This window comes from Marmota flaviventris, chromosome 8 (assembly GCF_047511675.1).
Source record: "Marmota flaviventris isolate mMarFla1 chromosome 8, mMarFla1.hap1, whole genome shotgun sequence".
Lineage (NCBI taxonomy): Eukaryota > Metazoa > Chordata > Mammalia > Rodentia > Sciuridae > Marmota > Marmota flaviventris.
The window spans coordinates 56467163-56755520 of record NC_092505.1 but is presented as its reverse complement, the minus strand read 5'-3'; the positions used below and the strand labels follow the sequence as shown (position 1 = coordinate 56755520).

Below are 288358 nucleotides of genomic sequence, written 5' to 3'. Positions count from 1 at the left end.
TTCAGTTTGTGTAATAGCTATAATCCAAGTAAAATGATTTTTATAAACCTTAAAAATATATTTTTAGTTATAGATGGGCACAATACCTTTGTTTTATTTATTTTTACGTGGTGCAGAGGATTGAACCCAATGCCTCATACATGTGAGGCAAGGGTTCCACTACTGAGCTGCAACGCCAGCCCGTGATTTTAATAATCTAAACCTTTACTTAGTTATACATGATATACCCTGTTTATTTTGAGATCACAGTAATCTTTACAACAAAATCTGATCTTTTGAACACAAATCTAAATGAGCTCAAGTCTAGCCTATTTTGGAGCCATTCTAACATGGAGTAAAGTGGGAGGCAGAGTCTTAGGTAAGGTGGGACTCTTCACTACTAACACAATAGAAAATTACATCTAAAATGAGCATCGAATAAAGGCCAAGATGGCTGGTTGTGGTGGCATATGCCTGTAACCCCAGCTGCTCGGGAAGTTGAAGCAGGAGGATCATGAATTCAAAGCCAGCCTCAGCAACTGTGAGTCACTACGCAACTCAGTGAGGCCTTGTCTCTAAATAAAATACAAAATAGTGCTGGGGATGTGAGTGCCCCTGAGTTCAATCCTGGTAATATAAATAAATAAATAAAGGTCAAGAGAGATTTTAACTTTCTTTTTGTGGAAAAACTAGTAAAATGCTTCCGTGATTTACAATGTCACCTCTAAACAGATCAGGCTCTCCTTATTATCTTTCAAAAATGCATTTATATTCCAATTCCAGTGTGAAGAGTAACACAAAATTGTTTCCCAAAAGCCATCCATGAGCCATAGCTGAACTATGTATAAACTAAAATGACGTGGAAGCCATTAGGCAGGAAGATCTGGAACTCCCAGCTGGTTTGAGAATGCCCGATTCATGTGACTTCCTACCTAGCTCCAGCAGAAGTTTAGCACAGCATCAGAGATGGGAGACCCTCTGGAGGCACACACCCTCTCAGAGATGGGTGCGGTTTGCCACAATGCCAATCAACCTGTTTACTGCAAGACCCCTGCCACACCAAGAAGCAAGCATAGAAGCAAGACTCCTCCCACTGAAATCTTATCCCTGCCTTTGATGAACTCCCCCTTAATTAAAGAACCTAAGCCATTTTTCTGTTCTTCAGTTCTAGCTCCTAACAGGACTTGAAGACCTATCAAGTACTCCACTTTTTTTATATCTAATTTCTGGCTCCATCTCTATTTTTTACTAATTATTTCAGATGTTTTACTTCCCAGGCAGCTCACACTTCCTGAGCAGGAACATACCCTGGTGGGGTGCTGGTCACCCCACAATTTTATATATATATATATATATATATATATATATATATATATATATATATATATATATAACTTATTGACAACAGGTTACTTTATCCAGCTATAAAACATCAAATGACATGAATAAATGCCAACCAAATTTGTTACTTTTATACAAATCTAAGACTTTTTCTACACATAATTTTAGTTTGGAGAATACCAACTTGATAAGGTGCTCTCCCCTAAGTTTATATTTAACTAAGTTTAATTTTAAAGTATAATTTAGAATCCATAGTGTATGGCAACAATAATTACAGATCTGCATGGGTTAGCAGTACTAGCAAAAATCAAAAGATAGCCTTAAATCTCTTATACATTTAGGAAACACTGTTAATGATCAGAAATGGACTTAGAGCAAACAGATATAAGACAAGTATTCAAACGACAATGTGGCCCTTCTATGTCAGATAAAATATATAAAAGATAACACGTATTAGTTATCTTGCCTATAAATTTACGTAAAATTTCATTTTATAAACTTTTACATAACCCTTAAATAAGTCTTAGACAGAGTTCTTAGATGCATACCCGTAGTTAGTCACATATATTTTGGGTGTAAAAAATATTATTATAACCTAAATAACAGTTGTTTATTCAGCCAGTTACAAAGTAATGATTTAAGACTTTAAAACAGGTACAAACAATAATTCCTTTAAGACTTAGTTTCCCCAAGTAATAAAACCTAACAAATATAAGAAAATTATCTCAATAGTTAAGAGCAGATCAATGTTTCAGACTTTCTTCCTAACAATACACTAAAGTTCAAATAACTTTAACTGACTGTGCTTATTATAGCCAATTTAATCACAAATGCAAACTTTTTGAGATTTACTTTTCACAAACCTTCTGCAACTTAAACACTCACAACTTCTTTACATCCTTAGTTTTGTCCTCTTTCATCTTGGAATTTAGTACAAGAATATTACTTTATCAGACAACATACTTTTTCATCTAGAAATATTTCTTTTGCCTTCTAATTTTAAGTACTAAAATATATTTCCATACCTATAACTTTCTTTTTGTCTTTTTTAGTTTTTGACCCTTTCTTAAATTAATATTCTAAAACAGTCCTTCTGAGTGTTATCTGTACATTTAATTTACACAACAAATTTTATCCCAGGAGAGGGTTGGACAATCCAGCATATACAAAAACTGTGCCTTCATCTTTTTTCTCCCAAGTTGCTTTCAAGGATATTTTTGAGCTTGACCTTTCTGCCTTATCATTATCATGATGCCATTAATTTGAAGTGAGTTTCCCACTGTCAGTTGTACCCAGAGGCTCCTTGTGGGCCTTTTCCTTGTACTAGGCATATTGATATGCAATGGAGGAGGCCCTTTCCATCCTTTTCTTTAGGCTTCTTTGACAGTCCCTTTGCCAGGCTGCGTACAAACACAGGTTGGCCTTTGTTTCTGTCTTTTTCTTTTCTGGGTGCAGGTATTTATTCTGCCAGTCCCCCAGGCATTCAGACTGATGAGGTACTATTATAGCAAGAATTGCTTTGCCCCAGTGGTGATTATCCCCTGACTTTTGGCACCTTCAACTTAGTGCCTGACAATTCAGACCCCTTATCATGCAACTGATTAAATGCCTGTACATACAGAACCTTTTTTAAAAATATATTTTTTTAGTTATAGATGGACACAATACCTTTATTTTGTTTATTTATTTATTTATTTTTTGGTGTGTGTGTGTGTGCGCCGCAGTCTGGCTGGGCACAATTCAGGAGCCACTTGTCAAAAGAAACAAACTTTATTTTTAGAACACACACACCAAACCACACAGCTCCTCAGGAAAACCTTCAGAGCCCAACTGCCACCACCGGCTTCCCACAAGCCTCTCAACCTCCCACACTCCTCCTGCTCTTGAGGCTGATTGGCTGGGTCGCATGGGCGGAGCCAAAAAAGTCCCCCAATGAGCAGCTCCATGGTCTGAAAGGGCGAGGAAACAGCCCAATGAGCATCACCGCAGAGGAGCCAATCGGTTGGCAGCTAGAAGTTGCTGGGGCCGCTGTGAGCCAATCATCAGCTGGCAGCTGGAAGTTTGCTGGCAGCTGGAAGTTTGCTGGGCCCCTTCTGGCTGTGGCTCTCAACATGTGTGTGTGGTGCCGGTATCCAATCCAGTGCCTCCCACATGCTCAGCAAGCGCTCCACCACTGAGCCACAACCCCAGGCCCAGAATCTCCTTCATATACTTTACCCTTGACAGACCAATTTAAACTTCAAGATTGTATAATAATCCAGAAAAAACAGTTAAAGGCCAGATTGTGTTAGAGTAAACCATCTTTCTTTTAGACAGGCTTATACTTACAAGTAGCTCATTCAGCCAAGATCTCTGTGCTCAAGAGACTACTGGTAAGAGCAATGCAATATGGCCCATTTCTTAAAGGGCCACTAACAGATACAAAAAGCACAGACAGATGAGAGAGGATCAGCAAAACCAGGGCTGACAGGTGGGAATCTTTAAATAGACAGACCTGTATGTAAAAATCTCTTCCACTTACTTTACCTTTGACAGAACAACTCCAATTGCAAGATTGTATAATAATCCAGAAATCTATTCAAAGATTGTTGTGGTAAAACATTATCTTAGACAGGCTTATACCTATAGGCATATGGCTCTTTCTTCAACTCACTTTACCTCTGACAGACCAACCCAAATTGCAAGATTGTACAAAAAGAAACACACAGAGAGAGAACCAGAGAGGAGCCCCAAAACCATGGCCAACAGACAGAAACCTTTAAATTGACCAGCCAAGATCTTTCCCAAAAGGCTACTTATAAGGATCAATGCAGTATTGGCCATGTCTTAAAAATGGAAATAACACATAAAAACAAAGCAGAAAACCAGAGGGAATTCTCAAATCCAAAGCCAAGGAACTCATGGGAACCTAGAAAAGACCAGAAGAGAGTAAATATCCCTATGTTCTTGAGTCACACTTTACCCTGACTCCTACACCAGTGGCACCACAAATGTCTCCATAAAGAGGGAGAAGGTGTTACCATGAAGAGGAACCAGCTGTGTAGAATCAAGGGACTTACCAGATGGCCAAGGGTGTCGTGGCTTTCCTAAGTTCAGTTTCCTTTTTCTCTAAGTGGACCATGATGAAGCAACCTGTACCATTCAGGGAGAGAAGGCAGAGAGTTTCCTAAAGTAAAAGGAGCTTCAGCAGCTGCTGGGATGGTCCCTAAGTCCCTTCCTTCACTCACAGGAATAAGCTCTTCCATTTAACCTGAAGCAAACTCACGCATCTTCTAACTCCCTTGCAGTTGGCTTTCAACAAGTTCACCAGGCACCTTGCATCCTCAGCATTGAAGTGGTGTTCTTTGGAGATCCAGGTCTGCCCAAGAAAGCTGGAGTGGGGGCTGCTCTCTGGTCCCACCTGGGGTATCAAATTTGTTGCCAAAAGGTTGGTCCTTATCCCTGATGCCAATCCAATAATGAGGACACAGTTTTGAGAAAAAAGGAAAAACATTTACTGCTTTGCTAGCAAAGGAGACATACAGGGACTACTGTTCTAAAGGTTGTGATTCTGCCCATCAGCAGGAAGGAGGGACTTCCTTTTGTGTGTGTTTCTTTTTTATTTATCAAATTATTTATTTATTCTAATTTGTTATATATGATGGCAGAATGTAATTAATTTCACATGACACATATAGAGCACAATTTTTCAAGTCTCTGGTTGTACACAAAGTGTTTTCACACTATTTGTGTCTTCACATATGTACTAAGGGTTATGATGTCTAACTCATTCCACTGTCTTTCCTACCTGTTGAGAGCCACAGTTTAGTCAGAATGACACCTGGCATTTTTGCCAGAGGGAATGGTTGAAAGGTGACCCTGCTCTGGGATTAGGGCGGATCCGGGGAATTAGGGCGGATCCTGCTGGGAATAGGGTGACTCCAGGATTAGGGCAGATCCTGCTGGGATTAGGGCGGATCCTGCTGCCTCAGGCACCCGCTACTTTGGAGTTCCCGTTGAGTTCTCCCGGGGTTCTGAGAGAATTGGCGCGCGGAGCCTGGTGGAGGCAGTGTGTTCCCAGGAAGTGTGTGTAGAATGCTGGTGAGAGTTTGGGAATAAAGGTTGCTGTTTGAACCTACAAGGCTGTGTGGCGGCTGGGTTATTTGTGCCAGACAGACTATGGCACCAACCCCCATACCCTCTCCCTTTCCCCCATCTAAAGTTCCTCCATTCCTCCCATGCTCCCCTGCTATTATGAATCAGCATCCTCATGTTACCACTGTTGACCGGTGATGAGTTCTTGCTTCCCCAATGTTGAAGAATAACACCAAAGAAGCACGCCGAGGCAAGGTCAGAGTAGAAATTAGAAGTTTATTAAAGGACAGCAGAAAAGACTTCTCCCGGAGGAAGAAGGGGACCCAAGAGGTGGAATCCGTGGAAGGGATGTTGTCTCCCCTTTTTATAGTTCTTTCAGTGATGGAATGTAGGTGGGAAGGCCCGAGGGGTGGGACACAGGTGGCCAAAGAAGTAATCTGGTCAGGAAGGACTGAGTCAGCACCTTTTTGCTGGGGGCTGTTCATTAACATTTCTTTGAGGTGGACTTTGGCCTAGGGCCTTTTCGGGACTTCATTAACATTCCATGAGTTGTCCTGTGTTTTCCCTGAGTCATTCTCTGCATGGTCTCCATTTTAGATTTCACTCGATATTAGACCGATTTATCTAACTACACTGACTACCTAACTTTAAATCTGGCTTCACTCATATCAAAGAAAACATTTGGCCTTTGGTTTTTTGGAATTTGCTTACTTCATTTAGCATTATATTCTCCAACTCCATCCATATACCTGCAAATGTCATGATTTTATTCTCTTTTAATGCTCAGTAATATTCCATATTATGTTTATATACCAAAGTTTCCCTATCCATTCATCTACTGAAGGGCATCTGGGTTGGTTCCACAATTTAGCTATTATAAACTGTGCTGCCATAAACATTGATGTGGCTGTGTTTCTGTGCCACTGGTGTACTATGCTGTTTTTAAGTCCTTTGAGCATAAACCAAGGAGTGGGATAGTTGGGTCAAATTGTTGGTGACGAGTCCTTGCACGCCGATGCAAGGTCAGAGTAGAAATTAGAAGTTTATTAAAGGACAGCAGAAAAGACTTCTCCCGGAGGAAGAAGGGGACCCAAGAGGTGGAATCCGTGGAAGTGCAGTTGTCTCTCCATTTTATAGTTTCTTTCAGTGATGGAATGTAGGTGGGAAGGCCTGAGGGGTGGGACACAGGTGGGCCAAAGAAGTAGTCTGAGCAGGAAGGACTTCATTAACACTTCTTTGGGATGGACTTTGGCCTAGGGCCTTTTCAGGACTTCATTAACATTCCATGAGTTGTCCTGCGTTTCCTGGAATCATTCTCAGCATGGCCTCCATTTTAGATTTCACTCGGTATTAGACCCGATTTATCTAACTACACTGACTACCTAACTTTAAATCTGGCTTCAAAATGATGGTTCCATTCCAGGTTTTCCAAGGAATCTCTATATAGCTTTCCAGATTGGCTGCACAAATTTGCAATCCCACCAGCAATGTATGAGTGTACCTTTTCCCCCACATCCTCACAAACATTATTGTTGTTTGTATTCAAGATAGCTGCCATTCTGACTGGAGTGAGGTAAAATCAGAGTAGTTTTAAATTGCATTTCTCTAATTGCTAGAAATGTTGAACATTTTTTCGTATATTTATTGATTGATTGTATATCCTCTTCTGAGAAGTGTCTGTTCAGTTCCTTAACCCATTTATTGATTGTATTATTATTATTATTATTATTATTTTTTGTGTGTGTGTGTTAAGGCTTTGGAGTACTTTATATATCTTAGAGATTGGTACTCTATCTGATGTGCTTGTGGTAAAAATTTGCTCCCAAAATGTAGGCTCTCTATTCACCTCACTGATTTTTTCTTTTGCTGAGAAGAAGCTTTTTAGTTTGAATCCATCCCATTTATTGATTCTTGATTTTAATTCTTGCACTATAGGAGCCTGCTTTTTCTTCTTTTAGGTGCAGGGTCTCTGGTTTAATTCCTAGGTCCTTGATCCACTTTGAGTTGAGTTTTGTGCATGGTGAGAGATAAAGGTTTGATTTCATTTTGTTACATGTGGATTTCCAGTTTTCCCAGAACCATTTGTTGAAGAGGCTATCTTTTCTGCAGTGTATATTTTTGGTAACTTTGTCTAATACAAGATAACTGTAGTTATGTGGGTTTGTCTCTGTGTCCTCCATTCTGTACCATTGGTCTACAGGTCTATTTTGGTGCCAATACCATGCTGTTTTTGTTACTATTGCTCTGTAGTATAGTTTAACATCTCATATAGTAATGCCACCAGCTTAATATTCTGGCTAAGGATTGCTTTGGCTATTCTGGTTCTCTTATTTTTCCAGATGAATTTCATGATTGCTTTTTCTATTTCTATGAGGAATGTCATTGGGATTTTGATTGGGATTGCATTGAATCTGTAAAGTGCTTTTGGTAATATGGTCATTTTGACCATATTAATTCTGCCTATCCCAAAACAAGGTAGATTTTTCCATCTTCTAAGGTCTTCTTTAATTTCTTTTTTTAGCATTCTGTAGTTTTCATTGTAGAAGTCTTTCACCTCTTGCATTGATTCCCAAGTATTTTTTTTTTATCTGAAGCTATTGTTAAGTGGGGTGGTTTTCCTAGTTTCCCTTTCTGAGGATTTATTACTGATGTACAGAAATGCCTTTGGTTTGTGGGTGTTGGTTTTATATCCTGCTACTTTGCTGAATTCATTTATTAGTTCTAAAGATTTCTGGTGGAATTCTTTGGGTTTTCTAGGTATAGAATCATAGTGTCAGCAAATAGTGATAATTTGAGTTCTTCTTTCCCTATCCATATCGATTTAAATTCTTTCATCTGTCTATTCACTCTGGCTAGAATTTCAAGAATTATGTTAAATAGAAGTGGTGAAAAAGGTCATTCCTGTCTTGTTCCAGTTTTTAAAGGAAATGCTTTCAATTTTTCTTCATTTAAAATGATGCTGGCCTGGGGCTTAACATAAATAGCTTTTTCAATGTTGAGATATATTCCTGCTATCCTTAGTTTTTCTAGTGTTTTGAACATGAACGGGTGCTGTATTTTGTCAAATGCTTTCCTCTTCATCTATTGAGATGATCATATGATTTTTATCTTTGAGTCTATTTATGTGATGAATTACATTTTTTTTTAAAAGATAGAGTGAGAGAGGGAGGGAGAGAGAGAATTTTTAATATTTATTTTTTAGTTTTCAGCAGACACAACATCTTTGTATGTGGTGCTGAGGATCAAACCCGGGCCTCATGCATGCCAGGCGAGCGTGCTTCCGCTTGAGCCACATCCCCAGCCCGAATTACATTTTTTGATTTCCGTATATTGAACCAACTTTGCATCCCTGGGATTAACCTTACTTGATCGTGGTGCACTATCTTTTTGATATGTTTTTGTATTCGATTTGCCAGAATTTTACTGAGAATTTTTGCATCTATAGTCATTAGAGATATTGGTCTGAAGTTTTCTGTCTTTGATGTGTCTTTGTCTGGTTTTGGAATCAGGGTGATATTGGCCTCATAGAAAGTGTTTGGAAGTGTTCCTTCTTTTTCTATTTCATGAAATAGTTTGAGGAGTATTAGTGTTAGTTCTTCTTTAAAGGTCTTATAGAACTTAGCTGTGTATGCATCTGGTCCTGGGCTTTTCTTGGGTGGTAGACTTCTGATGGTGTCCTTTATTTCCTTGCTTGAAATTGATCCATTTAAATTATGTGTATGATCCTGATTTAGTTTGGGCATATCATATGCCTCTAGAAATTTGTTAATCCCTTCAATATTTTCTATTTTATTGAAGTACAAATTTTCAAAATAATTTCTAATTATTTTCTGTACTTCTGTAGTGTCTGTTGTGATATTTCCTTTTTTATCATGGATGTTAGTAATTTGAGTTTTCTCTCTCCTTCTCTTTATTAGCATGGCTAATGGTTTATCGATTTAATTTATTTTTTCAAAGAACCAACTTTTTGTCAAATTTTTCAATTGTTTATTTTGTTTTAATTTCATTGATTTCAGCTCTCATTTTAATTATCTGTCTTCTACTGCTTTGGGGGTTGATTTGTTCTTCTTTTTCTAGGGCTTTGAGATGTAATGTTAGGTCATTTATTTGTTGACTTTTTCTTCTTTGAAGAAATTAACTTCATATAATGAACTTTCCTCTTAGACTGCCTTCATAGTGTCCCAGAGATTTCAATATGTTGTATCTGTGTTCTCATTTACCTCTAAGAATTTTTTAATCTTCTCCTTGAAATCTTTTGCAACTCATTGTTCATTCAATAGCATATTATTTACTCTCCAGGTGTAGTAATAGCTTTTATTTTTTATTTTATCATTGATTTCTAATTTCATTCCATTGTGATCTGATAAAATGCAGGGTAGTCTCTACTCTTTTGTATTTAATAAGAATTGCTTTGTGGCATAATATATGGTCTATTTTAGAGAATAATCCATGTGCTGATGAGAAGAAAGTGCATTTGCTTGTTGATGGATGAAATATTCTATATATGTCAGTTAGGTCTAAGTTATTGAGTTCTATAGTTTCTTTGTTTAGCTTTTGTTTAGAAGATCTATCCAGTGGTGAAAGAGTTGTGTTAAAGTCACTTAGAATTATTGTGTTGTTATCTATTTGACCCTTGAACTTGAGAAGAGTTTGATTGATGGATGTAGATGCTCCATTGTTTGGGGCATATATATTTATAACTGTTATGTCTTGTTGATGTACGGTTCTCTTAAGCAGTATAAAATGCTCATCTTTATCTCTTTTGATTAATTTTGGCTTGAAGTCTACTTTATTTCATATGAGGATGGAAACCCCTGCTTGCTTACATAGACTATGTGAGTGGTATATTTTATCCCAACCTTTCACCTTCAGTTTGTGGACATCTTTTCCTATGAGATGAGTCTCTTGAAGGCAGCATATTGTTGGGTCCTTTTTTATTTTTAAATACAATCTACCAGTCTTCTTCTTCTTCTTCTTTAGTTGTTGATAGACCTTTATTTATTTATATGTGGTGCTGAGAGTTAAACCCAGTGCCTCACACATGCTAGGCAAGTGCACTACTGCTGAGCCACAGTTGCAGCCCAGTCTTTTGATTGGTGAGGTTAGGCCATTAACATTCAGGGTTAATGTTGAGACATGATTTGTATTTCCTGTCATTTTTGTTTATTTTTGGCATTTAGTTTGACTTGGTTTCTCCTTTGGTTGGCTTTTCCTTTATTGTAGTTCTTCCCTTTGCAGATTTTCATTGTTGTTTTTTATTTCCTCCTCATGGAATATTTTGCCAAGAATGGTCTGTAGTGCAGGCTTTCTTGCTGGAAATTCTTTTAGCTTTTGTTTATCATGGAAGGTTTTTATTTCATCATCAAATCTGAAGCTTAATTTTTCTGGATATAAGATTCTTGGTCGGCATCCATTTTCTTTCAGAGCTTGGTATATGTTGTTCCATGATCTCCTGGCTTTGAGGGTCTAGGTTGAAAAATCTGCTGAGATCCGATTTGGTCTTCCCTTATATGTAATCTGATTTCTCTCTCTTGAGGCCTTTAAAATTATATCCTTATTTTGTATGCAAGGCATTTTTATTATAATGTGTCTTGGTGTAGCTCTATTGTAATTTTGTACATTTGGTGTCTTATTGGCCTCTTGTATTTGATTTTCCAATTCATCCCCATGCTTGTGAAATTTTCTGATATTATTTCATTGAAGAGATTGTACAGTACTTTGGTTTGACTATCTAAACTTTCCTCTATCCCAATAAATCTTAAATTTGGTCTTTTGATGTTATCCCATAATTCTTGGATGTTCTGTTCATGGTTTCTTACTATCTTCACTATGAGATCAACTTTATTTTCAAGATTGTATACTTTGTCTTCGTTGTGTGAAGTCCTGTCTTCCAAGTGATCTAGTCTGTTAGTGATGATTTCTAAAGAGTTTTTTATTTAGCTTATTGTTTCTTTCATTTCAAGGATTTTTTTTTCCCCCAGAATCTCTCTTTCTTGAAGTAATCTCATGCTACCGGTATTTGTTCTTTTATCTCTTTGTTGGAGTGATCGATTTTTATCTGTATCTGCTCACATAGGTCCTTCTTTAATTCCCAGATCATTTTAATAATGTACATTCTGAACTCCTTCTCTGCCATTTCATCTACTGTGTTATCTATGGATTCTATTGTTGTAGTATCTTGGTTTATTTGGGGCACTTTCCTCCCTTGTTTTTTCATGATGTCTATGTATCTTCCTCTCTTGTAGTGTAGATCCAAGGTATTACAGCTTCTGTCCTATTGTCTTATAGTATCTCTGCAGGTTACCAATACCTCACCTTTAAGGGGGAGATCAATATTACAGCACTCAATGTACTCAACATGCAGCCATAGATCAATTAGCTTCTATTATTAATTTACAGTTTTGTTTCTATAATCAGAAATGATGAGTTCAGTTATCTTCTACCATATAGTCAATAGGTTTGCGTAATGGTTTATGCAATGTTGAAGGAGGGGGTGCTGTGGGGTTGGCTGAGATGTTTATAAGGTAGGATGTGAGAATATAGAGGTATTAGATTATATGACTAGTGAAAAGGTAATCATAAGAAGTTGGTTGTTAGTAGGAAAAACAAGAGAGAGGCAACCACATGCAAGACTCCCTGTTTACTCAGCAACAGAATAAATTTTAGCACCCCTAGAAGAGAAACCTCTGGTGCAGCCAGGCCCACAGGGATCTTGGTGAGGTTTTACCAGGTCCTTATTGTTGTCCCTTGATAGAAGCGGTGATGTCCTGGTTTCATGGTGGCGGCAGTCTCAAGCCTACATGTACCCTGATGTTGAGCTGTGTAGCCACACTTTGGTGAATAAGAAAACCCAGCACAGTGCATCTCTCTCTCTGCGGGTGTGGGGTGCGCCTCTCTCTGGGTTGCCAGGCCACAGAGAGCTAGGAACAGCGGACTTCTACAGAGATGATTCAAAGGTACATTCCACATGTTCTCTGGTGGAGTTGTAATTCTTAATTTGGGAGATAGTCATTTCTGACATCTTCTGGTACCACTCCCAAAGTCTGGATTACTTCATTCCTATAGTGTGTACTCAAGGACAGATAAATCTGCCTAAAATGGGGAAGAAAGGTAATCCTGTTTTCCCTGAGATTAGGGAGGAGCAAGGAGAGAGGAAGATAAAGAAACATGTCCATTTTAAAAATCATTTGCAGTGGGGCTAGGGATATAGCTCAGTTGATAGAATTCTTGTCTCACATCCACAAGGCCCTGGGTTCAATCCTCAAACACACACACACACACACACACCAAAAAAATTAGTTGCAGTAGCAGAGCAGTAAGGGCTATATTCAAAGCATGAAGTGGACCAGTTGCAGTCATGAGATATAGTGGTCCTAGAAGACATACTGGTAACCAATTTGAGACCCATGATATGCAAGAATATTCATAATGATCATATTAAAAAGACCCATATTTCCTATGATACTCTACAAAAAAAATCCAGGTGGATTAAGAGTTAAATAGTTTAATAATAAAAGCAAATACATGCACACATACATGAAAGACTAGTAATAGGGAAATTACTTTTGAACTGTTGATAGAATAGAAATGAAAAAGGACAGTTTCATTACTTAGAGAGTTTCAGCTTTGATAGAATGAATACCAATAAAGCTGAGATTTAAATATTCAGAAGAGTGGAGAAAATGTTTGCACTAAAGACAAAATTTCAATAACTAAAATGTATGAAAAAGCACATATAAGGATAAAAATACCAATTGTCCATTCAATGAAAGATTAAAAGACAAGAAGAAAATCACAGTAAATCATGACTTTAAAAATATGCAATCAACCTTACCAATAAAATAACTACAGACTAAGCCTACTGTGAAGTTTCATTTTGTATGTAAAAAAGAATCAGAAAAACTTCTAAAAGTTATGAAAGCCCAGGCCTGCAAGGTTTCAGGAAAGCAGATCTGCTCATGCATTAATGATAGCAATGCAAATTGACCCAGTCTTTCTGACGGGCAAAACAGTACTTTATTGAAAGAATCATAAATATGCCTTATCCCTGACCAAGTAGTCGAATTTATCCCGAGGAAATAATGTTTAATAAAAAACAAAAATATACATATATAATGTTTATTTTATGATAGTAAAACGCTAGAAGAAATCTAAGATTCCAGCAGCACAGATATAGAAGCTAACTATGGTATATTAAAATGATATACTTTAGTGCTATAATAAAATTGATGAATACAAAGCTGATATAGGAAATAGAAAATATTTGGTTAAATCATGTTGCATAAGAAGAATACCCAGTTGAACATATGTGCCCACTACAATGATAAAAGAACCATGAATATATTTGATCATAGTAGGAAAAAGACAGATCTAGGGAATTTTTCTATTGGGTTACGACCAACACACTTGTAGTAAAATTATTCCATAAATTTATTAAATCATTAGATTTTTAAAAAATTGAATATTTCTCTAGAGACTTTGTAGGACATTGAACTGGCTTATAGAAATACAGTTATTGGTGGCCTACCTAATCCAGGAAGGTGGACAGATGATAGTGTTTCCATTTAGTTATCTGAATCTTATTGAGATTATACTTTGGTAGAAAGAAAAAAAATATCCCCAAAGCAAGTGATTCTTGCCAGCAACCCATGCTGACAAGATGAACTGGGTTCAAAAGAGCTGGCTGCAATATTAAGCTAAGAAAATGGAAAAAAAGCACAGGACATAGAAGTAATTTTCATATTGAGGGTGGGACTGTCCTGCGACCTCAAGGGTCCTCCACGCTGGAAGGCAAGAGAATAAGTGCACCCGGAATCGCTTTAATTATAGGGAAAAGAAACAAAAAGATTTTTGATAGAATATTCTACACCAAATAAGGCGAGGGATAAGGTTTCAAGGGGGTTGCCCAATCCCATTGGGTAACACTCAAGTCCAGAGCTGAAGCAAACTTCTTTGCCAAGCAAAGGAGAAGTCCACTTGCCTCGCTCAGCTCCTGGCTTGCGATGCCAGACTGACACCTCCTTTACTCAAGGCTGAGAGGGGATGCTCACCCTATGGGCCAGTGGCCTCCTCCAAAGGATGATCAGAGTGCTTCCGCCCACTCCAGGGCAATGTTCCAACTGAGAGTTTTAGTAAAAACAATGCTTCTATTTAACTAGCTGGAAGAAACTGTTAGGTCCTAGCTACCAGGCAGAAAGTAACTTGAGAAGTGGGATTACTGTGGGTAGGACTGTGTTCCCCCCCAAAAGATATGTTGTCATGCTAACACTGAAACCCGTAAATGTGACCTTATTTAAACACAGGGTCTTTGAACATGTAATCAAGTTAACATGAAGACCCTACTGGAGCAAGCTGAGCTCTAACCCAATGACTGGGGTCCTTATAAGAAGAGGAGAATTTGTACACAGGCAGACACTGGGAACATGCCTTGTAATGAAGGAGGCAGAGATTGCAGTGATGAACCTGCAAATCAACAACTGCCAAGGATTAAGGGTGACTGCAGAAGCTGGGTCAAAGGGAGTGGATGGGAAAGTCTGTCTCTCAGAGCCTCCAGCAGGGACCAGTCCTATTAATATCTTGATTTTGGATTTCTGGCCTCCAGAACTGTGAGAAAATAGATTTCTGTTGTTTTGAGACATAAGGTTGGTTGGAAATCAACAAAGAAATTAGAAAAGGGAATTAAATATTTATCTTTTGGACAACAAAAATGGCTTGCAGCTGTTTACTGGATTCCAAGGCAGTGGCAAAAACCATGGTTCATTGGTTTCAGAAACACACTTAGAGAAAGTCTCCACTGTCACCCATTCCCATCAGAGTGTAGTTCAGGAGTTGCCAAATCCAGTCCACTGCTTTTTTTTTTTTTTAAGATAATTATTTTTTAGTTGTAGTTGGACTTCACACCTTTATTTTATTTATTTTTATGTGGTGCTAAGGATCAAAACCAGGGCCTCGCACATGCTAGACCAATGCTCTGCCACTGAGCCACAACCCCAGCCCCAGTCCACTGCTTTTCTTTCTTGCTTTCCTTTCCTTTTGTTTTCTTTTTCTTTTAAAATTTTAATGCTTTGGGTAACTCTTCTGGCATGTAAAAATGAAAAAATTCAACTTTTTGTGTTCATAACAAGAGTCTTATTGAGACACAGCCACACTCATTTGTTTGTGTATAGTCATGGTTATTTAAGGGTGAATACAAATCAAAAATTAAAAATTTAGAGCTGGGTGTGGTGGCGCACACTTGTAATCCCAGTGGCTTGGGAGGCTGAGGCAAGAGAACTGAGAGTTCAAAGCCAGCCTTGGCAAAAGTGCGGTGCTAAGCAACTCAGTGAGACCCTGTCTCTAAATAAAAAAAAAAATACAAAATAGGGCTGGGGATTTGGCTCAGTGGTCAAGTGCCCCTGAGTTCAATCCCAGGTTACCCCTACCCTCCCCCCAAAAAAAGCAAAATTAAAAATTTAATTCTCCCTCCCCCATTTTCACTTTCAAAAACTTGTTCATTCTTTTGTTACTGGCAGGAGTTGGATTTGTTTTTCACGGAGTCAAGGAATGAACACAAACACCAGGTACGCAAGTGAGCAGGAATTTTATTTAAAAAGAGAGTGAAAGAAAGACCCAGAACTCCTGGTGCAGCTCACCTGGGAGGGGCAAGAATGCTCTTTAAGTCAACAGCATTCCTTCTTCTAAAGGCACTTCAGGAGAAGTTGATAAACTCCTCCTGATTGGTTCTTCACTGTTACCAGGCATGTGCACTTTGTTGATTGGTTCTTGATATTTCCATTGTTCCATGAATGTGCATGGACCGGATTTTGTAGTCGCTTTTCATGGCATGAAAACTTACATCCTTTCTGAGAAACAGGAACTGTTTTATAATGGGGCATACTAAAATAGCTGTCCTCGTGCTTGCCCTCTTGTCAACCTTCACTGCCCCTTCCTTACTCTGGACTGCCTGTCCCTTTCTGTCTCACTCACTTTCCTTTTGAGATGTATAATTTTTTTTTTTTAAAGCTTGCTTTTAAAAAGCCAGTTTTACACCCCAGGAATATTTTTTCAAAAACTTAGGAGCCATCGCTTTGAAATGTAATCTTTAAGGTATATGCACACCCTATCTTTCAGTTTCCCTGGGAAGGCAGGACTTTGGCTGGTACCTGGCTCCAAGTCATAACTACCTGCCTGTCAGAGAGATAAGGTTTTTATTTCTTTGAATGAAGGCAATTAGTAATATGTGTAGCCACCCCATCACCAGGTGAATTTAGGAAGAACTATGTGGTTTTAAACAGAGTTGTCAAGTCCTCTTACTTGAAGATTAGCTATTGTTTGAGAATATGTGTAACCAGTTATTTCTGACTGATAGTATTAAAAGGTAAAGATTTTTTCCATATATTTATTTTGTTAGTTGTTGATGGACCTTTATTTGTTTATTTATTTATATGCAGTGCTGAGAATTGAACTCAGTGCCTCACATGTGCTAGGCAAGCGCTCTACCACTGAGGTACAACCCCAGCGCCTTCTTTCCATCTTTGTAATATCTTTAGTAGATTGCCTGAGATACCATCATACTTTGGCTTAATGGCTCTTCAATAATAAAAGAATTTTCTTTCTCTCTACCTTGTGGAGAGGTTTTCTAGGTGGGCAGAAGATTTGTTTTTTAGTTAGATTTTCCCAACATCTGCTTTTGGTCTATGATGGTAGAATGGATCGGTTGTGACAGAAATCGTTACCAGACTAAAGTCTGGTCTGCTCGACACTTGAAAGCCAATATTTGTGAACTTGAGCTTTAAGAGTTGGTTTATTCAGGAAGGCATCACGTTGATAGGTGGAGGGGGCTATCATACTCAAGGCTCCATCTTGGGGGACTTTTGGGTACAAGGGGCTCTTACAGGGAGGGAAAGGAGGAGCAGGGCATGCCGAGTGGGGTCTTTGTCGCCCAGGACATGTGTCTCCTTCTTTTTCCATCTCCTTCTTTTGAGGTGCTGGGATCAAACCCAGGACCTTGTGCACGATGGGAAAGTACTCTACCACTGAGCTGCATACCGGGCCCTCCTTTTTCTCTGGAACATTAGAACATCCCAAAGGACCTTGATCTTTTGGGGCTAGTTTCTGTAGTTCTTCTTAGACCTACATGTCACTTTCCCATAATTAAACCTCAGCAATTTGCATGCTTTGTGTTGGTTTATGCAAAGTGAAGACTAAGGAAGGTCATTACAAAAGTCACAAGAAGTTCTGGGTTCTATAAATTGAAAGATTATTTAGCAGTTAGCATCTTAATCAATCTGATGTGGCCTTTCTTTATGATTGTGGACAAAATCTTTATGAGTATTGGACAAAAGGGAGAAGACTTGATACTTGAAAAAAGATCAAGGAGGGGACACAAACTTACAGGGCAAAGAGAAGGAAGCCAAAGTAACTGTCAAGGACACTCTCAAAGGGACAGTCACTGTTATAGTGTCATGTGACTGGAAGAACTTAAAAGGTTTCCGCTGCAGATCTGTGTAAGTTCAATACCTAGAGAAAGCCAAATTATTCAATCTAATAAAACAAGAGGAATTTTGAGTTCATGTGATTTGCCTAAAAAGAAATTGTGTAACCTGACAGCACAGGGAAGCAGTGAGAAGAGGAAGTGGATCTTAGGGTAGGGCCTTGCCAATAGAATGGCTGGTGGTTAATACAAATAAGTGAAGTTGGCTAAATGGAGATTTTGGGGACCCAGATCCAGGAAGCAGCTATCAGTTAGTTGCTGACATATGAGGAGGTAAACTGTTAGCACACAATCCAAAAGAAGTGGGGAATCTGGGTTTGATATGAAACTCAAACTTTTTAAATGTCTGCATTTAACTCAAAAATTTCAGAAATGGGTTTCAGGTTAGGCTTTAGTTCAGTGATCACCAACTTTGAACTTTTGACCTAGAGAGTAGAGGAGAATCTCTCCCTATTCACTGTAACTGAAGAAAAGGTTTGGATAGGAAATGGTTGGTAAATTGCTAGAAATATTTAGGTATGAACTTTGATGCAGGAGTTGATTCCTATGTGGAAATGTACTTAGTCTAAACCTCTATTAAATGATATGATATGATATAGCTGCAGTATGGAAATAGGATCACACATGCAGATTTCAGTGTGGACTTTCTCTGGAAAAATGTAGCTCCCTGAAGACAGATGTATTGGAGAGGGTTCTTCTTCCTGCTGTGCATTGGATGGGGATGTGAGACATTCTGTTTGGATATTAAATGAAGAACCTCTTAAACAGTATAGAGAAGTTGGGGAGTTATGACCATGACTGGCACATAGTAGGCCCTAAATAAATGTTGACTGTTGGAATTAGCTATTGTTTTCTGGACTATATAAGGAAACACAGATCACTTGGTCAGGATGCAGCATCTGCCAAGAAAGAAACAGAGGAAGCTAAACTACTTTTCCTCTCAAAAGTAAAGGTTTGGTGTATGTATTGTTTTAAAACATGTTTACAGGTTCCTAAACAGTTCTCCCATGAAGATGTAGAGTCTATTTCTCCTTCTCTAGATTATGTGCTGGCTTTAATAATTTGCTTCTAATAAATAGGATGCTGAGAAGCAACTTTTGAGAGCTATGTCATAAAAAGTGATACCATTTTAGTCTCTCCATGCATTAGAAGCTGAGCTACCATGTTAGAAGTCCAACTACCCTCAAGCTACCATGCTGAAGAGACCACAGGGGAGTCACATACAGAAGCCTCTGTCATTCCAGCCCTCAGAAGTTTGAGTTGTCCAGTCATGGCACGAGGCACAGATAAGTAGCCTTTTAGATGCCTCCAACCTCAGCCATAGTCTGACTACAAAGAACTGCCTAGCTGAGTCCAATCAACCTCAGGCTCTTGATAGAGAACAGAAATAAATGACCATTGTTTTATACCATTAAATTTTTTTGGTGGGGGGCTATTCAGCAGAAAAGATAACTGAAATAATCTACTCACTCTCATCCTATTAAGAATTTTTAAAAGTTAGATATGGCTTGGTATAAAAAGGAAATCATTTAAACTAAAATTTCTTTATGTTCATGCCTTTAAAGCACTGACAGATTAGGGGATTTAAGGAAGAAGTTGATATGTAGGATAATAAATTTAATTTATTTTAATTCAGGTATATCACTGACTTATGGAAGCAGAGCAAAGATTTTTTAGAATGTACTTTCTGAATGGTGATAGATGAAACATCCAATCACCCTGAACTTGAGACAGTAAGAAGGAAAGACACTAATTTCTTCAAGGAGGTGTTCTGTGAAAGACACACAGATTGAGCAGATGGTACCTGTTCCTAGTCACTGACCTGCCCTCATTCCAGCAATTAAGAGATACTTTAAAAGATTAGACCCAATTACATTTCAGGTTGGCTTCTCCAGTTATCAGATACTGATATGATATGTAATGTGCAGGATGTTTATTAGGAAATCAATACCTGTGGAGGGGAGAGAAAAGAATTGGGCAAAGAGGTGAAGCTACAATGAAGTCCTGACAATGCCTCAGCTGACCTCATAGGGCTCACATGCTAAAATGGCCCATTAGAGTTGCACCGTATTGAGCCAGAGAGGCTGAGCCATGTGTTTCCACCTGAATTTCTACCCTCTAGCATTTGAAAGTTAACATCCAATTTAGTAATGAAGGAGTCATGTCATTGATAAGAGTCCTGACAGGGCTGAGGGTATAGCTCAGTAGGAAAGACCTTGCCTAACATACTTAAGGCCATGGGTTTTATCCCCAGCAGCCACTAAGCAAACAAACAAACAAACAAAAAACAGTTCTTATGCATGTCTTCATTGTTTCATTTTTATTTTATCTACTTTTTCCAGAGACACAACAGATTTATTTAGGAAAGCAAATACACGTTCAAGGGAGAACTCAGGCTATCTCAAGGGAGAGATGTCTTCTGGGGTCAAGTACAAAATACATATTTGAGGGAGAACACGAGCCATCTTGAGAGTGAGAAGCTTTGGGGATAAAGCAAGGAATGCATATTCAAGGAAGAACATGGGCCATTCCCAGAGAGAGAGACAGCCTCATCTTACCTATTAATGTAAGTACAAGTGTCAGAACTACACTTAATTATCAATTGCAAACAGATAAGTTTGGCAAAAATCTTTGAAACATTCTTTGAGAATTAATTTACTATTTTGAAATTATAATCAAGTATTATATACCTATTATTATTTATAATTATGTGCAATACAATCATTATATCATTAAAATTCATAATGGACATATACACTGTTGAGAGCCACAGCCGAAGGGGCCCCAGCAAACTTCCAGCTGCCAGCAAACTTCCAGCTGCTGGCTGATGATTGGCTCACAGCGGCCCCAGCAACATCTAGCTGATTGGCTCCTCGGCCCCAGCAACATCTAGCTGATTGGCTCCTCTGCGGTGATGCTCATTGGACTGTTTCCCTGCCCTTTCAGACCACGGAGCTGCTCATTGGGGGACTTTTTTGGCTCCGCCCACGTGACCCAGCCAATCGGCCTCAAGAGCAGGAGGATTGTGGGAGGTGGAGAGAAGCTTGTGTGGGAGAGAGAGGCTTGTGGAAAGCCAGTGGTGGCAGTTGAGGCTCTGAGGGTTTTTCCTGAGAGGCTGTTTTGTTTGGCGTGTGTGGTTCTAAAAATAAAGTTAGTTTCTTTTGACAAGTGGCTCCTGATTGTGCCCAGCCAGACTGCGGCATTTGGTGGCTCGCACGGGGAGCGACTGAGGGTAAGTGAACTGCTCGCCCCTGAGGGCAGGGCGAGAGGATGGGTAGCCATTTTAAGATTCTTCTTTTGTTATTTTGTTTCACTTTTGTTTTAAGTTGCCTGTCCCTGGAGATGTGTAAGATGGAAGAAAAACCGCTCACATCTGAGGAACAGATAGGGAGAAAAGACGGATGGACATTTCAGGAGGCTATTATAATGATTTTGTGTTGTTTCAATTTTGTTTCACTCTGTTTCAGTTTTGTTAGGCGTCATCTTGTTGGGTTGTATTATAGTAGAAATACGGGATCAGAAATTAGTAAAAAACAAACTGAAAGAGTGTTAAGTAAATTGTTAGAGGAAGGAGGCATCTCAGTAAAATCAAGAACAATCAGGGCATACGTTGATACAATACAAAAATGTAGCCCATGGCTTTTTAAGGAGGAGTTGTTAAATATATCACAATGGAACCATCATGGTGAAGATTTAAAAAGAATAGAAAAGAAAAGCCCAGGGACTCTGCCAGTTGGCACATTGCCATTGTGGACGTTCATATCTTGTTTGCTTAGTCCAAAGCCTTCAGTTCAGACAATGGTAGAGGAAGGAGAAGACATATTGATTCAAGTAAAAGAGAAGGTCTCTCAAGTTAGTCAGACAGAGGAAAAGATTCAAGTAAAAGAGAAGGCCTCTCAAGCTAGTCAGACAGAGAAAGAAAGTGTAAAACAGAAAAAGCCATCAGGGGAAAAGTTACAACAGGAGACTGCTACTAACACCTTTCTATCACCAGAGGACGTAAGTGTCCAACTAACAAGGCCACCTCCATATGCTGGGAGGTCCCCAACCCCCGCAGTTGATAGTTGGGATCCTGAGACAAGATCTCAAATATTAACATGCCCTGTATTTGAGGCAGGAGGGCAGCGATTTTACCAAGTTTTAAATTTCAAAACAGTGAAGCAGCTAAAAGAGGCTGTAACAACCTATGGTCCTCAAGCACCCTTCACTGTAAGCATGGTCGAATCCATTAACAACTTGAACATGACGCCAGCAGATTGGCTAATATGTGTAAAGCTGTGCTAAATGGAGGACAATACCTGTTATGGAAGGTTGCCAATGAGGAATTTTGCAAGGAGACGGCTAGGCGAAATGCAGCAGCTGGTTATCCTCAGAGAAATCTAGATATGTTGTTAGGAAAGGGACCTTATGAGGATCAGCAGCAACAAATTGCATATGATCCTGGCGTATACGCACAAATTGCTGCAGATGCAATTAAGGCATGGAAGACTTTACAAGGACATGGAGGTTTACAAGGTCAATTATCTAAGGTAATACAAGGAGCTAATGAACCTTATGCTGAATTTGTAGATAGGCTTATTCAAACAGCTACCAGAGTTTTTGGGAATACAGAACAAGCAATGCCATTACTAAAACACCTGGCTTATGAGCAAGCGAATCGTTGGTGCAGAGATATCATTAGACCATGGAAACATGAAGATTTAAACACATATATTAAATTATGTAGAGACATTAATGAACAAGAGCAAGTCGTGGCAGCTGCAGTAAAACAGGCTTTAGATGCCAGAGACATTAATGAACAAGGGCAAATTGTGGCAGCTGCAGTAAAACAGGCTTTAGATGCCAGGCCAAGAACATGCTACAATTGTGAACAAACAGGACATTTTAAAAGGAATTGCCCCATTGGAGGAGGGTTTAACAAAACTAGGTATCAAAGGAGTAGAATACCAGGTATTTGCCCACGATGCCGTAGAGGGAGACATTGGGCTAATGAATGCCATTCTCAAACCACCATAGAGGGTACTCCATTATCAAAAAACGAACAAGGACCAGGTGTTTATCCACGATATCGTGGAGAAAGGCATTGGGCTCCATTGCCAAAAAACGGACAGGGGGGCCCAATGCTCCGGGGCCCAAAACCACAAATATACGGAGCACTGGAGGAACCCAGCAACCCCATCAGGGTAGTGCCCAGGACACATTGTCCATCAGATCCCTCATCAGACAAACCAGAGGGAGCGCAGGGTTGGACATCTGCGCCTCCGCCAGAGCAGTACTAACTCCAGAGATGGGAGTTCAAATCATTCCCACAGGGGTGAAAGGACCTCTTCCCAAAGGAACAGTAGGCTTATTATTGGGACGCAGCTCTTCTACTCTAAAAGGACTTATGATAAGTCCTGGGGTAATTGATCCCGATTATGAAGGTGAAATAAAAATTATAGCCAGTTCTCCAAAGGGTATATCAGTAATTTCACCAGGAGATAGAATAGCACAGTTACTAATAATACCCAGCCTACATGATAAATTTTCCAGTTGTACTGTAGAAAGAGGTTCCAAGGGATTAGGCTCCACAGGTGTAGATTGGGCTATGCTTTCTTTAAATTTAGATTCTCGCCCCATGCTAAAACTAAATATTCAAGGACATGAATTTAATGGGCTACTGGATACAGGTGCAGACCTTAGCATCATCTTTCGTCAAGAATGGCCAAAACATTGGCCATTACAACAAGCCACTCAAACGCTTCGAGGCCTAGGAGTGGCGACTAATCCCCATAGAAGTGCAATGGTATTAGATTGGAAGGATCCTGAAGGATGTGAAGGAACTATACAGCCATATGTATTGGATCATCTTCCCGTAAATTTATGGGGACGAGATGTCCTAGATCAAGTAGGTTTGACATTAACAAATAACATCAACCAAAATGCACCCACTATTATGACTAGACAAGGTTTTAGGAAAGGAAAAAGATTAGAAAAACAAGAACAAGGTATAGCAGCACCAATACAAATAGATCAAGGAACAGACAGACATGGGTTGGATTTTCAGAAAGGGCCACTGAGACAATAAAAATTACTTGGAAATCAGAAAGACCAGTATGGGTTCCTCAGTGGCCCCTGACTAAAGAAAAGATACAAGCAGCCCATGACCTGGTCAAACAACAATTAGCGGAAGGACATATACAACCTTCTGTATCTCCCCATAATACTCCCATTTTTGTCATCAAAAAGAAATCTGGTAAATGGAGATTATTGCAAGATTTAAGAGCCATTAATAATGAGATGGTTATTATGGGACCTGCTCAATCAGGGATTCCTCAGTTGTCTGCTTTGCCAAAAACCTGGTATGTTTTAGTTATAGATATTAAAGATTGTTTTTTTTCAATTCCAATTCATCCTGAGGATAGTCCACGTTTTGCATTTACTATCCCTGCACTGAATCATGAAGGTCCTGATCAGAGATATGAATGGAAAGTACTCCCTCAAGGGATGGCTAACAGCCCAACTATGTGTCAAATTTATGTTAACAAAGCAATCCAGCCACTTAGAAATCAAAATCCTGAACTACAAATATTTCACTATATGGATGATGTATTATTAGCACACAAAGATAAAAACACATTGCTAGAATGTTATGCCACACTTACAAACTTATTAAAAAATTATAATCTAGAGATAGCAATAGATAAAGTACAATTAAATTTTCCAATTAATTATTTAGGAGTTCTATTATCCTCAACCATGGTCCGTCCACCAAAAATTCAAATACGAGTAGATCAACTCAAATCACTTAATGACTTTCAAAAGTTATTAGGAGACATAAATTGGATAAGGCCTTATTTAGGTATACCAACAGGAGAGTTGGGACCTTTATTTGATATCCTAAAAGGTCCATCAGATCCAAATTCACCCCGAATGTTAACGCCTGAAGCAAGAAAGGCATTAAAAATCATTGAAACATATATGGAAAATATGCATTTGGATAGAATTGATATAAGTTTACCTTTATTATTTATTGTACTACCAACAAAAAATATTCCTACAGGAGTATTTTGGCAAGAAGGTCCATTATTATGGATACATTTATCTTATTCTCCTAACACTATTCTTACTAGGTATCCTGAGGCTGTAGGACAATTAATACTCAAAGGAATAAAAGCAGCAAAGGGAGTGTTTGGAATTTCTCCCAATAAAATTATTACTCCATATACTATGAATCAAATTGATGAGTTAGCTAATGAGTTAAATACTTGGGCAATAATCATGTGTAAATCTAATGTTTCATTTGATAACCACTTACCATCTAATCCTTTATTGTCTTTTTGGTCATTGCATCCTGTAATTTTTCCAAAAATGACAAGAAAAACACCTATCATGAATGCTCCAAATATATTCACTGATGGGTCAAATAATGGTACAGCAGCAGTAGTTACCCCTGATCAAACTTTTACATTTTTAGTACCCAAACAATCAGCTCAAAAGGTAGAGCTTAATGCAGTTTCACAAGCTTTTGTGATGTTTAAAGATTCTGTATTTAATTTATTTTCTGATAGTCAGTATGTAGTTAATGCTATAGTATCTCTTGAAGATGCTGGTAGGATTTCCCCTTCTTCTACTGTTTTCTCTTTGCTTTCCACTATACAAAGTCTAATCTGGGACAGAAAAGATCCATTCTTTATAGGACATATCAGGGCACATACAGGATTGCCTGGAGCCCTTAGTTTGGGCAATGATTTAGCAGATAAAACTACACATGACATACATATTTTTTTCTACACTAGAAGAAGCTATAAATTTTCATAAAAAGTTCCATGTCAATGCTAATACTTTACAAAAGCATTTTAAAATAACTAAGGAACAAGCTAGACAAATAATAAAACAATGTCAAAATTGTGTGACCTTTTTACCACAAGTTAATCTTGGAGTCAATCCTAGAGGATTGATACCTAACCATATTTGGCAGATGGACGTCACACACTTGCCAGAATTTGGAAAATTAAAATATTTGCATGTTACAGTTGATACTTCTTCTGGATTTTTGATGGGCTCCCTTCATGCCGGAGAAAAAACTAAAGATGTTATAGCTCATTGCTTACAAAATTTTGCCACTGTGGGTGTTCCAAAACAGTTAAAAACAGATAATGCCCCTGGTTATACTTCTACCTCTTTTAAACAATTTTGCTCAACATTTGGCATTACTCATATAACAGGAATCCCATACAATCCACAGGGACAAGGCATAGTTGAAAGAGCTCATCAAACTATTAAAATGTACTTATTAAAGCAAAAAGAAGGAATTGGGAAGGGGTATATATTCCCCAAAGATAAACTTAAAATAACCCTTTTTACTCTAAACTTTTTAAATTTGGATTCATCAGGACTTAGTGCTGCGGAAAGGCATATGTGTCCAAAAAATGTACATAAGCCCAAGGTACTTTGGAAGGATATTCTAACAGGACAATGGAAAGGTCCTGACCCAGTAATTGTCTGGAGTCGGGGGTCTGTTTGTGTGTTTCCACAGGGAGAGCAGCAGCCGATTTGGATTCCAGAGAGATTAACCAAGGTCCTGACCCAGTGATTGTCTGGAGTCGGGGGTCTGTTTATGTGTTTCCACAGGGAGAACAGCAGCCGATTTGGATTCCAGAAAGATTAACTAAAGCGATTTCTACAGACCAAAAAGAAGATGATTTGGCTCAAATCCATAACAACTGATATCCAAAACTCCAGTTTGGCTATTCTTACATCTGCAACAGAACCAGGATGCTTTTTTCAATATCTATTTTATTATTGCCCTTTGCCATATCATGAAGTTCTATTTTGTTTTTTGAGCTCATACAGACCTAGGTTAATGTTTTGCTGATCAGTTCTAATTTTTGACTATAGAGTTTTTAAACATTGCAATGGAGATTTCACCTGTAAAAAGTTATAAGGCCTTTACTATAATGGTATGTGTTGTATGTATTATATTATGTGTGCACACTTGTGTTTTGTGTTATATGTTTGAATGTATGTATGTCCATATATCATATATGATGAGCGCTCATGATAAAATGGATCCAAATATTTTTTTTTTCACGTGATTTATATGGTTTAATTTAAATTGGGTAAACAACTGTTGAGGATTGTTTTAATATGTAAACAAAAAAGAAGGTTAACAGATCTGTTTGTTTACTTTCACCTTTCCTTTTCATTATATTTAATAATTCTCTTAAAGACAATGTAAATTGTTAAGAAAATTGTTTTCTTTTAGGGCCTTCTGTAATGTTACATAATTTTTTCTTTAGCCATTATTGCCAGAATTCCTATCTTCATCCCAGTGCTGGTGAAGTCAAAGATAAAACCAATCTACAGCTTCTACAATAGCCATCACTGAACTGCTTGCAGAACTTGCCTGGACACATTGTGAGCTCACCTGTATGCATTGTGAACTATCTGTTGGTGCAGCGACTTGTGGTAGTGTTGGGGTATTTTTGCTGATGATGTCACTGGTGGTACAATTTTTCAAAGGAGCCCTCAATTGGCTTAATGTCATGGCATTTTGCATCCTCCTCTACTAGTGATGGTCTAAAATTTGGGGGCCAACAGAGGTGAGGCAAAGAACCTCACCCCCCCACTGGTGCAAAGGCCTATCCACAAGTATAGCTGTATGCTGGACCGGTAGTCAGTGACGGGTATGATCCAATTGCAGTGGTACCAACCTAAGACAGGAGGCTGACGCCTAGAGGTCAGTTCATCCGATGACGGGTAAGGACCATATGTTGAATTGGACTGCCTAACAGACACGGTCCCTAAGCCACATGCTTGTTGTTTAAACAGAGAGGGGGAGATGTTGAGAGCCACAGCCGAAGGGGCCCCAGCAAACTTCCAGCTGCCAGCAAACTTCCAGCTGCCGGCTGATGATTGGCTCACAGCGGCCCCAGCAACATCTAGCTGATTGGCTCCTCGGCCCCAGCAACATCTAGCTGATTGGCTCCTCTGCGGTGATGCTCATTGGACTGTTTCCCTGCCCTTTCAGACCACGGAGCTGCTCATTGGGGGGACTTTTTTGGCTCCGCCCACGTGACCCAGCCAATCGGCCTCAAGAGCAGGAGGATTGTGGGAGGTGGAGAGAAGCTTGTGTGGGAGAGAGAGGCTTGTGGAAAGCCAGTGGTGGCAGTTGAGGCTCTGAGGGTTTTTCCTGAGAGGCTGTTTTGTTTGGCGTGTGTGGTTCTAAAAATAAAGTTAGTTTCTTTTGACAAGTGGCTCCTGATTGTGCCCAGCCAGACTGCGGCAATACACATGTGCAAACTTTTTTTTTCCAGAGAGCTGATTATTCAATATTTAATAGCATGTCACTGGTGGAGACCCTGTATGATATGATGTGTTAATAAAATGCTGTATATTTTTCTTTTTAGATATGATCTGGATAGTGCTATAAGAGTTAATGCTTCTCTTGAGATTTATGCCTCTGTGTTTGACTCAATGATGATCTCATTGGATGAGCAAGAAAGATCTTTATTCTGCTTTACTCTTCACCTTACGCAATTTTGGAAAAATCAAGTCCACTCTGGACTCTTCTGCAGAAGCCACCCTCTAACTCCCCCCAACTATAATATTAATGAATCTACATTACTCCTATTTAGGCAAAGTTACCACTAGGGATTAATGCACTGGCAGGATTGAGAGGTGTTGGAGACTAGCCTTACAGAGGTTTGAAGAAGATAAAGCTCCTGGAGAAGACTTGTGCCTAGGGAATAAGACATTGTATAACTGACTCCCTCAGAGGGCAGAGCTCCTAGGAGTGCTTCTTCCTTGGCCTATGGCCACATCCTATTTTGGAAGAACAGAGCAAGGAGTTTGAGGAGCACAGTGAGGTGGAGGGGTGGGCATGAGGTGCTCACAAGTCACCAACTCAGGTCAGACAGAAAAACAGTCCTTTTCCTCCATTTACATATGCTTTCCCTCCAATGCTCTCCATTGTAGAGAAGCTAAAAGGGGAATTTAGGTGAAGTGGGCAAAGGGAGCGTCAATACCAAAATGCAGACATAAGTTATACTAATATAATCTGTGAAGTGGAAAGACAACCCAGGAACAGTGATGTGACTTGGCTGCTCGAGGTGTTAGAATGCCCTCTTTCCCCAGGCCATAAGGGGACACTTGCTTCTTGGAAGGAAGTTTCAGGAGGCAGCCACCAAAGGAGACAGAGAACCGAGAGAGAATTAACACACTTCAGGAAGGTTCAAGTGAACAGGATGAAAATATCTTAGAAGATAAAATACTGCAGGACCTAATGATGCTCAATAGTTTGTTCCTTCTAGAATTTTCTTTCCTTGGTTTCAAGACTTGCCACCCTGATCCTGATGGCTCCTTCCCTGTTCACCCAGAAGCAATAAGCAGACCTCAAGTGGCAAGACACACTGCTGATAAATAAATCCTTGAAAGATCCAGAAATGGCCAGCTAAAATTTCTACTATAAATAAGCGTTTTCCTCTATGCCTTATAAAGTGATGAGGTGAGACACTGTCTAGTTCCATAACCCTAAACTTGGTTGTGGTTTGGAGTGAGACAGAGATGACAGATACCCTAGATACCCTAGGAGAGAGTCACCATTGTATGGCTGTGGGTTATGACCCATTCTGCTGGGTCCTCCTCACTTGCACCTGCCAGGTCCAGAGTGGTTTGGATCTGATGAAGAGAGCGCCATCTGCAGGTAGAAAGCAGAAAGCAGTAGAAAACTATCAGGAAACTGCAAAGCATTATTATAGATCAGGAATAAAAAATCCAGTAAATTCTTTGGCACGTCTCTGGTTCTCTTTGTTCTGAAATTCGGCCCTCATTGTGATTAGAAGACAATATGCAAGGTCCAGGCCTGTGAGGGAGAGCAGCTTTGATTTTGGCAGGCTCTCAGAGACCTCACCCCCTGCTTCACTGAGAAACAGAACCTGTTAGGTGAAAACTCCAGAACTTACCATCAGCTCCACGCGAATGACCTGCTGTTGCATCTGGTTCCACCTTGTTGCTGGTGCCCTGGGGAAAGACTCCTGCTGCTAATTCTGATGCTATCAGAAAGCCCTCTCACTTTCTCCCACTACCAGTATCCTCAGCCTTTCCTTCTTCTCACCACATTTATTTACTCATGCCTAAACCTTTTCTATTTTAAACATATTTAAAACCAGGGAACAAAATAACAATTCCCTGATCCCCCAGGAACAGTGATGTGACACTCTAGGTGTTAGAATGCCCCCTTCCCCCAGGGGACACTTGCTTCTGTCCACCCGATTCCAGGTGGCTGGTTGCTGCCTAACTCCTTCTCCTTCACAGGTGCACTTCTGGAAATCGCTGCTCCCTCTTCCTTCCCTTCCAGTCAGTCCTCAGGTTGCCGCCACTTTCCTCTGTCTCTTCTCCCCAGGAGACATGGTTGCTAGGTCCCCAACAGGTCAACAGACACTGCTGGGATTTGATGAATCATCAGCACTGGAATGATGGTGCCTCCCTCTGAAGATCATTTTTTAATATTTATTTATTTTCTTTTTCAGTTGTAGTTGGACACAATACCTTTACTTTATTTTTATGTGGTGCTGAGGATCAAATCCAGGGCCTCACACTGCCAGACGAGTGCTCTACCATTGAGCCACAACCCCAACCTCAAGGTCACTCTTTTTGTCATGAGTGAAGGATATACACATTCCTAGCCCCTCTCCCACCTCTCTAGCCATCCCATAGTCTGTCCATGTAGTAGATTTAACTATTGTTCAGTCACTTGCTGGGGTCATCTATGGATGCCCCTGAAGTCATCTTTGAGATTTGCCTTCTCTCTGCATTACATCCTTCAGCTATTCCTGCCTGAAGTATCTTTTTAGAACCTTACCTGTTCTCTGTCCTCCCCTGCCAGCACCCCACTGCCCCCACCCAGCAGTTCAGAAGCCCTTTCACTGGTCTCCCTGCCTCTTCTCTAGCCACCACACCTCAGAGTGATTCTGCATGTGTAAACCACATAACAGATACCCTGCCCCCTTCTTAACGCTCTAAGATTATTCCTTGATCATACATAGGCCTCAGGTGACTTGTCACCTCCCAATAAACCCTCTCTGATTCCCCCCACTTGGACAAGGAACCCCTTCTCATTTGTTTCAGGAGCACCTGTGTGTTCCTTTCCAGAGAGCTCATTCCATTGTGTCATAACTCCAGTGCCCCAAAAAGTTGCCTGAGTTTAGTTAGGGCAGGGGTGTTGAATCCGTCCCTAGCCCAAATCATCTAGTAAATGTTCCACAAAAATGGGGGGGGGGTCTATCATTTCTCCCATGTTTCTAGATGCATAATATTAACAGAGCAGGAAGCAACTCAAAAGAAGGAAAGTAAGGTCAAGTTCTGATAAGTACATTGATCCTTGAAAGTAGTCCCAAAATGGACAGCAAATGTCCCGAGAGGATCACAATTTGTGAGCCATTTTATTCTTCTGTAAAATGTCGGCCTGTGGCAGAAATGAAACTCTCATTGTGTTAGTTGAAGGTCCAGTGACCCAGGGCTACTGATAGCAGCTCCGGTTTGCGAGAGTGGCAGGCGGTGCCAGAGTGCCGAGGACCGCTATGCACAGGTGGATCGAGGCCGGACGCCTGCAGGGGAAACTGCAGCCCCAAAGGGTTAATTGTCTTTGCTGTGGGCCAGAGAAGAATGCGGGGGGCGGGGGCTGTGGTGGGGGGGTAACGACTGCAATCCAAGGGCAGCTCTTTTGAAGACTGAAACTTAGAGCCGGGAGGGGTTTTCCAGGAAACGAAAGCGAAAGAAGCTTAGTTAACTTCCCAGAGTCGGGGCGGCCCGGCAGTCTCAAGAACGAGCGGAGCCGGGATGGCTGCGTCCCGCTCCTTCCCGCTGCTGGTGGAGGGGTCCTGGGGCCCCGATCCCCCGAAGAACCTGAGCACCAAGTTGCAGATGTACTTCCAGAGTCGGAAGAGATCGGGCGGCGGGGAGTGCGAGGTCCGCCAGGAGCCCGGGAGCCCGCCCCGCTTCCTGGTGCTCTTCTTCCCGGAGGACGGTGAGGGGCGCAAAGAGGCTGCGTGCGGAGGGAGCCCCCCACCCCCCACCCCGCTTGCTCTGCAGGGGAAACTAGTGGCAGAGGCAGGCGGGCGAGTATCCGCCAGGCTCTTGCAGCAGCGGTATGGGTGGTGGCCGGGACCGCGGAATGGCCTCGTAGTGCCCCCGGGGCGCTGCGGTTCCTCTGCGCGCTGCGCTTCCAGGCGCTTGCTGGAGAGGTCTGGAGGTGACCATAGAACTGTGCAAATGAGTCTCTATCTCCTTTTCCAACCCTTTCTATCTTTCCCTGTTGTTATTTAGGTGGAAAAGGAAAAAGGATTAAGAAACGCGAAGAGTCACAGGGATTCTTCATGGGTCATGGAGATTCCCAGCTGTTTGGGGGGTCACTTGGGAGAGCGGCAGTGTTGCTGCCTAAAGTCACAAGGTCTGGGTGTAAATACGTAGGGGACCTTCCCTTAGGTTGGCATGTTGGAGGGGAAGGCAACAGTGCTGTTGATGAACACACCACGTACCTCTGTGGAGGGCCTACTGATGCTTCTTCCTTCGGTTTTGGGATTGTCCTGAGATTGGGAGGGTGGATGACGTTCTGAGGTGATTGTGGTTTGGATTTTGGAGCTTTGGGAGAAAGTTCCTTCTTCAGGCCTATTGGCTGAGTTCTCCCCAACTCCCCACCCTTGTTCCTATATGGGAAGGGAGGCCAAGAGCCCCGGATCTGGGTTTGCTCAAGGTGGCTGTCATGGGAAGCTCAAGTGCACCTTTTCCACTGGGGTCTTAGAGACTGACAGTGACCACTCAGGATGTAGACCATCCTTGATCCTTCTTTCTTGTGCTGAATTTGGAGAAGCATTTGGGCCACAGCAGAGGCAGGAAGGCTTAGGAGGCCATGCAATTGGACTGATGGGATGTCCCAGCAGGGGTTCAAAAAGGAAAGAAATGGAAAAGAAGGGGAAGGAAGTGAGGGTGGAAGAGGACAGGAGATCTGCTTGGCTCAGAGCTTCATGGAGAACAAAATGCAGTGTCTGCGAGGGTTAACTTCACCAGGGAGTGTTCAGAAGGGCAACAATGGAGCCCTTTCCCTTTCCCTTTCCCTAGAATGTTTCCCTACTTTTGATTCCTACTGTCAACATCACCACTTCAGGGTTCCTTCTTCTTTAGCATCCTCTATCCTCAGGAGTAGCTCTCAGATTGGGGGGCCCAGACCACCTGCATCCAAGTCCCCTGGAGAGCAGGTTGACCTGGCACATTCCCACTTCTGCTCTAGAGGTTTGGGTACAGGGAGTGTGGGGTGGGTGGCAACCAGCGTGATTATCCTGCCCCCAGGTGACTCTGAGTTGCTAAAGTTTGAGAATCTCTATTGTTTGTTGATAAGCCCAAGTGAACAAAAAATGGGAATAATTTTATAAAATATCAGCAGCATAAAAATACAACCAGCACAAAATGTCATTTTATGTTGATAAAATAATTTAATTTTAGCCCTCAAAGGATCTCAACCTCCCTGCTAGGTTTCCGTCCTCCACAGAATCCAGTTCACACTGCCCCTCTGTCTCTACCAAGGCTTCTTTAGTGGCTCCTGGGGTCTTACACCAGTCAGGTGACTCAAAAACTGTTTATAGTCTACATTCCTGGGGGTGGAAAATCCCTCTTCACTTTCAGTTTCCATCTTGAAGCTCCACTTTCCCGGTATCAGGTCATCAGGAATGTGCTGAGAATGAATGGCCTATGCCCTGGCAGAGGTTACCCTCACCTTCCCCTCTCCACACTCCACCCTCTACCCTCCACACAGGAAAAGACCTCAGCAAGCATAGTCGACAGTGTGAGATGACTTTATTCATATAATTCTGTAAAAACAAATAGTATGAGTGAGCCTACCAGTAGTTTCCTGTAGAAATGAATGTATAGCAAATAAGAATGAATAGGAAACTGTATCTTGCTTTTATATAGTTAACCGAATTTCTGAAAAGTTAGTATAAATTGATTTATAATCTTTTTCTTTTTTCTGTGCAAGAGATCAAACCCAGGGAACTGTGCGTGTTAGATGAATATTCTATCATTGAGTTATACCCCCAGTCCCTGACTTAAAACATTCTAAACATGGTTTCAGGTGTGTACTTTTGTGTGTGTGGGGTGGGGTGGGGTGGGGTGGGGGGGATTGAATCCAGGGATGCTCTACCACTGAACCACACCAAAGCCTTTTTAAAAAAATTTTTTACTAGTTATTGAGGAACATTTTTTTTTTATTGATTTGTTTATATATGGTGCTGAGAATCGAACCCAGTGCCTCACACATGCTAGGCAAGAGCTCTACCACTGAGCCACAACCCCAGCCCAAGCCCTTTTAATTTTATTTTGAGACAGGGTCTTGCTAAGTTGCCCAGGCTGACCTCAAACTTGCTATCCTCCTGCCTCAGCTGGTATTACAGGTGTATGCCATCACACCCAGTTAATGATAAAATGTGGACATTTTATCATACTTTGTGGTCATAATTTGACTCCTGATTATTCAGATACCTTGGGATAAGAGAGCTCATCTTCTTAAATAAAATTAAACATAAGTGACTTGAGGTTGGGGCAGGAGGAAGACTGTCCACATGGGTAATGGAGTCTGGACATGAGAGTGTCTGTTCTTTTTTCCCCCAGTTCCCCCTGTCCTTGTTGGGGATCACATACTGATGTGACCACTATTGCTTTCATGAAATCCTTTATACATATTGCACACAACCTGAGAAGAGGCTGGCACAGGAGGTGCCTGAACAGGATTTCCTTAACATCTAGGAAATCGTAATAGTAATGCCACACAGAGTGCATGATGCTAGATAATAGCCTGGTCTTGGACTTCAGGGGTCACATCCAGTCCTCAGTCCTCACTCCAGCTTAGTCCAGCCCTTTAGGGGTCCATGTGAAGAGTGGAGTTGGAGTCTGGTGTTTCTTCCCAGGTTTTTGGAGGCCTGTTTCTGAGTGGACATCCAGGTGAGGCCCTACTTGGCCCACCCCCTTCATGGCTGTTTGGAGTGGGAAAGCCATCGAGCTCCTTTTTATGAAATATTCTGACCCCATCAGCCAACCACATCAGAGCAGGGCATGGCCACTCAGCTGCAGCCCTGAACTGTAAGGTCCTTTTCTTCCTGACCTCTTTGCACCCTCTGCCCATGTTGACCATGCCTCCTTCTTGAAACTCACTCCTTCCCTGTTCTCCTTGGTAGGAGACACTGATTTTCCTAAGTTTCCTGTCATCTCTCTCTGGATGCTCCTGATAAGTGCAACTCACATAAGCATCTCCTTTCTCTCTCTCTCTCTCTCTCTCTCTCTCTCTCTCTCTCTCTCTCTCTCTCAATATTTTTTAGTTGTAGATAGACACAGTGCCTTTATTTATTTATCTTTATGTGGTGTGGAGGATGGAACCCAGTGCCTCATACATGTTAGAGGAGTGCTCTGCTACTCAGCCCCAGCCCCAGCCCAAGCATGGCTCTTAAGAGAGTTTCAGAAAACGTTCGGAGGCAACACTCTAAGTGGGTAAGGCTGCACAGAAGGTATTTCCTTCCAGTCACTCAGCTAGTTCATAGCAGGGCTGGGAGTCTAACCCAGGCCTTTGGACTTTATGTCCACTGTTCAGTTTGTTTGCTGTAGCCAGCTGTCTGAGGTGCTACTTCTTTTTGTTTGTTTTTGAAAAATCTCTCCCATTTCTCCTCCTCCTCCTCCTCCTTTGTGGTATTTATTGGGGGTGAGACCCAGGGTCTCATACATTCTAGACAAGCACTGTACCACTAAATTATACTCCCAGCCCTTTTTATTTCCTTTTATTTATGTATTTTTTTATAAGGTGCTGAGGATACAACGCAGTACCTCACACTTGTGGGGCAAGTGCTTTACCACTGAGCCACAACCCCAGGCCCCTTTTTATTTTCTTTTGAGACAGAGTCTCACTAATTTGCCCAGGCTGGCCTTGAACTTGTGCCTCAGCCTTCCAAATAGCTGGGATTAGAGGTGTGTGTGACTGTGCCTGGCTCTCCTATCCCTTTTTGTCTACTCCCTTTACTATCAGATGTAAGACCCTTATCATTACCCGCTAAGGAATTGGTCGAAATGGTTTTCTAACTGGGATCCTGGTCATTCTCCTCATGCCACCTAAGTCACCTTCTAAAAATGGAACTTTCATCATGCCATGTTCCAGCACTCAGTCTGCCCTGGTTCTCCATGTGGAATCCTTTAATTAGTACATTCCCGTGTAGAATGATTATTGCTACCTTTTTGAGTGCCTACTGGGTGTAAGGTACTCATATTAAGTTCTTTATAATTTTTCTTCCATTTAATCCACACAACACTGGTACAAAATACTCTTTATTAACCTCATTTGTAAGTAAGAAGAAAGGCTTTGTAAGTAAGTCTTTTAAAAAACATGCTAAATGTGTAGTCAGCTTTTCATTACTGTGACAAAATACCTGAGGTAATCAATTTAAAAAAAGGAAGGTTTGTTCTGACTCATAATTTTGCAGGTCTTAGTTCATGGTTAGTTGGCCTGTTGCTTTTGGGCCATGGTAAGGCCATACATCATGGTCAGAGTGCTTGGCAGAGGAAGCCCTTACCTCATGGCTGAAAGTAAAAAAAAGAGAGAGAGAAAGGGGTTGGGGTATGTGTGTCCCAATATCCCCTTCAAGGGAATGACCTCAGTGACCAAACTTCCTTGCAACAGTCCTTACTTCTTTTTAATTTTTTATTTATTTAGTTAGTTTTAACTTATAGTTTTTTTTTTTAAATTAGTGGCTAGTGGATATATATAGTGATGGATTCAGTATGTTTTTTTCTATATGTACATAGGAAAGTTAGGTCAGATTCATTCCACTGTTTCCCCTTATTCTGTTCTTCCTCCTTACCCCTCAATCCTTTTCCTGTATTCCACTGATCTATTTTGATGGAATTTCTGCCCCTCTTTTTCCTTTCCATCCGTTTCTTTCTCCCCCCTCTTCTCTCTCTTTCCCCCCCTTCCCCCCTCTCCCCCCCTTTATTTTGTATTAGCTTCTGAATATCAGAGAAAACATTTGACCTTTGACTTTTTGGGTCTGGCTTATTTCACTTAGCCTTATAGTCTCCATTTCCATCCATTTACCAGAAAATGCCATAATTTCATTCTTCTTTATGACTTGAGTAATACTCCATTTTGTATATATATCACATTTTCTTTACTTATCCATGTGCCTAGTTGAAGGGCATGTAGGTTGATTATTGTGAATTATGCTGCTATAAATATTGATGTGGCTTTTTGCCTGTAGTATGCTGATTTTAGATGTTTGGGATCAACATACCCAGAAGTGGGAAAAACAGGGTCAAATGGTGGTTCCGTTCCTAGTTTTTTGAGAAATCTCCATACTGCTTTCCAGAGTGGTTACACTAACTTGCAGTTCCACCAACAATGTATGAATGTACTTTTTCTCCCACATCCTCACCAACATGTATTATTATTTGTATTTTTAATAAATGCCACGCTGACTGAAATGAGATGAAATCTCAGTGTAGTTTTTAGTTTTAAATATTTTTAGTTGTAGATGGACGCAATACGTTTATTTATTTATTTTTATGTGGTGCTGGGGATGAAGCCCAGTGCCTTCCATGTGCTAGGCAAGTGCTCTACCACTCCTGAGCTACAATCCTAGCCCCTCAATGTAGTTTTTTTTTTTAGATTTATATATGACAGTGGAATGCATTACAATTCTTATTATACATATAGAGCACAATTTTTCATATCTCTGGTTGTTTATAAAGTTTATTCATACCAATTTGTGTCTTTATTCATGTACTTTGGATAATAATGATCATCACATTCCACCATCATTGCTAATCTCCTGCCCCCTCCCTTTCCCTCCAACCCCTCTGCTCTATCTAGAGTTAGTCTATTCCTCCCACGCTCCCTCTTCCTACTAGGTTTTTTTTTTTTTTTGTACTGGGGATTGAAGCTGGGGTTCTTAACTACTGAGCCACATTCCCAGCCCTTTTTTGTGTTTTGTTTAAAGACAAGTTCTCGATAAACTGCTAAGGCGGGCTTTGATCTTCCTGCCTCAGCCTCCCGAGCTGCTGAGATTACAGGTGTGAACCACCACGCCCGGCCCTCAATGTAGTTTTGATTTGCATTTCCCTAATTGCTAGAAATGTTAAACATTTTTTTCATGTATTTGTTGACCATTTGTGTTTCCTCTTTTGAGAAGTATCTGTTTAGCTCTTTTGCCCAATTAATAATTGGGTTGTTTGGGTTTTTTTTTTTTTTTTAATTTGGTGGTGTTTTGAGTTCTTTTTATATTCCAGATATTAATACCCTATCTGAGGAGCATGTGGCAAAGATCTTCTCCCATTCTCTAGGCTCTCTCTTCATGTCTTAATTTCTTTCCTTTGCTGTGTAGACACTTATTAATTTGATGGCATTCCACTTAATGATTCTTGGTTTTATTTCTTACACTTTAGGAGTCTTATTAAGGAAGTTAGTTCCTGTGCTGACATGTTGGGCCTACATTTTTTTTCTAGAGTTGCATAGTTTCTGGTCTTATTCTTAGGCCTTTGATTCTATTTGAGTTGACTTGTGTGTGAGATAGGAATCTAGTGTATATATATATACACACACACACACACACACACACGTATATTTTAGTTGTTGATGAACCTTTATTTATATGGAATACTGAGAATCGAACCTAGTGTCTCACACTTGCTAGGCAAGCACTCTGCCACTGAGCCACAACCCCAGCCCATAGTTTCATTCTTCTACATATGGATTTCCAGTTTCCCAGCACCATTTATTAATTAGGCCATCTTTTCTCCAACATGTTTTTGGATCCTTTTGTCTAGATAAGTGTATATATGTGGATTTATATCTTTGTATTCTATTCTATTTTATTGCTTTTCATGTCTGTTTGGTGTCAGTACCATGCTGTTTTTGCTACTGTAGCTCTGACTGTAATTTGAGGTCCAGTTTAGGATGCCTCCAGAATCACTCTTTTTGTTCAGGATTACCTTGGCTCTTCTGGGTCTCTTGTTTTTCCAAATGAATTTTAGAACTCCTTTTCCTAGTTCTGTGAAGAATGTCATTGGCATTTTGATGGGCAGTGCATTGAATCTGTATAACATTTTTGGTAGTATGGCCATTTTAACAATATTAATTCTGCCCATCCAAGAACATGGAAGAGCTTTCCATCTTCTGAGGTTTTCTTCAGATTCTTTCTTCAGTGTTCTATAGTTTTCATTGTAGAGGTCTTTCATTTCCTTCATTAGATTAATTCCTAAATATTTTATATATTTTTAAGGTTATTGTGAAGGGGATTGCTTTATTTCTTTTTCAGTAGATTCATTATTGTAGTATAGAAAAGCAATTGATTTATGTATGTTAATTTTGTATCTTGGTACTTCAGTAAATTTGTTAATCAGTTCTAGAAGTCTTCTGATGGAGTTTTTTGGGTCTTCTAAACACAGGATCATGTCAGCAAACAGAGATAATTTGAGCTGTTTTCCTATGTGTAGCCCTTTAATTTCCTTCTCTTGCCTGATTGTTCCGACTAGAATTCCAGGGCCTATGTTGAAAAGGAGTGGTGCAAATGGGCATTTGTCTTGTTCCTGGGTTTAGAGGAAATGCTTTCAGTTTTTCTCCATTTAGTGTGATGTTAGTTCTACCACTTCCTGTTAACATCATGGGCTGGCAACTAAGCCTTTAATACATGGGCTCTTGGTAGACCCTCAGATCCAAACCATAGCACTAAATATTAAACAGTGTGTTTAAAGATGAAATTCGAATCCACATCTGCTTGCTCAACTTTTATTCTTTTTTACTACACATAGTCTCTCTTGAGAAACTGGCAAAGCTATTGACTGATGATGGAACTCATAGAGATGATGGTATAATTATGTAAATAAAGATTGCTTGTCTTTTTTTTTTGGATGCTTTAGTTCGGCAAGCTGTTCTGGAGAAAAAGGATCATGAGTTAGTATTGCCAGGAAAAGGAACATTCAAGTTAACCGTCCGGTTACCCACAGCCTCAGAGGAAGCCCCAGTCTCTGAGGGGAAAATTTCAACAAAGGTAAGTAAACCTGAGAAGTTGTTCAAAGGGATCTGGGGTGGGTGGTCCTCCCAAGTATGTGGGACGGGAATCTCAATGAAGAAAATACAGTGGAATGAGAAGTGTCAACCAAACTGGAGTGAGAACAGCTCATAAATGCAGAGAAGGTGAGGGTGGTGATAACATGGTATAAAACAATGAAGGATGAAGCACTCTGTTGATTTTAGACACTTTTGGAAAATTAAGATTCAGTGGTTATCCTAATATCAGTTTCAGATATAAAATTTTAGATTGTTTTGTCTTGGCTTCTTTTTGACTGGAAACTTGCTAATTTTTTTTAACAACATCTTGAGGGTTGAGGTGAGTTCTATAAAGATGAGTTCTATGAATATGTGTAGTAAAAAGAATAAAAGTTGAGCAAGCAGATGTGGATTAGAATTTCATCTTTAAACATACTGTTTAATATTTAGTGCTACAGTTTGGATCTGAGTGTCTCCCAAACATCATACTACAGATGCTGTGTCCTCAGTTGTCAAATAGATTGTCAGATTATTGGGAGGCTTGAGATGAGTTCTACGAAGCACACGGCACAGTGCTTGTTATATAGTAAACATTCAATAAATGCTAAATGGGGAAAAGCAATTATGAGCTAAGCTGTTTCCCTGATTTAGGTCTTACCCCATATCCCAACTCCATATCCCAAATACTGTGTGAATTGAGTATTCTGCTATTTGTACCTTTTTTCCCCCCAATAATTATTGTGTCTAGTACGGGGATCTGCTATGACATGTGGCACCAGATGCATTCAAGAGCTCCACTAACAGAGCTTTTTGTTATCATTTCTGTTTACCATTCATCTCCAAGATGCTCCCATGGATATTTAAAAAAATTTTTAGTTGTAGATGGATACAATGCCTGTATTTTGATTATTTAGTTTTATGTGGTGCTGGAGATCGAACCCAGTGCCTCATGCGTACTAGGCATGTGCTCTACCTTTAAGCCACAACCCTAGCCCAGACATTTATTTTTATTTATTTATTTGTTTTACAGTGCTAGGATCAAATAAAGGAGCCTCACACATGCTAGGCAAGCACCAAACTACATTGCTAGCCTTTTTATTTTGTTCCCTCAAACAGGGTCTCGCTAAATGGCCTGGGCTAGTCTCCAACTTGTGATCCTCCTGCTTAGCCTTCTGAATGTCTGGGATTACAGAAAGGCACCACTGCATGCAATGACATTTTCTTTCTTTCTTTTTTTAAATTTATCTTTTTCTAATTGTTTAGTTGTAGACAGACACAATACCTTTGTTTTATTTATTTATTTTTATGTTCCTCATACGTGCCCAGGCTAGCACTCTACCAGTGAGCCACAACCCCAGCCCCACCTCCATGACATTTTCCTAATGTAAAGAAATTATTAGTAATACATTAATGATACTTTATTGTTTGGGTTTCAGGAATACAAGAGCAAAGAAGATGTCAAAGAACCAGGTAAAGTCTCAATTGATATAATTCTGACATTCACCAAGAAGTTTTGCTTTTATTAAGTAAAGAAAGCATTTAGGGGATGTTCCTTCCTCCTCCTCCTTCCTCCTCTTCCTCCTTCCTCTTCCTCCTCCTCCTCCTCCCTCCTCCTCCTCCTCCCTCCTCCTCCTCCCTCCTCCTCCTCCTTCCTTCTCCCTCCTCTTTTTCCTCCTCCTCTTCATTCTTTGCATTATAGTTACACATAGTTGTTGGGTTCATTTTGACAAAACCATGCATGCATTGGATTTGATTTACTCCATTTCAGTCTCCAGTGCCCCTCCTTTCTCTCTCCTCCTGCCTCTCCATATTCTCTTTCCTCTGTTCTACTGAGCTTCCTTTCTCTGGTTTATTTATTTACTTTTGATTGACACTTTATACATATATATACTGATAGAATTCACTGTGGTATATTTATATAAGCATATTATGTGGTTTTGTTCAATTCATTCTGTCCACATTTCCTCCGCATCCCTGTCCCCTCTCCCTTCCTTTCCAACTCCTTCTATTCTACAGATCTTCCCTATATTTTTATGATATCTGACCCCACCCCCTTTTTCTCCCTATTTGTTCTAGCTTCCATATATGAGAGAAAACACTTGACCCTTTCTTTTCTGAGTCTGGTTTATTTCACTTAGCATGATATTCTTCATTTCCATCAAATAATTCCATTCAAATGCCATGATTTCATTCTTCTTTATTTTAGCTCTCCTTTTGGCTGAGTAAAACTCCATTGTGTATATATGTCACATTTTCTTAATCCATTCATCTATTATTACAGGGGTGCTTTCCCACTGAGCCACAACCACAGCCATTTTTAAATTGTTTTAGTTTGAGTCTGGCCTCAAACTTGAGATCCTTCTGCCTCAGTCTCCTGAGTGGCTGGGATTACAGGCATGTACCACTGAGCCTGGCTCAAGTGTGCTTTTGATAAGAAGCTTAAGATTCTTATGAGATAGGAATCTTGTGTGTGTTCAGATTAATTCCTGCTTTCCATCCTTCTGATCTGGAGTCGACTCATCAGCTTCTGATGTTTATTACTGTGACCTCTTAAATCCTTATAATTTTCTTGGAAGATGCCTTAAGTGCCTGATTCTCAAGCTCAATTTTAGACCAGGAAGTGGCTTTTTATTTATGTATTTATACTCATACTATAGTCCTGGATCTAAAGTTTAATCAAGTTTTTGTTTCTTGTTGTTTCATATATCTTACCTTCCCTCTGTCTTAACTGATTGGTTAGTGCTGTTTCAAATTTGCCTAAAATCCTAAGTGTATCCTCAGGAAGAGCCATCCAGCCTCTCTCCACCAGTGGACTTTTTATTGTCCTGGAAATGTGGCAACCATTTTCTAACCTGTTTTTACCTGACTCAGACTCTAAGGGGAGTTACCAGCTAGGGAGTCAGGTGGTCTTCATCAAATCTTTTAATGGCTCTTGTGAGACATGAAGAAGTCCTGAGTTGAATGGTTGGTCCACACTGAATTTTGATGACAGCCAAAAGGCTAGGACTCTTGAAATGGATTGGAATGGGGTAGATGGTTTCAGAACTGAGTGAAACGTGGGTGGAGAGTGGTTATCTAACAGATCCAAAATCTCAGGGAGAGGTTATCTAGCAGATCTAAAATCTCAGAGGACGCTGCCTCACTATGCATTACACATGCCTGAAAGTCAATGCAGAAAGTTGAAAACCAACTTTGTGGTTTTTAACCCGCCGAGGAGCTGACAGCTCAGGGAAAGTCACATAGCAGAACCATGGGATGTGAATACTGAGCCAGTGTTCAGATCCAGCTGGGCTGGGCCTGAAAGTGGGAAACCAGCAACTGGAAGATCCTGGAGAAGAGAGAAGAACAGAGAAATACTGGTCACCTGTGGTTGACAAATTCTGGGACTTCCAAGTCAGCATCTCAACTATGGGTCCCTTCTAAGCTTCAGACCTTCTGTCCGACCTTCCTTCTGGGAAGTCAGACCCAGCATGTCTGAAGCCACCTATGTCTGCTTCCTCCCAAACCAATATCCTTTCTGACTTCCTTATTTTTCTTAAAATATATAGTTTGTTCCTCACCAACTAGAAACTTCAGACATCTTCTCTTTGACCTTCCACATCTCTTGTTCAGAGAGACCTATTATTTTTTGAAGAGTCTTCCTCAGCCATCCTCTCACCACAGGCCCATCTTATTTCGTCACAAATCCAACATGGCAGGAGCTGGCAGCTGTGTCCCTCTGTTTCTGACACCCTGTTTCCTGATAGCTGACACAGTCCCCTGTACTATTTCTAAATATCTTCTTGTCCTTTTCACAGAAACCTTCCATGATTCACTTTTATCATCCACTGCAAGGTCAAGTCCAGATCACATTCTGGATCTAGACCACCCCTCTGGTCTTGTTTCTCACATCTCTTGAAAATGCTCCTTTTGGAGCCACACGTGGTCCCTTGGCCATTCAGACCATTTTCTGAATGGCCTCAGGCAATCACAGGACTCTGCTTGTGCTCCTGTTGCTCTCAGCACCCTCTGCCTGACTTTCTGTATCTGATTCTCTGGGCTCTTCAAGACCTGCCCAGCTTCCTCTTCTTTCCCTGCCAGTTCAGTCCCTTTATCTAATTCTTGGATTCTTTAAATGTTCTGGATGCTTTTTACTTGTCAGTTAACCAAGCTTCTTTGTGCTGAAGCTTCTAAGAATTGTGGGGCCATAAAACTGTACTGCTAGGAAGACTCTTTCATGTTCAGTTCACTTGGTCCACCGTTCTCATTTTACAATTAAGAGACTTGCCCAGGGTTGCATGACTGAAGAGTTATAGTCAGGGATGGAGTGCATAGATCCTCACCCTAGCCCAGTGCTCATTCTGGTTGGTCATACTTATCTCATTTAATGCTAAGTTATGTTGTTGCTGAATTTTTTTTTGTTTTTTATTTATTATTTTTGTTGTTGTTATTACTGAATTTTAAGCTTTTTTTATATATATTTATTTTTCAGTTTTCGGTGGACACAACATCTTTATTTTATTTTTATGTGGTGCTGAGGATCGAACCCAGCGCCCCACGCATGCCAGGCGAGCGTGTTACAGCTTGAGCCACCTCCCCAGCCCCAATTTTAAGCTATTTTTTTTTTAAATTTAGCATGAATTTATGTGCATTGTCAGGTATTCTTATTTTCTTCTAGTGAGCCAAGTAGATCTCCGGTTCAGCAAGCATTTACTGGGCCTCAGTATACAGTGTGACAGCAATACTAGGGTGAATAAACATGTGTTTGCTTTGGGGAAGCTTAGTTCAATAACTATAACATAGTGCTATGATAGAAATATATATCAGGTGCTATGACCTGAAGGATGAGGTAGGTTCCTCATAAATATGAGGCAGAAAAAGGTGAAATAAAATTGAACTTAAACTACTGAGCTATTTATTATTGGATAGTAGTAATGGATGGTTAAATGCTACATTTTATTTATTTATTTATTTTTTAATATATATTTTTTTACCTGTAGTTGGACACAATACCTTTATTTTATTTATTTATTTTTATGTGGTGCTAAGGATCAACCCAGCGCCTTGCTCGTGCTAGGTGAGCACTTTACCACTGAGCCACAACCCCAGCCCCTACATTTTATTTTTAATTAAATAAAGTAAAAAACTATCCAGGACCTGTTTTTAGTTGAGCTAGCTAAAGAGATGGGGGCAGGGAGGATTTATCTTATGATAATTTACTTTGCTAAGACCATGGTAGGTAATGTAATATGTTTTACTTCTTTTTGTCTCCCTAAAATCAGATGTGTCAGAAGAACTGGATACAAAGTTGTCTCTCAATAGTGCATCAGAAGAAATAGAAGTTATCCCCAAAGAATGTGAAAACATTTCCTCTTTGGTGGCATTTGAAAATCTCCCAGCAAATGTGACTGACATGATGTTAATCTTATTAGTGGAGAACATAAGTGACTTGACCAGTGATGACTTTCAGGTGGAAATAATACGCGATTTTGACGTCGCTGTGGTTACCTTTAAAAGACACATAGGTAAGCTCAAGTTATATCAGCCTTTTTTGTACCACATTTGGGGATTTGGGACACCCAGTTAATGGAATCTCTCTGAAATTTTGACTCTTCCTAGTATCTGGTAAAAGAGGACTCCAAATACTGGTGCTTTTTTTTTTTTTTAAGACAAGCAAATTGGTTTTGAAACTAAATATTCTTGTATGTTTGTCTGGGTTCCTAAGTGTATGTGTGTGGGGGGGGCAGGGAAGGGGGGGGAGAGAGAGAGAGAGAGCGAGAGAGAGAGAGAGAGAGAGAGAGAGAGAGAAATAGAAGTCTAGTCTAAGGATACTAAGCATTTTTACGTGTGTTATCTCATTAAAAAAAGTTTGTTTTTAATCTCTTACCAAACTGAATTTGCTAGAAGGAAATAAACACTCACATAGTACTTACTGTAAGTTAGGTAATATGCTAAACTCTTTACATGTATTAATTGATTTTTTTCCTTTCAACAACTTTGTGAGATTACTCTTATTATCCCCCAGTATACAGGGTAGACAAAGTTACAAAGGTGCTATAAATGGAAGAACTGGATTTAAACCCAGGCAGCCTACCTCTACAGTCTCTTCCATTATTAGTTTTACCATATGTGTTAGTCAAATTTTTGTTACAAGGACCAAAATACTCAACAAGAACAACTTAGAGGAGAAGAAGTTTATTTTGCATCATGGTTTCAGAGGTTTAGTCCATAATGGGTCTACTCCATTGCTCTGGGCCCAAGGTGTGGAAGGACATCATGGTGGAAGGGTGGAGAGAACAACACTGCCCTGTTATGGTAGCCAGGAGGTAAAGAGAGAGATTGGTGGGGTGGAGAGAGAGGGGAGAAGGGTCACAGGGAAGATGAACCCTTCCATGGCACATCCCCAGTGACCCACCTCTTCTAGCTACACCCCACCTGCCTACAGGTACCATCCAGTTAGTCTATTCAAACTAGGATGTACTGATTAAGTTCTAGTTCTCACAATCCAATCATTTCACCTCTGAACATTCCTGCATTAACCCAGGAGCTTTTGAAGGACGTTTCATATCCAAACCATGATGCCATGTTTTTCCTTAGTCCTTTCATGGTCACATATGCAGGAATAAATAAGTACATGTGATACGGAAAATGATAGCTCCTTAAAGTCGTGGTTGGGAGGAAGAAATATCTCTACCTAAAACAAGGAAATTTTCCTGTCCTAAGCCCTTATTAACCCATGAACATAATGATGGAATGATTAATTAAGAGCACAGGTCATGGGCTGGAGTTATGGCTCAGTGGCAGAGTGCTTGTCTAGCATATATGAAGCACTGGGTTCAGTCCTTAGTACAGTATAAAAATAAATAAAATATTAAAAAAGAGCATAGGTCATGGAGTCAAAATTCTAGCTCTGCCATTTAACTAGTTATACAGGGCTAACCGAATCCTATCTTCCTTATGCTTCAATTTACTTGTTTATAAAGTGGGATAATAACACCTATCTAAATTTCTTTAAAGACTAAATTAGAAAATGTTTGAAAGGCATTTAACGTAGTACCTGAGATCTGGTAAAGGTTCAATAAAAAGGCTATTCTTTCTTTTCTTTTTCTTTGCAGTACTAGGGATTAAACCTGGAACCTTGTGCATGTTAGGCAAGTGCTCTACCACTGAGCTACATCCCCATCCCATTTATTTTTATTCTGAGACAGAGTCTTGCTAAGTTGTTCAGGCTGGTCTGGAATTTGAGATCATCCTATTGCAGCCTCCTGAGTACTGGGATTATCTGAGTGTGTGACCATATCCAGCTAGAGGAGTTATTTATTTCAAGTTTATTATTATTTTTTTACAAGGGAAAATCTAATTGGGTTTGCTTTTGTTCGTTGATCAAAGAATTTGAATACCTTCCATGTTACCTTTCAGAGTGCAGCTCTGATTGAATTTTGTGACAGAGAAGGTAATATCTATTAACTACCACATCTTTTACTGTATCAAATACCTGAGATCATCAGCTTATAAATAGAAAAGCTTGAGAGGCTGAGACAGGAGGATCATGAGTTCAAAGCCAGCCTCAGCAATAGCGAGGCACTAAGCAATTCAGGGAGACCCTGTTTCTAAATTAAATACAAAATAGGGGTGAGGAAGTGGCTTAGGGGTTGAGTGCCCCTGAGTTCAATCCCTGGTACAAAAGAGAGAGAGAGAGAGAGAGAGAGAGAGAGAGAGAGAGAGAGAGAGAGAGAGAAAAGGTTGATTTGGGCTCAGATATTTGGAGGTTTCAACCTGTGGTTGGTTGGCTCTGTTGCTTTTGGGCCTAGAGTGAGGCAGCACATAGTGTGATAGCACATGGCAAACTTTTCACCTCCTGGCCAATAGAGAAAGAGGAAGGGACAGGGTCCCACTATCTTCCTCCTTCCCCTCAGTGACCAGAAGACTTCCACTAAGTCCCATCTCTCTTTTTTAAAATATATTTTTTTAATGTTGATGGACTTTCTTTATTTATATGCAGTGCTGAGAATCGAACCCAGGGCCTCACACATGCTAGGCAAGTGCTGTACCATTGAGCCACAGCTCCAGCCCAAAGTCCCACCTCTTAAAGTTTCCACTACTTCTCAGTAGCACCAAGCTATTGGGGGACATTCCAGGTCCAAACTGTAGCACCTACTGTGTGCTGGATACTGGTCTAGGTGCTGTGGGCACAAAGAGAAACTCACAGTATGGGAGCAAGAAGGAAGCCAGTATGTAAATGAATCATGAAGGTGCAAGAGGAAAAGCCATCTCTCAGCTGTGGGCAACGAGCTGTGAGAAATGGGAGGAAAGGCAATCCAGCAAGATGGCTTGGTCTTCCTCCCGTAAAGCCTGTACTCCAACAGTACCTCTCATGTCCAAAATACACTAAGCTATTCTGTGCTACTGCTGTTCCCTCTGCCTGACATGTCTATCTGGTCGACCTCCCTCTTCATCCTTCAAAACCAGAACAGAGACCACTTACTCTGGAAATCAAGTTTTATTCCCAGAATTAGTCTTCCCTCATTTCATCCCACTGCAGGCAATTTATTTGCTTTGAAGACCACCTAACTCCTGGATGATTAACTGGTAAGGACTTGTCATCTCTGTAGCCTTAGATCCTAGAATGGTGCTAGGCATATCTTGGGCCCACTATGAATACTTACTAATTTGAAAGAGATAATTAGGCTGAGTCTTGAAGGATGAATACAATCAAGATTTAAAGGGGGAAAAATTGGAGAAAAGGGCTGGGGGTATAACTCAGTGGTAGAGTACTTGCCTAGCATGCATAGGACCCTGGGTTCAATCTCCAGCATTATAAAATGCAAAACCAAAAACACAGGATATTATATATACAAAGGCAAAAGAGAAGGAAAATTTTAAAAAGAATGACTATTTTGGAGAGAAGAATGTAAAATAAAATGAATGGCAGAGAATAACCAAAGGTGATGCTTGGAAATTAGTTGGGAGTTAAATAGCTAAGGGCATTGTTAGCTGAGCTAAAGAGAGTGAACTCATACCTGCAGGTAATGGGGAGCCATTGAAGGGCTTGAGAAAGGAGTAAATCAAGGAGATGGTATTATAGAGAAAGCCTCAATCAGGTTGGCTATGGCAGTGACTGGAGACAGGGACACATTTTAATAGCAGTAAACCAGGTAAGACATTCATGAATGCATCATTGTTCAGAGATGGGAGTTGCAGGCATGTAAATTTTCAGTAGCTATTAAAATCTTGTCTACAAATGGAGGACTTAGCTCTCCCCCTTATCTCAACTAATAGCCAACTTCTTCTATATGATAGATATAACATAATAATCTTCTGACATTTTTTTTCCTATTGTAGATGCCATGACATTTGTTGGTGATTGTACCAGGCACCATACAATTCAACAACTTCGGCTCTCTCCAAGACTTCTGGAAGCAACAAAAACAATCAGGGTTGAAAACTTACCGCCTGGTATTGATGACTACCAGTTACAACTTTTCTTTGAAAATCCTCGTAATGGAGGGGGAAACGTTGCCCATGTTGAATGTTTTCCTGAAGAGAGTGCAGCTCTGATTGAATTTTGTGACAGAGAAGGTAATATCTATTAACTACCACATCTGGTATTTCCCAGGCCATTTTAGTAGATCTTAGCAGTTACTTAAACTCTGAAGCATTTTACTTATTCATTTATATTTTTTTGGAAATTGAATCAATCATCAGTTCACCTGAGATATGAAGCTAAAGGAAGCCAGTAACTCAGAGACGAACTCTATCAAATTTTTGAAAGATAAAAGGAAATTCTCTCATGAGTCTTTAGTCCATATAGACTAAAAAACAAACAAAAGACTATCATTCTTAGAACTTTTAAAATACTGTATTTAAAAAAAGAGATCTGTGTTTTAGCCATCCACATAAATTCTCAAATTAATTTCAACATGTTTAGGTAAAGATAACTTCACTTAGAGGGGCTGGGATGTAGCTCAGTGGTAGAGTACTCGCCTAGCATTCATGAGGCTCGGGGTTCAATCCCCAGCACTGCAAAAAGAAAGAAAGAAAAGTTTTGTTTTGTCTTCATTTGAAATATATCACATTTGGATTACCTTATTTTTGTTTTCTTATTTATTTATTTTTACTTTTAAAGTGTTAGACACCATCATGGCCAAGAAACATAACTTCAATAAGATGCCGCTGTTTGTCTTTCCCTACTATACCTCTTTGGGCACAGCATTGTATGGAAAGGAGAAGCCTCTGATTAAACTTCCAGCACCATTCCAAGAGTCACTGGATCTTCCCTTATGGAAGTTCTTTCAGAAAAAGAATCACTTAATTGAAGATATAAATAATGAAATGAGACGTTGTCACTGTGAGCTAACGTGGTCCCACGTCAACAGTAAAGTTACTATCAGACCTGCAGCCACTTTAGTCAATCAAAGAAGACCCAGAATCAAGGCCTGGCAGGAAGATGCTTCCACAGCCCTCTCCGGTATCAGGTCTAAATATGAAGTTACTTCATTTAAAGTGGATCCAGTAGTGTGGGACATCATAAAAAATGACTTAGAAGAAGATAAGATTTTTATTGAATTTGATACACTTAAGGAGACTGCAACCTTGGCAGGGAAATCAGAAGATGTCCAAAGCATTGGCCTGAAAATCAAGGAATTAATAGAAAGCACCACTGAGAAAATTAGAAAGGAAGAGCAAAGTCTAAAGGAAAAAATGGCCATTTCTCCAGAAAGGAATTTTCTTTTGGAACACAGTGGTGTCCTGCAGCGTCTACGCATGGAGTGTGGAGAGATGGAGATCTGTTATGATACAGCCACTCAGAACCTATTCTTGAAGGGGCCTTGTGCAGATGTGTATAAAGTCAAGTGTGAAATCCAGGAAAAGGTGTTCAGCATGACCCAGAAAAACATTCAGGTCTCTCCTGAGATCTTTCAGTTTTTGCAGCAGGTAGATTGTGAAGAATTTTCTAAATCTCTTTTTATAGTACAGAATATTCTTGCAGTTTTCAAGTTAGAGGGTACGACTGTTCTCTTAACCAGTTTTACTTTGGAAGTCCTGGTAGAAGCTGAAAAACAAATGCTCCATACCTTAAATTATAAGCACATTCAGGTTGAGGACAAAGAAGTTCTTAATGGCAAAAAGTGGAAAGGGATAGCTCAAAGTTTACAAAAGAAACATATCTCCTCTGCAAGTATTACGGTAGTCAATGAGTTAACTTCAGGAACTCCAGCTGAGGTCATCATTGTAGGCTGTGTGAAAGAAGTAAATGAAATCCATAGCTTGCTTTTTGATTTCCTAGAAAAGCATATGAAAATAGAGAGATTAGTTAAAGTAGAGCCATCCTTGGTTAGAGCCTATTTAAAGGCAGAAAAGCAATTATTTTGGTCAAAGGTAAGGAAGGTAAATGTGCAGGTAGTTTTCAAACATGAGAACAAACAAAAAGGCATTTTATTAATTGGCTCCAAGAAGGACGTACTGGAGGGCATGGACATTGTCAAGCAAGTCCGGGATTTGGTCTGCATTAAAAACGTCTGTATTGATAAGCCAGGGGCCAGGCAGTTCTTCCAGGAGAAAGCGTGGTATTACAAAGGAGAGGTCAGACGGATGTTTGGTTGTTTCATTGAACTCCAAGAAGAAGAAGAACAGAAGGTGGTACGCATCCCTGATGGGCAGAAGTGCTTGTGTCAGAGGGATGTGGTCCCTGGAGTTACACTGATTGTGCTACAGGGTGACTTGGCTCAGTTTCCTGTTGATGTGGTGGTGAATGCAGCAAACGAGGACCTCAAGCATTCCGGAGGCCTTGCTGCTGCTCTCTTAAAAGCCGCAGGCCCTGAGCTGCAGACTGCTTGTGACCACATAGTGAAGACAGAAGGCAGACTCCTACCTGGCAATGTTGCAATCTCAACAGCAGGAAAGCTCCCTTGCCGCCATGTAATCCATGCAGTGGGGCCCCGGTGGAAGCAGGATGACGCTCCGTGGTGTGTGCACCTGCTAAGGAAAGCTGTAGAAAACAGTCTCCTTTTAGCTGAGGAATACAAGTACCAGTCCATAGCCTTCCCAGCTATTAGTTCTGGAATCTTTGGCTTTCCCTTACAACGGTGTGTGGAGACCATTGTTCGAGCCATCAAAGAAAACTTCCGATATAAGCCAGATGGGCGCACCTTGAAAGAGATTTACCTTATGGACGTATCTGAGAAGACCACTGAGGCCTTTGCTGAAGCCATGAAAACTGTATTTAAAGACCCCCCACTTGGTACAGTTTCCCTGCCAGATACAGCTTCCTTGCTCAGTGCACCAGCAGCAGTCCAGCCTGTTAAAATCTCAGAGAACAAGCTATGTCTGATATCCCCGGAGGGCCTAAAGATCTGGTTGATGAGAGAAGGTGTGCAGAAAGCTAAGGTGAGTGTCCCAATTTACGGCATACCACCAAGGTGCTCTCATTGTATGGCCTTCTCATTGAGGACCAAAGAAAGTCCAGGGTTGAGGGGGAGAATCAAGACAGAGAATCTTACACCCTCCATCTCTGCCTTGAATCAGGTTTCCTTTAGATAATTAGGCTACTTACCAAATCACTTAGTGAAAGAGATTGGCCAGTTATTTTTGAGAGCTTAAATTAGTATATTGAGATCAGATCACTAGGTTTCCAGTAAATGTGAAAATCCAAAGTAATGTTACCAATCATCTGGGTGTTCTTTGGCTCACTTCAGTTAGAATTCATGAATAGGCAAAGTGAAGCTCCCTTGGTGTTAGCAGCACTGAACTTTGTATGCCACAAATTCTTAGCTCTCAGTGTTAACAGCTCTCCTAGCAGCCAGAGCAGCTTTCTGGAGCTTGCTTGGCTCCTAGACTCTTAATGCCTTCAGTATTACCAGCTCTGGCTCCTGGCCACTTTCCTGGCAGCCTTTTATGTTCAACCAGATCTTGGTATAACCAACTCAGCCTGTTGTACTTGGGATATAAATCACAGATAGGCAAGATAAAGCCATCCAAAAGAAGCCTTATTAAGACTTATGTTGCAGCCTAAGGGGAAGCGGTACAGAAACTGATCTGACAAGGTTGAGGGGAGGACTGCTTATGTAGGCAGAGACAGTGGGCTCCCATATGCACCCAGGGTCCTGCTGGCTAATTGCACACTTTCTGTTTAGTCGTGGGGAGGAGAGGAGCTCCTCATGGACCAGAATAGAGACATCTGAAGTAGCTGCAGAGGGGAGGAGTCATCTGGGATGGACACAGGCATTGGAAGCTATGGCAGTCAAAGGCAAAGTATCCAGCGTGGCCATGGTTTGTCTTTGATGGCAGTCTGGCCTGACTACACAGAAAAGGTGACCACTTGAATGTGCTCCACAGTGGTGGCTGTCAGCAAAACAATAATCTAAAATGTAAAAAACAGAAACACAGAAAAAACAGGAAAGCACCCTTTGAGGGAGAGTCAGGTCTTTCTGTTTTGTATCAGTGGTATCATACATTTAGATGACTTTTGATTCATTTACATTGCTTTTACACTTTTCATAGTTTGGTAAAGCTAAGATTAGTTTCTTGTCAAATGTACTGATAGCAGATCCACAACAGTTAGAGCATGGGGGATGCAGAGGACAGAAATTTTGCTAAAGGAGCCTAGCAAAGGTGAACTTGGGGCAAGAGTCTGACATCAGCAGACATGGGCACCCAATATCAGTTTGTTGATCCTGTGTAAGAAAGGAGGGGGTAAGTGGGCCTGAACAAGGTCCAGGTATCATGCAGGAACAATTCTTGAAGGTTGAGGGTTTGTGGGGGTGGAGGGGATAGGGGTCTAATATATATATATTTTCAAGCTATTTAATAATCTTTGCAACACAGGCACTAACTAATCAGAACATCAGCCATCTGAAGCAGGATCTAGATGCCTCCTACTGTGCCAGGCTGTATTTCTTTAATTGGAGGGTGATGGGAGGGTGAGGGGAGTCCTGGGGAAGGAATTCCTGACAAGGAATGGAGGAGGTGGTGGAAGCACTGGGGGCAGGGCAGTACCTTTTTTACTAAGCAATAGTTTCATTTCTTTGTGTTGTAATGGCCAGCATGGCTATGGGTGTATCTTCCAGTGAATATTAGCCCCAACCTTTTTCTGCAGGTTTCAGAGGGGTCTAGGGAAGCAGCCAAGGCTGACAGAGGGATTCATGTCCACCAGACAGCTCTGAGGTTTTTTGTGTCTCCACTTTTTAAAAAATATTTTTTCTTAGTTGTTGATAGATCTTTATTTTTTTATTTGTATATGGTGTTGAGAATCAAACCTAGTGCCTCACACATGCCAGGCAAGTGCACTACTGCTGAGCCCAGTCCCAGCCCTGTGTCTCCACTTTTTAAAAGGCAAATTTATGGGGTTGGAGTTGTGGCTCAGTGGTAGAGGGCTCATCTCACATGTGTGAGGCCCTGGGTTCAATCCTCAGCACCACACAAAAATAAATTTAAAAAAATGTAAAATGTATATAAAAATATACTTAAAAAAATTTAAAAGGCAAATTTATACACACACACGCACACACACACACACACACACATGAAAATACCTAAAAAAAAAACTAAAAGAATATACCTAAAAAAAATACCTAGAAAATATCTAAAAAGAATATACTGGGCTGGGGATGTGGCTCAAGTGGTAGCGCGCTGGCCTGGCATGCGTGCGGCCCGGGTTCGATCCTCAACACCACATACAAACAAAGATGTTGTGTCCGCCGAAAACTAAAAAATAAATATTAAAAAATTTCTCTCTCTATCTCTCCTCTATCTCTCTTTCTCTTTAAAAAAAAAAAAAAAAAGAATATACCGAAAATAGGCATCACAATACAGTGAAAATTTTAACCAAGCCTGAATGTTTTGTTCAAAGACCAAGACCAAAGTCCTAAATTATCACCACTGGGTGTCACTTGTTCTCATTATCTTTAAATAACACATCGTTAGATATACTTTACATGAGATTAAATGAACTAGATTTAATAAATCCACCAAATGTTTTGCTTTGGATTTTTTTTTTACAAGAGAAAAATATCTCTAAGCTTCCATTCAAACAGGCTCCAATATAATATAATAAAAGGTGAGATACTAGGGCTAGGGCTATAGCTCAGTGCTAGAGCACTTGCCTAACATGTTTAAGGCCCTGGGTTCGGTCCTCAGCACCACATAAAAATAAATAGGTAGAATAAAGGTATTTAAAAAATGACACACTAAAACTGCTTTATCCTGAATATATTTACTGTTTTAGCATATTCCTATAGCTTATCTTGAGAAAAGTTGAAAATTATTTAATAGTCATGATCAGTCACCCTCTTTTTTAACTTTTTAAAAAACTTTTATTCTTAAGTTTTAGATGGACACAGTATCCTTATTTTACATTTATGTGGGGCTGAGGATCAAACCCAGTGCCTCGTGCATGCTAGGCGAGTGCTCTACTGAGCCACAACCCCAGCCCCCCTCTTTTTTAACTTTAAAAAAATTTTTTAAGTTGTAGATGGACACAATACCTTTTTTTTATTTTTCTATTTTTATGTGGGCTGAAGATCGAGCCCAGTGCCTCACACATGCTAGGCATGCACTTTACTGCTGAGCTGTAACCGTCATCCTCTTTTTTGTTTAAACAGCTTTATTGAGATAATTCATGTACCATACCCATTCAAAGTGTACAAGTCAATAGTCTTTATTATATTCACAGAGGTATGCAATTATAACCAGAATCTAATTTTGGAACATTCTTATCACTCCAAAAAGAAACCTTGTGTCCCTAGGGAGCCCTTCCCATTCCATCAATTCATTCAGTCCACTCTCTAGCTGTAGGCAACTACTAATTTACATTCTGTTTCTAGAGATTCGATGACTCTGAAAATTTCATATAAATGGAAACATAATCTGTGGTTTTCAGTGACTGACTTCTTTCACTGAGCAGAATGTTTTCAAGGGTTTTTCCCTGTAGTAGCATGCATTAGTACTTCATTCCTTTTGTGGCTGAATAATATTCCATTGTATGGATATGTATTTGGTTTATCCATTCATCCCTGGGTGAACATTTGGATTCTTTCTACTATTTTATGTGTCATGTTCTTATGGACACTTATTTACAAATTTTTGTATGGATAATTTTTTTCCTTTTGTGTTCATACCTAGGAGTGGAATGACTGGGTCACATAGTAATTCCATGTTTGACTTTGAGGAACTACTAGATTATTTCCCAAAGTGGTTGTACCATTTTATATTCCTATCAGCAGGGTTGAGAATTCCAGTTTCTCCACATCTTTGCTAACCCATGCTATATCATTTTTATTGTAGCCATCGGTGAATATAAAATAGTATCTTACTGTGGTTTAGATTTACATTTCCTTAATGACTAATGATTTTCAACTTTTTCTTATGTGCTTTTTGGTCATTTGTATATCTCTTTGAAGAAATGTTTAGATCTTTTGCCCACTTTTAAATTGGGTTGCTTTTTTATTATTGAATTTTAAGTATTCTTTATATATTTTGGATACAGGTCCCTTATCAGATGTTTGATTTGCAAATATGTCTTCTTTTCTGTTAACCAGGTTTTCTCTGTTAAAATTATTACTTTAAAAAATTTTTGCTTTAGTTTACAATAGTGTACTGTAAGATATTATATTTCTGCTTATTATAAAGCTTAAGTAATAATTATAAGAATCACAGATGTCAATTGCATGTTACTTTGTGCCAGGCATTTTGCTAAGTACTTGACATGCATTTTTCTCATTCAGTGCCATAAAGTAGCTTCTAGAATTAGATCATTCCCTTCACAGACGAGGGATCAAGGTTTAGAGGAGTTAAGTAATCCATTTAGTCTCACAGTTAGTGGTTGGTAGAAATAGGATTGGAATTTATTCAAGTTCTTGACTGTTTCTTATTTCAAAAATCAAAAGTAATTTTGTTGCCATTAAAAAAAAAACAAAAACGAAAAAAGCACAATGTTCTTTTGACCATGGATCAGGAATGGGAATGAGCTCTGTTTCTTGCCACCGTCACACTGAGTATGAAGACATTCTTTCTCTCCCAGAGATGTGTGGCTTCTGCTGCCCCAGTAACTGCTGCATTACTTCTCCGTGACCCACAGGGAAGGACACCTTCCTTCTCTCTTTTCTTGGCCTCTCTAAAGTAGTCTGATTAATCAATCGGCTTGCACCAACGCTCAGGTGGAAAAGCTTCCACGGCGCTCACTGTCTGTCAGAGGGTCCAGGTGCTTGGATGGAGGTGGGCTTCTTTGTCTAACTCAGTGTAATAGATGTCGTCTGGTTTACCCCGTTTTGCTGCAGAAGACCTCCATCAGGTCAAATGAATCTGCTCACAGCTCACAATCCACTGTGAGTGAGTTCATGCTATTCCCTGTTGCTCTCTGCCCAGAGTGACTATTCCCATTTCCTAGGTCCCATGTCACCCATGGCATGTTCATCATCACTGAATACCCTTCAGTGAACTATGCATTTATATATTATTTTTTGACAGCTCTCTTTTGTCCTCGAGTGTTACTTAAATAACTATCTTAAAACACTGTGTTGTGTTGGTATTTCAGTCTTCAAAACCTCAGCCATCTTAGTTGTCCCCCTTGTACTGAGCCCAGGGTTCGCACATACTTACCATGGATGAATGTCTTTTGTAAGAATTTGAAACGAATCTTTGGTTTTGTCTTTAAGACCGACGTTATTGTCAACTCCGTTCCCTCGAATCTTGGGCTCAATGCAGGGCCCCTTTCACAGGCCCTCTTAGAAAAAGCTGGGCCGAAACTCCAGGAGGAATTGAATGCAGTTGGACAAGGAGTAAGTGTCAATGTGGGCACAGTTCTCCAAACCAGTGGTTGCAATCTGCACTGCCACCATGTGCTTCACGTGGTGGCTCCGCACTGGAAAGGTGACAGCACATCTTCACGAAAGGTAGGGTCTGCTTTAAAATGTTCTATGACACATTCGGCATTTATTTTTTTGGGATTGGCTAACTTGGCATAGCATAATCTTCTCTAATGCCATCCATTTCCCTGCAAATGCAAGTGGGGTAGGGAGGGAGAGCATGGGAGGAAAATTACCTCTAGATAGGGAATAGGGGTGGGAGGGAAAGGGGGGGGGAGAAGGGGAATAGCTAGGATGGTGGAAGGAGAGGGTCATCATTATACAAAATACATGTATGAAGATGTGAATTTGGTGTCAACATACCTTATATACAGAGATATGACAAATTGTGGTATAAAGGTGTATTAAGAATTGTATGCAAAAAAAATAAGAGAGCTCATGTATAATGGCATAATTTGGCATGAACATACTTATATAAGAGTTATGAAAAATCATGCTGTGAATGGATAATTATGAATGTAATGCACTCCATTATTGTCATGTATGTAAGAAATTAAAAAAAAATTTCTATGACACGGCTCTAGGAGAGGCACATTGTCCCTCTCCTCTCTGAGAGGACCCACTCTTTCCCTTGAGAGTGTCCCCTTTCCCTTTTACTATCCATTCAATCAACTCATTTCTATTAGTCTGAATATTTTTTTTCCTATGACCAGGGTAGCCCCTTGGACTCTTCTTTCAGTGTGCTCTAAGGTAGACCCTGTCTGTTTCTTTTCTGTAATATTGTGACTTTCTGGTAGAAGGTTTTTTCATTATGGCCATTTCTTTCAGCCATAGCTGACTTGTTCTGGGAACTAGTTAGTAATACAAATTGATTATTATGCTCAGTAATTAGTGGGGGTCAGGAAAAGGTGACTGAAGATTATACTACTTTATGTGAGGTGAGGGCATGAGATGGAAGACAGTGAAGGATAAGATGAGTTGTTGCTTTTCTTCTTTCCTTCATGGTGAATTGAGTTTGAATTGTTGTAGAAGAGCTCTTAATTCTCATTTCCTTTTCCTCTTCTGTATTTTATCTTTCCTCTTCTGATTTCTCTTAACCTCAGTTGAAAGCAAAATGGAGTAGATAGAGATCACAGCCATAGGTGCTAAATTCTCGTCCTTTTGGTCTAACTCAAGATATATAAAGATGTGCTTTGTGCTTTTCAGATCATGGAAGACATCATCAGAGAGTGTTTGAAGATCACTGAGAAATTGTCCTTAAAATCAATTGCATTTCCAGCAATAGGAACAGGAAATTTGGGATTTCCTAAAACCGTATTTGCTGAACTGATCACTTCAGAAGTGCTCAAATTTAGTAGCAAAAATCAACTGAAAAAACTACAAAAAGTTTATTTTATGCTGCACCCAAGTGATCATGAAAATATTCAGGTACAGTCTTGGCTTATTCCTGATTATTTTGGCAATCTCTGTGTGGAGCATCATGTTCTCAAATGTCTTCTTGACCTAATAGGATGTTTCTTTAATGTGTCCCCCAAGAGGGAAAGTAAGAGAGTCGTGTTGACTAGTTGTACATTGACAAGTGTCAAGAAAAATTACAGACATAGAAAAAAGTTTAACTACATATTCAGGAAAATTAGAAACACATGCAAAAGTAGATTAAAAAAAAAAAAAACAAAAAAACGTCCAAGGAACTCCCTTAGGAACATCCATTATCAACCCGTGGCCAATATGTTTGATCTCTATCTACACTTATTTCCCCTTCTCTCATATTATTTCCCTTCTTCAAATATTTGAAGGAAATCCCAAAGCATAATTTTCCCCTAAACATTCATCAATTTATTTTAAATGAGGATTCTTTTTTAAAAAATAACATAACTACAATACTATTTCATACCTAAAATCAATTGACAATAATTCCTTTACTTGATCAGTTATAAAGACAGTGTTCAATTTTCCAACTATCTCATAAATGTTTTATTTGGTCTTCACAGCTTTGAATCAGAATCCAAATAAGGCTCACATATTGTAGTACAGTTGACATACTCCTTAAGACTCCTTAAGAAACCTATAGGATTCCTTTCATGGACATAAAAATTTTAATAATATTATAAAAATATAGTTTTTACATAGTTTTACATAGTTTTAACATGGTTAAATGTCAGGATGGGACACAAGTGCTTCCTGGATATGCAATGGACTGTAATGTTGGTGAGAAAAAGTAAGCACCGCCCCATGTGAGCAGGAGAGAAATGCCAGCACCATCTTCAGTTATAGTCTGACAATCAGGTCACATTTACTAAATATCAGCTGTGAGACCCTGGCCTGGGTATGATGGGAGAACCAGAGACATTTAAGCCCTCATCCCTGCCCTCTGAGTCTTTATAATCTCGTAGCGCAGATGACAATAAATGTTTGAGAAGTTACACGATTTTGCAAGAATTTAACAAGCAGATTGAAGCCAGGAAGCCAAGAGATGTACAAGGATAACAGGAGGATCTGAATTTTTAGGTCGTATTTTACTTTTTTTTAAGATCTGGACACTATCTATAAGTTCTTTGGAAGCAAGCAAACAAATCTTAACCTCCATTTTAATCAGGCAGCTACGTCACCTGAGAAAAATAGGTGGTCCACTTGCTTGGCCTATATAATTACAGATACTTTTGCTCAGTACAAGAGTTTTTAATAATTTCCCTGTGACTTATATCATGTGAGGTGATGTGAGTCATGGAACAAGGTATGTAGCACATATTTTGCTGTCTATAAATCATACTTCCTCTGGGCACTAGGATCTATACACACAGAGCAAACTAAATTAGAACATGAAGTGTTGAGCATTATTGAAAGAATGACTGAGTGGAGAGATGGGAGAGTTTCATGACACAGACCTGAACCATCATATCTCACTATTTTCTAGCAATCCCAGCCTACATTTTTTCCCCTAAACACTCAGAGTACTCTCAAATGTTCTGTAACAAGCTTTAGTCCATACAGACACCATCAATGTCATTTGAAATGCTATTGATTCTACATACATTATTGTTCCATTTTGTCTCTCTCTTTTTTTTTTTTTTTGATTGAATTCCATGGTACTTAACTAGTGAGCTGCATCCCTGGCCCTTTTTATTTTTTATTTTGAGACAGGGTCTCACTACGTTGCTTAGGGCCTCACTAAGTTGGTGAGGCTGGCTTTGAATTTGTGATCCTCCAGATGTTCAAAAAAATGATGTGACCTAAAAATTGAAAAGACTTGATAAGCTAGAATGAAATTGCTGCTTGGAACAATTTGCTGGGACTGAGTGGCAGGTGTCTTCTAATTCTCCAAACTCAAATCAGTCCACTTCTACTGGGGTACTTTACCTGCCTGACTCCCGGAGGCTGGTGATTCTGAGACCTCACTAAGCAGTCTCTTCCCATCTCTCTCCCATTACTGTGTCAGACTTCAGCCAGGATTCTATCCCCACTCCCCAATAAAAGTCTCTGTTGTTTATTTAACAAGGAGGAAGAAAGTGATGATTTTGCAAAGAAATGAAATTCACATATTCATCAACACTAGAATACATTCACTAGCTGAGGCTGGCTTTGAACTCACATCCTCCTGCCTCAGCCTTCTGAGTCACTGGGATTACAGGCATGTGTTACTGAGCCTAGCCTCCCATTGGATTTTAACTTATTTTTTCTCTATTATGAATAGCACTCTGATGAATATCCTTGTATTTTTATCTGTGTTCATATCTTTGTTAATTTTCATAGCACACATTTGTAGAAAGGGAATTATATGTATTATTTTCATAACTTTAAAAATCCATAAAGAAATAAATAATATTGTTTAACATTTTTTTTTTTCTAAATCTGTATATACACTTGCAAGATGAAGAACCCTGATAAATCAAACTCATTCATCAACTGGATGGTAATGGTCAAAACTGTGTTTGTATTTCCAGGCATTTTCAGATGAATTTGCCAGAAGGAAAAATGGAAATCTTAATGACAAAATCCCCAAGGCTGAAGATACAAAAGGTTCAGTAAAGCTTTTAAATTGACAAATGCTTTCTGGTTTCTAAGTAACTATCCAAGTGACTGGTAGAAGATGATAGTGATGATTTTTCTGGAAAAAAAAATTGAGTGATAAATAACATAATTATTTTCAGTACACCTAAATGTGCAAGATACTGGCCATGTTTATCTGATCTGGGGTAAAAGAGAAAAGAGGGCCACATTCTGTAATTCATATAGTGGGTATTTAAGTAGTGACAACACTACTACTTTCAGAGCATAATATAGCATGTATTTTCTAAAATAGACGCGTTGAAAGACCATGTCAACCAAATGCTTCTCCTCTGTCAAATTTGCTGCTGCTGCTGTTTTTCAGTTTATCCTTTTTGAAGTTCATTGAGGTTCTTTTTTTTTTTTTTCTTTTTTTTGAAATGGGGTTTCAATGTGGTGCCTAAAGTGGCCTCTAACATTGCAGGTGTGCACCACTACGTCCAGCTTCACTTAGGCTTCTTGAGACTAAAAAAAATGTATTTTATCAAATTTGGGAATTTTGGGGGCATTATTTCTTCAAATATTTTTTTCTGCACTTTTCTGTTGCCTATTGATAGTCCAACCATGTGACCGCAAAACTTTTCAATCATGTCTCTCAGGTCTCTGAGTAGTTGTTCTTCTCCCTGCCAGTCCCCTCCCCCCACCCTGTGCTTTTTTCTCTCTTCTCTACAGATTGGATAATTTATAGTGATCTGCCTTCAAATTCACTGAATCTTTTCTCCATCAACTCTGCTATTGAATACATTCAGTGAAATTTTATTTCAGATAGTGTATTTTGGAGTTCAAAAATGTCCATTTGGTCCTATTTGTATGGTTTCTATTTTTCTGCAAAGAGGTTCTGTCCTTTCATTCATCCAAATCATTTCCATTCATTCAAATATGTTTACTCTGATCTCATGGATCATAGTTACAGCAGATGCTAATAATTCCAACATCTGGATCACTTTGGAATTGACATTTATTGTTTTTATCTTCAAAAGTTGGTCATTTTTTCTGGTTCTTTTTTTTTTATAGTTGTAGATGGACAGAATGCCTTTATTTTATTTGTTAATTTTTATGTGGTGCTGAGGATTGAACCCAGTGCCTCACGCGAATCCCAGTGCCTCACACCTGCTAGGCAAGCATTCTGCCACTGAGCTACAAGCCCAGCCCTTTTCTGGTTCTTTGTATGACAAGCAATTTTGGAATGTAAACTGGACCTTTGGAATATTATGTTATGAGACTTGGGTCCTATTGAAATCTGAAGAGTGGTGGTGGTTTTTCTTGTTTAATGGGCAGTCAGTCAAGTTCATTCTGCGAGTTCTGTCTCACCTTCTGAATGGGCAAGGTTCTAAGGTCAGTCAAAGTTAAAGACTTAGCTGGGCTGTCTTGGGCTTGCCCCACACCGGCAGCTCTGGGGGAGCTCAGGACTTATTCCAGTTCATGTATAGGATCAGGTGATCCTCTTCTCCAGTGTTCACCTTTCTATGATTCCCTTCCACTCTCTGGCTTGCGGAGCCCATTTTTGAGGTCCTCTGGCCACAGGGACAGGGATCGCTCAGAGTTCAGTTTACCTGTTACGTTGCCTCACAGTTCTTCATCACCAGGGTTGCCCTTGGGCAAAGTGGAGAGAGAAAAGAAAAATGTTTCATACAAACATTGTGCCTTACCTATGTGAGTGTGTACGGACATTTTTTTTTCAGAACATGGGGGACCCCTTTTCTCTAATTCTTTTGGCCACACTTTATAGAATGTCTCTCAGAGTTGTAGCTCTCTGTGGTGCCAATGTGCAGTTCTGCAACTGGGGTCACTTTGAGCAAGTACCCGGATTAAAACTGTGTGTGTGTGTCAGTACACACATGTGTAAAAACAGAGGATTCCCTCCCATAGCCTTCAGCCCACAAAGACCCTTTCCCCAATCCTTTGACTGCAAAGACAAGGATTGTGTGAGAGCATTTTGCTGCCCATTATACAGTTCTTTTTACTCTAGGGGAGAAAAAAAGAAACATTTAAAAATGAAACCAAATGTGAAAATCTCCCCTGTACAGATTGCTTCTACATGTTTTCACCCCCTTGCCTAGACTGCCTGCTGTTTACTTTTTAGAGTTCTCAAGTGGTGGCTTTTTGTGTCTGTCCTAAGTTTTTCATTATAATTGTGAGAGACACAGATCCTTAGAAGGCTAAGTTCACCTTGGTCAAACCCAGAGCTATGTTTGTCCTATATTTTCTAATCTTTTTCGAGAAACAGTTCATGCTGACTTGGTTATTGACTCTACCTTTTTTCTTTGTAGGTTTCTATGGGACTATCTCCAGCCCTGATTTAGGAGTGCATGAAATGCAGATTGGCCCCATCCTCTTCCAGGTGGCCTCTGGAGATATTACCAAAGAGGCAGCAGATGTGATTGTAAATTCAACATCAAATACATTTAATCTCAAAGCAGGTACTTCACTAGTATGGTTTTCACTAGTGTAATTATTGACCTGATAGATCCTATGAAGGAAGGTTTCTATAGCCAAGCTGGTTTTGATAACTTTGGCTTATTGATATTAATTTTTTAAAAAATTATTTTGACAAGTGTTCTTATAATTGGCAACAGTTATTTTATGAGTTTTTCTTCCTCTTATGAGCAATACCTAGGTTATAGGATTTCTTTGAAAATGAGGAATGTGTTTAGATAATAAGCTGATCTTTCTGATCCAAATGCACTGTCATGATTTTATTCATATTTGTTACCATCTTGATTTTCTTGTGTAGGTGTCTCCAAAGCAATTCTAGAATGTGCAGGACAAAATGTGGAGGCAGAATGTGCTCTCATGGGTAAGGCAAAATGCTATCTTCTGGTCCCAAATTATGAGCAGAAGCCTGAATAGGGAAGGCTTTGAAGAGCTGAGGAATGTCTTGGGATTGGGAAGACAACACATTAGTCTTAAAAATCATACAGTTTACTAAAGAATTCAAATGGGTAGAATAGGAGAAGTAAAAATATAATCTCACAGTTAGAGAAATTAAGCCACAATTTCATCAAAGAGGGTTTCTTATTTTTGCTTACTAAACAAAGAGTAGCTTCAACATCTAATTTTGTATCTTTTTTTTTTCTTCATCCGTGTTTCCCAGCTCAACAAGGCAAAAACGAGTATATAATTACAGAAGGTGGATTACTGAGGTGCAAGAATATCATTCATGTTGTTGGTGGAAATGATATCAAGAAGTCAGTTTCCTGTGTTTTGCAAGAGTGTGAGAAACGGAATTACTCATCCATTTGCCTCCCAGCCATTGGGACAGGTGTGTAGCCGCTGGCTATTAATGCTGAATCCCACAGCGTCCAGTTTCCCTTAGGTCTGGTGCTGAGTGTGAATGTGGGTGATACACAACGAATCTGAGGGACAGCAGTGACAGTTAATCTAGGAGTGGACAGATTCCTCACCCCAAGGCAGTCACTTAGGGAATGAGCAAAGCCTGGGGGTGGTTAAAGAGGAAAGAATGAGCTGGGTGCCATGGCATGTGCTTATAGTTCAGGCTACTAGGGAGGCTGAGGAAGGAGGCTCACTTGAGCCCAGGAGTTCGAGGCCAGTGTGGGCAACTTAGACCCCATCTCAAAAAATAAATAAGAAAGATAGGAAGAAAGGAAGCAGGGAGGGAAGGAGGGAGGAAGAAAAGAAAGAGGAAAAAATGAAAAAAGAAAAGAATTGAAGAGAATGTGGGATGTCAGAGAGAAAGGAAGGGAAAGAGAGGGAGAAGAAAAGGAGGTGAGTGGAAGGAAAGACTTTCCCTCAGGCTGTTTCATCAGCTCTCTCTTTATTCACTTCCCTTCGTATCCTCTATTGTTTCATTCTTAACTTCCTCTTCTGTCCCCTCCACGTGGACCACATCTGTGTAGCTGCTTCCATCTGGCTCATCTGACCTCTGGGTGAGCACCTGCAGCCCTCCACTCAGTGGTTGCCTGTGTCTGCTGGCCTTGAACCTCTGTACAGAAGCCTCTCGGTCAGCAGAACCCCTGGGTCAGAAACTCAATGCTACACCTTCCTTTTTCCAGCCAACTTCTTTTGAGTTTCTTATTTTCCTCAACCTGTGCAATGACTGTGTGGTTCTTTATAGATAAGCATAGTGCTTTGGGTTTTTTATCATTAGTGAACTGAAGCCCTTCAAGCTCTTCCCCCCAGGAATCAGAGTCATGTTAGGAATTTCTGCTTGGTCTCCCTTAGAGAGCAGGCCAGGAGTGGCACCTACTCTCAGGCTGGACATCTCAGAGGATGGTGTCTGACGGGTCCCAATGAGCGAGCACTGAGCATTTCAGCATTCTGTTGCTGAAAATCTAAGTTTGAGTGTTTTAACTGGCTCCAGGCTCTCCAAAAGTTTATTCTCAATAAGTTTAATCATCCTTGTCATTTTCTGGGCCTTCTTCTAAACTTTTGATCCATATCTTTCTTTCTGTAATTCTATGCCATTCCTCATAAAGTTCCTAAAAGGAATTTCATGTCTGCTTTACTACTTTTATTTCTAAAATTATAATTTATGATCCTTATATGTTTTTGTTCTCCAGTGATATCATCCATTCCTGGAAGATTAGCCAACATCTCATCAATCAATCAATCAGTCAATCATCTATCTATCAGTCTTTGGCAAACACCCACCAATGGCTCTCCAGTCTCTGTCTTCATCTTTATTTCCCTGTGATATCTAATCTTGTGTTTCACCTTAAGTTACTTTGGGACAATAAAGCAGCAGCTCAGTTGTGGCACAGATCTTCCCTGGGTAGAGTTAAAAGAAGAAACAAGGAAAGGTGGACATTTTAGTATTGTGTAAATATATACACATATTGCAGTATTTCTTAGTTACTGCCAACCTGTTGTTTCTTCTGCTGACCTGGTCGCATTACTGGTCTGAACAAATAAATCAGGGTTGGCAGGTTCTTCTTGCTTGTTTTCTTTGGCTGTCTTCTTCACCACCTGAGCTGGTCTTTGGACCCCCAGATGGGAAGAGTTATGGTTGGGACCGTTAATGTCACCCCAAAAGCTCATGCCCCCAAAGCATTAGACAATGAAGGAATATTCGAAAGTGTAATGATTAGATTATTAGAGTTATAATCTCATTGCTGCGTTAATCCACAAGATGGATTAATAATTTGAGTGAACTACTGGGTGCCAACTATAGGGAGGTTGAGGGTGGTGGAGCAAGTTGGTCACTGGGTGTATGCCCCTGGACAACAGCTTGTCCCTGGCTCCTCTCTTTTCTCTCTCTGCTTCTTGCCAACCGTGAACTGAGCACTTTCCTCCACCACACCTTTCTCCCATAATGTTCTGCCTTATCTTGGTCCCAGAGCAGTGGAGTCAGCCAACTATGAACTGAACCTGTGAAACTGTAAGCCCCAAATAAACTTTTCCTCTGCTAAGTTTTTCTGATCAGGCCTTTTGACCACAGTGACTGGGAGCGTCCACCTTAGTGATGTTTATGAGTTGCCCTGTGACTGTGATCAAGACAGCTTCCTGCATAAGGGGAGGGAATGGCTGATCAAAAACACCTGAGAGTCAGTGCAAACTCCAAATTCCCATTCATTGTCTTCCCCCTCAATCCTGCCTTCCCCCTTAAATCCCCAGGTGTGTGAAAGCTTTACTTTCCATCTGGAATCCTTGAACTCCTTGTCACTCTTATGCTCATTAGATTGCTAATTAGTTTAAATATATATATGTGCCAGACACAGTCGATAGAAAGATGACCAAGAGTCCAGTCCACAGGAGCACCTAGCCTGGTGGTAAATGAGTTAGGTAAATGAACACCTGCAGTACAACGTGACCCATGATATGGTGAAGGTATGTGGGGGAAAAAGAGAGGAAGGGAACGGTCAAGGACAAACTCTGCTGGTCATAGTCCTCCTGACTTGGCTTCCTACATATCTCCTCGTTCCTATACCCTACCCTTCATTATGTCTTACTTAGTTCAGCACTTGTGTTTTGCCTAAACTCTTATATTAGTTTCCTACCTAGAGCTGGATTCCCCACTCCAGTGCCTCCTCTATGCCCTCCAGATTTATCTTTCTCAAAAATTGGTGTGCTTTCCTGTCCAGGCCAGGCTGAACATACCATTCCCCTGTGACATAGTTCTATCTGGCATAAGTTTTCCAAACTTCCCCCATTGTTTATTCCACATATCACACACATTCTCTGTGTCCTAATAAGTGGCTAGCTGAATATCTATCCTATTATGGGACATGGTAGATGTTTATTGAGAGTGAATGAATGAATCTAAATTCTTCCAAGTACCACGTGAAAACCACAGCCTTTTATGGAGTTTCCTTCTGTCCCTGATCATTAGGGATAATCCAAATCGGCTCTTTGATCAGTCATACCAGGTTGGTGACATTTTTACATTGCCTAATATGTGACCTGGCCAGCTGACATTCACATGGACCACTTCCGTAAGCTGAAAGGGACTTTTCATGATCTTACCTAGGCAGTGGCTTTCATGACTTGAGAAAAACAATCTGGAGCATGCTGAAAGCAGGAATGGATCTGATTACTGGGCTACCTTGAACTCTGGTGGTTCAAGGAGGAAAAAACACTTCTGTGTGTGGGAGAAAAGACTTCCTGGAGGCTTAGGATAACTTGTGTGCAAAGAATTATAGATTATGACTATTAGCTGACAGTTCTGGGTGTCATACAAAATTATCTTAGTTGAAATTGACTCCCCCAAAGAAAAAGAAAGGTGGGGACAGATCTTATGGAAATCAAAGGGAGATCAGTAGAGGAAAGCAACCAAGGAGTCGGGGAGGAGAGTGCTGGGGAATGATATTGGCCAAATTATATTGTTATATTGTGTGCATGTACAAATATATGACAACAAATGCCAGAATTATGTACAACTATAATGTACCAATAAGGCAATGTGGAAAAAAATTACACATTAAAAAATAAAATAAAATCAGGTCCCCCAAAATATCTGTGAAAATATGGACACATGCACAAAATCAAGTGATGACTGAGTAAAAAAGAACATTTTTCTCTCTAAAGAGCATGTTGTTTCAACATATATTAGCATCTTCTGCTTTTTGTGGATCCTTTGAATCCACTAGTGAACCAAAAAGAAAAGTTCTCAGGGACAGAACTTTGTACTCTGTAACAGGACACAGTGATCTGGGATCAGCAGAACAGGTCAGATAGAAATGTCAGAAACCAGAAGTTAGGTTTCAGGATCCCTGTTCCTTACTCGGTTGTTGGCTTCCTTGACATCCTGGGAGGAAAAACTCCCCATTGCATCCAGGATTTCAGAAGTGTTTGCAGATGTATTGTTAGAACAGTTCAACGTCGTGACCCATGATATGGTGAAGGTATGTGGGTGGCAAAAATTGGATGAACAGTTGGGGAGTGGGCATTTATTCTGTGAGATTTGTAATGCCTAATTTATTCCTGAGCTTTTTTTTTTTTAATATTTATTTTTTAGATTTCGGCAGATACAACATCTTTGTTTGTATGTGGTGCTGAGGATCGAACCCGGGCCGCTCGCATGCCAGGCGAGCGCGCTACCGCTTGAGCCACATCCCCAGACCCTGAGCTTTTTTTTTTTTTTTGGATTTTTTTTCCCTGCTAGTCATTTTTTGTTATTTGCTTTTCCAGGACAAGCCCAACAAAACCCAGATACGGTTGCTGAAGGCACAATGGATGCCATTGAAGACTTTGTCCAGAAAGGATCCGTCCAGTCTGTGAAAAAAGTGAAAGTTGTTATCCTTCTGCCCCAGATCCTGGATGTGTTTTATGCCACCATGAAAAAAAGAGAAGGATCTCAGGCTGCCCCTCAGCAGTCTATGATGTCTAAATTTGCCTGTGAGTTGTTCATTTCTACTTCATATGTAATTCCTAATATTGCCATCATATGAGAAATAGCTAATCTTCCTTTTCTCTTTAGCATTTTTGGGCCTTTCAAAGCAATCTCCCAAAAAACGGAATCCCTTGGTTTTGGAAAAGAAAACAGAATTGGTAGTTTTCCAGGTGTGTGGTGAAAATATAAACAATGTGGACAAAACTATCTCCTGGCTACAAGAACTGATTAAAAAGGAGCAGTGTTCTTACACTAGTGAAGATGAGTGTATCAAAAACTTTGATGAAAAGGAGTACCAGAAACTGAATGAGCTACAGAAGACTTTAAATATTACCATTTCCCTGAACCAGAAGAGACCTTTAATTGAGGTTTTGGGAATTAGCAGAGATGTGCTACAGGCTCGAAATGAAATTGAGGAAATGATCAAGAGCATTCGATTGGCCAAAGAAAAGGAAACCCGGGCAGATTGCATCAGTGACTTTATAGAATGGCAATATGATGACAATAACGTTTTTGTTCCTTTTGACAAAATGACCAGTCTGAAATTGGAGGATGCAAGGAGAGCAAAGAATAAGAACGTTGTTGTCAAAATTAATAATCAGAACTATACAGTGAATCTGAACACATACATTGCCACAGATCCACATGGACACAGTGTAACTATTCAGCGCCTCACAAAATCTGAAGGTGAGTTAGATTTTCATGCTTGTCATCTGTCATTTTAAACCTACTTTGGGCTTAACACTATTTGGATATGTATAAAATTTTCAAGTAGATAAAACTCCAGTAACCCTAATGGAATAAACTAAAAGACTTGGTCTCTGAGCTTAAAGAGTTTACTCTTTGGCCATGGACACACAGCATGGACATGACCCCACAGTCTGAGAATGCCCATCTTAATGATACCAATAGCCAAACCTTGCATTTGTTCCTGTCTCTAATTTATGAGCTTCCCCAGAGCCAGCTCTGCTGGGGAGGTAATGGCTGCATCAGCCACGGAAGGGAAGAAAATAGGCCCAAAGAGAAAGTGGCCCAAGATTTTCTAGAGGGGGAAAAAACAGGACAGAATGGTCAGAGGGGGCCTCTCTGTGTCCCTGGTGACCCTGGGAGCATCCTAATTCTATTCCCAGAAGTCATCTCTGTCCTGAGCAGCAGTTTCCTTGACACACATCAGGAAGCCACCCACGGATCCTGAGCCATCCCCAAGAAGGGAATGCCTGTCCCATGTAAACCCCATCCCTGCCCTCGACACATAAGTCGCCCAGTGGAAAGCAGTAACTTGGCTTCCCATACACTATGTTCATCTCTTGTGAGATGAGTATGAATGAATTCCAGAGATCCTGAGCCCGCTGGGGAAATGACGTGACCAATCATGTGTAGTAGTCAGGATAGGAGGGAGGTCTGCCACCACAACCTGCCAAATGGCAAAATGTACCCCACACTGACCTCTTAAGGACATGGTGAAAAACAATGAGAAAATAGACGTGGAGTACACTGTGATGATGGCAAGGAAGGGTTCTGGCAAATTCTATGCATAAGCAAAAGAATAGTAACTATTTCAGACAGGTAGGAAAATAATGTGTTGTTTAATTGTGCCAGAGTAGAGGCTGAATAGAAACTAAAGATGAGGTATAGTGCACCAGTGGTTCTCCCATCTTAGCATGATCAGAACTTAAGATGAAGAGTCGCAGGCTTCACCCCTGGAGACCTTATTCAACAGGTGTGAGGTTTCTGTTTTGTTTGGTGTCATGGATCAAACCCATTATGCAGGCTCAGCAGTGTTCTATTGCTGAGCTAAATCCTAGCCTCTTTGGTTGGTTTGTTTGTTATTTTTTGTATGTACTTAGGTACTAGGAATTGAACCCAGGGGTGCTACCACTGAGCTACATCTCGAGGCCTTTTTAATTTTTTTTTTTAAATTTGAAATAATTTCTCTCTAATTGCCTGGGCTGGCCTGAACCTGGGATCCTGTTGTCTTCAGCCTCCTGAGTTGCTGGGATTATAGGTGCGCCACTGTGACTGGCCCCTTTCTTTTCTTTCCTTTTTTTTTAAACCTTTATTGTATTTATTTATTTTTATGTGGTGCTGAGGATAGAACCCAGTGTCTCACACATGCCAGGCAGGCACTTTACCACTGAGCCACAACTACAGCCCTTTTCTTTTTCTTTCTTTTTTTTTTTTTAATATATTTTTTAGTTGTAGTTGGACATGTGTCTGTGAAAATATGGAGACATGCACAAATTCATTTTTTTTTAATGTGGTGCTGAGGATTGAACCCAGCACCTTGCATGTGCTAGGCAAGCACTCTACCGCTAAGCCCCAGCCCCAGCCCCTCTTCTGTTCTTTTTAATAACAAGAATTCAGTTGGTTCTGATATTGATGGTCTATGATCCACACTTGAAAAAAAAATATCCTAGAAAGATGAGGAAATGGAATCATGGAATTAGGAGTTTGTAACACAAGAGCACAGATGATACTCAGTTAATTCAAAGCATACCAGGCGTGTGCAGCAGAACCCTCAAATGTCTGCTTTGCAGTTGAAATCCCTGAGTACTGGAGTGACATGAAGCAGCAGAATTGGTGTGCGGTGGCGCTGCAGCCAAGTGATCCAGAATACACCACTGTGGCAAGCAAGTTTAACCAGACCTGCTCACAGTTTGTCATAGAGAAGGTAAGTCAACTGCTGACATCATGTCTCTTGATGGCAGAGATAACTGATATCATGGCCCTGTCTAAACGCATTTTTATTCATTTTCTATTGCATTTTTAACCAGAATTAGAATATTTATGGTAATTAGATTCTAGATTCTATTTATGGCACCACAATTACTAAAATTTAAAGTCTTGTGTCAGTTGTTACAACACAATCTTAGACGACAATCCCATGTTAGAATATTAAAGATACATCATATTTACTTTGTGAAGCAAGCTAATAAAATTTAATGATATGGCTTCAAAGTTGGATTTGATAACTAGCAAACATGAGATAGTGATGCATGGAGGGTCCTCACTCAGGATTCTGCTCTTTTGCTTCTGTGTTCACAGGTCAGAGGGTGCTAACTGCCTTGATAAACTCTGTAGCCTTTTCTCTATTCTCAATTATTTTGGCATCTTTTATGTTAAAACATTATTAATACTGTCCTTTGAAATGATGTTCCTATCTGACTTATGTGAAAAGATATTTGACTTTTTTCTCCCTCTTTAACTAATTTCCCTCTCATTATCATTGTAATCTGTTTTTCCTTCATAGGACTCACAGTTTGGTCTTCTGTCTCTGTATCTTGCTGGGAAATTTTTACCCCTCTTGCGTTCAGCCATTCTTTCAATCTTGATAATTCCTAAATCAACACCACCAAACTGTATCTTTTACTCAAGTTTCTAGAACTTACTCAAGTGGCCTAAAATCTCTCCTCTTGAATGTGTAACTGCTAAATCAACTTTTCTAAATCTAACTCATCATCTATTACTTCTGTGTTCTCTTCCTTCCCCATTTTTGTCCTTGATTCCACCATTTGCTGGGAAAATCAGAGATCTTTGATTTCCTTCCATTCATCTGTGATAATGAGTCTTCCAATAAGACTTTCATTTTTTTTTCTTTGCAAATTTTCTTTACTGCCTGCCATCACTCTGTTTATTCATGTAGTTAAAACAAATGATGATTCAAAAAGATCTCCAGTGTCCTACAAAGATATATACTATACCTTTAGATAAAATAAATAGATGAAGAAAAAATGGATAAAGAGAGAAGGAAGGTAGAGAAAATAAGATAATACCTAAATATTGCCAGGTCACAATATAACACAAGGTCTTAGACAGTTGTACATTTGTCCCTGAGTTTCCTAGTTTCCTAGTGGACAAAGTCAAGAAGTAAATACCGAGTAGTTACAAGACTCATAACATCCACAATAAAAGAATAAACCTTCTGATGACGAGACTCATGGCTCTTCACAATTCTGAGACTGACTCCTGAGAGATTTCTTTGGTGGCTCAAGTATTGGAGAATATCCTTAACATCATCTTCATGATAAATTCAATATCAAATTTATATCACCTTTTCTTAAACCTCCTTTAATGTAAACAGGTTGAACAAAACTAATGCCTGATTGAATGAAAACAATTCTATGAGGAACCAAGACAATGGGATTCAAGTGTGTAGCTATTTGATGGTCTAGTTCTGAGATAACAAAGTGTCATTCCAAATGCCAATTACAGAAAACTGGTAGTGGCTGACTGGCCCATTTAACGAGATGCCAAATTCAGATGAGCTGGGAATGTGCTAATTGATGAGCAACATCTGTAGTAGGCCCTGGGAGGCCTGCCATGGATGGACAGACCTCATCAGAGAAATGAATCCAATAATGTTTAAATAAAATCTTATGTGAAATCCCATTGTAGGAACCAGGAAATCCTAGTGTATGAACCCAATAAAAGCTGAAGTAGGTAGTACGTACTCTGTAACATACACCTCTGTGTTGTTCCTGGTAGTATGAAAACACCAACATAAAAAATTGCTGCTCTGTCATCTTGCATTATTGTTATGTCTTATGATTAAGACTTTTTAATGTCCACAAACCTTGTACTTAGATTCAACCATTTTACACATTTGCATTTGAAAGTTAAGTTATGGACATCATGACACTCTAAATAATTTAGTACATATTTTTTAAGAACAAAGACATTCTCTAAATTACAAAATACCATTATACTATGTAAGAAAATTACCATTAATGCACTAATATCCAGTATAGACACCATATTCGAAATTCTCCAATTGCTTAACAAATCTTTTTTATTCCTATTTCCCTGCTATACCAACTTTGGTTATACACTATATTTGGTCATTATATCTTCCTCATATTTTCTAATATAGAATCGTACTCCTGCATTTTTTAAAATAATTTTTTCATGACATCAAATTTTTGAAGAGTTTAAGCCAATTGTGTTGTAGAGTGTCTCACATTCTGGACTTAATACCTTGGTATTTTGGAAAAAATTCCAATCAGTTTTCTTATAGATTCTAGGTTTGTCTGATTCATCATAGTCATTTAATTTATTTCTGTATACTCTTTATTTCTGGTAAACTGAGAATTAGATTTAAAGGTTAAGGTAAATTCAGATCAACATTTTTATAATACTTCATAGGTGATATTTCACATCAGGAGTTTCATATGGTAAGTTTGTCCCACTGTTAATGATGCTAATATTAATGATGATATTGTCCCCAACCATCTCTTATCCATTGATTTTAACACCCACTGATCATTCTTGCCTGAATCCATTGTATCTACAAGATGACGTTCTAATGCTGGCATTCCTTTTGTATTTCTTATCTGGCTGTTTTTAAAAGAATAAGTTTTCTTCCTTCATGCTTTTAAAAAAGGTTTATTACATTGTATTTAATTAGAGTGATTATTCCTTTAGATGTAAAAATCATCCTATGTTCGGCTGGTAGGAAATTGGCTTCCATGTCTTTTCCCCTTACACTTGGAACATTTCTTCACTTCCTAGCATAAGGTCACTCATGCCTACTTTGTGCTTTCTCTGTCTCAGGCTTGGAACCAGTTGTTTCCCTAAAAGTCCTGATTGCATGTAGTGGGGAACGGCAGTAAGAAAGCAGAGTTGTGTGCTGAGTGAGTTCACTGCTACTGAGGTGTTGTGATTCCAGGCCCTTATGTTTCTAAAGCTAAGAAAATCATGAGCTCAAATTTGTGTTTTCTGTTAAAATTTAATATTATAGACTTTTTCTTAAAATATTTTTATTTGTTTTAATTGGCTATACATGACAGTAGAATGCATTTACGCATTTTGATATATCATACATAGATGGGATATAATTTCTCATTTTTATGAGTGTAAATGTTGCAGAATCATATTGGTCATGTTGTCACATATATACATACAGTAATAATGTCTGTCTTATTCTACTATCTTTCCTATCCCCACATTCTCTCCCTCCCCTCCCATAACTTCCCTCTATCTAATCTAAGGCAATGCTGTTCTTCCCTAGTGCCCCCCCCCCTGTAAATTAGCATCTGCATATTAGAGAAAGCATTCAGCCTTTGGTTTTGTGGGATTGGCTTATTTTGCTTAGCATGATATTCTCCAGCTCTAACCAGTTATACCACACCTTGATATTTATCCACTGGCAAATGCCATAATTTCACTCTTCTTTAAAGCTGAGTAATATTCCATTGAGTATATATACCACATTTTCTTTATCCATTCATCTATTGAAGAACACCTAGCTTGGTTCCACAGTCTAGCTATTGTGAATTGAGCTGCTACAAACATTGATGTGGCTGTGTCACTATAGTATGCTGATTTTAAGTCCTTTGGGTATAAACCAAGGAGTGGGATAGCTGGTCAAATGGTGGTTCCATTCCCAATTTTCTGAGGAATCTCCGTACTGCTTTCCATAGTGGTTGCACCAATTTGCAGTTCCACCAGCCATGTATGAGAGTACCTTTTTCAACATATCCTTGCTAACATTTATTGTTGCCTGTATTCTTGATGATTGCCATTCTGACAGGAGTGAGTTGAAATTTTAGAGTAGTTCTGATTTGCATTTCTCTAATTGCTTGAGATGTTGAACACTTTTTCATATATTTGTTGATCAGTTGTATTTCCTCTTCTGTGAAGTGTCTGTTCAGTTCCTCAGCCCATTTGTTGGTTGGATTATATGCTCATATATGAACATATGACCAGTGTAACTCCACATCATGTTCAACCACAAGAATGGGATCAAAATTGTAATGGATTACACACCATGTATATATGTCAAAACGCTCTCTACTGTCATGTACATCTAAAAGCAACAAATAAAAATAATCTAATATGCTGCTTTAATATATTAAAAATAATAGATGAAGTGTCACTAGATTCAAAATGTATATTTTTCTAGAAAGAAGGCAATTACTGTCATAAAAATATAGTGTTAGAAAAATTATTATAGCTGTAAAGTATGTGACATGCCTATCTGTGACACAGTTAATTTTAAAAGTATCACCAAGCATACAAATCATAAGAATAAAATGCGGAACAATTAAAAAAAAAACTACACTCAGATTCCATGTAACTTCAGTTAGATTGGCAATCATCAAGAATAAAAGTAACAACAAATGCCTGTGAGGATACAGGGGAAAAGGAACTCTTGTACACTATTGGTGGGAATGTAACCGTATGGCCACTATGGAAATCACTATGGAGGTTCCTCAAAAGACTAGGAATAGAACCACCATATAATCCAGTTATAGCCCACCTTGATATTTATCCAAAAGAATTAAAGTCAGTATACTCTAGAGATACATTCATAACTATTTTATAGCAGCACAATTCACAACAGCGAAATTATGGAATCAGTTTAGGTGTTTGTCAACACCTATTTATGAATGAATAAAGAAAACATGTCTTATATACACGATGAAGTCTTCTTCCACCATAAAAAATGAAATTGTATCCTTTACAAGAAAATGGAACAGGAGAGTATCATGTTTAGCAAAATATGCCAGATTCAGAAAGTCAAGCATTGTGTTTCCTTTCGAAGCTACAGGAAAAAAGAGAAAAAAGGCGATGTTATGAAAATAGAAGGAAGATCAGTAGGTAGAGAAGTGGCATTAGGGAGAGGGAGGAAGGGGAAAGGAAGGTACTGGGGAAAGAAATTGCAAATTATGTTATGTGTTTGCACTAATATGCCACAGTGAACCCACTACTCTGTACAATTATTATGTATGAATAAAACATTTAAAAAAAGAAAATTTGATTTATAATAACATTAATTTTGTTGTATATTATAAATATGATACCAAAATTATTAGCAAAATTAAAATAGCAAGACCAACTTTCTTTGGTTAGTTTTAGAATGTTTCATCTTTTTCTAGTCTTTGTCTTTTTTTTTTTTTTTTTTTTTGTATTTTTTTAGTTGTAGTTGGACACAATACCTTTATTTATTTATTTTTATGTGGTGCTGAGGATCGAACCCAGGGCCTCGCATGTGCTAGGCGAGTGCTCTACCGCTGAGCCCCAGCCCCAGCCCCGTTCAGTCTTTGTCTTTTAACCATTTTATAGTTATATATTAGCTCGTATATTTAAAATGTGTCTCTTAGTAGCAGCATATGAGTTTTGTCTTTCTCTTTATCTTTTAAGTAGAGTACTTAATCTGTTTATTGCATTTAATGTGTTTACTGATGTTTGGGTTTAAATATTTCACTTTAATATTTTTAAAATCATTTTTATAACTTTATTTTATTTCTTTATTTTTTATGTGGTGCTGAGGACCAAATCCAGTGCCTCACACATGCTAGGAAGGTCTCTACCACTGAGCCACAACCCAGCCCTTAAATATTTTTATCAAATCTGTTCCTTGCTCTTTTTGTCCCTTTCTGACTTCTTTTCGGTTAATCGTTGCTGTTATTCTATTTTCTCCCCCTATTAGATTGTTGGTTGTGTGTCCTATTATAATTCTTTTCTTAATTACTCTGGAAATTACAAAGTATATCCTTGGTTTATGAAACTTTAATGTAGTGTATTTATTATTATTTTTTTAGACAATGCAGCCACTTTTTAAACCGTATTTACCCCTGTCTGACTTTTTTGCTGCTCCTAACATTGACCAACATATTTGCCCTTTCCTCCTAGTGCTCTTCAATACTTCCTTCATTTCTGTGCTTCCGACTGGGATCATTTTCTGTACTTTCTCTAATATTGATCTAGTCATGGTGGATTATCTCCAGTTTTGGTCTGCAATGATTTTATTTTGCCTTCCATCTTTGAAGGATAGTTTTTGCTGGGTATGGAATTCTGAATTGGCAATCATGTGTTTCAGGCACTTTGAAAAAGTTATTCCACCATGTTCTTGATTTTATTGCTTCACTCTGTACTAGATACTCTACTGTTCTTCCCACAGTTACAACATGGCTAGGTCAGTCAGTATCCCAGGAGGGCTGGGGCATCAAGAGAGGCAAAGGACGGAGCAAGGTTATTGGACAGGGCAATAGAAGCGATTATTGGATGCACATAAATAGCAGTTACCGGACAGACTGGATCATCAGATTTTTATCATGAGTACTTAAGATCCTAAATAGTATGCTTTTATGTGTCTGTAGCAGATGTTGAAAAACAAACCAACATTCATCCCAATTTCTGTTTTTATGAAACACTGGATCTGAAAAGATTTCCAGGCAGAAAGTTGTCATTTTCTGTTGAGTGTAATTTTTATTTATGAAAAATAGTGATCATGTTTCATTGGCTGTATACTTAGCAAGTGCCCCTGGCACTGGCAGAATAATTTTTTTCATTAATTTGTAGATTGAAAGGATCCAGAATCCAGATCTCTGGAATAGCTACCAGGCAAAGAAAAAAACCATGGATGCCAAGAATGGCCAGGTACAAAATGAGAGGCTACTCTTCCACGGAACAGATGGTGGCTCTGTGCTATATGTCAATGGAAATGGCTTCAACCGCAGTTATGCTGGAAAGAATGGTAAGAAGTGAGGGATCTGCCTGCTCCAGAGGAGGTGTCAGCCCTGAGAACCCAAGCTGACTAGGGACAATGTGGATTTACTTATTTTCCTCATGGTTGGTGACCAGGTTGCAGACAAAGTTTCAGGGTAGGACTCACTGTATTCCATCCTAAAGGGACTCACTGGCCCTACGAGGTGGACAATTTGATTTTTAAAAACGAAACACACATGGATCCAGGCGCCATGGTACACGCCTGTAATCCTAGTGGCTTGGTAGGCTGAGGCAGGAGGATTGTGAGTTCAAAGCCAGCCTCAGCAATTTAGCGAGGCCCTAAGTAACTCAGTGAGACCCTGTCTCTAAATAAAATACAAAAAGGGCTGGGGATGTGGCTCAGTGATTAAGAGACCCTGGGTTCAATCTCTGGTACCAAAAAAGAAAAAAAAAAACACAAAATATTTAAACTGAACATTGTTTTTTTTTTTTTTACATTATTTGACATAGTGGACCAACATGTCAAATTCTACACTAAATTGAAATTCTTAAACGTGTTTTGTTTTTCTCTTCACAGCTGTAGCATATGGAAAGGGAACCTATTTTGCTGTTCATGCCAGTTATTCTGCCAATAGCACTTACTCCAGACCAGATGTAAATGGGAAAAAGCATATGTATTATGTGCGAGTACTTACTGGAATCTACACCCGTGGACACAGTTCATTAATTGTGCCTCCTTCAAAGAATACGCAAAATCCGACGGACCTGTATGACTCTGTCACGGATAATGAACAAAGTCCAAGTATATTTGTAGTATTTTATGACTATCAGGCATACCCAGAGTACCTCATTACTTTTAGATAACATTTTGGGTTCTTTCTCAAAAGCCATTGTTCATTTATACCTATCTAGTTGTAAAAACAAGTATATGATTTTTAAAAACCTCTTAATAGCTTTTTCCAAGATCAAAATATCCTTCTGTGGCACTGAAAACTTCTCAGCTTCTCTTTCATGATGCAGATGAATTATGTTGAGAGCAAATAAATTTGAGAATTTGGGTGGACAACTGTGTGTCCACAGGTATGGACATCAAATCCATGGGAAAGGAACAGGTTTATATATTCAAGAAGGAGAGACTTATAGTCTCACAGACAGTAGACACAGCCATACAATTCCAGCTGCCACTAGCAGGAGGACACAGCTGGAATCATGTCAGGTGCTACAGTGCACTAGGAAGTTTGGTGTGACTAAGTGCTGGGGCTGCCGTCTTCCTTGGGGGCCAGCATGATGTCTTATTCATGTTTTTGTCCTTGGAGTGTGGTCTATATCTGAGATGTAATGGATGTTCCATAAGTGTTTGATAAACCAATCTGGAATGAAAAAGCCTTCTTAGTCAGATTCCTACCCAAAGTAGGAGCCATCTCATCAGTATCCTTGACCTATATTGCCTTTTCGTCAAATTGAACAGATTCCACTGCAGGGAACTTCTTCCTTCACAAACCAGCCCATGCCATGTGGGAGCTTGAGCTAGGGCTCTGACTACAGTGTGTTTGCACTCTGCACAAATGGGCACAGGTGGATTACATCTCATGGAGTTGTGCAGACAAGAAGCCACTCTACCTGCCAAACACTGAACCTAAGTTTGCCTTCTTACCGTATCTACTCCCTGGTATTGACACTATTCCATGAAAACAATGGGACAGTCTTCAGTGGATGCCCTCCTATGCAGCTAAGATGGATGGACTCTCAGGTTACTACACAGTGTATTTCCCTTGGCAGCCTCGCTTTTGACAGTTTTAAAGCCATGTGTATAAATAAGCCAAAGGAATTAAGCAGTCATTTTGCTAATTTGATAACTCAGTATCTATTGGATGGTCGAGTTGGTTTTTATTTAACTTACTCAGATAAATTTCAGATTCAAACACCATTTGTTGAGAACGTAGGTCAAATTAGATAGTATACTAGGTGCTTTCACATACATTATTTTATTCCTACAAACAATCATGTGAGTTAAGAATTATATTTTAAGGCTGAGGAAACATGTTCGGATTGCAAGAAGCCTCCTTGCCTGAGGTCACCTAGGCAGGAACCTCGAGAGCCAGCCACTGAGTCTGGGTGCCTCAGCACCCTTTGCTCTTCTTCCCACCACAGAACATGGTCTCTAAATTAATGCCATCGATTTGGGAATATCCCACATAATCTTTGAAATACTCCCATAATTCCTTAGCTTTTTCCCTTCTGGCTTTGGTTTCCATTACGTCTCCTCATCCAAAGTTCTGTAGGCCAAGAAGCCAGAGCCAACGCTGATGGGAAGCCAGTGCAGATGGCACACCTGGATGCTGGGATGGCGGGAGGATAGAGTCGCTCTTCCGAGGCTACAGGGAGCAACATCAGACCTTCCTTCCAGTGGAGGAGGGTGAGGAGGCCACAGGTGCTGCTCCATTGACAGAGGTCTTCCAACTTCGGCTGCTGCCGCCATTTGTCTATATTTGGATGGCAAAGACTCTGTATGTCTTGGGGGGGGGGGTGGCTTTCTAGCCAATGGCATCTGAACCTAGCACCAGCAACTTGGAATAAAAAACACAGACCTACTCTCATTTGCTTTTGTTCTCCAGTGGTTTGGTTGACTCGGGGCAAGGCTGAAAAGCAGAGTGTGGTGCACTTAGGATTAATGATCTAGTCAGTAAATGTTATAGTTATCATCAATCTAAATAAAGATGTCATTTTCCTCCTTTTTGGGTAAAATTACTTGGAAAATTGTCACTTGGTAGAAAGCACTTTTCTCCCAAAGGGCAAATGTGGGGGATATAATGCTAAACAGTGGCCACTGCTGATAAAAAGCCACAACTAAACGTGACAGCATCGTGGAATGCTCAGACTACTAATATCCAGATGGAAAGTACAGGAAGGGAGGGGCACAAGACAGGAATAGTTCAGTAAATCTGATAGGTCCTGGTGGGTCAGCATAAGGTCAGAGACATTTTTGTGGATTTCTGAAAGTATCACGGGCCCTTGCATTGTGCCTACTGAACCAAATGGATATATCAACTCTGCTGACTCACACCTTGGTGTTGTGACATTAGTATAAGTCTGAGCTTGTGTTCTTGAGCTCCTTTGGCCAGTGGTGAGTCAAAGTATTCACTGACTAATTGGTTTCACTCCCTCAGGTGTGCTTATCCACGAGACGCAGCATGAAGTGGGCACCAGCTCCATTGGTGGGTGACAGTTCCCCCTTTCCGCTGTTCTCTCTTACAATGTCCCTTTGCCGATGGACCAGGATTTCTTGCTGCCTCATAATCTCGATCCCTATAAAACCAGGAAATTAACTCCCATTTACACTTAGAAATCCAATTATACCAATGTCTTATCTTCTTCCCAGGCCTCTGCATGTCAAGGACTAGTACTTACAACTGAATGAAAGGCTTTCTCTCAGGAGACCTTTCAAACCTTTCTGACCCCAACTTAACTAAGTACATACATCTAGCCCAGTACATGTGCAGAATAAATAAAAAGTTTTATGATAACTATACTTCACCTCAAAATAAGATTTTCCTGAAGTTTCACACAATAATGCTTACACTTACTACTGCAAGTCACTGAAGTTATCTATAATTTCGAATATTTGCATGATTTTGAGTTGTATTGAATCCTAACACATTCTATTTCATATTGATCTCACTCTGTAAATCAATATTTTGACTCATTAATGGGTCACAACATAGTAAACATAAAAATTACCTGAAGAAAAAGATAAACCTTATATTTGGCCACAATATCCTCTGCCCCAAAGTATGGAGTATTGCAAACAAGCCCTTTAATCTGCTTAGTCAAATATTTAATGAGCACCTATTATGTGCTGGGAACGGATCAAAGTTCTTAGGAATAACTGTAGAATGTGCAGGGCATGCAAAGTCCTGAGATGGGGAGAGACTGACTAGAATGGCCTGTGCTCTGTTCTAATTTTCTTTACAAACATCGTGCCCTTCGGTGCTTTAGCCCAGCAAACCATGTGGCCCCCAAGGCACATATCTCAGGGAAGGCTGCTTTCCAGGGTCTCAAGTGGGGTAGATGCCAGATGAGACTCCATTTGCCCAGCATAGTTTTCTTGGCCTTGAGAGACTGATGCACAATGAATCCTAGGCTTCTATTGTCCTTTGCTGCATATCAGTAAGTAATAATTCCACTTTATATAACTTGTGTATGTGGGTGTTCTCTCTCACCAGAGTCAAGACAAGTTGGTAATCAAGACACTGTGAACTTGCTTCACAGATGGTGACAAGTGTCACAGAAGGGCCCCTTTCAGACCCTTCTTTCCTTCGGTGTGCTCACATAACAATAGCCTCCCTTTCTCTCTCCCAGAAGCACCTACTTTCTTTGGATTTATTGATACCTTCAGTGTGAGGAAAGATAGATGAGGCCAGTAGTCAGTTGGTTCTAATAGGTGACTTCCTGTATCTTTTCTATTGAGCATTTGTTTTATGCATGGTTACTCAGAGATCAACATGCTTTCTAATTTCTAAATTGTTAATTATCTCCAGGTCTTCTTACAAATATGAGGGTAGGGTCCATCTCACTAAACTATGCTTTCGGTTACTATTTCAGCAGTTGGTAGCACCCAGTACCATCTAATTCCAGGATTGGTATGCCTGCACAGGGAGAACTCATCTTAGACCCCCACCTGCTTTCGTCTTAAGGCTTGTATTTATATTTCCTCCTTGGGGCTTATATTTAAAATAGGATGGGATGGAGGAGGAAAAGCAAAGTTAACTGAGGAAAGACTTACAATAAAAGGAGTCACTTTGGCCACAAAGAGCAATGTGTTTCCTCCTCAGACAGGGGTCACCAGTGAGAATTCTGCAGGTGTCAGAAGTGAGATCACCTCAGATCCAGGCTAGAATCCATCTAATGAATTCATCCAACCAGGAGCTGGCAAACCTTTTCGGTAAAGGACATATAGTAAACATTTTTGGCTTTCTGGGCCATATAGTCTCTGTACTGAACTCTGCCACTGTCATGGTAAAGCTGCCATAGATAATATGCAATAAATGACAAAGGTGTGTTCCAGTAAAGCCTTATTTACAAAAAGCAGCAGCATGTTGGTGCCTGGTTGAAGTGGATGGAGAGACTGCTTACGGCTGGAAACACCTGAGGCTTATGTGTAAAACAGGCTGAAAGGAGGAGGAATGGCAAAGGGACTAAGGAAAGGCTTACAAATAAAAGGAACCAGTCTGGCCAGACAGCAATGTGCAGAGCAAACCAACTGATTTTTAATTAGGTAAGAATAAGTTCATTTACAAACATGTGCAAATTGACCTTTTGCTGTGCATTTTTAAATTGTAAAGTAGTCATATTATTTAGAAATATCCTTAAAATGTTATTTAAAAAGTCATCGATTGGAATCACAAGCTTTTCCCTTGTAACAAAAGTTGTGCCACCATTCTGGTCACTTGTGGATTCACCAAGCAGTCCAACAAGTCATCTGTGGAAACGAATGTTTGAGAAGGGGCTGGAGCACTGTTTGAAGCCATTTGATCCACCCCAGCATTGTCACTTGTACTCATTGTCTGCTGCCTGTCAGCACAAAGCAGTTTTGCAAAGTGTTTTCCATCTTTGTCAACAAAGTCTTTACCATCATTTTCAAATATGCCTCCTCCTTCTGAAGGTGTTTCTTTGGATCTCAGTGTTACAGGGACCAGATCAGGGCCAAAGAGACTTGCTGCCTCCTGTTTTATGGCTGCCTTGGTTCCGTTCTGGCCATGAGTTCCTTCCATCTCCATGTGGTTGCACGTGTTTAAATCTTCCTTTTGCAGGTTCTCCTTACTTGTTCTTAGTGCTTGAATTTCTACTCCCTTGGATGTTTTGTAATGATCAAGAAAGGCAGCTACAGCTCCATTTAAGTAGTGGCAATTGACTTCATGGGATGTTTCCTCAACCTAAGGAAAACAAATACCCTTTAGAGACATTTAGATAAATGGAATAAATGGAAATCAAGTGCCCTAGTCATGGTTGATTTACCACAGAAAGCAACAACCACATGAGAACAAGAGGTAGCCTACCTCTGTGGGGTTTAACCATGCTCTGGTATTGTGTGGGTCCTCTGCAGTTTTCAGTGCACACACAAGCATGCGGGTGATGGCCTCCTCCACCCGGGCTAGGTGGTCCTCTTCCTAAAGTGAGATAAAAAACTTCATTTTTAGCATTTGTCTTTGTGTCTCATGACTTAAAATAGAGAACAGGATCCCTTTTAACTTTGTGCTCCATTCTCTCATCAATATAAGTATTGTTAGAGAAGGAACAAATATACAGACAGAACTGTAATTTTTATGTATTCACTATTGTCTGCCACCTAGAAGAGGTACAGAATATTTCACCACATTTAAGTGTTCGTGTTGTGTATGAGACACAGGTCTTAAGTATGAATCATCTTAAAATGGTTTTTCCGTATTTTGACATGTTTAAAAATCTTAAGAAAAGTACCAAATATCAAAGAATGATCCCTAGAGTTTGAAAAGCAACTTATTTGAGAGATGAGAAAAAAAATAATATTAATGCCTGGCTATAAGAATGAGATAACTAGGGGCTGGGGCTGGGGCTCAGTGGTAGAAGCCCTGGGTTCAATCCTCAGCACCACATAAAATAAACAAACAAAATAAAGGTTAAAAAAAAAAAAGAATGTAATAACTATCTATCTAAAAAACTTTTCTAAGATATGACAAATATAAACTGTAGCATTAATGATAAATGACACCCAAATCAGCAACTTCTACTCATTAAAAACACCATAAGGAAAAAACCACTACATGTCTGTAATATACACGCATAATATACATGTATAATATACACAATATAATTGATGAAAGATTAATATCTAGGAGAGAGATCCTGCACATATAAGACAAATGACATAATTTTTTCAAATGGGCAAAAGTCAAAAAAGAGCATTTATATGGCTAAGAAGTATATGAAAATATGCTTAATCTTCAAAGAAATACAAATCTAGAAGCCCATGAAACTGACAAAGGAGGGTCTCATAATTCTAAGTGTGGGGAAATGCAGGATCCTAGACAGGAGGCTTACTAATGGTGGGAGCTCTAACTGATAGACAGAAAATCTTGCAAATGTGTTTTAAGAGACATGTACAAGAACATTCTGTTCATAAAAACAAAAACTTGGAAATAATTCAATTATCCATCAACAGAACAATGAATACATGGTGGAACCTAAACACAAAACAATATTGTAGGGAATGAGTGAAAAGCTACATGTGACAACACAAATGAACCTCAAAAACAGTACTGAATTTCAAAGAGCAAATCCCCATGATAAGACACCACTTCACACGAGGATGGCTAATCTTCATAAATTGCTGGGAAAAACATATAATGGGGCAGTTACTTTGGAAATAGTCTGGGAATTCAGTAGGCTAAACACAGAACATAGATGATAATTAACCTTGACTCAAGTTGGCTAGGCTATAATACCCAGTTGTTTGCCCAAATGCTAGTCCAGATGTTGTTGTGAAGATATTTTCAAGATGCTATTAGCATTGACCATCAGTTGACTTTAAGTAATAAAGATCACCCTCAATAATATGAATGATCCTCATCCAATCAGTTGAAGGCTTTAAGAGTAAAAAACAGGTTTCTCAGAGAAGAAATCCTGCCTCAAGAATGGAACAGAAATCTTATGTGAGTCTCTTCTACATCAGTTAGCCCTACAGATTTCAGATTCTTGACTGCAGCTCCAACTCTTGTCTGAGTTCCCTGTCTGCCCTGCAGACATATAGACTTGCCAGCTCCTATAAATCAAGTAAGCCAGTTCCTTAAAGGGAATCTCAATCTTTCTCTCTTTCCCCATTCTATAGACAGATAACAATATATGTCTATGTGTAGACAGAAAGCACATAGATATCTATATATACTTACATGTGGATACCATAAGTATATATGTCTATATATACATAGGAATATAACTGCTGGGTCAAATAACTTTGGGGAACCCAGGGTTCCCCAAAGAAATAGAAACAATGGAATATATATATATATATATATATATATATATATATATATATAGAGAGAGAGAGAGAGAGAGAGAGAGAGAGAGATAACCGTTAACAGATAACTGTTAACTAGATTCACCATGTACACCATATACCATAAGATCCATGTTGTATCATGTACCAGTACTTTTTCTTTATTTCTTCTGAAGGCTGAAAAATATTCCATTTTATGGATACACCACACTTTTATCAATTAATGGGTGGTGTTCACTTTTGGCTACTGTGAACATGTGTGGATACATATTTCATTTCTCTTGAGTATACACCTAGGAATGGCATTGCTGGGTCATATTGTCTGTCAGGGTTCTCCAGGGAAAGAGAAACAACAGAATACATGAATGGATATATATATATGTGTGTGTGTGTGTGTGTGTGTGTGTGTGTGTGTGTGTGTAATAAGACATTTTTTGAGAAAGAGAATGAAATTGGTTAAAATTATGCATATATGAGTATGCCACATTAAAACCCACTGTTGTGGGCTGGGGTTGTGGCTCAGTGGTAGAGTGCTTGCCTAGCATTTGTGAGGCATTGGGTTTGATTCTCAACACCATGTATACATAAATAAAATAAAGGTCCACTGACAACTAAAAATATTTTAAAGACTCCACTGTTCTGTATAATTACTATGCACCAATAAGAATTTTTTTTAAAAAAAAAGAAAGAATGAAGACAGTGAAAAAATGGAGGGAGGGGCTTGGAAAGAGCACAACACAAAAGCAAGTCTTTGATGATATTCCTAGTTTGGGGGTTAGGAGATGGATTCACTAATATTCATTATATTATCCTTTATATATTACAAATGTATTACATATATACTCTTTTACATGTAGAAATATTATAAAAGATATACTAAATAAAGATTATGAAAATAAGAGGAAAGCCTTTAAAATTAATGAAAAAATTTTCTAACAAAGTTTTGAAAAAATAGTGTTAAATACATTTCAATACCCCCAAAAATAAGGAGATGAAAAGGCACCAATGAGAATATACTTTACTCCTAGAGAACATAAAAAAAAAAAAAAAAAAAGAAACTGCATTTCTTTAACAGAGGAATTCAGAGGAGATAAATATTATATAACCTGCACAGAAGTAGAATCTCTACTATTTTCTGGATCTTTGAACATCAGAAACTGGGGTTAACTTAAAGTTCTGCGAGTATGGTAGGTTTTTTTAAAGAGCTTTTTGGAGCTAAATTTGGCAACAAGAACAAACACTCTAATGATGACAATACAATAGCAACAGCAACACATAGCAGAGGAAAATGTAAATAGTCAATTACTGTTTTGCATTCTAGTTTTTTAAAAAGGAACAAATGGTCTTTAAATTGTGAACTATACAGAAGGAAGATAAATAAGGAGCTGGAGTCCTAGTTTGGTGAAGGACAAAAATCATCCACTTCAACTCAGTATCGAGTCCTCAGTATCGTTTACCTAACTTGTAAGTACCACCTGGAGATCTGTTTATACTCAATGATACCAACCCTCTGGGGAACTAGAAGAAACCCTCTAGAAGAACTATACAGTGTATAATAAGGTTTTAAAAAGACCATGGTGAAATCTTTCAGATTAGTGAGACCATGCAATTCAAATTTAAATAAAATATGAACAATCAGTATCTTATAGTACATTAAGACCAAATTGAAAAAAAATGATGTAAACTGGATTTGTTCTAGAAATTAAGGATGAATTAATATCAAAAAATCAAATGATATAGTTTACTACAATACCAGATTTTTACCAAAGAGGAATATCATATGATCATCTCCACTGACGCTTAAAATCCATTCAACAAAATAACTCCTTTTCCTGATTCTTTTTTCCCCTGTGGTGCTGGGAATTGAACCAGGGCCTTGCTCATTCTAGGCAAGCATGATACCATTGAGCTACATCCCCAGTCTCCCTTTCCTGATTTTGATAAAAAAAAAAAAAAAAAAAAAAAAAAAATATATATATATATATATATATATATATATATAAATGAAATAGCATTTGATGGATACTTAATTTGATAAAATATATATATATACATATATATATATACACTCAATTCTAAAGCTGCATTTTACTTAAAGAGAAATCACTAGAATTCTCTTTAAAGTGAGGAATAAAAACATCTCTAGCAATTAGAGAAATATAAATTAAAACTACACTGTGATTTTATCTCATTCCAGTCCAAATAGCAAATATCAAGAATACAAGTAAAATAAATGCTAATTAGGATGTGGGGAAAAGGATACCCTTATACATTGCTGGTGGGACAGCAAATTGTTACAACCATTCTAGAAAGCTATGAGAGTCCTCAGAAAACCAGGAATGGAACCACTGTTTGACCCGTTTATCCCACTCCTTGGTATACTAAAGTGACATGGCCACATCGATGTTTCTAGCAGCTCAATTCACAATAGCTAAGCTATGGAACCAACATTGAATGGATAAAGAAAATGTGTTTTTTATACACAATGGAATATTACTCAGCCATAAAAAGAATGACTTTATGACACTGACCAGCAAATGGATGGAACTAGAGATCATCATGCTAAATGAAATTGGCCAATCCCCAAACCAAAGGTTGAATGTTCTCTCTGATATGTGGATACTAACACAAGGGGGAAGGAGAAAAGAATAGAAGTTCAGTGGATTAGACAAGGAGAAGAATAAAGGGAAGAGAGGGGGGAACAGAAATAGGAAAGACAGTGGAGTGGAATGAATCTGACATAACTTTCCTACATACATATATGAATACACCCCATGAATCTCAATATCATGTACACATACAAGACTGAGATCCTAATTAGAATAAGTTATACTCCATGTTTGTACAAATATGCCAAAATAGACTCTACTGTCTATTAAAAAGAACAAATAAAAATTAAAAAATAAAGTGAGGAATAAAACAAGTATACCTGTTATCTTCATTATTTACTATTGAATTAGATGTACTAGCCAATATTATCAGAAAAAGGAAAATAACTATAAGCAAACAAACTAAAATGGAAGAAGTAACTATCTTCATTTTTGGTAACCTGAGAGACATCTGAAAAATCCAAGAAAGTCAATAACAAATTACAACAAAATAAAATACTTCAAATTAATACCAAAATCAATAACCATCACATATACTGACAATACCCAGTAATAAGATATAAGGGAAAAGCAGAACCTTCTTGCCAATTGTAAAAAAACATGAAATACTCAGGAATAAACTTCAAAAAGAAATGTACAATGCCTAAGTGAGGAAAAGTTTAAAATATTCCTTTAATAAAGAAAACTGGACTTGGACAAGAGGAAAGGCATCTTATTCTTGGACAGGACAATTCAATATCATAAAGTTGATAGGAAATTTAATATGGATTAAATCAAAATATCAGTAGGTTTTTTTCCCCTGAAGATAGACAAGTTGACTTTAAAAAGTATATGAAAAGTAATGAGAGAAGTCAGTCTTTCAGATATTAAAGACAAACTGTAAGTCCTCTCTAAATAAAGCAGGGTAGAAGTGATGAAAAACAGGTTGAAAGCCCAGTGGAAGGAATGGACCTATGATATATAGATATTTAGTATATGATTAAGATGACATTTAAACCTATGACATCTGTGATATCACCATTTGGAAAAAGATAAAATTAGATCTCGGTTTTACACCATATAGTGAAAACCCACAAAAGAATAAGAGATCTAAATGCAAACGAATATAAAGTGATCCAGCTTCTAAAAGAAAACATCGGCAAATTCCTTTAGGACCCAGAAAAGGGAAAAGTCTTTCTCACTGTAACCCCAAAACTAAAACCAATAAAATCTGACAACACATTCTGTTTATAAGGCTCTGGAAGAAACAGGCACTCTCCTACACCCCTGATAGGAATGCAAAATGGCACAGTCACATTGGAGTGGGAGTTGGTAAAACCTAGTAAAATTAAAGATATATTTATCCTACGACTTGGTAAACCCACTTTTAATCTTCCCCAGGGATGTACTTCAACAAACAAAAAATGCACAAGGTTATTCACTGGCATTATTTGTAATTACACAAGATTGGAAGGAATGCAAATGTCCATCCACAGGGGGTCTACTGAATAACAGTGGAGTGTTCTCACGATTGGGTAGTATATAGCTGTTTAGAAACAAATGATGATTTCTCTGTACTATTATGTAGGCAAATTGAGGATATCATTTTTAAATTAAAAAATAAGGCACAGAACACTATAGTTTATTACTTTCTGTGTAAGAAAGAGAGGAAGTAACTATATATGCACAAAAGTAAATTGTATATACTTATTCGCACAGATAAATATACTCATCAGTTTTACACATACACAATACACACACACACACACACTTGCAGAAAAAAGACACACTTGAATGATGAACTAGAAATGAATAAAAATGGATCCTTACAGAGGCTGGGAGGAATAGGGTGGAGGAAATAGGGATGAAATGGGGATGTCTGTGAGCATACCTTTTAATACAGTTTTGACAAATCAAATGATTTACATGTTGATTATTAAATTAGACCAAAAAATGAGGAAAAACTCCTAAAATTTTAAACAAACTGCAACAAATGAACCTAATGGAATATCATCAACACAGCTACAAATGAAAAGAATTCCTTTATAATAAAACTTTTTTTTTGGGTGGGGGCAGTTCCAGGGATTGAACTCAGGGGCATTCAACCCTTTATTTAGAGGCAGGGTCTCACTGAGTTGCTTAGCACTGTGCTTTTGCTGAGGCTGGTTTTGAACTTGCGATGTTCCTCCCTCCCGAGTCACTGGGATTACAGGCATGTGCCACTGCGCCTTGCTACAATGAAACTTTTGAACAAAACCCTTTGTACTCTCCTCCCTTTCATGGGCTATAGTCTAATGAAGAAAAGAATTGCAATGAAATTTCCAATTCTACTTACAAGTTTTATGCTTAATAGTAATATCAGTATTGGGATTTTAATGTAAATGGAACATCTTAAAAATATATTATTTGGGGCTGGGGTTGTGGCTCAGTGGTAGAGCACTTGCCTGGCATGTGTGAGGCTCTGGGTTCGATCCTCCGCACCGCATATAAATAAATAAATAAATATCCAGAACAACTAATAAAATATTATTTGTATATATATGTATACACACATACACACACACACACACACACACACACACATGACTATACGCATGCAGACGACAGTTCCACTGCTGAACAACAGAGGAGCTTGCTTTAGGGCTACTGGAGATGTGACGTTGGCACTGGCAACAGAGGTGGGCTCTAAGGACGGCACAGCAAATCTACTCCAACTCCAGTTCAGCAAGCTTCAAGCAGATTCCTGTGTCTACTCACCTCCTGCCACACTTTTCACCTGCACTCCAAAGTTTATACCACTCCCCCCACCTTTGTCTATATGGAACAGCTTCCTGTGCAGTACTCCTTACTGCATATAGTCCTATCCATTGTTGCTGAAACAGTACATTTTCTTTTTCAAGTATTTGAAGATACCTGCTACATGTCCCCTGAATCTATTCTTCTTGCAAGCCCCAAACCTCTAGTTTTTTTTACTGATACGTTTTTATGTTCCAAAGTCCTTCCTGTTACCAAGGGAGAGTGAACACTGACTATGGGGGAGGAGGAAGCTACAAAGAGAGTAGAGAGATGCAATCAAGGATTTGGGTTAAGGAGATCAGAGATGCAATGAGGCCCTGGGATTAAAGAGGGCACAGATGCAATTAAGGCCTCGAGTTAAGGGGACAGACATGAGCATAACAGGCAGCTATTGTAGTTGTCAAACAGAGCAGGCAACCAGGATTCGGGATACCATATTGGTGAGAAAAGGTTTCTGGCAGAAATCAATGATAAAAACCGAGTACTGAAAGACTCTGTTTTGAAAAAATATATAAGTTGAGACTAAGAATTCTATAACTAGTAACGAGGGCCCTGAATCCAGAAGCAGATACTTCCAGAACAAGACGGTGTGGGATGGGACTGCCTCCATTGAGCACATACAGCAGATCTCTCCAGTTCCAACACAATCCTAACAACTCTGGTGACAGCAGAGGGCTCTGCATGTCAACAACAGTGCCCATCATGTGGGTCCTTTGAAAAAGGAGAGGAGTGCCTCTAAGAATTCTATTTTCAATGTAAATTTCCATCAACAGAAGACAGAATCATATCACATCAAATCAAATCAATCAGAGTGTCACTTAAATAAATTAATCGCCAAATTTTATAGACAGGCTTTATATATGAAAAGCAGGGACTTTGTGCATTTTTATAAGGACGAAAACAACAACAAAAGAAAGTACCAATTCAATCCATGAGTTTATACTGACAGTGACAGGATCAATGGACTCGACGTAATGCCACCAGTGTCTGGGGACAAACAGAACCTGAAAACCAAACAAAAAACAGTTAGCACAATAACAGGACATTTCATTATTACGTTAGAATCAGACCCTGATTGAGGCTGCTAGAGGGGGGGAAAAGCCAAATGAATTCATAAAGAAAAGGGAAAGAAGAAAAAAAATACCAGTCTTTTTTCCTTTTATTCCTTTCTTCGTTAAGTTAATGTGTTGTACCTAGGCTTCTGCCAGTTTCTCTACTCTCCTTCTCCTGAGCCTCCTCTGCCCACCTTTTAATGGCTTCTGAGATTCAAGGTTTTCCTCGCAGAACAGTTGGATGCATTCTGAGGAAAGGCATAGGCAAAAGTGAAGGACACAGTTTCTGTTCTTTTATAGTCCCAAATCAAGCCCAGGAGAAGACACGTGTAAGAAGATGGCCTGAGTAAATGAGAGGACATTCGGGGCTTGTGAACTTCAAAAGTGGGAGAAGCAGGATGCAACTAGGGAATGGAGAAAGTGTGATTTGAACCAGGGCACAGAGAGAAATTAGAGAAGAGAATGAGCACATGCCAGGAAGAAGAGAATGAGCACATGCCAGGAAGAAGCAACAATGGCAGAAGAGGTAGACGGTTGAGTATGTCAGACTTACGGCTGCAGCAGGAGTGACGGGAGGTAAGTTGGGAAAACCATGTGAGGGCCTTTGGTGGACTCTGAATCCAGAATAAAGAATGGGGATTTTGTCCTGTAGCTTTGGAGACACTGAGAAATTCTGAGTAGGAGGATGGTTAAAAGAGTAACATTAAGAGCAAGTCTGAAAAGGACAGGAGATTCTCGTGATGGTCCAATTACTCAAAGATCTAAACAGGAAGTTTTACTAGACAAAAGCAATGTGCAAAGTCAAGAAGGATGGTAACTGCTCAGACTCAGTATGAGACTGCCTACTGAAGGCTGAGAATGGCAAATGGGGATGATCTGAAGCTTTTGGATTTAGGAAACCAGTGACACTTGATCTAAATGGGGCAGGGCTTGGAGATGGGAAGAGTTCCTTTTAGAACTGGGCATTAAAAAGATCATTGGATTTAGTTACTAAGAGGTGGATATGGGTTAGGTATGGTGGCACATTCCTGTAATCCCAGTGGTTTAGGAGGCTAAGACAGGATCGCAAATTCAAGGTCAGCTTCAGCAAATTAGCAAGGCCCTAAGAAACTTAGCGACACTGTGTCTCAAAATTAAAAAACAAAAATGGCTGGGGATGTAGCTCAGTGGTAAAGTACCTTTGAGTTAAATCTCCAGAGCTTCCCACACCCCTAATAAAAGAGGTTCATATAGTTTGAAGTTTCCCCAAAAGGTCCATGTGTTGAGAGTCTGTGGTGCCACTGGAAGGTGGTAGGCCTTTTAAGAGGTGGGACACAGTGGAAAGAAGTTAGGTCACTGGGGGTGTGCAATTGAAAGTGATATGGGGGCCCAAGCCCCATTCTGTCTCTATCTTTTGCAACCCCACCACCATAATAGCAGTATCTACTTGTGCTATGCACTCCTACCATGATGTGCTGTGCCACCACAGGTCCAAAGCAACAGAACCAAGTGACCATGGACTGAAATCTCTGAAACCATGAGCCAAAACAAATGTTTTCCTTTATTAAGTTTATTTTCTCAGTATTTTGTCACAGTGAGTGAGAGCTGACTAACACAGACGTGAATGTCTTATCATAAAATACAGTTTCAGTAAAGTGGTGAGAGAGAACTTGTACATGGTTAACCAAAGAACAGACAGCATGTAAGGAAATCTAATGGACAAAACCAGTCATTCAAATTTGGCTACTAAAGATGGAAGAAAAAATGAATTGGCAACTATCTCATACCCACTAGAATGGCTATAGGAATTATAATAATTTAAAAAATATATCAAGGGTGGGGGAAGAAGTGAAAAAATTCTTCACTCATAGATTATTGGGGGGGGGGAATGTAAAACTGTAGAGCCTCTATAGTAAACAGGTTGGTAATTCTTCAAAAAGTTAAACATAATATTACCATATGATCTACAAATTATACTCTTAGGTACCTAACCCAGGAGAAATGAAAACGTATGTTCATACAAAAATCTGTACACCAATGTTCAAAGTAGAATTATCATAAAAAGTGGAAATAACCCAATGTCCATCAACTAATGAATGAATGAAGACATGTAATATGAATCTATCCAACAGAATATTATTCAATCTTAAAGAAGAATAAAGTGATGTTAACATATTATAACATGGATGATACTCAAAAGAAACCATACATAAAAGGTCATATATGTCTGGTCTCACTTATGTGAAATACGTACAGTCACAGCAAACCTACGCAGACAGAAAATAAATTAGTGGTTGTCAGAGGCTGAGGGGAAAGATGTCAGTAGGGAATGAGTGCTAAGGCTGGAGGAAACTTTTCAAGTCAAATTATATGAGTTGGCAGTACCTGAATGAGAAAGAAACAGGAAGAGGGCCAGTTAGAAGGGAGTGATGGAAGGAAGACAGACAGGGGAAGGGAATAATCAAGGGAATAAAGCATCCATAAGAGATTATGAAAACCTCTTAACAGACATCTAGAGAATAGATGTCAAAATCATTTTCTTCTCAATTGCCCATGGAAAATTCTGCAAAATAGACCATATTTTAGGCACCAAGCAACTTTAGCAAATATAAAAAAAAAATCAATATAATTCCTTGTATCTTATCAGATAATAATGGAATGAAATTAGAAACCAACATCAAGAAAGACTACAGAAATTATACAAACACAGGGAGATTGAAAAATATACTTTTTGAATGATGACAAAAGAAATCAGAATTTAAAAATTCTTAGAATCAAGTGAGACTACAGACACAACATATTAAAATCTCTGGGACACTTTGTAGGTGATTCTTTCTTTTCTTTTTATTTTTTGGTGTGGTGCTAAGGATTGAACCCAGGGCTTTGTGAATGCAAGGCAAGCACTCTACCAACTAAGTTATATCCCCAGCCCTGAAGGTGATCCTAAAAGGAAAGTTTACATCTAGGAGTGCCTACATAAGGAAATCAGAAAGATCCCAAATTGACAACCTAAGGATGCATCTTGATGCCCTAGAAAAACAACAAACCAATTCCAAAACCAGTAGGAGGAAAGAAATAAGACCAGAGCCCAAATCAATGAAATAGAGCATTAAAATTACAATTAATCAACAAAACAGTTTGTTCTTTGAAAAGTTAAATGAGATTGATAATCTCTTAGCCAAACTAACCAAAACAAACAAACAAACAAAAAAACCCCACCAAATTAATAAAATTAGAGGTGAAAAAGAAAAAAACATAAAAGATATCACAGAAATCCATAGGATCACTAGGGGCTATTTTGAAAACTTATATTACAATAAATTGGAAAATATAAAATAAGTGGATACATTTCTAGACATATATGACCTGTCCAAATTGAACCAAGTGGATATAGAAAACCTGAACACACTAATAACGAGCAATGAGATAGAAGTAGTTAAATAAAGTCTCCAAAGAAAAGCCTAAGATCACCTCAGCTGAATTCTACCAGACCTTTAAATAAGAACTAATGCCAATGTTCTTCAAATTATTACATTAAATAGAAAGTAGCAGAAAACTTCCAAATTCATTCTATTAAGCCAGTATTATCCTGACACCAAAACCAGATAAGGACACATCAAGGAAAGAAAACTGTAGATCAGTATCCCTGATGGACACAGATGCAAAAACCCTTAGTAAAAATATTAACAAATTATATTCATTAATATATTAAGGAGATCATACATAAAGACCAAATTGGTTTCATCCCAGGGATGAAAGCATGGTTCAATATATATAAATCAATAAATGTAATTCAGCACACAAATAGAATTAAGGACAAAAAAAATCATTTAGTCATTTCAGCAGACGCAGAGAAAACCTTTGACAAAATTCAGCACCTGTTCATGATAAAAGCAACGAAGAACCTAGGCATAGAAGGAACTTACTTTGACATCATAAAGTCTATGTACAATAAACCCAAAGCCAACATCATACTGAATGGGGAAAAACTGAAAGTATTCCTCTAAAATCCAGAACAAGACAAGGATGTTCACTCTCACCATTCCTATTTAATTTAGCACTTGAAATTCTAGCCAGAATAATTAGGCAAGAGAAAGAAATAAAAGGGATACAAATAGGAAAGAAAGAAGTCAAATTATCACTGTTTGGAGATAATACGATCCTATACTTAGAAGATCCAAAAAGCTTCACCAGAAGACTGCTAGAACTAATTTTAAAAAATCAGCAAAGTAGCAGGATACAAAATCAACATACAAAAATCAATAGCTTTCCTATACACCAATAATGAATTTTCTGGGAAAAAAATCAGAACAATCCTATTCACAATAACACTATCTCCTTGCCCCCTATCCCCATAACCAAAAAACAAAATGAACAAACAAAAAACACCAGGAATAAATCTAAGGGGTGAAAGACCTCTGTAATGAAAATGATAGAACAATGAAGAAAGAAACTGAAGAAGACACTAGAATATGAAAGACCACCCATGTTCATGAATAGGCAGAATTAATATTGTTAAAATACCCATACTGCCCAAAGCGATATACAAATCCAATGTAATTCCTACCAAAATACTAATGACATTCTTCACAGAACTAAGGAAAAAAAAGTCCTAAAATTCATTTGGAAGAATAAAATATCCAGAAAAGCTAAAGCAATTTTAAGTAAAAAAAGCAATGCTGCAGGCATCACAATATTTGACTTCAAATTATATTATAAAGCTATTAACAGAAGCTGTATGGTACTGGCATAAAAACAGAAACATGGACAAACGGAACAGAATAGAAGACACAGAGATAAACCCATACAGATATTGTCTGCTGATCCTTGACAAAGGTGCCTAAAACATATATTGTAGAAAAGAGAGTCTTTTAAACAAATGGTACTGGGAAAACTGGAAATCCATAATGTAGAAGAATGAGACTAGATTCTTATCTCATGCTGCACAAAGATCAACTCAAAATGGATCAAAGACCTAGGAATTAGACCAAAACTTTCCTAACTCCTAAATGAAAATGTAGGACCAACACTCTAACATTTAGGCACAAGCAACAACTTTCTGCATGGGATTTCCAAAGCTCAGGAAATAATACCAATAATGGGATAGCAGCAAATTAAAAAGCTTCTACACAGCAAAGGAAACAATTTAGAGTGTGAAGAGAGAACCTAAAGAATGAGAGAAAAGAAATTTTCCTGGCTACTCTTCTGACAAAGGATTAATATCCATAATATATAAAGAACTCAAAAAACTTACACCACCAAAAGCCAAACCAAAACAAAACAAAACAAAAACCCCAATCAATAAATGGGCAAATGAACTAAACAGATATTTTTTTGGGAAAAAAGATCTCAGCACCACACATAAGTAAATAAATAAAATAAAGGTTCATCAACAACTAAAAAAATATTTTAAAAAGAATACAAATAATAATAAATATTGGAGAGGATATGGGGAAAAGGACTATTTGCCACTGTTGGTAGGACTATAAATTAGTACAGCCACCATGGAAATCAGTGTGGAGGTTCCTCAAAACACTAGGAATGGAACACTAGGAATATGACCCAGCTATACTACTTCTTGGGATTTATCCTAAAAAAATAGTGATCAGACTTTACTCACATATGGATACTCATGTTTTATAGAAGCACAGTTCACAACAACTAAATACTGGAACCAACCTAGGTGTCCATCAACAGATGAACAGATAAAGGAAATATGGTATATATACACAATGGAGTTTTAGTCTTCCGAAAAAAAAAAAAAGAATGAAATAATGTCATTTTCAGGAAAATGAATGGAACTTGAGAATATTGTGTTCAGTCAAATAAGTCAGACTCAGAAAGTCAAGGGTGGTATGTTTTCTTTTATATGTAGAAACTAAAGGGAAAAAGATTAAAAAAAAAAAAGATGAGAAGAGGAATCTTGTGAAAATAGAAAGGGAACCAGCAGAACAGAGGAAGAGAACCCGAAGAGGGAGGAAGAAAGAAGAAGGGGAGAAACTGGGGAATGAAACTGACCAAATTATATTGTTACATTATGTGTATATACAAATATATAACAACGAATTCCATTATGATGTATAATTATGATGCAAAATTTAAGATAAATTTTATAAATTTATAAAAATAAAAAAAATTTTTAAAAAGATTATGAAAAAGTTTTCACATTGCTAATAAAATATTGGATAGCAATGCCAATGTGGTAAAGAAGTTTTCCCCACTGAGAAGCAGCACTAAGTATAATGCCTTTAGAAATAGTTCAGAAATAGTCAACATTCTTTCCCAGAAATAAACCATTCTTAATTCTGTCTGCATGTGTTGCCCACTACCTGTATACATTCCAACCTAGTTTATGTACATAGGTTCAGTATTATTGTATTTGAACAGATATTTAAAAAAAATTTTTTTTTAGTTGTAGATGGAAACAATATCTTTGTTTTATTTATTTATTTTTCTATGTGATGCTGAGGATCGAATCCAGTGCCTCACGCATAGGAGGCGAACACTCTGCCACTGAGCTACAACCCCATCCCTGAATAGACATTAATTGTGAATAAATACTGCAGAGATGCTCAGGTACCCGTGCCTTAAAACTCTCTTAACCTGAATGGAAATGGCTTTGCGGGCTCATCTTTTTCCAAAATCTATTTCCCTCTTCACCAATAGAAGGCGCTGTGTTCCCTCCTCCCATCTCCTTTCCAGGGGTTTGTGAAGCAGAGATGCAGGTGCAGGAGCCCCAGAGTTGGGGAAGCTATGCCAACAGCACAAAGGAAACCATTCTCATTTTTACTGAGGGAGAAGAACATGAAATAAGGATTTCAGAGAGTTACAGCTGTGGTATCCACTGATGGCTCATAATGTTTTAAAGCCCCATTACCTGTCTTGGGCTCAGCGTGACCGTATGTCTTCGAGCTTTCTGGAACTGAGGAAAACGCTTTAAATCAGGATTGACAACATTGATTTTACTGAACACGCTAGATTCTTCATAAGGGATTCTAGTTGGATAAAGGAAAGGCGTATCTTCAGGAGGAAAGAGATGCCATCTTTTCCTGATTGAAAAAATAAGATATAAGTTAGGACTGTGAACTTGAGACAAAACATGTAAGAAGGCAGCAATTAAATGCTCATGTTTACCCATTTACAGTCAATCCCTGGAGGAACACAGGCACCTGGCTGTCTCTCATTCAATGCTCTACAGACACCTGGTATAGGTTCTTCACTACTATTGGACTTCCTGACCTGCTGAGGCAGCCCCTTTTATGCTGGGACAGGACATAGTTTGTAAGATCATTTTTTCATATCTCCAAAGTGTGCCTCCTCATACATCATCTTAATTCTTGATTCTGGAGCTACTCAAAATAACCCTCACCCTTTCATATCTGTATTCATATCATATGCAAACTAAATGCCCATAATCCCATCCACCAAATTGTTTCCAGACTCCTCCCTCTCTGAATGTCTCAAGCATTTGTTAAGTTAATCCATTAAGGAAGAGAAATGTACAAATAAAGTCACATTAGTAAAAAGTGGTATGATATAGGAAATTTCAAATAGAGAAAAGTGTAAAATGTTTTCTTTATTTAGACTTTTTTTGAAAAAAGGAGATAACAGATCTTAATTCACAACACACTTGCACATCCATACTTATGCCAATAGAGGGAGGACATCAGAGGCCAAAGGGGGAGAAGTGTGAGAACAAAAGAGATGCAGACAGGAAGACACAGATAGAAAGCAAAGAAAAAAACAAAAACCAAATCCTACTTCTGAGAAAAGAAGTCCTAAAGCCCTTCTGTGACCCCTGGCAGTTACCCCTGGGGTTATCAAGTCCTTTCTGAACAGGGAAACAATGACTACTATTTTCAAAATAAAAATTATATATTAAAGGGCTGGGGATGTGGCTCAGTGGTAGAGAGATTACCTAGTAGGTGTGAGGCACTGGGTTTGATTCTCAGAATCCCATAAAAAATACATAAATAAAATAAAGTTATTGTATCCATCTATAACTAAAAAAATAAAAATACATATTCAAGTCATTTTTAGTTTGGAAATTCGAAGGTTTTACAGAAGTAGTAAATAAAATACATTGTTTTGCAGAAATTCAGTTTGGAACTAAAGGCAGCTTATCGATTTACAAAGCCATCAGCTAACGGTCACTGAAGTTCAAAAGCTGATGGCCTCATCTCAAAGCTCTGAGGTAATAAAGCTGCTCCACTCCACTGTACCTATGGCTAGTTTAGAACAAATTTTCAGTATTTAATATGTTTAGAATGCTAGAGCTGGAAGGGCTCTGAAAAGATCATAGGTCTAATTTCATTTTCAAAACAGTGGCAGAGAAACCCAGTGCCTGCTCAGTGCCACTGAGCAGCCTCATGTTATTGGGGACAGGAACTAGGGTTGCAGATCTGGCTTCTCCAGATCTTGGCTCCTCCCACTGCACCAGGTCAGTATTTCATAAAGGAAGAGCCAACCCATCCAATCTGCTTCAAATGTTAAATCTGTGTGTCCATCTAGCTGACCATCACATCATCCCCTTCTCAAAAAAACTCTCATGGTTCTGCATGCTGAAGGAACAGAGAATAAGCAGCTTTTGTCTGGGAGTTAAGACCTTCATGCTCCAGCTTGCCTTTCCTGCCCAATCCCGCTGTTCCTGGTGCAAAACTTAACACTGGATTTTTACAAGGTCTGCTACACATCCCAAGCTTTCGAGAGCTCCTCTCATCTGTCATTTGAGCACTCAAACACCCTTTAAAGCCCTCCACACCCAGCAGCTCCTCCATGAAATCATCTTTGATCTTTCAATGGGAACATTACCTTTTCTTTTCAGTCCAGAGCTCTGTGAATTTTTCCTCAAGGGCATGTACAGTCTGCCTTCTATCCCAGCTATCTGTGGGCCTGCCTGCACTCCAGCTGTAAGCCCTCCTAGGGTAGAGAGGTACCTTACTTCTTTCTGTACTTACTGTAACACGTGGAACCTTAATGGACACTTACTAAAGCTATTTTATTTCTCCAGAGCCATATGAAGACAGAATATATGCTCTATTACAAAGTTACAGTAAAGTTTATTAACTTCATATTATAGAAAGGACTTGAGCACTTTTTGGTAATGTTTTTCCAACTGGAATTTCTTTGGCTTATTTCCCAATTCAGAACACATGAGAAGTAACTGCTTAAAACAAGATCTTCTCTTAGCAGCTTTCAGAATTCACTCCACAAAGGCAGAGACCATGCACACTTGATTTACTGTTGCATCTACAGGCTGCAGCAGTGAGGCCCAGACATTCTAAGCCCTCTACAGAGACTTGATGGATCCAATAGTGGACTCTCTCAGACCACTCTAGTTCTGTGAACCCTCACATGTGATGTTCTCTTGGATCTGCTCCTAATCATTTCATGTCTAATGATTCTGAGAACTTGCACATAGCCATTTCTGTTTTCCCCTCGTGCTGCCCAACAAAGGACCAGAAGGCCAGAAGAGAAGACTGGGGCATTATTAATTAGGGGAAAATAAGGCTGCACAGAGGACATCTGAATACATCCTCTAGGCAGCAGAAACCTTACACTCTCACAGAGCTCCAGAAATCTAGGGCTATCAAAAGTACTGTGGTCTTGGCCCTTATATTTTATGGTTCCACAGATGGAGATAAAAACTGATCTAAGGTAGTACTTTATAGCACTGTGTCTACAGGTAGGCCCAAACTGAAATTTATAGTTGAAAAGTACCATAAAAAGGATTTGATCCAGACTCCTTGGTATCCCCTCGGGCTTGAGGGCAACAGTTGAAGTACTCCTCCTTTCAACTAACTGCTCTGCTCTTATTTACTGAGAGCTGAAGAAAGGGTGCTCCTGCTTTTAAAGAAAAGTTTGGAAAACATAAACCTATATACTCTAATATAATATAAAAAACTAGTGGAGCCCAGCTGAAATGGGAGTTCTGAAGACAATCCTGATCATGGCTGAGAGGCTTGGAAACCACCATTTCACCTGTTACCCTCAGTTCACAAAAAAGGAAACAGAACCAGAGGCAAAGAGGGCTGTTCTGGCTTAGGGCAGGCTAATAGGATAGGCTGGGAGTAAGGCTTGGGATCCTCCTGCACACTCAGTACACATTCCTCTGTCCCTGCTTGCGTGTGCACGTGAACACACACACACACACACACACACACACGCATGCACACATACGAACCCTTGTGCATTACCTTCCTTGTACCTGGAATACTAAGTTGCAACCATAGGAGTCCAGATGACAGGGGGTATGGGCTCCTGAGGAGCCAATCCACAATGTACTTTCCTGTCCATTTCTTCCAGGAAAACCAAAATCAGACCATATCACGTCCTGTTTTGAAATGAAGGTACAGTCCATCAAGAACTAACTGGCCCCTCTGTTGGCAGTGTTGTACATTTTCACTTAACACATCTGTTTTTGGCACTTAGAATAATCTCTTGCAGAAAATGCTACTGATGAGGAAGGAGGAGGATAGGTTTCCAGGGCAGTGTAAAACAATCATTTTAACCAAAAACATATCTGAATACCCTCACTAACAGTAGTTATTCATTAAATATATACTAACTACTCACAACATGCCAGGAACTGTTCTAAAGCTTGTGATGAATACACAAAACAGACAAAAATGCCTGCCTAGACGAAGCTTAGATCTGTTGGAGATAACTAGCAACAGACATAATTATGCAGCTACCTGGGGAAGAATGTTTCATGCAGTAGGAACAGGGAGTGCCGTGGACATACTGCATAAGTTCAATTTAGGAAGTCAGGAAGCCAGAGTCCCTTTAGGTTGTGCAGATATTTGTAGGCATGAGCAACTTACTAATTTTTTTACTTCAATGACCACATAAAAAAGCCTGTCCTAGATTAGTAGAATCATTTAAAACTATCAATGCTGGATCCTTAGCTCTTACCTACTAAACCAGAGTCTTCAGGTGGATGTGTTACAACATGGCTTTTGAAATACACACCAAGATGACTTTCGCTTCCCCCTTCGCCCCACCCCCCGAGTCAAATATTCCTCAAGTGTAAAGAATTTTAGAATAGATGGCTCAGAGCTCTGGACTTGGATTCTCCTTGACTCCTGTAGTCAAATCCTGTCTGTCAACCACTGAGAAAAGCCTGTAAAATTAGGAGTCAGGAGCTTGTAGCTCAAGAAAATAGGGCCAAATCTAACCCAAATCCATGGAATTAAAAATACTTACATGGAATCACCATTTGACCCAGCTATCCCACTCCTCAGTCTATACCCAAAGGACTTAAAAACAGAATACTACAAGGACACAGCCACATCAATATTTATAGCAACACAATTCACAATAGATAAATTGTGGAACCAACTAGATGCCCTTCAGTAGATAAATAGATAAAGAAAATGTGGCATATATACACAACGGAATATTACTCAGAATTAAAAGAGAATAAAATCATGGCATTTGTAGGTAAATGGATGGAGTTGGAGAATATAATGCTGAGTGAAGTTAGCCAATCCCCCCCAAAAACAAATTTTTTCCTCTGATATAAGGAGGTTGATTCATTGTGGGGTTGGGAGGGGGAGCATGGGAGGATTAGACGAACTCTAAATAGGGAAAAGGGGTGGGAGGAGAAGGAGAGGGCATGAGGGTAAAAAAGATGGTGGAATGAGATGGACATCATTACCCTAAGTACATGTATGAAGACCTGAAGGGTGTGAATATACTTTGTATATAACCAGAGATATGAAAAATTGTGCTCTATATGTGTAACATGAATTGTAATGCATTCTGCTGTCATATATAACAAATTAGAATAAAAAATAAATAACTAAAAAAATTTAAAAAATACTATGAGCCCAGCACAGTGGTGTATGGCTGTAATCCCAGTGGCTGATACAAGAGGATTGCAAGTTCAAAGTCAACCTCAGCAACTAGTGAGGCCCTAAACAACTTAGCGATATCCTGTCTCAAAATAAAAATAACAAATGACTGGGGATGTGGCTCAGTGGTTAAGTACCCCTGGATTCTATCCCCAGTACCAAATAAATAAAAAATAGAAAAATAAAGAGACATATAAAAATGGTTTTGAGGAAGACTAGAAAGAACAAACTCATTGTTCTCTTGAGTGATAGCTGTTACAGCAGGGTCAGTCCTATTATACAGTTTGGGGTGGATGGCAAAAATCCCTCTGCATGGATGCCTAACATAGTACCTGGCTCAGGGTCAGCGCTTGAAATATACAGGCTGCGGGAGGGAAAGTAGAGTCTGTTGAATTATGGGTAAATGGTTCAACACTTTTGAGCATCCATCATATACCTGGTGTGATGCTGAATGCTGGGAATTAAAAAATTAATATAACACAGGCCTACCCTTCAAAGCCAATAATGGAAGATGGTCCCATCAACAGAGCCTTTTGATATAACATGACAAGTGCTCTAACAGAAATAAGCAGAGGATATTCTAAGATCATAATAGAAGGGTCACAGGCCCAAGCAGGGAGCTTAAGGGAGTTTTCCAATTAGCCTACTCCTCAAACAACTTTTGATACCTCATAAGAATTTAACTAAGGGCAGCTGAAAGACATTCACTATAAAAACGAAAAAAAAGGGAGATTTGCTTTAGTTAAGAAAAGGACCACTTAACTTGATTCTTAATCTTGAAAGATATAACCCTTTGGGAATCTAATGAATGCCAATGCCTCTCTTAGAAAAATGTATACAAACAAAAATATTTCAGAAATACTTCAAGGACTTCATAAACCAACCCTGGGTGAAAAACTCTGTTCTAGAGCCCTGTTTCAGAAAGCATTACCAAGGGAAGATTTTTTTTCTACAGAGTGGGGGTTATGGCATGAGAAACTGAGAAGTCAGGAGACTTCTTTTCTGGCACATTAATTCATAACTTTAAAAAAGCAGAATTATTTTTGGAATGATTAGACCAGGGTGAGCTACCTACAAATCAGCTTTCCCTCTATAGTCTCTTCAGAGTTGGGATTTTCTTTCTAACCCTAACCCTAACCCAATTGAGTTCAGTTACTTTTGGGTAACTACAAATGTCTAGTTAGTACAGGTCCAACAGAATCTTCCTTGAGTCTTGCTAGAAACCGGGAACCTGTTTGGCTGTGAAACCAAAACGTGTGCTTGGCGGGGTAAGCCATCCTGGAGTCTACTCACATTCATTCAAGAGCTAGAAAAGTCGTTAGAAACCACCTATCTCCAGCATATTCTATTTACACCATCACTGAAAAAGGGTAAACAAGTACGTGTTGACTGCTCAATATCTACTTTCTTGTAACTTTCAGGAAAGGGTCCCAGATCTACTTTCTATAGATACAGAGAACAAATTTATTTTCTCTTTTTCCAAAAATTGCAATCTTTAAATTATCTGGAAAACTACTCCTCCTTTATGGTCGTTGTTTCTTAAACCTAGACTTGGTAACATTAACTTTTCTTTCCAGTGGTTCTTTCAACTTCCTTTACACCTCCATAGTCTGGCTCCCAAACTGAACCCTCAGCAGTATCTTGTACATGGGACTGCACCACCCATGGCCAGGACATCATACTGCTAATATACTGTCAAGACAGCATGCTTATTTTTAAGCAACTGAATTATACCAAGTTGGGCCTGCCTTTTTTCTTTTCTGTTTGACTGCTGCCTAGTCATGACTTATAAGTAGATTCTAGTGAAAAGCCATGAGGATCCTATATTTATTCCTCTTAAATTTAATCTTGTTGATTTTTGCTTGATGTTTTATAATGTTTAGATTAACCTCTACGTGATTCCCCAAATTTCATCTCCAGTGCTAAATTCTCTATGATTGGGAGGATTTTACCTTGTGTTTCTGTAGCTTTATCAAGAGGTGTTCACCATTTTGAAAAATTAGATCATTAACAACACAAACTCATGACATTTAGATCAGCAATCTACACATCAGTTATCAGTCTGTACTTCTATCACCTCACTGTGATGACTCTGCCTATAGCCTGTAAATATACAAATATACCCATTTAGCTATGATTTCAATGTTAAATACAAAACGTTGGAAAGATTCAATGGAATTTTATTTTAATTATTTTACACTGAACTTTTTTTCTCACTGGCACAAGCATCTGATTAGTCATGGCTTTTAATCAGGAGTGAATATCTACAAATATTTGTTTAAGTTCTTCTAAATTTACAGTTAGGGCATTTTAAAGACGGGATGTGAAGATAATTATATCATCCACAAATTACCTCTCAGGACTGTGAAGGGGATACAGGTTCTGATATGAGAACTGCTATCATATATACCATTTCTATAGCTCTCACATCCCCATTCAAATCTGTCCTGTAAGATGCAATTTAAAAGTCCTTCTTTGAACACTTCCATTCTCTGTCATGCAAAGTTAGTCATTCTCTCTGCTGGATTCCCAACACACTGTCCTCTGCTTCAAGCAACAACAGTGATCTTCTGAACATAAAATCCAAGTCCCTCCCTGGCTTTGCCAGATGTTCTCTCTGCATGGGGGGCCCCCCTCAACTCTCCAACATCTCAACCACTCTCTACCTCGGGCTTCAGTTACACTGGCCTTCTTTCTCTTTTCCCAAAAAGGTAAATTCTCTTTTCCAGGGCCTTTGCACATACTAATCAATATGCCATTGTTTTCTATGTAGTCACAGAGCATTTACCCATCAAAATGTTATTTTGTTGTAAATTACTACCTTTTAAATTCTCCTTTACAGGTAAGGAATTTTAATAATTCTTTAAAATTACATGTGTAGGTAATTACATCATCTACAAATAGCATTTCTGGATCATAAAGAGCAAGCAGGATCTGAGACAGCTGAGAATCACTGATGTATCAGATTTACTTGAATTGACACATATCAACTGATAACATGTAACATGCTAGTCAAGGATGGAAACAAAAAAGTGGAAGGCACAAATGTCTCCAGTATCAAGAACTTTACAATCTAGTTGGAGACAACAATTTAATATAAAAAAATTATTGCCTCTCCACAAAACATTCAAAAGGCCATTTCTATTGCTATTGCACAACTGCATGATAAATTAAGAGGTCAGAAATGGCTGAAATTTGGTTTTCCTCCTTCTCTATCTTCATCATTCAACAATGAATGAATGCATCAATACTTAATAGTACTAACAGTACTAAAGGAACTTTGCTTTTTCCTTTCCTGTGCTTCAGGGAGGACAGCAGATTGTCAACCTATTAACTGGTAAATAAAATGACTGTTAGGTGGCTTGCCCCAGGCAGCTGGCCAGAGCATCTCCCCTTGAAACTGATGTTCCTATGGTTGCATGAAAATTGCTATTCCTACTGACTTTAAAAGCCTCCCTCCCCTACTGGGAAGAACATCCTTGGCCGCGCATTAAGAATGACCTCAGGATGATGAGACAAAGGAGAGCACTGCTCTTTGAAATCCTCCTTGTACTGCTACAATTCTCTAAGTCCTTCTAATTGCTGCACACAGAGACCCCAGAGGAACTGTCCCTTTTACAATGTAAATCTTGCTTCAATTTTTCATGACTTTCCATGAACAGAGTCTGGCAGAAACTGCCTATCTTTCTTCATACTTAATCCCTGATTTCTTTAGGGGAGATAATGTGTCCACCTTAGAGACCTCCATTTCCCAGCCTCCTCTGTAGCTAAGTGAGGACATGAGACTGCATAGCAACCATATGCAAAAAAAAGTTTCAGTGAGACCTCTGGGACACTAGATTAGAAGGGAGACAGAGCTGAGAGTATACTTTTGCCCTTCTTCCTTTCCGGAATACAGCTGCGATGGCTATTTTGGAACATGAGAGGGCTGGAAGATGGAAGCATGCACGGAAAGGAGAGAGCATAAAGACAGGAAGAACCTGGCTGGCTTCTTCAGTATGATGGAGCCTCCATTTCAGCCCTCTCTGTTTAGAATGGTAGTCAATCCATCTCCCAACTTTCTTTACACAAGGAAAAAGATCACTATTATGCCTTTAGTTAGGCTAATTCTATTCTGAGTTTTCTACTATAAGCAATTAATGTATATGTTTCAACATTCTTGATAAGGTACTATATTCTAATACATTAAGTAAAAAAATAATGAATTACATTGAAATTCAGTAGGCAGTTTTATACTCTTCAATAGAAAAGCTTGGTTTCCACATTAGACTTTAAAGTCCTAAAAAAAAAAGAAAAAATAAATAAAGTCCTATGACATCCCAGTCTTTTATTTTACTCAAAATGGCTTCTTCAATTTCTTCCACAGTGAATATAGCACATGCTCAAAAGTTGCTGAGTTACTGAGAGAGGTTACTTGATCTACTTTTATTCTATACTTGAATAGCTCTTAAACCTATTTCAATAAATGAGTTAAATAACTCTTACAGAATCAGACACCATTTTTAAAATGCTGTATAAGTAACTGAATCATCTGTAATCTTACAGTCTCCACCAAACAAAACAAAACACCTGAAGAAAAACTGGTAAGATGGTTATATAAGAGAGAATGGTAACTTCTTTCAGCCTACCAGGCAGTTCATAACTCAAAATAATTCAATCTTAAAAAATAATTAATTCTTAAGTTGTTTAGTTCTAAAAGTATATTATTTGGTGAAATAGTTTAAGAATACCTTCACATAGTACCTCCATCTCTGCTTAACAGATAAAAAATCTAGGTTTCAAACAGGTTAAATGAGCTCAGGTTAGCTTATGCAGAATACGGGAATGCCCCAACTCAGAAATATTTGTTCTTTCACCTACAACAAGCTAGTGATCACAGAGAATTTGTGTTAGTCTGTCACATGAAAGTTGTCTCATTCTAACATTCTCCATGCCTAAATAATATACTGGTCACATATAATTCCACAATGACCTTACCTCTTTTAAAGAAGATTTTTTAAAAATATTTTTTTAGTTGTCAATGGCCCTGTATTTTATTTATTTATATATGGTGCTGAGACTCAAACCCAGTGCCTCACAAATGCCAGGCAAGTGCTCTACCACTGAGCTACAATCCCAGCCCTTAAAAAAATTTTAAGTGGCTTTTTTAGATGTAGATGGACACAATAGAGTTATTTATTTATTTTTTTATGTGGTGTTGAGGATTGAACCCAGTGCCTCACACATGCTAGGCAAGTGCTCTATCATTGAACTATAACCCCAGCCCATAAGCTTACATCTTGATTAAAAAAAAGAAAACCAACAAAAATGGAACTTTGAAATATAACATAATTAGCTATAACTACTATACAAAACTTATAAAGGGAAGGTATAGGGGAGGAAAAGTGAAAGGACTGGGAAATGAAATTGATTAAATTATGTGCTTATATGAATCTGATATAAAAAATTCCACTATTATGTATAATTATGAAGTCAATAAAATTTGAAACAATTTATGAATGATAAAGATTTCAATTTAAATTTCACCCAGCCCCTTAAATGGATATTATATATTAGCAAGTACTTACTTAAATCTCTTTTTCCTTAGGAAAATTACCTTAGGAACATAAACAGAACAAGATAGGTAAATACCTAAATTCTTTCATGCTAACTTGCCTCATCAGAAAGCATCACTGGCCATCAGACCCCTTTAATCATCACCAAATCACCTGCCTCAGTTTCAACATACCCCCATGTTATAAAGTCAGGACAAGTTAGAACTGATCCACCACTTACTGCATTTTGGGATTCTGCATCCTGGTGACTTAATAAGACTCTTGCCTCTCAGTTGCCAATCTAAAACAACACAAAATTTATTCTACCTGAGAAACATTCTTGGGGCTAAATTCTTTTTTCGTTGTTGGTTTTTTGTTTTTGCATACTGAGGATTGAACCCAGGGCCTTGCACATGCTAGGCAAGCACTGTATTACTGAGCTACATCCCCATCCTTATATGTTGATTTGTAATATATTTTTTTTTAAACTGGGGATTAAATTCAGGGATTCTTTACCATTAAGTTACATCCCCAGCTCTTTAATTTTTTTTTTTTTTTTTTTTAATTTGAGACAGGGTTTCACTAAATTGCAGAGTTGGCTTCAAAACTTGTGAACCTCCTGCCTAGGCCTCCAAACTACTGGGATTACAGGCATTCACCACCATGCCCAGCTATGTTGATTATTTCTTCTTTCTTCTTCTTCTTCCTCCTCCTCCTCCTTCTTCTTTTCTTTTTTAATGTTGATTCTTAATAGCATCAATTACAAGGATACTAATTGGTAACTACAATAGGTAAAACTTGTCATTCTTACCTAATGAGTCAGAGATAAAGAAATTTTATGTGATACTGTCACAAATTCCCTACCTCCTTTGGAAGCAGAAGATGAACTGTTTGAAAATGCTTTACTTAGATTGGTCAATGATATGATATATAACTAAAATATAATGAGACTAATTTTATGTGCCATATGTTAAGGTCTGTTATGTGTCAAAATTATAATTTTAGGCCATTTGTAAGGTTACCAGATATTTTCCAATCATATCAGCATTTATATCAGTATATTTATCTGTATAAATAAATATTATATATTTACCAGTAGATGAATTTAATTTGTGGGAGCAAAGGGTTAATAGAGGGAAACTTAAAGAAACGATCTTAAGTAAAAATGTATAATGCTAATAGAAGGCTGAAGAGAACTAAGAATTTCTTATCATGAATGGTAAACACTAAAAGAGAAGGAAGATCAATAGAGCAAAAGTAGAGAACCAAGGGCAATGGAGGAGAGGGAAAGGGGAAGAACTGGGGAATGAAGTTGACCAAATTATGCTACATGCATCTATGAATATATCAAAATCCATTCCAATTTTATTTATCCTATAATGTATCAATTAAAATAGATTGATAGATAGATATAGATAAATAGATAAAAGGAAGACCAAAGAATACAGGAAGGATTGGGGGAGGGAAGAGTACTGAGGATTGAAATGAAGAAAACTATGTATATGCATTTATAAATATATCAAAAGTGAAGTGTGTAACTATAATACACTAAAAAACAAATAAATAAAAAGACTGAAAATGCTACCCTTGATTGATCAACTAGAATCAATAAACTTAATTCACTGACAAGAATGAAGCCAAGGTTTAAGTCAAAACATTTTCTGAAAGGCTCTAAAGACTAAAGAAATAAACAAGATATGGTAAAACTAGGGGGAAAAATATACTCAAGTAGTCATTCAAATACCTATTATGTATTCAGCACTATGTCAGTGATTTGGGGGAATAAATAATTTTAAAACATAGTTCAAAGACCTTATAATATTATTAGAGGCATAAGACATAAGGTTCTATGTCATGGACCATTTAAATAAAAATCTAAATAGAAATTGGGAATGGAGGCAAGTGACACACGGATATGGGTTCAAGTAGCTGAGGTTTCAGAGCCAAGGCTGAGTCTGAGCCAGGCCCTAAAAAGCAGGACTTCAATAAGCAGAAATTCAGAAGGGCAGGAGCAGAGGCCAGAAGGTGAGAGGGACCATTGGTACATCAGCAGTCAGTGAGGAGACTGGACCAGGCTTGTGCAGAGAAGACAGGTAGGGTGAGTCAGTGGGTGAGAGGCTTAAATACTATCTATATTAATTTCAAGTTATAAAATGTTTTGTTAACATGATTAATATATTTTAATATTTTATCTGGAGCATGATGGAAAGAGTATATTTACAAAAAACTATTTTAGAATTAGAGGAGGAGTTGGAACTGGAGGAGTAATTACTGAAAGGGAGGTTGTACACCGGAGGTTCCCTGAGACACTTTCAGGGGATCTGTGAGGTCCAAACTATTTTTGTGTTATTTGTCTAATTCACTGTGTTGATGCTCACATTGATGGTGCATAAGCAATGACAAATTAAATTGCTAATGTCAAGGCAGTGGGACCAATTTTTTAAAACAACACTTAATTGTAGCACTTAATTGTTTAAAACAACAACAAAAGATTTATTGGGGTATAACCTAAGTTCAATAAACAGCATATATTTAAGGTACATATTATACCCCTGAGAAACCACTGCCACAATTGAGATGAAATTCTGATCATGTCCAAAAGCTTCCCGGTGCCCCCTCACCCTCATTCTCAGACAACTACTTTGTCACTACAAAATTAGTTTGCAAGTTCTAAAATTTTATAAAAATGGAATTATACAGTAAGTATTTCTTTTCATACTAAGACTAAGCAAAGGCAAAGTAAACATTAGAACAAAGGAGAACCCAAGATACAGAGGGTGATTTCTCATCATGATAAAGGGTTGATTCACCAAGAGGACATCATAAACCTAAACATATACGAACCTAATAACAGCTTTCACATGCATGAACAAAAAAACAAAACCTGATACACCTAAAATGAGGAAAAAACAAGTACATAATTATCATTGGTGGATCTCAGTACCACTTTCTATATAATGGGTAGAACACATATACAGAAAACTACTGAGGATACAGGAGACTTGAACCATCACCCTGACTTGACATTTATACACTCCACCCAACCACAGAATACACAATATTGTCAAGTATACATGAATGTCGATCAAGATTAACTATATTCTGGACCATAAAATAGATTTCAATAAACTCAAAAGGACTGACTTCATACAAAGTATGTTTTCTGACCACAATGGAATTAAATTAAAAATCAATAACAGAAAGCTGAAAAATTCCCAGTAAGTCAAAGATGAAATCACTAGACAAATTAGAAAATATTTGGAACTGAATTAAAATGATTTTGCAAGCTATATTTTGAGATATATGACCTTGAAAGCTTTCTAATGCTAAAGGTTTTTGTAATGCGAATGGTGATGATATTAGCAAATATGACTTTTTATATTATGGAATCTATTGAGTACACTGAAATGTACCAACATTTGCAAGACCTACACAGCTCAGCAAAGCAACATTTTATAAATAGCCAATGAATTATATTACCTAGGATCTATTCTGTTCAAGATAGATCAATGAACTTTATTATGTAAAAGTACAAAGAGTTTATTCATTTTGGGTTGAGATTCTACATGGCAACTAATGACCCTTTAAGAAACTATCCCTTGCCTGTAATTCCAGGGACATGGAGGAAGCAGGAGGATGGTAAGTTTGAGACCTGCCTCAGCAACTCAGTGAAGCCTAAGAAACTTAGTGAGACTCTGTTTCAAAATAAAAAATAAAAAGGGCTGGGGATGTGGCTCAATGTAAAGTGACCCTGGGTTCAATCCCTAGTAACCCTCTCCCCACCTACACACACAAAAATCACAGATATAAAGAAGAATAACAAAGAAAAAAGGGGAAAAAAAAGAAACTATCCCTTGTCAAATGTGAAAATTCCACAATTATCTGAAAAGGCTATTAAAATACTTCTGTTTTCTTTTTTTTTTTTTTTAGCTGCATATGTGTGTGAAGCAAGATTTTCTTCATATCCTTCCAAAAGATCAATAAATTCTAGCAGCTTGACTGAAAAAGCAGATGTGAGAATCCAGCTGTTATCTACAAGCCAGACACTAAAGGGCTGGCAAGAATGTAAACAATCTTCTCTTGTAATAAAAAAGCTTGAAACAATGACTAATAAGATTTAATGACCTAATGGATTATAGTAGTCAAAACAAAACAACAACAACTTATGTGCTTGTGATATAAGAAGACTTGGTACCCAGAAAACTTTAAGTTAAAAAGAAGATATGATCTGAGTAGACTTGGTCCTTCATAGCAGAATTAATCACCATAATGTGAGCTGACAGAAAATTCATTCAACTAAAAAGATCAGATTTTATAAGGGTTTAATTAGAATTCCAGCACATTACCGAAAAGCTGTCTTTTATGTCTGCACATAATGGCCAGGTCACGTGTCTGCCTAGTGCTGGCTGCCTGGGATAGAACTGAAGCACTGACAGGGTCAGATGAGGGATGTATCCTAGGTCAAGAGAGCCAGACTCCCTGTAGTTGAAAGTGCTTCATCCTGGCTGCAGAGCCCCATGGGGCTGCATGTATTTGGACCCTCTGAAGGCACAGCAGGAGCTGAAGCTCTGGAGACAGACTCAGTGGGTCAACTCCTCCCTAGTTGTATAATCTTTGAAAAGGTTACCAGAACTTTTTGGTGCCTCATTTTTCTTAAAAAAGGGGATAATTATTAAATTATTATGAGCATGAAAAATGTAAGGGGTTGGGGTTGTGGCTGTGGTTTAGTGGTAGAGAGCTTGCCTAGCATGGGTAAGGCACTGGGTTTGATCCTTAGCACCACATACAAAAATAAAGAAATAAAATAAAGGCATGCTGTCCATCTACAACTACAGGAATTTTTTTTTTTTTTTTTTTTTAAAGTAAGGTGTTCTGAAAAGTTTAGAAAGGTATCAAAGATAAGTACTTGATAAACATTATATTCCCATGATGTTTTACTTGAAATTTGGAGTAAGAAGGCACTTGTTCAATTCTACAGAGTTGCTGGGGATATGAGAAATATAACAAAGTACTCTAAAAGCTAATTAGGAAATCTTTAATTTCCAGGATTAAAGATCTATAATGTGATCTGAGGTTAAGAGAGAAAACATCTATTTCAAAATTATTTAAAAATAAGGAAATAGATTTGGTATGGACTTTGGATTCAGAAATGTTTAATGAATATTTTCAAATTTAAGCACTTAGGATGGTGTGAGAGAGCACACCTATGGTGCTGGGAGACTGCAGTGGGAGATGGCTTGAGCCTAGGAGTTGGAGGCCAGGCTAAGCAACACAGAGAGACCCCATTTCTAGAAGAGAAAAAAAAAAAAAAAAAAAAAACACCGGACAGACAAACAAATAAATCAAGCATTTATTTCATGGCTACAAGAATAAAGATACACCCTCAATTAACAATTATGGAGCAAGGTGATACAGTTTTCAATAAAAAGTAAAATTAGCTGGGTGCACTGGCATATGCCTGTAATCCCAGCAGCTCAAGAAGCCAAAGCAGGAGGATCGTGTGTTCAAAGCCAGCCTCAGTAAAAGCAAGGCACTAGCAAGTCAGTGAGACCCTGTCTCTAAATAAAATACAAAATAGGGCTGGGGATATGGCTCAGTGGTTAAGTGCCCCTGAGTTCAATCCTCAATACCCTCCCCCCAAAAAATTAAAATTATTCAAGCAAACATTTTTAAAAGTTAATAAAGGAAAGCTGCAAAATATTAGTTGAATTATAATAACTATGTAAATACCTTGATGCAAAGAGAAAAATGAAAATGTAGGTTGAATGGAAAAAATTCTTTGGCTCTGGAACCAAAGAATAATCATCCTGCATGAGAGGAAAGGCCAGAGGGGTGGTGGTAACAGGTGGGAGGGGAGGAGCAGAGGGAAGAGCCTGCAGTGCTGAGGGTTTTTGTATACTTGTCTCTATACAAACTAAGAGCAGTGTGAGGAACTCTGGAGCTGTGGCCTGATTATGGGCAAGGCAGAGCCATCCAAACAGGCTCCCTGGGAACGCACTCACCCTTGCCCTACACCTAAGACAAGACAGAAACCAAACCTGGGAGTTTGCAAAATTACCCCACAAAACAAACTGGCATTTTGAGGTAGAAGTCATGTAAAAGAAAAGAGGATATGGTAGTCTGCAAACTGTTGACAGTTATGTCAACACACACCAATGAACTTCCATATTCTGCACATTTTTTGCAGGTCTTCTACTACCAAATACCAGGAGCCTAAAATTTTCTGTCTCAGGCCATAAACCATCAGAGAAAAATTAGCTGTACTAAACCCCAGAGCAGACAGCATGGCAGAGTGACATAAGTAATGCTTCCTGGGAGAAGCATTATATCTCTACCTGCCTCTTTGATGGAACAAGAACTTCCATGTAGGTCAGCAGCAGACGAAGTTTTAAACACAGGTATTTTCTAGTATACTCTAAGCTACTCAGTACCATTCAAAGGCAAAGGAGGGGTGCGTAGCAAGTTTAATGAGTAGGAAAACAGAAGCCTGCTGATCTGCATCAATCAAACACACTTCTTTTGAGTAGACCTTTTGGCTTTATTGGGTAAAATGCTCCAGCCTCAAAGTCACTATTTATGAGACAAAAAGGCAGTCAAGGTAGAAAATACCAGGAAGATTGTAATTTAGGATCTTTTAGTAAAGCACATTCTTTCTAATTTTTTTTTTACTGGTGCCCTATAATTATGTGTAATAGTGGGATTCATTATTATATATTCATACATGCACATAATATAACAATATAAATTGGACAACTTCATTCCCTAGAACCTCTCCTTCCCCACACCTCCTTCATCCCTCTGGTCCTCTCCTCTGTTCTACTGATCTACCTTCCATTTTCATGAGACTACCTTCTACCTTTTTTCTCCCTAGCCTCCATATATGGGAGAAAACATACCACTCTTAACTTTCTGGGTCTGGGTTATTTCACTTAACATAATGCTTTCAAGTTCTACCCATTTTCATGTAGATGACATAATTTTATTCTTCTTTGTGGCTGAATAAAACTCCACTGTGTACATATACCACATTTTATTTATCCATTCATCTGCTGATAGACACCCAGGCTGGTTCCATAATTTGGTGATTGTGTATAAACATGGGTATGCATGTATCGCTATAGTCTGATGAGTAATTGTTTTTAGGATAAATCCCTAGGTACAGCTGGATCATACGGTGGTTCCATTACTAGTCTTTTGAGGAACCTCCATACTGATTTCCATGGTGGTTGTACTAATTTGTAATCCCACAACAGCATATGAGTGTTCCTTTTCCTCCACATCCTTTCCTGAATTTATTACTAAATAATTTGTATTTTTGATGGTTCCCATTCAAGAATAATTTCTTACCAAGATGAAAAGGAATGTATTACTTACCTGGAAAATATCTGTCTTGTCTTCAAATAGACTAACAAAATATTTGTAGTCAGCATAAGCCCAGAATTTAGAATGATCATAATCTTTAAATGGTCCAGAATCATTAGACTGGTCACAGTTCCAGGTCAGAAATTCTTCAAGTGTAGCTTCCACATAACTACAAGCAGTTTCAAATTGGGGAACTGTAAAGTAAGAGAACACACTTTAAAAAAAAATTTTTTTTTTTTTTAGTTATAGATGGACAATTCTTTCTTTCTTTTTATGTGGTGCTGAGAATCGAACCCAGTGCTTCATACATGCTAGGCAAGGGCTTACCACTAAGCCAAAACCCCAGCCCCTCGAACATACCTTTTTTTTTTTTTTAACTTCATCCTAAAGAGCATTATTTACTTATGGTTTATACAATGACATAATATTTATTTTTTAAAAGGTGTAAGGAGCACTTCAATATATTGAGCTGATTATATATACAGCCACGTTTATACATACTGCCATACTAGTGTCTGTTGTATTCTGCTGCCCTTCCTATCCCCTTCTTATCCCCCCTCCCCTCCCCTCCCCTCTCATCCCCTCCCTCTACCCCATCTACCATAACTCATTTCTCTCTCTCTCTCTCTCTCTCTCTTATTTTTTTTCCCCTTCGCCTCACATCCTCTTATATGTATTTTTGTATAACAATGCGAGTCTCCTTCCCTCTTCCATGCAATGCCCCCTCTCTCTCCCATTTTCTCCCACCCGTCCCTGTTTGATGGTAATTTTCTTCTCATGCTCTTCCTCCCTGCTCTGTTTTGAGTCACCCCGCTTATATCAAAGAAGACATTCGGCATTTGAATTTTAGGGGTTGGCAGACTTCACTTAGCATAATCTGCTCTAATGCCATCCATTTCCCTGCAAATGCCATGATTTTGTTATTTTTTAGTGCTAATATTCCATTGTGTATATATGCCACATTTTTTTTTTATCCATTCATCTATCGAAGGGCATCTAGGTTGGTTCTACAGTCTAGCTATTGTGAATTGTGCTGCTATGAACATTGATGACGTTGTATCCCTGTAGTATGCTCTTTTTAGGTCTTTGGGAATAGTCCAAGAAGGGGAATAGCTGGGTCGAATGGTGGTTCCATTCCCAGCTTTCCGAGGAATCTCCATACTGATTTCCAAATTGGCTGAAACAGTTTGCAGTCCCACCAGCAATGTACAAGTGTACCCTTTTCCCCACATCCTCACCAGCACTTGTTGTTGTTTGACTTCATAATGGCTGCCTTTCTTACTGGGGTGAGATGGTACCTTAGAGTGGTTTTAATTTGCATTTCTCTGATTGCTAGAGATGGTGAGAATTTTTTCATGTATTTGTTGATTGATTGTATATCTTTCTCTGAGAAGTGTCTGTTCAGATGCTTGGCCCATTTGTTGATTGGGTTATTTGTTTTCTTGTTTAATTTTTTGAGTTCTTTGTATACTCTGGAGATTAGGGCTCTATCTGAAGTGTGAGGGGTAAAAATTTGTTCCCAAGATGTAGGCTCCCTATTTACCTCTCTTATTGTTTCTCTCTTTTTTTTTTTAAAATTTTTTATTGTTGGTTGTTCAAAACATTACAAATTTCTTGACATATCATATTCCACACTTTGATTCAAGTGGGTTATGAACTCCCACCTTCACCCCATACACAGATTGCAGAATCACATCAGTTACACATCCATTGATTTACATATTGCCATACTAGGGTCTGTTGTGCTCCGCTGCCTTTCCCATCCTCCACCCTCCCCCCTCCTTATTGTTTCTCTTGCTGAGAAAAAAACGTTTTGTTTGAGTAAGTCCCATTTGTTGATTCTTGATTTTAATTCTTGAGCTACAGGTGTCCTATTAAGGAATTTGGAGCCCGACCCCACGAGGTGGAGATTAGAGCCAACTTTTTCTTCTACTAGACGCAGAGTTTCTGGTTTGATTCCTAGCTCCTTAATCCATTTTGAGTTAACTTTTGTGCATGGTGAGACAGGGATTCAATTTCATATGGCTTTCCAGTTCTCCCAGCACCATTTGTTGAAGATGTTATCCTTTCTCCATTGCATGCTTTTATCACCTTTGTCTAATATAAGGTAGTTGTAATTTTGTGGATTGGTTTCTGTGTCCTCTATTTTGTACCATTGGTCCACCCACCTGTTTTGGTACCAGTACCATGCTGTTTTTGTTACTATTGCTCTGTAGTATAGTTTAAAATCTGTTCAAACACACCTTTAAGTGAACAATGAAAGTGGTTTCCAAATGTTTTTTTTTTAAATGAAGATAATTCCAACCAAAAAAAAAAAACTATTAACATTAATTAAATATTAATTTTATACTTGCTTTATTGTTAAAATAATTTATAATACTTGGGCTCAAGCGGTAGCGCGCTCGCCTGGTATGCGTGCGGCCCGGGTTCGATCCTCAGCACCACATGCAAAAAACAAAGATGTTGTGTCCGCCGAAAAAACAAAAACAAAAAAATAAATATTAAAATTCTCTCTCTCTCTCTAAAAAAATAATAATTTATAATACTCATAGTATTCATGATAAAGCAGAAAATATAGTTTTAACATTAACATTAAAGACTGCCTTCATCATAGCCTGATTTAGTGAGCCAGTGGAATGCCTGAGATTATCAGCTGCCCAAGACCCTTTCTGTGAGTCTGGGAGGTCCAAACTACTTTCATATAACACTAAGACATCATTTGCCCTTTGCATTTTCATTCCCTCACAAGTGTGCCAGGGAGTTTCCCAGAAGCCACATGACATGTGTTGGTGTCACTGCTTTGACAGATGGTGGAATATATGCTTATGTTCTCATGTTTTAAATTTCTCCATTTTAGTTTCTAGTATGGCAAGTATCACTAGAGACAACCCACATCAGCATAAACTCACCGAGGAACTCAATCATTTTAAAACGGATTCTGAGCTCAAAGGGCTTGAGAATCATTGCTTCAGCTTAAAAAAAAAAAAAAGAAAAAAGAAAGGCGATAACAAAATAACTGTTTTTTGAAAATTTTTGGACTTTACTGCACATTTAGCATACATAGCTCCTCAGACTCATTAAGTTGACAATAATGATTTAACGCCTGTTCTTTTATTCATTAACTCACTTATTTCAGAATCATTTATTAAGCACAAAATTTGCAATTAGCATGATACTCAGGCTTATAGGAACATAAAAAATAGATAATACTATTGAGAGTAGAGTATATTTAGATAAAGATAAATCTTTAACTAGACTGGTAGACAACTTGAAGCACCATGTAATTAAATACAAAATTTTGTACCACAGACATTTAAAAAAGGGAAAGGCAATCAGAGATGAGGGTCTGTTATCTGTCTGCAGTGGGTTTTGTTACTATGGGTATGATACCAACGAGTTAAGACTACAGTCTTGGGTTGATATGAGAACTATTCTTCTAGGACAGGGATGAAATTACTTTTTTTGCAGCTAGCAGAATATTTTAAATGAGCACAGGGAAGTTAACAATTTGTTAAGAAATCTGATTGTTACCTCCTTTGCAAAACATAAAATCCTTTGAGGGATGCAGACCAGTTAGCACAGTGCCTGACATAGTAGATGCAGGCACTATTAATAGTACCTATTATTAATTTATGTATTTATTTGGAACTTTTTAACAGTTAAGTGAATTAGTAGAAGGAGAAAGGTATTCAAACTCTTCTATCAATGTTTTTTCTTTTTCCTTCCTTTCTTCCTCAACTGCTTAGGATTATCTGATCTCTTTTTCCCTTGCTTTCTTCCTTCTAAATTCATTTCTGCAGAATGGCAGAGGCCATGGTAACAGAGGCCAAGGTGTACATCAAAGAATACTCTAATTTATCTACTTGTCACTTGACATTGAGAAGCAGAACTTTACTAATACCATTGATCTAAAATATAAAAACTACATACTCCAGAACTATTTAAATTTTCCCATATTTTATGAAGCACTTCGAACAGTGCCTGGCACACAGTAAACCATTAATAGATACAAGCTTTTAATATCATTGACATCATCAAATATTCTCCACTACAGCATAAGAGTTCATAAAGTAAATTCTGACAAACAAAAATGCACGTGGCAAGAAAGCTTCATGATGCTGGGAAACAGGAGTCATTTCTGAATCATCTCATAAACTCCAATGTTGGCCTAAAGACATTGCACTGTCTTCTAAGTTTTCATTTCACAGCGCTTGATCCAACTACAATACTAAAGCCATTAATTGAGTTGGCTGCCCCGGGGTGGACTGAACAGCCCTTTTCCATTAAGGCCAGTTATTACAAACAAGTCTGCACGGCAGACCTCAGAACCTGGCCTCATTAGAGGACTTCATTTGCTATCATGGAAAGTTCTGCATGTTAAAAATGAAAATACAAAAATGTGAAAATTGCATGCAGGAACTGTTATCATCAGAGGAAAATTAAAATGAAAGGACTGAATGGAAATGACAGACCTTTTCATTTACATAATTATTTTGATAGAAAATCTTCTCACTCTGACTTGTTGGTAGCAGGACAAAGGGAGCGTTCTGATTTTGTTGAAATGACAGTTTCTCTCCAGGTAGCGCAGTTGTTTTTCTTTCCTGCCCACCCCCTGCCCCTTTCTCTGTAATGATACTGGAGATGGAACCCAGAACTTCATATATGCTAGGCAAGCCCTCTACCACCTAATTCCATTTCTAGCCCTTTTTATTTTTTAAATTTGAGACAGGGTCTCACTAAGTTGTCCAGGTTGGTCTTGAATTTATAATCCTCCTGCCTCAACCCCAAATTGCTGGGGTTATAGGTGAGCACCACTGTGCCCAGCAGTACCGTTTTTGTCTCTATGGAGTGGCATTATTCCTTTCTAATATCATTATTATTGTTCTTTCATTTAATGATGAAGTACCTAGGAAGCTACAACTTCCATCTCCCTTACTGTAAATGTTAGGTAAGAAGACGTTCAGCTGAGTAAACCGAACTTGCTTTTAACTCTCATAATAAAGGTCCTAAAATATTATTTTGCCCAGCAGGAAAACAAATACTTCTCCATTTTGTTGAACTTTCATCATTTTTCAAATAAGAAACAACACGTTGGGTGTAAGCTCTGAATAGGACTTTGGATCACTCACTGCTTCATTGCCCAACTTACAGATGTTTAGGGTTATTTCTATAACTGCTTGACAAATTTTGCTGGCTGAAGTACAATGCCACCACTGAGCACATATCTCAACAAATGAATGTGATCCCAAATCATTTCAAAGACTTGTGTGATGCTTACTGCTTTCTTCCTACAATAAACTAAGGAACACATAACATTTTAAAAATGCCAATTATTGCCAGGAGCAGTGGTTTATACTTGTTGTCCCTGCTGCTTAAGAGGCTGGCGTAGGAGGATTGCTTGAGCTCAGGAGTTTGAGACCAACATGAGCAACACAGCAAGACCCTGTTGCAAAAAAAAGAAAAAAAAAAAAAAAGAAACAAAGAAAGAAAAACAACAACAAAACTGTCAAATTACTAACACTACTATGCAGGCACCCTAGAAAAATTCTAACCAAACCTAAAACAGAAATAAGAAATATAGTCAACTGAGAGGACAAGGTTATCATTGTTAATAAGATCATACACCTGTCTACCTAGATGATCACCAGAACAAAGAAAAAACTAGCTAGACTAATAAGTAGCTGAATAAGAAATAAGCATATAGAAATAAATAGCTTTTATCTATGTATCAATCATAACCAGTTAGAAAAAAAGTATAGGTAAAAAACATTGCCTTTAGAGGCTGGGGATGTGGCTCAAGTAGTAACGCGCTCGCCTGGCATGCACGGGGCGCTGGGTTCAATCCTCAACACCACATAAAAATAAAATAAAGATGTTGTGTCCACCGAAAACTGAAAAATAAATATTAAAAAATTCTCTCTCTCTCTCTCTCTCTCTTTAAGAAAAAACAACTGCCGTCATAACAGCTATAACAAATTTATAATAGTTTAAGAATTTTTGTTATTTTATGAAAACTATAAATTTTTTTTGCTGAGAGGCAGACTTGGTAAGTGAAAATAACATGTTCTGATATAGGAATATATACATACACAGACATTTTTTGTTCTTTTTAGTTATATATGACAGTAGAATATATTTTGACATATCATACATATATGGAGTATAACTTCCTATTCTGGTGGTTGTATATGATGTGGAGCTACACTGGTCGTGTATTTATATATGAACATGAGAAAGTTAAGTCCAATTCATTCTATTGACTTTACTACTCCTATCCCCCCCCATCCCAATCTGCTAACCTTCCTCCATTCCTCCCCACTCCTACCTATTTTGAGTCAGCAGCCTCATATTAGAGAGAATATTTAGCCTTTGGTTTTGGAGGATTGACTTATTTCACTTAACAAGATAGCCTCCAGTCCATATATTCCAGCAAATTCCATAATTTTATTCTTCTTTATGGCTGAGTAATAAGGAATATATATTTTTATTATTATGTAATTTTTTCCGAATTAATTTACACAGCTTCATATATGTTCATTTAAAATCCCAACAGAATTTCTTTAAAAAGTGAGCATTTTGTATAAAATTCTAAAGTTCATTTAGATGAATAAAATTCAACAATATTTAAGAAGGAAGAATAACAGAAGTTCAGAGTAGACCAGTAGTTACACTAAAAAGAAAAGCAGAATAAAAAGCCTCAGCTAACAATCCGGCGACATGGACAAGACCACATTTGCTTTTAACAAAAAGTGAGCTTCAGAGAAGGGAGAAAGACCTACCGTCCTAACCCATGGCTTGTGGTGGATTAGCAACCTTCACTCCACCCCTCAAAGAAGCAAGCCTCCAGGGAAAAGCCCCTCACGGCAAAGACACATTGCAGGAGCCACCAATGCAGGCCAAACGTGACTGCGAAGAGCACACAACACCAAGGACTCCCCGTCCTTCCAAACCCACCAGGAACCCCAGGAAACAAATGTGGTTTTTGTCTCTAAATTCCCGCCATGCACTAAGGCACCAGAACTATTCCTAACCCCCCTCCAAGGAAACAGCAACCTGATAGGAAAATAATATTGTCAAAATTGTATAATTCTGTTGTTAACCATGCACTAAAGATTAAAATAGCCTCTGTCAAAGATATATAATATATAGGAAATCTCTGAAAAAAAAAAAAAAAGAAAAGCAGGTGTGAAAAATAATATTCATTTTTTGAATACAAAAAGGCCCATGCTGATGAACATTAAACTGTAACTAAAGACTATCTACCTCTAGGTAGTAGTTCAGGTGTTTTTAAGGTTCTTGGGATTTTTCATTTTTTGTCTTTTCTACATTAAAGAAGTCATACTTTTAAAAAAAAATTATTTATTTTTATGTGGTACTGAGGATCGAACCTAGTGCCTCACAATGTGGAGGCAGGTGCTCTACCACTGAACTACAGCCCCAGCCCTAAAGAAGTCATACTTTTATTTTTATATTTTAAAATAACATTTCTTGAACATTAACAACAAGCTAGATACTATTCCAAATGTTCTAGGCATATGAACTCACTTACTCTTGAAAATATTTTTTTTTTTCTTTTTAGTACTGGGGATTGAACCCAGAGGTGCTTAACCACTGAGCCACATCCTCAGCCCTTTTTGTATTTTATTTGGAGACAGGGTCTCACTTAGTTGCTTAGGGCCTCACTAAATTGCTGGGGCTGCCTTTAAACTTTTGATCCTCCTGCCTCAGTCTCCCAAGCTGCTGGGATTATAGGTGTGTGCCACCATGCCCAGCCCTCTTGAAAATATTTCTAACATTCAGAGAAGTTAATTGACTTGCTCAGGCCCCACAGTAAACCAAAATTTAAACTCATGCAGGCTGACTCTAGTGGCTCTTTCATACTATTATTCTATACTGCCTGCGGTAGTATTACATTTATTTATTCAGTAGTGATTTTAAAAAGAACAAATTATCAGGACCATGCCCTGAATGGGACAAAACATGTGCAAGTCATATATTTGATAAGAACCTTATACCTAGGATATTTAAGAACTCTAATTCAACAATAAAAAACAAAAACCCCAATTAGAAATAAGTCAAGGTTTGAATGGACATTTCTATTAGCCAATATATACATGAAAAGATGCTCAACGATACTGATCATAAGGAAAATGTGAATCAGAATCACACTAAGATAACACTTCACTGTACTAGGATGGCTACAGTTTTCAAAAATGAAGTGTTGGCAAGGCTACAGGAAATTGGAACTTTAGTATATCACAGGTGCAACCACTAAAGAAAACTGTTTGGCAATTCCTCAAAATGTTAAACATATTTACTGTATGATTTAGCAATTCTACTCCTAGGTACCTATTCACAAGAAATGAAAACATATATCCACACAAAAATCTGTTCACAAATGTATATAGTAGCATTAGTCATAATTGCCCCAAAGTGGAAAGAACCAAATGTCCAACAACCAAACCAATGAGTAGATTTAAAAAATTACATATATTCAAATAACAGAGTATTATTCAGCAACAAAAAGAGTACTGATGCACACAAGTTAAGCATCTTTTATCTGAAATGCTTGAGACCAGAAGTGCTTCAGTTTTCAGATTCTGGAGTACTGGCACATACATAAGTGTATGTACGTGTGTGTGTGTGTGTGTGTGTATAGAGAGAAGGGAATTTTACACATCTATGGTGCACCTTTGTTTTGACTATGATCTGTCATATGAGGTCAGGTATGGAATTTCTACTTGTAGCATAATTTTAACACTTGAAAAGTTCGAATTTGGGATCATTTCAGATTTATAGACTAGGGACATTCAGCTTGTACTAGTACATGGATGAACCTTAAAAATATGCTTAAGTAGAGGAAACCAGACACAAAAGGCCAAATCATGTCTGATTCCATTTTTATGATATATCCAGAATAGGTACATTCATAGAAAGTAGACTAGTGGTTGCAGGGATAGGGTAGGGCAAAATGAAGTGGCTGCTTAAGGGGTACTTACTTCTTCATGGGATAGTGAAATGTTCTGAAATTAGACAACAATGAGAATATACTAACAAATTGTACAACACTGTGAATATACTAATAGCCACTGAATTGCATACTATTAAATGTCTGAAATGCAAACTTTACCTGAATTTTTAAAAAGACCTAATCATCTTTACTAAGAACTCAGTATAGTTTCTTACAATTACAGAGATATTTTCCTTTTTCTTTTATGCTTTAGTATTAACTTGAACATATCAAATTACTACATCTCATTTATAAAATGGGATAATGGTAGTACAATTCTAGGAAGTATGAGCAGATTAAGAGAGTGGATATACATAAAGCACTTAGAACAAACCTGAGGTGATACCTCTCAACAAATGTCACCTACTAGTAGTAGGGATGATGTGTCTGGGGTGTAATCAGAATGTGAAAAAATGACAATTTCCATTTCTCTCCAAATTAGTATCTAAAAGATGCTTCAAGGAGTGGCAGATATATTTTACTAAAATCAAGAAGGAAAAGGCACGATCTCATTTTATGTTATAGATGCTAGTCTAGTATTTAATTTTAAAATACAATAAAGAGTTCAGCCTTTGACTGGAATGAGATGCCAAAGAGTTCCAGGTATAACAATCCTGCTCTATCTATCAGAAATTCAAGAGAACTCTAGACACCAAAACTAATTAATTTCACAAGATATACTAGAAGGTCAACATGAGAGAAAAATGTGGAACTGCTGAAAGAGAAAATGGGGAATTTTCTAGTTCCTCTTGAACTATTAACAGATAGTTCATGAGTCACTTCACTGCAATGCTTTTTTTTTTTTTTTTTTTTTTTGGTGGTGGTGGGGATTGAACCCAGGGCCTCGTGCTTGCAAGGCAAGCAATCTGCCAATTGAGTTATGTCCCCAGTCCCTCTTCACTGCAATGCTTAAAAACTGAATTTCTATGGTGGGGGTGTGGCTCAGTGGAGAATCATGTGAGGTCCATGCATCGATCCCCAGCACCAAAAGAAAAAAACCCCAAAAACAAAAAACAAAAAACCCCAAAAATTGACTACAAAACTTGAAATACAAGTTAAAACACCAGACAACGGTTATGGACTCCTTTAGACTAGAAATAGCACTGTTCCTTCATACTAAATTAAATTTTACAGTTAATAGTAGCTGCTTAACCTGATGAAAGAGGGGAAAAGGAATGTTAGAAGTCTTCAGGAAAGTAACGGGAGCAGGCAAAATCAAACTGCTCAAGAGAATAATGTTAGGGTCTATAAACAAGTCAAGATAGCGCCTGGCATTTTGCCAGAGGGAGTGGTTTGTGAAGTAACACCAGCGAGCCATTAAATGTGGAGATTCCTTATTGGTTGACTGCTGTATCTAGTTTATGTTAATTAAGATAAGCTGTGTGGAATGTGTATATACCCCTCCTGTCCTACAATAAACGGCTCCCACTCCTGCTGCATCAGTGTACACAAGTTGTTCGTCACCCCCCGGTTATTTTGCTGCTGCCGGACTGCGACAGAATAAAAATCCAGCTTGCATGGTGGTGCTCAACTAAAGTCCCAGCTACGCACAAGGCTGAGGTGGGAGGACACTTGAGCTGAGGAGTTCAAGACCAGCCTGGGTAACAGACTTCACCTCAAAAATGGAGTGAGCATGGAGGTATAGCTCAGTGGCAGAGCATTTGCCTAGCATGCATAAGGCCTGGAGTTCAATCCCCAGCCCACATACATACACACAGAAACAACTCTGCATGTTTTTCATTTTTGTGTAGTGCAATACAGGCCAGGCAGCTGATAAAGCAGTAGATACAATTAGGAGCAAGACTAAGCACTATAGCCTGAAGGACATGTTCTCTGTGAGTCAAAAGTAGAAGGGACTATTAGATTGTATTATTGATTATTATACTGTAGCACTGGTATTGTATTATTACATCATGCTATTGTATTATTTTGCAGTATTGCTCTTTCTCAGTTACATGGGAAGATAAATAACAGCATAGTAACAAATAATTATTAAATATCTACTTCATTCAAGGAACCACAAGAATGCCTAGCAACTTAACATTACAATAGGTGAACAAACATTATCATTTTGTATGGGAGTTTAAACTATATTGCTTAGTCTAAAAAACAAAAACAAAAAAAATCTGCCTCAAGTCAAAGTATTCCAATAAAATTTTCCTATCTTTACAATAAATGGTCAAAAAGAAGATCAGAAATAAAGGATTCTCTAAAGATAAGGAAACCAATGCTGAGGATGTACGAGAGCTACTGAAGAGGCATTATCACTATGATGACTACCAGGTTTACCTGTGTCTGTGCTTTTCATTCCCATTCTGAATCTTATCTGCTTGCCGTGAAGGATCTCAGAAAGGTGTTTAGCAGTCCAGTGTCGTGCTGGCCAATCAAAAACCATGTTACAGAAGATTGCAGGCTGTTGTAGAGACATTATAATTTCTTTTGCTTTCTCTGGAGTAAAAGGTTTGACATGTTGACCTAGAACAGAAATGAATAGAGCAACAGATAACCATAAAGTCATTTCATATCACATGCAGAAAAAATAGCTTATGACGTTTCTGTGCTGGCAAATCTTACTATGTAAATTATACCATACTGACAGGTGCAATGGTTCATGCCTAAAATCCCAGCCGCTTGGGAGGCTGAGACAGGAGGATAGGGTTCAAAGCCAGCCTCAGCATCGGGGGAGACGCTAAGTAACTCAGCGAGACCCTGTCTCTAAATAAAATACAAAATAGGGCTGAGGATGTGGCTCAGTGGTTGAGTGCTCCTGAGTTCAATCCCCAGTAACAACAACAACAATAACAACAACAAAATTGTACTTACAGTTCATCTATCACTACATACATATATACTTGACCTCAAAGGATCATAAAATTCTTAAATGATTTCTTTCATATTAAATTTTGAATGTTTTAATATGGCAAATATTTACCATTCTCCATGTCAAATATGAAATTTTGGTATTAAAAACAAAAGGCTTTCCAACTGTTTTATATTTTAGAAGATGAAAATTTTTAGAAAACATTGTGACTACAGCTGAGGAGTGGCTCAGTGGTGGAACACTTGCCTAGTATACACAAGGCCCTGGGTTCAAGCTCCACCAATGCAGAAAGAAAAATTTTTTTGTAATTTGAGAATCATATAAAAAAGTAAGAAATGGTTGGATACACAAGTTAACTAATCTAAACTGTGCTGCTATAAACATTAATGTGGCTGTGTCCCTATAATATGCTGTTTTTAAGTCCTGTGGGTATAAACCAAGGTGTGGGATAGCTGGGTCAAATGGTGGTTCCATTCCCAGTTTTCCAAGGAATCTCCATACTGCTTTCCAGATTGGTTGCACCAATTTGCAGTCCCACCAGCAACGCAAGAGCGTGCCCTTTTCCCCACATCCTCATCAACACTTATGTTTGTAGTCTTAATAACTGCCATTCTGACTGGAGTGAGTTGAAATCTTAAGAGTAGTTTGATTTGCATTCCTCTAATTGCTAGAGATGTTGAAGATTTTTTCATATATTTGTTGATCAATTGTATTTCTTCTTCTGAGACGTGTCTGTTCAGTTCCTTGGCCCATTTATTGACTGAATTACTTGATTTTTTTTTTTTTTTTTGGTGTTAAGATTTTTGAGTTCTTTATATATCCTGGAGATTAATGTTCTATCTGATTTGCGTGTGGTAAAAATTTGCTCCCAAAATGTAGGCTCTCTAGTCACCTCACTGATTGTTTCTTTTGCTGAGAAGCTTTTTAGTTTGAATCCATCTCATTTATTTATTCTTGATTTTAATTCTTACACTAGAGGAGCCTACTTTTTCTTCTATTAGGTGTAAGGTCTCTGGTTTAATTCCTAGATCTTGACCACTATGAGTTGTTGCATATGGATTTCCAGTTTTCCCAGCACCATTTGTTGAAGAGGCTATCTTTTCTCCAATATATGTTTTTGGCACCTTTGTTTAACATGATTATTTATGTGGGTTTGTCTCTGTGTCCTCTATTCTGTACCATTGGTCTACAAGTGTATTTTGGTGCCAATACCATGCTATTTTTTGTTACTATAGCTCTGCAGTATAATTTAAAGTCTGGTGTAGTGATGCCACCTGCTTCAATCTTCTTGCTAAGGATAGCTTTAGCTATTCTGGGTCTCTTATTTTTCCAGATGAATTTCATGACTGCTTTTTCTATTTCGATGAGGAATGTCATTGTGGATCCAACCTAGATACCCTTCAGTAGATGAATGTATAAAGAAAATGTGGTATATATACATAATGGAATATTCTCAGCATTAAAAGAGAATAAAATCATGGCATTTGCAGGTAAATAGATGGAGTTGGAGAATATAATGCTAAGTGAAGTAAGCCAATCCCAAAAAACCAAATGCCAAATGTCTTCTCTGATATAAGGAGGCTGATTCATAATGGGGATGGGGAGGGGGTTGTGCAGAGCATGGGAGGAATAGATGAACAAAGGGGAGGAATAGATAGGGCAAAGGGGAGGGAGGGCAATGGAGGGGGCATGGGGGTAGGAAAGACAGTGGAATGAGACAGACATCATTACCCTAAATACATGTATGAAAACATGAATGGTGTGATTTTACTTTGTGTTCAACCAGAGACATGAAAAATTGTGCTCTATTTTATGTAATATGAATTGAATTGCATTCTCCTGTCATATATAGCTAATTAGAATAAATTAAAAAAAAGAAAGTAAGAAATGCTGATGGGAGGGTCTGGGGTTGTGGCTCAGCAGTGGAGCGCTTGCCTAGCATGTGCAAGGCCCTGGGTTTGATCCTCAGCACCACATAAAAATAAATAAAATAAAGGTATTGTGTCTAACTACAACTAAAAAATAAATATTAAAAAAAAGGAAAAAGAAATGCTGATGGGAACTACTCTGAAATAACCAGAGTTGATAGAGTCAGCCATAATTCTATTTGCTATATCACATGTTAAATGCGGGGGAAAAAAAAAAAAAAGACAAAACTAATACAGCAGTGAATCTGGAAGAAGAGAGGATCTTTTTTTTTTTTCAATGAAGTTTTAAGAATAAAAGATGTGCTAAAATGGCAACCCATAGTAATTCTTGGTTTCAATGCATCCATAAACAGTACTGGGTATACGTGTAAACCAAACTGACTTACTGAATACTTGAGTTTCACAGAACAGAATATGAATCCTAGGTAGGATAGTAAAGATTAGTATTCTTTAGATAAAAGAACCAGAAAGTGTCTCTCTTTCTTTCTCTCTCTCTCTCTCTCTCTCTCTCTCTCTCTCTCAGTTCTTAAGACTGGATCCAGGGCCTTGCCCATACTAGGACAATTTTCTACTACAGAGTTGTTACCTCCCTAGCCAGAAAGTTTCTCTTTAAAGACATCTTAAGATGGAAACTTTGGGAGGTAGGTTAAAAATAGCTTCATACTCTGACCCTCAAACATATACTTATGGTTCTCAATAACAATCAGCAACCTTCTATTTTGGTTATTTCATCTGCACTTATACCTAATTCAAAAAATTCCAAAGATCTCATAAATAATCTAAATTCCTTCCCCACCCAACCTTCTTATAAACTGATAAAGGAAGAGGAATAGGGAAGGACTCATGGAAGAACTTGAGTAATTTGTGCCTGTCTAAATGTAAGGCTTGTTTTTAAAGGAAATGAAAAGTGAAGATGAAGAAGGCCCCTTGAGATCTTTAATGTGAAAGCCCCAGGTTTCTGTGACATTTACATGTTGAAAAGTCCCATAAAGGACAATATGATGTGACTAGAAATAAAATTTTGTCTTGACCTTAAAGATGGTTGTTTTTTATTTTTATTTTTTTACTTTGATGTGTGTGATAACTTTATATTCAAGGTATTAATCTATACCTGTCAACGTAAAGTACATAGCTACCCAGACTGCAATACACCCCATCTTCTTAGTGCCAGGATTCCATGTGGATGAAAATGGACAAGTCACACCTTTTATTATATATTTTTAAAGTTTTGTTAAACTATTGAGGGGAAGGCAAAACTTCTCCCCAACCTAAGGATGTCTGGCAGGGACTGGCATAAAACAGGTTAATAGGAGAAAAGTGTACTTTTTACATGTCTATGGGAGCCCTCACAAGAGAAATGAAGACCACCCCAGAAGCAGTTGGATCATAAATGCTTAGATACCACGTTGGACAAGGTATTAAACTAGGAAAGCATGACAAGAAAAAGGGGCTTGGGCCAGCGCAGTTAACTGAAGAAAAGTGACAAGCGACATAAGGGTTAGTTTAACAAAATCTGATTGCACAGATTTCTCTCAGCCTTGAGCCCATAAGGTTGGTTATAAAAATGACTTCCTTTTTCCTGGCATAGGAGGTACCTTTCCCATGGGAATTTTATCTCCTGCTTTTGGGAGAAAAATGAAAGTCAAAGAACCCTTTTCCTGCATCTTCTGTTCTTCAAGTGTCTTTAACCCAAAATAATCACTATGTCCAAGCGGCATATTTTGACCCCCTAAACTATGAATGATACTTGCATTCGTGATATGTCATGATATGCTCTTGTTGTTCATGACACAGAAATTGGAACCATCTTTTGAGAAACAATGAGGAAAATTAAGCAAAAGTCTCAAAAGAATCATTCACAATGCCAGTAACTCAAATTATAGTAATTCATTCTAACAAAATAATTAATCATATGTTATATATCTATCCAAATTGACATATAGTACACACATCTACTACCACTTTGTAATAACTAAAAATATAAACAACCTCATGCCTCAAAGTAGGAAAATGCTTACTCCATTATGATATAGCAATCCCATGGTGAATCTATTAAACATAAAAATGAAAACCATGTAGCAGTGTGTACAGATGTGGGATGAGAAGGGGAAACAGGGACTAAAATTAGCTCAGAGAGTTAAGGTAAGTCAAAGGAGAAGTGTGACAATAAGGTCCTAAACAAGGGGTGGCAGTGAGTATGGCAGAAGTGGAGAATTAGTAAAAGAATAATATCAAGGACTATTTCAACCACAGATGTAGGGTGGGAAGTGGCTATGGTAAAAAGAAAGACTTGGTGGAATTACAGACTAGTGACTTGCTATAAGTCAGAAAAGTCAGAAGCAACAGCTTGTTCTGTTGATTTTGAACATGATCATCATTATATTACCATTTATTTGACTGAACAATGCTTAACTGTTTGCCATGCACTGTTAAATACATTAAAACAAAATGCTCATCTGATCCTCTAAGAAGCCTATAAAACACAGAGAAGGTATTTTATTTCTATTATCCAAAGGATGAAGTGGAAGCTCAGATGTCAGATGAACTGGATATCAGGTCCCTTGATTCCAAGTCCAGTGTTATTCCTACTGCACAATCCTACTTCTAGAGAATTAACACTGTGGGAATAACCTCAGTCTTACAACTCAGGAGAGAGAGGATGATCTGAAAAGGCAAAAATAAGAAAGCTTAAGATCAATTCATAGGCAATAATCCAAGTGTACTCTGAAAAGAAAGGAATGTTTTGGGGAGCGACTGGATTTCGGTAAGCGCTGCACTTGCTATAGAGACTACTTCTTGCCTACTGTTATGGTTTGGATGTGAGATTCCCCATCAAAAGCTCATGTTAGACAATGCAGGAATGTTGAGAGGTAAAATGATCAGATTGTGAGAGCTGTAACCTAACCAGTGGACTAATCCACTAGATGGATTAATAATTTGAGTTGATTACTTGATGGTAACTATAGGGAGGTGGAGTATAGCCAAAGAAGTAGGTCACTGGGAGGATGCCCTTGGGAATTATATATCTTGTCCTTTGGCTCAGTGTGCTCTTTCTTGGTTTCGTGGCTACCATGAGCTAGCAGCTTTCCTCTGCCACACCCTTCCACCATGATGTTCTGCTTCATCTCAAGCCCAGAGTGATGGGTCATGGACTAAACCACAAACAATGAGCCAAAATAAACATTTTCTCCTCTAAGTTGTTCTTGTCAGGTATTTTAGTCACAGTAACAAAGAGCTGACTAATTCGCCTACCTACTCAACACCCATTCTGTCCTTCCTCACTAGCAAAACCCTACACAAGGAGAATGGCTGAAAAATTGATTTCCCAGATTTCTTTGCAGATAGGAGTGAACAGAGGTATTTCTGGAAGTTGCTGAATCAGCTTTTTTGCGCTTATCCTGGAATATACTACCTGGAAAGTAGACATAAGGGTTAGCCAGCTTGGGAGACAAGAGAAAGGCTCAGAAAATTGTGAATCTTGGCCAAAAGAATGCAAACATGTCCACCTTTATGTCAGTGCACCAACACCAGCAAACTTTGACCTCTTGAATCCTTTTGCATAAAACATAAATGCTGATAGTCAAAACTCCCGTCATTTGTTCATAACTGGAAGAACACCTTGTTTACTTAGGCAAAGACATTTTCAAAGATAGCTATACTCTCCTTATCAAGTGCTCTGTGGCTTAGACTTGGCTAGTGTGACACACCATAGCATTCTTTCAACTCTATGGTTGTAAAATAATAAACCTTTGAACATTTTGATTCTTTAAAGGGCAGAGAAAATCAAAAGCACCTGTCCTTCTGAGAGAGGGATTTAATGGATCACACGGCTTTCAATATTCTCAAAACAGCTCTCATATTTGAGCATATTTGCTACCCTTTTACAAAAACCCAACATTTTGTTTTGACAAAATGGCTTCAAGAAAGTAAAATTTTCTCTTTACCGTAATGTTAATTTTTTTTAAAGTATCTAATGATTTGATCTAAAAATCTCAGATATCCCAGAGATTATTTAATAGTAGACCCCCCCCCCCCCCAACCAAAATTTGCTGAGAAAGAAACTGGTCTAGTGACTGATATATATTAAAGGCCCAAACATTTGCTAAATGAATGAAAAATGCTATAAAGCTTGTGCACACCAAAGCAGTAGGATGTTCGCCATAATAAGAAATTAGCATATATTCCAGGATTTCAGGCCCAACAGTGAAATAAAACAATCCACTGGTTGTGAGATAAAACTAATTTGGTTTCTGATAGTTTAATCAACAATGAACTGGGCCATTAAATTAACAAATTAAAGTGTTACAATTTAAAGAAGAATGCAAGGCTACATTAGATTAATTAAACAGCCTCCGGATGTACCCAGTCATTACAGGAATATCTGCAAAGAGCTATAAAAATTCTGAAGTAATCTCAACAGCATTTAAAGGATAAGTATAGTTATGTCTAAACTTGCAGCAAGCAGAAATTTCTAACTAGATGACCTGAAATTGCTGAAAAAACAGATTACTGATATAGGTGTTGCACAACAGTCTTTTCTTCTTCCAGATGTAGCATATTCAGTCCAGTTATTACAGCCTGAGTTATAACCAATTTTAAAAAAAATTAACACAAAGTACAAGATAATTTGAAACCTCATTTCTTTGAATTTGCTAGCAATCTGGATTCAGTCAATTAATACCTGGCTTGGATTTGAACCTGAGACTTAGACTTTTAAGACAGGAATAAGGTACATTTACCAAGTCTCCAGAATACTTTTCAAAAATTTATAGAATATACCCATGACAAATATCCTGAAATTGAAATTAACTTGTCTCTCATGTCAGGTATAAAATTAATGGAAAAATTGTAGATATTCAAAAACTCTCAGAAGGTGACAAGAAGAGTCATGATATTGAGAATATTCATATAGTGACACAGCATGTATAAAAAAACTGGGTCCAGGCATGGTGAGATAATTTATCTCTGAATATATACATGCAAGTGGACCCATATCTAACAAAATGATTGTATTGGTGTTAAAGACTAAATGGGAAAACTTATACCAAAGGTAATTTCCCATCTTGTAGCCACTATTTTAACTTTTTTCCTCCAGTGCTGGTGATCAAACTCCAAGAACCTAGGATATATGCATGCTAGGCAAGCACTCTCCCACTGAGCTACAACTCCCAGCCCCCTACTACCATTTTAAAATGTCAATACAAACTAAGTTGGAAGGTAACATAATGCTTAAGTAAAATGACAAATAGTCATAAATGCTTTGAATTTCAAGGACTAGAAGGTGTTCCTTTAATACCAAATAACCATAGGTATTAGTGTTAAAGCTAATGTGACTTAACACTACCAATGCCACATTTGGTGAGGGAATGAACACCCCACCAGGATCAGGTTGGGCACATGGGACAGTTATAGGCTGAAGAGTTACCAAGGGTTCATAAGTCTTTTAGATTCATTTTATCCACTTATACTTACAACTCTTGCCCAGTTAACCCAGAAAATTTGTCCTCTCTTCAAAAAATAACTCATAAATAATGTTTACAAGTTCAAAAAATACTGATCTTGAACCTAAGGCAAGGAAAAGTGTATATCTATATTTTAAATTAAGTTAACACTAGAAAGAATGGTGTCTAATGCTCCAAAGTATCTTCAGAATTTCTACCAAAATATTTTCATCTAACACTTGTTTTTTCTATCTTTCCATAATTCAAAATAAACTGGTTATTTCATCTTACTTTTCATTAAAAATATTCAAGAGTTGGGTCTCAAAGAGATCTTTGCACACCCATGTTTACAGAAGCACTAATGAAAGAGCCAAGTGGTGAGAGCAACTCTAATGTCCACTGATGGATGAATGTTTTTACATACTGGGGAATATTATTCAACATTAAAAAGGAAGGACATTTTGTCACATGGATGAACCTTAAAGACATCATGTTAAGTAAAATAAACGAGTTGAAAAAGGTTAAGTATTTTATGATTCCCCTTATCTAAGGTATCAAAAGTGGTTAAATTGATAGAAACTGAAAGTAGAATGGTAGTTACCAGCAGCTGGGGGGAGGAGAAAAGTTGGAGTTCTTTAATGGATATAGTGTGCTTCAGATATTTAAGATGAAAAAATTCTGGACATCTCCTTCACTACATTGTGAATCTATTTGATACTACTAAACTGCACAGTTAAAAATGGTTAAGATGACTGTTATGTTTTGTGTCCCCCCAAAAACTCAGGTGTTGAAACTTGAGGTCCAAAGTGATAGTGTTAAGATGTAGTATCTTGTAGAGGTAGTTAGGCCATGAAGGCTCCTCCTGCATGTGATTATAGCCTTTATCAAAAGGCTTTTCACAGCATTAGGCTAGCTTGGTCTTCCCTCTTCTACCATGTGAGGACACAGCATTCCTCCCTCTGGAGGATGTAGCCAAAAGTGCCATTTTGAAGCAAAGAGCAGCCCTCATCCGACAAGGACCTGGCACCTTGATCTTGGATTCTTCAGCCTCCAGAACTATTAGAAAATAAATTTCTATAATTTATAAATAAACACAGACTAAGACAACAATAAATTTTATGTGTTTTTAAAACATAAAAAATTCAATCATATTTTTCTGATATTCATCATTACTGAATATAAAATATTTTAGTGACATTATGAATTGCACATGTGCTTTAGTATGAGAATTCTTTACTTTGGAGGATTATATAGACTTTTGTTTTCTTTAAACTCCTCTGCCTGACCTCCTTTTAAAATTGAGAACAACAATGACATAGAGAATATGGTGTTTTCAACTGAAGAGAAGTAAATCCAGTTATGTTAGAGTGTCAGCTCTACAAGAAACTCAAGTTCCTGCAGCTCTGGAATGAGACATTTCTTTGGGAGTGACTAGAAGAAGAATACTAAGGATGTATTCTTCTCTTTATCAAGGCATAGCCTGACTGTAACTGTAAATACAATGATGTCTATCTCAAAGAACTGCAATTTAAAATTCACCGAAATGCTTCAACCAATGTGTGACCTTGGAAAAGAAACATCTCACACTCAATTTGATTTGATTCTTGACAGTAAGTAGTTTTATGTTTGTTTCTAATAATTTCCAAGCTATTACTTCAAACAAAAATATCACATCCTCGAAGGCAAGCCTCTACTTTTACACCCCTGGCATAAAGCAATGCTAAATAAAGTTTTCTGAGTAACTGAGTAAGCAGTGTACTGAAATTAACCACTTCTTTTTGCTACTTTTGCTTAATGAGCTATTAAGCATAATCAGAAACAATCTCAAAACAAAGGGATCGGTTCTACAGTTTCATGCTCACCTCCCTCTGTTCTGTTTCCTGTTCCCAATCACATTACCACTAATTGATAACTCCTAATTACCCCCCACCCTAGGACAACCACTCTAAAGCTTGCTCACTCTCATATCCCCAAAACCCTTCTCCACTTCCTCATTTTTGCCATGCCTTGCTTTATTTTTCTAAGAAGCCTTTTTCACCCACAATTTCCCTCTTGTTCACTTCAACATTCTATTTTGATCCTGCTCTTCTCTGGACTCAGTGGACATCCTCTTCCTTATTTCCACCAGCAACTCTACCACTACTTCCTCCCTACTAGAACCAGTCTCCTCATCTTCTTCTAAGCCCTCCAGGCCAGTAGCCCTTGGGCTTCATGCTTACCACTTCCCTTCTACTTCAATTCACCAAAAATGATCTCTTCCATTGATTCCCATTCAAAATATACCAAGTTTCAAGAAATTGATCTAAGAAGCACAGACTAATCTTATTTGTATTAGTTTTCTCAGCCCTCAAGGTACTTAATGAACGCAATATTTACACCCCAATTAATTGTGTCCTACCTTTTTGGATGTATCTTCTACTATAACTTTTCTCTTTTATTTATTTATTTTGGTACCAGGGATGACCCCAGGGGTGCTTAACCACTGAGCCACATTCCCAGCCCTTTTTATTATTATTTTTATTTTGTGACAGGATGTTGCTAAATTGCTGAGGCTGGCTTTGAATTTGCGATCCTCCTGCCTCAGCCTCCTGAGTTACTGGGATGACAGGCCTGCACCACCACAACCAGACTTACTACAACTTTTTTCATCTACATTCTCTTTCCCACCAAAAGTGATATTTATAACAGTTATAAGCTCTTTTAAGGCAAAGACTGTCTTCTGCCTCACTACATGAAAGTCCCTTGTTTACAGTAGGTATTCATATATTTTATGATAATAAAGTAGTAATAAGTTTGCTTAAAAATGAACTTTTCTATGAGTCTCAGTAGAGTCATCATTGTGCTAAAGGTACTAACCCTTTCACTTGCATTTACTTAACAAATGTATTTTTCTTACCTTCTGTTCACATCAGCAGTACATAATTGAAGGCAAAGCCTTCTCTTATAGGAGCATTTTGCCATTAACTTAGTTTTTAATGATAACAGGCAGGGTCACTCTAAAGTGGTGTTGCTGGAGAGGATGACATTTTAAAATAGGATTAAAAGTTCCATAGACAGATTCAGATGACCCTTTAACACAAAATTTGAAGTTAACTGCACAAATATGTATGCATGCTGTGTTTTTTTTTTGGGGGGATGGGTAAAGATCCATATTTTTAATCAAATTTTTTCCTCTCCTTAGTCAGATTAAGAATCAAGGATGTCCTTAAAAAGTTAATAGCACATGACCCAGCAACTCTACTCTGCCTAAGAGAACTTAAAACATGTTGACGACAACCACAACAAAAAACTTGTACCTGAATGTTCATAGTAGCATTATTCAGGATAAAAAAATTATTCACAATAGGTAATAAATAATTCTAAAGGCAATCAACTGATGAATGGATAAGAAAATGTGATAGATCTATACAATGGAATATTGTTCAGCTAGAAAAAGAAAATTAAGTATTGATACATTGTACAACATGGATTATGTTACAGGAAAGAAGTTAGACACAAAATGCCATGTATGGTATTAGTCCATTTACATAAAATGTCCAGAATAGTCAAATACATAGAGAAAGAGAGACATGGTTACCTTGGACTGGGGAAAAGGGGTAGTGAGCAGTGACTGCTAATAGGAAACACTGCTAATAGGGACCATTTTCATCACCACTGGGGGTGATGAAAATATTTTGGAATTAAAATAGTGATGGTTCTACAACCTTGTGAACACACTAAACACCACTGAATTGTATTGTAAGCTATAAAATGGTGAATTTTATGATACTTGCATACTATATATTTAAAAAAAACACCAAACCTCCTCTTTCCCATCTGTGTACCTGACCTTCTTCTGCATCATCATCCTGTACTTATGGTCTATGCATTCACATTAAAACTCAACATTGCTTCCAACTACCTGCTATTCTTCAGCTTCCAAACTTACACCTAGTTTCTCTTTTTTCCTCCCAATTTCCTATTGGTCACCAAGGCTAGCACTGTCTATTACTAATAAAAATTGTTACCATTCTTGAATATTTAATCCTGCCAGATACTATGCTGGATGAACATATATCATCTTCAATTTTCACAATTATCATGCATTTCATATTAGAGGAAACTGAGGCACTGAGGGATTAAATACCTTGTCCTTCAGTCTTTCTCCCTACAATTTCTTCTGCAACCATTCAGCCAGAGGGATCTTTCTAAAACCACAGCTGATCACATTACTCCCCTAACTAAACCTCTTCAAAGGCTTCCTGCTGTTTTAAAGGTCACGCTTCTTAAATGGTATAATGTGACCTTTGGGATCCCTCTTTTTTCACCACTTCTCATAGCAATCTCTTTGATTCCTGGATTATGTCAACACGCTTTCTCCTCTTGTCTCTAGACTTGGCACAGAGATCTCTTACTCATTTTCATCAAAATATTATATCCCGATACTTTACCTGTTACTGGGCACACGGTGATGAATGAAGCAGATATAGGTCCTGCCCTTTAAGTATTCAAGGTCAAATGGAATAAAAAAGTAATTACAGATGGTAATAGTAAAATGATGAAATAGATGCTGCATTATAAAACATTTAGGGGCGTGGAGGGTGGGGACACCCACAGACTGTTTTAGATAGATTGGTCTGGGAAGGACTCAGGTGCTGACATAGTCTGACACCTGAAGAAGTCAGCTATGTGAAAAGTAGGAAGAGGTGAGTGAAAGTTGACAGAACCTCGACTAAACATTTTTGTAGGGCAAAGTTAGAAATTTGACTTTATTTTAGGTTCTAAGCGCAATGAAATTAATTCAAAATATTTAAGTAAGCGAGTGTCACATTTTGGTTTTTGGTTATGCTAGGGATCGAACTTAAGACCTTGAACATGCTAGGCAAGCCTTTTATCACTGAGCCACATCCTTCTCTTCCTTAAAAAAATGTCAGCTGCTGAACAGAGAAGGAATTGGAGGGGCACAAGATAGGAAACAAGGACACTGGTCGGGAAGATATACTAGGGGTTTAGGTAAAAAATATAGATGATTTGGTCTAGGATCTGATGATGCAGGAGGATAAAAGGAAGATAGACTAGATGAAGAACTGTCCTGACTTAAAAGGTCATTAGCTGAATTGTAGAGTTATAAACATGAAAGAGATGGCAAAAGGAGATAAAATTGAGGAAACTGTCAAAGGAGAAAGTTAGAAAGGAGCATCAGAAGAATCTCAGGTCCATCCTGAAAGAATATTCAAGAGCTTAAGCATTCTCCTTTTATACTGCCATCAACTGGTGGCTGGCGATGGAACCCAGGGTCTCCCCCACGGTAGGCAAGTGCCTTGGAGCTACATCCACAGGCCCATGCAGAATTTTTCCAGCAATGTTCAGCTAGACAGGTGTAGATACAGAGAGTGCAAAAGGGTGCGTTCATTCAGTGTAAATTTTGTCAGAATAAAATGCAGGGAGGGCCAAGAGAATAGTGTATTTTCAAGAAAGAACTCATAATGATAAACTATGACATGCCCTCAAAAATGGTCAGAGTGCAGTGAATAAAAATGGAAGGGTCAATGGATTGGAGGTATAACTGAAGTTCAGGAATTGTCTCCCTGAGGTACATAAGCAAATGAGCTATAAAGGCAGGAGAAAGAAGTCAGAGAGTAGGAGGTTATAATTTATTCCTTCAGCTGGGAATAGGCACCTACACCTCTGGGTAAACTATGTGATCTCCAAATACATCCATCTTGTGTTTTTCTGCTCCCTGTTTTCCAGAGCTCCCAGCACCAGCCCCAGAGTTTGTCACTATCCTGTCCAATCATAAACATTCCCTCCTTGAAGTATTTTTGTTTTTCCCATTGGGATCCCTCCTCATGGTGACAACTGTCACTGAGTGAGTGGGTTCTATGGATAGCATTAATGAGACCACTTATTAGTCATTCTTTTTTTTCTTTCCAGGTTCCTTTATTCACTGTGAGTTCTCGGGATAGGCTCTGTTATAAACATTTAAAAGTTTCTGGATCCCGTGGCAGTATGCAGAATAGGGCCCACGCAACAGGGCCCATTAAATGCTAACAGGAAACTCCAGCTCCTGGGCCAGAAAACTTCACCCCATTCACTAAACCAATGTTCCACAGATAACGAATAAAAAGCCCATGATCCCTGTTCAGAAAAGTCCCACACTGTTTCCCCTTACCTCCAGTTTCACAAATTTAATTTTAGTCCACTCTAACATTAGAACGCCTTTGTGCGTGCAACAGCACTGCCCTAGGATTTCTGTACAACGATCAAAAATCTGGATACCACTATTTGCGAAAACTCCCATTTATGAAAACAAGTTCTTCATAATTGAACGCAAGGCGGGAGAGACCTGGGATGGAGCTAATCTCAAAGGGCCACACGAGAGGAGCCCGGTGGATCCCTAGGGACCGGGTTTGCATTTAGGGTATGACCTCAGTCAGGCACCTACCTTGGTTCCCTGCAGCTGTAGCTTCCAGGGTAAGGCGAGAGCTCACCTCTGAGCCCGCTGCCATGGAGAGCGCGAGGCGGCCTCTGCTCCGCCAGAACCCAATGGAGTGAACGTGCAGTGGAGTCCGCGCAGCGCCCGCCGGGGGTCCACAGCAGCACCACAGGAAGGAATCGCAGCTGCTCCACCAGCTTCGCCGGAACCGCCGCTGCCGCCGCGGCCTCACGTGACCAGCTCTGGGCGGGGCCACACGGGTTTGTTTTGGTCCCCAGCACCGAACGCGTGGTTTGAGTTGTGGCGCTTCTCACATTCTCCAGACCTTAGCTTCTTTCGCTTAGTCTTTCGTTCTCTAGTCAGATCCTTCCTTGGCTTTTCCCCACCCCACAGGATTGGAGTCCTAGGGGGTGGTTTGTTGTTTTGCGGGGCTCCTGGCGGTAGGCCTGGTCTGTGCGTTCGCTGTCCCTGCAGCCACTCTGACCAGCCGTGGAGACCAGCACAGTGACTGTCTTTCACTTCTCTGTCCCTTCTGGCGGCAGCGTGACCATCCAGTTTTTGTGACTGCCGGGAATATGAACCTCGGGCAGAGTGTCCTTTGATTGCTCTCCCTGTGACTCATTTCCTGATCCAGACAAGCCAAATTGCTCCACTTGAGTTCTTAAGGACACTGACAGCTGACAGGCTTCTGGATTTATATATCAAAACAAACAAACAAGTGGATGCCTGGTCAAGAGATCAACAACCCCCAGTTTTTTCCTTGTTTACCCCTAGTCTGGTCGAAATCATAACCGAAGATGGATCTAGGTCACTTTGGGGCAGAAATCTTACAACCTTAACACAATCTTACTGTTCGCCTATTAAGTGATAGACAAAATGGGTAAAAATATTACATGTGGCACTGGATATGTAAGAAAAAAAAGGTGACACATTATACTAGGTAGTACTTACTTACAAAAACAAAGGCACAAGATATCATTTTTGTAACACAATCCCCTGGCACGCTCCTACACTTCGATCTTATTCCATCAATCCCCCCTCCCATAATTTCTGAAGTTATAAACCAAATAAAACTAAACCCAATATAGTAGCAAGCATTAGGTTAAGTGGCCTGAGGTCACCGAGTTGTTTATTAGGCACATGATGCAAACTTGGGCACTTCCTCCAGCAACCCCCGGGTGGCTTGCCTAACCTCCTCTACTGCAGTCTCCCTGGGAGTTTCCCTCAGCCGGGCCAGCCGCGCTCCTCACTGCCTTTACAATTCCTCCCGGTCCTCTCTTTGCGACCCCAGCTCTTCCACGCGCTGGTGTTTGCTCGCAGTGCCTGAGGGCGGGGCGGACCTCAGCCTCCCCCCGCCTCCCCACCCACCGGCTCGGGTGGCGCAGGCGCACCAGGCGCGGCCGGGAGGCCGAGGGCAACCACAGCAGCTCCGACTGGGGCTCCTCCCGCCGGGTCTGAGTGGGCTGGTAGGCGGCCACCGAGTCTGCTCTGGGCAGGGGCCGGCGGGCGGCGTGGCCATGGGCGCAGGCTGGAGTAGCGACGAGGAGCGGCAGCCGCTACTGGGGCCCGGGCTCGGGCCTGGACCCGGGGCTGCGCGCAGGAGCCGGGAGGCGGCGGCGGTGGCGCTGCCCGCGGCTGGCCCCGGTCCGGGACGGGTGTATGGGCGCCGTTGGCTGGTGCTGCTGCTCTTCTCGCTGCTGGCGTTCGCGCAGGGCCTGGTCTGGAACACCTGGGGCCCTATCCAGAACTCGGCGCGCCAGGCCTATGGCTTCTCCAGCTGGGACATCGCGCTGCTTGTGCTGTGGGGGCCCATTGGCTTCCTACCCTGCTTCGCGTTCATGTGGCTCCTGGACAAGAGAGGTAAGGGGTCGCGGGGTGGGCAGGGTGTGGAGGTCTCTGCAGGTGCTGTCACTCCCTGGGGAGTCAGCGCCTGCCCTAGCTCCAGGCCTGCCAGCCGCCTCTCTGGGTTTGGTTTTAGGGGTTGTGTGAGGTGACCCAGTGTTGGTGGCATCCCGTTTCTGAGTTAGGAACCCTCTGTCCTCAAAGAGACAAATAAATATGGGGAAACTGCCTTGCAAATGTTTATTTATTTATTTATTTTAAAATCAAGGCCCTTTCTGCAACTGTAGGGATTTAAGCGATCTTTGAATGTTTCAGATTTTACACATTGTGGACATCAGAGCATCGAAGTGCACATGCTATGAATGTTTTTTACACCTGACAAAAATGACTAATGCTTTGACTTCAAAGGGATTTGGGCATATTGAGGGTGAGAGGTCAGAAAATAGATTGATTATGTCCAGATGTAAGGAAGTAATGAGTTGGCTTTGATCATAGATGACTCCAGCCCTGGAAAAGCTATTGGAAAACTCAGATCTGACGCTTGGTTTTCTGAAGGTGGTGCAGGACAGGTTTAAAATGTGTGTATGTGACCAGGTGGCTTTCTCAATTGAGATGCATAGGATACTATGTACATCTAATTTTACCACCTGCCAGTATGATTCTGATAGGAGCAAAAATAAATAAAAGTTCACAGGACTGAGAAAACATTGAATAATCCCACATAAGTATGGGCAAATAGATTTATAGCGATAATTTACCCTCAAGAGGCTGTTGTACAAGACTTTAGGTTTATTAGTTGGATAATGATATGGGATTACTTTGTATAATTTCTGTTCAGCCTTTTATAAGTATTTATTAAATTAGTTCTTTGATAAGATTTGGAACATTGTCTTAGTCCACTGGGGCCATTATAACAAAATGCTATCAATTTGGTGCCTAATAAACAACAGAAATTTACTTCTTTTTTATTTTTATTTTTTTTTAGTTGTAGATAGACAATATCTTTATTTTTTTTATTTTATTTTTTTAATGTGGTGCCAGGGATCGAGCCCAGTGCCTCACACATGCTAGGCAAGCGCTGTACCACTGAGCTACAACCCCAACCCCAGAAATTTATTTCTAACAGTTCTGGATGATTGGAAAGCCAAGATGAAGGCCTGGGCAGAATCCATGTCTGGTTAAACTTACTTCCTGCACAGTGGTCTTTTCTTTGTAATGTCTCGTGGGGGAAAAAGCCAGTAATCTCTCTGGGATCACTTTCATAAAAGCATTACTCTTATTCATAAGGACTCTTCCCTCATAACATAATCAACTCCCAAAATTCCTCCTCCTAATTCCATGATTGTGGTGGTTAGGATTTCAGCATATGGATTGAGGGAGATACAAACATTCAGATCATCAAAAGTCAAGCACAGGTAGACATAGAATTGCAATTGTCTGGCACATAGTTAGCATTCAAATTATTTGTTATTAAGAGACTAGAATAGGGTGATGGTCTCCCATCCTGACAGTTCCTTCATTGGAATATTCTATATAGAAAAGACTATGGAACTGTTGATTTGAGAATTCATTCACAACCAATAATGTGATATAACTGCTAAAAGAGGAGGACAGTTTTGGGCACAGAGCATAGTGTCCAGAACAAGAAGATAAATGGTTTGAAATTCTCTATACTAATGTTTGGTTTTGAGCATTGATATTTAAGGTCATTTGACAAACCAGATTTTAAAAATGTGTGACAGTAATGATAATGGTTGTAAAAACCATGGTTGGCAAAAAACCAAAACTTACCCCCCCAAAAAATTATGTTTGGGTAAAAATCATAGAAGGGAACAGAATATGTTAAGTTTGAAAAAGAAACTTGAGGCAGAATGTAGAATATGTGATGGTCAAGTAAAAGAGGATTTAGACTATAATATATATAGTTCTTGAATGAAGAACTGAAGTGCATTAAGTTATAAGGAATGTGACACCACAAAATACAAGGAAGAACCTTCTAACAATAAAAGTTATTCAGTCTTGGAAGGGTGTGTCTTGACTGGTATAGAACTTTCAGGTTGAGTAGATACTAACACAGAAGATATGCGCAAAATGCTGAGAAAGGATTTCATGTTCTGAATGGAGATATTCTGTTTTGGTGGTTTTTGTTTGTTTGCTTGCTTGCTTTTTAATGAAATTATAGACTTTATTTGGACTTCATCAATTTTTCCAATTTTTTTTTCCCTAGTCTAAGATATAGTCTAGGTTTGCATGTTGAACATATTAAGTTGTTATTTCTACTTATATTTTTCTCTAATCTGACAATTCTTTGTTCATTCCTTAAAAGTTTAGCCAAGAACAACATTTAGAAGTGTCAAAAGACAAGATTGCAACTAATTTAATTATAGGTAGAATAGGAGTTTATTTGTGGTTAATGAATTGGACAGCTTCCATTCTACAAAATAGAATAAAAGTTCTCCTTGGAAAAAAGCAAAAGAGTAAGTGTGTGTGGTGTTTGTTTGGTACCAGAAATTGAACCTAAGGGCACTTCACCACTGAGTTATATCCCCAACCCTTTTTCTTTTTAATTTTGAGACACAGTCTTACTGGGTTGCCAAGCCTGGCCTCAAACTTGCAATCCTCCTCCCTCAGCCTCTTGAATCATTGAGATTACAGACAAGCACCACTGTACCTTGGGTAGAGTTGGTTTTATAAGGTGTAACAAGGAAACAAAAATAATAGGAAAAAAACCTGATTGGTTAATGTCAGATTACTGCTATTCACTTTTTAGTAAAGGTCAAAATAAGGGGGACTTCCTTATTATACTGACTCATGTAAACTAAAATCTATTTTCAGGAAAAACTAGCCTGTTTTTAATAACATTCTTAAAGTTTCCATTTGATTATTTAGCTTAAGGGACTCCATTTTGGTTTGGTGGTCTGACCTGTTGGATCATAGTATAGAAGCTCAGTCCAAAACATAATTTTTGTTTAATGGGGGAAAATGCTGTTTCTTTTCATCAGGAACACTTTTCAATATTCTTTAAATTTAGTCAACCTTGTTTTTGTGGTAGAAAAATGTTAATTTTCCCCGTTCTTATTATAATTTTATCTATTATTCATGACCAGATATATTAGAAGCTACCTAATCATTTCATAAAATAAATCATTTTAGAAATTCATTCGTAGTTCTTATAACTATATGGTGAAATCAATTTTATATTTTATTTTAGTTGTAGATGGACACAATATCTTTATTTTATTTATTTTATTTTTATGTGGTGCTGAAGATCGAAGTCAGTACCTCACACATGCAAGGCAAGCGCTCTACCACTGACCTACAATCCCATCCCTCAATTTTATTTTTTCCATTGGTCAAAGCAATAAAAGATAAATTTGAAAATTCTGTAAGGAAGTAATTTTTCTTTCTAGTAGGACAAAGGTAATGTATTTTCATACATTGGCTGTTATACTGCAGGTGTCTCATCTGTACACACAGAACACAAGTTCTGAGCTTTCACTGGGTGCTAAATATCTTGCTCCCTAGAAAGTAAATGGTTGTCGGGTGATCATGCTGCAACAGGTCCCACCCAGCTTAGCATAGAAGACCTTTTATCTTCCTAAGATGTATGTTACACCTTCCCTCCCCTTTTTATTTACCAGCATGAAACAGAAAAGAACTAGCTAGTGAGATAATAGGAGAGTGAAAGCAAATGTGACCTAGAAACCAAGAGAAGAAAGCTTCAAGAAGATAACAATAAAATGTATGCAAAGCACTGGGGTAGAGTCTACATCTAGTGAGAAGATCCAGGAAGCAAATTTTAAAATTCAATATTTAGTATGTCAGAGGTTAATATATGATTTGGAAAAAATAAAAACAGGTTAAAGAATGAAGGGAGCCAATGCTGTGGCACATGCCCATAATCCCAGCAGCTGAGGAGGTTGAGGCAGGAGGATTGCAAGTTCAAAGCCAGCCTCAGCAAAAGCGAGGGGCTAAGCAACTCAATGAGACCCTGTCTCTAAATAAAATACAAAATTGGGCTGGGGATGTGGCTCATGGTCAAGTGCCCCTGAGTTTAATGCCTGGTACCTCCCCCTGCCCCCCCCCAAAAAAAAAAAGAATGAAGGGAGCATGATCAGGTGGTGTTATATTTTGCAGAGGGTGTCAGGGAAAGCCTCACTTAGTAACAATATTTGAGTAGATACTTGAAGGAAAAAGGAAGCCAGCCTTGTAGATTCCAGGATAAGACTGTTTGGGGAAAAGGTAATAGCAAAGACAAAAGGTCCTAAACTTGTTTGGCATTTCCTAGAATAAACAATGAGACTGGAGCAGAGCCCTTGAAAGAAACAGGGGTAAGAGGATCCCTGAGGGAATGGGAAACTGGCTCAGGCAGGGCCTTGAAAGCCACGGGAAGGCCTGGGCCATTAAGGAGTGGGAAGGGCTCACCATTGAAAGGCTCTGAGAGCAAAATGATGACTCTACCATTGTCTTAAGAATGTGAGCCAGAGCAGGGAGACCTGTTAGGCTAGTGGAGATGGTGGCTTCCTTCAGGTTATGGCAATGGAGGATTTGAGAAGTGGTTAGTTTGTATATAGATGTTGAAAGTAAACTCAAAAGTGTTGTTAATGGGTCTGTTGTAGAGTGTGAAGGAAGGAGAGGAGTCTGTAATGTTTTTCAACCTTATTAGTAATTTAGAGAATAGAGCTTTGATTTACTGAGGTCAAGATTGTGGAAGGAACAGTTGGGAGGCAGATGGCATGGAGATTAGGAGTTGGAAATGCCTATTAGATATCTAAGAAGACTGATTAAAATGTTGGTTGGATATACAAGTATGGAATTCAGGGGAGACACCTGCACAGTAATTTTGGGAGTTGTCAGATGTAACTAACTATAGAAATGATCCCTGAAACTATAGTCTTTGTCAGATGGAATACTATTTAAAGTCTTGAGGCTGGGTGAGATCACCTGTGAGAGAAATGTAGCTTCTGAAGAGGTGAGGACTGAACCCTGGAGCATTCCAGTATTTAGAAGTTGTGCAAGTAAAAAAGAACAAGCTAGGGAGGATTGAGAATAGAACATTGGAGTTAGCAGCATGGAAATATTTGGTGTCCTTTAAAAGAATAATCTCACTGGAGTGGTGGGGTAAGTTCAAGATAAAATGGGAGGAGAGGAATTGGAGATGGTGAGTGTAGATGCTTCTTTCGAGAAGTTATGCCTTGAAGGGCAACAGAGAAATGGGACTGGAGTCAGAGAAAATGTGCTACCGGGGGTTTTGGGTTTTTTTATTTTTTATTTTTTTAAGTTAAGAGATATTTAAGCCTATCTCTATAATGTGGTATTCTAATGGATTCAGGGGAAAATTGATGGTGCTGGAGAGACAGAGTGGAATTGCTGTAGCTGTGTCCTTGAGTAAACAAGATGAGATGCAGTCTTGTAGAGTACAGGTAAACAAATTGACCTCAGAAGCATTAACAGCTAATTCTTCAGTAGTAACAGAAGATACTAAGTATATAGATACAGATGCAGATGGTGGTTGGTAGAAGCTTGTAGATGTTAATTTTGCTTATATGCCTCAGAAAAATGGAAACAAAATTATCACCTGATGAGTAAGCATAGGGGAGTATTTCTTGGAGACAGAATAATTTATGGAACTGTTTTCTAGGAAAGTGGGGAACATGTGGACTGGGAAATTGTAGCAGGATTATTTGGCAGCACTGAGGGCTTGGTGATTGGTGATTAATTTGAAGTGAGACCAGTTATCATGGTTGTGTGTTTTCCTCCAACCTGTTCTGTTGGGCAAGTGCAGGCATGGGCAGAGTTGGCAAAGACATAAAGAGAGATTTAACTAGAGTTGCAGTTTTACCAGGTGAATAGGATTAGCAAGGAATGATATGAATGAGATAAAGTTGTAGGCTCTAAAATTGTCATTCCTTATTAGAGTAAAAAAATCATTGTCACTTGGGAGTCAATTTAACAAAAGAGGAGAAAGACCTCTGTAAGGAAAACTAAAGAAGGAAATTGAAGAAGACCTTAGAAGATGGAAAGATCTCCCATACTCTGGGATAGGAGGAATTAACATTGTCAAAATGGCAGTGCTACCAAAAGTGCTATACAGATTCAATGTGATACCAATTAAAATCCCAATGTCATACCTCATAGAAATAGAAAAAGCAATCATGAAATTCATTTGGAAAAATAAGAGGTCCAGATTAGCCAAAGCAATCCTTAGCAAGAAAAGTGAAGCAAGAGGCATTACAACCAGCCTTTAAGTTATACTACAGAGCTATAGTAAAAAACAAAAAAACCCCAGCGTGGTATTGGCACCAAAACAGACATGTAGATCAATGCAACAGAATAGAAGACACAGAGACAAACCCACATAAATACAGTCATCTCATACTAGACAAAGGTGCCACAAACATGCATTGGAGAAAAGAGAGCCTCTTTAACAAACGGCGCTGAGAAAACTGGAAGTCCATATGTAGCAAAATGAAATTCGACCCCTATCTCTCTCCATGCACAAAACTCAACTCAAAGTGTATCAAGGAGCTAGGCATTAGACCAGAGACCCTATGCCTACTAGAGGAAAAAGTAGGTCCGAATCTTCATCATGTCGGAGTAGACCCCAACTTTCTTAACAAGACTCCTATAGCATAAGAAAAAAAATTAAGAATCAATAAATGGAATGCATCAAACTACAAAGCTTCTTCTCAGCAAAAGAAACAATCAATGAGGTGGAGAGCCTAAAGTATATGAGCAAATTTTTACCATACGCACATCAAATACAGCATTAATCTCAGGATATATAAAGAACTCAAAAAATTTAACATCAATAAAACAAACAACCCAATCAAATCAATTAATGGGCTAAAGACTGAACAGATCTTCTCAGAAGAAGATATGCAATCAGTCAACAAATATATAAAAAATGTTCAACATCTCTAATTAGAGAAATGCAAATCGAAACCACGCTAAGATTTCATCTCACTCCAGTCAGAATGGCAGTTATCAGGAATACTATCAACAATCAGTGTTGGCAAGGATGTGGCGGGGGGGGGGGGAAGGCACAATCATACGTTGCTGGTGGGACTGCAAATTGGTGCAACCAATCTGGAAAGTAGTATGGAAATTCCTTAAAAAAAACTTGGAATGGAACCACCATTTGACCCAGCTAGCCCACTCCTTGGTCTATACTCAAAGGACGTAAAAACAGCATATTACAGTGATGTAGCCACATCAAAGTTCATAGCAGCTCAATGCACAATAGCTAAACTGTAGAACCAATCTAGATGCCCTTTAGTAGATGAATGGATAAAGAAACTGTGGTATATATAAACAATGTAATATTACTCAGCAATAAAAGAGAATAAAATTATGTCATTTGCAGGCAAATGGATGGAGTTAGAGAATAAATATCATGCTAAGAGAAGTAAGCCAATTCCAAAAAACCAAAGGTCAAATGTTCTCTCTGATAAGTGGATGCTAATCCATAATGGGGGGTCATGGGATGAGTGGAGAAACTTTGGATTGGCCAAAGGGGAGGGGAGGCGGCATGAGGATAGCAAAGATGGTAGAATGAAACAGACATCATTACCCTAGGTACGTGTATGATTGCACAAATGGTGTGACTCTACTTTGTGTACAACAAGAGGAGTGAAAAATTGTACTCCATTTGTGTACAATCAATTGAAGAGCATTCAGCTATAATGTATAACTGATTAGAACAAATAAATAAAAAATTTTTAAAAATCATTATCATATTAGTATATGAGAGGGAATGAGTGGGAAGAAGAGGAAGATGGTTGAAGAATGGGATGCTTGTGATTGAGATTATATTGTAGATGCAATTATGGTAAATATATGGTCAGAGTGTAATTGAAAGTTGTGGACAACCAAAGTAGATTGGACATGGTCATGGAATAAGAGGTCAGGATATTGAAAAATCCATCAGTGGGTATTGAAATCAACAGATTTATGAAAGTGTGGTGTCCCAAGGAGTAATAATGAGCCAAGATATCTTTAAGCAGTGGGGGTGAGTGACCTGGAGGCAGGTGTTTGGTGGTGATTGTCTACAGACCACCAATTGTCTACAGCACAGAGTAATGGCTGTGATTACACACAGAGTAGGCCATGAGGGAGAAATATGAGCTGAATTTATCCTTTCATCTTAAGCAGCTAAAACATGTATATATGAATGAATGAAATGATGGTTCTCAGACACTGGACAATGGAGAAGGCAGAACGATGATCCCTACCATTGCTTCATTCTGCTACCTAGATAGAATTTCCAGGTAGAAACAGAGAAATGGGATACCAGACAAAACCCAGCAGTTTTCTTAAGTTGAGGAGAAAGAGTTGAGAATTGGAAAAGGCCAGTGTAACTGGAGTCTTGGGACAGAGTCCCAGAGAGGAAGAATCCTCAGAGAAAGTTGTGGGTCTGTAGGGAGTGAGCACAGGTACATGTGAGGAAACTACCCAAGATTGGAGAAAGAACCACTAAAAAGGAGCAGGCAGAACAGTTCCCAAAATTCACATGTGGCTGGGAACAGTTCATATTCCCAAGGGTCAGAATGGAAAAAACCTCTGTAAGTAGAAGATTGAAGAAGGCTTGAGCATGATGAGAAGAGACATAGAAAACCTAGGAAGAGATGTGCTTGGTGGTGCACACCTGTAATCCCAGCTACTTGGGAGGCTGAGGCAAGAGGATTTCAAGTTTGAGGCCAGCCTGGATAACTTAGCAAGACCCTGTCTCAAATTTTTAAAATAAAAAGCTGGGGATATAGTTCAGTGGTAGAGTGACTGGGTTCAGTCCCCAGTATTGCCAAAAATGTGAAAATAAAACATAAAAAGATCAACATCAAACTTCTTTTTTTTTATTGGTTGTTCAAAACATTACAAAGCTCTTGACATATCATATTTCATGCATTAGATTCAAGTTGGTTATGAACTCCCAATTTTACCCCAAATACAGATTGCAGAATCACATCGGTTACACATCCACATTTTTACATAATGCCCTGTTAGTAACTGTTGTATTCTGCTACCTTTCCTATCCTCAACTATCCCTCCTCCCCTCCCCTCCCATCTTCTCTCTCTACCCCATCTACTGTAATTCATTTCTCTCCTTGTTTATTTTCCCATTCCCCTCACAACCTCTTATATGTAATTTTGTATAACAATGAGGGTCTCCCTCCATTACCATGCAGTTTCCCTTTTCTCTCCCTTTCCCTCCCACCTCATGTCTCTGTTTAATGTTAATCTTTTCTTCCTGCTCTTCCTCCCTGCTCTGTTCTTAGTTGCTCTCATTATATCAAAGAAGACATTTGGTATTTGTTTTTTAGGGATTGGCTAGCTTCACTAAGCATAATCTGCTCTAGTGCCTTCCATTTCCCTGCAAATTCCATGATTTTGTCATTTTTTAGTGCTGCGTAATGCTCCATGGTGTATAAATGCCACATTTTTTTATCCATTCATCTATTGAAGGGCATCTGGGTTGGTTCCACAGTCTAGCAATTGTGAATTGTGCTGCTATGAACATCGATGTGGCAGTATCCCTGTAGTACGCTCTTTTAAGGTCTTCAGGAAATAGTCCGAGAAGGGCAATAGCTGGGTCAAATGGTGGTTCCATTCCCAGCTTTCCCAGAAATCTCCATACTGCTTTCCAAATTGGCCGCACCAGTTTGCAGTCCCACCAGCAATGTACAAGAGTACCCTTTCCCCCACATCCTCTCCAGCACTTGTTGTTGTTTGACTTCCTAATGGCTGCCAATCTTACTGGAGTGAGATGGTATCTTAGGGTGGTTTTGATTTGCATTTCTCTGACTGCTAGAGATGGTGAGCATTTTTTCATGTACTTGTTGATTGATTGTATGTCCTCCTCTGAGAAGTGTCTGTTCAGGTCCTTGGCCCATTTGTTGATTGGGTTATTTGTTATCTTATTGTCTAATTTTTTGAGTTCTTTGTATACTCTGGATATTAGGGCTCTATCTGAAGTGTGAGGAGTAAAATTTGTTCCCATGATGTAGGCTCCCTATTTACCTCTCTTATTGTTTCTCTTGCTGAGAAAAAACTTTTCAGTTTAAGTAAGTCCCATTTGTTGATTCTTGTTATTAACTCTTGTGCTATGGGTGTCCTATTAAGGAATTTGGAGCCCGACCCCACAATATGTAGATCGGAGCCAACTTTTTCTTCTATCAGACGCAGAGTCTCTGATTTGATATCTAGCTCCTTGATCCACTTTGAGTTAACTTTTGTGCATGGCGAGAGGAGGGGATTCAGTTTCATTTTGTTGCATATGAATTTCCAGTTTTCCCAGCACCATTTGTTGAAGATGCTATCCTCCCTCCATTGCATGCTTTTAGCTCCTTTATCAAATATAAGATAGTTGTAGCTTTGTGGATTAGTCTCTGTGTCCTCTATTCTGTACCATTGGTCCACCCGCCTGTTTTGGTACCAGTACCATGCTGTTTTTGTTACTATTGCTCTGTAATATAGTTTGAAATCTGGTATCGCTATACCGCCTGATTCACACTTCCTGCTTAGAATTGCTTTTGCTATTCTGGGTCTTTTATTTTTCCATATGAATTTCATGATTGCTTTATCTATTTCTACAAGAAATGCTGTTGGGATTTTGATTGGCATTGCATTAAACTATAAAGAACTTTTGGTAATATCGCCATTTTGATGATGTTAGTTCTGCCTATCCATGAACAGGGTATATTTTTCCATCTTCTAAGATCTTCTTCTACTTCTCTTTTTAGGGTTCTGTAGTTTTCATTGTATAGATCTTTCACCTCTTTTGTTAGGTTGATTCCCAAGTATTTTATTTTTTTTGAGGATATTGTGAATGGAGTGTTTTTCCTCATTTCCGTTTCAGAAGTTTTGTCGCTGATATACAGAAATGCCTTTGATTTATGCGTGTTGATTTTATATCCTGCCACTTTGCTGAATTCATTTATTAGTTCTGGTAGTTTTTTTGTAGACCTTTTTGGGTCTTCTAGGTATAGAATCATGTCATCTGCAAATAGTGATAATTTAAGTTCTTCTTTTCCTATTTTTATGCCTTTAATTTCTTTTGTCTGTCTAATTGCTCTGGCCAGTGTTTCGAGAACTATATTGAATAGAAGTGGTGATAGAGGGCATCCCTGTCTTGTTCCAGATTTTAGAGGGAATGCCTTCAATTTTTCTCCATTCAGAATGATGCTAGCCTAAGGCTTAGCATAGATAGCTTTTACAATGTCGAGGTAAGTTCCTGTTATCCCTAGTTTTTCTAATGTTTTGAACATAAAGGGATGCTGTACTTTGTCGAATGCTTTTTCTGCGTCTATCGAGATGATCATATGGTTCTTATCTTTAAGTCTATTGATGTGGTGTATAACATTTATTGATTTCCGTATATTGAACCAGCCTTGCATCCCAGGGATGAATCCTACTTGATCATGGTGCACAATTTTTTTGTTGTGCCTTTGTATCCGATTCGGCAGAATTTTATTGAGGATTTTTGCATCTAGGTTCATCAGAGATATTGGTCTGTAGTTTTCTTTCTTTGAGGTGTCTTTGTCTGGTTTCGGAATCAGGGTGATGTTGGCCTCATAGAATGAATTTGGCAGAGCTCCCTCTTTTTCTATTTCCTGAAATAACTTGAAAAGTGTTGGTAATAATTCTTCTTTAAAGGTTTTGTAAAACTCCGCTGTATACCCATCTGGTCCTGGGCTTTTCTTGGTTGGTAGTCTTTTGATTGCTTCTTCTATTTCATCCATTGTTATAGGTCTGTTTAAGTTGTGAATATCCTCCTGACTCAGTCTGGGGAAATCATATGACTTAAGAAATTTATCGATGTCTTCACTATCTTCTATTTTATTGGAATATAGGTTTTCAAAATAATTTCTAATTGTCTTCTGTATTTCTGTAGCATCTGTTGTGATATTGCCTTTTTCATCCCGTATGTTAGTAATTTGAGTTCTCTCTCTTCTTCTCTTCGTTAGCATGGCTAAGCGTCTGTCAATCTTATTTATTTTTTCAAAGAACCAACTTTTAGTTTTGTTAATTTTTTCAATAGTTTCTTTTGTTTCAATTTCGTTGATTTCCGCTCTGATTTTAATTATTTCTTGCCTTCTGCTACATTTGCTGTTGTTTTGCTCTTCCTTTTCTAGGGCTTTGAGATGAAGTGTGAGCTCATTTATTTGTTGGTTTTTCCTTTTTTTGAGGAATGACCTCCAGGCGATGAATTTCCCTCTTAAAACTGCTTTCATTGTGTCCCATAGATTCCGGTATGTTGTGTCTGAATTGTTGTTTATCTCTAAGAATTTTTTGATTTCCTCCTTTATGCCTTCTGTAACCCATTGATCATTCAGTAACATATTGTTCATTTTCCATGTGATGTAGGATTTTTCCTTCCTTCTTTTATCATTGATTTCCAGTTTCATTCCATTATGATCAGATAAAATGCATGGTATTATCTCCACCCCTTTATATTTACTGAGGGTTGCCCTATGGCATAATATATGGTCTATTTTTGAGAAGGATCCATGTACTGCTGAGAAAAAAGTATATCCACTTGATGATGGTTGATATATTCTATATATGTCAGTTAAGTCAAGGTTATTGATTGTGATATTGAGTTCTATAGTTTCTTCATTCAACTTTTGTTTGGAGGATCTGTCCATTGGTGAGAGAGGTGTGTTGAAGTCACCCATAATTATTGTGTTGTGGTCTATTTGATTCTTGAACTTGAGGAGAATTTGTTTTATGAATGTCGCAGCACCATTATTTGGTGCATAAATATTGATAATTGTTATGTCTTGCTGGTGAATGGTTCCTTTTAACAGTATTTAATGTCCTTCCTTATCCCTTTTGATTAACTTAGTCTTGAAGTTGGTTTTATTCGATATAAGGATGGCCACCCCTGCTTGCTTACGAGGACCGTGTGCGTGATATATTTTTTCCCACCCTTCACCTTCAGCCTGTGTATGTCTTTTCCAATCAGATGTGTCTCCTGGAGGCAGCATATTATTGGATTTGTTTTTTTAATCCATGTTACCAGCCTATATCGCTTTATTGGAGAGTTTAAGCCATTAACGTTTAGAGTTACTATTGATATATGGTTTGTACTTCCAGCCATGTTTGATTATTTATCTTCTTTTTTTTTTTTTAATTAGTTTGTTTCTCCATGATTAGCTTTCCCCCCGCCCTCTGTCTTTACAGAGGCACTTCCCACTGATGGTTTTGGTTATTGTTTTTCATTTCTTCCTCATGTAGTGTTTTGCTCAAGATGCTTTGCAATGCTGGTTTTCTGGCTGCAAATTCTTTTAGCTTTTGTTTATCATGAAAGATTTTTATTTCATTGTCGTACCTGAAGTTTAATTTTGCTGGATACAGAATTCTTGGTTGGCATTCATTGTCTTTCAGTGTTTGAAATACGTTGTTCCAGGATCTTCTCGCTTTCAGCGTCTGTGATGAAAAATCCGTTGTTAACCTTATTGGTTTACCCCTGAATGTAATCTGCCTCCTTTCTCTTGTAGCTTTTAATATTTTCTCTTTGTTCTGTATATTGGATATCTTCATAACAATGTGTCTTGGTGTTGGTCTACTGTGATTTTGTGTGCTCGGTGTCCTGTATGCATCTACAATTTGTATATCCGTTTCCTTTTTTATTTCTGGAAAGTTTTCTGTAATTATTTCATTCAGCAGGTTACTCATTCCCTTGGTTTGAATCTCTGTACCTTCCTCTATCCCGATGACTCGTAAGTTTGGTTTTTTTATATTATCCCATATCACTTGGATGTTTTTCTCGTGATTTTTTACCAGCCTTTCTGAGTTGGCTAGACTCTTTTCAAGATGATATATTTTGTCTTCATTATCTGATGTTCTGGCTTCTACTTGCTCCATTCTGTTAGTGATATTCTCAATTGAGTTTTTAATTTGGTTTATCGTTTCCTTCATTTCTAGAATTATTGTTTGATTTTTTTTATAATCTCTATCTCTTGATAAAGATGCTTAACTTTTTCTTTTATCTGTTTATGTAATTCACTTTCAATGTGTTCTTTCACTGTTTGGATTTGCTGTCTCGTATCCTCTTTAAGGTTCCATTCCATCTGTCTAAGGTATTCCTTGAGATCTTTTATGACCATTTTTCTAATGACTCTAGATCCTCCTGAATATTTAGGCTGTCCTTCATTGTTTGTACTCCTTTTCTTCCTTGCTTTTTTATGCTGCTCATGTTACTTCTTGTTCTATTTGACTGCTGAGTTACTGTTTATTCTTATAAATTTATTTGATGCTTGGGAGGAAGTATATTAGAAGGGAAGGGAAGAAGTCACTAAAGAGAATGAGAGTAGGCAGGTAGAATTCAAGGAAGGGGGAATAAGAAAATTGAAAAGACAAAAGAAAAAAAAAATAGAAAATAAAGAAAGAAAAAAAAATTTTTTTAAATAATAAAGATAATAAAAAATGAAAATTAAAATTTAAAGAAATAATACTACTAATAATAAAATAAAAAAATTAAAAACATTAAAAAACAGTTAAAGAACAACAACACCAACAAAAAAATGAAAATGAAAGAAAAAGAAAAAAAAAATAATAAATGCAGTCATAGAGTTCGATTAACTTCTCTTCCAGTAGGTGGAGCTGTGCCCACTGGGCCAAGCTTCTCCTCTCAATAGGTGGGAACCATTCACTGTGCAGCAGCTCTTCGTCCCAGACTGGGCGGGTCTCCAATCCTGAGTGCTTAGGGCCTTCTCTTGTGTTTCCTCAAGCCAGGCCCCGCTCACCTGTGACGCTCACCACAATACTGGCTACACGCCAGGTCTGCTGCTCCTGGGAGCCCTGTTTTCATGAACGCCTGGGCACACTCTCCATGTTTGCCTCCCTCAGACCCTAAGTTTGTAGAGCTTGGGGCTGAGAACCCCCAGCGAATTTGCTTGCCCTCCAGTAGCCACGCCCCCGGTAGCTGGTGCAAGAGACCTCAGTTGTCAGCACTGGTGGGAGCGGTAGCCGGGAGTTCAGCGCCGCGAGTCCCGCGCCACTCCTGATTCCCTCGGTCTGGCTATGGAGCTCACAGGAGAGCTGGGAGGGGCTCTTAAGGTTTCCCCGCTGTGTGGAGAGAGATGGCTAGGGGATTACACACCTGTCGCGCTGGTTTCAATGAAGTTATCTCCTCCGCCCGTGACGTCAGTTCTCTGCCATGGTGGTATCCCGTTCGCCGTGCTGGCGGGGCTGTTTGCAGTGCCGGGCAGTCGGGGCTGTTCACCCGAGGGGGGGAGGGGGGGTCGTTTGCAGCGCCAAACCGCCGGGGGCGGTTTACAGAGCCGGGCCGGCAGGGGCCCGGGCAGGCAGCGGCTGTTTGAACGTTCGCCGCCGGGCTAGCAGCGGCCTTTCGGCGGCGGCCGGCGGGACTGGGCCCCTGCGCCTCGTGGCCGAGACAAACTGACACTTCCAATAAACTTACTAGTTCCCGGCAGGTCTCCTTTCAGCGGAATTTTGCTAGAAGTTTCTCAGCAGGTAGCATGTAGGTGTATTAATGGGTCTCTCTGATCCCGTTACTGTGGAGGTATTGAAAGTGCTGCCTCCTCGCCAGCCACCATGTTGGGTCTCCAACATCAAACTTCTACAGATGAAAATTTTAAATTGATCATGTAGGTTTTAACAGGAGATTCAATGTTGCAGAAGAAAAGATCATTGTGAGTATGAAGGTTTAGCAACAGAACCTATCCAGAGTGGAACACAGAGAAATAAAGACTAGCAACAAACAAAAAAACATGACCAATAGTGAGCTGTGGGGCAGTTTTATGTGGCCCAATATACATATAATTGGAGCCCCAGAAGCCGAGAGGTAAGTGAGAAAGGCATAGAACAAGATGGAGTGATAGGGGAAAAAAAAAGAGATTTTTTGAAGTAATAGTGGCAAAAAAAATCTGTACTTTATAATAACTATAACCTCTCATATCTAGAAATCCCAGCAGAAGAAACATGAAGAAACTACATAAAAGCACATCATAATCATATTGCTTAAAACCAATGATGAAGAAAAACATCTTTTAAGCATAAGAGCAAAAAAGACTGGAGAATTTTGGGATAGAGAGTAACAGTGATTGGGAGGTTGGGAAGCAGAGAAGAGACCTAAGTAGAAATAAGAAGGTGGAGATACCATTTGGAGACAAACTTGGGAATGTTCATATTATACTGATAATGACTGAGCCCTCCAGAAGGCATGGGGGAAAGGCTTCTGGAGTTGGAGGGTAGTAGAGATGAGTTCAGATTAAGGGATGCAGAAACGTATCCTGGGTTAAGGATGGCCTGTGCATTTTAGAGTGCTTATGTCCAATATAGTGTGATTAGTCTTTATGTTCTCCAAGGTGAATTGGGGTGGGAAGGCTGTGACATTGTAGGGAGCGAGGAGAGAATATTGTGAGGAGCAGAAGAGCTTGTCTTCATTCCATCTGATGGAATTATGGAGCCTGGGCAAGGATGGTCCTCCCAGGTGAACTTTGTTGCAGCAGCTGACTATTCCCTGCTTCATGTGTGTGTGTGTGTGTGTATGTGTGTGTGTGTTTTCCTATCCCTATCTTTACCCTTTATGGAGATTTACACTTCTATATCTAGTGGGTACCCAGTAAAAGGAACTATCTCATCTATTGAAAGGAAGCTTCCTGCGGTGTCTGGATGCCATATTGATTTATTTTTATTTTCAATTATTCTTGTGTAATGAAATTGTTCTGATAATATTTTTCATCATGGTATTTGTATTCATATCCTAATACTGTGACCTTTGAAATCTGCCTATATATAGAAGATCTACATGACTATTTTTTTCGAATAGTGAACACATAAACCATTTATTATCAGTGTGTAATATTATATATACTATACCTATTGTATGTACTATACTTTTATATGATTAGCAGTGCAGTCTACTGTTTTTCTGGAGTCCTTATAACTTCTTGTCCCTGGGTGAGATGACATCTTTTTGATTACATGGAATTACATTCATGCCTTGTCCAAGTATGAGTAACATGAAGAAAGCATTCCATTCAAGATTGGGTACCTAACTGGGATAGATTAAGCAACATTTGGCAACAATTAAACAAGAAAGCTTCCATGCTGTGTAAGATTGTTTTAATCAGCTTTTCACAACTTCTTCATTCTTCAAAGTTTATAGTAGCTATTATATTGTCATTCATTTGATTAAAAAGCACAATTTAGTAAAAAGTGTGTTAGCCTTTAGTAGTAATGATGAAAATCTTGGTTATTTGGACCATATGGCTGTAAACAATGCTCCATTACATGTTTACTGGCTCTTACCTTAATTACAAAATATTTAGGAAAACATAAGCATTATGTACAATGTAAGCTTTTTAGGCTCCCAAATCTATAAAATTCCTTTTGGTATAACCTTATAAGATCAATGTTTGCAATTTTAGGATATTTATCACTGTGTATGTACTTTTCATTAATTACACTCTATTTCCTGTGGCTATAATGTGGTTTTAAAATCTATGCTTTGTTAATAGAAGCAGTAAATGAGCAATATGTATGCATCACTTGTTGCAGAGAAGCACATTATCTGTGGTATTCCTTCTGCCAAATTATAATATTCAGATTATATAAGAATATTATAAAGTTAACTCAGTTGATATCACAAATTATTCTTAGTGTAGCATGTATCTGCCTATCTGGATCTCAAATTTATTTTCCTTGCTATGTTTGATATGTATAATTATAATTTTGTTGACTCAAAATTAAAGAAGCCTTGTGAAAACCAAACGTTTAACCCCATACTCTCTACCAAAATAAATTTTTTTTTTCTGGCAAAAACCAAACATTGCATTAATCATTTAGGTTCATTGTTCATATGAAATGGTTTCAAGGTGATAACTGGATTTGGGAAAAAAATTGAAGGTTGTGACCATCTGTACCCAGACTTGTTATGAGCCACCTGTGTGGTGTGGCTGCCACAAACAGTAAGATAATATTAATTCAGTATTAACAAATGTATTGCATTCCAACAGTAGGAAGACAGAGTTCCATTATATTATCCTGTCAGTATTGTGTCTATTTCTGGTTACCTTGTTTGTACACCAAACATATTTGTATATTCTTTTTTGCCCCTTTTATCCACATGACTGACATTGGCATACATTTTAAAAGTAACTGATTATATTTGAAATGCAAAGGCCCAAACTATCTGATGCATATTATTTTCTGAAGTTCTAAGCCATGCTTTTTATTTTTTAACACCATTATCCTTTAAGCTGAAAACCATCTGATAAATTAAAAAAAAAATAGAAAACTGTTATTGTATTTATCAGAGAGTCCTAAGGGATTATTTTCTTTTTTTTGAGAGAGAGAGAGAGAGAGAGAGAGAGAGAGAGAGAGAATTTTTAAATATTTATTGTTTCGTTTTCGGCGGACACAACATCTTTATTTGTATGTGGTGCCTGAGGATCGAACCCAGCGCCGCGCGCATTCCAGGCAAGCGCACTACCGCTTGAGCCACATCCCCAGCCCATAAGGGATTATTTTCTATTACCCAATAACAAGCATTAGTATGAGTTTGTCCTGATTATTAGATAAAATATATAGTTGGCCAGTTGTTACTTTTTTAAGAAAATTTAAATTAATATAGTTAATTAAATTAAAACTTAATTGCATCTGGGCTTGGTGGCACATGCCTGGAATCCCAGCGGCTGGGAAGGCTGAGGCAGGAGCATGGCAAGTTCTTGAGTCAAAGCCAGCCTTAGCAACTTAGCAAGGCCCTAGGTAACTCAGTTGGATCCTGTCTTTAAATAAAATGAAAATAGAGCTGAGAATGTTGCTCAGTGATCAAGTGCCCCTGAATTCAATTCCCGGTACCCATCCACCCCCAAAAACACCTAGTCACAGTACACCAATAAAAATAGTAATAATCTGTCACATTAAAATACTCTTTAGGGACATAATAGAGGGTTTTTTTAATTAGCTCCTTACATTTGAAAATTAGAATTTTTATATTGGAGATATAAAGTTAAAATATCTAGTCTTTTAAAATTATTTTCTACATTTTTACTATTATATCTGAACAAAATATTCTATATATTCATTTTGTAAAATAAGAGCTTTATCATTAATATAATCATTCCAGTTTTCTATTAAAGTTAAAATCATTTCATTTTCAGCATGTAGGGTTGTGTTTATATTCCTTTCTCATGTTGAGGGTTATAGAGAAGAGTCATAATATTAGAATATAATATTTATTACATTAGTCATCAGTAAGAAAAATATTTCTTTTTAACCTTGAATTTACTTAAGTGAAAATAGAGACTAATATGGATGTTTTGGTTTATTTATAGGACTCCGGGTGACTGTGCTTCTGACGTCGTTCCTTATGGTTTTGGGAACTGGTCTAAGATGCATACCTATATCAGACTTAATGCTGAAAAGACGGTAAATCCTCTAAGTTTTAAAAAATTTTCCTGCATTTTTATCTTTTATTATAAGCACATAGTATATGTTTAATTGTAAGCTTTTAATAAACAGTTACATTTTTATGGTCAGTGGAGGGTTACTTTATAGAAGCATTTATTTTTTTTACCCTAAGTGATGATTTGTTCAGTTTCTTGTCATATGTAAGGCACTATACCAATTATTGTGGAACTAAAAGAACAAGTTAATTTTCATACTCTTCTGAAACTATAATAACCATGATAAAATGATAGAACACACTCTGTATGAGAATATGTGATATATATATATAGCCATAGAAGACGTATAAAATTACCCCATGAGACAAAGCTGAGGGTATCAGAAAGATGATTTTTTGAAGGAGTCAAACTAGGCATTGAATGATTAATAGAATTTTTATTTATTTTTAATTTGTTCTTGTTAGTTTATACATGACAGTAGAATGTATTTTGATGTATTATACATACATGGAGTATAACTTCCCCTACTTGTAACTGTACATGATGTGGAGTTATATTGGTTGTGTATTCATACATGAACATAGGAAAGTTATGTCTGATTCATTCTACTGTCTTTTCTATATCTACTCACCCCTTCATTCCCCTTTGTCTAATCCAATGAACTTCTCTTCCCTCCACCCCTTTTTTGTGTTTTAACATTGCATATCAGAGAAAACATTTGGCCTTTGGTTGTAGGTGATTGGCTTATTTCACTTAGCACGATTAGTCTCCAAGTCCATTCATTTACCAGCAAATGCCATAATTTCATTTTTCTTCATGGCTGATTAATATTCCATTGTGTATATATACCACAATTTTTTATCCATTCGTCTGTTGAAGAGCACCTAGGTTGGCTCCATAGCTTAGCTATTGTGAATTGAGCTGTTAGAAACATTGATGTGGCCGCATCACTATAATATGCTGATTATAACTTCTTTGGGTATATGCTGAGGAGTAGGATAACTGGGTCAAATGGTGATTCCATCCCTAGTTTTCTGTAGAATCTCCATACTGTTTTCTAGAGTGGTTGCATCAGTTTACAAACAGCAATGTATGAATGTATCTTTTCCCCCACATATTCACCAACATGTATTGTTACTTGTGTTCTTTAGTTGCTATTCTGACTGGACTGATATGAAATCTCACTGTAGTCTTAATTTTTTTTTTCTCTAATTGCTAGAGATGGTGAATGTTTTTCTCATAGATTTGTTGACTAATTGTATTTCTGATGTGAAGTGCCTGTTCAGTTCCTTTACCCATTTATTAATTGGTAATTTGCTCTTTTGGAGTTAAGTTTTTTGTGTTCTTTATATGTCCTGGATATTAATGCTGTATCTGAGGTGCAGGTGGCAAAGATTTTCTCCCACTCTGTAGATTCTCTCTTCACATTCTTGATTGTTTCCTTTTCTGTGAAGAAGCTTTTTAGTTTGATACCATATCATTTATTGATTCTTGATTTTACTTGTTGCTCTTTAGGAGTCTTGTAAAGGAAATTGGTTCCTAAGTGGATATGATGGAGATTTGGACCTACTTTTTCTTCTCTCAGGCACAGGGTCTCTGGTCTTATGCCTAGGTTCTTAGTCCACTTTGAGTTGAGTTTTGTACGGGGTGAGAGACAGGGTTTTAATTTCATTTTGCTACTTATGGATTTCCAGTTTTGTCAGCACCATTTGTTGAAGAGGCTCTCTTTTCTTCAATGTATGTTTATGGCACCTTTGTCTAGTATCACCTAACTGTATTTATGTGGGTTTGTCTCTGTGTCTTCTATTCTGTTGCGTTGATCTACATGTCTGTTTTGGTGCCAATACCATGCTGGTTTTGTTACTATAACTCTGTAGTATAACTTAAAGTCTGGTTATGATGCCTCCTGCTTCACTTTTCTTGCTAAGGTTGCTTTGGCTAATCTGGGTCTCTTATTTTTCCAAAATAATTTCATGACTGCTTTTTCTATTTTCATAAAGAACACCATTGGAATTTCAATAGGAAATTGCATTAAATCTATCTAGAGCTTTTGGTAGTATTGCTATTTTGACAATGTTAATTCTGCCTATCCAATACCATGGGAGGTCTTTCCATCTTCTAAAGTCTTCTTCGATTTCTTTCTTTAGTGTTCTGTAGTTTTCATTGTAGAGATATTTCACCTTTTTTGTTAGATTGATTCCCAAATATTTTATTTTCCTTGAGACTATTGTCAATGGGTAGTTTTCCTAATTTCTCTTTCACTTGATTCATCACTGATATATAGGAACACAATTGGTTTATGGGTGTTGATTTTATATCCTGCTATCTTGCTGAATTCATTTATGAGTTCTAGAAGTTTTTTGGTGGAGTTTATTGGGTCTTCTAAATATAGAATCATGTCATTGGCAAATAGAGCTAGTTTGAGTTCTTCTTTTCCTGTTAATATCCCTTTAATTTCTTTCTTCTGACTAATTGCTCTGGCTAGAGTTTCAAGGACTGTGTTGAATAGAAGTGGTGAAAGAGAGCATCCCTGTCTTATCCCAGTTTTTAGAGGGAATGTGTTCATTTTTTTTCTTCCTTTAGAATGATGTTGGCCTTGGGCTTAACATATATAGCTTTTACAATGTTGAGGTATGTTCCTACAATCCCTAGTTTTTCTATTGTTTCGATCATGAATGAATGCTGAATTTTGTCAAATGCTTTTTCTGCATCTATTGGGATAATCATGTGATTCTTGTCTTTAAGTCTATTGATGTGATGAATTGTGTTTTCCAATTTCCGTATGTTGAACCATCCTTGCATCCCTGGGATGAATCCCACTTGATCACAGTGCACAATCTTTTTAATATGTCTTTGTATGCAATTTTTTAGTATTTTATTAAGAATTTTTGGGGGCTGGGGATGTGGCTCAAGCGGTAGCGCGCTCGCCTGGCATACGGCCCGGGTTCGATCCTCAGCACAACATACAAAACAAAGATGTTGTGTCTGCCGAAAAATAAAAAATAAATATTAAAAAAAACTCTCACTCTCTCACTCTCTCTCTCTCTCTCCTCTCTCCTCCCTCTCTCTCTCTCTCTTAAAAAAAAAAAAAAGAAGAATTTTTGCATCTGTGTTCATCAGGGATATTGGTCTGAAGTTTTTTTTTTTTTCCTCAATGTGTTTTTGTTTGGGTTTGGTATCAGGGTGATACTAGCTTCATAGAATAAGTTTGGAAGGTTTCCTTCCTTTTCTGTTTCATGGAATAATTTGAGGAGGATTGATGTTAGTTCTTCTTTGAAGGTCTCGTAGAACTTGGCTGAGAAACCGTCTGGTCCTGGGCTTTTCTTGGTTTGTAGGCTTTTGATGGTCTCTTCAGTTTCATTGTTTGAAATTGATCTGTTTAAATTTTCCATGTCTTCCTGATTCAATTTAGGTAGAATGGAAAAATCTTATCTTTAAGATTTTCTATTTTCTTAGAGAATAAATTTTCAAAATAATTTCTGATTATCATCTGTTTTTCAGTAGTGTCTTTCATGATATTTCCTTTTTTGATAAATGGAATTTTGAGAACCATCATTAGGGGAATGATATTCCAAATTGGGGAATAGCAGGAGTGAAGGCCCATAGAAGGCAGAAAACAGAGGCCTTTTCTGGGATGGGTAGGTAGTTTCATTTGTGTGTAGCAGTGTTTGCAACTGGGGTCCATGGACTTATTCTTGTGGGATGCAAGGTATATAAAGATTTTAAGATTTTGTTCTCACTTTGCTTATGATATTAAAATCATTTTACCAGTAATAATCTGCAATAAAATATATTTATATTGACTAGTCTATAAATTACTTAAATTGATGTTTCTTAAACTGAAGTCCTTGGATATGGCCTTGAGAGTCCTTGAGAAATATTTTCCCTTTTAATAAGATCCATAAATTATTTAAATTTGGGTGACTCTAGTCTATAGACTAAGGTGTAAGAATGGATATAAAAAGATGAGGTTAGAAAAGGATATTCTGATGATGAAAGTTATTGATGTCATTCTGGAGAATTGTTCTGTCTTCCCTGGCAAGGTGAAAGCGACTTCAATTCTTATACAGAGAAGTGATAGTATCAAACCTGTGTTAAGAAAACTCCTGATGGAAGAATGCGGGGTTGATTTCAGCAGGTAAAGACTACCATTAGAAGACCAGGAAAGATGCAGTGAAAGCCCAAGCTGAAGTCATTCTTTTGTTTGTTTATTTACTCACTTATTCATTAATTCATGCATTCAACAAAATTCAGTGGGTTCCTACTGTGTGCCACACTCTCTGCTGGGAATTGGAAGTACAAGAGTGAGCAAAACAGACAAAAATTCCTACTTTGTCGATTAGGGGAGACTGACAGTAAGCTAGATAAATAAGTGATATATGTTATAAGGAGTAGGGGAAAATAGAATAGGAAAGAAAGCTTTGAAATGTTGAGGAAAGGATGGTGAGATTTCAGGAAGACCTTACTGGGAAGATAATCCTCTGGGATAAAAACTGGAAGGAAATTATAAATGATGTAGTATCTAAGAGATTAGCATTCCTGTGTAGGGAGAACCACAGTGTAAACAGACTAGAGGGGGAAAGAGCATACCTGGAAGGGAGGCCATTGTGGCTGGAGATAAATGAGTGACTTCATGGGAAGCATAAAGCCTGAGGGTAGAGCAGTTATGGGTGGTGGTGGCAATGTGGGATCCAATCTTTAAGACCTTGTCAGCTCTTGTGAGAACTTTTGCTTCCTCTGAGCTAGGAAACCACTGGAGTATTTAAGCTGAGGAGTATCCTGGTTATAGACTGTTGTATGGGGAAGAGACTGCAGCTGCAGGCCACCAACATAGGCAAGGAGATCAGTTGAAAACCAGTCAATAAACCAGGTGAGAGATGATAGTGGTTTGGGCCATTAGGGTTGCAGTGGTGGTGTGAGAAGTAGCCAAATTCTGATTGTTATATTTTGGAGAATTTGTGATGGCCCATGAGTGGGAAAGAAAAGGAAGAGGAATCCAAAATGCCTTCTTGCCATGAAAGTTGTGGGAATGGAGACAATGACACAGATGCAAGTGAGAACCTGAGAAAGAGATTGGAGGCAACATGGTTGAGTCTCCACTCTAGACTGTGAAACTGTTAGTTCTGTTAACAGAGAATACAACAGAAGGAGGAAGTAGATTTTAGCAATAAGATGTTGACATCTGTTTGCAAGAGAAATTTTCAGTTTCAAAGTGGATATCCATTTTTTAATTTTCAAAATATGTTCTCTTTTCAGGAAATTCAGGGTACAAGTATTTTAAAAGGAAGACAGAAAAATAATTCAGGTTCCTGTAGAAAGTTAGTTATCATTTCCCATCGTTCTCAGTTAGGTCTGAACACATAACTTTCATTATTGATTTTGAGACAGTCTTAATTTTCAAATATCCACAGAGTGTGTTTTTTTAAGATTCACAGTTTTTAAATATAAATTTCAATATAAGCTTAAATTCAATGATGCATTCTTTAAAGGTTTCTATTAATATTTATGTTAGCCTTTAATCTGCTTGGGACCATTTATGCTATTATTGATTTCCATTCTTATCCCTTATATCATTTCTACGTATAAAATATTAGAAGTAAAGATTTCATTCTTCATGATGGTGGAGAAGATCATATGAAGAGAAGTAAAACTCATAAAGAAATGTAAACCAAGATAGGACACATAGGAAATAGAAATGGGTTCATAGGATTGAATCTTTTCATAAAAAGATGGTATAAATTTAATTTTCAACCTCTTGTGTTCATCTATAAAGATATAGGAATAGTTCCCAAGACTTTATTTTCTGTTCATATAGTATTTCTTTTAAGTAGTATCATAAAATTTTGCAGTGCAGCTGGCAAAATGAAAATACTACAATTATTACAATTAATACAATTATTACAATTGGAGCTTTTCATATTAGGAACTTAATTACTTTCATGGCCACTGGACCATCTAAATGTTCATGTTCTTAGGTTAGTTCAGGCTTCTCCAGAAGTTGCCCATTTTTTCCATATTGTGTGGTTTGTACAGTGTCACTTAGGTTAGTCTTTGCCTTTTTTTTTCTTCTCCTCATGTGGGTTTTGGGTTTATTTTGATCATTATTTTTTGTTTCTGAAAGTGGGAGTTTAGATTATTGATTCGAGAATGTTCTTCTTGCCTAACATAAGCATTTGATGCTATGAATCTCTCTCTAAGCAATGTTTTCATTGCATCCAAACATTTCCTTCCAGTATCATTTCCTTCCTTTCTGAATGCCAGAAATTATTTTTGTTAACAAATCTGTTGTCTCTTAGTTTTTCTTTGTATGAAGATAGATATATTTTTCCTTTCTTTCTGAAGAATATTTTTAATATGTGGATTTTGGTTTCCCTGTTTTTCCTTTGGGCACTTTAAAAATGTCGCTTCACTGTCTTCTGTCTTACCTAATTTCTGAAAAGAATTCCGCAGTCGTTTAAATGGTTCCATGTCTGTCAATGAGGTATCATTTTCTTCCAGTTAACTTCGAGTGTTTTCCCTCATCCTTGGTTTGTAGGTACTCTGAATGTGTCTGGATCCTACCTGAGAGTTTTTAATCAATAGGTCATGAGTTTTGCCATGTAATTATTCTACATCAACCCTTACCATCATGTGTCTTTCTTGGCTTTTCAAGAAAGAGCATTATATAGGGATATTCATGTCTGTATTCATGATGGACTTTGGTCGGCCAATCTTGGGCTTCTTTCATGGATTTATTCTGGCATCATTTTTTCTGGTTTGCTGGTTGGGTAATAGCAGCTTCATAACACGCATTGCAAATTGTTCTCTCTTCTACTGGAAATGTTTTTGTACAGTTGGTACTAATTCTTCTTCAAATGTTTGGTATAATTCTCCAGATATATTATCTGTAACTGAAGATCTTTGGGGACCTTTTTCCATTAGTAACTTAATTTCCTTGATGGTCCCTGGACCATCTAAATGTTTGTGTTCTTGTGTTAATTCATACTTCTCCAGAAATCATCCACTTCCTCCATACTGTATTTTTTGTATAGTGCCACTGATGTTAGTTTTCATCTTTTTTTTTCTTTTTTTCCTTGTGCTGGATTTGGGTTCATTTTGTTCATTTGTTGTTGTTGTTATTTGTATCTGAAAGTAGAAGTTTATTGATGTGAGAATTCTCTTCTTACCTAACATAAGCATTTTATGCTATAACTCTCTAAGAAATGTTTTCGTTGCATCCACAAATTTTGATATGTTGTATTTTAATTTTTGTTCTGTTCCAGATGTTTTCTCAATTTTTCCTTTCAGTGGTGAAAATGTATCTCAAAGAACTCAAAACAGAGAATAATGGCCTCTTGTATTTACCCACATATTTGTTATTTTGTTGCTTTCTCTTTATCCCTGGTGCCCACATTTCCTTCTAATATCATTTTCTTTTTGTCTGAAGGACCAAAGGTTATTTTTGTTAACAAGTCTGCTGGCCCTTAAATTTTCTTTATAGGAAGATATATTTATTTTTACCTTCCTCTCTGAAGAATTTTTTCTATATATGAGATTTTGGTTTTCTTCTGTTTTTCCTTTGGTCACTTCAAAAAAGTTGTTTCACACTGCCTTCTGTCTCACATCATTTCTGATAAGAATTCCACAGTCGTTTAAGTGGTTCCGGGTCTGTCAATAAGGTTTCATTTTTGTCTAGCTGACTTCAAGTGTTTTCCTTCAAGCTTGGTTTGTAAGTGCTGTGGGTATATCTGGGCGTGGACTTCTTTGGGTTTCTTCTAGCAAGTTTTACTAAGCAGCTTAAGTCTGTAGGTTCATGTCTTTCACCATATTTGGAAAATTGAGCCTTAATTTTTTTCTGTGCCATACTCTATCCTCTCATTTTGGATCTCTGATGACACTAATGCTAGACCATCTCATAGGTCCCAGCAGCAGCAACAACAAAGTTTCTTCTCTCTTGTGTTTGGTTTTTGCAAACTCTATTGAGAGATATTGGAGTTCACTCATACTTTTCTGTCATTTCTATTCTGCTCTTTAGTCTGTTTAATAAGTCTTTTCTTTTTAATTCTGAAATTTTATTTTGTTTCTTTTGTTATCTTCAATTTTTTTTTACTGGTGTTCCTTGAGTTTTTATATTTAAAGAGCTTTTGTCATTTCTTTGTGCAGCATTTGAATAATCACTTCTTTAAGTTCTTCAAATAATTCCTGTGTGTGTCATCTTGTCATTGGCTTTTATGATTTTCTTTTCTCATGGATTTGTCAGATTTATCTAATTTTTATATTGATTACTTTTTTTAAAATTGATACAATTGATATGTTTTAATAAAAACACAAAAACAAAATACAAAGAAGACACTAGTCCCTAGTAAATTAAAGAAGATAATACTGGAATGTATTTGGAGATAAAAACATGTTACTGTAGATTTGTGAAAATTTTTACCTGTCAACATTGAAGGAGTAATAAAACCATTTTCAGACATTAAAGTGCTAAAATAAATCACCCTAATCAAACCCTCATTGAAAAATGGTAAAGGAAATTCTTCAAGTAGAAGGAAAATGACAACAGAAGAATAAAGAACATAAAAACAGCACCACAATTAAAAAAAAAAGAAGAGAAAAATTGATTACTTTTTAATTGTATTCCTGATAGTTTGAAGAAATAAGATTTTTAATATTCATATTAACAGTTGACCTAGTTGAGCTCAGGTACACATTTCAACAGTCTTCTATGCTTTCAATGTAGTTGCTTGTATAAGAGCCTTTTCAATCATATTCAAATATGTCTTTCATACATTTGTAAGGTTATTCTGGAACCTTGACAGTGAATTGTCCTATAGTCCAATCTTCACATCAATTATTTGGTGTTTATGGTCAGATCCGTGCATGTGCCACTTGGAAATGAGTTCAGGAGCATCTTTATCAGGTGGCTTTCCTGATCTCCTTTGTAGCAATCTCCTCATTTTTATTTATCTGGGCTTCCGTTTTGGTTCTCCAATCAAAAAAGGTGAAGCTCTGTTTATTCACTGTGTTGTTCACATACTTTTCTCAAGTTCACTTATATGTGGAGCCATACTGCACTAGGACATAAACCAAAAAAAAAAAAAAAAATCTGAAAATCCCAGCTCTGATCAGAGTGGTAGGTTCTCCTCCCTTCAGCTGCACTTTGGACTGCTTCCCTGTTTTGGCCACTGTTGCTCACTCTACTGTGCTACCATGTGCTGGGTTGCACACGACTAAAACACTCAGGGGTCATTCCAGGGGAACTGGGTTAATTAGGCTGTGAGAAATAACCACACAAGAGACAGAAATACCTATTTCTTTGGGGGTGCTGTGATGGCTCCTCTGACATTAAGGGTCTGCAGAAAGAGAGACAGAGAGAAAGCACGTGCTGACCCCTTTTATGGAGGAGAAGCTACTAAAATGAGGCAAGCTACTCAAGGGGCTAAGTCTAGCTTTATGATGTCTGCTGTCAGCAGATTGACATCTAGATAAGCCACACCTAAGGGCACAGTAAGACAAGGGGACACACAAAAGGCATTTCCATGGAACATTCTATCCCAAACAGGGCAAGGGGTAATATTACAAAGAAACAGGTGAGCATAGCTGCCGCAGTCTGCCTGGGCACAAAATAACCGAGCCACCACACCGCCTTGTAGATTCAAACAGCAACTCTTTATTCCCGACCCTCAACGGCTCTACAAGCACGTTCTGGGAAAATTCACCCTCCACCGGGCTCTGCGTACCAAATACTCTCAGCACCCGCGAGAACTCCACAGGAACTCCAGGAGCGGGCGCCTGAGACAGCAGGATATGCCCTATTCCCCGCAGGATCCACCCTAAACCTGGAACCGCCCTATTCCCAGCAGGATCCACCCTAAACCTGGATCCACCCTAAACCCAGATCCACCCTAATCCCTGAGCAGGGTCACCTTTCAACCAAAACTCTCAAACATTCATGCAATGTCACTGCAAATGACCTGGGTCCAAGGAAAGCCCATTTCCACAATGGAGAGTCCTCCCTCTAAGCAACATTGGGTAGGCTGACAAGGAAATTGCCATGCGTCATTCCTACTTGGCTATGGCTCTCAGCATCTCCCCCCTTCTGATTAATCAAACAATAAGCAATGTGGCTTAGGGACTGTACCTGTTAGGTTGTCCAATTCAACATATGGTCCTTACCCGTCATCAGATGATCTGACCTCTAGGCCTCAGCCTCCTGTCTTAGGTTGGTACCACTGCAATTGGATCATACCCGTCACTGACTACCAGTCCAGCATACAGCCATACTTGTGGATAGGCCTATGCACCCAGTGGCGGGGTGAGGTTCTTTGCCTCACCTCTGTTGGCCCCCAAATTTTAGACCATCACTAGCAGAAGGGAGGAGGATTCAGAATTGCCACGACACCAAGCCAATTGATGGCTCCTTTGGAAAAATTGTATCACCAGTGACACCATCAGCAAAGATATGCCAGCACTACCACAATTCGCTGCACCAACAGATAGTTCACAATGCATACAAGTGATACATAGTCCAGGCAAGTTCTGCAAGCAGTTCAAAGTGGAGGAATCTATCAATATGTCCATTTCCTCCCAAAGTAAATCGACTCCTTGATTGAGTATTTCTTGTTGAGTTATTATTCATTGATGCATCAGTTTATACAGTTTACTGTGATAGCTATCAAAGAAGCTGTAGTTTGGTTTTATCTTTGTCTTCACCGGCACTGGGATTAAGATAGGAATTCTGGCAATGAATGCTAAAAAGAAATTATGTAACATTACATTATCCTGAACAGAATTATTAAATATAATGAAAAGGAAAGGTGAAAGTAAACAAACAGATCTGTTAACCACCTTTAAAAACAATCCTTAACAGCTGTTTACCTAATTTAAATTAAACCATTTAAATCACGTGAATAAAAAAAAAATTCGGATCCATTTTTTCATGAGCGCTCCTCATATATGAAATATGGACATACGCACATATAGACATACAACAAAAAACACAAGAGTGCACACAAACGTACAACACATAAGACAATAGTAAAGGCCTTGTAGCTTTACACAGGTGAAATCTCCATTGCAATGTTTAAAAACTCCACAGTCAAAAAATAAAACTGATCAGAAAAACATTAACCTAGGTTTGTATGAGCTCAAAAAATAAAATAGAACTTTATGATGTGGAAAAATGCAATAATAAAATAGATATTGAAAAAAGCATCCTGGTTAATCACTGTCACAGATGTAAGAATAGCCAAGCTGGAGCTCTGGATATCAGCTCTTATGGATTTGAGTCAAATCATCTTCTTTTTGGTCTTTAGAAATAGCTTTGGTTAGTCTCTCTGGAATCCAAATCGGCTGCTGTTCTCCCTGTGGAAACACACAAACAAAACCCCGACTCCAGACAATCACTGGGTCAGGACCTTTCCATTGTCCTGTTAGAATATCTTTCCAAAGTACCTTAGGCTTATGTACGTATTTTGGATACATATGTCCTTCCGCAGCACTAAGTCCTAATGAATCCAAATTTTAAAATTTTAGAGTAAAAAGGGTTATTTTAAGTTTATCTTTGGGGGATATATACCCCTTTCCAATTCCCTCTTTTTGCTTTAATAAGTACGTTTTAATAGTTTGATGAGCTCTTTCAACTATGCCTTGTCCCTGTGGATTGTATGGGATTCCTGTTAAGTAAAACATTAACTGATTTTTCTTCAGGGATGATGTTCCAAAATATCCTATATGCATCCTTTGGAAATTTAAAGATCCTTTTAAATTCAAGTCTTCCAAAAGCATTTTGCCTTAGTTTTTAGAATTACTTTAGTCCTTTTAATTTTTTGATGTGGTTTTAAACCAATTTTCTTTTAGTTTAACGTTTTCTAAATTGGCTCTTGTCTATAAATTTTAACACCCTCATCTGAGACTTCTAATTTCTGCACCGCCAGAAATTAAAGTTGATGGGCTTTTTGAAAAAATTACTAATAATCTCCTTGTTCTTCTATTTTATCCAATATTTGACTTTAAACTTCTCTCTTCTACCCTTTTCTATCTTGAATGTCTGTATCTAATAGTTGTCTTAGCTTTTTGTATTTTTTATCTGAAATACCTTTACTTGACATTTTCAACCATTTTCTATCTTATTTCTATCTTCTGGTTTTTTTTGTTTTTGTTTTTAAGGTTTGTACATTCACCCTTAGTTGCTTTTTTTCCTCCTAGTTTTCTTTTGTTTCCTATTTTGTGGGTTTAAAATTCTTGTCTTCCTACATCTTTTATATCTTTCTACATCTTCTTTATCTTTTTTCTTTTTAACTTTCTATACTTCTGTCTTTAAAGTTTTTCACTTCAAATTTTTAATCTTCTTTATCTAAATATCTTTTATCCTATTATCTTCCCATTTTCATGGTTTTTTTTAAGTAATGCTTTTAAGATTAACTAGGCTTCGAATGACGCACTCTTTCCTCCACCATGAAGGCATCTTAACCACCTTTAATTTAACCTTTTAAAGCCTTTTGTAACATAGACATTTTACAACTTTTTACTTTACCACACAGATTATCTCATCTAGAAACATTTCTTTTTCCTTTAACCTCTTATATTAAAGTACATTTCCACATCTTGAATCTTTTTATATCTCTTTTATAGCCATCACCACCTACAGCTTCACTCTTTTAAACGAGGCTTAGATTCTGTTTAAATCGCTTAATGTTAATCTGCCCTTCAACTAAAGGCTTTTTTTTTTTACTCCATTAAGAAGCTTTGTTTCAATCTGCCATGTACAAATACCTTTTTCTTCTTTCTTCCTATCTCAAGCTTTTAAAGTAAGTCTAGTTTCCTCAAAATCTTTTTAAATGACATTTTACAACTTTTTACTTTACCACACAGAGATTATCTCATCTAGAAACATTTCGTCATCTTGAATCTTTTTATATCTCTTTTGTAGCCATTAACCCTTTTTAAAAATTCACATTCTGAAACAACCCTTATAAAATTTCTGATTTAGACAAATTATTCCACTTTAATAAGATGAAATACTTTCATTTTTTATGGTACTATAATACTATAATTGAAACCCAACTGAAACTTCTTATACTCTTTGTATATAAATTACACCTGATAGAATCTTAACTCTTAGTAACCTTGTTTTAGCAAAGACACAGACACAAAGCAATATTAAACTTTTTTCCATTTACCAATTTATGAAAACACACATAATGTTTAAATATATTACCTTATGGAACTTAATAAGTAAAGAGTACTTGATTTTATATTTAGTGATTGATATTTTAACACTTTAGCTTTGTAAATTAATCAGATGTCTGTAAAAACCAAGATCTTAGACAAGTGTAGTAAACAGAACTAGCCATCTCTTTCTTGTTGAAGAAAAATCCTTCTACAGGATACCATGATGGTCCCATTAATATACTTAGTAACTCGTCTTTAAAAAGCCATGGGCTACATTTTTGTATTGTATCAACATATGCCCTTATTGTTCTTGGTCTTACTGGGGTGCCTCCTTCCTCTAACAATTTCTCTTCCTCGGAGGCGAACAACTTCAAACCTTGAGTCAACCATTTTCCCCAGTTTGCCTGAGAAAGTTCTAGGGACAGGCAACTTGAAATAAAAACAAAATAAATCAAAACAAGAACACATTGTTTTTTGAAATGGTCACCCATTCTTTCTCTCTTCCTCAAGGGTGAGAAATTTCACTTACCTCCAAGCTTCAAGCATTCCCCGCACGGGCCGTCAAATGCCGCAGTCTGGCTGGGCACAAAATAACCGAGCCACCACACCGCCTTGTAGATTCAAACAGCAACTCTTTATTCCCGACCCTCACCAGCTCTACACGCACGTTCTGGGAAAATTCACCCTCCACCGGGCTCTGCGTACCAAATACTCTCAGCACCCGCGAGAACTCCACAGGAACTCCAGGAGCGGGCGCCTGAGACAGCAGGATATGCCCTATTCCCCGCAGGATCCACCCTAAACCTGGAACCGCCCTATTCCCAGCAGGATCCACCCTAAACCTGGATCCACCCTAAACCCAGATCCACCCTAATCCCTGAGCAGGGTCACCTTTCAACCAAAACTCTCAAACATTCATGCAATGTCACTGCAAATGACCTGGGTCCAAGGAAAGCCCATTTCCACAATGGAGAGTCCTCCCTCTAAGCAACATTGGGTAGGCTGACAAGGAAATTGCCATGCGTCATTCCTACTTGGCTATGGCTCTCAGCACATAGCTCCACCCATGGGGATGTAGAAAGGCATATCCATGCACGAAGTCACATTTACTCAAACCCTAGAAGATGAAGACGGGGGCTATCCAGCAGCATGACTACTGGATGTCACACCGCTCAGCAGGGGAGTCAGACCCAGTCACAGGCTAGTTCAGCCTCCCACAACCATGGGATTTCTTTGGAGCTGGGTGTGAGAGAATGGAGAAAGAGAAAGACAAAAAATTATTTTCTCTCATTCTCTCTGATCATTGCATGACCTTTCCTTGGTCTTTGAACCAGTTCTAGAGGGGCCTCTTTGGGAACTCTGCCCAGGCAGATGCCCACTTCCAGCTTTTGGGTAGATTAGAGTTCAGCCTGATTGTATTGAAGGAAAAAATTAGTCAACTCATCGCATTTTATTGTACTGGTCTTCTCCACTCTCAGATGCCACTTAATTTTCAGAGTATTTAAATAGCTACATTTATTGTTTCCTCCATTTTGCCCAGAATTGGATACTTCTTTTGAACTACTGAATTATTATTGGATTGTTGTTATTTTGGTTTGTTTTTTGTTTGTTTGTTAAAGCAGCTAGGCCTTTCCTAACTTACTGAGTCCATTCCACTACCCTTTGTTCTTGGATTGCATATTTTTGCGATCCCTTAATGTTAGATCAATCCTAAAACCTACCTCTCTGCCACTATACCTGAGTGATGTGGTGGACTGGAGAAAATTAATTTATCCATTTGGGCTTGTTATTCCACTTGAGAAATATCTCTTCTCCCATTTTTCATTAAATTACTCTTAATAATTGCCTTATTCTGCAAGACTCTCACTGCCATCCTCATACTCTCTCAGTAAATATCTTTACTCTCCTACTTCTCAGGGAAAATGTAGCTAGTTGGAAGCTTCTTACTGGTCACTTCAAGGTTTATCTATCTATGTATCATTCCTCCTGTTTAATATAAAAATGTAATTCCTCTTTCCCTTCTCCAGTTGAAGAACTGTTGCTTCCTATGCTCTGGATCCCTTATCCTTCTGCCTTCTCATTTTATTCACATGTTATTGTCTCTCTTTATTCCATCTCCCACTGATCTTCTCCAAGGGCCCTTGTGATGGTTATTTTAAGGGTGAACGTGTCTAGAATAAGGGATGCCTAGATAGCTGAAAGATATGATTTTGGATATTGTCTGTGAGAGTATTTGTAGAGGAGATTGGCATATGAGTACTGGATTCAATGGAGAAGAGTCCCCCTTAACATAGGCAGACATCATCCAATTGGCTGAGGACCTGGATAGAAGAAAAGGCAGATGAACGGTAAATGGACTTTCTCTAGTAGAGCTGGGAAGACCTCTTCTCTGGCCCTTGGACATCAGTACTTCATGATCACTGGCATTTGGACTCTGAGACTTGTACTAGTGTCCTCCACTCTATCTTCCCGTCCCCTGCCTATATTCTCAGGCCTTCTACCTGAGATTGAGGGCTACACCATCAGCTCCCTAGTTTCTAGGGCTTTTGGACTTGTGTTGAGCCATGCACTGTCTCCCTGGGTCTCCAAATTGCAGGTAGTCTATCAGGGGACTGCGCAGTCTCTATAATCACTGTAAATCCTCTTATATCTGTTTCCTATTAGTGCACTCTCTCTCTGCACCCCCGCCCCCCAGATCTGACTAATTAGCTTGACTGATGAATCTGACTAATACAGGTTCCTATTCTTCAACATATTACATAAAAAGTCTGTATTTTACTTCAAATATTGCCAAATTTTCTAATGTTTTTCTTACAATAGGGTAATCTAGCAATAATAAGAGTATTTAGATCTATGAAACTTAGTATAATAAAACTCATTTTTTCCTCATGAAAAGTTCATTGTAGGTATTCTTGATTGGGTTGCTCTTCTGGATACTTTTTCTCTGACTCAGGGATTCAGATTTCTTTTATCCTGACCCACATCTGTCTTCTACATGAGGGATTCTGGGTTGCTGTGGAAGGGAAGACATCATGAAGTAGTTCTCTGCACACTTGGCCTGAGTGACCTACATACTTTACTCATAGTCCTTAGCCAAAACTGGTCCCATGGCCCTACTTGGAGAGAGCTGGACAATGTCATCACTCACTGGGCAAATGCTTCCCAGCCTCATGTCTACATTACGGAACAGAAACCCAAAACTTCAGTGTTCAGCAGTCCCTCAGCTGCACCCCTTGCCCCTGGTCCTGCCACACATCCATCCACATGGACTACACCATGATCTTTCCAAACTTGAGTCCAATCCTGTCCCTTCCCCATTTAGTACCTATCAGTTACTCCACTGCCCACTGAAAGAAGTCCAGCCCATTAATCAAGGCATTCAAGACCATTTAGGATTGAGCCCTTCCAGCCCCACTTCCTACAGGGTCTTGTCTTAGATACTAGTCCCACCAAACTCCTTCTAGTTCCCAGAAGCTACAATAATGTAATGTGCCTCTGTTCATTAATATATGATCTTCCATTTTTCTGAAATGTTAGTCTTGGGTTTTTTAGAGGGCAAATTTCTACCTCTCTGTCAAAATCCAATATAAGCACCTTCATTTGGAGTCCTTCCCCAACACTTAAGTATTGTTGGTCATTTAATTCATTTGTGTCACCTCTGAGCTTTTGGAAACCCTCCATAGTGGGACCCTCATGCTTGGAGGTTGTATTTTTACATATCTGTCTTTCCTTCTTTAAACTGAATTCCTTGAGAATTGGGACTTTGACTCACTATCTTAGTATTTCCAGTCCCTAACACAGTGTTGGCTATATGATGGATCTTAATAATGTTTGTGTAATGAAACCTAAATTATTGAATCAGTAGGATAGAATTTCTAATATTCCTTACACCTGAATTTTAGTTTAATATCTATTTAATATTTTAAAATTCTTGGCAAAGTTATGAACTGGTACTGTACTAATTGTATTTTTGTCTAATGAACAAGAATGGTATTAAATCAAGATCTTAAAGAAGTGCTCTCACATAAATTCTTGATTTGGTGAGGGAAACTTCTTCACACTGCATCATTGAAATTCTTGAAGGGATACAAGGTGAGCTGATGTGACAGGAAGTTAAAGTGACATGGATTCTTACAGAAAGAATAGCAAATATTTCATCTCTGGTAGGTCAAAGGGCACAGAGAACAACCATAAGAACTAAGAAAACTTGAGTGACTGAGACAAAAAGCTTGAGGAAACATTACTAAAGTCCATAATATAAAAATGAAGGGTGTAGAAGACCACACTTCCCTAACTCCTCTCTTCTGAACCATCAAAACACATCTAGTTTAATATAGTTTTGAATTAACTGTATTTCATTAGTAATTCTTTAGAAATCACTTTCCATCTATGTTGCATATGGTAGTCTTTAAAGTAGTTGATCAGCTCATCACCATTCCATCTCTAGCTAGTCTGTGTAAGTGGAAGTTGCCAAGTCACTATATGTTGAAAAAAACAAATATATAAAACCAAATATCTCAATGCCCAAATTATGTCCTCTGAAACATAATGAGTTACTGTGACAAAGTGGGTGGTCTCCAATTTGGTCTGTTCTTGGACTTTGCCTCCCAGGGGGAGAGTTAGAGTGAGGCAGGAGTCTGATTTACCAAACTGAGATAAGGATCAGGAAAACTGTCCTTGCTGTGGAGGCTGGTGCAGAGAGGAGAGGAGTCGGAGATGATCTCAGTCCTCATTTTTGACATCAGTTATGGCAAGGGATGGAAGCAATGGTGGGAAGCTTCCCTCTCTATGAATTTGGAGATCAGGGTCACAAAGTCACCTTCTGAGTTAAACTATGAAATTCACATACAATGGATGAGATTAGCTATCTATTTAAGAAATGCCAGAGACTGTGTGAAATAGGTGGGCCTCACAAAATGCAATCAAGGTAGATGATATAGATGCATTCAGAGAAAGGTAAGTCAAGAATGTGCCAGTCATTTAGTAGAAGACCCGTAAACAACTGTATTGTATGTTGGTAACTGTAGGCAGGAGGGGTGTGACTGGAGAAGGTTGGTCACTGGAGGCATGCCCTAGAAGGGTACATCTTCCCTGTGGCCCCTTCCTTTATCTCTTCCTCTTTCCCTCCCTCCCTCCTGCTCTATCTCTGCTTCCTGACCCCATTATGAACTGAGCAGCTTTCATCCACTGGATCCTCCCACCACAGTGTTCTGCTCACCCTGGGCTCAGAGAGCAGTGGAATTGGCCATCTGTGGACTAAGACATCTGAAATTATGAACTTCAATTAAACTTTGCCTTCTCTAAGTTGTTCTGTTCAGATATTTTGGTCACATTGAAGAAAAGCTGAATAAAACAGTATGATTCTAGTAAACATAAGTTTTCTAGAAATATACCCCGTTGTGAAATCCTTTGCAGCTGGCAAAGTTGCATTTAAAATGACTGTAACTAGGGAGGCCAAGACAAGTGGATCTTGAGTTCAGAGCCAGCCTGGGCAATATAGGGAGACTATGTGGGGTGGCGGCGGGTGGGGGTGGAAAAAAATAAGAAAGAAAAGAATAGAAAATGGCTATAACAGAAAAGATGATTTGTTTGCTAAATCATTTTATAACAGCTATTTAACTCTCTTGAGGGGGAAAAAAAAAAAACCTTGCCTTAGTTCTTGCCTTACCACTTAAGTAAATTACTGTCAGGTTGAAGACCTACATGTAAAAAACAAGCCATAAAAATATTAGAAAATGATTATTTAGAGAACCTGAACATGGAAAGGCTTCACTAAGAAAAAAAATCCCAGAAGTCACAAAAGAAAGGCATAATACATTTGACTACATAAAAATGTAGAATGTCCTCATGATTAGATATAATATAAAACATAGTCAGAAGCCAAGTTAAAAAGTAGGAAATATTTGCAAGAATAAAACAAATGGGTAATTTTTTTAGTTGAAAATAATTTGAGTCAATTTTAAAAAAATAGCAACTCAGTAGAAAAGTGGGTAATAGATATGAGCAGGCAGTTACAGAAATTATATAAAATATAAGTGACATAAGCTTAAGGAAAGGTCATAACTTTCTATCATAATTAAATAAATGAAATTTAAAACAGCAATTAGATGCCTCTTTACTGACAAAGATGAAAAAATATGGTGATAGACTATGTTGCCTGAAGTATAGAGAAAAATAGGCACTGCTGATGTTTGAGCAGTTTGTAGCATCCTGTTTGGAGGGAATTTTGGCATTATATCAGATTGAAAATGTACATTTTTTTTTACCCAGTATTTGCACTCATAAAAAATTAGCCCACATATGAAGTTCTACCAGTTTGCAAGGACTGCCATGTTTGTACAACCTAACTTGGAATAGCAGAAGGCTGGATGCCTTCAACAGACAACTGGTATGGGTAGTATATCCTGGAATAGTATGCATCTGTAAAAGGAGGTAAATGTGCAGTAAGTACTGATATGGAAATATCTCCAAAATACATTGTTGAGTGAAAAGGAAAAGTTTAGAATATTATGATGAATTTGCACCTTCATAGAAAAAAAAAGAGGGAAGGAGATATATGCCAGTTTTTGGCAAAGACTAATTTTGCAAGAATATATTGTCACATTGCTTCTGGGTGAAATGCCTAAGGAACTAGAAGTCTGGCCTAGAAAGGAATTAACTTTTTATTTTATCCTCTTTGCTACTTTTGGAAATATTTTTGCCATGTGCATATATTACCTTTTTGACTAAGAGCACTAGTTAAATAAAACTAAATGCCTACATCAGAGTTTCAATAGTGAAAAAGAAGAAAATGACAAGGAAGGATTGTTATGGTTTGGATATGAGGTATCCCTCAAAACTCCTATATTAATGTAGGAATATTTAGAGAACAAAATTATTGGACTATAAGAGCTATAAACTAATCCTAGCTTTGAATGGACTGACTAGGTGGTAACTATAGACAAGGGGGCTTGGCTGGAGGAGGTGGGTCACTGGGGCCTGTCCTATAAGGGGCATCTTTCCTGTAGCCCCTCCCCTCCCTCTCTCTGCTTCCTGATCCCACTATGACCTAAGCAGCTTTCCTCCACTGGGCCTTCTGCCATGATGTGCTACCTCACCTTGCTCACCTTGCGTCTAGAGCCAAGGTGTAACAGTGATCCACTTTATGCTTTGAATATAGCCCTTGCTACTCTGCCACTGGGACTTATTTTTAAACCGCACATTTTTCTTTCTCTTCCTCTATCTCTGCTCCTCTCTAATATCTCCCAACCCCAGTCTTAGAGGACATAGGATTATCTTTCTTTCCCATCCTAGGTAGAGTTATCTGCCCTAGAGCACATACCCACCACAGGAACAAAGTAATTCAGACTTTAGGGGATGGCACCAGAAGTGACTATTGCCCAGATTAACAATTGAACTACAACTCTGGATAGAACATGTGGAATGTAGCTTTTGAACACCTCTTTAAAAGCCTCCTGGTCCCTTTGATGAGCAGAATAATAGCCTGGGAGACAGGAGTCCTTTGTGCTTCTTCTTTACTAGCAGAGCAATAAAACTTTTTCTCAAAAAACTTTTTTCAAAACCACTTGGGGGGGGGGGTGCTGGGGTTGTGGCTCAAGGTCCTGGGTTTGATCCTCAGCACCACATAAAAATAAATAAATAAATAAACAAATAAAATAAAGTTTTTTTTTTTTTACAAAAGAAAGAACATGTTTTTTAAACAAAACAAAACAAAAAAACCCACGTCCTCATTGTTGGATTGGCATTGGGAACAAGGACAGAGCTTTACATTACAATGGGATTATCCATCTATGGACTGACCTCTGAAACTGTGAGCCCCAAGTAAACTTTCCCTCCTCTAAATGTTTTCTGTCAGTTGGTTTTCAGGAGGAATTTTGAAGTTTGGAGAAGCAAGCAGAAATGCTTTAGGATGTTATAAGTAGAGCTTAATGAGTGATTCTGATAGAAACTCAGAAAACCAAAATGCTGATAGGAATATGGGCTGTGCTCATGAGGTTCCAGAGGGAATTGAGGACTCTATTGAAAACTGGACCTGGGCTGGGATGTGGCTCAAGCGCGCTCACCAGGCATGCGTGCGGCCGGGGTTCGATCCTCAGCACCACATACAAACAAAGATGTTGTGTCCGCCAAAAACTAAAAAATAAATAAATAAATATTTAAAATTTTCATTCTCTCTCTCTCTTTCTCTCTCTCTCTCTCTTAAAAAAAAAAAAGGACGTCTGCCTTTAAAAAAAAAAAGAAAAGAAAAGAAAGAAAATTGGACCAGAAGCTACTCATATTCTTCACATAATTTGGTTGTATTTTTCTCATGTCTTAAGACTTTTTGTAAGGCTGAATTTTAAAGTGATGGGCTGACTAATCTGGCAGAGGAAATTTCAAGGCAGCATAGCATTTTATCTAGGGGCATTGGTATTTCCCACAGCTTTTGGCCAGTTTTACTTGAGAATCATGAGCAAAAAACAGAGCTAAAGGATTTTTTAAAACTTGCAATTTGGACAGAAAAGTACATATAAAATTGGGACCAAGGAAGTTGTGCATGTTGAAGAGATAATAACCCCTAAAGAGATGCTAATTACTTTGCACAGAGACAATAAGAAAGATGTGCCTAAAAGTCATCTCAGGAATTTGCAGTTCCATATCCATTGTAGGCTCAAGGATGAAGGAGGGAAAATTCCTTTGAAAAAGATCATGGGAGCACACTGCTTATACAAAGGGGCCTAGGAGGTTGTTTCACCATGCTGAGTTGTATAGGCACTAAGAAGTTTCTGAAGCTATGATTCTAGGGGACTTGGGTATTATTGCACAAGCTGGCAGCAGACCTTGGTGTCATCCACATGGTGCTGATTCTGTAAGAGTACAGGATGCAAGTATTATGGAAGCTTCCACTGAGATTTCAAAGGAAGGCCTGGGAGGCCAGGCAAAGTGTAACAGGGTTGGAGTCCCTTTGTGAAGCGAAGAAGGTGAAGTCAAAGCTGGAATGGAAGAAACCCCAGGAATTAAGAGATGCCCGTAAAATGGACTATCTCCCAAGAAAAACTGCTTACTTACTGCAAAGGAAACCAGGCTGAAAGAGAAGCCATGTGCATACAACTGACAAAGCCAAAGATGAGACAGGGGAGAAGGTCAGGTAGTCAGTATAGATAATGAATGATATGGACAGAAAGATGGGAACTAATTATCCAAGAAAAGGAAATGGCATGCTAACAACTCCAGAGCACTCCCCTCCTCTCAATAGGTTCCACCTCCTGGGAATTACTCCTGTCAACACAAGGTGTTGCTACTGGGCTGCTGTTTTCCTGCCTTTTGTTCAGATAGGCAAGAGAGGAAGAGGAGGGCCCAGGGAGGAAAGGAAACTCAAGATCTATGAAGGAGTAAGACACCCCCACTCCCAAGGATACCAGCTCTGAGTCCCCTACTCTGTGGAGAAGTCTATTTCTGTTTCTTCCCTTAAATAAAACTTACTTTATATGCTTGCCTCAGCATTTTCAGGTGTTTAATCTTCAACAACAGGGGAACAAGGACCTGATCCTGAAAGGACACTCACAGAGTCCCCTCAGAGTCCAAAGACCATACCACACACTGAAATCTCACTCAAGAAATTTATTGCCTGTAGCACTAGGCAAACCAACAGAGTTGCTTAGGAGTTGTGTCATAAGCTGGGGTGGGGCTGATCTTTTAGCAGGCACATGTTCTTATGGGAAATCAAGCAGAATTGCCTCAGAATCAAGACTTTGGAGCCTCTAGATAAAATGGCTCCTGACCCAAAATGGTGAATCTGATGCCAATATTGATTTGATGCCAATAGATCCTAATTTCCAAGACCAGTATCAAAGGAAGGGGCAGAGCTGCCTAAGCCTTTTGAAGGGCTTATCTCCCTGCCGTATGTCTTAGATTCTGTATGTGAAGTTACCAGACCTGTTTGCTCAATTTGGTTTTGTTTTTGGACCCATCCTTTTTTCTATGCCCCTATTCCTGTCTTTTGGAATGGGAATTGTAACATTGGTCCACTTTATGCTTTGAATATAGTCCCTGCTGCTCTGCCAACACCAATTATTTTTAAAATGGAATGTTTCTTTCTCTCCCTCTCTCTCTGCTCCTCCCTAATCTCTCTGCCTCCCTAATCTCAGGGGAAACCGGATTACTTTTTTTTTTTCCCCATCCTAGGCAGATCTCTCTCTCCTTGAGTACACACCCACTATGGAAACAAAGTAATCCAGACTTTGGGGATGGTACCAGAATATCTCAGAAATAACAGTCTCCCAAATTAACAAGTGAATTACAACTCTGACAGAGAATAGGTGGATTGCTAATGGGCAGAATCACAGCCTTTGGGACAGGAATACCCTGTGTTTCTGTTTTGCTAGCAAAGCAATAAACCTTTTACCTTTTTCTCAAAACCATGTCCTCACTACTAGATTGACATCGGAGACAAGGACTAAGCTTTCATCAACAGAATGTTTAACTCTGTGTCACTGTATATTTGGTATATATAACTTGCTTTAGATTTTTACTGGGGCTCACAGCCATACATTTTCTTTGGGTCTTGGAGGAAACTTTGGACCTGGGCAATGCTAAAACTGTTAAAATAGGTCATGAGCTTTTGGGGGGTAGGGGTAGAATGCTATGGATTGGGTATTGACTGTCCCCCAAAATCTTCTATATTAATGCAGGAATATTGAGAGATAAAATGATTGGATTGTAAGAGATGTAACCTAGTCAGTCAATCTTAGTTTGAATGGACTGTCTGGGTGGTAACTGCAGGCACGTGGGGCATGGCTAGAGGAGGTAAGTCACAGGGGGCTGCCCTGGCAAAGTGCATCTTCCCTGTGGACCTTCCCCTCTACCCCCTCCTTCCTGACCCACCATGGGCAGCTCAGCTTTCTTCCAATGAGCCTTTCCCCCACAATGATCTGCCTCATCTTGGGCCCAGGGCAATGATGTGGGCTGTTTATGGACTGAGGCCTCTGAAACTAGAACCTCAAGTAAACTTTTCCTCCTCTGATTTGTTCTTCACAAATGAAAAAGCTAACTAAAACAATGATTATATGCAAATTTTCTCAGAAATGTAATAAACCTTTTGATATAAAATGAGTAATTGGTAGATTTAGGAACTAAGACTTTTCTCCATAAAATACATAAGGTTCAGATTCTCCTAGATTTGTATTTTTAAAAATAAGATCTACAGCCAAGTACAACGGTGCACATCCCAGCAACTTTGGAAGCTGAGGCAAGAATAGCAAGTTCAAGCCCAGCCTTAGCAACTTAGTGAGACCCTATCTCAAAAATTAAAAAAAAAAAAAAAATTAAAGCGCTGGGGATGTAGCCTTAGCCCTTGTAAAGGTAGAGTATCCCTGGGTTCAATTCCCAGTACTGCAAATAAGTAAGTAAATAAGTAAATATGATCCATTGACTGCTTGGTTATTAAAATTACGGATTTTGGCCCATGCAGGCCTACTCAGGATCTGGGGAAAACCATGAGAATGAGCAATCTTAACAAGCTCTTTTAGTTAATCTTATGCTCATTTAAGTTTGAGAACTACCATCCTAAGAGCGTCTTTGTTTTAAATAGTAATTGATTAAGTAAATTGCATTGTGCTTGTCCATTCTGCAGTATGATCCACATAATGATTGACATATTTTAAAGTAGATTAAGGTTTAGCTTATATGTAATAATTCTGTTTTCCTCAATTTGACCATAAAAATTTGAGATCAGGTTTCATGACTTTTTCTCCATGGTTGGTCAGACAGGCTTCAGACAAGAAAGGTTAGTAATAGAAGGCAACCAATCATAAGTATTTAATGGAATTGGGGGTTAAAAGGTATGTGAAATTATTTTTAGAGATCAGAGTTTAGAGCTTTAGGTTTTATGTATAATTTCTAGTTATATCTCATTTGTATAGACTTAGCACATGGTCAGGCCACACTTATTAGCAAGAGAGGCTGGAAATAACATTTCTGTTACCAAGCAGGCTCTGAAGGACATTTTATTTCCTGCCATTTACAACTTAGGAACAATCTGAGGCTTCAGACTCAGGCTCCTAGATTCTCATTAAGTATAGATAGCAGGCCCCAGATGGAAAGAAACTGTCTTAGCAAGCTCTTGCTCACCCATTCATGCTTACAAACCAGTGCTGTTGCCTGACTCCTATAATGCCATACTCAAATCAGCTTTGTGTTACTCAATTGTTAGTCAGCTTTCTGTTACTGTGAAAAATTACCTAAGACAAACAACTGAAAAGGAGTTTTATTTTGGCTCATGGTTCCACAGGTTTCAGTCCATTCTCCCTGGACCCTGTTGCTCTTAGGCCTGTGGTGTGGCAGTACATCATGGCAGAGGTGTGCAACAGAGGAAACCTGTTCACCTCAAGGTAGTTGGGAAACAAAGAGAGGAAGATACCTCTGTTCCAGTACCCCCTTCAAGAGCATTCCCACAGTGGCCCACCTTCCTTTTGCTGAGCCCCACCTACCAAAGGTTCCATTAACTCCTAATAGTGCCACAAGCTCATAAACAGACCTATAACACATGAACCTTTAGGGAAACTTACAGATCCAAACTATAGCAATGAGCAGGGGGCAAAAAATAGACTAATGTTCTGATTTTTTTCCAGTCAATTCAAAATTATCACAAACAATGATTTTACTGTGATTCACAGTTTGCCTGCTTTTTCAGCCTATATCCTAACCATTAAGTCAGTGCCAATGTGTTGTGCCTTTGTGAATTCTTAAACTAGCTCTCAATGGAGAACAAGTAAAGCTCCTATAATGAGGAGACTCCAAAATATAATGGCTCAAACAAGATAGTATATTTTTTTCATATTTAATATCTGGAGTGGGCAGATGGGCCAGAGCAGGTAGACAGTTCTATTCTGCAAGGTCATGTCAGAGTCAAACTTCCTTCTGTCTTGTTGCTCCCCTAGGGAGATGACCTTATCATTATAGTTCACAGCTGTCATCACATTTTATTCACAGGAAGAGGGGGACCATGGAGAGCAGTTTTGTCTTCATGGAGGTGATCTCGACGTCCTCCCACTCTGACGCCACTGGCCCAAACTTAGCTACAAGGACCCATCTAGCCACAAGGTGGGCTTGGAAACGTAGACAGTGTTTTACCCAGCAAGAACTGTAGTCACGATCAGTAACTAAAAAGAAAATAGAATGGAAACTGGAAATAGTTAATTTCTCTATTAAAAACAAATTGTCTTCCTATTTGGGAGGAAAATATCTTTTTGTATCCTCACCTCATAACCTGCATCAAAATAAATTCAGATGAACTAACAGTTAAACATTTAGCAGAAAAACTATAGTTTGTTTATTTATTTATTCATTTATTTATTTATTTTATTGGTTGTTCAAAACATTACAAAGCTCTTGACATATCATATTTCATACATTTGATTCAAGTGGGTTATGAACTCCCATTTTTACCCAGTATACAGATTGCAGAATCACATCGGTTACACATCCACATTTTTACATATTGCCATACTAGTGACTGTTGTACTCTGCTATCTTTCCTATCCTCTACTATCCCCCTCCCCTCCCCTCCCATCTTCTCTCTCTACCCCATCTACTGTAATTCATTTCTCTCCCTTGATTTTTTTTCCCTTTCCCCTCACATCCTCTTATATGTAATTTTGTATAACAATGAGGGTCTCCTTCCATTTCCATGCAATTTCCCTTCTCTCTCCCTTTCCCTCCCACCTCTCGTCCCTGTTTAATGTTAATCTTTTTCTCATGCTCTTCCTCCCTGCTCTGTTTTTAGTTGCTCTCCTTATATCAAAGAAGACATTTGGCATTTGTTTTTTAGGGATTGGCTAGCTTCACTTAGCATAATCTGCTCTAATGCCATCCATTTCCCTGCAAATTCCATGATTTTGTCATTTTTTAGTGCTGAGTAATACTCCATTGTGTATAAATGCCACATTTTTTTAATCTGTTCATCTATTGAAGGGCATCTAAGTTGGTTCCACAGTCTAGCTATTGTGAATTGTGCTGCTATGAACATCAATGTAGCAGTATCCCTATAGTACGCTCTTTTAAGGTCTTCAGGGAATAGTCCAAGAAGGGCAATAGCTGGGTCAAATGGCGGTTCCATTCCCAGCTTTCCAAGGAATCTCCATACTGCTTTCCAAATTGGCCGCACCAATTTGCAGTCCCACCAGCAATGTACAAGTGTACCCTTTTCCCCACATCCTCACCAGCACTTGTTGTTGTTTGACTTCATAATGGCTGCCAATCTTACTGGAGTGAGATGGTATCTTAGGGTGGTTTTAATTTGCATTTCTCTGACTGCTAGAGATGGTGAGCATTTTTTCATGTACTTGTTGAATGATTGTATATCCTCCTCACTCTGAGAAGTGTCTGTTCAGGTCCTTGGCCCATTTGTTGATTGGGTTATTTGTTTTCTTATTGCTTAATTTTTTGAGTTCTTTGTATACTCTGGATATTAGGGCTCTATCTGAAGTGTGAGGAGTAAAGATTTGTTCCCAGGAAGTAGGCTCCCTATTTACCTCTCTTATTGTTTCTCTTGCTGAGAAAAAACTTTTTAGTTTGAGTAAGTCCCATTTGTTGATTCTTGTTTTTAACTCTTGTGCTATGGGTGTCCTATTAAGGAATTTGGAGCCCGACCCCACAATATGTAGATCAGAGCCAACTTTTTCTTCTATCAGACGCAGAGTCTCTGATTTGATATCAAGCTCCTTGATCCATTTTGAGTTAACTTTTGTGCATGGTGAGAGAAAGGGATTCAGTTTCATTTTGTTACATATGGATTTCCAGTTTTCCCAGCACCATTTATTAAAGATGCTATCCTTCCTCCATTGCATGCTTTTAGCCCCTTTATCGAATATAATTTGTAATTGTTGTAATTTTGTGGATTGGTTTCTGTGTCCTCTATTCTGTACCATTGGTCCACCTACCTGTTTTGGTACCAGTACCATGCTGTTTTTGTTACTATTGCTCTGTAGTACAGTTTGAAATCTGGTATCACTATACTTCCTGATTCACACTTCCTGCTTAGAATTGCTTTTGCTATTCTGGGTCTTTTATTTTTCCATATGAATTTCATGATTGCTTTCTCTATTTCTACAAGAAATGCCGTTGGGATTTTGATTGGCATTGCATTGAACCTATAGAGAACTTTTGGTAATATTGCCATTTTGATGATGTTAGTTCTGCCTATCCATGAACATTGTATATTTTTCCATCTTCTAAGATCTTCTTCTATTTCTCTCTTTAGGGTTCTGTAGTTTTCATTGTATAAATCTTTCACTTCTTTTGTTAGGTTGATTCCCAAGTATTTTATTTTTTTATTTTTTTTTTTTTTTTGAGGATATTGTGAATGGGGTGGTTTTCCTCATTTCCAGTTCAGAAGATTTGTCGCTGATATACAGGAATGCCTTTGAGTGTTGATTTTATACCCTGCCACTTTGCTGAATTCATTTATTAGCTCTAGTAGTTTCTTTGTAGACCCTTTTGTGTCTTCTAGGTATAGGATCATATCATCTGCAAATAGTGATAATTTAAGTTCTTCTTTTCCTATCTTAATGCCTTTAATTTAATGTCTGTCTAATTGCTCTGGCCAGTATTTCAAGAACTGTATTGAATAGAAGTGGTGAGAGAGGGCATCCCTGTCTTGTTCCAGATTTTAGAGAGAATGCCTTCAGTTTTTCTCCATTTAGAATGATGCTAGCCTGAGGCTTAGAATAGATAGCTTTTACAATGTTGAGGTAAGTTCCTGTTATTCCTAGTTTTTCTAGTGTTTTGAATATAAAGGGATGCTGTACTTTGTCGAATGCTTTTTCTGCATCTATCGAGATGATCATATGGTTCTTATCTTTAAGTCTATTGATGTGGTGTATAACATTTATTGATTTCCATATATTGAACCAGCCTTGCATCCCAGGGATGAATCCTACTTGATCATGGTCCACGATCTTTTTGATATGTTTTTGTATCTGATTTGCCAGAATTTTATTGAGGATGTTTGCATCTAAATTCATTAGGGATATTGGTCTGTAGTTTTCTTTCTTTGAGGTGTCTTTATCTGGTTTGGGAATCAGGGTGATATTGGCCTCATAGAATGAATTTGGAAGTTCTCCCTCTTTTTCTATCTCCTGAAATAGATTGTAGAGTATTGGTATTAGTTCTTCTTTAAAGTTCTTGTAAAACTCTGCTGTATATCCATCCGGTCCTGGGCTTTTCTTAGTTGGTAGTCTTTTGATGGCTTCTTCTATTTCCTCACTTTGGGTTGTTTATATCATCCTGACTCAATCTGGGTAGTTCATATATCTTAAGGAATTTATCGATGCCTTCACTATCTTCTATTTTATTAGAGTATAGGGTTTCAAAATAATTTCTAATTATCTTCTGTATTTCTGAATTGTCTGTTCTGATGTTGCCTTTTTCATTCCATAAGCTAGTAATTTGGGTTCTCTCTTTTCTTCTCTTTGTTAGCGTGGCTAGTGGTCTATCAATCTTATTTATTTTTTCAAAGAACCAACTTTTAGTTTTGTCAATTTTTTTGATTGTTTCTTTTGTTTCGATTTCATTGATTTCAGCTCTAATTTTAATTATTTCTTGTATTCTACTGTATTTGCTGCTGATTTGTTCTTCTTTTTCTAAGGCTTCGAGGTGTAGTGTGAGGTCATTTATTTGTTGGCTTTTCCTTCTTTTAAGGAATGAACTCCATGAACTGAATTTTCCTCTTAGTACTGGTTTCATAGTGTCCCGAGATTTCGATATGTTGTGTCTGAGTTTTCATTTACTTCTAAGAATTTTTAAATTTCCTCTTTGATGTCTTCTGTAACCCTTTATTCATTCAGTAGCATATTGTTTAATCTCCATGTGATGTAGGATTTTTCCTTTATCATTTTATTATTGATTTCAAATTTCATTCCATTATGATCAGATAAAATGCATGGTAGTATCTCTACTCCTTTGTATTTGCTAAGATTTGCCCTGTGACATAATATATGGTCTATTTTTGAGAAGGATCCATGTGCTGCTGAGAAGTGTATCCACTTGATGTTGGGTGGTATATTCTGTATATATCAATTAAGTCTAAATTATTAATTGTATTATTGAGCTCTATGGTTTCTTTATTTAACTTTTGTTTGGAAGATCTGTCCAGTGGTGAGAGAGGTGTGTTTAAATCTCCCATGATTATTGTGTTGTGGTCTATTTGACTCTTGAACTTGAGAAGAGTTTGTTTGATGAACATAGCTGCACCATTGTTTGGGGCATATATATTAATGATTGTCAAGTCTTGTTGATGTATGGTTCCCTTGAGCAGTATGTAGTGTCCTTGTTTATCCCTTTTGATTAACTTTGGCTTGAAGTCTATTTTATTTGATACATGTATGGACACCTCTGCTTGCTTCCGGGGTCTGTATGAGTGATATGATTTTTCCCAACCTTTCACCTTCAGTTGTGTATGTCTTTTCCTATCAGATGAGTCTCCTGTAGGCAGCATATTGTTGGATCTTTTTTTTTAATCCATTCTACTAGCCTATGTCTTTTGATTGGTGCATTTAAGCCATTAACATTTAGGGTTACTATTGAGATATGGTTTGTATTTCCAGCCATATTTGATTGTGTATGTTACTTAACTTGATTTGTTTTTCCTCTATGATTAGTTTTTCCTTTACTGTACTACCTCCCGCTTTTGGTTTTCATTGTTATTTTTCATTTCCTCTTCCTGTAATGTTTTGCCAAGGATGTTTTGAAGAGCTGGTTTTCTAGCTGCAGATTCTTTTAACTTTTGTTTATCGTGGAAGATTTTTATTTCATCTTCAATCCTGAAGCTTAATTTCGCTGGATACATGATTCTTGTTTGGAACCCTTTTTCTTTCAGCATTTGAAATATGTTGTTCCAGGATCTTCTAGCTTTCAGAGTCTGTGTTGAAAGATCAGCAGTTATCCTGATTGGTTTACCCCTAAATGTAATCTGCTTCCTCTCTCTTGTGGCTTTTAATATTCTCTCCTTATTCTGTATGTTGGGCATCTTCATTATTATGTGTCTTGGGCTGGATCTCTTATGATTTTGTACATTCAGTGTCCTGTAAGCCTCTAGTATTTGGATTTCTTTTTCATTCTTTAAGTCTGGGAAGTTTTCTAGTATTATTTCATTGAATAGATTGCTCATTCCCTTGGTTTGGACCTCTAAACCCTCTTGTATCCCAATAACTCTTAGGTTTGGTTTCTTTATGTTATCCCATAATTCTTGGATGTTCTGCTCATGATTTCTTAACATTCTCGCTGAGCCGTCTACGTTCTTTTCAAGTTGAAAAACTTTGTCTTCGTTGTCTAAAGTTCTATCTTCTAAGTGTTCTACTCTGCTGGTAATACTCTCATTTGAGTTTTTAATTTGGTTTATTGTTTCCTGCATTTCCAGGATTTCTGTTTGTTTGTTTTTTATATCCTCTATCTCCCTATAGAGTTGATCTTTTGCTTCTTGGATTTGTTTATGTAATTCATTGTCAAAGTGATCTTTCATTGTCTGAGTTTGCTGTATAATGTCTTCCTTGAGACTCCAGATCATCTGAAGCATGTATATCCTGAACTCTTTGTCTGACATTCCATCAGCTGCAGATATTACCTCATCTAATGTTGAATTGACCTGTATTATTTGTGGTCCTTTCTTTCCTTTTCTTTTCATACTGCTCTTGATTCTTTCTAGCTTTATGAAACTGTTGTGTTAATGTTTTTCCCCTTATATATTTGTATTGTTCTTGTATAGCTCCAAAATCCCTCTTTTGCGGAGAAAAAGACAATGTTAACAGTTCCCAATATCAACAGTACATCATCTAAGCACAAGTTTTCATTATTAATACATTTATAGTTAGATTCTAAGTCTATAGATATTGGTTTTAATTATTACTTAAGAATATATTCATTAGTTTCATAAAAGGCATACCATATCTGGTGGCATATGGAAAACTTAATTTCAGACGAAGGATGTTATACTTAGAGGGAAAGGAGTGAGGGTATGAGGTTAAACTAACTTAGCACCTTTGGAGAACTCTAACCAATAGACTGGTAATTTATGGAAGAATGTATAGACTCAACCTCCTATCTGTATTTAGATAGTTACCCTATGTATAGATAGCAAAAGTTAGGAGATTGAAAGTGGGATAGAGAGAATACGAATGAAAAAAAAAGAAAAAATAACAAGGAAGAAAAGAGAAATAAGAGAGAAGGAAAAGGAAAGTAAGATAGAAATAAAGAAAAAAAATGGGGGGAAGGTGGGGTATATGCAATTCCTCTATATTATATTACTTTGGTAATTCGGTTGTTCATGCACAGTTCTTGGTTTCACATATGTTGAAGTTGTGGAAGAGAGAGAAGAAAAGAGAGAAAGAAAGAGAAAAAAAAGTCTCTCAGAACACTGTTTTCCTTGCTTCCAGTAGGTGGCGTTGTCTATTCCTAGCTTGAGCCTCTGTATTCAGGGTGGTGGGTATAGCCAGTGTGAAAGGAAATGAGCTTCCACCTGTATCTTCCCTACTCTAGTCTCTGAGGTAGAAACCAGGTGCCTGTACAGTTGTTGTTTTGCGTTGATAGCTACAACCCCCAAAAGCTTGTGGGAAATATTTTGAATTATTGCAGCTAAGGGTGGGGGAGTTGGAAACCCGGTACCTGGATCAGCTACAGAACCATGCTGGTAGCCACACCCCCTTTGATGGGTTTTAAGGGTGGATGGGCTTCCTCCGGACTAACACACGGGGAGGGGCCGGGCTTCCTCCTCCGGTCTGGCTTGGCGCCGGTCTTCCCCCTTCTGTCTGGCTTGGCGCCGGGCTTCCTCCTCCGGTCTGGCTTGGCTGGCGCCGGGCTGCTTCCTCCTCCAGTCTGGTTTGGCTGGCGCCGGGCTGCTTCCTCATCCGGTCTGGTTTGGCTGGCGCTGGGCTGCTTCCTCCTCCGGTCTGGCTTGGCTGAAAAAACTATAGTTTAGAATATCTATCTGATCTCTAGATGGGGATTTTTTCCCTAAGCATGAAAACAAAGGAAAGAAAAACAAAGAGAAAAACAATGATAGATTTGACTACTTATAAATTGTTAAATGCTTCAAAAAAATAGATTAACTGGAAAAAGTATTTGTCAAAATAAGAACAGTAACAGGTAAATAATGTAGATAAATATATAAAGCACTCATTCAAAGTAAGAAAAAAGTGTAATATACCAAGAGAAAAAGACAAGTACCAAAAAGAAATGCAAGTTAAGATAAGGAAATGCCTTTTGGCCTAACAAATGTGAGTAAACAGAGTAACTCCCCCTCCATATCCATGTCCTAATCTTCTAGACCAATAAATGTGACATTATGTGGCAGAGAGGACCATGGTTGCAGATGGAATTAAGCTTATGGTATGCTTTGGATATGATTTGGGTGTCTTCAGTAGGTCCATTGTGATTGAAGGCTTGGTCTACAAGGTGGCAGAATTGAGAGGTCATGGAATCATTAAGAGGTAGGACATAGTGGGTTGTCTTTAAGTCATTCTAGGCATGAAGTATTTCTTGAGGGAACTCTCTGGTTAGTTCTCCAAGAAAGCTGTTATGAAAGAAGCCTGTTGTTCCCTTCCATCCCAGCCACCTGTACTTTCCATGCTTCTGACTGTTCCCATGTTCTCCCACCATTGCTGTTGGTGCCACTAGATGATACAACTAAGTAAGTAGCCCTCTCCACACTCTCGGTGCTGTGCCATTTGGTCTTTCAACCTCTAAAACTGCTGGCCAAAAAACTTCTTTTCCTCATAAATAACCTGTGTCTGATATTTTGTTTAGTAACAAAAATCTGATACAGCTCGCTAATCATAAGCAACTGACCTTAAAATAGGGAGCATGTCCTGGGCTGTCCAAGGGGAAGGGGGACTGATGCAATCACAAAAATCTTTAAAACAAACAAAAGAGGAAATCAGGGAAGGACTCAAATCACAGTTGCTGGCTTTTTATTTTTATTTTTTATTTTTGGTACTGGGGATTGAACTCAGGGGCACTCGACCACTGAGCCACATCCCTAGCCCTATTTTGTATTTTATTTAGAGACAGGGTCTCATTGAGTTGCTTAACACCTCATAAATTTCTGAGGCTGGCTTTGAACCTGCGATCCTCCTTCCTCCACCTCCAGAGCTGATGGGATCACAGGTGTGCGCATATGGGCATGCTACTGTCCAGGGGTGCTGGGTTAATTGTTTCTGCTCAGCAAAGAGATAGCAAGCAAGAAGTAGGTTTATTGCAAAGGCAACAGAGATATAGAAATAGACTTCTGAACAGAAAGGGCCAGAGCTGGGAATTCAGTGGGGGATTATATGGCCTCTGAAATTTCTTCCTTTCCTTATCACTTCCTCTGTCCACATGCTCCTCACTATTATTGATTGGTGCCCCCTCTATCCATGCATCTGTTTTAGTTTTTCTATTGTGGATCCCAGCTTAGGAGCAAGAGTATAAAAACATCTGTCTGATTGGGTCCCCTGCTTGTATCCACAGGCACTTTCATCAAGCAGGAAGTTGACCTCATCAGAAGACCCTCTCCATGCTCTTTTGGTTCTGCCCCCAACCTCCTTACTTACCATCTTGCCCTGACTGCCTAATCTCTTCTATATTTTCCCTCAGGTAGCTACCAGAAGCCAGACAAGTCAAGGGAATAGATTCTCTCCCAACACCTTAAATCATGTTGGGCTTCTGATTTCCAGAACCTAAAACTAATATGTGTCATTTAACCACTAGTTTAAGGTAATTTGTTATAACAGCAAGAAAAAACTAAACACACCAAGGTGTATGTGTGTGTATCTATGTGTGTGTATTAAACAGTAGTACTCAATGTTGGTTAAGCAGGTACTGTGGACCACTACTGATGGAAATGTAAGTTATTACAAATCCTTCTGTAGAACAATTCTGTAGTATGTTTAGAAGGCTAAATGTTCATATACTTTGCCTTATTGACCTGATAGATTACATGTTAAAATGATCTAGTGCATAAAGCTGTATATTCATTATGATTTCTGTGATTACCCATGCTTAAGTAATGATTCAGGGGAGGATGCATTGGGTAAAAAGCTGAAAGAAAAAAAAGACTGAAAATCAAAATATTAATAATGGTTGTGTGAATTGAGGTTTAGTTAAATTTATGATTTTTTCTCTTCTCTAGGCATTTCTTTTTAAAATTTCCTACTGTGAGTATGTAAAACTTTTAAATTAAGAGGACAAAATAAAAATTTTGAGACAATAAAAATATAAGACAAAATATGGGGAGCTAGATTTCTCTTAGACCAGAACTCAGTCTATTTTTCCCAGGTACCTTGCTAAGAGAGTATTATCTGTGAAATAAATATGATTGGAGAAATTGAAACAGAAGGAGAATAAATGATTCACCAAAGATTAATAAAGTCAGCTAGAAGCTAAGTTTTCTTGTATCTAATTCAAATTCTTTTCATTGGTTTTATGTTCTTTCTATATTGGCATCTGATAAGTTATTATCTTAAGTGTTTCAGGGACAGGGCTGTAACACCCATCTTCATATTCTGATCAGTGTCCAGCTGCAAATACCTTGACCATAGTGGATATTCAAGATATTTTTAATTGAATTATAATTGACCAAAATCATTAAAGGAAATAAAAGTATAACAAATTTTCATTAAAGAAAACTGAAGTTACAAAAAAAAGTATTTAAAGATGTGAGGCTTTTCTATCATCATCTCTATTTCTCCTTTCCTAACTTCCTTTTTTTAAAAAAAATTTTATTGATTTTTTAAAAAGTAAATGATCAAAGAATGCATTACAATTCTTATTACACATATACAGCACAATTTTCATATCTCTGGTTGTATATAAAGTATGGTGACACCAATTCATGTCTTCATACATGTACTTTGGATAATGATGTTTATTACATTCCACAATCCTTGCTAACCCCCTGCCCCCTCCTTTTCTCTCCCACCCCTCCACCCCATCTAGTATTCATTAACTCATAACATTTCTGGCCCTTTTTGTAACACTCTCTTTTCTTGAGCTAAATGAAGGAAAGCTATTTTAGTATCTTTGCCATTCGCAATATCCAAGAATCCTGTAACCTGTGAGTTTATTTTCATGTAGAATGATTAGGAATTGGGAGAACGTTTCTGAATTGTTAGTATATTAAGTCTTAGAGCTAAGTATTTTATTAATTTTAAATTATTCCATTTCATATTAAAAATACATAGGCCGGGCACATGCCTATAATCCCAGAGGCTCTGGAGGCTGAGGCAGGAGGATTGTGAGTTCAAAGCCAGCTTCAGCAACTTAGCAAGGCCCCAAGTAACTCAATGAGACCCTGTCTCTAAATAAAATACAGAAAAGGGCTGGGAATGTGGCTCAGTGGTTAAGTGCCCCTGGGTTCAATCCCCTTACAAAAAACAACAATAACAAGAAAAAAAAAAAAACAGAATATAAGTTAAGAACATTGAACTTACACTGAGGAAGTAATTGTTAAATTTCTAAAAAGTTAACTCAGATGTTATCAGTGCTAGTCATAATATGCTAGAGGTTTATAAAGAAGGTCTTTAAAGATATGCCAGGTAATAATATGCTAGAGGTTTATAAAGTAGGTCTTTAAATATATGCCAGGTAATAATATGCTAGAGGTTTATAAAGTAGGTCTTTAAAGATATGCCAGGTACTGTTTGCCTTTGGATATGTGAACTTGAAGTTATCTTAACAATCAGTGGTTTTTTACTCTTCCTATTATAAACAGAGCCTTCAGATAAGACCATGTGGGAAAGTAGAAAGATTTGTGGACTGATGAGATCATTTCTAATTTTTGGTTTCTAGTCCTGGCCTCACCTCCCACAGGTTAGCGAGCCTAGGCAGTACTGACACTTGTCGGCAGCAGCTGGGCCCTCTTATCTCTACCATTTCAGCTCTGCTGATGCTAGAGGTACTTCTGTATCTTTGATTTAGTCTTTCAGCCTGCTAGGGAACTTCTTTATCCATCTTTCCACCTGGCTTGCAGGGATGGGATGAACTAGATTTCAGAGGTAGGCAACAGCTAGGTAAGAAGAGAAAAATGAAAAGAAAAAAGACTTGAGGTAAAGGAAGAAAAGGGAGTTGGGTGGAGGGCAAACAGAGGGAGTTAAGGAGTCAATATGAGAAAGCTGGGACATGAGCAGCAGAGAATAGGCTTGCAGTTGGACAGATACGCTGTGGTGCAAGAGGCAGGCAGTCCCTTTGCTGTGAATGTGTACTGACATTTATCAGGCTCATGATTCAGTAAGGACACCAGCAGTTGGCCCTTATATCACCTAGTCAGCTTCCAGGCAGCTCCCTTTCTGTGCAGAGCTTCTTGCCCAGGATAAAAAACTGCCACTGCATATCCCTGACATATGGCCACCCACCCCAAGCCCACTGTGCTTGAAACAGTAATGGCACACTGGCCTTGCTTTTACTACCCTCAACATCTTTTTAATTTATTTTTACTTTTTAAAATTTTTAATTGATTTTAAAAAAATAAATGACAGCAGAATGCATTATAATTCTTATTACATATATAGAACTACAATTTTTCATATCTCTTTTTTCAAAAAAGATGTTTTTTCAACATCTTTTTAAAAAATATTTTTCCAGAATAATTTTAGTCACCATTTTTCATATTGATTTTCATAATATATGCATTACTTGATAACTTGGCAAAGATTTTGTGTGTGTGTGTGGTGTTGGGGATTGAACCCAGGGCCTTGGGCATGCAAGGCAAACACTCTACCAACTGAGTTATATCCCCCAAGGATTTTTAAAATGCAGTTTAGTTGGGTAATTCAGTGACTACCTGACCCTTCACTTGGATCAGTCCATGCATTCCTAAGAGCATCCACCCTGCCTTTGTGGAGGCACTATGGAGACTTTAGAAGCCACGGTTCTGACCTACAACTTAAACTTTGGCAAAATAAACCTAAGGTTTGTAATGATGACACAGAAAATTTAATGTTGAATTATGTGATGGACTTCACTTTACCAAAGATTGTGAGTTGCCTCTCTGTTTTTCCATGTCTTTGTTAATAGTCAGATGCATAGGTAGATGGTAGTTTCTGAAAACCAGCTTCTGGACAAGTATATTGGGCCAATCACAAATTACATTTTATATTATTTATTTATTTATTTATTTTTATACAGGAATTGAATCCAGAGCCCCTCTACTGAGCTGCATCCCCAGTCCTTTAACTTTTTTTTTTTTTTTTTTTTTGATGGCATCTGGCTAAATTGCTGAAGAGTCTTTCTAAGTTGCTGAGACTAGCCTCAAACTTCTGATCTTTATGCCTCAAGCCCCTGAGTCACTGGGATTACAGTTGTGTGCCCTGGCTCATTTTATCTTTTAATATATGAGATAGAGAAAATGTTCAGTTCAAATTGTCTGTTTAGCAGGGGGTTTATCACTTTGCTAAGCTTGTACAAGTTGAGTAATCATTATGTAAAATGCTTAGAAACACAGTTTTTTAGAGTTGGGTGTTTTCAGATTTTATAATAGTTGCATATACATAATAAGGTATCTTAGAGATGGGGCCCAAATGTGATTTATATACATTTTGTATACATAGCCTGAAAATAATTTTATAAATTACTTTCAGTGTGCCTGCATTTTGCCCATGATCTGTTACATGAGGTCAAGTGTGGATTTTCCATTGATGGTGTCATGTCAGCTTCCAAAGTTTTAGACTTCGTTATTGGTTTTGGTGCTAGGGTAAATTTTAGACTTTGGTGAATTTCAGATTTCTGACTTTGAGAAATTTTGTTTTGTTCCTGACTATTTCCAGCCATTACAATGAATAGTCTAAATCTAAATTTCCATTTCTTCACACATCTGCCCTCTAAAATCAATATTCTGCTGATACTGCTTCTATTCAGATCACAAATGACCTCCTTTTTGCTGAACTCCAGTGGTTCCATTTGTTTTTATTTTTCCCCAGTGGTTACATTTATTATCAGAAATGGTTTTTTTATTTGGCTAGACACTGTCAGCCATTCATTCTTATCTTCCTGAAACCCTCTCCTTGCTTGTTGTGGCACCAGTCTTTTATTTCCTTCCTGCCTCTGTCAGAGATCCTTCTCAATCGTCTTTCTAGATGACTCTTCCTTTGACTATTTTTACTTTGTTGGCATTCTCCAGTCTTTATGCCTGATGCAGTCCAATTTCAACATGTAAATCTCAGCTCAGACCTCTTTTCTTAGCTTCTGGCCTGTGTCCAGCCCTTTCCTGGACATGTTTACAGAATTATGGATGCCTCCCTTCCCAATATCTAGTCATTTCCATGGCCATAATGATGTAACATCAGTTTAACAGTTTGGCAAACAACCACTTCCTTCATCTCCCCACTGTTATTGCTAGTACCACCTTAAAATTTTGTCACAGTCCCTGTCTTGGACTCCATGCCTGCAGGTGCCCCACTGTGGCTCATCATTCTTTGAGGGGTGAGGAGTTTATAAGACCAAGGAGATACACCTGCCCTGTTCACCTCCTTCTAGTCTGTGCTAGCTGTTACACAAGACCGCACAAATTCCTGCATCAGGCTGCTTTCCCAGGCCAATTTTTCCAAGGGTAGACTGAATCCTTAGTGTGTATGTCTAGGCCCTAGGGGTAGCTAAGGGACAGATGTTTGAAAGGGAACAGCTGGACCTTAGGTAAAGCCTGGACCCGTAGCTACATACACATATATGCAAAGCCCTTGATGTTATATACCAGAGCTAGATGTTGAAGAGAAGGACATGCAGGGACCTGCATTTGTACACTTTGTCTAGGCCCCACAAGCATTAGGGCAGGCCTAATTATTGCCTTATTTTTCCTTATGTTCCTAATACAGGCTGATAGGTCATTCTTCACCTATTTTTAGGGATTCTTTTTAAAAAATATTTATTTATTTTTTTAGTTGAAGTTGGACACAATATCTTTATTTTGTTTATTTAGGTGGTGCTTAGGATCGAACCCAGGGCCTCGCATATGCTAGGCGCTCTACTGCTGAGCCACAATTCCAGCCCCTACTTTTAGGGATTCTTAAAAGCAAGGACTTTGGCTTTTAATTTTTCTATATCCACATACCTATCACAGTACCTATCCAACACAAACACTTAATACGTGTTTGTTGAGAGAGTAAGTAATAAATGCAGTTTATATTAAACATTTTATTATTTCATTTCCTTTGTTGTCATTTTAAAGAGTTTTTGGTAGCCAGACACAATAGTACAAACCTGTAATATCAGCTGTTCAGGAGGCTAAAGCAGGAGGATCAGATCAAGCCAGGCCAGACTATGAAAATTCATGAGACTCTATCACAAAAGGGCTGGGATGTAGCTCAGAGGTGTAGAGCATTTTCCTAGCATGTACAAGTTCCAGGGGTTGTAAAAAGAAAGTTTATAGTAATATCTAATATCTAGATGACTTTATTTTATTATGCCTTAAGGTCAGCATTTTTCTAGAAATACATCTCTAAATTTGCATTGCCATTAAATGGAAAATGTAGATTTTATATATTAAACAATTTTATTTTAAATATATTTTTACAAATTCATTTTATAAAATGGGATAATTTAATGGCAAAGAATAAAAAATAGTATCTGACATACATGCAAATCTTGATATTACAAATGAATGTACCATTACAGTTACTAGAACAACAGTGCTTATGGTCAGTTATATCCGTAACTGCAAAGTCCTAAGATGCTCTGTGGTATAGGTCTAAGGAATAGGACTATGTTTTGGAAAACTTCAAGATGCTGGGAAGAGTGGAACTCAATTTACCTACCAGGTTTTTCATTAATTTAGTGGGTAACCCCAAGATCCCATAGACCTCTGTTTAACTGAGCTCATTTATGAAGAGTACATGTGTATATGATTACTTTTAATGCAAAATGCATATAAATTATTTAATAATAGAAACTTTTAAACACCAAGTCAACTTGTTTTACTTCCTGACATGACCTTTTACTCTGCTAATTCATGTGCTCTAGGTTAGCTTCCTGAGTTTGTAGTTCATAGACCTCTAAACTTAAAACCCATCTGCAATGTCACTAGTGCTGTACCTTCTGTGGACATTACTTTAGCATATGTGTCATGTTGCGAGATATTCTGATCTGAGAATGAGTAAAATGGTCTTGCTTGGCCCTTAAGTTGTCTCACACGCACACATTCTATGACTTGTGTTTGATGCTTAGTCTATTCTTGATTGTACTGAGAGGTAACAAAGAGTTAAGTCTGCACAGGAATTGGAGTTTTATACCTTAACTCTGGTAATTCATACTATCTTTTTTGTTGTTGTTGTTATTTTTTAATAAGTTATACTCTATATATGAATACCTTTAATTTGTTTATTTTTATGTTTATTTTTTTTGTGGTGGTGAGGATTGAACTCAGTGCCTCACATGTGCTAGGCGAGCACTCTACCAATGAGTCACAACCTCAGCCCCTGTTTGTTGTTTTTGATAGATTATTTCTTCCATGTTCTCCTTTACCCTTGACAGTTTTAGGCATAATAAACTTTACTCATTCTAACCCTTCTTCTAGATGAGTCTTTCAAGAACACCCCATTAAAAGTATTAAATAGAAAAGAAGTTGCCTTTATGAGCCATCATTCTCTGATTGTCGTGCCATCATAAGTCATGGCTAGGACCACTTAAGACTTTGCTTCAAGAATATTTCAAATGTTGATTTAATTGTGGTGGGGCATCATAAGATCCACTGGCTTTTGGAGGAACTATTTGATTTCAGAAACAGTTTAAAATCATTTCTATCATCCAGAAAATTGTTCTCCTTACATGAGAAGATTTTAAAATCTCTCCCATTTTCTTAATAACATTAATGATACTTGGAGATATTTTACTTTCACATAATTTTCCAACATACATGATGATATGGGCAGATCTAAGTGACATATTTTACTTCTCACTCATTTCTGCATTAGGGCCCTACATCTCCCCATATGTTTGTTATTTTTTTCTGCATTCATAAAATGTTTTTTCTAAGTGACTTAAGCTGCCAATTAAAAATATATATATGAGACTCACACGCTGCTTAAAAAGCTGAACAATAGCTGGGCATGGTGACAGTAATATCAGGTACTATAATTCCAGTGTTATAAAAATGTCAGCTATATTGTCCCTTCCCTTTCCTCTAACTCCATGGCAAAAGAGTTTGACCATATTCCATTTCTTGTCTAGACTTTTTTTTTTTGAAATTTAAGACTTCTTTTTTCCTTCAAGTCTTCTCTTGAATGTGAAGGTATATGTTACGGGTAGCAGGAGCAATGGGGCAAAGGGTTTGGTCAGCAAGGCATAAGAGTGTTAAGTAGAATATTGAGAAAAGATGAACAAAAGAACAAATGGAAGGAAAACAAGAAACTACTCGTCATTAAAATCAGCATCAGAGTATTAGGACTGAAAGTATGTATGCATATGTTCAATCCATCGCGAAGATTTGCTCAGGAAATACATGTGGAATTTAAATTCATCTCTTGATTTTATGGGAGAAGACATGGAATTCCACCAAAGTTATATATTTCCTAGGGTCATTTACCTAGCTGGTTATAGAACTCAGCTGGAACCCAGGTCCTCTGATCCTCAACCAATTTCTTTGCTATAAGAAGATACTACATTGACTTTTTTCCCCCAGTACCTAGAAAAGGGTAGGTATGAAGTGTTGAGCTCAGTTGTGTCCAGTGGCACTTATTATGTCTATTAACAAGTGGCATGCTAGTAGATAGAGCACATATTTGGAGTCCGACCTAGGTCTAAATTTTAGTTGTGTCTGTTGGTACTTGGGCAGGTTTCTTAATCTTTCCAAGTGTAAGCTTTTATGTTTCAATAAACAGGGAAAACAATTGACATTATTGTTTTCACATTATTGTTATGACAATCAAATGAGCCAAGGCAATATTAAGTATTTAGTTTTGTATGAGGCATAAATCAGGGGATTCAGTAAATATTTGTGAAATAAATAAATGGCAACTATTACTGTATTTGATCTCCCTCATAGAGGATTAACAAAACTTTTAAGTAATGTCAGCTTACCTTTTAGTGCATTTTATGCTTTACAGAGATCTGTTTTTATTGCCGTAGTTAAACTGCTATTTGGCTAATTTATTCCTGTCTTGGTAAATGCCTGCTTCATATACCTCACATTATCTTAATTTTTTAAATTCCAGATTAATCCATGGAGGACAGATGTTAAATGGATTGGCAGGTCCAACTGTTATGAATGCTGCACCATTCCTCTCCACAACCTGGTTTTCTGCAGACGAACGGGCCACTGCCACAGCGATTGCTTCCATGCTCAGTTATCTGGGTGGGGCATGTGCATTTTTAGTTGGACCTCTTGTTGTTCCAGCTCCCAATGGGACATCACCACTTCTTACTGCAGAGAACAGCAGGGCTCATATTAAAAACAGCATTGAGACTGTGTTGTATGCAGGTAATTTGAAGTCTTTTCCTGTTTATACTTTAGTCTACTCTTTGTATACCAGATCACCTCAAATGAAATAGTTAGAAGGACTGACATAGCTAATGCACATAATGTGCTTTCATTGTTTTATAATATGGAGATGCCTATTTAAAACCTACAGCCTTCCTGGGAAGTTACTAAATTTAACATATATTCTTGATACACAGTAGGTCTTTCTTTTTTTTTTTTTTTTAATTGGTTGTTCAAAACATTACAAAGCTCTTGACATATCATATTTCATACATTTGATTCAAGTGGGTTATGAACTCCCATTTTTACCCCATATACAGATTGCAGAATCACATCAGTTACACATCCACGTTTTTACATATTGCCATACTAGTGACTGTTGTATTCTGCTATCTTTCCTATCCTCTACTATCCCCCATCCTCTCCCCTCCCATCTTCTCTCTCTACCCCATCTACACAGTAGGTCTTTCTTAATTTTACTCTTTACATTTGTTTACAGTGAAGTATTACATAACACATATTCTAATGTCTTTTCTAAATATCATACCCAGTTTGTAAAACTACACATCATGGTTGACTACAGACATTTGTCAAACATAATTGGTAGCTTTTAAACCCATTTTCTTCCTTGCAATTTTCCCATTATTTGTCCTGTTCTCAATCATATTAAGCTTGATTACCTGTAGTTTGTTTGCTTGTTTCTTTTCAAACAGATGTCACTGTGTTACCCAGGCTGGACTCAAGCCATCTTCCCACTTCAGCTTCCTGAGATCTAGAACCTAGGCATGCATTGCCATGACCTAGATTATTCTTTTTTCCTCCCTCCCTCCCTTCCCCCCCCTCGTCTATTAATTAGGGATATTGACTTTTCCAAAACATTCTCTTTGAGAGAAGGGAAATTGCATGGAAATGGAAGGAGACCCTCAGGGTTATACAAAAGTACATACAAGAGGAAGTGAGGGGAAAGGGAAAAATAATACAAGGGGGAGAAATGAATGACAGTAGAGGGGGTAGAGAGAGAAGAGGGGAGGGGAGGGGAGGGGAGGGGAGATAGTAGAGGATAGGAAAGGCAGCAGAACACAACAGACACTAGTATGGCAATATGTAAATCAATGGATGTGTAACTGATGTGATTCTGCAATCTGTATATGGGGTAAAAAATGGGAGTTCATAACCCACTTGAATCAAAGTGTGAAATATGATATATCAAGAAATATGTAATGTTTTGAACAACCAACAATAAAAAATTAAAAAAAAAAAAAACATTCTCTTTGGACCTTTTTGTTTCTGAAGTTGAGTCCCAGGCCACCCTGTTACAGTACCCTATAGATCTTAAATCTGTTCTGTTTTCTAGCTGACTCTTTTTTTTTTTGCATAAAGAATACTTCTTATAAGTGTTTGCTATATAACAATCACTGTGCTAAGCAGTAGGAATTGTTGAGATCAATGAGGAGACAATTATAATACAAATAAAGCTATACAGAGGTAGGAAGACTAATTTGCCTGGGTTTGGAGAGAAGTTGAAGGGTCAAAGAAGGTTTCATCAAGATGTAATAATTCAGAAAAATTAGGAATTTTATAGGAGTTCACTGACCAGTCAGGTAGGCCAGGATATTCCATACAGGGAGAATGGCACTGCAAAGTCAGAGAAGGTATGAGAGAGCTCAGCATGTCCAGGACACTACACATAATTTAATATAGCTGTAGTGGTATGAATTTGTGTTTGAGTATTGGTAGCAAGTGGTAGGAAATGAAGCTGGAAAGATAAGGGAGCAGATTATGCCAAGTTTTGTCTTAACTTGTATATGCACTTATGAATTTAACAAACATTTTGAGCTCCTGTGTATTTGTCATTGTGCTAGGCACTGAGGTGGATATGGTTCCTGGTCCAATAGACCTTTTGGTATCCTAAAGAATACAGAGAGGCAAATAAACAGTTGTAGAACAGAATGCTGGGCATTAATTGCTCTAACAGCTTGAAGGAGATGTGCCTAGCTCACATTTTGGTTGTGTAGTAGTTTCCTAGATATGCAGCATCCAAGGTTTCCAAGGGATGAGACTTAACCAAATAGAGTGAGCAGAAGGAAGAATAAAATAGAACCATGAAGAAGAAGCCCAATGAAGTGACAGAACCTGGTACATTCAAGCTACTGAAAGCCCAGAATGGCTTAGATCTGGTGAAAATAGTGATAGGAGAAACTAGAGAGGGAAGCCAGGACATGAGACCTCAAGCAGGGCTAAAGAAAAGGTTTGAAGTTCACCATGGTGTAGGCAAAGATCACACTCTGAAGTTTACATCAGATTTACATTTCAAAATCTGGTATTTCTTCTAAAGAATAAAACTAAAACAGACTCCTCTCCTTTTGAAGAAAAAAACTGAAAATGTAAAACTACATACATACACAAGGAAACCTAAAAACAGAAAACATAAGTTTTAAAACTTCATATTAGTAATATCATTCATTTCATTGAAAACCTAAGCCATCATTGTATATTTTAAATATCTGAGTTTTAGACACCATTAGGCGTGTATTAATGCCCTGCATCTACCTGGTTCAGGGCTCCCATGCAGTCAGGAGGAAGCCCTTGCTCACAGCTTCCAGTCACTTCCTCAGTGCTTTCACACCTTTTCAGTCTCCCAGTCTGCCTTTCTGAAATATTGCCCCATGAATCTTCAGTACATTAAAAATACTTTTGCTAGAATTGCTGCCTCAAACAGTTAGAGACTCTTAAATTATTCCAGGTAAGAGCACATAAGAAAATTAAGCTACAGACCAAGATCTCTTAGGAATATAGACACAAAGGTCTTAGATAAAATACTAGCAAACCAAATCCATCAGCTTATAAAAAGTATGGTACACCATGATCAAGTAGGATTCATCCCAGAAATACAAGATTGACTTAACATTCAAAACTCAATTAATGTTATATATCATATCAATAGAATACAGGGGAAAATGTGCTTATATGAAGAGATAAAGAAAAAGGTTTACAGATCCAGTGTCCTTTCAAAATAAAACAATCAACAACTAGGAATAGACAGGCATTCCCTCAACCTAATAAAAAAATATACAAAAAACACAAATGCAGTATATTTAATTGTCAGATACTGAAAGCAGTCCTCCTAAGATCAGAAACAGGACAAGCATGTCCACTCTTAGCACCTCTGTTTATCATTGTGTTGGAGGTTCTACCCAATATCACTGGGCAAGAAAAAAGAAATTTAAATGTAACCAGATTGGAAAGAAAGGAGGGGGAAAAAAAGGAAATTTTTGAAAAATACATGATTTTAAATATAGAAAAATTATCTGGAATTCACTACCAAACTGTTAGATCTAAAAGATGAGTTCAGCAAGATTTTACAAGATTAATGTGTAAAATCGATTGATTGTACATTAATAATGATCAACCCAAACATGAAATTAGGAAAATAATTTATAGTACTATCAATAATATAATATATTTAGGAGTAAATTTAACAAATCTATAGCATACTCTAAAGACTACAAAACAGCATTGAAAGAAATTAAAGGCCTTCAAAATAGAAAGTCATCCCATGTTCATGGGTTGGAAAGCTTAATACTGAAAAAATATTCTCAAATTTATCTACAAACTTGGTGCAGCCCTATTAAAATCCCAGCTGCCTTTGTTGCAGAAATTGATGGAAATGCAAGGGACCAGGAATAGCCAAAACAATCTTGAAAAAGGTGTTGGACAACTCATGTTTCTCAATTTTAAAACTGAGACAGGAGGATCGAGAATTCAAAGCCAGCCTCAGCAACTTAATGATCCCCCAAGCAACTCAACAAGACCGTGTCTCTAAAAAAAAATTTTTTTAAAGTCTAGGGACACTGGGGAAGAATAGTGTTACCTTAGATTAAGTAGAGAGAAGTGATGGGGGCGTTAAGGAGGGGATGCGGGGATAGGAAAGACTATAGAATGAAACAAACATTATTACTGTATGTACATGTGTGACTACATGACCAATGATTCTGCAACATGTACACTCAGAAAAATGAGAAATTTTGTCCCATCTATGACTGATAAATTAAAGTGCATAAATACATTCTGTCATGTATAACTAATTAAAACAAATTTAAAAATTTAAAAAATAAAAATCTTATGATTCATCTTTCCATTTAAAAATAAGAAAGGGCTGGGAATGTAGCTGAGTGGTTAAGTGCCCCTGGGTTCAATCCCTGGTACAAAAATAAATAAGTAAATAAATACCTAATATAATTACAAAACTAATCAAGACGGCATGATATTGACAATTATAGAAAGTATAGTACTGATTCATGCTCCAACATGGATGACCCTTGAAAACATGCTGATTGAAAGATGCCACTCACAAAAGACTGTATATTCTATGATTCCACTTAAATGAAATATCCTAATACTCAAATCCGTAAAGACTAAAAATAGGTTAGTGGTTGTCTAGAGCTGGGAGATTTGGAATTAATGGGTTATAGGGTTTCTTTAGGAGATGATCAAAAAATTCTAAAATTGAGCTGGGCACAGTGGCACGTGCCTATAATCCCAGTGGCTCCGGAGGCTGTTGCAGGAGAATTGTGAGTTTACAGCCAGCCTCAGCAAAAGGGAGGTGCTAAGCAACTCAGTGAGACCTTGTCTCTAAGTAAAATACAAAATAGGAGCTGGGGATGTGGCTCAGTAGTCAGGTGCCCCTGAGTTCAATCCCAGATACCTGCCCTCCCCCAAATTCTAAAATTATAATGGTTGCACTGTTATATAAATGTACTAAAAACCATTGGACTGTGTACTTTAATGTGTGAATCGTATTTTATATGAATAATATCCCATGAAATTTTTTACAAAAATGTCTATAGAAAGATGGTCAATGAGGCTAGGATTGTGGCTCAGTGGTGGAGTGCTTGCCTCACATGTGTGAGGCACTGGGTTCGATCCTCAGCACCATATTAAAAAAATAAATAAAATGAAGATATTGTGTCCATATACAACTAAAAACATATTTAAAAAAAAGAAAGATGGTCAAAGAATATGAATGAGGATATCACAGAACAAATACAAATAACTAATAAGTATATTCAAGATGCTCAGTGTTATTAATAATTAAAAGAAAGAACTGTAAGGTAAAATAACTCATTAACTTCTTGTTGCTCTTTAGATTGACAAAGAATAAAGAGATTGAGAATTCCAAAAAAATTTGGTAACAATCTTGTCTTTCAGAATTAGGAATCTATAAATTTACAGTTGAATTAACTAAAATGATATATGGTTAAGTGTCTTATAGAATTATTGTCCCTTTTCCTAAGAAAATATCCCTAGAAATAGAATTATCCAACAGAAAAGACCCCTAGAAACTACTAAGTCAACTCCCTTTACTGGGATTCACTTTTGTAACAAGTCAGTTAATGGCACAGATGAGTCTGTCATCTAAGTTTCCAGTATTTTTATTAATGTTGTGCTTTTCTACTTAAAATTGGGCACAGTTAACAAAATCTGTGCTGTGGAGGGAAGAATTGAGAGTCCTAAGAACTTTCCCTTTTGTAATAAGGCCAAACTAGTGTGGTTTGACTGTTCATTTTACTTCTGATTAATATTTAGCTAGACTTATTAAAATACTCATTAAATATTTTTATTTAGCTAGGTTTGTGCTTTAATTTGCTGCCTCTTGGTTTCTTTTTTTCTTTTAATATTTTTAGGTGTAGATGGACACATACCTTTATTTTGTTTATTTAATTTTTTTATGTGGTGCTGGGGATCGAACCCAGTGCCTCATGCATAGAGCAAGCGCTCTATCACTGAGCCACAACCCCAGCCTCTGGTTTCTTAATTTTGGATGCTTTCTTGTCTTGTTAAATTTTCCTGTACTGTCTATAAATTGGATCTGTCCTACATATGGATCAGAAATCCTATCCTTGATCAAACAAATGTTCTATTCTATTTTTGCCAAATTTCTTTCATATTCTTTTTTCTGAGTACCCTACTTATAGACAACCATCTTAGACCTCTTTTATAGTAAGGTATTGTTGGTTTGAATGAGATTTCTCTATAGAGTAACAGTTGTGTACTCCCTTGATTTTTTTTGACTATGTGGTGTGTCATTGGACTACCATGCTTCTTTATTTATAGCCTGACTTCCTACCTGTGACCTGCTGAACTTTGTATCTGTACATATCTGTCTTTCCCACTAGACTGAGCTATCTTGGCTAGGTGCTATGTTTTGCCTATCTTTATATATCTAGGGCTTATTTGATGCTCAGTAAATATTCGTTAAATAAATAAATACTTGAAGTATTCAACTTTTTGTGTCACTGGTTAACACTTTACTAATTTTTTTTCTTTCAGAATTTGGAGTTGTCTGCTTAATATTCTCTGCAACACTAGCTTATTTCCCACCCCGGCCTCCTCTTCCTCCCAGTGTTGCTGCAGCTAGCCAGAGGCTAAGTTATCGACGCAGCTTTTGTAGGCTATTAAGGTAAATATACTTGTGGTCATTGGGTGGTAGTGACTGGCACTTCAATATAATTCCATTTTTTTAAAAGATAATTTGAGATACTAATTTTCAGCAACCATTAATCAGTTTATAATTAATAAAATACTCATTAAATATTTTTATTTCCTATGAGAAATCTATCTTGAAAAATCACCCAAAACAAAACCTCTCTAATTTTTGCCTATCTACATACTACCTATAGTGTTATTTATTTACTATGTTTAAAGTCAAATATTTTTTAAGTAATTTTCTTTTATAAAGAAACTTATACTGGGGGCTGGGGATATAGCTCACTTGGTAGAGTGCTTGCCTTGCATGGCAAGGCCCTGGGTTCATCCCCTGCACCACCAAAAAAAAAAGAATCTTATATAGTAGTGTCCATGAAAGTATGGGTTTATGTATTTATTATGTTTTTCTAATATGGAGATTATTTTATTCATTATGTATTTGTCAATGCAAAATGAATAAAATAAACAATATTATTCCTGTATCACCTAAAGTCTTCTCATGTGCCACCAGTAGGATCACAATTTAAGAAACTTATTAATGTATTTTTTTTATTTTATTGGCAAAACTTAAATATAGTTAGGTAAATTCTACCCTTGAAAGCTCAAATGATTGGATTCTTAAAAGCTAAATTTGATTCTTGGGAGGCACAGAACATCACCATTGATTACGATTTGTAGTTGCACTTTTGAACTTACTTTCAGAACACCAGCAGCTCTCTCTGGTTGGTTCTTTCTTTTCTTGCCTTCTTTCCCCTCAGATGGTAAATTCCTCTATAATACTACTATCCAATATAGGAATATAATTTGATTCACAATGAGAATATGAATATAATTTGAATCACATATGTAATCTTTAATTTTCTAATAGTCTCTTTTAAAAAGATAAATAGAAACAAATAAAGACAATGTGTAGCATATTATACTCAACCCACTATATCTAAAACATCATTTTAACATGTAATCAATATTAATGATTGAGATATTTGACATTCTCATATTCACATAAAACTCTAATATCCAGTGTGTATTTTCCCTTACAGCACATTTCAATTTGGACACTAAATTTTTATTGGAGCATTTGATATATATTCGGCTGTCATTAAATTTACAATTGAAAAGTATTCATTGAGCAGATTTTCCCATTTTTCACTAAATTGAAAATAAGTAATTACCTTTTAAAATTTGAATTAACACAACTTTGATATTACAGAATAGTCTCAAATTCTATAGACAGTTGTTCAGAGCTTAATTGAAGATCTGTCACTTCTGTAGGATATAGTTTTTTCCTCACAATTTTTAACAAAATTTCCATAGCTTAAATAACATTTTCATCTCTCCATTGAGAAATGGTTTTCTTTTTCTATGAAAATCCAAACCATTTTATAGCTTACCAAAATTATAAGTTCAAATCTGTTAAAAATTTGTTTTAGAATGTTTGTTGGACATTTAATTCTGATTTCCAGCAACTAATTTTCTTAATACTTTTTTGACTGTTGAAAAGAAACTTCTTATGCATTTGCTGAGAATGTCTCTCTTTTTGTGTTTTTATTAGTGCATTATAATTATACATAATACTAGGGCTCATTGTGACATATTAATATGTAACATAATTTGCTCCATATCCTTCCCTCGTACCTCTCCCTTTTCCTGCCCTCTTCCCTCCCCCAACCCTCTTTCTCTACACTACTAGTCTACCTTCCATTTATTTTTTAAATTGATGCATTATAATTATACATAAAAAATAGGGTTCATTGTGCTATATTCATACATGCATGCACATAGCATAATTTGGTTGTTCTATATCTAACATAGATAGATATAGATACACACATGCACACACATATAAAATGGCTCTTAATATTGTCCACTTAAATAACTTAAATATTTTTTTCTTACATCAGACATTTCATTTTGTTCTGCTTCAGCAAATTGCAGTTGTCATTCATGGTGAAATTTTCAACATGCCTTTTTCCATTCTAGTCTCATATTTTCTTTCTACGTGAAATATTCAATTGAACAAATTATAAAGTTATATTAGTGTGTATGAAAAAATAATTGGAACTGAATCAGTTCATTGACACCAGGGAGATCAGTGGCATGTAATAACACTAGAAAACTCAGGTGCCAATGTGCTCACTCTGCCTTATGTGTTGCAGCTGGTAAAGTGAAACATAGTTCTACTACAAAATGCAGTTTGGGGGGCTGGTAATGTAGCTCAGTGGCAGAGCACTTGCCTAGTGTTACAAAGCCCTAAATTTGCCAACACCACAAAAAATAAAATAAATTTTTAAAAAAGATTTTTTAGTGGAAAAATACTTTTAATGCCTGTTTTAAAACTTAGACTTAAATTAGGCAAGATGAGATCAAATTTAAAAATTTCTCCTAAGTTACACTAGCCACATTTCATTATTTTTCAAACTTTGGTTCACAGCTAAATGATTTGGTGAGTTGACCATTACTTTTTTTAAACAAAGTGGAGTGGAACACAAGAAATATTTTTTTTCTTTTTAGAGGTATCAGGGATTAAGCTCAGGGGCACTTGACCACTGAGCCATGTCCCCAGCCCTTTTTTGTATTTGATTTATAAACATGGTCTCACTGAGCTGCTTAGTGCCTTGTTTTTACTGAGGCTGGCTTTGAACTCTCCATCCTCCTGCCTCAGCCTCCTGAGTTGCTGGGATTACAGGTGTACACTACCTCGCCCAGCACAGAATAGAAAATATTGTATCACATGTAGTAAGATTACTTTTTGTGAGACTTTTGTTTCTGTATATAATGGGTAAGTCACAAAGTAAAAATAAATTTCTTATTTTGGCATACAAGAAGTTTTGAAAACCACTTCTCTATACCACCTGATACATTGCCTTCAACATAATAGACAAAAGAAAAATGTTAGTTAAGTTGAATTATGGTCAGTAATATACATTTGTAAAATGACATTTTAAAATGGTAATTAAGAAAAACACACTATTTAACTAAATTTTTTCCATGCAAAGCCAGCAGCAAAAGTTTGATACCAGTACATAAAGCTAGAAAGTTAGATGGTAGTCATATAATAGTAACTCTGAACTAATAATTTTGAACTATTCTGTGGGAAATAGGAGTCAAAAAAGGCTTTTAAGCTTACTCAGTTAGGTACAAGATTTTTCTGACACAGAAGGAACAATAAATTATCCCTCTGACCACAGTATACCTGTGTTGGCTTCTAATTAGCCAAGAATCAAGATCCTCATTCTGTGTTTGAAACAAAGTATAATATCTTTCTTCTCCATAAAAAGCCTTTTTCACCAATGCTTGACCTACCTTTCTCTCTTCCCATTTGGTCTGTAACTTCTCCATTGCTACCTCTGCACCCTCCAGAGGAGGTCTGTGGGCCTGCCTTGCCCCAGTTCCCTTATCTATAGTATTAATTTTCCCTGAACTTTTCAAAGAACTTCCTGGATTAATCAAAATAACTGCCTCTCTAAATTTGACACATGACAGTAGAGTGTATTTTGACAAAAAGAAAAACCATCAACAAGTATGCTCCATGTTTTTCACCACAATTATTTATTTAATGCCCATATGTTTCCCTTCTCTTAATATGCTTTTAACCTGTATAACCTAATGTAAATATTCCTTTCCCTTTTTATGTTGGTGTCATGTTTGATGATAATTGGGTTTTGCCTTTTAAACTTTGAGAGAAGAGCATTAAGTTGAACATGTTCTTTATTTCAGGGCACATAAACACATTTATTCATTTATTTTTCATTCACTCTTTTGTTTATATCTCCTACTCCCATCCCACTCCCTCTACCTGGGCCACCTCTCAAATGCCTTTATGTGCATATCTTTTGTCTTTTTATTTGCAATATATGTATTGTTTAGTATGGATCTATGTTTAATTTATTTAAATAATGGCATATTTTATATATCATTCCATTTTAATTTTTTCATTAAGCATTATATGGATTTTTTTACTTTCTATTTTGAAATGTATGATAATATACAAGGTAGAATAGCATAACCCCCATATGTCCATTAGCCAATGTCTGTTATCAAATTGTGCAGCAAATTTTGTTCTATCTCTGCCTACCCTCTTCCCCTCTTCTTTGGAACAAATCATTTCATCCAGGTATATTTCAATATGTACAATATATTTTAAAAATACAAGGATCCTTTTAGCATAAATATAGTGCCATTATCTTACCTAAAAACTTTTTAATAATAATTGGCTAATACCAAATCAGTATTTAAATTTCCTATTATCTCATAAGTTCTGTTAACAGTTTGAGTCAAGATCTAGAGTAGGTCCACATATTGCATTTGGTTCAAATGCCTTAAAATCTAAGGATTTCCTTTCCATTTCTCTCTCTCTCTTTTTTTCATTATAACTTATTTGTTGAGGAGCTAGCTTTTTCACCCCCACAGTCTGGATTTTGTTGCTTGTCTCCTTGTGTAGTTTAACATGTTCCTCTGTCCTTTGTGTTTCCTGTAAATTGTTAGCCAGACCTATCTTCTGATTCCGGTTTAGTTTTTGATCTTCATGTGGACTGTTAGGAGATGAGGCTCCCTTCTTCCATGAGGAGGTATATGAGTTCTGCATAGTGATATGAGCACTCTATTTTGAAGATAGGTCCCCCCTGCTCTATTTGCATCTAGTTCTTTGTACTCCGTGATGTTAGTCTATCCCCCTATTCCCACTGTGTACCCAGATTGCGTGCAGTTTACTGCAGTGACACCCTCATACTTGTAACACAAGACCTGAGAATTTCCTTGGAAAGTAGACCCTGCAACAGGATTACAAGGTCATAGCGTAATCCAAGCTTAATTTTCCAGGTATTGCCATATTGGTCTCAAAGATGCCTGCTGAACTTGACATTATCCATTGTTCTAATTTTTGCCATTCTAAGATATAAACTAATATATCCCTTGTTTAATTTGCATTTTGTGACCATTAACAGGTTTCAAACTCTCTGTGTTTGTTTCATGTTACTGTAAACTTTTGTTCATAGCCTCTGCCCATTTCTTAATCATAATTTATCTTTTTCTTAATAATTTACATATTTTAGATATAAATTCCTTGTTGTTCCTCAAAATTTACAATATCTACTCCCAATCTGTAATCTGCCTGATAATTTTGTTCATGGATTCCTTAATTAATTTCTTGATTTTATCTTTCACATTTAGGTTTTCAATCCATCTAGAATCCATGTTAATATATGATGCTAACTAATGATGTAGGAGTCCCCCCCGAATAAATAAACTAGCACCACTTACTAAACATATTTAGCTTTTTGATTTGCAGTACTATCTTTATCGTATATCGAATTTCTGTGTCTTAGCTCTCAGTTCTTCATTGTTCTTTTTATTATTGAGTCAATACCACTCTGTTTTTATTACTTTGGTTGAAGTTTGTTGTCATATCTGATAGGAGAAGGGATCTCTCTTTCATCTTTTTTTTTTTTAATGGATGACTTACCTTTTTAAAGAGACTTTATTCTTGGATGTAAATTCTGGAGCAATTTCTTGATTTTCTAGGAAAACTACTACTGGAATTTTAATTGTGATTGCATTGAGTTCATAGATAAATTTGCATTGAATTGACAATATGAACTGTCTTTCCATCTATCTAGATTGTCTCAGTGACCTTCATTATTTTTTAAAAACTTTATTTGTTCTTTTTAGATACACATGACAGTAGAGTGTATTTTGACATATTTATACAAACATGAAATATATCTTATTCTAATTAGAATCCTAGTCTGTGGTGATACATGATATGGAGATTCATTGTGGTGTATTCATATATGTTCATAGAAAAGTTGTGTCAGATTCATTCCACTGTCTTTCCTATTCCAATCCCCCTTCCCTTCTCTTCATTCCCCTTTATGTAATCCACTGGACTTGTATTCTTCCCCTCCCAACCCCTTGTCATGTGTTAGCATCCATATATCAGAGAGAACATTCAACCTTTGGTTTGGGGGGACTGTTTTTTTCTTTTGCATGATAGTCTCCAGATTCATCCATTAACCAAGAAAAGTCATAAAGTCATTCTTTTTGTGACTAAGTAATATTCCATTGTGAATATATAATGTGTTTTCTTTTTTAATCAATTTTTAATATTTTATTTTTAAAAAAATTTGTTCTAATTAGTTATACATGACAGTAGAATGCATTCTGACACATTGTACACCAATGGAGCACAACTTCTCATTCCTCTGGCTGCACATGGTATAGTCACACCAGTAGTATAATCATACATGTATGATTTTTTTTTTCTTAAAACCTCAACAAATGAGTTCTTTTTTAATTTATTTTTTTAGTTTTAGGTGAACACAATATCTTTATTTTACATTTATGTGGTGCTGAGGATCGAACCCAGTGCCTCGTGCATGCTAGGCGAGCACTCTACCACTGAGCCACAGCCCCAGCCCCACATGTATGATTAAGATAATAATGTCTGTCTCATTCTACTGTCCTTCCCATCCCCACAGCCCCACCCCTCCCCTCAGTCCCTTCTGCACATTCCAAACTTCCTTCATTCTTCCCTAACCCCTCCCCACTATGGATCAGCATCTGCTTATCAGAGAAAATATTTGGCCTTTGATTTTTGGAGATAGGCTTATTTCACTTAGTATGATATTCTCTAGTTCCATCCATTTACCTGCAAATGCCATAATTTCATTCTTCTTTAAGGCTGAGCAAAATTCCGTTGTGTATATGTACCACATTTTCTTTATCCATTCATCTGTTGAAGGGCATCTAGGTTTGTTCCATAGTTATTGTGAATTGAGCTGCTATAAATATTGATGTGGATGTGTCACTGTAGTATGCTGATTTTAAGTCCTTTGGGTATAAACTGAGGATTGGAATAGCTGGGTCAAATGGTGGATCCATTCCCAGTTTTACAAGGATTTTCTATACTGTTTTCCAGCTCGGTTGCACTAATTTGCAGTCCCACCAGCAATGTTTGAGTGTACCCTTTTCCCCTCATCCTGAACATATTTTTTGTTACTGTATTCTTTTTGTTGTTGTTGTTGTTGTTTTGTTTTATTGATTTTATTTTTTTAAATACATGACAGCGGAATGCATTACAGTTCTTATTACACATATAGAATACAGTTTTTGATATCTTTGTATATAGTGTATATTCATGCCAATTCATGCTTTTATACATGTACTTTGATTTTTTTACATTACAATTCTTATTACATATATATACCACAATTTTTCATATCTGTTTATATATAAAGTATGTTGACACCCAATTCGAGTCTTCATATATGTACTTTGGATAATGATGTGCATCACATTCCACTGGCCTTGTTAAACCCCTGCCCCCTCCCTTTCCCTCCCACCCCTCTTCCCTATCTAGAATTCATCTAATCCTCCCATGCTCCCCACTCCCTACCCCACTATGAGTCAGTCTCCTTATATCAGAGAAAACATTCAGCATTTGTCTTTTGGGGATTGGCTAACTTCGCTTAGTATTATCTTCTCCAATGTCTCCATTTACCTGCAAAAGCCATGATTTTATTCTCTTTTAATGCTGAGAAAAATTCTATTGTGTATATATGCCACATTTTTTTATCCATTCATCCACTGAAGTGCATCTAGGTTGGCCCCACAGTTTAGCTATTGTGAATTGTGCTTCTCTAAACATTGATGTGGCTGTGTCCCTGTAGTATGCTGTTTTTAAGTCCTTTGGGTATACTCTGAGGAAAGGGATAGCTGGGTCAAATGGTAGTTCCATTCCCAGATTTCCAAGGAATCTCCATACTGCTTTCCATATTGTCTGTACCAATTTGCAGTCCCACCAGCAATGTATGAGTGTACCTTTTTCCCCACATCCTCACCAACATTTATTGTTGTTTGTCTTAATAATAGCTGCCATTCTGACTGGAGTGAGATGATATACTAGAGTAGTTTTGATTTGCATTTCTCTGATTGCTAGAAATGATGACCATTTTTTCATATATTTGTTGATTGATTGTATATCCTCTTCTGAGAAGTGTCTGTTCAGGTCCTTGGCCCATTTGTTGATTGGGTTATATGTTTTTTTGGTGCTTAGCTTTTTGAGTTCTTTATGTATCCTAGAGATTAGTGCTCTGTGTGATGTGTGAGGACATAATATCAGAAAACTTTCCAAATCATGAAGAATGACTTGGAAATCCAAAAATTTGCTCCCAGGATGTGGGCTCTCTGTTCACCTCACAGATTATTTTCTTTGCTGAGAAGAAACTTTTTAGTTTGATTCAATCCCATTTATCGATTCTTGATTTTAATTCTTGCGTTATAGGTGTCTTATTCAGGAAATTGGGGCCAATCCCACATGATGAAGATTAGGGCCTACTTTTTCTTCTATTAGACACAGAGTCTCTGGTCTAATTCCTAAGTCCTTGATCCATTTTGAGTTAAGTTTTGTGCATGGTAGGAGATAGGGGTTTAATTTCATTTTGTTGCATATGGATTTCCAGTTTTCCCAGCACCATTTGTTGAAGATGCTGTCTTTTCTCCAGTGCATGTTTTTGGCACCTTTGTCTAATATAAGATAATTGTAATTTTGTGGGTTAGTCTCTGTGTCCTCTATTCTGTACCATTGGTCTACCAATCTGTTTTGGTGCCAATACCATAATGTTTTTGTTACTATTGCTCTGTAGCATAGTTTAAGATCTGGTATAGCGATGCCACCTGATTCACTCTTCCTGCTAAGGATTGCTTTAGCTATTCTGGGTCTCTTATTTTTCCAGATGAATTTCATGATTGCTTTTTCTATTTCTATGAGGAATACCATTGGGATTTTGATTGGAATTGCATTACATCTGTATAGTGCTTTTGATAGTATGGTCATTTTGTATTAATTCTGCATATCCAAGAGCAAGGTAGATCTTTCCATCTTCTAAGGTCTATTTTGATTTCTCTCTTTAGGGTTCTGTAGTTTTCATTGTATAGATCTTTCACCTCTTTTGTTAAGTTGATTCCCAAGTATCTTTTTTTTTTTTTTTTTTTTGAGGTTGTTATGAATGGGGTAGTTTTCCTCATTTCCTTCTCAGAGGCTTTGTCACTGATATACAGAAATGCCTTTGATTTATGGGTATTGATTTTATATCCTGCTACTTTGCTGAATTCATTTACTAGTTCTAGAAGTTTTCTGGTGGAGTTTTTTGGGTCTTCTAGGTATAGAATCATATCGTCAGCAAATAGTGCTAATTTAAGTTCTTCTTTTCCTATACATATTCCTTTGATTTATTTCGTCGAATTGCTCTGGCTAGTGTTTCAAGAATTATGTTGAATAGAAGTGGTGAAAGAGGGCATCCCTGTCTTGTTCCAGATTTTAGAGGGAATGCCTTCAATTTTTCTCCATTTAGAATGATGTTGGCTTGAGGCTTAGTGTAGATAGCATTTATGAAGTTGAGATATGTTCCTGTTATCCCTAGTTTTTCTAGTGTTTTGAACATAAAGGGGTGTTGTATTTTGTCAAGTGCTTTTTCTGCATCTATTGAGATGATCATATGATTCTTATCTTTAAGTCTATTGATGTGATGAATTACATTTATTGATTTCTATATGTTGAACTAACCTTGCATCCCTGGGATGAATCCCACTTGATCATGGTGCACAATCTTTTTGATATGTTTTTGTATTCGATTTGCCAGAATTTTATTGAGAATTTTTGCATCTATGTTTATTAGAGATATTGGTCTGAAGTTTTCTTTCTTTGATGTGTCTTTGCCTGGTTTTGGGATCAGGGTAATATTGTCTTCATAGAATGATTTTGGAATTACTGCCTTTCTTTTTTTATATTTCCTGAAATAAATTAAAGAGTATTGGTATTAGTTCTTCTTTAAAGTTCTTTCAGAGGTTGATGTATGTTGTTCCAGGATCTTCTAGCTTTCAGGGTCTGTGTTAAAAAATCTGCCGTTATCCTAATTGGTTTTCCTTGTATGTAATCTGATTCCTTTCTCTTGTGGCTTTTAAAATTCTCTCCTTTTGGGCTGGGGATGTGGCTCAAGCGGTAGCGTGCTCGCCTGGCATGCATGCGGCCCGGGTTCAATCCTCAGCACCACATACAAACAAAGATGTTGTGTCCACCGAAAACTAAAAAATAAATATTAAAAAATTCTCTCTCTCTCTCTCTCTCTCTCTCTCTCTCTCTCTCTCTCTAAAAAAAAAAAAAAAAATTCTCTCCTTTTTCTCTGTGTTGGGCATTTTCATTATAATGTGCCTTGGTGTGGATCTGTTGTGATTTTTGTACATTTGGCGTCATCCTGTAGGCTTCTTGAATTTGGATTTCCAATTCATTCTTCATGTTTGGAAAGTTTTCTGATATTATATCATTGAATAGATTGTTCATTCCTTTGGTTTGGACCTCTATGCCTTCCTCTATCCCAATAACTCTTAAATTTGGTCTTTTTATGCTATCCCATATTTCTTGAATGTTCTGTTCGTGGTTTCTTATCATTTTCACTGTATGGTCTTTATTCTTTTCAAGATGATTTATTTTATCTTCATTGTCTGATGTCCTACCTTCTAAGTGGCCCACTCTGTTGGTGATGCTTTCCTTTGAGTTTTTAATTTATTATTTCTTTCATTTCAAGGATTTCTGTTTGGGTTTTTTTTTTTTTTTTAGAACCTCTATCTCTCTGTTGAGGTGATCTTTTGCTTCTTGGATTTGTTTCTGTAGCTTATGGTCAAAGTGATCTTTCACTACCTGTATTTGTTCTCTTATGTCTTCTTTGAGATCCCAAAACATTTTAACCATGTATATCCTGAAATCTTTCTCTGTAATTTTTTCTGCTCTAGCTGACAATACTTCTAATGATGTGTCTTCTTGATTTGTTTGTGTTACTTTCTTCCCTTGTCTTTTCATATTGCTCATGTGTCTTCCTTTCCAGCTCTGTGGATCTGGTGTGTTATTGTTTTTACCCTATAGATTTGTAGTGCTCTTGTAGGGTTCCAAGATCTTTCTTTTGTGGGGAAGAACAATGTTAACGGATCCCAATATCAACAATACATCACCTGTGAACAAATTGTTGTTATTAAGACATTTACAGTTTAGTCTCAATGTCCAGAAATATTGGATTCAATTATTATTTAAAATATAATCAGTAGTTTCATAAAAAGGTTTACCATTTCTGGCGGTAGACAATGAACTGGGTGTCAGGCGTAGGGTGATATGCTGAGGGGAAAAGATGTGACGGTATAGAATTAATATATTTTAGGAAATGTGAAGGAGAAATCTAATGAAGAGGCTTATTTCCAGGGGAATATACAGGAAGTAATTTAGGGTAGACAATTACATAGGACAACAGTAGAGTACATAAAACAAACACACATATGTATTTAGAAAAATACAGAATGTGAAAATAGTAAAATTTGGACGGTGAAGGAAGAAGAAAGAGTAAAACAAAAAAGGGAAAGAAAGAAAAAGAGAAGAAAAAGGAAAAGGGGGCTTATGCAATTCCTCTATATTATATTATTCAGGTGACTCAGTCCTCAAAGTCCTATTTTATGCAAAGTTCTTGGTTTTACATATGTTGGGGATGTGAGGGCCAGAGGATAGAAGGGTAGAAGAGACAGAAGAAGAAGGGGGAAAAATACTCTTAGAGATCCATTTCTTTCTCTTCTCATCTAGTAGGTGGGGTTGTCTCATCTAGCAGGTGTCTCTGCCCTCAGGATGGTGTAGGTAATCAGGGTGTGAAGACTGGACCTGGTGTAGAGCCTCTGGAAGTGGGGAGTTCTGTCCACCAGTCCCAACAGGAAAATTGCACCTCATGGGTCTTTTTTTGTGACCAATCATCTGACTTGTGCCCTCGATACCATCTCCCTCTCTTGCCTGTAGTTTTCCCAGATCCTAGTCCCTCTATTATGATCCAGACTTTAGTCCCTTCCCCTCTCTTACTTATCAGGTCCCAACTACGGGACCTGTCACCCCCAGGCTCACACCAGGTGGGCAGCGCCATGTTCACACTGCACTCTGGTCCAACTGAGAGCTATTTTTGTGTTGGGTGGTCACTGTGATGAGTTACCGCTGCTTGGGGGCGGGGGGGGGGGGGATAGGTATTCAGATACCTGCTTAGATGGTGACCTGATCTGGTAGCCATGCCCACCACAAAATGGCGATGAAGGTTTTCCAAGGTGGAATCAGTCTGCTTCCAGTGCTGGGGTGTCTGATGATGTGGGGGAAGCTGGGCGATGGCCTTGTGCTGTCGATAGGTAGCAGCCGAGTGACCTGCGTGGGAGTGGAAGGCAGCCTGGAGTTCTGCAGAGGTGCAGGATAGGTTGTTCTGCTAAGCCACTTGTGAGCCGTCGGTGAGCTAGAATTGTGGGCTTTGGGTCCAGAGTCTAGAGACTTACTCAAGCACAGAGGCTCTGATTTCTTTGTGGGTGGTTGCAGCGCTGGTGATTTCTGCAAAAATCCGCTGTATAGGGGTCCTCTCACACTCTTGATGTTGTATTCCATCTAGGCGAGACCTTGTGGAGAAGCTGCCTGTCTGCTTTCTTGGTTTCATGCCACAGACCTCCTCTGTTCTGCCATCTTGGATCTCCCCTGTTACTTGTATTCTTGATTGTTGCCTTGCCGAATAGAGTGAGATGAAATCTCAGTGTAGTTTTGATTTGCATTTCTCTAATTGCTAGTGATATTGAACATTTTTTCATATACTTGTTGACCATTCGAATTTCTTCTGTGAAGTGCCTGTTCAGTTCCTTTGCCTATGTATTGATTGGGTTATTTTATTTATTTATTTTGGAGGGGTATTTTTTAGTTCTTTGTATATCCTAGATATTAAAGCTCTATCAGAGGTGCAGATGGCGAAAATTTTCTTCCATTCTGTAGGCTCTCTCTTCACTCTCTTTATTGTTTCCTTTGCTGTGAAGAAGCTTTTTAGATTGATACCATCCCATTTGTTGATTTTTGATTTTCTTTCTTGTACTTTAGGAGTCTTGTTGAGGAAGTCAGTTCCTAAACTGACATGATAAAGATTTGGCCTACATTTTCTTCTAGTGGGTGCAAGGTCTCTGGTCTAGGTCTTTGATCCTCAGTGGCCTTAATTAAATTAAAGGTGACTTCCCCCTACACACACACACACATACAAACACATACACACACACACACACACACACACACACACACGGACCTCCCACCCTACAGAGATTCCTGGCCTTTCTGGTTTATTCCTAGATTCTCTCTCTCTCTCTCTCTCTCTCTCTCTCTATATATATATATATATATATATATATATATATATATATTTATTTTAAAGCTATTTGAATGGTATCTAATTTTCATTACATTTTTACCTTATATTTAAAATTCATGTTAAATTTTTTACTCTGAGGTAATTGTAGATTTCCATGCAGTGTAGGAAATAATAGAGAAAGATAGCATGTACTGTTCACCCAGTTTCCCCCAGTGATAACATCCTGCAAAAGTAGAGTATCACAGACAAAACACTGACGTTGATGCAGTCATGATACAGAAAGGTTTCATCCCGCAAGGATCCCTCATGTTGTCCTTTTACAGCCACGCTTAGTCCTCTCCCACTTGACTCCTCAATTCCTAGAAAGTACTACTCTGTTCTCTGTGACTACAACTTTGTTATTTCAAGAAGCTTATATAATATAAGTAATATTTAATACGTAAAAGTTTGGCCTTTTTTACTCAGTGTAATTTTCTGGAGAGTAATCCAGTTTGTTGGCTACATCACTAGTTCATTGCTTTCTGTTGCTGAGCAGTATTCCATGATATGGTTGTACCAGTTTACTTAACCATTTACTTGCTGAGTGATATCTGGGTTATTTCTACATTTTGGCTTTTACTTAAAAGTTTCTATAAACATTTGTATACAGGTTTTGAGTGAATGTAAGTTTTAATTTTCTGGGATAAATATACAGCAGTGCGTTTGCTGGATTGTAAGGTAGTAGTGGTAGTTTGGGATTGTTGTTGTTGTTTGGTTTTTTTTTTTTTTTTTCCCTACATTTATCAGTGTGGTTTTACCATTTTTTATTACCATGAGCAGTGCAAGTCATCCACTCTTTGTGCATCCTTGTCAGATTTTTGTGTTATCACAATGTTTTTATTTTAGTCCTTTTGATAGGTATGTAGAGATATAATTCTGTGGAGGACACTTAGCAGTATCTAGTAAAGCTACAAATATACAAACGCTTTGACCTGGCAGTTGCACATTGGAATTGATCCTATGGGTGCACTAGCACAGATATGAAATGACTTTATAAGATCAAAAGAGTAAAAGTTCATATGTATGGTTACATAAATTTATGATAAATCCACATCGTGGATACCATGCAGCTCTAAGAATGAACAAGGTATTTATGTACTGTTTATAGAAAGAGTTATAAGAACTCTTCATTTTAAAAAAGCAAGGTTCAGGAGCTATGGATTTAGCTCATGGTCGAGCATTTGCCTTGTATGCACAAGGTCCCCAGCCCTGAAAAAAATAGCAAAGTTCAGCAAATGTAGATTGGGAGGAAAATATACATATATTTGCATTGGACAGTTACCCACAAGATTGACAACATTGGTAATTATAAGAAGAGGAAAATAGAAGTAAAAGGGATATTTCCCTCCATATTTTTATAACTTTCAATTTTGAGCTACTTGAATTATATTGCCTATTTAAATATCTTCAACAGAAAACTTTAATAATAATAAAACAAAAATGAAATCTACTGTCTAAAAATTTTCAAATTAGAAAATTGTACATTTCTTTTACTTTTCTTTTACAGCAATTTGAGATTTTTGATGATTGCTTTAGCATATGCTATCCCACTTGGTGTATTTGCTGGCTGGTCTGGAGTTCTGGACTTAATTTTAACGCCAGTGCATGTTAGCCAAGTAAGTAATTTATTTCTTTATATGTAATAGGTACTTTAGTTAATTTAATTTATAAATACTGATTACATGTTCTTGGTTTTAGCTTGAAAGACTGAGTAAAATATTGTCCTAAATCACTGTTGCAAAATCAAGATTCTTGTGAAACAGTTTAAAACTTGATTTTGATAACAGCCATGAATTTTACATTTTTGGATGAAATTAATGATGTAATAAACAGACATCTTTGTTGACCTCTTCATTTATCCTTGCTTTATACTTCATAGAGGAGAATATTTATAAAGAAAATTATGGGGCTGGGGTTGTAGCTCAGAGGTAGAGTGCTTGCCTAGCACTTGTGGAGCACTGGGTTCAATCATTAGCACCACATGAAAATATAAATAAATTCATAAATTTATGTATTGTGTATTGGAATATATATGTGTATATGTGTGTGTGTGTGTGTGTGTGTGTGTGTGTGTGTGTTGCTAGGGATTGAATCACTTTCTGTGTTCCTTGATTTTTGACTGAGTGCTAGACATAGCATATGAAAAGTTGTAAAAGAACTTAACCTTCAAGATGATGTTATTTTCTTCCAGAGAGAATTTGTGAGGTATTTTTTTCTGACACAAATCACCTTAATCTAGTTTCAGGGATTGAGATCATTTAAGGCAAGGCTTTGGTGCCTCAGAGTGATCTTTTTCCAGTGCCCCTTACTCTTTGAATATGGTCCTTCAGAGTGCCTGGTTGAAGTCTGTCATTGTTACAAGGCTACCTCACCTCAAGCAGGTCCCAAATTCATATTTTTTAGGTCAATGAGGCTTATAATAATTTTCCCTCCCTTAGCCTCATTTTCTTCTTTTTTAAAATTTTTTAAAAATTTTAATTTGTTATATATGACAACAGAATGCATTACAATTCATATTACACATATAGAGCACAATTTTTCATGTCTCTGGTTGTACACAAAGTAGAGTCACATCCTTCATGTCTTCATACATGTACTTAGGGTAATAATGACCATCGCATTCTACCGTCTTTCCTATCCCTGTGCCCCCTCCCTTCCCCTCCCTCCCCTTTTCCCCTTTGCCCTATCTAGAGTTCTTAGCCACATTTTCTGAAATCAGGAGACACCTCTAAATGGAAATTGTCTCCAAATACTAGGCATGTCTTTCTGGATTTCCTTCCCATCCTAGATCATGTTTTCATAATTCTGGATTACCCTGTGGAATCTCTCTTCAGATAGATTTTCCACCAGATACTAATTCAAATCACTACTGTACTTTTGTTAGTCCATCCAGGCCTTAGACTGGGTAATTTATAACAAGAGAAACTTATTTCTCCCTGATCTGGAAGCTGGGAAGTCCACAATCAAGGCACCAGCAGATTTGGTATATGAAGAGAGATGGCCCTCTGCCTCAAGCTGGAGCCTTCTTGCTGTGTTCTCACATGGCAGAAGGGACAAGGCATTACCCTTTGACGTCTTTTATAAAGGGCACTAATTCTGTCCATGGAGGAAGAGTTCTCAGGACTTGATCATCTTCTAAAGCCCACCTCTTAATATTATGACATTGGAAGTAAGTTCTAATGCATGAGTTTTAGGACACCAACGTTCAGAACATAGTGGTATTTTTACCATAAAAGAAATGCTTTCTCTTAGTTTTCTGACCTGTTTTTCTGGACAGCAGGTATTCCAAGCATGCTCAGTTCTGATAAGGAAAAGTAAAGTACCTGTTTAAATGGTGCTAATTTTGCATGTCTGTGCTTTGTATTGTAAACCCTAGGAAGCCCTTTCAGGAATCTTTCTCTATACAAACACTGCCAGATACAGAGACCTTGAATTAAAGGTATTAAGGCAAAATTTTAAATTAAAGCAAAGAAAAATTTTAATTATAAAATAGAATTTTATTAACTAGAAGTGAGTATCATGAAAAAAGGAGGCAAAATGCACAAACTGGCCTGAAAGGCCAAGCAGCAGAACCACCAGCTCACAGAGGTTCTTAGCCAGGCACAAGACCCCACTCACCTAAAGGACAAGTGGGAATGTCTGTAGGGGCCTAATAGCATTAAGTAAACTTTAGACAATGGATATTAAATGCCCTGACATGAGAGGGGTAGTCCTGCAGAGCCAAGAGTCCTCCTGCCCCAAATGCCAGTGTTATAAAAAACTCATGGTAATATAAGTTTCAGGATGTCATCTTTCTCCAAAGCATTTGTTTGCTTCTGGTGGCAAACACTGGTATAGCAAAAAAACCTCTGTGAAGCTCTCGTATTCCTTAGAGTAGACTAAGCTGCTGTTCTCCCCATATTCTGAGACTTCATAAGAAGTTTCTCTTTCACATAGAATCTAGGACAGCGTGCACAATGCTCTAGGAACATTGGCCAAAGTTGGGACAATTCTTTTCCTAGTGCTGATTTAGAGACTTGGATATTGCTTCTGTCCCCCAGGACCTTGTCATATGCATGTGTGCTTCTCGGTGACCACATTCAGACTGTAGTGGTAGAAAGGGAAAGAAAGCATGGAGGAAACATATAGCTGTCTTCAGGTTCTATTCTAACCTGTAGATGGCATACCCCGCTTCTGCTCACTTCCGTCAATGAGAACTTAGTCACATGGTCACATGTACCAGACAGGAGTGGACACATATAATTTAACTAAGTACCCAGGTAGAAGAAGATAACATTTGAAAGACAGCTGGCAAACCCTGATACCAGTGTATGATTCAAAGTAATAAAAGATAAAAATTAGTTTGGACAACTCTCAAATGCCAGGTCAAGTTTGAACTTTGTCCTGTAGCCAGAAGGACAGCTGGGGTAACTATCCTGGCAGTAGTGGGCAAAATAAATTCTGAAGACCATTTCAGAAGTTTTTACAGGAATATGGAAATGAGAAACAAGATACTAAGCAAGTATGTTGGTCCTGGGAAGGGGAAAGAGGAGAAACAAATGCAACGATGTTAAGAGACACAAACAGCAACTAACATGTATTGAACACTTTACATTTACTAACTGATCTGACTCTTAATAAGTGTATGTGTGTGTGTGTGTGTGTGTTTGTGTGTGTGTTTTAATCCCCATTCCACTAGTATGGAAATTGAGGCTTAGAGTATGTATGGGGGCAGAAGGCAAGTCATAATAGGAGTTACAGTTATATTTTATCTAAAGAAATTATAAAGTCAGCATACTATAACAATACATATATACTTGTGTTTTTGGCAATGACCAAGTTATGGAGCCAGCCTAGGTGTCTGTCAACAGACGAATGTATAAAGAAAATGTGATATATAGATATATATATATACACACACACATACATACATGCATACATACATACACACAATGGAGTTTTGCTCAGCCATAAAGAATGAAATTGTATAATTTACAAGAAAATGGATGGAACTTGAGGGCATTATGTTAAACAAAATAAGCCAGACTTAGAAAGTCAAGGGGTCATATGTCTTTTTTCATATGTGGAATTTAGAGAAAAGAAAGGAAAAAAGCAAAGGATCAAGGATCTCATGAAATTAGAAGGGAGACCAGTAGAGTAGGAGAGGGTATTCTGGTCAGCTTTTGCATCACTCATACCGACATACCTGATAAGAGCAGTGAAGAGGAGGAAAAGGTTTATTTTGGCTCACAGTTTCAGAGGTTTAATACATGTTAGGCTGACTCTACAGCTGTAGGCCCAAGGTGAGGCAGAACATCTGGTGGAAAGGTGTGAAGGAGGAAAGCAGCTCAGGATGGCAACCAAGAAGCAGAGAGAGAGCTCCACTCACCAGGGACAAAATATAAACACCAAAGTCACACTCCCAATGACCTACTTACTCCAGCCACACCTTACCTGCCAACAGCTACTGCCCACTTAATCCATCAGTGGATTAATACACCGATTAGGTAGTACCTCTCATAATCTAACCATTTTACCCCTGAAAATTCTTACATTATCTCACACATGAGATTTTGGGGGACACCTCAACTAAACCATATAACAGAAGAGGGTAAGGGGGAGGGAAAGAAGGGAGGAGAAAGGGAGATACTAGGAAATGAAATTATTTATCCCACTAATATGCATAATTGTCATTCACCAATTTAAATTAATTTTTTAAAAGAGTTAAAGTACATGAGTGATGAGGAAATGTAGCAGGATTTGTAGATTGCCCTGAAAGAGTTTGGCCATGAAGAACATCAGATAAATAGAGAAGCATCATTGGGCAATAACAAATGTGGACATTTATTGAGTACTTCCTGTGTGCTGGCCATTGACCTTAGTCCTGTATACTCATTATCTCACTGCATCCATTTTATAAGTAAGAAGACATAATTTTTCCAGAATGACAAAGCTAGTAAATGGCAGGGATGGAAATGTTTAGTCAAGGGAAGAATATTCTATACACTTGAACCCAACTCAGCTTCTCTTTCTCTATCCACTCTCTTGCTCAGCCACATATTTCTCCCTCCCTCCCTCCTTCTCTCTTCTCTCAGTACATTTTTAGATATTGCCAAACATTTTATCCCCTAATTATTTCCTAGTAGTTTCATGTATGCTGGTGATATTTAAACTTTTTGAACTCAGTGATCATTTCCTCTCCTTTTCCCATTGTCTTAAGCATTCCTAGTACAATGAAGAACATAATGGAAAATATATTTAATGACATTGATTACTTGGTTGCTTTAAACATTCCAATAAAAAGTTAATCAAGGACATACTTACATTAGTTTGTGTTAATCAGCTACATGTGAATCCTTTCATTTTGTCCATTTTCTTAAATGATATTTCCCAGATCTGTTGCCAATTGGCTGTTAACACATTGTTCATAAAGGTTTTCTTTTTCATTTTCTAAATTGCAACATGAAAGTCTTGCCTGAAATATGTCTCCTGCTTGATTAACAGGTAGATGCTGGCTGGATTGGATTTTGGTCCATAGTTGGAGGCTGTGTTGTTGGAATAGCTATGGCAAGGTAAGAATATTTTATATCAAATGTGAGTGGACAGAAGAGCGGGAAAAGCCCAGAGAAATAGGCTCTCCTAAAGAAACATTAAAACTCAGGAGAAAGTAGAACTGGCAAAGGTTGGAAAAGGGCACTTGTTTAGGCTACAAGAAATTCACTTGAATGAATAGAATTTACTGCTGTAGGAATCCTTCTCAGGTGTAGTTCTTCCTAAAATGTTTTTTGCAGATCAGAAATGTATTTCCAGTGTAATTAAGCTCTCTCCATATTGTTAGAGAGAAACATCTCCATGGAACCCAAAGAAAGGTAAATCAATAGTTAACAAGAATAAGAAAGAACTGAATAATTTATAAGAGCATCTCTAGAACTTTTCATAAGAAGGCAATCTCCCAGTAGCAGATATGTGTTTCTGGTTTTTTATGGCAGATATGTCCCTATGGGATTTTTGATGAAAAATGTTCATGTAGGTTTCCAGTTTCATCAAACTCCTTTTGATCTTAACCTATTATGACAACACATTTTTAGAATGAATCAGAAGAAGGAAAAGTGTCTGTTTCATTTATTCTAAAAAAGAAAAGAATGGAAATGTCACTCTTCGGTTGCTACCTATAAAACTACTCTTGGTATTTCCAAAGAGAGAGTATTCCTTCAACTCCCAAGTCATTTAAAAATTAGACAATCAACTTTGCCAGGAAGAAGAGAATCTAATTACATATTTGGGGTAATCAAATAAAATGTGTAAATCACCTCAGTAACTAAATACTTAAACATAATTGACACAGATAATATATCTAGACCTTACAGTTTGCATAGTATTTCTGGGATAATGAAAGAATAAATTGATACCATAACTCCTAAATTTTCTTTATTTGAGGTTTGTATAAATTAGGAAATTATAAGAATAAAATCTAAAGGCTAAAGAAATAGGATAGAAAATATTATTTTTAGGAAATCACTGGTAATAAAAAACATTGATCTGCACATTTTGACAAGAGTCATACCTAATTTTTCTAATTAAATCTCTAAGTAGATTATAGTGAATTTTCATTAATCAAATCCTATTCTGAGCACCAAATAGGTCAAAGAGGGAATAAGAAGTGACATCTCACATGCTTCTCTTTATTTTCTTTCTACAATTCCTTAATTTTTAACTGTAGATAGATTCATTTAGAGGGTTAAATTATAATGAAGACATTTTGCTTTTTAATTTGTTGAAATGGAAGTTCTAAAAAGTGCTTCTCTTATTCTGGGTTCAGAAATCAAATTTTAGTTATTTACAATGCCTAAAATTAATTTTTGAAATTATTTTCAGAAGATCGGGGCTGTGGCTCAGTGGTAGAATGCTTGCCTAGCACATGTGAGGCTGGGTTCAATCTTTAGCACCCATAAAAATAAAAAATGAACAAATAAAATAAAGTTTGCTATCCATCTACAACTAAAAAAAATTATTTTCAGAACCCCATTTTTCAAGGATTCCCTAGAATGGAATTTCCTTACAGACATGAGTGCTTTGGGTAGTTTTTTGTAATTATGTTGCTAAAGACCACTAATAAAGGTATTATTTGGTCCTTATATTCTTCTTGGTGGTATCAGCCATTTGAAAGGACAGTACCCTCAAAAAATAGCAGACCCAGCTGTGGCTATAGCTCAATGGCAGAGCACTTGCCTAGCATGTGTGAGGCACTAATTTGATCCTTAGCACCACATTAAAAAAAATAAGTTAATAAACAAAGATATTGTGTGTCCTTCTACAACTAAAAAAAATATTTTAAAAAAAGAGCAGACCACTGTGGTCAGTTTATTCTTATATGATCAGGTTCTATAAAACTTTCTTGCAGTTCAACTGTGATTTGTACCTGAACGCTGTTTCAGTCTCTTATATCTTGTCACCTGCCTCTCTGATGAGGGAGTTTATTTAGCACCCAGTATGTAAATTTGAAAGTGTTCAGCCAGCTTGGATTAAGACCAAATGTTTTGCATTTTTTGAGGGACATTTCTCTCAATTTGTGGAACCTTTTACAGAGTACACAGAATTTTCTGCTTCTGAATTGTTATATGAGAATGAACTTGTCACTGAGCAAAAGTGCATCCATTTTTCCTACCAAAAGATGGCATCAGCTCTCACAGGAAATCATCTTAGTTTTTACTAACAAACATGATTAACCATATCATGTTAAATAAGTGTAAAACAAAGGATAATATAGAAAGTGTTAAAAAGTACAGCCACATAATTATAACAGAGATTATAAATCTGTTTTTAAAATTTCAAAGTGAAAAGAACATGGGAAATGTCATACTGGGGACAGGATCAATTTTTTCTATAGGAGGAGCATCCTTTCTGAAGGATGAAGTAAATGGTATAGAGGCACAGCCAGAGGATTGTGCCTTAAACATTTAACAGTCTGCATGTGAGGAAAAGCAATTGGCAAATGTAAAGTTTTTTTGGCATGCTATTTAGTTTCATGTTGATTCTGGGAAAAGGTAATGATTTGAGAATTTAAAATGCTATGAAAGTTCCAAACTTCATAGAATATTCAGTGTTCCTAGATGCTGTATTCTTGCTTTTCGGAAAGTCTAGTAGGGATAAATAAATAAATAAACAAATGCAAAAATAAAACAATTTTTCCAAAAGGAAAAAAAAAAATACTATAGTGAAATAAAGCAAAATGTAAATCCATGATGGGGAGGACTCAGTGAGCCTGGAGAGCCTTGTTGAACTGAGACCTGAATTAGCTGAAGGATAAGCAGAAGAGCCAGGTGAGGGTCTGGGAGCACCAGTATTCCAGGCAGATGGGACAAGTGCAAAATATACCCATTACTGTGGGAAGCAACTTTAGCATGTATGAGAAACAGAAATACAGCCATCCAACCGGAGCATAGCAAGGAAAGGGGGAACAGTCAGATCATGTCACTTAAGACCTCAGAGGTTCTGGTGTAGGCACTTGTGTGTATTCTCTGAGCCTGAATATTGGGAGAGCCATCTTTGCAAGTTTATGTCAACAAAATAGCCTACTTTCTAAAACTGGGATAATGTGTTTTCATTGTAGAATGTTTTAAAAGTATAGAATATATAAATAAAATTAAAGTTACATTGAAAAACTCAGAATCCATCCTATGAGTTATAGATCCCAAAGATGACATTTTGTGTTTAATAAGGAAAAAAAATGTAAAGTAACATCATACATACAAGAAAATATGTCAATTAAAAAACAAAGATATAGCTAGTTTTTAAATAAAGCATGGGGAATTCTTTGCATTGTTTAAGGAAAACATGTTATTAAGTGTTATTTATAAAAATTAAAGGTTCAGATAGAATTAATAGAACAGTGTTTCTTTTCAGGTTTGCAGATTTTATCCGGGGTATGCTGAAGCTAATTCTTCTCCTCCTATTTTCTGGGGCTACACTGTCATCCACATGGTTCACCCTGACCTGTTTGAACAGTATCACACACCTGCCTTTGACTACAGGTAAGCACAGGCTATTTTTGAAGTTTGAATAAATATTTTTAGTTCACGGAAGTAAACATTCTCTGATACTAGGACTTTTTTTGCTTTCCATTTATTAAATACACAATGATTTTCCTTGTTCAATCATCCTGCCATCATACCATCTAAAAGGAGCCCAAGAAATAATAAAAAATATTTTAATTGGTATTCTGCATATGAAAAAGAAGTATATTCTTTGGACAAAACTCATATAATATGAAAAGCTGATTTTTAAAAAAATTCGTATCAGAGCATAATACAAAGATTTTATGATCTTCATAATAATTATTATATAATAAACAAAACAAGGGCAAAAAGCTAAGATATAAAATGTTTTTGAACCAACACCTATAACTTTATTTTATATTTGGCTTTCTTTATTAGTACAAAAACAAGGCTTACTGAAATACCTGTTCAAAGTATGTTATAGCCAATTTTCTTAGCCCATCTACTTTCCAAAACACTCATAGTTGCTGTTCTTTATATGATTATCATTACTATGAATTCAGCCTCTGTTCTCTGTTCTCTTTTGCTATTCTAAGTTACATAAATTTAGTGACTTTATTATCTTATGTATCTGTGGGTTAGAAGGAGATTCACCATAGGTCTTCCTGGGCTAAAATCAAAGTGTGGGTAGATTAAGGGAAAAACCTGTTTCCTCACCTTTTCTAGCTTCTAGAGGTAACCCCCTATTCCTGACTTATGATCATCGTCAAAGACAGCAGGAGGAGGCCAAGTCCTGTCACACTGCTCCCTACCTTTCTCCAATAGTCTGTCTCCCTCTCCCCTCTCCCTTCTTCTCTTCTCTCCTCTTCTGCCTTCCTTTCTCAGCTCCTTATTCCAATTTTAAGGAATCAATTGTGATTGATTACACTGAGCCCTCTTAGATAATCCAGGATAATCTCTCAGTTTTAAACTCAGCTGATTAGCAGCCATGATTTCACCTCAGCCTTAATCCCCTTTGCCATGTAAGACAACTTATTCACAAATTCCAGAGATGACAATGTGAATGTTTTTGTGGGAGAGGGGACATTATTCTGCCAATCCAGGATCTCTTTAAATTACTATGACAGATTATTCTATAAATCCAGGGGACTCTGTTATTGCTTTTTCCTTTCTTCTAACAAATGACTGCTTAAGTAAGTATTTTTAATTCCATTTGCAAGTTAATAGTCACCTTTTGGATTAAGTATTAAAGTATTTTTGTTATAAAGTAGATTGTATGAGTAAAGATCATATCAAGCATTCATATGAGTAGAAACAAATAAGAATCTGAAGGTAGCTCCATTGGAACCCAGTGGCATGTACATTCCATGGGAGTCCATGAGAAAGAGGGTTTCTTTTGTCTCTGTATAACTAAGGAATATGTGTCCCAATTTGGATCTCTGTACTTTGTAAGAACAGAACCAATAATTTACACTTCAGAGGCACATCTTTCAAAGACAGCCATTTCTTTGGGAGTACCTACCACTTTTACAAAGATAAATAGGGAGGAGGAAGATGGCGGCGAGGGGAGTACATTGCCCCCGTGTGCCGCGTCACTGTGTGGGAGTATGACAAGTCAGGACGGCTAAAGGCTATCTTGTTAGGAATTTCCAGCAATAGTGGGGTGCTCTGGAACCTGGAGGAAGGATTTCCATCGCACGCGGATAGGCTACGGGGACTCAAACGCGAGAGATTTGTCGCACGGAGGGTAACACTGCTTATTCAGCAAATTGCCCCACGGCTAGAGTCTGCAGCGCGTGCTGGGAAACGAGGAGGAGATAGTGGCGCAGGGATACAGCGCTGCAGTTTCTGCCAGCCGTGCAAGCACCGTACTCAGTGCTGAATTCTGGGTTCGAGACGGGGGAAGGAAGCGGTCCATTTCGGTTCTCCACACCGGTCAGACCACAGAGGAGGCCAGCGGCCACCATCTTGGAGAGCTGACGTCACCATCCCTGTTTTCGACTGACCGCAGCTCATTCAGCCATAGAACAGGTAATTTCAGGCTACCATTCGCCTGTGGCTTGCAGACAGATTACTCAGGCTCAGTGCCTGAGTGCTTCTTGGAGCCTGCTCTTATCAGAGCATACACCTTGCACGGAGCGGCCGAGTTCCGGCTCCCGGAACTGCTCTGGCCCAGGGCTAAGGAGCCCGCGGAAACTGCTTCTCGGTCCGGGTCCTGCTGAGGGCCGGTCAGGACTCACCCGTTGCTTTGGTTACCCGGCAAAGGGAACGAAATGCTGCCATTCGCATAGGATACCAACATGGCAGAGATCTGATGTCATCAGAAAGCGGCGGAGGAGAGAACTTCATCAATACCAGCGGCTACAGAAACAGTTGGTCTCCTGGTAGGGAGGGTGAGGCACAGACACCCGAGTCTCTCTCAATTTGTCGTCGAGCCAGAGGGGAGGAGCCGGGCCGCCGCCCGCGCCCGGAGCAGGCCCAGCGGCTCGCCGGCGTGGTGATCGCGTGACCCCAATTGGAGAGGGGGTGGAGCGGAGCCGCCACCCGCACCCGCAAGGTGGGCAGACCCGCGACCCAGTGGTACACGGGCGTGGTAGGAGGGGCAGGGCAGAGCCGCCACCCGCGCCTGCAAGGTAAGCAGACCTGCGACAGACTGGCGGGTCAGGCCCAGCGGCCTGCCAGCGTGGTACACACGTCACCCCAACTGGAGTAGGGGCAGAGCAGAGCCTTCGCCCGTGCCCGGATCAGGCCCCGCCGGTGTGGTGGTCACGTGACCCCAATTGGAGTGGGGGCGAAGCGGAAGTCCGCAGGCGTGGTAGGAGGGGCAGGGCAGAGCCGCCGCCCGCGCCTGCAAGGTAGGCAGACCTGCGACAGACCGGCGGATCAGGCCCAGGAGCCTGCCGGCGTGGTACACACGTCACCCCAATTGGAGTAGGGGCAGAGCAGAGTCGCCGCCCGTGCCAGGAACAGGCCCAGCGACCTGCCGGCGTGGTAGTCACGACACCCCAATTGGAGTAGGGGCAGAGCAGAGCCGCCACCCGTGCCCGAAAGGTGGGCAGACCTGCGACCGACCAGCGGGACAGGCCCAGTGGCCTGCTGGTGCGACAGACACGTCACCCCATTTGGAGTAGGGGCAGAGCAGAGCCGCCGCCCGCGCCTGCAGGGTAGGCAGACCTGCAACCGACCGGCGGATCAGGCCCGGTGACCTGCCAGCGTGGTACACTCGTCACCCCAATTGGAGTAGGGGCAGAACAGAGCCACCGCCCGCGCCCAAAACAGGCCCAGTGACCTGCCGGCGTGGTAGTCACGACACCCCAATTGGAGTAAGGAGAGAGCAGAGCCGCCGCCCGCGCCTGCAAGGTAGGCAGACCGCCGCCCGACCCTGCAAGGGAGACTTTTCAACTATACAAGAGCAATATAAATATATAGGAGAAAAAAAACATTTCAAAAATACAACAGTTTCACCAAGCAGAAAGAAACACAAGCGGTATGAAAAGACAAGGAAAGAAAGGACCACAAGCAATGCAGGTCAACTCAACTTTAGAAGAGGTAACAGCTGCAGCAGATGGAATGTCAGATAAAGAATTCAGGATTTACATGCTTCAGATGATCTGGAGTATCAAGGAAGACATTAGACAGCAAAATCAGACAATGAAAGATCACTTCGACAATGAATTACACAAACAAATCCGGGAAGCAAAGGATCAACTATACAGGGAGATAGAGGTTATAAAAAACAAACAAACAGAAATCCTAGAAATGCAGGAAGCAATAAACCAACTTAAGAACTCAATTGAGAATACTACCAGCAGAGTAGAACACTTAGAAGATAGAACATCAGACAATGAAGACAAAGTATTTCAACTTGAAAAGAACATAGACAGCTCAGCAAGACTGTTAAGAAACCATGAGCAGAACATCCAAGAAATATGGGATAACATAAAGAGACCAAACTTAAGAGTCATTGGGATACAGGAAGGTACAGAACTCCAAACCAAAGGAATGAGCAATCTATTCAATGAAATAATACGAGAAAACTTCCCAGACTTGAAGAATGAGACAGAATCCCAAATCCTAGAAGCCTACAGGACGCCGAATGTGCAAAATCATAAGAGATCCACACCTAGACACATTATAATGAAGATGCCCAACATACAGAATAAGGAGAGAATTTTAAAAGCTACAAGAGAAAGGAAGCAGATTACATTTAGGGGTAAGCCAATCAGGATAACAGCTGATCTTTCAACACAGACTCTGAAAGCTAGAAGATCCTGGAATAACATATTTCAAACACTGAAAGAAAATGGGTTCCAACCAAGAATTGTGTATCCAGCAAAATTAAGCTTCAGGATGGAAGATGAAATTAAAACCTTCCACGATAAACAAAAGTTTAAAGAATTTGCAGCTAGAAAACCATCTCTTCAAAACATCCTTGGCAAAACATTACAGGAAGAGGAAATGGAAAATAACAATGAAAACCAACAGTGGGAGGTAGGACAGTAAAGGGGGGGGGATAATCAAAGAGGAAAACAAACCATGTTTAGTAACAGAAATAAACAAATATGGCTGGAAGAACAACCCATATCTCAATAATAACCCTAAATGTTAATGGCTTAAACTCACCAATTAAGAGACACAGGCTAGTAGAATGGATCACAAAACAAGACCCAACAATATGCTGCCTACAGGAGACGCATTTGATAGGAAAAGACATACATAGGCTGAAGGTGAAAGGTTGGGAAAAATCATATCACTCATATGGTCTTCGGAAACAAGCAGGAGTGTCCATACTCATATCAAATAAAATAGATTTAAAGCCAAAGTTAATCAAAAGGGATAAAGAGGGACACTACATACTGCTTAAGGGAACCATACACCAACAAGACATAACAATCATAAATATATATGCCCCAAACAATGGTGCAGCTATGTTCATCAAACAAACTCTTCTCAAGTTCAAGAGTCTAATAGACCACCATACAATAATCATGGGGGACTTCAACACACCAGCTGTCCTGAGTACTGCAGCAAAGTCAATTGAACCTCTGCTCCAAAGAAGTTCCCAGTGTCAGCAGTAGACTATGCTGCATTCTTTTTGATAACACATTGTACACATATTTTGCAAAGTTAGTTTTTTGGTAATTGCTGTGATAAAAAGCATAAAATCAGTGTAAAACAGGAAATGAGGGTGGTGGTACTCAATTCACTTCCAAATTTGAGAAGTTGTACAATGCTCAACAGATGAGCACATCCCATTATTAAGTAATGTGGTCATTTAGAAATAATGGGGCTGTGGTTGTATGTAGCTCAGTGGTAGAGTGCTTGCCTAGCATGTGTGAGGCACTGGGTTTGATCTTCAGCATCACATAAAAATAAATAAAATAAAGGTATAAAAAATAAAATAACAGGGCTGGGATTGTGGCTCAGTGGTAGAGCACTTGCCTAGCACTCATGAAACACTGGGTTTGATCCTCAGCACCACATAAAAAATAAACATTGTGTCCATTAACAATTTTTTTAAAATTTAAATACAATAACATAAAAAAACTTATAAATTTTTCTATCAATTTTTTATTTATATATGAAGTGGAATGCATTACAATTCTTATTATACACAATTTTTATATCTCTGGTTGTATATAAAGAATATTCACACCAATTTGTGTCTTCATACATGTACTTTGGATAATAATGTCTATCACATTGGAATTAGAGAAGATAATGCTAAGTGAAGTTAGGCAATCCCAAAAAACCAAATGCCAAATGTTTTCTCTGATATAAGGAGGCTGATTCATAGTGGGGTAGGGAAGGGAAGCGTGGGAGGAATAGATGAAATCTAGATAGAAATGATGGTAAAAACACTTAAATTCTTAAGAACAAAATAAAACTGTATTTTTCTCAGTTTATGGGTATTACTTTTCAAATGGCTAGTTAATTGTTAGGACACATATATTTATTAAATTGTTGGGGCCTAACTGTATAATTAACAGAAATGTTAGCTACTTCTTTTGGCCTTGGCACATCTTGAAAAAATTACTGGAACACTAAGAATGCTAAGAACGAAGAAGATTTAGAATCCTCTGCTTATCCCATCCTGCCTGCAGTCCTCTCTTCAGTATGCACATTGCTTTGCATGAGAAGTAATAATTAGACACACCGTGCATTATTTATATGCCAATGTGCCTACATTGGTGTTTTGAGCAGTTGTAGCAAGTATTCTGGGCCACAAATTTTTTAAATTTTATTCCAGTATAATTTTATAATTTAGCAGTTGGACGACATTCTGGTAGAACAGTTTTAGTTTACAACTCTTCTTATCCGTGGTATTACACTTAGATTTTCTCATGGTACTCTATGTCAAGAAAGCATCTGTGAATTTTACAAGAACATAGTTGTGAGTACATGATGAATAGATTTCTTTCTTTTGAATTAAGTGTAGAATATTCAGTATAAGATAGTTTATTCATTAAAATTTAGCTGTTTTCAATTTAACATGACAGAATTAACAGTTTTGTCTCTGAGTGAAGGCTTTAGTAAATATAATTTCCTACTACCTCCATGTTTGTCTGGGTTTGTGTAGTGACCATGTTTTTCTTTTACAGGAAATGTATATTTGAAAACTCTATGTCTTTTTAAATCTTGAAAGAACATTGGTGTGATTGGCCCTGGTCAAGACCATGTTTTCCCAGTCTGTTGTTGAAAATAATTATGTTGGATAGTAAGAAAAGCAGAATTTTAAATTAAATCAAAGCCAGAATTGAAAGGTTGAGTTTGATGTGACCACCTTAACTTTCAGGAGATTTATAAATTTTCCGGTCATTTTCAATTGCAGGTCAGTTTTTGAATGTCATTTAGGTGTTTCTGAAAGATATAGTTTTAATTTATCAATGCACTGGGTAAAGAATTAGATTAGTTCATTTCCTTCTCTAAATTGTCATATCTTTCCTGATAGTAGTTATTTGAGTTTGTGTCTTATTCTTCCTACCAGTCTGAACATCTGGAGCATGGATTTGTACCTTATAAATTCTGCCCTCCACTCTGGTATTGAGTACAGACCCTAAGAAATCAATGAATGAATGGAGTGTGTGTTACCTGCATTTGAGCCCTAGTAAATAGGACTTAACTGCTAGTGGTGGTCAGCAACCACAGTGTCTCTTCATTATTCAGCACTAGGTACAGGAAGGCAAAAATGGCACATTGTAGTGGAATAATGGAGAATTTTTAAAATTTTTTTTTAGTTGTAGATGGACACAATATCTTTTTTTTTTTTTTTCATGTGTGTGTGGTGATAAGGATTGAACCCAGTGCCTCATAGGTGCTAGGTATGCGCTCTACCACTGAGCCACAACTCCAGCCCAACAATGGAGAATTTGAATAAATCTATCACAAACACTCTTACTGCCTTTGTAAAAATCTGATCTAATTCCTTTTAAGTGAAAGGTTTCATGAAAGGAAACTTGCTATGAAGTCTAATTATAGACAAATTAGATCTTTAGGTTGGTATTTAAAGTCAGAAATGGCAAATTCATGTTTCTTTTTTACTGATCATTATTATTTTAATCAGGAAAATATCTAGTCTTTTCCTCTTTCTTATTATTTTTATTGTGAGTTTTTATATATCAGAAGAATCCACATGAAAAGTGTTTGGGATACATTTCTGTGCCACGTACCACTGTTTCAGTCAAAAACAGACAATATATATGATAGTGGTCCCATAATAAGACATCACCTAGTGGTGTCTCAGTTGCCTAACTTTGTGTCATATACTCTGATGTTCATATGGCAAAAATCATCTAATGATGCATTTCTCATAACATGTCCCATCATTAAGCAGTGCATGACTGTACATGCATGATTGTAACTGTTAACATAATAAATAAAAAGCTAATAAAAAGTCGAGAGTACTTTTTTCCCACATCCTTGCCAACATTTATTATTGCATGTATTCTTGATAATTGCCATTCTGACCAGAGTGGGAGGAAATCTTAAGAGTAGTTTTGATTTTTCATTTCTCTAATTGTTAGAGATGATGAACATTTTTGCATGTTTTTTGATCAGTTGTATTTCTTCCTCTGTAAAAGGTCTGTTCAATTCCTTAGCCCTTTATTGATTGGGTTATTTGGTTTTTGTTGGTGTTAAGTTCTTTCAGTTCTTTATATACCCTGGAAATTAGTGTTTTGTCTGAGGTGCATGTGGTAAATATTTTTTTTCCATTCTGTAGGCTCACATCATGTTATTGATTGTTTCCTTTGCTGAAAAGAAGCTTTTTAGTTTTAATTCATCCTATTTATTGATTCTTGATTTTACTTCTTGCGCTTTAGGAGTCTTGTTGAGGAAGTCAGGTCCTAAGCCAACATGATGAAGATTTGAGTTTACTTTATCTTCTTCTATTAGGTACAGGATCTTTGTTCTAATGTCTAAGTCTTTGATCCACTTTGACTTGATTTTTGTGCAAGGTGAGAAATAGAAGTTCAATTTCATTCTGCTACATATGGATTTCCAGTTTTCCCAGCACTATTTGTTGAATAGGCTATCTTCTCCAATATGTTTTTGGCACCTTTGTCTAGTATGAGATAACCATATTTATGTGGGTTTGTCTCTGTGTCTTCTATTTTGTACCATTGGTCTACGTGTCTATTTGGGTACCAATATCCTGCTGTTTTTGTTACTATTGCTCTGTAGTATAGTTTAAGGTCTGGTATAAATTAGTTTTGTTCAACCTGTGTTATTAAGTACTACTGTTATCTCATTAAACTACCTATTGCAATCTTCCTGTAGTCCACTGATCTTTTCTTTTAATTTGTTCTAATTAGTTCTATATGACAACAGAATGCATTTTGACACATTGTACACAAATGGAGTACAACTTCTCATTCCTCTGGATGTACACGATGCAGACACACATGACGCCAGTCACACACCATATACGTATATAGGGTAATAATGTCCATCTCATTCTACCATCTTTCCCATCCTCACACCTCCTCCCCTCCTTTCACTCCCCTCTGCTCAATCCAAAGTTCCTCCATTCTTCCCTACCCTCTCCCCATTATGAATCAGCATCCGCTTATCAGAGAATTCACAAATCTTAATAGTATAACTGTTGCCATCTCTGCAGAAGAAAAACTGGGTCAGTACATTCTCTCCAAAGGCATTCTGTGTTGATATATGTGCTTGCTTACATATATCTTCTTAGAGACTATCAACAGTATACCATTTTCCCCCCCTTAGGTAAACTTTGTATTTAAAATTGCATTATTAATTAATTGAAGTACTTACAATAGGGCAAATAAATAACCTCATGACTAGATAACATGCAGTTCAAAATCTTGAAGCTTATACCATAAACAAAATTATGAAAACACATTTTTCACCTTATCTGAGAATGAGATATCTAGCCTTGTTAGCCACAACTCACATGGTCATTTTTTACTACAGTTGAATGCTAGGAAAATGGCATTTTGAAAAATGTTAGCACTTTGGTGTTGAGTTTGCTGAAACAATATAATTTGACTGTTTGACAGAAGTTGCCATGGGAGAGATAATTCATCTAATTTCATCTAAAGTTACTAGAAGGCCACAATGGTGACATCAGAAACAAATACAGAGTAAGGGGTAAGGAAAGATGTCTAGCTAGACAGAATCCCCTAGGGAGCAACAGCTGGCCACAAGGTGACTTCAAGTGCTATTTAAAGAAAGGAAGCACACTCAGTTGTATTGAAAGATATGTGACATATTTAGACTAAAGAGTAATACTCTTGTTCATGACACCACTGCCACTAACCCACTGCCACTGCTACATCAGCCTCTGACCTGCTGTCAGCTACGCTAATCCCCTACCACTACCGCTGCCACAGCCTCTCAGAGGTCCACTGCCAGGGAGACTACAGGTTTAATTCCATGCAGCCACATCCATCATGGCATGCCAGCCAGGAGGGAGCTGAGGTGCCAGCAGGTTTGCTGCCACCACCATCTTAGGGTGCAGCTGCTTCTGTCTGGGGATGACGGCCAGGGCCTGGAGATCCAGTGTCAGGGTGCCTGTGGGTTTGGCTGTGCCTGGGATCTTCCCACTGGGAGTGCTGGTGCCACCATATTGCTGCTGCTTCTCAGGATCATTCTTTTGTGTGAGTGTATCCCTGGTGGTCTCTCTGCAAGGTGGAGCAGCAACTTGGCTAAGCCTGGGGTATCTGAAGCCCACATCAGTGGGATAGTGACTGGGTCTGTGAGGGCCAGGCCGGGTCTGGCAATCCTGTGAGAAGTCAGAGACGGGGCTGAGAAACTACTAAATGCTGATGGAGACAGTTGTTCCATTTTCCATCGAGATTTATTTTATTTTATTTTTTTCTTCCCTAACATCTCTACCATAATCAGAGCAAGGTATTTTTCATGCATGAATTTGTTGTTGAGGACGGTGATATATGAATGGTGTTTTGCAGTTTTGTTGTATATTCTTATATTTTTTAATTTTTTTCTTCCTTTCCTCTGTTTTCCTGAATTATCTATCTTTTCTTTAGCCAACACCCAATCTCTGTTGGTTCCTTTTCCACTTTTCCTGTGGAATTTTAATTCTAGTTTCTCTCTTCCTCCCTCATGATCATCATGTCCTACACTACTTCTGTTCTCTCTTTTGTCTATCATTTGAAATTGTAAATCCATTAACAAATTTCCTGTTTATATTGTAGACAGTGATTGAACTCATCATTTTTGTTTATTACGAGAAATCAGTAGACAACTTAGTGGGAGCTATTAAGTTTAAGGCTACATATTGTTTACACTGGGTGTTGTTGATATTAGTCAACCTTAAATGCGAGGTACTGGAAACCTACAGGGACAATATAAGTCTACAGGGTAGAATCTGTATGCCTCAGATCCATCTGTTAGATGGGAAAACACACAAACAACATGAAAAAACAAGGGAATAAAGCACCCCGAACAAACCAAGATGCTCCAATAACAGAATCCATTGACAACACAGTAGAGGAAATATCCGAGAAGGAGTTTAGAATGTATATAGTTAAACTGATTTGCAAAGTAAAGGATGGTAGACAGAGTAAAATCAAAAAGAATATAGGAAGTAAAAGATCAGTAAAGAGAAATTATGAAAAAAACTAGCAGAAATACTTGAAATGAAGGAACCAATAACTAAATTATAAATTCAATGGAAAGCATCACCAACAGACTAGACATAAATGGATGTCAACCAAGAATTTTATATTGAGCAAAATTAAGTTTCAGATTTGAAGATGAAATAAAAACCTTCCATGATAAACAAAAGTTAAAAGAATTCACAACTAGAAAACCTGCACTACAGAACATTTTCAACAAAATATTCCATGATGATGAAGTAAAAAATAAAAGTGAAAACCAGCAAAGTGAGGAACTACACTAAAGGAATAGTCAATCAAAGGAGAAACTAAGTTCAAATTAAAAACCAGAAATAAACCAAAATGACTGGGAATACAAATCATATCTCAATAATAACCTTAAATGTAACGGCCTAAACTCATCAATCAAAAAACATAGACTGGCAGATTGGATTAAAAACAAGACCCAACAATATGCTGTTTCCAAGACACTCACCTCAGAAGCAAAGAATCCATAGACTGAAGGTGAAAGGATGGGGAAAAAAATATAATATGGATCACATAAACAAGTAGGGGTTTCCATCCTTATTTCAGATAAACTGGAATTCAAGCCAAAGTTAATCAGAAGGAACAAAAAAGGACATTTCATACTACTTAAGAAAATTATACATTAACAAGACATGACAATTGTAAACATTTATGCCCCAAACAACGGAGCATCTATGTACATCAAACAAACCCTTGTCAATTTCAAAAATCAAATGGACAACATAATAATATTGGGTGACTTTAACACACCTCTCTCATGACTGGACATGTCTTCCAAACAAAAACTAAACCAAGAAACTATGGAATTAAATAATACAATCAATGATTTAGACTTAACATATATAGAATATTTCATTAATCAATGAGTGAATACAGTTTCTTCTTAGCAGCACACGGATCCTTCTCTAAAATAGACCATATCTTATGCCACAAAGCAACTCTTAGTAAATAGAAAAAAATTGAGATAATACCCTGCATTCTATCAGATCATACTAGAATGAAATAAGAAATCAATGATAAAACAAAAAATATAAGCTACTGTAACACATGGACACTAAATAATACACTATTGAATGATGAATGGATAGTAGAAGATATCAAGGATGAAATTTTAAAAAATACTTAGAGGTAAATGAGAATACTGATACAACATATCAAAATCTCTGGGATACTATGAAGGCAGTACTAAGAGAGTTTATTGCATTGAGCTTATTCATTAAAAGAATAAAAAAATCAACAAATAAATTACTTAACATTATATCTTAAAGCCCTAGAAAAAGAAGAACAAATCAAGACCAAAAACAGTAGAAGACAGGAAATAATTAAAATCAGAGCTGAAATCAAGGAAATTGAAACAATTGAAAAAATGGGCAAAACAAAAAGCTGTTTTTTTGAAAAAAATAAATAAAATAGATAAACCCCTAGTCACGCTAACAAGAAAAAGAGAGAAAATTAAAATTACTAAACTGTGTGATGAAAAAGGAAATATCATAATGGATATGACTAAAATACAGGAGATAATTAGAAACTATTGTGAAAATTTATACTCCAATAAAATAGAAAATATTGAAGACATCAACAAATTTCTAGTGACTTACCCAAACTGTATCAGGAAGACATACATGATTTAAACAGATCAATTTCAAGTAATGAAAGAAAATGCGACCAAAAGCCTACCAACTAAGAAAAACCGAGGACCAGACAGATTCTCAACTGAGTCCTAGAAGATCTTAAAAGAAGAATTAACATCAATACTCCTTAAAGTATTTCATGAAATAGAAAAGGGAGGAATCCTTCCAAATTCATTCTATTAGGCTAGTATCACCCTAATTCCACAACCAAAGACACATCAAGGAAAGAAAACTTCAGACCAATATTCCTGATGAAAATAAATGCAAAAATTCTCAATAAAATACAAAAACATATTAAAAAGATAGTGTATCATGATCGAGTGGGGTTCCTCCCAGGGATGCAGGGTTGGTTCAACATATGGAAATCAATAAACATAATTCTTCATATCAATAGACTTAAAAACAAGAATCATATTATCATCTCAATAGATGCAGAAAAGCATTTGACAAAATTCATCATCCATTCAAATTCAAAACACTAGAAAAATTTTAGGGATAGCAGGAACATACCTCAACATTGTAAAAGCTATGTATGCTAAACCCAATACCAACAATTCTAAATGGAGAAAAATTAAAAGCATTCCCTCTAAAAACTGGAACTAGACAAGGATGCCCTCTTTCACCACTTTTATTTAACATCATCCTTGAAACTCTAACCAGAGCAATTAAAAGGAAGCAATTAAAATGGTACAAATTGGTAAAGAAGAACTCAGACATCACTGTTTGTCGATGACATGACTCTTTATTTAGAATATCCAAAAAATTCCACTTCAATGTTTATAGCAGCTGAGTTTACAATAGCTAAACTATGGAACCAACCTAGATGCCCTTCAACAGATGAAAACACATATATATGTGTGTATATACACAGAGAGAAATTAGAGAACTTAAACACATATGCATATACATATACATATACACAGACACATGATGGAATATTACTCATCTTTAAAGAAGAATGAAATTATGGAATTTTCTGGTAAATGGATGGAGTTGGAGAATATCATGCTAAGCAAATAAGCCAATACCAAAAAACAAAGGCCAAATATTGTTTTCTCTGATATGCAGATGTTAATGAGGGGGGTAGCTAGGGAAAAATAGAGTTACTTTAGATTAAGTAGAGGGGAGTAAGGGGAGGGGGTGTGGAGGTAGGAAGGTTAGTAGAATGAAACAGATATTATTACCTTATGTACATATATGACTGCATGACCTATGTGATTCTACAACATGTACAATCAGAAAAAATAATTAAGTTCTATTTATGTATGGCATATCAAATTGCATAAATGTATTCTATTGTTATATAACTAATTAGAATAAATTTTTAAAAAGTAATCTTCTTGTTATATTTTTATGTATTTTACCTTAAATAAATGAAAATTATGTCCCTTTTTAATAACATTCAAAGAAATAAAAATATACACATGCCCAAATTGGGGTGAAAAGGAAAATTTTAAAAAAAGGATAATGAATATGCTTAAAGAGATGCACATTATTAAAGCAATTAAGGGGTAGAGGGTGGGGATATAGCTCAGTGATAGAACATTTGCCTAGCATGTTCAAGGCCAGTACTGACAACACACTCACACACACACACAAACACACACACACAAACACACACACACACACACACAGAGAAATTAGAGAACTTAAGCTTTGAGAAAAGATGGCTAAAAGCCTTAACTACTCTTTTTAACTTTATGAACTCAAGTAACTGTTACTTATAACTAACTGCTCAAGAAAGGAAAAGCAGCATAGGTATTACAAAAAGAGAATGGATTTGTGAAAATTCTTACATAAGAATCATGAACTGCTCAAAGGACATTCAAGGAAGATCGTGTAGATCTTTCTTTAAGATAATAAGCCTTCAGATCATGGAGACTTTCAATAAGAGAATAAGCCTTCCAGCAGAGTTCATGTTTCTTGCAGGTGAAGGTTTTGACCAGGTGATCAGTCAGCATTCCATGATTTAATAGTGCACTGTCTTCTTTATAACCATAAATAATTCTTTGGGAACTTGAAAGTTATTGATAAGCATGTACCAATGATATCTGATTTCACAACCAGTCTATACTCTAGGCCCATTCTTTCCAAGGATTATTAGTTACACTTCATTTCAAGGTAATTATTTTACCTTTCAGCCATGAGGGATTCTAAATGTAGCAGTCTACCTTTATAGGATTGAAGTATGCAAACAAAGAGGCTAAACAAGGACACCTGCAAATTAATAACAGAGAAAGAAAATCATAGCCATTGATGAATACGGCGGCAGAATATGCCCCATACTCTTCTGTAAGCACAGTTACACATACAGTATATTTTAATTAATGGTAGTTTCTGAAGGCTACAGCAGTCAGTTTTTTAAGAAGAAAATGTGACAGAAGAGAAGGACAGCTCAGTGATATAGAAATGTATATTTGTGTATATTTATGTGTGTGTATAGGTATTGTATATATTCAACATTCTCAAAACCTATGCAAAAATTATGTAGTTAACATTGTGAATATTTATTACCACTACTTACTGTTTCTTTACACATGTGTCTTTATTTCCAAAAGAAATATTTTCACTTATAATATCAAGTTTAATTTAGACGGTGAAACAGTTATAACAATAAAGGTCTAATCTAATAATTTGCAGTTAACTTTCCTACTTGATCATAAATTTCAATGAGTATGCTCAATATTGAAAGGTTATACATTGTGTTAATATTATAAACCTTTTAGGGAAATTTCTTAATTCTAATCCTTAAGATAATTCATACTAGATGGAGGCGGACTGCTTCTAGCGCTAGGGTGTCTAGTGTGGTGTGGGGAGCCGGGCAATGGCGTTGTGCTGTTGGGTAGGTAGCAGAGTTACCTGCATGGAAGTGGAGCGAAGTCTGGTAGTTCTGCAGAGGTGCTGATAGGAATATTTTCTCTGATATAAGGAAGCTGATTCATAGTGGGGTAGGGAGGGGAGCATGGGAGGAATAGACAAACCCTACATAGGGCAGAGGGGTATGAGGGGAAGGGAGGGGGCAGAGGGTTAGCAAGGATGGTGGAATGTGATGGACATTATTATCCAAAGTACATGTATGAAGACACAAATATATGTGAACACACTTTATCTACAACCAGAGATATGAAAAATTGTGTGTATATGTGTAATAAGAATTGTAATGCATTCCGCTGTCATTTATTTTTTAAAAATCAATTAAAATTTTTTTTAAAAAGATAACTCATACTAAAATCTGTTGGGTTATTTTATAGTGTTTCTTATTTCTTAATAAAATTGTAAACAAATCTATTCTCATCCATCTGGAAGTACCTATAAGATTTTATTTTTTATATCCTGGTTAAGCTCTCCTTGCTACATGAACTTATATTTGTTACTCATCTCTTTAACTGAACCTTACTCTGATAAGTAAGGTTATCATCATCTGATATAATTATCATTCAATAAATGAATCTCTTCCAACATCCCAGATGAGTGTTCATCTGAACTACATCTTGAGTATCTCCAACAAGGGAACGTAGTACCTAGCATGTAAGTTGGTCAGCCCCAGATCCTAGAAACTATCTTGCCCCACCAGTGAATTACAATTGATTTGGAGCAATAAGTTCCAGAGGGCAAGTCTTCTCCCTCCCCCTCCATGATCGCCCTCAAAACATTGAAGATCTCTGTCCTGTCTGGCCTTAGCCTTTCATCTAAACACCCGCAGGTCAATAGCCATTCTTCATTGGATATGGATTCCAAACCACTGACCAACCTGTTTCCTCTGTCTAACCTCCCCTAGTGTGTCAGAGTTCTTAAAACAGATTTCCTTGCCTTAGCACTTTCTGCTTCACTCACACCTGAGGCTGGGAAGCTATTGATGTTCATTATCAGACAGCTTTTTCTTAACACTATACATCTAAGTGGCTGCTGAGCCAGAAGGTGTCGGTCATATTCCTTCAGATTGGGGGTGATTTCAAGATAGAGTGTGTCTGTTTACTGCTCTAGAGTAGCAGCTTACATGAAACAGACATCTGACAAATAGTTTTGAAGACAGGCACGAGCTAAGCTTTCCCTCTTACATACTTAAGCAATAATTTTCAACCCATTTTGCATTCATCATGATTAAAATTCATCTTTTTGTTTGTAACCTTTTGATGCTCTCTACTTTTGATTCTGTCATCCATCTTATGCACAATCATTTCCAGCTTTCCTGTTGAATACAGATGTGGGGAGCATGCCACTTGTGTAAATCCTATTGAATTAAATAGTACCAAGCCTTGGTATTCTTTTTTTTAAGTCTGATACTGTGACTTGGCAGAAAACATGCTAGAATCTGTAAGACTTAATTATATTATTATTAACACTACTAATTCACATTGTATCTAAATAAGCTATGTTTGACTTTCAGAACTTTGATCAGTTAATCTACCTGCCTCAAAGAGTTGAGAGGATGATCAAATAAAAATGAAGGCTGTTTTGAAAATTTATATAACTCCAAGATTATTGAGTTGTTATTATTATTAATGGTGTCTTGAGACTCTCTAGCTGCCAAGTGGAATGACTCTTACTGGAATTTTGTGACTTGTTTTATAGCTGCTTATCATGTAAGGTTTGAGTGTTTTAGTTAATAAAAATAGTTTTCTTTCCCTAAAGTTTAATAATCTGGTTTGTCATGGGAATGAGAACTTTCAGGCTTATGGTCTAATTCATTTGGTTGAAATTCATCCTTTGCAACTAGATTTTGTGCTAAACAGGATTTTGTTTTTTGCAATCTAAATTGTGGACCCAGGAAATGTCATTAGCTTCTTTGAAAAAAAAATCTGCATCAGCACTTCAGCTATGTTTTGTTCTGCTAAATTGCCTTGACTTTTTAATTGAAAGGCAGTTTATTATAATTTTAGTATCAGCATTACAGAAAGTCATGGAAATATTTAAGGATCGTATGGTTTGAACTCTCTCTGACGAGCAGGAAATTATCTTGTCTGCCGGGCTTTCAACAGATGACATTCACCCACTGGATATATCAGACATTAAACTGAAAATTCAAATAGAAGTCAAATTCAGACTTGTAACAATCAGCTTCTACTTTATGCATGTCCCAGAACACTGGGGAATATATTAAATCAGTCCTGACACTGCTGTCTTTCACCCATTCTAATCTTGAAGATCTTCATTTAACCCTTTCCTGTGGTAAATTATTTTGATTTTTTAGTTTCTGCAATGATTTCAAATGATTTCAGCATATCCATGCAATGTTTTTAAAAACTCTCTTGGTTATCGCTTTTATATTAATAAAAGAAGCAAATACCAAGTTTGAGGCAGCTAAATGCAGCAGTACTGGTGATCAAACTCAGGGCCTTGCACATGCTAGGGAAGTGCTCTACCACAGAGTTAACATTCCCAACTTGAGTTTTTTTCCCAGCCCGATTTTTTTATTACTGGCCTCAAAATAGTTATATCACCCATTTATCATACATATAATTTATCCCACCTATAATAGCCCCTTTTTACTATGTTGTTATGGTTTGGATGTGAGGTGTCCCCCAAAAACTCACAAGCAAGACAATTCAGGAAGGTTCAGAGGAGAAAGGATTGGGTTGTAAGAGTCTTAACCCAATCAGTGAATTGATCCTTCATGGGATTAATTGAAGTAGTAGGGTGTGGCTGGAGGAGGTGGGAATTGGGCATGGCTACGGGGTATGTACCTATATTGGTATTTACCCATTTTGTATCTGGAGAATGGTATCTCTCTCTCTGCTTCTTGATCACCATGATGTGAGCTGCTTCCTCTGCCACACATTCTGCCATGATGTTCAGCCTCATCTTGAGCCCCAAGAAATGGAACCAGCCTTCTATGGACTAAGACCTCTGAAAACATGAGCCCTCAAATAAAACTTTCTCTCTCTTCAATTGTTCTGATCAAGTCCTTTAGTCTCAGCAGCAAAAAAAGCTGACTAAAACCTACACATTATAGGAATTTTAATAAGTAAAGTAGAAATATTTATCTTAAGGATTTTGTTGGGATATTTGCTCCTAGGTGGACATGAAGTTTTTGGGATCCAGTGAAAACCGTCTGAGTTAAGGAATTAACAAACACTTGAAGTGGAGTTGTATCAGATGTCAGTGTATTAGTTTGCAATGAAATGTCTCTATTTTGTTAAATGGATAAAATCTTCATATAGTAAAAATTTCTAATAGTAGAAAGATAGTATAAGGGAAAAGTTTCTCTTCTGTGGCCCCCAGCTTCCCATCTAGCGACAATTCTGATGGCCAATCTCTTCTGCCTTTTCACAGAGAATACTGTACCTTTACAAACAGATAAAGGATGCACATCATTCTTTTTATTTAAAACATACTTTTCAGTTCCTTTTTAAATTTCACTTATGTATCTTAGATACCCTTAATATTGGTATTTTACAGAGTTACTTTATTTTTTTCATTTTAATTTTTTGGTATAGGGGACTGAACCCAGGGTTACTTAACCACTGAGCCACATCCCCAGCTTGTTACTTCATTTTTAATGGTTGCTCAGTGTACCTTTGAATGTTTCATGAATGTTTAACCAACCAACTCCCTGCTGATAGATATTTAGCTTGTTTTTAATCTGTTCATACTACAAACAATATTTGATAGTGTTTTTTGTGTACCTATGCCTGCATAGCTGTACAATAAATTTCTAGAAGTAGAATTGCTGACTCAAAGAGTAAGCATATTTATTTTGTTTTGATAGTCATTTCCAAATTGCTCACCAAAAGATGAACTATTTATAGCTTAATCAACAAAGTTTAAACATTATAGAAATTTTTATCTTTCCAAGGACAGTTATTTATGCCCCTCTTCCAAATCACTCCCAGAATTTAAATACCTAGAAACCCAAAATTCAGAGATTCTTAATGAGCATGAAATGAGGGCCAACGGAGCTGCATGGTCTTGAGGGGTTCCAGGCAAGGCCTCGGCTTCGCCAGCCTCTACCTTCTCACACATCCCAGGTCTCATTTTTTTTTTTTTTTTGTACCAAGCTTGACAAAAAGCAGCAAAATCAAATCTCTTTTTTCAAATCCCTATACCAATAATCCCCTTTCACTATGCTGTACCATTATATTTTCATTCTTTCTTTTACCATATATAATTCTATTATATATAGATTGTGATTTTTTTAATTATTTCATTTTAATTTGCCTGATTACAATTACATGTAGGGTAAGTTCCTTCAGAAATAATAACACAAAATAACATAGAATGGATTATCAAAACAGCGAATTCCATCAGTGGTTCATGAATCTATACTCAGAAATAGCACTTACTGGTTCCTAAAAGCTTGATTTTTCTTGTCATCTATTTCAATATTTTGCTTGTTTTAAACTCCTAGGCTCAACTATATTTGGTCAGTAGTCCTCTCTGGCCTGATTACCACTGACTGATCAATATATTATTGTAAAGTGTTTTGGCAGAAGCACTCTATAAAAGCCACCAGTGATATTTCATCCCTAGATTTCCAAATGTACACTAATGAGTTGCGTGTTAGTACAGTACATTGATTTGTGTGATCCATGTCTAGCAAATATATAGTGATCACAAGATGGTAGGTTGTGCTTTGTTTTTAAGAGTGTCTTCAAAATTATGTCATGTTTTAAATGGTATTTATATTACTATGCAGTGCTTCCCATGTAATTCTGTGAATAATTTGGTCACTGTATTACCCAGCAGTATGTTCTTTTTTCATTAAATCATTCTTTTATTTCCTATTTTCATGACTACTATTTTAAGAAATAAAAGGAAGTCAAAGTAATTACCATATATTTACATTATTAGAATGTACTAAATATTTCATAGTCTTGGAAATAAAGACACAGTGTAATTGGAGAGGGATGCAGCAGCTAGGTTAGAGGAATTCTGTTAGAAGTCAATGGGTACTATTTTTTTTTTTACCCCTTTGACAATGTCATGGACTGACTATTAATGATTATAATCAGTAATGGTAAGTTCTGGGGATTTGATGTGCTCCATTAACCTAGTACATAACAGATATAATGGCACTCCCTTACCTCTTGCAGTCCCTATAAAAGTACATTTTTCTAACTGGGTGCCATGACAAATGCCTGTGATCCTCAGGGAGGTTGAGGCAGGAGGATCGAAAGTTTAAAGCAAGCCTCGGCAACTTAGCAAGGCCGTAAGCAACTTAGCGAGACCCAGTCTCACGACACTAAAAACTGGCAGGAGATTGGCTCAGTGGTAAAGTGCCTCTGGGCTAACGTATCCCCAGTACCCCAAAGAGAGAAAGGAGAAGGTAGTGGAGAGGGGGATCTTTTTCTTAACAAATACTTTTCTTAAAAATATTTTTCTTATAACCTTAAGCTTAGAATAAATTCTACTCTTTTTTATCAGCTAGAATGATGTCTTTGTTAGGATATAGGTGTCAGTTTTAGTTTTCTAAATAGAATCAGTTTCCCTCATTGAGTCTGGTTTCACCTTCAAATTAGTGAAAGTTTGTAGATAGTCATTAGCAAGGAAGAAATTTTTTAGAATGAGTTGCTCCTCTCTAAATATTATGAATAACATACTTTATCACAAGATTTCATTGCAGAATTGTGTTAATGAACTTGAGGAGCTGATCTGGAATCTTGATTGCTATAAATTTATGTTTTTCTAGATGAAAGAGTTCCTTATTTAAAAAGAAATCATGGAAACAAAACTCTTTCCAAAATTGAGAACTAATCCTATTGTAATCATTTCTCTAGGAATTGCATACTGAATGATGTTTATTTTGTATTTGAAACCTATTATGAACCAGTCTCTTTAAATGCATAATTTTCAGTTACATTTAATATTTCTTACAGTTACTCTTAGATATTAAGCTATCTTTAAAATTGTAAAATGAGTAGATTTAGTATGACAGAGGAGAGTTCTTTTAATTATTTTACAGTGGCATATTGTTTTAGTGCTATGGAATAAGCCACCAGAAAGGTAAAGCAAATAAACTGGTAATAATTCAGCAACAAAACATTTCCAAACTTATTCCAGAAAATCTGAGCCAAGAGCTGATAAATGTAGGATACTTTGTCCAGCATTATCAACTACCACTGAAGAGAGATGGGATTCCAGAGTTGGTACTTAGGAAAGAGAACACTCAGAAGATCTATCTGCTCTGACTCATTGCTGCTGCTACGGAACTCAAATGTTTGTGTTTTTATTTCAGTGACATTGTATGCCTCCTGTATTCTCCTGGGAGTTTTCTTGAATAGCAGTGTACCTATATTTTTTGAGCTTTTTGTGGAAACTGTCTACCCAGTTCCAGAAGGAATTACTTGTGGAGTCGTCACTTTTTTAAGTAATATGTTCATGGGAGTACTTTTATTTTTTCTCACATTTTATCATACAGGTAAGAAATTTGATTTTTATTTGCTATCTCAATGTGTTATTGTAGAGGTTCATAGCATTAATATAGGAACTTTATATGGAGAATGCTCACTAAAACCAATTATGTGAGTATTCACATGCCAATAAAAACAAAATCCACAATTATGTTTCTTGAAATGTATTGTAGCCTACATGCACCCTCATCCTCACCCCCAGAGTTTCTGAATTAACCTGATGGACGCTGAGCATTTGTATTTTTAAAAATCTCTTCCCAACTTACTCCCTGGACAGATAGATAACTCTAATATTCAGCTTCTTATTGAGGACTAGTGGTGAGTGTAAATTAATGTCAAGAGGATGTATGTAGTTTAAAGCCATAAGGATGAATAAGAGGTTGCACAATATAAGAAGTGCTCTAAAATATGACACTCCAAGAGGCCACGTTGTTTATAAAGAACTTTGTGACAGGCTTATAATTAAAATAATAACCATGTTAACCTCCCTGACTAGACAATAAATTTTTAAAATTTTCAAAGCAATGAAACAGATCTTCCTGGGTTTTGGACAACTTCAGGGATAGCACTCTCTCCTAAATGCAAAAAGCATCCAAATGATAGAATCATAATATAATTAACAACAAACTAGATTGTCCCTGTAAGTCAATAGTGCAGATAAAGTAGGCCTTAACTCTGCTAAACCTGATGCAGGTTAGGTGTACAATGAAGGAGAGTGATAATACAGACAGAATCCACTCTTTATTGTCCTGGAAATATGTCTCCAGTAAGGAAAAATGTCATCACCAGGTATTGGATGATCTTTGCTTCCAATTCACTTTTTAAACAGACTCTTATGACAATTATTACATATAAGTTTTAATCTAGTTCACTTGTGTCACCCTGGAAATTAAGAGGTTTATTGCTTCTCTTTGCCTGGCAAAACATCAGAGATGGCTATGAAGTCCCCTAGCACAATAGAAACAGTTTTCTAGCTGATGGGCACAGGTTTGCTAAATGGCCTAGTAGACATGGTTTTCCCAATCAGCTAGAAATAGAGTGTTGTCCTTACAATATTTACAAACAACAGTAGATGTCAGACAATGATATTCCCCGATAAATCTTGCTTGTGATCTCCAGTGTACAAAAAACACATATTCATTGATCTAAGGCAGGGAAAACACCAATAATGACAACTATTCTAAAATATTTATATTAGTTTTCTGTTGCTATAACAAAATACCTGAGACTGGGTACTTTAGAAAGAAAAGAGGTTTATTTAACTCATACTTTTGGAGACTGCATCAGATCAACTCTAGTGAAGATAGCATGGCATGGTATCACAGTGGCAGGGAGCATATGTAAGAGGGTGAAATCATATGGCAATATAGCCAGCTAGAGAGAGGAAGGGCAGTAATAACCTCCCACTGGGACCCACTTCTTAAAAGACTCACCATCTCTTAATATCACCACATGGGACCAAGATTCCTATGCATGAATCTTTGGAGGACACACTCAAATCATAGCACTGTCTGACTGCAGAAAAACTCCGTGCATCCCTGAGCATTTCACTAAGTCAGTAAAGTATCTGTTACTCTTCTAGGTCCAGCTATAGCTTTTGATTTGTACAACAGAGACTGATATCTGGCACAACTTAACTGTAACTATTATTAGTTATTGTCCACTCCTCATTTAGCAAATTCACAATGGCCAAATGCTTCAGGCAGATATTTTTGTTTCTTTGCTAGGTAACTGAAGAAACACCATTTTAACTAATTCTCATCTTACAAATACAATCAGGGATTTATCTGGCTGGGATTTAAAAAAAAAAAAAAAGTCTTCCCTCCTTTTAGGTGCTTTCTGATCACATGGTCTTATATATACCTGAACGAGCATTAAAAGATTTCTGCCTAAACTCTGATTATTGTGACCTCATGAAATTTGAAATAGTAATTTTAATACACCAATATAATTTCTGGGACACAGGGGTGTCTCAGTAAACTCTGGCATTTTTGATAGTAGATGAGATGATTTGTATGAAAGAGCCTATATGTCCAAGGAATAGCTGGCACTCACCAAGTGTTTGTTTTGTTTCCTTCTAGATGATTAGTTGGTTGATGTTAGGAATTTAAATATCTAGGCTTCTGTTTTAAAGAAGTGCTCTTGTGTATATATTTGTAGGTCTGTATAAGAATATACACAAAGAGGGGCTGGGGTTGTGGTCAGTGGTAGAGAACTGACTTAGCATGGATGAAGCACTGGGTTCAATCCTCAGCACCACATAAAGATAAATAAAGGTATTATGTCCATGTACAAATAAAAAATTTTTTAGAAGAATACATACAAAGATATCAACATTTCTAAGGCAAAGTTGTTGGTACCATGAAATCACTCTTGAAATTCTTTTCACATATGATTAATTGATCCTGTCCTAAAAATCCTGCAGAACAGGCCCCCATTGTTTATGGAATGAGATATAGTAATATACAAATAGCAAATCTGAAAATTCTGTGAAACTGTTTCCTAAAAATAAATTCTAGTTCTGCAACCTAGTACACTAAACATTTTCATATGATAAACTGAATTTCTTTCCAATTGAGCCAGTATTCATATGTCATAATTCAGCAATTTTAAAACTTGAGCAACTCACCCAGTAGTTATAATTAAAAATTCAAGTATTAGTTACATGATTACAAGGCCTGGTTGTTTTTGTTTTTTTTTTCTTTCATTTCTTTTAAGAAGGTCTTGGTGTTTTGTTTTGTTCTTGTAGTTTTAAGAGACAGGGTCTCACTATGTTGCCCAGACTCAATCTCCTAGGCCCAAGCAATCCTCCTACCTCAGCCTCCTGAGTACTGTGGGACTACAGGTGCACAACACCATGCCTGGGAAGAAGTCCTGAATTTTTTATTCATAAAAATCTGTAGTGCTTTTGGTCACTTCTCAAGGTACTACTAAGCTTCCTGACTAGGATTTTTTCCCCACCCACGGAGTGCTATCTGGGGTGACTGTATCAGATAATTTTTCAGGACTATGCAGCTATCCCCAAAATGATCCATTTGAATGCCTCACTTAGCCAAGGTAGTTTCCACTGGCAACTTGTTGCAGATTAGGGTCATTGCTGTCATCGAGGGCAATTGTTACTCAGGCTTAGGCTCCTATACCAAAGTCACTGGTTTATTTGGAGCCCCAAGTCCCAGTATCTGCACATTCTATTTCAGTTCTCCTTTGGGTACCTGAATCCATGTCAGAAGTTTCCTAGAGTTTTTCTGACTTGGATTTTTGAAGGTCATTTTCAAAAAAAAAAAAGTTACTTCATCTTCATCCCTAATATCAACATATTTGTAAAACTGAGTTGCTTCCTACAGTGTTTGCTTTGAGAATCTCAGTGAGTTGAGACAGCACAGTGATGCTTTTTTCTAATAACTTCATATACAAAATCAATTTGCAAATGCTGTTATGTCCTTTATGTGCTCTGAAATGTATTCTATTTTATATTATGTGGTTTGTGTTATCTGGTATTTTTTATAAGCTTTGCATCAATTTCTGTCTAAAAATACAAAGATTTTGAAGTGGCTTACTTTGATTTTGAGGTTGCACCATTACCTAAAAGACTTAGGGGCCTGGCCGAGGTGGGAGACATTGTCTAATGGTTACCAGGAGAACAAAGGTCAGGTTCAACAGATGTGGAGTAGTGCGAAGTAATTTTATGTCCAAGAAGTACAGTGGTGCAGTGTGGAGGTGGTAAGAACTAGTGAGTAATTAATTGGCACCAAGAAAGCAGGCTTTTAAGCTGGAATATAGAGGTGTCAGCTGACTGCTCACCCTGGGTTTAAATGGAGATATTTTTGTTAAGTCATCATGAAAGAAAAGGAGGGTGGTAACTGGAAACCAAGCACTTGCAGGTGGTCTAAGTGGAAAGTGTAACCTCACTGAGGGAAGACAAGGTGCTTCTAGAAGGAAGAGGTAAGAAGATGAGCAAAATCCTAATGAGTTCCGTCCCTACCAAGCACCGCCACTAGCAGAGTCCACCGCCGCACTGAGGGACAGGTGGTGCCTAACTGCGGATTGACCAAGAGAGGGCCAACTGTGGTATGGTGGATGACAGGGAACCAACAAAGGCGGGGATGAGTTGTGTGTTCCCGCCTTTGGGTGTGGATTTGGCTTTCCTCCAGGGAGCAGAGGAGGGAGGGAATGCCAGTGAGCTGCTCCCAGACGAAAGGGGGGATAGGAGCACTTCAGTGGAGCAGGAGTCTGTTGATTCAATTATATCCTGTGACATTGAGCTCAGAAAGGACAGTGATTGACTCTGCAAATGTTAAGCCAAATTAAATTTTTAAGCAAGCCATTTCCTGCTTATTAGAACACGTAAACTGTGGTTTCTGTAAATGGTTTTCAGTGGGAAAATGTAGCTGTTTCCCTGTCTCTGACCTTCTGCTTTCTGAAAAGGCAAGAAATTTCAAAGAACACTTGCAGTTGTTTGAGACAAGTGATTTACTGAAAGGTGGATTTGCCTTTCAGAGAGGAGCACACAGTAGAAACCAATCAACAAACTGTGATATTAAAGAGCAATTATGAAGCATTTTAGAGATTTCATCTGACCCAGGTAGAAGGGGTAATTTTACAACTCTGATAAAATAAATGGACTGTTTTGGCAGTCCATTAAAAATTAAAAGTTTTAATGGAAGAAGAGCAACGACAAGTTGATGGTTGCCACCTTTGTGTTGCTTTGGCTTCCATAAATTATGATCGCTAAGATTTAGCGATCATAGACCATGGTGTTAGTATCATACTTTCTTTGAATTGTTGCTTAAAATGCAGCCTTGAAATTAGTGTCCTTTCTTACTATGAATACAGACAATATGCTTTTGTCTATATTTTACTGCTTTTTTTCTTTTCATTTTTTTTACTACATCATCAGAAATCCAAGTTATATGGTTAATATAAAAGCAAACAAAGGTCTGGTGTGTCATTTCAAGGAATATCAGAATAAAGACAAGATCCCAGAGGTCACAGCTTTTCAGAGTATTTAGGTTATATGCAATCCAAGTAAAGCACAGGAAACAGCTTTATATAAAAATGCCATTAAAATATACATCTTGTTTCACACTATAGAATAACATGCCCAACTTTTTTTTTTCTTTTCTTAATGTAGTAACTGAGAGATGAGATGGATGCTTTTGTGGGGGGAAAAAAAAACTATTGCTACCCTTTATTGGTTGGTTTTCTGATTTCCATTCCTGAGCATAAATTGCTCTTTTAGGCTATATGAATTATGGATTAAACTAAAGCAGCAGTGTGGAAATCTTTAGGATGATTTTGAAGATTAAGAGTGTTAGCATTCTGTAGAAGTACAAAGCAAAAGATAAACCTATGCAAGTGACCAAAAAAAAAAAAGAAAGAAAGAAAAAGAAATATGTTTCTCCTATTCATTTTCACTGGATATGATAAATGGATATTAATCTAGAGAAGTGTCCCCAACAATAATCTCTTTACCACCAAGGAGCTGCTCACTTCAAAGCCTTGTGATTGATGGGCATGTGGTGTTGGGATAGCAGAAGCTGAACAGATGCTGATACTCAAGGGTCCCTGGAGCTCTTGGAAGCAGCCAGGGGCAGCCATGGTTGGGCGGAATGTGTTAGGCGAGGGGGCCCCAAATTGTTCTGTTAGTCCTGAATTCCTAAGAGCATTTTTGAGGGAGCAAATCCTTGATACCATTAAGTCGGGTAATGGTAGAATTGCCTGTTTAAATGACTTCTGTAGGTTTTCCTATAATTGACATCATACATAATAACCATTCATGCTAGTAGAAGAGACAACTAGAAAGAAATAAACCAGAATGCTCACAGTGGTCTCTCTAGGGGGAGAACTATGATTGATCTTTTCTTTTTTGAGTTTTTATGTTTCCATATATTTCCTAATCTATTTTTCAGTGATTAATACTTAATATTTCTGCAGAGAAATACATATAGGAATACATGAAAATGAACAGGGGAAACATATTTCTTTTTCTTTTTGGTTACTTGCAAAGGTTCATATACATGTGTATTTCTATACATATTTCTATACGCATTTCTCTGCAGAAACCCCCAAAATATAAAAGTGTTATCTTGAAATTCAGGTGATTTTCCTGTTTGTCTTTTTAATTCAGACATTTCTAAACAAGGACAAGAGTGATGGTGATAGGGGGTACTTAAAAAACAATTAACAGGGCTGGGGTTGTGGCTCAGTGGTAGAGCACTCGCCTAGCATGTGTGAGGCACTGAGTTCAATTCTCAGCACCACATATAAATAAATAAAATAAAGTTCATTAACAACTAAAACTATTTTTAAAAATTAACAAACTAACACTTAAAGGCAATCATTTTTTTCTTTGGAGTGGATTGATTTACAACCCAAGTCAAGGTGGACAAATTGATGAAAAGTTATTACCAATATTGATTTAAAATATTCCCCATGAAAGCCCTATATTACACACATCACTGAGTCTCCAGATCATCACTGTTTATTGAAAGCCAGTTTCCAAGCCTTCCAGGGTACATTTATTATAAGTGCTTTTGAATGCATAGCAGATTCCTCCCACCATATAGGTGGTGATCTGCTAGTGCTACGTGAATGCTTAAAACTGCACATTTTTGTCTTACAGAGTTGTCTTGGTTCAACTGGTGCCTTCCCGGGTCGTGTTTGCTCAGTCTCCTCCTCATTCTGTGCTTCAGGGAATCCTATGACAGACTTTATCTTGATGTGGTTGTCTCAGTTTAATAGCACAGACTCGAGGGAGTTTGAATGGAGACTGGAAATCAATACTGCACACTGCAGATTTGCTTGGAATTGCACATCTAACAGGAAAAAAGGAGAAGAAAGAAACTTCATTCAGAGGTTTTGTTAGGTTACAGATTATTGCATTAATTTAACTACTGCTAGGTAATAATAATGTGGGACTTGAGTGGTAATAGGGGATTTTAAAACTCTACAAGTGGCATACCTGTGCCCAATTTTGGGGTTGGAAGAGTGACGTCTTACACATTCAGCACTACCTAAGGAATTCCCTCTGTGTTTTGTGCCAGTGCTAAACTACTGATAAACTGTAATTATGAAAAGAAAAGAAGGCATCTATCACATGAAGATAACGCCTCCTGAGGTCACATGACAGAATAGGAAGAAATGCCACTAACTTCTAAAGAAGTTTAAACCCTGTATCAGATTTTAATGACAAAATAGCCAACAGTATATCGATAATAGAAATTAGCCACGTGTACACTACATGTTTTTTCTAATAAAGCCATTTCTTATATGACTCCTCATTTTTAATCAGGTCAGAAGCCTTTGGCCATCCGTGTCATGGGGATCAAGTGCTTTCCAGGGACTTCAGAGCACAAGCACTGTGTCTCCATCTCAACTCACCCTTGTTTCTCTGAATACAGTTTCATCTGCGAGGCCCTTAAATATCTACAGTAAGGGTGACTAACTGCTTGGTAGGGTTGCAGTAACTGTTGTATGAAGAGTGTGGTTCCGTTATGGCTGAGCACTTTGTTAAAAGCAAAATGACCAACCACACAGAGCATGTGTGTCTTCAACCTACATGTTGCGGCATAAGCAGTAAAGTTCAGCGCCAACTGTTATTTAACCAGGGTTAGATTTTATTAAATGACCCTGAAAACAAAAATTTCTAACATCAAAATTTTCCAATCTGTTGAGTGATTTCTGAATCATACCCTTGTGTTTCAGTTCAGGTTGTAAATATTCAATTCTGTATGAAGTCAGTATATTTGAGAGGGCAGCATTTTGCCAGTACCTATTTTTTTTCTATGAATGGTAGATTTTTTTTCAAATAGCAGTAACTCATTGGACAGCTCTCAGACATGATTTCACTATGACATAAAATCCGCTGTGGTGGTAGCATGCTAACTCAAATGTTTAACATTTACACGATTCCCCTCACACAGAAAAAACAAACACTTCCCCCAAAGTCAAGAATAACACTACCTTTATTACTCTCTGCTTCCTCCAGCTCCCTTCTTTCCTCTCACTTGAAATTGTCACACCATTTTCAGCTAAGTGTGTATTTTACTTGTCTTTCTGGACAGTGTAAGCCAGTCCCGTGTCAGCTAGGGTGGGGAAGCGTGGTTAAGGAAGCTGGCAGCCCTCACTCCTGCTTGTCAGGGCATGTGTGCATACCCTCACGCTTCACAAGCACCTCAAATGCCTCGCCCTGCCCTCTTAGCAAGCTCAAGACTATGCATTAACTCACCTCAGGCCTGGAGGAGGATTCTAGGACTGCCTGGTATCTTCCAAGACTCTGATTGTGAAAGTAGGAAAATAAGAAAACCCTCGAAATGAACATCCTTCATTCACCTTTGACTCATCTCCCTTTTTAAAAAATTTTTTATAACCTTTATTTTATTTTTATGTGGTGCCGAGGATCAAACCTGGTGCCTCACCATGCTAGGTGAGCACTCTACCGCTGAGCTACAACCCCAGCCCTGAATCATCTCCCCTTCTAACCACCTGCTCACTTAGCATCAAGAACTGAAGGAACTTGGGAAAGAGAAGAAATCCTGTGAAAGCTAGTCTTGGTTCCAATTGACTCTCTCATCCTTCTTAAGTAAAAATGAAATAAAGTGAAGTTAGAATTCTTGAAGATGATTGAAAGTCAGTATTAAGGATATTAGTAGGCCATGACCTGGATGCTAAATAACCACCACCCCTTTCCATTTAGAAAGCAGGAAAGAAGCATGGAGTATGGGGTTTAGACACACCATTGTGTTTAAGGACTATGCTATATCAAATCCTGTATAATGAGACTTCTGACAAAACATTTTAATTAACAGTTCATTCTACTTTTAGCAAAGTACAGAATAACACATACAAAATGATACATACCTCAGTAACTGATTAGCTGGAAGACATCCCAAATGGGCAGTGATTAACAGTTCTTGCTTTGGACCAGGCACTGACTGTTCTTTGGCCTAGGTGCAGGGAGCCGAGTCTGCCGGTCCCCTCCAGGTCGGCTTACCCCTCCAGTTGATCATTGTTCTAATCACAAACTGCAGCTGTTTTAAATGATCAAAATTTCATCTGCCAGGCCTGATAGGAAGAAAACCAAAGGCTTGTGTGTGGGGAGAGGACCATATGTTATTTATCTGAACATTGCAAATCATAATTTTTTGGTTTTTATTCCTAGCCTGCATCAAAATAGACTAGCTGTTATCTTTGTACTTTTTGAACACACATTGTAGAACCCAAATGAAGTCTTATAACTGGAAGAAATCTTAACTCTCCACTAATCCAAGCCCTCATTTTAGAATTTACAGACATGGTCCTAGAAAGATAAAGTATCTTGCCAAAGTATTAGTTACAGTTATCCCCCAATATCCATGGAAGATTGGTTCCAGGACAACCCCCCATACACAGATATCAAAATCCTCAGAGATCAAAATCCTTTGTATAAAATGTATTAGTACTTGCAGATAACTGATTTAAATCCTCCCCTATACTTTAACTCATCTACCTATACAATGTAAACACCATGTAAATAGTTGTTACACTGTGTTGTTATTAAGGAATAATAACTTTATCTGTCTTTAGTACAGGTACAATTTTTTTTTCAAAAATGTTTTATCTTTGGTGGGTTAAATCCACAGATAGAGAAACTGTGGAGAGGAAGGACCCCGTGTAATAGAAAGGAAGAACTAAGACCCACATTTTTATTCCCAAAATAGTTTCTCCTCCTTACCTCACAAATTGGTAGGTTAATTTAGACCATTTCATGGGTTCATGAATATTCTTCTGTGTCCAAAATTGATGGGGCTTATGAATGAATTGTCATTATCGAGTATGAAAAGTTCAGGAACTAAATCGAGGTGATCACTGATTTACAAGTGAGATTATAAGTAAAATTTATAAATAAATCATTATCCTGTAGGTGTTCTAACATCTCTTAAGTCTTAACTTGCAGTGACATTGTATGAAAGATTCTGATGAATAATTCAGTCCTCATAAACTCAGCTAATAGCATTATTAATTGGTAAGGACATGTTATAGTGTAAGTTCCCTGTGGCTTATCAATTAATACTTCACAGTTTATGGGAAGAAGCAGTTTTTAATATGATCCATGGTAGAGGTAAAGCAATAAGATAATTACACAAGTGCATTTCACTGGAAGATGGAGCTATTAAAACAACAAGAGGGAATCAAGTGCACATGTAATTTTGTATATTTAAAACATATGGCCTCAGGGCCAGGTTTTATCATGGATCATATATTCATGTTTAATTATTGAGAATGTTTACAGCTTGTTTTTATGAAGCTTCTCTAATGAAGGATCCAAGCTAAGGGATTTTAAGTTGAAAAGATTAAATCCCCATCTACTTATCTTTTAATTAGTTTTTTTTAACTCTTATTTGTACTAAAATCCAGGCATTTGTCTTGCAATCTGCATGAATACAAGCTTCATTTTAAACTCAAGATCAAATAAAAATGTATAGCAAATTTGTTTTCAATTAAGGTTAAGAATCACATTAATTTTGTCCCTGAAATAATAAGTACAGGAATTACTATGATCATACCATATCACCAGGCAAGTACAGAAGCTGGGATATGGGGAACTCCCCAACTCCTAGACCAGCATTCTTTCCAATAGTAAGAGCACTTTCCTCGCACACACAAGGCCCCGGGATAGATCCCCAATACTGCGAAAAGAAAGACATGAAGAAAACAATATAATGTCACCTTAGAGAAACAGATCACTTGATCAGACTTATAAATACAGAAAAGAGTACAATTCCACATTAATTTGGAATTATTGTACAGAAGGGGATAAGACAAAGTTTATTTCTGTTACCATCAAGCAGTTTTGCTAGTCCGTAAGAAAAGATAAGCACTGGGGCTGAGGATGTGGCTCAAGCGGTAGCGCGCTCGCCTGGCATAGCAGGGCACTGGGTTCAATCCTCAGCACCACATAAAATAAAAAAAATAATAAAGGTGTTGTGTCCACCGAAAACTAAAAAATGAGTATTAAAAAATTCTCGCTCGCTTAAAAAAAAAAAAAAGATAAGCACTACTCAGGGGAAAGTGTGAGACCATCCTAGAAGAGTGGAAGTTCACTTGGGGTGCTGGTTTAAGAGCAGGCCTGGGGCCCTGTGCTCAGCAGAGGCGAGTGTCTGCTCACCCACCTCTCAGCTGTCCCGAGATCCCATTCTTGCTCAGAGTCCTCCTTGTTCCACTGGAGCCTCAGACTTAGGAGAGGCTCTAGGAATGAAAACCAGGCTGTGAGGAGACCCTCCAGGCATCACCTCTGGCCGGGAGCGGGGAGTGAGGGAGGCTGGGAGCAGAAGGACAATTACATGTTTCTCAGTCTCTCCAGTTTAGCTCTTTCTTGGTCAGAACTGAAACAACAACAGCCTCTTCTCACCATACACTTTTCTGAGGCTCTGACTCCTTGTTGCCCGAGGTATCTCAGTTTCCAGAACTTGTATGAATCTGAATTCAGCTTTGGCCCAGAATTCTGGCTTCCTTGCCCTGATGTTCTAGCACAGACCTTCACCTCCAACCCTCCCCAGACTCCTGAGGAAAGCAAGGCCACACATCTGAGCTTCTCTCTCCTGAGCAGGACACTGGCATAAGCAAAACCTAAGTAAATCCAGGGAAAAGATTAAACAGTTCCCACAGCTAAGTCTTGTAAATTAGAATATTTCCCTGAAATGGGAATTGCAAAGGTCTTGGACAGTGTGTAGTTATTATTTATTGCATTTTTTAAAAGATGAGCTAATTGCTTTATGTGCCTTAGAACCTGGTAGACCTCAAACAATAGCCTTTCATCTCTGCCCTCTCTCTAAAAGAGCAGAAGTCATCTCGGCCCTAGCTGTTCTGTTCATTGAACAAGATTTAAGTTAAAAATTTTAAAGCCTAGCTAAAAAATGAAAGAAAGCATGAAATTGATTTTTAGCAACTTTGATAAAATACTAAGACACATCAAACCATTTTAGCTCTAAATGTGTTGGACTTAGTGCACTGTAAGGCTCAGAACCCTGAAGGGGTTGCCAGAAATCTACCCAAATATTGCAGTACTCTTAGGATGCCCTGCAAGCTCTCCTAATTTATAAAGGATATCTCACAGTCTTTAACAAATTGGCAAGGCTAACTTATAAATACTTCATGTTCACCCTAATGTTAGAAAATTATTTTAAATTAGTAGAGTATTTAATTTAGGCTTGTCTAATTTACATTAGCTTTCTTCTTATTTACTTACCAGGAATATAGAATGAAATAAATGATCTAATCCAACCAGCATGTTTTATAAAAGGATAGACAGAGAGCCTTTTATGTTAAATGATACAGCTGGGTTTTAGCAGAGCCCCCAACTCCTAGACCAGCATTCTTTCCATAAATGATCAATGTATTAGCCAGAATTAATCCTTTTAATTTTCTCTCACATCTTTTCAAGTTTTTTAAATTACGCAAGGCATGCATGAATGTATAACAACTATGAAATAGCCAAGACAGGAACAGAGCAAAGTCCACCTCTACATAAGCACATGCTGTCTCACTGGTTCTTCTCTCTAGACAGTCATCATGAATTCTCCTAGAGGACATTTTAAATAAAGTCATTTAGGGAACTATTTCTTGGACCATGCCAGCATAAACTTTATGGGCAGAAGCAGGAGTTTCTGAGACCCTCCCCAGATGACTCTCAAGGAGAGCAGTGGTTAATATAGACACTTCACACACCTGGCTCTGTACCATCAAGTTCTATCATACGCTGAAGTTTAAAAGTGAATTCCAGTATGCATTATCCATTTTCTTATACAATACACACTTCTGTATTTGTATTGGAAATATAGTTTCTATTCTTATGCCTTCAAGTAAAGTTCTTGTGCTATGAGAGAGAGAAAAAAAAAAAAAAGCAAAGCATGACCCTCCCCAGAATCCAAATAGAGTTTCTTGACAGGGTTTTCTTGACTCCTGCAATATTGTAGAGAACAGAAGGTTGATAGAATAAGTTTGTGTCTTGTCATATTTTTTTAAAATAGAGATTCTGGTAATTCTTAATATTTTTGTGGCCACCCTACTTTTGAAGCAATCTGCAGAACTGATGAACCATAGCAGAACAAGAATTTAGCTTCATTTGGTCACTTCTTTCCTTCCTGTTCTCTTGCCCATCCAGCTTTCTCCTTTCTAGTCATTTCTCTTTATTTCTGAATATGCTTGGAAGTGAGCTGTGTGAACCAGGTTATCTGAGTTACCAGCAGTAGGGAAGAGAGCTGGCCCCACAATTTCCTCATGGACTAAACTAGAGAGGGCACAAAGAGTGAGCACTGGCCTAGGAGCCCGAGGGCCTGGCTCTTATCCCAGGCCTGGTGAAGTCATTTCTCACTTATGAAAATCTCTAAAATAAGGGGAGAATAGAATAATGATGTTCCCCTAGGTTTCTTCCAGTTTAGAAATTCCAGTCCATGCTTATTTCAGTGTTAGAAAATGACCAAAGCAGTCTGTAAGACTAAAGAGCTTCCCAGTGCTTTCATGTTCCATTTGTGCAGCAGCCCCCCCCATCACGTGAACACATGAAATATTATGCTGCATACATTTCAACAAGAAAAAAAATGTCTTTTTCAGTGTCTGTGGTAGGAGATAAGCTTCAGGTGCTGTTTATTTTCCCGTAGGACTTTATATATGAAATGCAGGATTTATTAAATTTATCAAGTGCAATAAGAGAAAAGCTGTCATCTGATGTTGAAAACATTCTGGGAGCCAGGTGGGAGTACTGCATTTGCTCACCACAGTCAGACACCTATCCTGTAGTCTGGTTTGATTCATTGTGAGGTGGCCTGGATTTGCAGCTGTAGAAATCAAGCCATCAGGTCAGATAGCAAGGCTGATCCTTGAACTTATTATCTAGAGTTATGGTACCAAACAACTGTGAGATGCAACAATTTCCTCTCTACACAGCCAGATTCTTCCAGCAGAGCTATGCAAACACCTTCTTGGGTGAGGGCCGAGGAGCAAGCACGTTAAGATGTGATCTACCTGCAGGTGTAGTACATGCAGCTTCACTGCAACTCTAACACAGAGCAATGAACCCAAAGAACTACCTGGGAAGTAGGAGGCCTGGCCTTTGTCCTGGTTAAGTGGACTATTCTCTGTGGACTTGTGTGCCTCTCTCAGGGTCAGAGTGGATTCTCCTTTGGGCTAAAGAGTTTTATAGTTCTCTGATCTATATCTGTTAGTCGCACACAGCAGAAAGCAGAAAACCATGTGAATTCGATACTTTTCTACTAGTTCTCCCAGTTTAGACATTATCTTTTCAAACAAACTAGGAACTTCTACAAACCCCTATTCCTTGTGGGCTAGGAAGTTTTGGAAACTCCTTGAGACTGTTATTCTATCCATTTCCTGCTACCTGTCTAGTTGGGGGAAAGGTGACTGTCTTAAACCAGATGCTGATTCCCTTTCCTACTCAGTCATACTTTATCAATATTCCTTTACCAATTTTTGTTATCTAGATTCTGAAAATTTTTTTGACTTTTAATTTTCTTACACAAACTGTACCTTTCATCTTAAAGTAGAATATGATCCTTTTCCTTCTGCTTTATAATTTGAACATAACAACATTCTAGAATAAAATCAGGCATGGATTTCATCATAGCCAGTATCAAATACTGGGTGAAGCAGATTATATAAAGATTTTTAAAAGAAGAAGGAAAAGAAGCAGGATGGAGAAATCTGTATCCAATAATTCAATCAGTATATTTTGGGCTCCTGCTCTATGCTGGCCACTTGGCTAGACACTGAGGATGAAGATACAAATAAGAGGTCACCTTGGCCCTCAGATTTGCACTCCATTGAGCCTATTCATAAAAATATAACTAAAAGCCAGCAATCACCCCAAAAGGGCTGTTGGAATCTTTTGTAACTCATATCTATGCTGTCTTAGTTTCTGTATGTGGAGTCTTACTCTCTTGAGAAAATATATTCTAAATCCTGTTTTCATGAGCCATTAAAAATTTGTGCTAGGCCAGATGTGGTAGTGCACACCTGTAATCTCAGCAGCTTGGGAGGCTGGACAGAAGGATCACGAGTTCAAAGGCAGCCTCAGTAACAGCGAGGCACTAAGCAACTCAGTGAGACCCTGTCTCTAAATAAAATACAAAATAGGGCTGGGGATGTGGCTCAGTAATCGAGTACCCCTGAGTTAAATCCCCAGTACAAAAAAAAAAAAAAAAAGGAGAGAGAAACATATTTCATGCTTATCCCTAATCAATGTACACTTAGGTTGGCCTTCATTGAGTAAAAAATAACCTTGGACAAACTTTGAAGGGAAAGGCAGAAAAATCTGTTTTGATGGCTTGAAAATAAGTGGAAAGGTTTTTAGGGAAAACCAACAAACTTCCAACGATTTCAGATCTGCCAGTATTCATTCAGGCATGAGATTAGGCCAGAAGAAGAGCCTAGCAAGGGAGAGGTTGGAACCGTGTAAGGAGATCCATGAGACCACAGGAGATGAGTTATTGAACTATAAACCCGCCCTGAGGACTGGGGGTGTCGCTCAGTGGTAGAACAAGTACTTAGCATACACAGGCCCTGAGTTCAATTCCCAGCACCACCAAAAATAAAATAGCCCTGTAGACCTGTTTGTTAATACATCTGCCAAACTGAGGTAGAAGAGGAGGTTTGGAGTTATGGTAGAAGCAGGTTCTGGAAAGCAGAGCCAGAAATCGACTCATTCACACTGAGTCATCTGGCCTGGTCTCCTGCCTCCAAGCTCATCCTGCCTGCAGTGTGTCTGGCCAACTGTTTTTTCAACTCTCAAGGGATGGAGATGCTTCAACCTCCCCGGTCATCTGTTCCAGAGCCATTCCTTTTTGCCCTTAGAAGTAGTTGCTTTCTAAGAATGGCAGTGGGAGGGAGGGGTCCTGAAAGAGTGGCAGAGGGGAGACAAGACAAACAGAACAAATCAGTATAAAGAACCCTCCAAAGGAAGAGTGGGGAACAGCCTCCACATTTCACACTTCCTTCCCTCACTTAAATGTGAGCAACTGGCTCCAAGAATGTGGGGATTCCAGAAGGTAAAACCAGCCATCTGGGAACCCTGTTCTCCCAGATGCCCTGACTGGCACAGGGGAGGGTCCTATTCTGCTCTGAGAAAGCAGCATGGATCTAGACATCCACCGCTGCCCAAGGGAAGCTGTATTTTGTTCAAGATCTGTAACTTTCACAAATCTCTCTCCAAAGCAATGTTCTGTAAATGAAGGCATGCCTTCCATACCGCTTGGTTGTCTTCCATGCACTCTGCCAGAGGAACTACTTTGCATAGCAGTTCTCAGATGCAAAGTCATCTTGGCTAGTCCAAGGGGATTTGATGTAAGTAAGGTTACCATCTCTTCCTCCATTCAGACCTTTCTGTCTGCCTCCACCCTCTCAGTCACACGCCCAGAAATGAGTCAAAAAGCCTGTCCAGCCAAAATCACTGTCCAAAAGCCCAAGTGCTCTGTTGTTCTCCCTCTATTTTCAAGTTGAGGAGTACTTGGCCTAGTCTTCTTATGCCATTTGTCATCTGGCTTTCAAGGTCTGCACTACGTCACAGAGCAGAAAGGTAGGCAGGGCCAGCCTATAGGTGAAGGAAGAGGAAGCAGCCGCAGAGAACTGGAGACTGTCCAGCAGCCACTACCCCCAACCATGCCTAACTGGCTCCACCTTCCCCATCCCCGGCCTTGGCCTTCTTGACGCCTAGAATCTCATTCCAAACCTCCTCCCCAAACCTCTCATGCCAGGCCCAGGCTGTGCTGAAGCCCTTGTCTCCTTTTCAGTCTGGAAGAATAGAGTCCTTTCCTTTGGGGATCTGGGTCAGTCCTAGAAATGACTTTCAGCTGAGATTGCAGCAGAGGAACTTCTGACTGCCACTATGAAATAGTACTCCAGTAGGCTGCCATGGACCCCTTGCCTCTGGAGATCAAAGCAAGAGAAAGGGTCAGGACTGTCCCAGAGGATGGGGATCATCTCTTGAGATGCCTCCCAGCTCCAGGACCTGATTTTTAAATGGCAATACCAAGATGCAGATAAAGGTTATATGCAGGCTCCTTGGAGGCAGGGGCTCCCCCTCCTGTGACATCCCATGTGCCTGGGCAAACTTTCTGCACCCTGCAGAGATGGTGCAGCGTATAAGGGTGCGTGGAGGGAGTTCAAATCCTGTCCATGTGGAAACTAGATGCTGGGGACCAGTGGGCACCAGCTCTGCCACCTGGTAGATCTATGCAGGAGGGTAGGCCAGAGTGTGGATGTGTGATGAGTCCCTCACCCCCGATTGCAGCACATTACAACCTATGAAGTGTCCTGTGTGTTTTTAAATAATTCTTACCATGTAAAGATTGTATTACATTTTAATAATTTTTTTTTTGCATTTTACTTTTGTAATATTGGGGTTTTATAGATTTTTATTTTATGGCCAACTATACTTTTGTAAGGAAATGTTGAAGTCTTGAGTATTTTTATCCTTTTAGAAAACTATGGTTAATGTCAACTGTAAGCACTGGTAAATATTATTCATGTGCAATTTTTCTTCCTTTCACTCGGGACTTTTTAAGAAACTGTGCTTTGGCATAGTGTTTTATTTAAAATGCTGCTTCGTTTTACACATTGTGAATACTGAAGATTCTGAAAAATAAAGATGCATTTAAAATCTCTGTGCTGTTACATTGTGGAAATGGTAATGTGCATTGCTTTGCCAAAGTGGTAATTAAATGTTTAATGGTTTAGAACTCCTAGTTCAGAATAGGGGTTCTAGTCATCACTCACAGTGCAGGGCTTCCAGACAAGCCTCTGTTTCCTTGGAAAATGCACTTGGGAATGGTGATCTCCTGCTCAGCTAGGAAATATGGTTATGTTGACAAGATGGTTGTCATGCTTGTGGCTCTGCAATAAATGTGTACTGAAAGCACTTGTGATAACGTGGTCCGCATTTTGTTTTTAACCAAACTCCAAATGGCAAGAGAAGTGGAGCCAACGCTCCCTGAGCATTCAGGCAGCAAGATGTGGTGGGAAAAATAGGAGCTTGGAAGCAGAGGAGACTGGGCCAAGTCCTGCTCCTTCAGTGACAAGCCCTGAGACTTAGAATTCCTTCATTGCTTGGTCATAACCATTTCCTCATCTACTAAAAAGAAAATATATATGTGTATGTGTGTGTGTGTGTGTATGTATGTATCTAATTATAATTACTGAGAAATTGGATAATTATATTTACCTCACTTGTGTGAGAGTTGTCAGAATCAAAATGGCATCACTTCTGTCAAGGTCCTTGACAAATGGAGCAGGGAAGTCCAGGAAGGAAGATTCTCACACACAATTGCCTGATAACAAGAATAATCACAAAAGACTCTGCCAAGGGGGTTGGAGATACAGCTCAGTGGCAGGACATTTATCTAGCATGCATGAGGCCCTGGGTTCCACCCTAGCACCACAAAAAAAAAGAAGAAAGAAAGAAAAAACCTACAACAAAACCACAACCTTGCATAAAGGCCTCTGCAAAGATGTCTGTCCAGTAACTGTTCCACCTTGGACTGGCACCACTGCTGTTATTGATCTCATAGCTAAGGATGATTGTTTCATAAGAACCTGTAATCTGTAATCCACCTCAGTTTGCCTTTAAAAACATACTCTTACCTCAACCTTCTTGAATAAACTCATAGTGTTTCCTATGACACACATATTCCATTGCAATGTTCACTCTGGAATAAATTCATTCTCTTTGGAGAATCTTGGTTTGTATTGAGGTGAGGGCACATGGATGGTGTGATGATGGAATAACGTAATGAACATAAAGCACCTGGAAAGTGAGCTGCTCAATCGATATTATTTGCCTCCTTCCTTTCTGTCCCTTCCTTGTATCCCTCTCAGAGTCCTCTGTGTCTACTCCATGAATGCTGGTGGGTAAACACACAGTGTGTCTTTTCCTCTGCCATGTAGGAAGCAGAATTCTCACCCCAATTTTTGAAATAATTTTTCTATTATGAAATAATATCTCAGTGAGACCCTGTCTCTCAATAAAATATAAAATAGGGCTGGGGATATGGCTCAGTGGTCAAGTGCCCCAAGTTGGATTCCCCAGTACCCCCCAAAAAAGTAATACTAATAATATACTGAAGACTTTTAGCTACAGAAAAATATAAAGTTTTCTTCTCGCTGTATATTTTAAAATATAGTATGGTTCATACTGTACTTTTATATCCTTAACATGACATCCTGAACATTTTCCCATGACAAGGGAAAATTTTGTAATTTAAAATATTACATTCGATTGTTGGACGTAAGTTGTCCCTGAGGAGATGTATTCTGGGAAATACATAGTTGTATATTTATCCTTGTCCTAGTTCCTAATTATTTTCTTAGAGTGAGAATTACTTAAAAATTCTCTCTACTAAGAGAATTACTGATGATTTTCTACCTGGAAGGAGAATCACTTAATTCAGATGTGAAGACTTTTCGGCTCCTGATATGTATCCTGGGGTTACTCTTTCTCCAGTCCCATTAGGCTCCCCCAGCAAACGAGTTGGCCCCCAGTCAGGGATCTGCTCAGGTGGGAAAGGTGAAGACACACTGCCTCCTCACCCTTCCTGTTCTTTCCTCCACTTCTCATAAACTGCACACCTGAATATGCATCGGCCATGATTCAGCCTTTTCTCTCTTATATAAAACTCTGAACCTGCCAGGCTACAGTGGTGCACCCCCATAATTCGTGCTCCTTACAAGGTTGAGGCAGGAAGATCTCAAGTTTGAGGCCAGCTTCAGCAACATAGGGAGACCCTGCCTCAAAACAAAATTTTAAAAAGAGCAGGGGATGTAGCTCAGAGGTAGAATGTCCTGGGTTCAATCCCCAGTACCAGGAAAAAGCAAACAAACAAAAAAGCTGGACCTGAGGCTCTGTAAGACCCTGTTCAATTCTGAATTCTAGCAAATAAAAAGCAGAAAGGGGGCAAATGCCAGAAGGGTTGGAGGGAAATTCTCAAGTTTGGATAAATGGAGTTGGGGAGGTTCTATAATGGAGACTTATTTTTCACCAGTGGTTTCTGAGCTGTTTCATGCATAATTTAGTGGTTGGTTATCATTTGCTCCTCAAAGGAAGGTAGGGCATATTTTGAAATTTTGTCAACCAAGCAAATTTTGCGAAGCCCCAGATCCTATTTTCCATATTTACTTTGACATACCAGTGAGTCAGATTGCAGGAAGAAGCCTTAAACCCCCAGTGCTTAGCTCAGTAACAATGTTGAGAATTTCGGGAGCTTGCTTGGTGCCTGATACTGTTCTAAGCAATTTCTATGCTTCAGCCCTCACAGCAAAACCCCAAGTAGTTTCTATTATTAGCTCCATTTTGCATAAGAGGAGCAAACCGCCCAAGGTCAAATAGCTGGTAAGCCCAGGAGCTAGGATAGAGCCCAGGCTGCAGGCTGCAGAGACCCAGGCCCCCACCACCAACATCAGGTGCTGGGAACCCTTCCTCAAACACTGGTAGGAGTCTTCCCAAGGGCTGTTATTTGTATTGCCCGGATTTTGAACTACATCCTGTTCAACAATCAATTTGCTCTTCACAAATCCTTGCAAGATGAATGTCACTGCCCCCAGTCACACAGCTGAGAAAGAAATGGTGGGACCGGAGTTTGAAAGACCAGGGTCTTCTTTGTGCAACAGGATACCTCAGTCAGGGCACGAGAATACTCAGGGTTCACAGCCTGAGGGATGTGAGTGCACCGAGAACTGTCCCTAAACCTGACTGAGATGCTCACCCTGACAGAAGTTCAGGGCTGTGCTGTTTCCCACTTGTTTCATAGTCTCTCTTCCTTGCTTTACCAACCAGACACATCTCTCACACTTCAGCAGTACTTCTGAGGGGGGTCCTGGGATGTGAAAACCTCCTCACTGCCAAAAACAGTGGGAGAAGACATTTAACAATCCATGTCCACGATGACTGTCATAACAAGTTATCATGAACCAGGGCATAGCTCCTTATCCACCTCTCCTATGCATTTCTATAACAGGCGACATGGCACTGTGGATGGGGACTTGGACTCCAGTTGAAGCCTCAGACCTATCATGGAATGGGAGATCAGGCAGGATATCAATGCTGTTCAATAACCTCACCTCTTCCATTCCCCAAGGAAGAGTTGTGAAAAAGCAAAGTTAAGAACATCAGTGATCGACGATGAAGGTGACAGGACTATGTTCCTGTGACACTCTGTCAAGGATGCACACCTTATCTAACTGTGTTCCAGGCTAGAATAAAGCATGCTGATCTTGAACCCATCCTCTCTGCCTCTTCACCATTCCCAGGGGCAAGGACAAGCTTCCAGCAACCTCTCCTTCACCTTGACCTGTTTTCCAGGGGAGGAGAATTGAGTATTGCAAAGAGGGGGAGGTAGGGGGTTCCCTATTTGCTTCTGACAGATGAGAAGTACACCTTCTAGTAAAAGGAACATTCAAGGAGGTAAGATAGTCTCTTTTGTTTTCTTGGACTTTTCATTCAAATTTCTTTAATCTTTTGTGGAACTGAGGTATAGTTGACGTACAATTAACCTCACATATTTGAAGAGTGAAGTTTGGACACGTGTACACACACCATGAAATCATCACCACCATCCAACGAGTGAACACATCCATCACCTGCTTTAATGTCCCTCCGTCTCTTCCCTCCTCCTTTCTCCATGCCCCATCCCTAGGCAGTCATGATGTGCCTCTGCCACTACAGATTCGTTTTAGTTTTCTGGAATTGTACATAAATGGAATCATACAGAATTCTACTGTTTATTTTTGTCTGGCTTCTTTCACTCAGAGTAAATGCTTTGATATTCCTGCGTGAGGGTGCGTGTATCAGTAGCTCACTCCTTTTTATTGTCGAGTTATATTCCATTTAATGGATGTACCACGACTGGTTTATCTATTCACCTATGCATAGATATTTGCACCATGTGCAGTTTTTCTTTTTCATTCTTACAAATAAAACTGTGATGAACATTTGTGTACCTTCTTTGTGTAGACATATGCTTTCTTTTTTCTTGGGTGAGTACCATGGGATCCCCCAAAATACGCCATCCCAAAATAGGTTTCTTTGGCGTATTTGAAGATGGCTATTCTGAGAAACTGCAGACAGGATTAACTCTGAAATTCTGCCTCTTTGTAAAGGAAATTTACATCTGTAAAAGAAATCTACATTCATAAAGTAAATAACCAGAGAATATGTAAACAGGCTTTTCTATCCCATAGGCCCTCTCCTGTCTAAGAAAGGTTTTTTGTTTGGTTTTTTTTTTTTTTTTTTCGTACCAGGGTTGAACTCAGGGGCACTCACCCACTGAGCAGCATCCCCAGCCCTATTTTGTATGTTATTTAGAGACAGGATCTCCCTGAGTTGCTTAGCCCCTCACTTTGGCTGAGGCTGGCTTTGAACTGCAATCCTCCTGCCTCAGCCTCCCAACCCACGACCCACGGGATTATAGGCGTGGGCCACTGTGCCTGGCTAGGAAAGATCTTTCCATAGGAAAAAGAGATTGGGTCATGACACCTGGCCCGGACAGATGACCACATTTGGCAGCTCTCTGGGAGACTGTCTGCATAACGTGACCACCCTTTCTCTCTATGCACCTGCTCCCCCAGCCTTCCATGGCCTGGTGTACCTCTCTTCTGCTCCCCAGACCCAAACCCCAATCCCACTGTCCAGCTCAGACAAGCTTCTTTGCCCAGCCCTTCTCTGAATCTCATTCTTTGTGTATGGCTCCCATGTTTCTTCCTCTTATTTTTCCTCCTGCTAATCTACCTATTGAGAGCTTATTTCACATAGGAAAATTATCAAAATCTCACAGTGGAAAGAATAAATGTAAAGCTTCCCTCTGACACGTAGGAGTGGCTGGCTGATCGTATAATAAGGGCTTGCTTCACTGAGAACTGCCTCGCTCTTTCTCTCTCTTTTTTTGATTTAATTTTTTATTTGTTATTTTTAGATAGACACGACAGTAGAGTGGATTTTGACACATCACACATACATGGAGTATGTACCTTTGCATTTTTGTGGTTGTACGTGATGCGGAGTTTCACTAGTCGTGTAGGCATATATGAATATAGGAAAGGTACGTCTGATTCCTTCTCTTGTCTTTCCATTCCCACCCCCTCCCTTCCCCACTCCCCCCTTCCTCCAGTGAGCCTTCCCCCACTCTTTTCCCCTCGGGCCTATTGTGAGTCAGCATCTGTGTATCAGACAGAACATTTGGCCTTTGGTTTGGGGGGATTGGCTTATTTTCCTTAGCAGGATAGTCCCCAGATCCACCCATTTACTGGCAAAAGTCATAAAGTCATTCTGTTTTATGGCTGAGTAATACTCCATTGTGTATATACACCACATTTTCTTTATCCATTCATCTGTTGAAGGGCACCTAGGTTGGCTCCATAGTTATTGGGAATTGAACTGCTATAAACATTGATGTGGCCACGTCACTGTAGTATGATGATTTTAAGTCCTTTGGGTGTAGACCAAGGAGTGAGATAGCTGGGTCAAATGGTGGTTCCATTCCAAGTTTTCTGAGGAATCTCCATACTGCTTTCCAGAGTGATTGCACCAATTTGCAGTCCCACCAGCAATGTCTGAGTGTGCCTTTCCCCCCACATCCTGGACATATTTATTGTTACTTGTATTCCTCATTGTTGCCATTCTGACTGGAATGAGAGGAAATCTCAGTGTAGTTTTGACTAGCATTTCTCTAATTGCTATAGAGGGTGAACATTTTTTCATATATTTGTTGATCATTCATATTTCTTCTTCTGAGAAGTGTCTGTTGAGTTCCTTTGACCATTTATTGATTGGGTTATTTGGGGTTTTTGTTGTTGTTGTTTAGTTCTTTGTATATCCTGGAGATTAATGCTCTATCTGAGGTGCAGGTAGCAAAGATTTTTCTCCCATTCTTTAGGTTCTCTTTTCATGCTCTTGATTATTTTCTTTGCTATGAAGAAGCGTTTTTGTTTGATACCATCCCATTTATTGAGTCTTGATTTTACTTCTTGCACTTTAGGAGTCTTGTTGAAGAATTCGGTTCCTAAACCAACATGATGGAGATCTGGGCATACTTTTTCTTTTAGTAGGCACAGGGTCTCTGGTCTAATTCCTAGGTCTGTGATCCACTTTGAGTTGAGTTTTGAGATAGGGGTCTAATTTCATTTTGTCACACTATGCTGTTTCTCAAAGTGGTTGTTTCATTTTACCTTGTCACCAGCTGAGAGTTGGAGAGTTCCTGGGGTTCTATAGCCTCACCATGCTTGGTATGGTCAGCCTTTTTACTTATATTTTTATTAATAATAATAATTATTAGTATTAATATCGTTGTTGGTGGTGCTGGGATTGAACACAGGGCCTTTTCACACTCCACCACTGAGCCTCACCCCCAGTCTTTTTAACATGAGCCGTTTTAAGTGTACAGAGGTGCTGTAAGGTTTTAATTTGCATTTTCCTAATGATTAATGATGTTGATCATCTTTCCACATGTTTATTTGACATCCATAAATCCTCTCCAGTGAAGGGTCTCTTCACTCTTTTCCCCTCTTTTCTTTTAATTGGGTGGTTTGCTTTCTTATTGGACTTTAGTGGTTCTTTGTGTATCCTAGATTTGCCAATATCTTAAGATTTTCTTGTATTTTTTTTCTTCAAAAAGTGTTACCATTTTTATTAAATTCTGTCAAGACTGTTTTAATACCATAAATTCATATCCATCTTTCATTTGGGCTCAAGTCTCTCCTTCACTTGTGTGTGTGTGTATGTGTGTGCGCGTTTTCTGTGTGTGTGTTCTGTATGTGTGTGCGCGTTTTCTGTGTGTGTGTTCTGTATGTGTGTATGTGCTCTGTGTGGTGTGTGTGTGTGTGTGTGTTCTGTGTGTGTGTATGTGCTCTGTGTGTGCTCTGTATGTGTGTTGTATGTGTTGTGTGTGTGTGTGTATGTGTGTGTGATGCTGGGCACAAGACCCAGGGTCTCACACTTGCTGGGCAAATGCTCTGCCACTCAGCTACATCCCAGCCCAAGTATCTTCATTATCATTGACAACTTCTCTATTTTAAAAAATTTCTAACATCGATTTTAACACAGATCCTCTAGCAGGAAAACACTGTAAACTCTTCTGTAAATGGTTCATTTAACAATCATTAACACATAATTTTGTAAATCCAAAACCTATCTTGTACTAAAGCACTTCCACACTTTTGTTCCCCTCTCTTTCTCTGAATTTTCTCATTCTAGCAATAACTCACATTTACTCTAAACCCTTCCTCTCTAACATTTGGCTTTGTGTTTAATAATTGTCAAACTTTGACTATCTCTCTAATGTATGATATCAGTAATAATCAGGACATCTCGATGCCAAATACATTTTTAAACTTAGATCTCATAGAAATTTTTTAAAATTAAAAATACAACTCAAATTTATATTTCAGATGCAGAAAAAAATAACAAAAGGCTTTCAAGCTTAAAAATAAATTATGTGAGGGTAAAATTCTGTGGGGGAGGTAGAATGATATGCAAGTTCAGAAAGTAAAAGGAATAATGTAAAATTTCCAGTTGTTACAGAACTCGTTGCTGTATTTTTTTAGATTCTATTGGCTGCATTTAAAAGGATACTTTCATTTTTTAAATGTCGGTATTTACAATATGCCAGAAATTATATCTTTTACAGCTTTTTAAGTCATAATGACTCTTTCTACATGTCAACATAAAAATGGTGAAAGTGTAACTAAGTTTTTCAGAGAATGTGTGGTTAAAAAATATGTAATATTGGAGAAAAGATAACCTGTTCACCAATGGAGCTGGGAAAACTGGAAATCCATATATAGCAGAATGAAATTGAACCCCTATCTCAGACCCTGCACAAAACTCAACTCAAAGTGGATCAAAGACCTAGGAATTAGACCAGAGACCCTGTGCCAACACTCCATCATGTTGGCTTAGGAACCAACTTCCTTAATAAGACTCCTAAAACACAAGAAGCAAAATCAAGAATCAATAAATGAAATGGTATCAAAAACTAAAAAGCTTCTTCACAGCAAAGGAAACAATCAAGAACGTGGAAAGAGAGCCTACAGAATGGGAGGAAATCTTTACCACATGAACCTCAGATAGAGCATTAATATCCAGGATATATGAAGAATTCAAGAAACTTAACACCAAAAAAAGCAAATAACTCAATCAATAAATGGGCAAAGGAACTGAACAGACAGTTCACAGAAGAAGAAATATGAATGGTCAACATCTCTAGCAATTAGAGAAATGCAAATTGAAACTACACTAAGATTTCTTCTCACTCCAGTCAGAATGGCAATTACCAAGAATACAAGCAACAGTAAATACTGGTGAGGGTGTAGGGGGAAAGATACACTCATACATTACTGGTGGGACTGCAAATTGGTACAACTACTCTGGAAAGCAGTGTGGAGATTCCTGTAAAAGGTAAGAATAGTTCTATCATTTGACCCAGTTACCCCACTCCTTGGTATATATTCAAAGGATTTAAAATCAGAAAACTATAATGGCACAACCACATCAATGTTTATAGCGCTACAATTCACAATTGCTAAGCTATGGAACCAACCTAGGTGCCCTTCAATAGATGATAGGATAAAGAAATTATGACATATATACAGAATGGAATATTACTCAGCCATAAAGAAGAATGACTTTATAACGTTTACTACTAATGGATAGATCTGGAGACTATCATGCTAAGAGAAATAAGCCAATCCCCCCAAAGTCAAAGGTTGAATGTTTTTGCTGATACGTGGAAGCTAAACCACAATTAGGAGGTGGAGGAAGAAGAGAAGTTCAGTATATTAGACAAAGGGGAATGAAGGGAAGGGAGGAGGATAGGAATAGAAAAGACAGTGGAATGAGTTTGACATAATTTTCCTATGTACATACATGAAAAAAAACAAGGAAATCCCACCATTGTGTGCATCCACAAGAATGGGGTTCTGATTAGAATAAGATATAAATATGCAAGTATAATTTTATCCAAGCTGATGTTACTGTCATGTATAACTAAAATGAATCAATTAAAAAAAAAAAGGAAGAATACACCCTGAGCAGGAGGAAGATTCCCACTCTTCGCCCAGACCATTAGTGCCAGCTGTGGAGGGGCAGAGGGCACCAGGGAGTAATTCTAGGACCCTGGGGCTTTTCCCAGCACTTGAGATAGGAAAAGGAATGAAGAAGGGAAGGTAGTTGAATCCCAGGAGCTTTGGGAATTCTGTCCAAAATGCCTGTCTCACCTGTTAGTTTCAGTTCCTGAGAGCCCCAGTCCCTTACTTCTTTGAGGTAAGGTCCTGAAAGCCTTTATTTTAATGCACAGATAGTCACACTTTAGTAAAAATTGGTTTGTCTGATGATATTTTAACAACCCAGGAAATCTAGGACATCAAAACAGACAAGACAATGGGAGAGAGAGGGAGAGGGAGAGGGAGGGGGAGAGGGAGAAGGGGAGGGAGAAGGGGAGGGAGGGGAGGGGAGGGAGATGGGAGGGAGAGGGAGAGAGGGAGAAAAGGAAAGGAAAGGGTAAGACAAGAAAAGAAAAAATAAAGAAAAGAAAAATCAGAGGTGTGGTGGAGCCCCAAGGGTCATCTGACCAAGCACCTGGTGGGGCGCACAGAGCCACTGGGGAAAGGGAGCATCTGGGAGGGACTGAGTTATCTTTGCTGACCGCCTTGTTCACCCAGAATGAGCCCTGCCACTCCTATTGAAGAATCACCTCCAACAAAGAGAAAGACATAAGACTACAAGGTGTAATGTGATATTACATTGAGTTGGACAAATCTATTGAAATTTAAAATATGCATACTCCTTAAGCAATTTTATTTTTCAGAATTGTTTCTGTCATTATAGTGGTATCCATATAAGGATAGTCTTTGCAACCTTGTAACGTAAGGTTGAAAACATCCTAAAGTCTCCCAGGAGGGATTTGGTTAATTGGTGGAATGATTATTGGGGAAAAGACAACAGGGACA

At 38.1% G+C, this 288358-nt stretch overlaps 3 protein-coding genes across 9 annotated transcripts; 2 read left to right on the top strand and 1 right to left on the bottom strand.

Annotated features, from left to right (window-relative positions):
* Window positions 1-31634: 31634 nt before the first annotated feature.
* LOC114093242 (protein mono-ADP-ribosyltransferase PARP14) lies at window positions 31635-81718 on the top strand. The gene is made up of 17 exons (XM_027935935.2): window positions 31635-31874; window positions 39794-39924; window positions 41360-41393; window positions 45185-45427; window positions 49245-49481; window positions 50029-52289; window positions 57554-57790; window positions 58910-59131; window positions 61645-61720; window positions 64018-64167; window positions 64482-64544; window positions 64842-65009; window positions 69335-69541; window positions 69624-70223; window positions 72074-72207; window positions 78840-79014; window positions 79564-81718. Exons 1-17 carry the CDS (start codon window positions 31688-31690, stop codon window positions 79848-79850), a joined length of 5412 nt encoding a protein of 1803 aa, XP_027791736.1. The 5' UTR covers window positions 31635-31687; the 3' UTR covers window positions 79851-81718.
* Window positions 81719-84231: 2513 nt separating this feature from the next.
* On the bottom strand, window positions 84232-145098 carry Hspbap1 (HSPB1 associated protein 1). 5 transcript variants are annotated; one of them, XM_071615279.1, is made up of 10 exons: window positions 144992-145098; window positions 143809-144487; window positions 129484-129669; window positions 121094-121156; window positions 118197-118378; window positions 103630-103766; window positions 100311-100482; window positions 93323-93406; window positions 85043-85153; window positions 84232-84919 (listed from the first exon to the last, which is right to left on the bottom strand). In XM_071615279.1, exons 2-10 carry the CDS (start codon window positions 143870-143872, stop codon window positions 84386-84388), a joined length of 1533 nt encoding a protein of 510 aa, XP_071471380.1. In that variant the 5' UTR covers window positions 143873-144487; window positions 144992-145098; the 3' UTR covers window positions 84232-84385. The 5 variants fall into 5 exon arrangements, with proteins under 5 accessions (XP_071471380.1, XP_071471379.1, XP_071471382.1 ...); XM_071615278.1 differs by having other exon boundaries at window positions 143809-145039; XM_071615281.1 differs by lacking the exon at window positions 93323-93406 and having other exon boundaries at window positions 143809-145039.
* Window positions 145099-145165: 67 nt separating this feature from the next.
* On the top strand, window positions 145166-281637 carry Slc49a4 (solute carrier family 49 member 4). 3 transcript variants are annotated; one of them, XM_071615283.1, is made up of 9 exons: window positions 145166-145659; window positions 164946-165039; window positions 208316-208581; window positions 214912-215041; window positions 229798-229906; window positions 234774-234841; window positions 238173-238300; window positions 260203-260385; window positions 281377-281637. In XM_071615283.1, exons 1-9 carry the CDS (start codon window positions 145317-145319, stop codon window positions 281520-281522), a joined length of 1467 nt encoding a protein of 488 aa, XP_071471384.1. In that variant the 5' UTR covers window positions 145166-145316; the 3' UTR covers window positions 281523-281637. The 3 variants fall into 3 exon arrangements, with proteins under 3 accessions (XP_071471384.1, XP_071471385.1, XP_027791741.2); XM_071615284.1 differs by lacking the exon at window positions 281377-281637 and adding an exon at window positions 267669-278295; XM_027935940.2 differs by lacking the exon at window positions 281377-281637 and adding an exon at window positions 267000-267650.
* The last annotated feature ends 6721 nt before the right edge of the window (window positions 281638-288358 follow it).

What these genes read in the sequence shown, in the direction of transcription:
- Slc49a4 (XM_071615283.1), top strand. Translation starts at nt 145,317, where the DNA reads ATGGGCGCAGGCTGGAGTAGCGACGAGGAGCGGCAGCCGCTACTGGGG. An exon ending in TGAGACTGTGTTGTATGCAG is followed by an intron (nt 208,582 to 214,911) that starts GTAATTTGAAGT and finishes TTTTTCTTTCAG; the next exon opens with AATTTGGAGTTGTCTGCTTA. An exon ending in AGCTTTTGTAGGCTATTAAG is followed by an intron (nt 215,042 to 229,797) that starts GTAAATATACTT and finishes TTTCTTTTACAG; the next exon opens with CAATTTGAGATTTTTGATGA.
- LOC114093242 (XM_027935935.2), top strand. Translation starts at nt 31,688, where the DNA reads ATGGCTGCGTCCCGCTCCTTCCCGCTGCTGGTGGAGGGGTCCTGGGGC. An exon ending in TATGATGTCTAAATTTGCCT is followed by an intron (nt 69,542 to 69,623) that starts GTGAGTTGTTCA and finishes TTTTCTCTTTAG; the next exon opens with CATTTTTGGGCCTTTCAAAG. An exon ending in CAGTTATGCTGGAAAGAATG is followed by an intron (nt 79,015 to 79,563) that starts GTAAGAAGTGAG and finishes TTCTCTTCACAG; the next exon opens with CTGTAGCATATGGAAAGGGA.
- Hspbap1 (XM_071615279.1), bottom strand. Translation starts at nt 143,872, where the DNA reads ATGGCAGCGGGCTCAGAGGTGAGCTCTCGCCTTACCCTGGAAGCTACA. An exon ending in AATGAAAAGCACAGACACAG is followed by an intron (nt 121,157 to 129,483) that starts GTAAACCTGGTA and finishes TTTTTTTTTAAG; the next exon opens with CTGAAGCAATGATTCTCAAG. An exon ending in GTATTCCAGGTACAAGGAAG is followed by an intron (nt 100,483 to 103,629) that starts GTAATGCACAAG and finishes TTTTTCAATCAG; the next exon opens with GAAAAGATGGCATCTCTTTC.